The 288,358-nt window shown below is 44.0% G+C and overlaps 3 protein-coding genes across 7 annotated transcripts in view; 1 reads left to right on the top strand and 2 right to left on the bottom strand.

Moving 5' to 3' along the window:
- Positions 1 to 10,914: 10,914 nt before the first annotated feature.
- On the bottom strand, positions 10,915 to 14,688 carry FZD10 (frizzled class receptor 10). The gene has a single exon (XM_039357354.1). It carries the CDS (start codon positions 14,138 to 14,140, stop codon positions 12,386 to 12,388), a length of 1,755 nt encoding a protein of 584 aa, XP_039213288.1. The 5' UTR covers positions 14,141 to 14,688; the 3' UTR covers positions 10,915 to 12,385.
- A 36,324-nt stretch (positions 14,689 to 51,012) lies between these two features.
- On the top strand, positions 51,013 to 269,744 carry LOC120314346 (transmembrane protein 132D-like). 3 transcript variants are annotated; one of them, XM_039357357.1, is made up of 12 exons: positions 51,013 to 51,087; positions 52,393 to 52,503; positions 65,159 to 65,366; positions 70,248 to 70,513; positions 109,722 to 110,607; positions 142,130 to 142,270; positions 193,014 to 193,197; positions 235,672 to 235,815; positions 258,576 to 258,781; positions 260,727 to 261,000; positions 263,295 to 263,486; positions 267,600 to 269,744. In XM_039357357.1, exons 4-12 carry the CDS (start codon positions 70,435 to 70,437, stop codon positions 268,785 to 268,787), a joined length of 3,294 nt encoding a protein of 1,097 aa, XP_039213291.1. In that variant the 5' UTR covers positions 51,013 to 51,087; positions 52,393 to 52,503; positions 65,159 to 65,366; positions 70,248 to 70,434; the 3' UTR covers positions 268,788 to 269,744. The 3 variants fall into 3 exon arrangements, with proteins under 3 accessions (XP_039213291.1, XP_039213293.1, XP_039213292.1); XM_039357359.1 differs by lacking the exon at positions 70,248 to 70,513; XM_039357358.1 differs by lacking the exon at positions 52,393 to 52,503 and having other exon boundaries at positions 51,025 to 51,087.
- Positions 269,745 to 281,383: 11,639 nt separating this feature from the next.
- The window catches only part of GLT1D1 (glycosyltransferase 1 domain containing 1), a 35,143-nt gene continuing 28,168 nt past the window's right edge, over positions 281,384 to 288,358 (bottom strand). For 2 of the 3 annotated variants that reach the window (XM_039357309.1, XM_039357308.1), the window contains 2 exons: positions 283,947 to 284,045; positions 281,384 to 281,632 (listed from right to left, as the gene is read on the bottom strand). In XM_039357309.1, the coding sequence (XP_039213243.1) occupies positions 281,462 to 281,632; positions 283,947 to 284,045 (270 nt within the window). In that variant the 3' untranslated portion in view covers positions 281,384 to 281,461. Of the gene's footprint in view, positions 281,633 to 283,946; positions 284,046 to 287,791 lie in introns of those variants that run through there. The other variant, XM_039357310.1, reaches the window with a different exon arrangement.

Raw genomic sequence — 288,358 nt, 5'->3', positions numbered from 1 at the left:
AGAGAGAGAGAGAGAGAGAGAGACAGAGAGACAGAGAGACAGAGAGAGAGGGAAAGAGAGAGAGAGAGAGAGAGAGAGGGAAAGAGAGAGGGAGGGAGGGAGGGACAGAGAGAGGCAGAGAGAGAGACACAGACAAAGAGAGAAAAAGAGAGGGAAAGGGAAAGATAGAGAGGGAAAGAGAGAGGGGGGGAAAGAGAGGGAGAGAGGGAGGGAGGGGAGAGAGAGAGAGAGAGAGAGAGGAGATATACCATATAGGAGGCAATGAATCCTAACATCTGGGAGTGGATTTTTCAAACAATACACACAGAGAAAAAGGTGTCCCTGCTGTTCTGCTTCCCTTTAAGTTATAAAAGTTCTGTTTTCACTTTGAAAATAGCTTTTTTTTTCAAACAACACAATCAAAGCAGCAGCGACTTTAAAAAGCGTGCTGAAACACCTTGCACGCTTTCTCGAAAAAAGACGCTGTACGTTGCCCGCAGGAACTGAGTGATGTGTATGCCACAGCCTCCCGGGACATGAAGGCTACAGCAGATACCAAAACAGGACAGGTGAGTTTTTGTGCACAGATCGACAAAAAAAGAAGAAGGACGGTCTCTTTGATATTGGGAAAGGAAGCGATTGAAGACCTAGCTGTCCCCCCCGGGGAGAACCTTCATGCTCTCATTGGCTTTGATTCAAAAGCGGCACATTTTTAGACCTGATGGAGGCTGAGGATCAACTTGGGAACATCTAACCAGCACTCGAACGGATGAAGAATTGGGGGTTAAAGGCCGTTGCCTCTGCATCGGGGCTGTCTCGACTATATATCACGGGGTCACCCCATTTTGAACACATCCCCTAACGTCTTTAGATTTTAGACACTTTGTGGCATCTACCTGGGCTTCGTAGACCATGAAAAAGCCCAGAAAAGGAAAAGCAAATCCTGTGTCCAAGATAACTTGCAGATACAGCTGTGGAGGTCACCGGGAGATGGGTTCAACTTGAGGACATTTTTATTGGTTTGATGGGAGCAGCTAAGCAGCAGAGGAAGACCATATAGTAGCAACTGTGAGAGGGACCTCGGAGTCCTAGTGGAGAATCCCTTAAATATGAGCCAACCATGTGCTGCAGCTGCCAAAAAAGCCAACACAGTGCTGGGCTGCATTAACAGAGGGATAGAATCAAGATCATGTGAAGTATTAATACCACTTTACAAGGCCTTGGTAAGGCCACACTTGGAATACTGCATCCAGTTTTGGTCACCACGATATAAAAAAGATGTTGAGAATCTAAAAAGAGTGCAGAGAAGAGCAACAAAGATGATCCGTGGAGTGGAGGCTAAAACATATAAAGAACGGTTACTGGAATTGGGTATGTCTAGTTCAGGGATAGGCAACCTTTGCTCTTTTATGACTCGTGGACTTCAACTCCCAGAATTCCTGAGCCAGCCATGCTGAGGGGACAGGGAGAGGTTTCCAAGCTGAGCCATGGTGGCTCAGGAATTCTGGGAGTTGAAGTCCACGAGTCATAAAAGAGCCAAGGTGGCCTACCCCTGGTCTAGTTTGATGAAGAGAAGGACGAGGGGGGAACATGATAGCAGTCTTCCAATATCTCAGGGGCTGCCCCAAAGAAGAGGAAGTCAAGCTATTCTCCAAAGTGCCTAAAGGCAGGACAAGAAGCAACGGATGGAAACTAACCAAAGAGTGAAGCAACCTAGAACTAAGGAGAAACAGGAAGTTAGAACAATTAACCTGTGGAACAACCTGCCTCCAGAAGCGGTGAATGCTCCAACACTGGAAGTTTTTAAGGAGAGACTGGACAGCCATTTGTCTGAAATGGTATAGGGATTGGACTAGATGACCTCCAGAGTCCCCTCCAACTTTATTATGGATCATCGCACAGTCAGCCAGATGTTCAGACTGGATTTGGCATTTTGTCTACCTATCGAGTCATTATTACTATTATTATTATTATTATTATTATTATTATTATTATTATTATTATTATTATTACTTTATAGGACATTTGGGACCCCAAGCTAGATCAGGAAGTTGAAGAAACATCCGAGAAGAAGGCTGATCCCAACCTTTCCCTAACACTCCCCCCAAAACCAAGGAAGTGATGGGTCCATGCGTTCCTAAGAAGCTGAACAGGGCTAAATGCCCCCCTTATTTTACTGTGCAACGTGAGTTCAGTCCCAAAGGTGCTTTTTTCAAAAGGCAACTGGACTTTCTTTTTCCTTGAAGACATTTCACTTCTCCTCCAAGAAGATTCTTCAGTTCTGGCTTTGTTCAAGGGAAAAAAATCCCAGGGGCCACTTGCAAAAGCACCTTTGGGACAACCACAACCTGGATGACTGAGAAACAACAGGGATTCACAAGCCAGGATTGAAAGACTAATTATCCATCCATGGTTGGCGTCTGCCCTGAGCCGTGACTGGCAAACCATAGCGGTTTAAGTGTTGTGTTAGCCAGTCCTTATTGTACACAAAGAGATGTTTCTTCAACTTCCGAATCTAGCTTGACATGTTCCCACGCTGCAGTTATCTTTATTGTACATCTGCAATAATTTTACTACTTCCGCATCCCATCTTCTGCTTCTTGCCCCCCAGTAACTATCATTATGTGAAGCCAACTTGAACAGGTGGAGTTCTTTCTCTCTTATTTTAAGCATCCCTGGAAAGGTGACACAATTGCCCTTCTTCCATTCACTCACCTGTTTCATTCGAGAGCTTTTTTTTTTTTTTTTTTTTACCAAAAGCAAACCAGTTTGGTGAGAGACTTCCTATCAGTTTGGATGGGGGGGGGGGAGAGAGAAACATGGCTTAAACAAATGCAAAAATCTCTTTTTTTCTCACCACCAGCCCCACTCCCTCCCTTTCCAGTTCTCCCACTGATCTGTGAGACAATAGCCCGAAACTATTGTATGGGGTTACTCTCTGTTGCCTGAGAAAGGAAGAAAGGGAAATTTCTCTTTGTAGTTAAGAAGGAAGTAACAATGCAACAGCTGGACCGCTGGTCTCTTGGGATGTGAGTTCCCCCCCCCCTGTAAGGAATGAACATCCCTCTTGATGGATTAGGATGGCTTTGTAGATGTTATAGAAACTTTCCTTGGTGCTCAATTGGTCCTGATCAGCTGGAGACCTCCTGGATTTCAGAATTAGGGGTGACATGATAGCAGTGTTCCAATATCTCAGGGGCTGCCACAGAGAAGATGGGGTCAACCTAACTTCCAAGTCACCTGAGGGCAGGACAAGAAGCAACGGATGGACACTGATCAAGGAGAGAAGCAACCTAGAATTAAGGAGAAACTTCCTAACAGTGAGGACAATTAACCAGTGGAATAACTTTGCCTTCAGAAGCAGTGAATGCTCCAACACTAACCAAAGAGAGAAGCAACCTAGAACTAAGGAGAAACAGGAAGTTAGAACAATGAACCTGTGGAACAACCTGTCTTCAGAAGCGGTGAATGCTCCAACACTGGAAGTTTTTAAGGAGAGACTGGACTGCCATTTGTCTGAAATGGGATAGGGCTTCCTGCCCGAGCAGGGGGTTAGTCTAGAAGACCTCCAAAGCCCCTCCCAACTCTGTTGTTCTGCTCTACGTAGCATTCTCTTGGTTATCAGTGTCTCAGATTTCATCCTTAATTTCCAAGCTCCACGTGACCATGGGGATGCTGCAGCAGTCATAAGTACGAGGACTGGCCACAAGGCACCCTTCAGCGTTGCTATCACTTTGAACCGTTGTACGTGTGAGGACCTGTTATAAGCCACTTTTTTCCCAGTGCCGCTCTAACTTCGAATGTCACAAATGCGAGGACTGAGTTGTTTGTAAGTCTAGGACAGGGGTTCCCAACCGGGGGTGCAAGGCGATATTCCAGGGGGTGCGAAAACTCAGGTTTTCAAAACTATAATTATAATGTATCATTCGTCGCCGTTATTTTGAACTTGTGTAAGGGGTGCGAGAAGATATCAGAAGCGTTCTAGGGGCGCAGGGTATAGAAAAGGTTGGAAACCGCTGGTCTAGGAAATCTGTAGGCTAAGGCATGATTTGCGCCCTACGTCCTTCAGTGATTGTGTTTGCACACCATGCTAAACCAGAACGTTAAACCAAGAGCTGTGCGGATTACAGAATGCTAAACTCTGTTCCCCAAGGAAAGAGATTTGGCTTTCCAAAACTATTGCACCCATGCATGCATTTTTTTGGGGGGGGGGATGAAAGGGATGTGGGACCCCCTCCCCAGCCAAACATCACTACCTCCAGTGTGCTTTCAGTTCACTTTGGTGCCATCTCTGTTTCTCCCTTGCAGTATTGTTCCTACTTACTCACTGTAGCCCAGAGACAATGGACTAGCGACTTGTTCATAGCTAGCGGAGCCTGGCTGATTTAATTCTCTCTCCCCCCCCCAATCCAGTTGCAGGATTAGGATGGAGGGGGGCTGGGGGGCTTGAGAAGAGAGCCCCTAGCAAAGGGTGGTTGGAGAAGGAAGCTTAGCTGGTAGACACACACTCTCCCACCCCTTGCAAAGCGGGGGCTATTTCCCTTTTCGGCTTTCAGATGCCTCTTCAAAGGATGGGGATGGGGAACCACTTGGAGATCTCCAAGCTGCAGGCTGGATCAGCGAGTAGAAAAAGAAAGACGAAAAGAGAAGAAAACTAGGCCGGCGTGTCAGTTTCTGGGAGGCTCCTCCAAAGCTTTCCCCAGCCTTGCCGAGTCACTTGGGCGGTGCGCTTCTGTTTAAGCCAGCCAAGAAGCCATCCGGAACTTCATGAGGTCATGCACCTTGCGGCGCCGCCTGGAAGATGGGCCGGGAGCCAGAGAGTCTCTGCGGGGTCTCTGCAGCATCACCAATGATCCCTAGCTTGTCTTGAACTATCTCCAGCCCAAAATATCTGATGCTGTCGGTTTCAGAGCAGGTACAACGAGGAGGTTTTGAAGGGTGTATTTAGGCATAAAAAGGAGATAATTGGAAGTGGAGGCAGATAATTGTGGTGTGAATTAACCTGTCTCCTCCTCTCCTCTCTCTTGTAGCTTCCCCTGTGCTAGTGGGCAAAAAGAACCAGCATTCCTTCATCTTCATCTAACAGAACAGAACAACAGAGTTGGAAGGGACCTTGGAAGTCATCTAGTCCAACCCCCCTGCTCAGGCAGGAAACCCTATACCATTTCACACAAATAGCTGTCCAATCTCGTCTTAAAAACTTCCAGTGTTGGAGCATTCAGCGCTTCTGGAGACAGGTTGTTCCACTGGCTAATTGTTCTGTCAGGAAGTTTCTCCTTAGTTCTAGGTTGCTTCTCTCCTTGATGAGTTTCCATCCCTTTCTTCTTGTCCTGCCTTTAGGAGCTTTGGAGAATAGCTTGACTCCCTCTTCTTTGGGGCAGCCCCTGAGATATTGGAAGACTGCTATCCTATCCCCCCACGTCCTTCTCTTCATTAAACTAGACATGCCCAATTCCTGCAGCCGTTCATCTGGGATAGCCTCCAGCCCCCTAATCATCTTTGTTGCTCTTCTCTGCACTCTTTCCAGAGCCTCAACAACTTTTTTTTAATATATTGTGGCAATTTTGTTGGTCCGCTGTTTCTTTGGTGAGCCCTGAAAAATGCAGGGGTTCCCCAGCACCGTCGAACTATTGCCCAACTATTTTTTCAGGCACCATCTGATTCTAGGCAAGCACTTTCTCCAATGAGGGAGACTGGGCCCTTGATGCATCTTCCTTATTCAGCTTCTGCTCCAGCTTGCTCCGAGTGAGTTACGCCACCGGACTTTCCTATGGTGTGAAGCAATCATGATTTTATTAGTTTTATATGCAGCCATCTTCAGAGGCAGGGACATAGTGAGGAGGTTGTTAGAGTGTGCCTCTGGATGAGTTCCAGCCTTTTCCATCATGGCTACCTCTGCAATATTCTTAAATATGGAAGGAGGGAGGCATATCCATCCCTCCCTCCATCCATTCATCCACCCATTGTATCTATCTTTCTGTCTTTCATATCTAGAAATGTATCTACCTGCCTCTCTTTCATTTCTACTATCATATTTATGTATAATATCTATTGTATCTAGCTATCTTCTATATCTATAATATCTTTTTATCACTGTCATTCATATCTATGTCTGTCTCTCTATCTACATCAATCTATGCATTCATCCGTTATCTGTCTGTCATCTATCTATCTATCTATCTATCTATCTATCTATCTATCTATCTATCTATCTGTTTGTAGAATTTTCCTATTCATATCTATCTATCTATCCATCTTTCTATCCATCTATCATTCTATCATCTATCTATCTATCTATCTATATTATTCTATCATCTATCCATCATCTATCCATCCATCCTTATCTATATCTATCCATCCATCCATTTTCTTTCTTTCTTTCTTTCTTTCTTTCTTTCTTTCTTTCTTTCTTTCTTTCTTTCTTTCTTTCTTTCTTCTTTCTTATCTATATTATCATTCTATCTACCCATCATCTGTCTATCCATCATCTATCCATCCATATCATCTCTATATCTATCTATCCATCCATCCATTATCTTCCTGCCTGCCTGCCTGCCTGCCTGCCTGCCTGCCTGCCTGCCTGCCTATCTATCTATCTATCTATCTATCTATCTATCTATCTATCTATCTATCTATCTATCTATCTATCTATCTATCTATCTATCTATCTATCTATCTATCTATCTATCTATCTATCTGCCTATCTATCTATCTATCTATCTATCTATCTATCTATCTATCTATCTATCTATCTGCCTATCTATCTATCTATCTGCCTATCTATCTATCTGCCTATCTATCTATCTGCCTATCTATCTATCTATCTATCTATCTATCTATCTATCTATCTATCTGCCTATCTATCTATCTATCTATCTATCTATCTATCTATCTGCCTATCTATCTATCTGCCTATCTATCTATCTATCTTTGTCTCTCTATCTAGCTTTCTCTGTCGTTCATATCTAATTATTTATCATATCTCATTTCTATCTTTCTGTCGCTCTGTCTTTAATATCTAGCTATCATATCCAGCTATATTTTCTATCTATCGTGTCTATCATGTCTACAGGTAAATCCTCAACTTAGAACAGTATGTTTGGTGATCGTTCAAAGTTACAGCGGCAGTGAAAGAAATGACTGTTTTTCACACTTACAACCGTCGCAGCCTCCCCCGTGGTCACGTGATCAAAATTCAGAGGCTTAGCAGCTGACTCGTATTTATGACAGTTTGCAGTGTCCCAGGGTGTGTGTTTGTGTGTGTGTGTGTGTGTCACATGATCCCCTTTTGCGACCTTCTGACAAGCAAAAATCAATGGGGAAGCTGGATTCATTTAACAACCAGGTTACCGATTTAAATGCAATGATTCATTTAGCAACTGTGGGGGGCAAGGTCATAAAATGGGTCAAAATTCACTTAACAGGTGTCTCACTTAGCAACAGAAATTTTGGGCTCAGTTGTGCTAAGTTGAGGACTACCCAGTATTTTTCTATCTTTCCATCTTTCATATCCAGCTATATCTATCATATCTAGCTATCAAGCATCTCTCTCTCTCTCTCCCCCCCCCATCCCTCCCGCCCTCCCTCTTTTTTTCTCTCTCTCTATCTTCTTCCCTTCCTCTAGTTTAAAAATATCTTGTGGTTGCTATGATTTGATCAGGGAAAAAGAAGCTGGCATCAGATGTCCAAAGTTTTAAAAGTTCTAAGGTAGACTCTGAACACACGCTGAGAGCCATTATTGTCCCCAGCTTCCCCCATTCTGTGTGTGTGTTGTGTGTGTTTGTGTGTGTGTTCCCTGCTCTCAATTCCTCTCCCATTGACAACAGAGAGGATTGTGCAGTTTCTAAAGCTCTGGCCTTGTTCTGGGAACTAAGGACCTTTTTGTGATGCAAATGAAATTAACTCAGTCCTTGTTAGATTCTTTCTTTCTTTCTTTCTTTCTTTCTTTCTTTCTTTCTTTCTTTCTTTCTTTCTTTCTTTCTTTCTTTCTTTCTTTCTTTCTTTCTTTCTTTCTTTCTTTCTTTCTTTCTTTGCACCCTAATCCACTTTGGGGTGCAAGAGGGAGGGAATTGCAAACACGAACTACATAGAGGGGGATTTTGTTCCAGAAGAGGAAATGAGATTCTCTTCTTTTTAAGGACCTTTTTTATCCCCGACAAAAAAGAAACGATGAGAAATTGTCCAAGTGGGGTGACCTCTCTCATCGTCCACACACCAAAAATAGTGATTTTTATTATTTAAAAAGCTCCCAAACATATTCAAGGAAACAGTCAAGAATCAGGAAAAGTACTTTCCCTAAATGCAGTATATTATTTCATACGATTTGATATGATGTATATCATCTACTTCATTCACACACACACACACACACACACACACACTCGTATTGTATTGTATTGTATTATTATTTATCAAACTTGCATGCTGCTCATCTCACCAGAGATGATTCTAGACAGCTTGCAGATATTATAAATTGACAATTACCTGTTCTGCTGAAGTGGTGTGAGCCGGCTGAATCCCACACTGTACACACACACACACACACACACACACACACGCTACATCAATATACAACATAGCTTGGCAACTTTTTAGTATAAGTATATTTTTAGTAAAGTATTCTTATTTTAACCCTCCCGGTGATCGTATTTTATTCTTTTATTCATAATATATTGTATGCGTCTATCCATGGTATACATGAAATACACACACACACACACACACACACACACATTCATATACATCAATATACAATATATTGTATGTGTCTATGGTATACATGAAAAATACACACACAGAAACATATATATTGATATACATCAATATACAATATATTGTATGTGTCTATGGTCTACATGAAATACACACACACACGCACGCACGCATGCACACACACTTAGATAGATAGATAGATATACATCAATATATAATATATTGTATGTGTCTATGGTATACATGAAAAATACACACACACAAACATATATATATTGATATACATCAATATACAATATATTGTATGTGTCTGTCTATCTATGGTATACATGAAATATACACACACACACACACACACACACACAGAGAGAGAGAGAGAGAGTGAGTGAGTCCTGGACTTACGGACCACAACTGAGCACAAAATTTCTGTTGCTGAATTTTGCCCCATTTTATGACCTGGCTTGCCATGGTGGTTAACTGAATTCCTGCAGCTGTTCAGTTAGTCACACGGTTCTTAAGTGAATCCGGATTCCCCATTGATTGTGCTTGTCAGGAGGTCGCAAAAGCGGGTCACACGACCCCGGGACATGGCGACCGTCGTAAATATGAGCCAGCGGTCAATCGTCTTAATTTTTGCCATGTGACCCCGGGAGGGCTGCAACGGTCCTAAGTGTGAAAAACGGTCATGGGTCACGTTTTCCAAGGCTGTTGTAACTCTGAATGGTCACTAAACGAATTACTTAGTTATAAGTCGAGGACTACCTGTGTATCAAATTTAGAGACCGCCCATGTCACCCCCAGAGTGATTCTTGATGGCATAGGCAATTTAAAAAGTTTCTTCCTGAGAATTTCCAATGACAGGGACAGAATTACTTTCACTTTGAAATTCCTGCCTAGTTGGAACTTTCTGGTCAACTCCAGAACAGAAAAGTCCTGCTTTAACCACTACACCAGACTGTTTGACTGCTAAGAGTTGCCAGACGTAGTGTTTATTTAGATGTGCATTAGCTGTGTCTGGCTCTGTCCTACCAGCTCTTTCTCTCCCTTGCACTCAGAGCTGTTCTCTGTGCTTACGTGAATGCAGCTGTTCTAGTACCGCTTTGGTAAGACCATCCTTAGAATATTGCATCCAGTTTTGGACACCACGGTATCAAAAAGTTGTTGAGGCTCTGGAAAGAGTGCAGAGAAGAGCAACAAAGATGATTAGGAGGCTGGAGGCTAAAGCATATAAGGAACGGTTGCAAGGAATTGGGTATGTCTAGTTTAACGAAGAGAAGGACGAGGGGGACAGGATAGCAGCCTTCCAATATCTCAAGGGTTGCCCCAAAGAAGAGGGAGTCAAGCTATTCTCCAAAGCGCCTGAAGGCAGCAAGAAGCAACAGGTGGAAACTAACCAAGGAGAGAAGCAATCTGAAATTCCTAAGAGTGAGGACAATTAATAATGGAACAGCTTTGCCTCCAGATGTTTCTGGTGCTTCATCAGTGGAGGCTTTTAAGAAAAGACTACACAACCACATTGAAATGGCATAGGGTCTCCGGCTTGAGTGGGGGGGCTGGCCTAGAAGACCGCCAAAGTCCCTTCCAGCTCTTTTCTGTTTGACAACAATTAACCAGTGGAAGGACTTGCCTCCAGAAGTTGTGTGTGCTCTAACACCGGAACTCTTTAAGAAGAGAAGCAACCGATGGAAACTAATCAAGGAGAGAAGCAATGTAGAACTAAGGAGAAATTTCCTGACAGTGAAAACAATTAATCAGTGGAACAACCTGCCTCCAGAAGTGGTGAATGCGCCAATACTGGAGGTTTTTTTTAAAAAAGAGATTGGATGTCCATTTGTCTGGAATGGTATAGGGTCTCCTGCCTGAGCAGGAGGTTGGACTAGATGACCTCCAGGGTCCCTTCTAATTCTGTTCTTCTGTTCTCCAAAGCACCGGAAGGCAGGAGAAGAAGCAACGGATGGAAACTAATGAAGGAGAGAAGCGACCTAGAAGGAAGGAGAAACTTCCTAAAGGTAAGAACAATTAACCAATGGAACAACTTGCCTCCAGAAGTTGTGGGCGCGCCAGACATTTTCTTTCTTCCTTTAAAAGAGCTGTGCAGCAGTCCAGCCCCTTCACCACCCTGGCGTGTCCTGTGTGCCAGCAAATTGGTGCCAACCTGCTTTGGCATTCACCTGGTCACCAACCCACCCGGCCTCCCCCAAATGATAGAATGCTTTATCAAACTAAAAGCCATGTTGTTTTATTTCTCTCTCTTGACATGTTTTAATAAAACAGGGCATGAAAAATAGCTATATATTACAAATAGAGAAAGCTAGATATACACACAGCAGGCACACACCCCTGTGCCCTGGCTTCCCTTTGGGGATGGAGCGGGTGGAGGACAACGGGGAGTGTTTCCTTGATCTATTCATGGACAGAATCTATTTAACAATGGGAAAGAGTCAATAAGCTCCTTTAGATTCCTTTCAGTGGCTGGCCCTCCCTCCCTCCTTCTCCAAACGTGTCCGATTTCCATTAAAAAGCCACAAAGTGTAACTCTGAAGGGTTCCTAGGGACTAGAACCCCTCTGTTCTTTTGTTAAAAGATTCCCTTCTGTTGCTTTTATGTCTGGAAACTTGTTTCGTATTTCAAGGCATAGGCCTGGGTTGTGGGAGCAAAGGGAGGAAAAGCAGGAAAAACTGTATTGCACATTATTTTTTGTGGAAGAGACCATTTTAAGAAACCATCTTGCATGTAAAAGGCTTTTTTTAAAAATAATAATAATAATGAGGATCTGCTTTGGAAAGATTTCAGGGTGAATGCAGACTTCTGTTTCTCTCTGATCCGGTTGCTTCCCTAACGTTCTTTTTCAAGTTTTCTCTTTTCTTAAAAAAAAATAGTTCTACAAATACAGTACTTATATCTAAAGGGTTAGAAATCTAAAGCAAACCATATTCCAATATTTACAAGTCAGAACACCAAGTTTTTCAACCACAGAAGGCTGGCCAAACAATCAACAGAGGAAGGAAGGAAGGAAGGAAGGAAGGAAGGAAGGAAGGAAGGAAGGAAGGAAGGAAGGAAGGAAGGAGGAAGTTTTTTTATTAAAAGTTTTTCAAAGCATGTAAAAACTTGGAAGCTAAGAGAGGGGAGAGGGAGAGAAGGAAGGAGGAGGTTTTTTTAATAAAGTTTTTCAAAGCATGTAAGAACGTGAAAGCTAAAGAGAGAGGAGAGGGAGGGAAGAAGGAAGGAGAGGAAGGAAGGAAGATTTTTTTATTAAAGTTTTTCAAAGCATGTAAAAACGTGAAAGCTAAGAGAGAGGAGAGGGAGGGAAGAAGGAAGGAGAGGAAGGAAGGAAGGTTTTTTTAATAAAGTTTTTCAAAGCATGTAAAACTAGCAAAGAGAGGAGAGAGAAAAGAAAGAAAAAGAAAAAAGATAGATAGATAATAGATAATAGATAGATAGATAGATAGATGTGCTTATGTTTGTTTAACATTCGAGGCACTAATTTTTTCCCCCATCTCCTGATCTTGAATTTTAAGATTTCAACTCTCTTATTGCTGTTTGCTAAGACAACAGAGGTTCTAAAAAAGCATATTTCAAAAAAAAAAAAAAAGAAAGAAATAGTAGTCCTGAATGCTATGGTGATTGGGAATCTCTTTCTGTTGCTTTCCAAATATTCTGAGTCATATTATTAAGATCTTGTAGTCCACTCTGGTCACACACAGGTTGCAGGTTGCTCATACTTTGCATGATGAACTTTGGGCAAAGGCTGGGACTTTTTGTAAAGACCCCCACTTGCCCCCATGCCGGCGGATTTCCTCCCAGTCCTGTTCTTGATCCTCCGGCTACAAACCCCTTGCCAGGATTGCAGAGTTTTGGATGTCCAAATCCAGACCCCGCTGGTGATGCCCACCACCAGCAACATAAAGATTTTAACCATAAAGATCTCCACGGCTGGAACAGAGTCGCTCATGGTGCAGTCCAGATGCTTGGTGTGACTGTTGACCTTGCATTTTTGCCGGGTGGCCAAAATCTTCCAGTACTCCATGTTCAACCTTTCGTAAAAGTAGCAAGCGATGACACAAGTGGCCGGCACAGTATACAAGACGGAGAAGACACCGATTCTCACCATGAGCTTCTCCAGCTTGTCAGTGTTTTCCCCGCCCGTTTTCATCACCCTCCTGATGTGGAAGAGGGCCACAAAGCCCAGAAGGATGAAGGAGGTCCCCAGAACAAGATAGCAAGCCAAAGGGACCAGCACAAAGCCGGTCAGCGCATTGACGTCCATGCTGCCCACATAGCACAAGCCCGTCAACTCATCGCCTGCAACCCGGCGCATGACTAGGATCATAATAGTCTTAACCGCAGGGATGGCCCACGCCACCAAGTGGAAGTAGCTGCTGTTGGCTTCAATGGCCTCGTGGCCCCATTTCTTCCCCGCGGCCAGGAACCAGGTCAAAGTCAGGATCACCCACCACAAGGAGCTGGCCATGCCGAAGTAGTAGAGGATCAGGAAGACCAAGGTACACCCCGTGCTCTCCAGACCTTCTTGAATGACGTAGAGTTGGCCACTGTCTCGGTTGCAGGCGATGTTTTCCGCCCCGGAAAAGAGGCGGACGATGTAGCCCACGGAGTAGACGCAGTAGCACATGGACAAGAAGATGATGGGCCTCTCGGGGTACTTGAAGCGCTGGGGGTCGATCAGGAAGGTCAGGACGGTGAAGGCGCTGGAGAAGAAGCAGAGGATGGACCAGACGGCCATCCAGATGACCGCAAACTGCTTGTCCTCCCAGCTCCAGTAGACGTCCACCCCGGAGGTGCAGAGAGGAGCGCAGAAACCGCTCTTCTCCACGTGGTGGAACTTCCCGGGATTCTCGCAGGAGAGCCGGCCCTGTCCGTCCTTCTGCTGGGTCAGGTCGTGACCCGCACTGTGGGGCCTCTGGGGCCAGAGCATGGGAGGGAGCATGCTGGATCCCCGGGGCGGTTCCTCGGAGCCGTTGCTGGGGGCTTCCATGCACAGATAGTTGGGGTCGTTTTTGTTGGGCAACTTGCTGCAATCCAGGGAGTCGGGCCACCTGAAGTTGAACTGCTCCATAATCGGGGAGCACTTGAGCCGGGCCTGCTCGCACATCACCCGGCAGGCCGGGATGGGCGTGGACACCTGCTCGGTGCACATGGGGGCGTAGAGGGAGCAGAGGAAGAATTTGAGGTGGCCGTGGCAGCCGTACTCCACCAGCGGGGCGAACTCGTGCAGTTGGATGGCCGCGTCCTGCTGGTCCTCGTGGCCCATTAAGTTGGGCATCCGGGTCATGTTGTACCCAATGTCTTTGCACATGGGGATCTCGATGGCTTGGCACCGGCCGTCCCCGGGACGGTCGCTATCGATGGAGCTGATGCCGAAACAGGAGCACACCAGATGCAGCACCACCCCCAGAGTCGGTCGGGAGCTTCGCCGCCGCCTGGAGCTCATGTTGGCCAACTCGGAAGCTGTCCCGGCGCTCCGCGGAACCCCCCTCCCCAAGCTCTGCTGGGGGCGACGGCGGAGGGGAGGACGCAGGAGGGGGTCAGATCACGGGCACCCCGGGCCTCCAGCTCCCCCCCGAAGCCCCCTTCAGAAAGGGCTCGATCCGCATCCGATCTGGCTCCATGGCAATCGTGGCGCCTTCGAATCCTACCTCAGAACAAAGTTTTCGAAAAGTCCAATCGCTTCCACCAAAAGCGCGGCGTTCCCACGCTCGTCCGGCTCCGCCGCCCGGGTTGGGGGTCTCAAGCTCCGTCGGGCCGGGGGAGAGGAAGCAGTCCGCTCCATGCACGGGGTGACTTACAGCCTTTAGCTCGGCATGCCGGGGGACCGTTTCCAAAACCTTCCACGCCGCCCTCGCTCGCCGGCAGCCGGGGAAGCTGGGTGCGAATTTTCCTAGTTCCTCTTCTCTGCAGATCCCGGGGGGGGGAGGGTGGTCGCTAGAGGGGATCCGCTGCCCTCGTGCTGGCCAGCTCCTTTGCTTTCCCGGACCGGCTGCGGGCAGGACCTCTCCAGCTGCTTCTGCTGAGCTTCTGCTCTGAGAAGTCGGGCACGCTCCGCTGACTTTGCGTCTCCGCCCCGCTCGGTTGGAGAAGGAGGGCTCGGCCAGGCTGGGTGGGTGGGGAAAGAGAGAGGGGAGGTCAGAGAGAAAGTGGCCAGCCGGAGGGAAGGGAGAGAGCCAGGGCCGCCTTTTGCGGCCGGGTCGCGGCGGAGCGCTGGGTGGCCAAGGCGCGCGTAAAAGCGCAGCGCCGTCTCCAAAAGCACTTGCTTTCTCCAGGGCGCGCGCTCGCCAAAAAGTAAGTCCAGGGCTTTGCAGCTGCTGAAGTCAGGAGAGAAGGGGAGGGGAGGGGAGGGGAGGGAGGGTTAGGAGGCGGCAGCAGCAGCAACAGATCGTGATGCGGAACCGCGCACGCGCACAGGTCCGGCCATATTCTCCCCCCCCCCCTCTTATTTCCCTCCCACCTTCCCCTGGGCTCCCGTCCGCCTCCTTTGCGCGCCTCTCTCGTTTTGCATGAGAAAAGAGGCGAAGCGGCTGTCCCTTTTGCGCCGGCACCTACGGGGCGCCTTGGAGCTGAAGAAAAGAAGCCGGGGTGGGGGTGAGGGAGGGGTGGGGGTAGAAGAGAAAGAAAACAAAAAAAGGGAGAAGCCCTTGATCGGCGCGCGTTCCCAAAGCTTCCCTCGTTTTCTCCTCCCCTTCTTCTGCCCTCTTTAAGGCTTTCTTAACTTTCTCCCTTGATCCTTTTCCCCCCCAGAATGTGTCCTGGGGTTATCCCTAAAGTGACTCGGTGGGCTGAGAATCTGGTCCCCATCACTCAGCGAGCCTCCATCTGGAACCCCCTGATCTGATCTGCCACATTTAGCCACCATCATCATCCCACCTTTGTTTCCAAGAAGCAGAAGTTCCTCCATGCCCCTTTTTGACTCATCCTCATGTCACTGTTAGAGGTTGCCAACCACGCAGATGAGAAATGATGGATTTTGCAACAGGGATTCTGGAACACAACGGTTTGAATCTCCTTGGTCAGCCTTGCCAGCTTTTAAGATGTGTGGAGTTCAACTCCCAGAGTTTCCCAGACAGCCTTGAAGGCAAATTTTGTGAATTCCCCATGGCTGGCTAGGGAATTCTGGGCGTTGAGGTCTGCCCTCTTGATGCACTCAATAATTCCTAGGGGTTTTTTTTCCCCCACATTTGATTTTGAAATGGTTTACCAGTAGAAGCTTGCTCTCCAATCCCCAAATCTCCTTTTAATTACATTTAATTAGGATTAAAATGACAGGACAATGACTCAACATCTGATAACCTCCAGCAAATGACACCCAATTTATTCCAGATCCTTTCCAAATGACAAGTTGGTGTCAACTTCTGGAGGCTAGAAATTGCAGCAACCTCTGGAGAATCAAACCTAAGGTATTTTAAGGCGGGTTGGGTTCATACTATATAGGCCTCTCCAGCTTCATCCCAGCTAACCCAACATCTCTTGTCGTTGCCTCTAACACCACAAAAACAGGATTGTAAAACCTCTTCACGATTCAACCTGGCCAGCCATTATTTCTGCACCGTGTAAAAAGGAAGCTTCTCTTGGAAATGTCTTGATTTCCAGAGCAAGAAAGAAAGAGGGACTTTTCAAAAGCGATTGTGTGTTTTGAATGCCTTTTATTGCCTGGGTAATAAAGGCCTGGCTCAAAAGCTCGTAAAAATTGAGTTTGCCTCTTGAGGTTTTGGGGGTCCATCTGGTTGTGAAGGGAAGCTTTGATGGCTTGCTGGAGAAGGGTTCATCCCAAACTTGATCCCCAAAAACGCTTTTTCACGAGGCAACTGGACTTTTTGTTTTCTTTGAAGACGTTTCGCTTCTCCTCCAAGAAGCTTCTTCAGCTCTGACTGGATGGTGGGGAAGGGAAACCTTCTAAGAAAAACAAGAACGTCCAGTGGCCTGGTGAAAAAGCGTCTTTGGGATAACTATGACCAGGATGACTGAGACTCTCCATTAAAATCCCAAACTTGGGCAATTAAACGTTAGAAGTCTAGGCCTTTTTGGGGAGAGCTAAAGAACTTAACAATAGGGAGAGAAAGTGAAAATTCCCTGAAAAGAGAGAGACAGAGAAATAGTGCATTTCTTCACCTGGGGCAGAGGGTCCCCAACCCCTGGACCGTGGGCCATTCATAACCGGGCCACGGAAATGGCAGGCGAGCACACGTGGGCGCATCCCCACTTGTGCGGGCAGTGGGCGATTGTGTGTGCATATGTGTGTGAAACTCCATTTACGTGTGTGGCGGGCTCGCACGCCTACCACTTGTGTAAATGGAGCTGCATGCATGTGTGCTTGCCTACCCCCTACACAGACTCATTCCTTCTGCCCCCCCCCCGTTGCCAAATCTTCAAAGCAAGAAAGCTTGGGGACTTAGGGGGAATGAGGAAATATAAACTGCATTTGGAAGGGAAAAAAAATCATGGAGGAAACGAATCATCGCAATTCATAAATAAGTCACACGGTTATTAAATAAATCTGGCTTCTCCATAGATTTACTTGTCGGAAGGTCGCGAAAGGGATCACGTGACCCCCGGGGCACGGCGACCGTGATAAATACGAGGCAGTTTGCCAAGCATCCGAATTTTGATCACGTGATCACGGGGAGGCTGCAATGGTCGTAAGGGTAAAAACTGATCACTTTTTGATCTGATCTGATCACTGTTGTAATCTCTCCTTTGTTGTATATATTTTATTAATTTCTGTAGGTTTAGGGTAAGGGTTGGTTTTTTGTTTTTTTTTTTAAAAAAATAACATTCTTAATCTTTAGCAAACACCATATTGTCTGGGTTCATGTATTTAAAAAACAAGAAGCCAGAGTGAATTTCTATATTATCTTAATACGTTAGTTAATCGCTCAATAGTTTTCTTCTTACTAATATATATTCAGTGTTACATAGTACATATCATGTTCCTTTCTCCCTAACTTCTGCCGTTGTAACTTTGAACGGTCCCTAAACAAACGGTTATTAAATCAAGGACTGCCTGTATTAAAAATGCAGCTAAACAGATCGTAGTTTTGCAGAATGTACGATTCTGGATTCTGAATCCCTGTGTACACGCAGTGGCTGTGTATATGTATGTGTGATTTCTATCTTTATTTTTGAATGGAGCTGGTTACATTCCTGGGCCATTGGTAGAGGTCTTAGCTACACACAGACACACCAATCTCTTTACGCGCTCCAAAGAGTTCAGACCTCTTTCTCTGATTCAGCATAAAGCTGCCCTGTCTGAAAGTGGATTAATAAAGAATTTCTATTCTCTCTGAAAGCAAGCTTGTTTTTCTTAGCATTTGTATGCACTGTAGCTCTTTCTATGCGCCACTCGGCTGGGGGGTTGTGGAAGACAAGAAAAAAAGAAGATTCATACAGAGGGAAATTGGGGTTCAAGTGACCTTTGGCTAAAAATGTCCTGGGCACTCCATTTTGCTTCTCTCACCATCAGAAATAAAGTTTTTAAAGAAACTCTAAAAGTTGGTGTGAAACTCCAGGATTTCCCTTCTTTTCCAAAATACGGCGGGTCCCTCGGTCCCGTTTGTCTTCACCTTGGCTGGGAGGGATGGGGTGGGTGAAGTGAAATATAAAACAGTCACAGGTAAACCTCAGAAACATCCTGGCTGATCTACCAAAGAGAAAATGGCACCCCCAACAATGACAGAGCAAATTACTGTCCATAAACAAAGATCAAACCCTACTTCCTTTCAGCACTGTAGAAGTTATCTCGATGGGTAGTGAGATGTCTGCACAAAAACAGCCAACCTTGAGCTGCAGACACTCTCTTCTATTCAAAAAATATTTTCTGATTAATATTATTTTTAAAACCTAAATGTCTCATGTTTATATGTATAAACTAACTGTCCTTTTAATGGATGAATGAGTAAATTAAATGGATTTGTTATAAAAAAAAAAAAAGAAACATCCTACCTGTTAATGGACCTGACCTCTCATGTGGAAGTGAAGGGTTTTCATCCACTTTGGATAATTTGCTAATCCCTGTTTTACTTACTTTGTTTTTCTTTCTTTTTTTTTTTTTTAAAAAAAAAGGTGGTGATGGGAATTAAAACAGCTGCTTTCTTGACTTAGCTTTCATTGTAGCATGGATGCTTTCAAGTAGAGGGTTGGAGGGAAAAGACGGAAGGAAGGAAGGAAGGAAGGAAGGAAGGAAGGAAGGAAGGAAGGAGATAAAGCAAGAAAGAGCAAGAAGGAAGCAAAGGAAGGGAGGGAGGGAGAAGAGAAGGAAGGAAAGAAAGCATAAAGAAAGCAAGGAAGAGGGAAGGAAGGACAGAAAGAAGAAAAGGAAAGGGGAAAAAAGAAGAAAGAAGAAAAAGAAAGACAGACAGAAAAAGAAAAGAAATAAAAAGGAAGCAAGAAAGAGAAAGAAAAAGAAAGGAAGGAGGCAAGGAAGGAAGGATAGATACAGAAAGCAAGAAAGAGAAGCAAAGGAAGAAGGACAGAAAGAAGGGAAGGAAGGAAGGAAAAAAAGCACAAAGCAAGAAAGACAAGGAAGGAAGGACAGACAGAAGGAAAGGAAAGGAAAAAAGGAGAAACAAGAAAAAGAAAAGAAAGAGAAAGAGAGAAAAAGAGGAAGGAGGCGAGGAAGGAAGGATAGATAAAGAAAGCAAGAAAGAGAAGCAAAGGAAGAAGGACAGAAAGAAAGAAGGAAGGAAGCAAGGAAAGGAAGGGAAGCAGATCTAAAAGAAAAGGAAGATCATCCACTGGAAAAGCAGCAACAAATAAAAAGGCCCTTGTAATGGCTGCTGCCGAAGAAAATATATTTTATATATGTTATTTCTTTAAAAAGATCTTTCACACTCCCGGCCAATGAGTATCATGTGGCACAGTGGGCACCCCCGCTGGGAGGCTTTTTCTGGCCTTGGCCTCCCCCCCCCAAGACCCCCCCTCCCCTCCGGCCAAATGTTATATAGAGAACCGAGAGAGAGAGAGAGAGAGAGAGAGAGAGAGAGAGAGAGAGAGAGAGAGAGAGAGAGAGAGAGAGAGAGAGAGAGAGAGAGAGAGAGAGAGAGAGAGAATTTTCTGCTTGTCTTTACCCTCCTGCCTTGTTTTCTTCCCCTTTTGTCTTCTTTGAAGAATGACTTTAGACATTTTATTTACATATTTAACCATGGATGAAAGCCGAGGTTGGGGGGCCCGGGGGCGGGGGAAGGGGGGAGCCAAAAGCATGTACATCCCTGGTGGAAATGGCAAGATCTTAAAATGGATGGGAATCTGGGGGTGGGGTGGGGGGAGACATTGGAAGCCAAGGTTGTTGTTTTTTTGTGTGTGTGTTTTTTTTTTAACTGAAGCTTTGTAACTAAACATGATTTCAAATAAGGGGGCAATTTCAGCCTTGGAGATATATATTTTAGCCCATCGGCCTAACTCTGCCCTCTTATACGCTCTCCCCAATTTCCCTTCCAAACGGCACATCGAATCATAGAATCCCTCCTAGCGTTGATGATGTTACCTCGTTGGGTAATGAAAGGTCTGCAAGAAAAAAAAAACAGGCTCGGAGACCCACAGTCGTCGTCGTCGTCCTCCTCCTCTCTGCAAACCCCACTCTGTTAGCACTGATGATGTTACCTAATTGGGTGATGAAACATCTGCAAGAAAAGAAGCTCGGGGAGCACCAAGGAGCACCCAATCCTTTTTCTCCATGCTGCAAACCTCACTCCATTCTAGCACTGAGGATGTTTCCTGGATAGGTCATGAAATGTCTGCAAGAAAACAGTCAGGCTCAGATACCACCAATGACCCCACAGTTCTTCTTCTCCTTCTCGTCCTCCTCCTCCTCCTTCTCCTTCTCGTAAACCCACTCCCTTCTAGCACTGATGATGTTACCTAGTTGGGTAATGAAATGTCTGCAAGAAAACCAGCAAGCTCAGAGAGCACCAAGGACCCCATAGTCCGTCCTTCCTTCCTTCCTTCCTTCCTTCCTTCCTTCCTTCCTTCCTTCCTTCCTTCCTTCCTTCCTTCCTTCCTTCCTTCCTTCCTTCCTCCTTTCCTCTCTCCCTTTCTCCCTCCCTAAATTCAATCCCTTCTAGCACTGATGATGTTACCTAGTTAGGATGATGAAACATCTGCAAGAAAACCACCAAGCTCAGAGAGCACCAAGGACCTCACATTCTCCTCCTCCTCCTCCTCCTCCTCCTCCTCCTCCTCCTCTCCACACAGTTCTTTTTCTCCTCCTCCTCCTCTTCCTCCTCTTCCTCGCAAACCCACTCCCTTCAAGCACTGGTGATGTCACCTAGTTGGGTAATGAAATGTCTGCAGGAAAACAATCAAGCTTAGAGAGCACCAAGGACCTCACATTCTCCTTCTCCTTTTCCTCTTCCTCCTCCTCTCCACACAGTTCTCCTCCTCTTTCTCCTCTTCTTCCTCTCCACACAGGTCTCCTCCTCCTTCTCCTTCTCCTCCTCCTCCTCCTCACAAACCCACTCCCTTAAGCACTGGTGATGTCACCTAGTTGGGTAATGAAACATCTGCAAGAAAACAACCAAGCTCAGAGAGCACCAAGGACATCACAGTCTTCCTCCTCCTCCTCCTCCTCCTCCTCCTCGCAAACCCACTCCTTTGCACCACTGATGATGTTACCTAGTTGGGTAATGAAACGTCTGCAAGAAAAAAACCCAGCTCAGAGAGCACCAAGGACATCACAGTCTTCTCCTCCTCCTCCTCCTCCTCCTCCTCCTCCTCCTCCTCCTCCTCCTCCTCCTCCTCCTCCTCGCAAACCCACTCCTTTGCACCACTGATGATGTTACCTAGTTGGGTAATGAAACGTCTGCAAGAAAACAACCCAGCTCAGAGAGCATCAAGGTCCCCTCATTTCAACCCCGAGTGAGAACTATTCTCCTCTAACAGAATCATAGAATCCTAGGGCTGGAAGGGACCTTGGAGGACATCTAGTCTGGCCCGCTGCTCAAGGCAGGAGACCGGACACACCTTAAAAGTCCCCTTCCTCACGCAGAGGCATCTTGCAACTCGGAGAGCAATTCAAACTTTTTTCTGCAACCGGGCATGCGGGCTGGGGTGTGTACCACTCAGCCCTGGAAGGATCATAACAGATTTGGTTGTGTTTAAGGCAAAAGCGGACCTGACTCTTTGATCCCCGCGATACTCCACACAGAGGCAGGAGGAAAGGAAGGCTTTGAAAATCCTTTGTGGTTAATTGGGAGGCCAGAAACCTTCCCTCTGCGTCTTCAGATGTGAGCAGGAAAAACAAGATAGGGGTAAGCCCAGAAAATCATCTCCAAAAATCTAGATAACCCTGCCGCAAGACCTTGAACGGCCTTCCTTCAACTTCCCACGCAGCAACAGGGACACTCTGTACCTTCCAAGCCACTAAATCGTGTCCCTCCCCCCCTAAAGCCAAACCAATCGTCGCTTTTGCGCCCCACATTTTTTTGTCGCTAAGAGAGACCTTTGTGAACTGAGTTTTGCCCCTGTAGCCTTTCTCGCTACAGTTTTTAAGTTGCCAAGTGAGTAACACAGTTGTCAGATGAATCGCGTTTCCCCCATGGTCTTTGCTTGTCGGAAGGTCACAAAAAGGGATCCCGGGGACCCCGTCATAAATACGAGTCGGTTGCCAAGCGTCTGCATTTTTGGTCACGTGACTCTGGGGAGGCTGCAGCGTTGTAAGTCTGAAAAACGATCCTAGGTATTTTTTTTCCCCTTTTCAGTGCCGTTCTAACGGAAACCGTCGCTAAATGAACTGTTGTAAGTTGAGGACTCGCTGCATTACGGCTTTATTTCCTTCCCCCAGTCCCCAAAATTTGCAAAATATCTAGGCCAGTGGTTCTCAACCTTTTTAATGCCGCGACCCCCAACCGGTCGTAAGTCGAGGACTACTCAACTGGTGCAGCACCGTTTGCAGAATGGGACTTTTGGTGGGCTCAGCAGGGCAGAGACCGCCTGGACAATTCCTATTGGCTTTTGAAAGCCAATAGAATTAGACTCTATTCCAAAAACAGCTAAGGAAAAGGGGGGAAAAAATGGCGGACTGCATTGTTTGGCGACCCCCGTGAAATGGTCGTTCGACCCCAAATGGGGTCCCGACCCACAGGTTGAGAACCACTGGTCTAGGCAGAATTGTCTTAACTCCATTGAAGCTTCCTTCATCCTCTTCCTCCCAATTAAGGATCAGAAAGAAACGGTGGAGGTCAGGAGGCACCTGGCTTTATATCTGTCCTTCCCCACTTCTGGGGGGGGGTGTCTTAATATTATCTCCCCCACAGAACCCCCTTTTCAAGGCAACCTTGTTCCAAAAGATGAGCGCAGAGTGAGGTCACCATCGTCAAAAACTCTGAGCTTGCCGGTCGCGCTTGGAAGCTGAATTGCAAAGCTTCAGTCTGACATGATTCACCAAGAAAGTTGGTTTGGCTGAAAGAAACCCCAAAGGAATCCATCAGAATAGAGCCGGAAGGAACCTTGGAGGTCATCTAGTCCAGCCCCCTGCTCAAGCAGGAGTCCCCATACCATTGGCTAAGTGGCAGTCCAATCTCTTCTTAAAAACCTCCAGTGATGGAGCTCTCCCAACTTATGGAGGCAGTGGTTAATTGTCCTCGCTGTTGGGAAGTTTCTCCTTCATTCCAGGTTGCTTCTCTCCTTGATTAGAAACTTGCCAGGATAACAGAGCTGGAAGAGACCTTGGAGGTCATCTAGTCCAACCCCCCCCCCCGCTCAAGCAGGAAACCTTATACCGTTTCAGACAGGTGGCTGTCCAGTCTTTTCTTAACAAACCTCTAGTGATGGAGCACCCACAACCTCTGGAGGCAAAGTGGTTAATTGTCCTCCGTTAGGAAATTTCTCCTTAGTTCTAAGTTGGTTCTCTCCTTGATTAGTTTCCATCCATTGCCCTTCTTTCTTTCTTTCTTTCCTTCCTTCCTTCCTTCTTTCCTTCCTTCCTTCCTCCCTCCCTCCCTCCTTAGTTCCAGGTTGCTTCTCTCCTTGATATTTTTCCATCCGTTGCTTCTTGTCCTGCCTTCTGGTGCTTTGGAGAACAGCTTGATTCCCTCTTCTTTGGGGCAGCCTCTCAAAATACTGGAATATTGCTATCATGTCCCCCCCCCCAGTCTTTCTTTTCTCTAGACTAGCCAAACTCAAATCCTGCAACTGTTCTTCGTATGTTTTAGTCTCCAGGCCTTGAATCATCTTAGTTGCTCTTCTCTGCACTTTTCCCAAAGTCTCCACATCTTTTTTGTAACGTGGGGACCAAAACTGGATGCAGGTATTCCAGGTGTGGCCTTTCTAAGGCTTTTTTAAAAAGGTTACTAATATAAGCGATACGATAATAATAAGAATGAGGCCCCCCCCATCTCTTTTCTTTTTATTTTTTTTTTCCCACCAACTTGGGGCCTTTGAGCAGAAGAACCTCTGCAGCCTTAAAAGATTCCCCCCTCCCACATTGTGGGACTTCAGAAGCAGATCCCAAAATGGCTCATGCGTTCTTTTTTTTTTTCAAATCCACCCCCCAGCAAACAAAGTGACCCCCCCTTCTCTCCCCCCTCCCATCCCACATACAAACCCACTCCTGTCTTTTGGCCTTATTTTGTATTGTTTTGGGGTTTGGGGTTTTTTGTTGTTGTTTTTTTTAGTTTTTTTTCTAAAAAGCGGGTCTTTCTCCTTCCCTGGGACAAAGTTTGAAATATGACTGTCTTTCCCCAGGGTGCCAGTGTATGAAATGCACATCTGAGCGTCCTTTTTAATCCTTTTCTTAGCCTCCCTTTGGACCAGGGACGGCGGAGGGACGCCCCCCGCTGTTTCTGGCTGCAGAGAGAGAATTTGCTCTTCCTGATCTTTCCATTCCCACAGTCTCGAAAACAACACCGGGGCGGACCCCCTCCAACCAAATTAGATTAAGCTCCATCTCTTTCCCAGCCTGATTGCCTTTTCACTGTCCAAATTTCTGTGACTCGGCTTCCTGCTCATTTAAAGACGCAGGCTGCTTCTCTCCTCTCCGCTGGTCCAGGATGGGATGCACTGCGAGGGGAGGGGAGGGGGGGGGGAAATAAGAAAATATTTCTGCCATTCTTTTAAAAAAAAATGATAATAAAAAGGATGGGTTGCTAATTTTGCAGCTTCCAACACCTTCCTGTTGTCCCGCAAGGAGAGGACCGCTCAATTTTGGCTAGGAAGGAGAGACGGGTAGGCGTAACGGAACAGCAGAGCTGGAAGGGACCTTGGAGGTCATCTAGTCCAACCCCCTGTCCAGGCAGGGAGCCCTCTACCATTTCAGACAAATAGTTGTCTGATCTCTTTTTTTTTTTTTTAAAAAAAAAACCTCCAGTGTGGGAGCACCCACAGCTTTTGGAGGCAAGCCGTTCTACTGAATAAAGGAGCTGGAAGGGACTTTGGAGGGCATCTAGTCCAACCCCCTGCTCAAGCAGGAAACGCTATGCCATTTCAAGGAAACGGTTGTCCAATTTTCTTAAAAAAAAAAAAAACAACCCTCCAGTGTCGGGACACCCACAACGTCTGGAGGCAACTTCTGTTCCACTGGTTATTTGTTCTAACTGTCAGGAAGTTTCTCCTTAGTTCCAGGTTGTTTCTCTCCTTGATTCATTTCCATCCGTTGCTTCTTTTCCTGCCTTCAGGCGCTTTGGAGAATAGGTTGACCCCCCCCCCACTCTTCTTTCTGGCAGCTCTCAAGTATGGAAAGGCTATTATGTCACCCCTAGTCCTTCTCTTCTGAACTTTTCCAGAATGGCAGAGTCGGAAGGGACCTTGGAGGTCTTCTAGTCTGACCCCCTGCACAGGCAGGAAACCCCCTACCCTTCCAGACAAAGGGTTGTCCCCAAAATGTCCCGCGTTGGAGCATCGTGGGTTCAAAAGACCTTTTCTTTTCCTTTTTTTTTAAATTTCACGGCACGTTTTCCAAATCCAGTGAGAAAAAAGAAAGAGGTAGGAACTCAAGGCTGCATATTTTCCTGTTGAAGAAACAGGGAGATGTACGCATTGCCCTCCCCCACCAAAAAAAAAAAAAAACCCCAGAAAAGAAAAACAGAAAGACTTGGATTGTCCCAAATGAAAAAGACAAAAGTGGAAACAGGTTTTCAACAAACATGCATGTCTCACAGGGATGCAAATGAGACCAAAATAATCTGTGTAATTCATCTAGAGATAAAAGCCATGTCATCAGAGGCAGAAGCTTGGCGGTGACTTGTGAGTCTACTGTAAATTGTCTTGTTTTACCTGTTGATGGTTAAAGATTTCTGCTGTTCTCTGACTGAATCTTGGGCTGGGCTGTTTTCAAACGGAGAATTATCTCCAGTGCTTGCTAAACAACCACCGACTTTCAACTTATAATAATAATAATAATAAAGTTGGAAGGGACCTTGGAGGTCATCGAGTCCAACCCCCTGCTCAGGCAGGAAACCCTATACCATTTCGGACAAATGGCTGTCCAGTCTCTTCTTAAAAACTTCCAGTGTTGGAGCATTTACAGCTTCTAGAGGCAGGCTGTTCCACTGGTTAATTGTTCTCATGGTCAGGAAGTTTCTCCTTAGTTCTAGGTTGCTTCTCTCCTTGGTTAGTTTCCATCCGTTGCTTCTTGTCCTGCCTTCTGATGCTTTGGAGAATAGCTTGACTCCCTCTTCTTTGTGGCAGCCCCTGAGATATTGGAACACTGCTATCATGTCCCCCCTCGTCCTTCTCTTCGTTAAACTAGACATACCCAATTCAGCACCGTTCCTTATATGTTTTAGCCTCCAGTCCCCTAATCATCTTTGTTGCTCTTCTCTGTACTCTTTCTAGAGTCTCAGCATCTTTTTTATATCATGGTGACTATTTAATTTATTTATTTAGCATATGGCACAGAGTGCCTGGATAATAGTGCTCAAAACATATAGAAGGAGCACATCATGTTATGGCACACCCATGGGGGAGAATATATATTCTCTGGGTTACATAATATACGTAGGCATGTGCATAATTCTGTATTTATTTTTGTCCTATTTATGTAGTGTCTGTCGGAGGTGGTGACCCTTTGTAGGCTGCGGGCAATGAAATTTCATTTTAACGCACGCCGATTAGTGTAACTTCAAAGTGACAATAAAGTTTTCTATTCTGTAGTTAATTTTGGAAGGTATAAGGAAGCCAAGAAGTTCAAAGTTCTCGATTTACGAGCACAACGGCGCCCAAAATTTCTGCTGTTAAGCGAGATATTTGTTAAGCGAGTTTTGTCCTGTTTCACAATCTTTCTTGGCCCAGTTTTTCAGTGAACTCCCTACAGTTGTTAAGTTAGCAATGTGGTTGTTAAGTAAATCTGGTTTCACATGACCCCGGGACACTGCAACCATCATAAATACGAACTAGTTGCCAAGCGTCCAAATTCTGAGATGCTACAACGGTCACAAGTGTGAAAAACGGTCCTAAGTCCCTTTTATTCATTTGTAACAGTAACAGTTACGACCGTTTTTCACACTTACGACCGTTGCAGCATCCCCGTGATCAAAATTCAGACGCTTGGTAATTGACTCGTACTTATGACGGTTGCAGCGTCCCCGGGGTCAGGTGATCCCCTTTTGCGACCGAAGCCAGATTCACTTAAACAGGCGCGTCACTAACTTAACAACTGCAGTGATACACTTAAACGACGGTGGCCAAAAAGCGTCGTAAAATGGGGCAAAAATCACTTGTGGCTCAAGTGCGGTCGTACATGTGAGGACTGCCTGTACTGAGTTCGGATCTTGAGGCTCCTGTTTCTCAAGGCGGCGCCTCTTCACAATATAAGGGTGGTCCTGTTTGATGGGCACAAACTCCAGAAACCAGTTGTTAACTTTCCTCTGGATCTGATCCAGCACGGAGCTTTAGAAAGAAGCACCTGGACAGGTGCAGGTATGACTCACCTGTCTAACACACCTATCCCTCTCTTTCTTCTTAGGCAACCCGTTTCCCCCCTCAGGGCTCTGGCAGGGCCTGGCTTGGGCTTCAGCTTCCCTGGATGCACCCAAATGGTTGTGGTGTTGTTGTTATTTTGCAATTTTTCAGAATAGGAGTGTGTGTGGGGGGGCTTGAAAGTTTCTGTTGAGGCAATGCAGGCTGGGCTTGCAGAAATCAATGTTCACAAGTGCAAGTATTGACTTTCCTGTGCACTGTGGCTAGTGTTGCTTTTTCCCCAAGGGAGCAGCATGATGGATCAATTTGTACCCTGAATATATTCCTCCAGAATCTTTCTGGTGTAACCAAAGACTATTTTTGATGTACTCTGGAATGATAGGTTTAATTTGGCTGGGAAACTTGATTTGATTGTGTGGTAAGTAGCTGTCATGAATCATCTTGGCTTCTTCTCCTTCTTGTTCTGTTTCTCCTGTCTTCTTTCCAACTTTCTCCACATCCTTTTTTTCATCATTCCTTCTCCTTCTTTCATTCTTTCCCTTCTCCTTCTTCTCTTCACTTCCCTTCTTCTTCTCTTCTTCCATCTAATCTTCTTTTCCTTTCATCTTTCCTCCTCCTCTCTTCCTTCCAACATTCTCCACATCCTCTTTCTTTCATCATTCCTTTTTCTTCTTTCATTCTTTCCCTTCTCCGTCTTCTCTTCCCTTCCCTTCTTCTTCTCTTCTTCCATCTAATCTTCTTTCCCTTTCATCTTTCCTCCTCCTCCTCCTCTCTTCCTTCCAACATTCTCCACATCCTCTTTCTCTCATCATTCCTTCTCCTTTCATTCTTTCCCTTCTCTTTCCCTTCTCCCATCCATCCTTCTGCTCTGCCATTCACCCTTCCTTCCTCCTTCCCATTTCCTCCTTCTCCTTCCCCTTCCTTCTCTTGCTCTGCTTCCTCTTCCTCCCTCTTCCCCTTTGCTATCCTCTCTATTCCTGACCGCCATCAGGCTGTCTGGAGCGATGGTCTTTCAACCTTCGAGAAGGCACCAACTGGACCCCTTATCCCTTCATCTCCAACCCCAGCCTGCCCATTTGTTGGGCCCAACAAACAGGGCATCATCTCCAGCACCTCAGAAATTCACAGCCGGGCATCTGTTGGCCTTTGACGAGGTGTCCACTTAAAAGAGGTTTCTCCAGGATTCATGGTGGCAACTACCTCACTTCTTGAAAGGAGGACACTTCAAATTGTCTCATTTCAACCTTCCCCATCTGTCGGGCGGGCAGGCGAGAAGCTGAAGCCCCTCGGTGGCCAGCATTAATAAGGAGGCAGGAGACAGCAGCTCATCTTGCTTCCACTTGAGTTAGGCCAGGCCTTTGATCTCAGCAGGGGGCCCTGGTGGTTAAGCACATACCAAAGTCTTCCATTCTTTTGGGAGGAAAAAAAAAGGGAAAAAAAAAAGATCCGTAGAGGTATTTAGTACACCCGAGAGCGCGGATCATTCATAAATTAGGAGCGATGCTAATTCCGCAGCTATAAACGTTCAGCTCTATAAACCAACTGAATACACAAACCAACTGAAGAATAGAATGGAGCTGGAAGGGGCCTTGGAGGTCTTCTAGTCCAGCCCTTTGCTCAAGCAGGAGAACCTATACCATTTCACGACGCCTTCAAGTCAGGGTTGGCTCCTGGCAACTGGCTGGCCGAGTCCCTGCAGCTACTTTGAAAGGGCTTTGGCCTTACCTCCTTCTTAGGGCTTAGAGAGGAGGACTGGCACAAGGTCACCCACGGACATCTGGGCTAGCATAGCATCTACGGCAGCCAATTCTCAACTTTTTTAATGCTGCGACCCCCAACTGGTCGTAAGTCGAGGACTACTCAACCGGTTGTAAGTCGAGGACTACTCAACTGGTGCAGCACTGTTTGCAGAAGGGGACTTTTGGCGGGCTCAGCAGGACAGAGACAGCCTGGACAATTCCTATTGGCTTTGGAAAGCCAATAGAATTAGACTCTATTCAAGAGAGTCTATTCTATTGGCTTTCAAAAGCCAATAGAATAAAAGGGAGTAGCACAGCTAAGGAAAAGGGGGGAAAAAATGGCGGACTGCGTTGTTTGGCAACCCCCGTGAAATGGTCGTTCGACCCCAAATGGGGTCCCGACCCACAGATTGAGAACCACTGCTCTACGGTGTCCCAGTTTCTAGACTGGTGCGTCTATATAGGGCAGGGGTAGGCAACCCTGGCTCTTTTATGACTCGTGGACTTCAACTCCCAGAATTCCTGAACCAGCCATGCTGAAAGGAAAGGGAGAAGTTTCCGTGCTGAGCCAGGCTGGCTCGGGAATTCTGGGAGTTGAAGTCCACCAGTCATAAAAGAGCCAAGGTTGCCTACCCCTGATATAGGGAGTTGTCGACTTACAACAGTTCATTTAGCTCTCATTTAGAAGAGAATAACAAGTTGGAAGGGACCAGGCTGGAGACCCTACAGACAGAGGGCTATCCAGTCTATTCTTGAAAGCCTCCAGTGATGAAGCTCCCACAACATCTGGAGGCAATCTGTTCCGTTGGCTGATTGTTCTCACTGTCAGGAAATTTTCTCCTTATTTCCAGGTTGAATCTCTCCTTGATCAGTTTCCATCCATTATTCCTTGTCTGGCCTTCAGGGGCTTTGGAGAATAGGTTGAATTCCCCCCCCCTCCTCTCTGTGACAGCCCCTCAAATATTGGAGCACTGCTATCCTGTCTCCCCTGGTCCTTCTCTCCACTAGACTAGCCATGCCCAGTAACCGTTCTTCGTATGTTTGCACGAATGTTCCTGGACACAATACCGGCTACTTGATTGTGCCACTGAGTGCACGCCTGCGTCTTCTACCTGCGGCTATGTGTTTGTTTATTTATTTGCATCTTGTCTATATTGTTTTTATAAATGTAGTGAACACACCTTCTTCCTCCCTTTTGCTCCAGAATAAGATGGGTTGGGGCTGATTGGGTGGACTGGCCCAAAGTCACCCTTAGCTTTCATGGCTAAGGCGGGACTAGAACTCACAGTCTCCTGATGATTGGCCCAAAGTCACTCAGCCAGCTTTCCTGCATAAGGCAGGACTAGAATTCACCATTCCCTGATGATTGGCCCAAAGTCACCCAGCTAACTTTTATGCCTAAAGCGGGACTAGAACTCACCATCTCCTGGTGATTGGTCCAAAGTCACCCATCTGGCTTTCATGGCTAAGGTGGGGCTAGAACTCCCAGACTCCTGGTGACTGGCCCAAAGTCACCCAGCCAGCTTTCCTGCATAAGGCGGGACTAGAATTCACCATTCCCTGATTATTGGCCCAAAGTCACCCATCTGGCTTTCATGCCTATGGCAGGACTAGAACTCACCATCTCCTGGTTTCTAAGCCAGCACGTTAACCACTACATCAGTGATGGCGAACCTTTTACAGACCGAGTGCCCAAACCGCAACCCCAAACCCACTTATTTATCACAAAGTGCCAGGGCCGCCTCAGCATTGTGGTGCCCTCGAGGGGGGGCACGCAAAAACCGGGGGCGCAAAAATGGGCCACCGTGCTGCAAGGTGCAAAAATGGCTACCACCGTGCCGCGGAGTGCAGATACAAGGCGCTGCACCACGCAAGAACGGGGCATGGCTAGTAAGTATCACGCAGGCCCTAGCCCTGCCCCATTTGCAGCGTGTGCGTGCTTGCAGTGCCCTGCGCACATGCACGCATGTAAAATGCTTCCCCCTCCCTTTTCTTCCAGTTCACCGATCGACAATGGTTGGTGATGTCTGCTCTACCACCTCTATTCAAACTTGCTAGTCGGCCGCTTTGTGCTGGGTGGGGCTCCTGCTCTGGGCGGCGGTAACGGCCTATTGGACTTGGTGCTGGTGGCGGTGGCACGCGTGCCAACAGAGAGGGCTCTGAGTGCCGCCTCTGGCACGCGTGCCATAGGTTCGCCGCCACTGCACTACATCAAACTGGCGCTTTGCTGGACAGTCTCTGAGATTATATCTATCAGTTAATCTCTCCTTTTTGCCTGGTTCTCTCTCCTTCCTCCCCAGCTATCTAAAATTTGGGGTTTCTGTTCCCCACTCGGTTGGGATGGGGGGGGTTATCCCAACTCCCCTCCCCAATATCCCCTCCCCCCCAAACTCTCAGGTGTCTACCTTCTTGCAAGATGTCTCCACAAAGGAGCTTTTGAGCACTTGGAAGCCGGCAATATTTTTTTAGGGCCTTTGACAGGAAGAGAAAAGTAGGAAAGAAGCCAGGATGCCACCCACCAGGGGAATCCCGGTTTCAAAGCCCCGGGAAGATCTCATTTGCATGACAGAAACCTTCTCTCTCTTTTTTTTTTCCCCTCCTCCTCTCCAGATGAATTTATCACTTTTTCAGAACGCCAACTATCAGTGACAGAAGAAATTATGTTCCCTTTCATAGCCCGATTCTTTGGGTAATTGCTCTTTTTAACTGCCTCTTGATTACAGATGTTCTCCTGTTCTCCCGCACAACTGGCTAGCTAGCATCTCCTCTCTGGCCGAGAGGAGAGTCATCGCTTGGCTTCCTTGCAAAGGAGGAGACAATGCTTTGGCCTCCTGGCAGAGATACCCCCCCCCAACAGCCTTGAAAACACACACACACACACACACACACACACACACACACACACACACAGAGGCTTCAAACACGGAAATAGGAAAGATTAAACCCTGGGAGAGAGGAAAGGAAAGGAGCAGGTTTTTGTGCCAGGCTGAGTGTCCCCCCAAATTTTTCCATGCAGTTGCACGGGCAGGTTGACTTGTTTCTTGCAGGAAATACCATTCCTAGCTGGTTCTCTTTCCCAGGACAATCACACCACATCCCTGTAAGGTTGGCCAGAGAAAGGAGGTCAGGGCTTGTCCCAGAATCTATCTAGCCATGAGGTCCTGGCTTCAGGGAGGGAGGGAGGGATTTGGCATTTCTCCCACCCTAATTTGAATGTTTAGCACAGTGGTATTTTGAAGGTTGTGGCTTTAGTATTATATCTGAATATTGTAAATCTGTCTTTAGAGAGGGCAAACAGACTGGGAAGTTTATCAAATGCAGTCCTTGTTGCTGCAGTTTTCTCCAGGCTGCCTCTTCTCTTCTCTTCTCTTCTCTTCTCTTCTCTTCTCTTCTCTTCTCTTCTCTTCTCTTCTCTTCTCTTCTCTTCTCTTCTCTTCTCTCCCATCCCTTCCCTTCCCTTCCCTTCCCTTCTCTTCTCTTCTCTTCTCTTCTCTTCTCTTCTCTTCTCTTCTCTTCTCTTCTCTTCTCTCCTCCTCCTCCTCCTCCTCCTCCTCCTCCTCCTCCTCCTTTTATTCTTGTTTCTCTGTTCATTCTTCTTCTATTCTTACTTCTATCTTCCTCCTCCTCCTCTCCCATCAATTTATTCCCCTTCCTTTCTCCTTCTCTTTTCTTGCTTCTGAGTCCTAAGATAATTGGCAATGGGGCAGTGGGAGGGGGGGGGGGAAAAGACCCAGGACGTGTGAAAAACAAGCTCCGCACGTTGCTATCTAAACTGCTCCAGCCCGGGAATCTGTTATCGAAGTTCAGTTCAAGCTGGTGGCCACAGATGTCAGAAAGTTTGTGGCGGCAACGGATGTGAGCAAATCTCCGGATCCAAGTGCCTTTGATCTCTCCCCGTTGGAGAATAATGTCATTTTCCCTCCCCTCCTCCTGCCTGGAAATCTCTTTGCATTTCAAAACTTTGAGGATTAGGGGGTGGGGGGGGGAAAGAGAGGGAAATTAAAAAGAAGGGAAAAAGTGAAAAGCTGGGGAGGGGTGGGAACAATAGACTTTAGAAGGAAAGGAAATTCTTGGTTAAGTGCCAGCGGGATCCACTGGAAAGGTCTCCGTCCAGGGCCACACTCTTGGAAAAAGGCCCTTTTTAAAAACAAAAAACAACGTTGGTAGAGAAAGGAATCCAGGTAGTCCTCAACATACGACGGCAACGGAGCCCTCTTTGCTAAGTGAGACCTTTGTTAAGTGAGGTTTACCCCAGTTTATGACTTTCCTTGCCACTGCTGTTGGCTGAATCCATGTAGTTGTTGCCTGGCTGTTAAATGAATCTGACTTCCCGATTGATTTTGCTCATCAGAAAGTCACAAAAAGAGGATCACATGACCTTGGGACACGGCAGCGGTCATAAGTATGAAGCAGTCGCCAAGCGGGCAAAGTTTGATCACGTGAGCATGGGGACGGTGCAACGGTCGTAAGCATGAGAAACGGACATAAGTCCCTTTTTTCAGTGTCATGTAATTTCGAACGGTCACTAAATGAACTTGTTGTAAGTTGAGGCCTGCCATTAAGCATGGTAATTAAGTATGGCAATCTGTTTCATTAATTAAGTACATTCAATCTATCAAAATGGAGCTGGAAGGGACCTTGGAGATCTTCTAATCCAGCCCCTTGCTCAAGCAAGAGATCCTATACCATTTCAGACAAGTTGACTGTCCAATCTCATCTTGAGAACCTCCAGTGATGGAGCGCCCACAACTTCTGGTGGCAAGCTGTTCCACTGGTTAATTGTCCTCACTGTTAGGAAGTTTCTCCTTAATTCCAGGTTGCTTCTCTCCTTGAGCAGTTTCCAACCATTGTTTCTTGTCCTTCCCTCTGGTGCTTTGGAGAATAATTTGACCCCCTCTTCTTTGTGGCAGCCCCTCAAATATTGGAACACTGCTATCATATCTCCCCTATTTCTTCTTTTCTTTAGACTTTAATGTACTTACTAAGGATTAAGAGTTGTGGAAAGCAAAACCTGGATTGTATTTGTGGCTTGTTCAAGGGGAGAAGCAGGGAGGGACACAACTCAAACATCCCTCTCCGGGCAAACGTCTCTTTCACTTCTTTCCCATAGCTCTGGGCTGCCTTCTTTAGAACAAGAAAATGAATTGGTTGACATGTGCCGTCATGAACGGCCTTCAGTTAATTCGAGGGAAGCTCTGCCCTTCCAAGTTACAGGTTAGGAAGAGGCCTCCAAGGCTGGTTTTTGCACCTGGTGGAATCTCATTTTTTATGTTTGGCCAGTGGTCTGCTGCCATTCTGCTCCTTCTTCCTAAAAATAGCTTTATCTGCTTAACTGGCTTAAGAGGTTCACCCACCCTGGGCCTGCCTGCCTGCCTCCTTCTCTCTCTCTCTCTCTCCCTCTCCCTCTCTCTTTCTCTCTCAATCTCTCAATCTCTCAACTTCTTTCTCTCTCTCTCTCTCTCTCCCTCTCTCTTTCTCTCTCAATCTCTCAATCTCTCAACTTCTTTCTCTCTCTCTCTCTCTCTCTCTCTCTCTCGGTCTGTCTCTCAATCTCTCTCTCAGTCACTCGTTCTCTCAACCTCCCCCCCCCCCTCTCTCTCTCTCTCTCTCTCAATCTCTCAACTTCTTTCTCTCTCCCTCTCTCTCTCTCCCTCTCTCTCTTTCTCTCTCGGTCTGTCTCTCAATCTCTCTCTCAGTCACTCTTTCTCTCAACCTCTCTCTCTCTCTCTCTCTCTCTCTCTCTCTCTCAACTTCTCTCTCTCTCTCTTTCTCTCTCTCTCTCCCTCTCTCTCTTTCTCTCTCGGTCTGTCTCTCAATCTCTCTCTCAGTCACTCTTTCTCTCAACCTCCCTCTCTCTCTATCTCTCAACTTCTCTCTCTCTCTCTCTCTCTCTCTCTCTCTCTCTCTCTCTCTCTCTCTCTCTCTCTCTCTTTTAAATGTGAGGATGATCAATTTCTCCAAGGCTGACACAAACATCTTGCCCCGGGGTCACACAGGACTGGGGGAATCTGAGGTCTGCCTGGGAGAGAAACAGTTGCTCCATCGGCGTTCATCCCGGCTGACGATGCTAACAGCATAACAGCGTTGGAAGGGACCTTGGAGGTCTTCTAGTCTAACCCCCTACTCAAGCAGGAGAGTCTCTACCCGTCTGGACAAATGGCTGTCTGGTCTCTTCTCAAAAGCCTCCAGGGATGGAGCACCCACAATCTATCATACTTTATGTTGATTTATCCAGCTAATTATAGGATATAGAATAACAGTTGGAAGGGACCTTGGAGGTTTTCTAGTCCAGCCCTTACTCAAGCATTCTGGGGAAATGGCTGTCCAGTCTCTTCTTAAAAGCCTCCAGGGATGGAGCGCCCACAATCTATCATACTTTATGTGGATTTATCCAGCTAATTATAGGACGTAGAATAACACAGTTGGAAGGGACCTTGGAGGTCTTCTAGTCCAGCCCCTACTCAAGCAGGAGACCCTATATCATTCCAGACAAGTGGCTGTCCAATCATGGGAGGCTTTTAAGAAGAGCCACTTGTCTGGAATGGCATAGGATCTCCTGCTTGAGCAGGGGGTTGGAGTAGATGACCTCCAAGGTCCCTTCCAATCCTCCTATTCTGTGTTCTAAATGCCAAGTCTGCTTTCTTTCTCATCACCACAAACACACCACAAGCACACCCAGAGTCTTCTCCAGGAGTCTCAGGAAAGACCTGTGAATGTTTGTTAAGCCTATTAGAATGGGCATAGGGCAGGGGTAGTCAACCTTGGCTCTTTTATGACTCATGGAAATGAGAATCCCAGAATTCCTGAGCCAGCATGAGGGAACTATGGCCCCCTCATGACTCGTGGACTTCCAACTCCCAGAATTCCTGAGCCAGCATGAGGGAAACTTTGGCCCCCTCATGACTTGTGGACTTCCAACTACCAGAATTCCTGAGCCAGTATGGGGGAACTATGGCTGCCTCATGACTCGTGGACTTCCAACTCCCAGAATTCCTGAGCCACCTGGGCCAGCATGGCTCAGCTTGGAAACCTCTCCCTTTCCCCTCAGCATGGCTGGCTTAGGAATTCTAGGAGTTGAAGTCCACAAGTCATAAAAGAACCAAGGTTGCCTACCCCTGGTATAGGGTCTCCTGCTTGAGCCAGCAGGCTGGACTAGAAGACCTTCAAGGTCCCTTCCAACTCGGCTCATTCTGTCAAGAACCTTTGTGCAATTCCCAAAAATTCAGAATAAGGTCTCCTTGGATAGTCCCTCTGAGCGAAACGTTAGTTCCAAAGGACGCTGTTTTCTCCAAATTAACTTCGCTATCCAGGCGTGCTGAGAACAGCTCTTTTCATCTGGCATCGCTCAGGCATCAAATGCCACTTAACAACTCCCTGGGTGAAGCCGATGAGTTTCACTATTCGGACGAGGGAAAAGCCTCCACGCTGCGTTGAGGACAAGTATCTTGGCCCAGGTAGCTGAAACTCGATCAGGCTGGAAGTGCTCAAAGGTCAAGTGTGAACTCAACAGGCCAATTCAAAGGACTGAAGTTGTTGAGGGGTCCTGGCCTGCAGCCCAGTTTTATTTTTCTCCTCCTTTTTCAATATTACGTGTCCTGCCTTGAGGATTTTATGTCCTGTCTTACTGGGAAAATATCTTTTTCTCCCCAGATTTTTCAGTCTTAGAGCTTTCTTTAGAGAACTGGGTTTTCCTATTAGGTGGACAAATACATGGACCTGGCCTAAAGTGACAGCTTCTCTTCCCGTGGAAGGCAATTCTTGAGGTCCTGGCGGTGATTTGCTTAAGAACTGTGGCAAAAAAGTAAAAAAAAAAAAAAAAAAAAGGGAAAGGGGCAAAATTCATCTAACAACTGTCTTAGTTACAAAGTAGAGCTGGAAGGGACCTTGGAGGTCTTCTAGTCCAACCCTCTGCTCAAGCAGGAAACCCTATACCATTTCGGACAAATGGCTGTCCAGTCTCTTCTTAAAAACCTCCGGTGATGGAGCATCCACAACATCTGAAACACCTTGACAACCTCCAGTGATGAAGCACCCAGAACTTCTGGTGGCAAGCGGTTCCACCGGTTAATTGTCCTCCCTGTTAGGAAGTTTCTCCTTAATTCTAGGTTGCTTCTCTCTCTTGATTCGTTTCCATCCATTGTTTCTTGTCCTGCCTTCAGGCGCTTTGGAGAATAGGTTCATCAAAATAGAGTTGGAAGGGACCTTGGAGGTCTTCTAGTCCAGCCCCCTGCTCAGGCAGGAAACCCTATTCCATTCCAGACAGAAGGCTGTCCAGTCTCTTCTTAAAAACCTCCGGTGATGGAGCATCCACAACATCTGAAAGCAAAGCTGTTCCACCGGCTAATTGTCCTCACTGTTAGGAAGTTTCTCTTTAATTCCAGGTTGCTTCTCTCCATCTTGCCTTCTGGTGCTTTGGAAAATAGATTGACCCCCCTCTTCTTTGTGGCAGCCCTTCAAACAACCTAGAACTAAAGAGAAACTTCCTGACCATTCGAACAATTAACCAGTGGAACAACCTGCCTCCAGAAGCGGTGAGTGCTCCAACACTGGAAGTCTTTAAGAAGAGACTGGACAGCCAGGGTTTCCTGCCTGAGCAGGAGGTTGGACTAGATGACCTCCAAGGTCCCTTCCATCATCATCATCATCATCATCATCATCATCATTATTATGGACCATCGCACAGTAAGCCAGATGTTCAGACTGGATTTGGCATTTTGTCTACCTATCGAGTCCTTCTCAAGGACCTGGGATAGGCAGATGGGGATGTTTGATGGTGTTACAGATCTCGTCGCAGGATGGAAGCAGTTCCTAATAAGGCCGCCTTTTGCAATTGACTAATAGCGAATTTGTCAATACCAATGGTGTTCAAGTGGTGCTCCAGTTGTTTTGGGATTGCGCCCAAGGAGCCTATGACTATTGGTACTACTACCCTTGCTTGCTTTTGCCACAGTCGTTCTATTTCTATTTGTAGGTCTTTGTATTTTGTTATCTTCTCCAGTTCTTTCTCGTCTATTCTGCTGTCTCCAGGCACTGCCACATCCACTATCTAATAATAATAATAATAATAATAATAATAATAATAATAATAATAATAATAATAATATACCGGAAAATTGATGTCCCCACTAGTCCTTCTTTTCTCTAGACTGGCCAAACCCAAATCCTGGAGCCGTTCTTCCTATGTTTTTGTTTCCAGGCCCTTAAAAGAGACCAAAGTCTTGCTTAGGAACGGAACTGTTTGGGCTTGATTGCAGTTGAGAACTACTTGTATAGTCCAGTTCTGGTTCTTGTAAGACCGCCTCCCCGGGTGCAGGGGAAGGTTTTGTTCTAAGCTATCAAATGAACATTTGTTGCTTCCCTGCCAAATGAACATTTGTTGCTTCCTCGTGGGCTGCACCAACCCAAGGAAGCAGATCAAAGAGAAGGCGACAGGAAGCGAAACGAAGGAGGTGACAAAATGAACAAACTCTTTCTGTGTAAACAACAAGGGGGTGAAGTGCAGAGTTTGGGCTGATGGTGTGTGTGGGGGGGAAACAGCTGTCCAAACCAATGGGGGGGGGGCTATAGAGGGAATCTGGAGTGAAGTCAATAAGGGCATCTCAAGGACGGGATTTGTCTGAGAAACAAGAGTCCAAATTGATCTCCTAGTGCGATCTCCAAACTCCTTTGAACTTTGTCTGGTATCTCGTCGTTTTTCTGCTTCGGGAGAAATCCAGCCTAGAATGAAGGAGAAACTTCCTGACAGTGAGGACAATTAACCCAGTGGAAGAGCTGGCCTCCCATGATGGACTGTGTACTGGCCGTCGTCCTTGACTTAGGACCAAAATTTCTGTTGCTAAGCGAGGCAGTTGTTCAGAGAGGTGTTCACTTAGCGGGTTGAACATATTGCCAGCCTTTCATCACCTTCCCAGACCCAGCCTGAACAGAGAATCCAATTAATTATTATTATTTTTTTAATTCGATTTTTTATTTTATTTTTAACCAACAAAACAAAACAAAGCAAAACATAACACACACATACACACGCACAATATATCCCCCCCTTTTTAACAGCTATTACGTAACCGTAATCTATTATTTACATTTCCCCCCTTATTCTTCTTTAGAATATTTGTCCTTATTGCCCCGTTGTTTCTTATTTACCTTTTTCTTCCTTCCTATTCTACTTCTTACTAAGAATAATTCATATTATTATTATTATAGCTTATTATACACATATTTTCACTTCTGACCTTTCCATATTTATTCTCCTCTATTATTTCTAGTCTCCAGCCAGTCATACCACTTGTTCTACGTTATGTAATACTTCTTTTTCTTTTATCTCTTTTGTTAATTTGTCCATCTCAACACACTCCAGGATTTTTCTTATCACTTCCTCCTCTGATGGTACATTCTCATTTTTCCAGCACTGTGCATATGCTATTCTTGCCGCCGTTATTATAAGTAAAATTAAGTACCATATTTCTTTACTATATGTTCTGTTTAAAATACCCAACAAAAAGATCCTCTGGTTTCCGGTCTACGGGTTGGTCTATTATTTCTTCGATCCATTTTCTTATTGTAGTCCAGTATTTTTTCGCACGGACAGAGAATCTAAACCGGGGTCAAACTGGTTAGTTAGGAAAGCTGGAAATGGGAACGAATGGGTTGCTTCTGTCAAGCCTTGGCCAACGAGGGGGAGAGAAAGAGCGGCAGGCCGTCCAATAATAAACTGACATTCACCAGGATCTTCGGAAAGGTCAGGCTTATCAGAGGCATTTTAACAACGCCATAAAAATAGCCACATCCGAAATCTTAAGAAGCCATCTTTGGGGGCCTTTCAAGAGATTAAATTCAGCTCCTGTGATCTCTCCAAAGGGTGAGTTGTCTCTCCTGGGGTTGGCAAGAAGACCCCTCTCTGCAAACAGGGATGGGACAAGACCCCCCCCCCCAAAAAAAAGGCCTTTTGCACACAGGGCAGCTGGTCTGGAAGGGATTATCCTGGCTTATTCACACCAACACTTCTGCACAAAAATAGTTGCCTTCACCAAATGTGCTACTCGCTTTATTTGGGGGAAGGAATTCACCCATTTGCCCAGCAGAGTAAAGCGGAAACTAACCAGATGGGTTAGTTTCTTGACTTGACAAGGAAGGAAGATTAAAAGGAACCATTTGCCTTGAACTGACCTGGTGTAAAGGTAGCCAGCCAAGAGCGAGCAAAGGCCAGATTTGCACTTGCAAATGAGCTTTGGAGTAGCGTTGCAAAGGGGGGGGGGGAGGATGAAGTGGGAGGAGGCCAGAAGAGAAAAGAGGTTTTAATTGACTTTAGGGGCCTTCAAATTAAATGACACTTTACCATTTTTCTTGCTGTAATCAATCATCTCCCCTTCCATTTTTGCCTGGTGCATACCTTTAACCATTCAGTAGCAAATCCTGAGTGGGAACAGCACCCCTCCTCCTCCTCCTCCTCCTCCTCCTCCTCCTCCTCCTCCTCCCCTCTTCCTCCTCCTCCCTCCTTCCCTCCCTCTCCTTCTTTTTCTCCTCACTTTGTTCCTTCATTCCTCCTTCCTTCCTTGTCCCTCCCTCTCTCCTCCCTCCCTCCCTCCCTCTTCCATCTCCTCCCTCCCTCCCTCCCTCCCTCCCTCCCTCCCTCCCTCCCCCTTCCTTCCTTCATTTCTTCCTTTCTTCCTTCTTTTCCCAGCCTACCTACCTACCTTCCTACCCTTCCTTCCTCTCCCCCTCTTTCCATCTATCCACCTTTTACTCCTCCCTCCCTCCCTCCCTCCCTCCCTCCTCCCTCCCTCCCTCCCCCTCCCTCCCTCCCTCCTCCCTCCCCCTCCCTCTCTTTCTTTCTTTCTTTCTTTCTTTCTTTCTTTCTTTCTTTCTTTCTTTCTTTCTTTCTTTCTTTCTCTTTCCACATATTTTAACCTCAGATGCCATCTGATCAGCCTCCTGCCTCTTCCTTTACTTTTACACCCAATCTCTCCCCCACCCAATTGGTTAATTTTTTTCCCGCACTTCAGATGTCATTCAAACTATTCTTCAGGGCAAGGGACAAAAAAAGAAAGAAGGGAGACCCAAATAGGGGGGGGTGGGTGGATGGGGAGAGGAAGAAAATGCTCATTGCATACCCTCCCTCTCTCCCTCTTTCCCATCTCTGTTTCCTTCCTTCCTTCCTTCCTTCCCTCCCTCCCTCCCTCCCTCCCTCCCTCTTTCCCATCTCTCTTCCTTCCTTCCTTTCTCTCCCTCCTTCCCTTCCTTCCTTCCTTCCTTCCTTCCTTCCTTCCTTCCTTCCTTCTTTCTTTCTTTTCCCTCCCTCCCTCCCAGCCAGGTTCAAACTTCAGGTGGCTGGGGCACCTCTCCTCCCTAAAAAAGAGTTTTTGTGTCAACTGGGCTGTGTCATTTTTTTAAAAAAAGGTGTGATGCAAAGTGGGCAGGAGGATGGCAGCTGGGAACTCGTCAGGCCAGGCCTCCCGACAAGTGGAGGCTTGCATGAGCAGCCCTAAATAACACCTGGAACTCCCAGCTTCTCATCTCTGGTTTCACCACCCCCTCCCAGCGCAAGGAAAGCCAGATAAAAGCGAGGGAGCAAATTGTGTCATCCTGGAGGGGGGGGGCGTCTCTGAATGGCCGAGGTCAGGCAGGTGCATGGGGGGGGGGATGAAAGGCAGCACCTGGGTGCTCAGCCCCTTTTCCCAACCCGGGCAGCCCCCCCCCACCCCACCCAGAGTAGGGATGTTCTGACACAAGGCTGAAGAGATCTGGTTTCCATTGCCTGGAGATTGAACCTTGCTGGCTGCAGATCAGATCTAATAGAAAGGGGGAGGCTGTGAGTTCAAGTTCTGCCTTAGACATGAAAGCCGCCTGGGTGACTTTGGGCCAATCCCCAGGAGACTGGGCGTTCCAGTCCTGCCTGAGGCGTGAAAGATAGCTGGGTGACTTTGGGCCAATCACTAGGAGACGGTGAGTTCTAGTCCCACTTAAGGTATGAAAGCTGGCTGGCTGACTTTGGGCCAATCACTAGGGGACGGTGAGTTCTAGTCCCGCCTTAGGAATGAAAACAGGCTGGGTGGCTTTGGGCCAATCACCAGGAGACTGGGAGTTCTAGTCCTGTCTCAGACATGAAAGCCAACTGGGTGACTTTGGGCCAATCACCAGGAGACTGGGAGTTCTAGTCCCGCCTTAGGAATGAAAGCCCATTGGGTGACTTTGGGCCAATCACCAGGAGACTGGGAGTTCTAGTCCCACTTTAGCCAGGAAAGCCAGCTGGGTGACTTTGGGCGAGTCACCAGGTGACGCTGAATTCTAGTCCTTGCTTAGATATGAAAATCAGCTAGATGACTTTGGGTCAGTCGTTCTCCCTCAGCCCAGCTCACCTCGCAGGATTGCTGTGATGGGGAAAATAGAAGGAGGAAGTTGTGTGGGATACGTTCGCTCCTTGAGTTATTTGTAAAAAGAATAATAGCGAGATACAAAGAAAGTAAACTAATAAAATCTTGGAAGGCTGTTCTTAAGTTTTAGGGGGTGTTTTTGGTGTTTTTTTTTTTTTTTTACCATTTTAGCATTTTGAAAAATGATGACCTCCCAAGTAAGAAGCAGGAATCCAAAGTGAATTTACGTTGCTAAGTGAAAAAAAATGTGTTTGGCGAGTTGGGCCCCGTTTTACGACTTTTCCTGCCACTGTCGTTAAGTGAATCACTGCGGTTTGTTCAATCAATCACCCAGTTGTTGAGTGAATCCGGCTTCCCCATTGATTTTGCTTCTCAGAAGGTCATAAAAGGAGATCGCGTGACCCTGGGGACGCAACAAGCGTCGTAAGTACGAGTCAGTTGCTAGGCGTGAATTTTGATCACGTGAACCACGGGGAGGCTGCAACGGTCACAAGTGTGAAAAATGGTCATGTCCCTTTCCCCCCCAGTGATGTTGTAACTTGGAATGGTCACTAACTGTACAAGGTAGCTACTATACAAGGCCGGATGGGAATCCTGATGTTGTTGTTGTTGTTAGTTGCAAAGTCATGTCCGACCCATCGTGACTCCATGGACAATGTTCCTCCAGGCCTTCCTGTCCTCTGCCATCTTCTGGAGTCCATTTAAGCTCATGCCTACTGCTTCAGTGACTCCATCCAGCCACCTCTTTCTCTGTCGTCCCCTTCTTCTCTTGCCCTCCATCTTTCCCAGCATCAGGCCCTTCTCCAGTGATTCCTTCCTTCTCATTAGGTGGCCAAAGTACTTGAGTTTCGACTTCAGGATCTGGCCTTCTAAAGAGCAGTTGGGGTTGATCTCCTCTAGGACTGACCGGTTGGATCGCCTTGCATCCAAGGGACTCGCAGGAGTCTTCTCCAGCACCAGAGCTCAAAGGCCTCCATTCTTTGGTGCTCGGCCTTTCTTACGGTCCAACTTTCACAGCCATACATTGCAACTGGGAAAACATGGCCTGGACTATACACACTTTTGTTGGCAGAGTGATGTCTCTGCTTTTTAGTATTCTGTCTAGATTTGCCATAGCTTTCCTCCCCAGGAGCAAGCGTCTTTTAATTTCTTGGCTGCAGTCCCCATCTGCGGTGATCTTGGAGCCCAGGAAGATAAAATCTGTCACTGCCTCCATTTCTTCCCCATCTATTTGCTAGGAATTGACAGGGCCGGATGCCATGATCTTGGTTTTCTTAATGTTGAGTTTCAAGCCAACTTTTGCACTCTCCTCTTTCACTCGCATCAAGAGGTTCTTTAGGTCCTCTATCCTGATTTTAATGTCTTCAAATTAATTGAACACCCTGCTTGCACTGCCCTCTGGTGACCGAATGAAAGAAAACTTTTCTTGAACAGCTGGGGGGGGGGGGGAAGAGAGAGCTCAAATCCCATTCAGGCAATCCTCGACTTACCAGCCCAAAATTTCCCTTGCTAAACAAGGCTGGTTGTTAAGTGAGTTTTGCCTCATTTTTTAAAACTTTTTTTTAAAACCACTGTTGCAAAGCGAATCATGCGGTGGTTACGCGAATAATGGCGCTGTTAAGCGAGTCCAGCTTCCCACATTGACTTGGCTGGTCGGATGTCGGCTGAGAAAGTCACTAATGGCGATCACAACTACAGGGCAGTGCGATACATGTCATAAAGACCATGTAGGTTGCGAAACGGTCCGAATTTGGATCTCGTGACCCTGTAGGGATGCTGCAACAATTGCATGCAAAATGGCCACGTCGCTTTTTTCCAGTACCGTTGTAACTTGGGTCATTAAATGGATGGTGGTTAAGTCGAGAACTGCCTGTGGTTTGCAATGCTGGCTCAGCAAACCATGGCTTGGCACAATGCCTGAACTTTGTAGTACGTTTGCAGATTGGAAGGCAGGAAGAGAAGAAATGAGAAAGACTGGCCACTAGGTGGCAGCAAAGGACTGTGTCTTTGCACAGTAAGGCGTGCGTTGCAAAGCAGAAGCACTTTTTCTGCTAATCAGCCAGCGGTGTAGTTTCCACAGACCTTGTACACTAGCTTTACTCATGAATTAACTGAAGGAGGGAATTCTGCCTTTGGGAAAAAGAGATGGGAGGGCAGCTTGCAGTTGAAATTCCGACAACAACTTGCAGGCTTTATCAGGAAGCAGCCAAAAAAGCGAATACAATCCTTGGTTGTATAAACAGAGGCATAGAATCAAAATCACGTGAAGTATTAGTGCCGCTTTACAAAGCCTTAGTAAGGCCACACTTGGAATACTACTTCCAGTTTTGGTCACCACATTACAAAAAAGATGTTGAGGCTTTGGAAAAAGCGCACAGAAGAGCAACTAAGAGGATTAAAAGCCTGGAGACTAAAACATACGAAGAACGGTTGCAGGAACTGGATATTGCCAGTCTGGAGAAAATAAGAACTAGGGAGGGCATGATAGCAGTGTTCCACTACTTAAGGGACTGCCACAAAGAAGAGGGGGTCAATTTATTTTCCAAAACACCAGAAGGCAAGACAAGAAACAGTGGATGGAAACTAATCAAGGAGAGAAGCAACCTGGAATTAAGGAGAAACTTCCTAACACTGAGGACAATAAACCAGTAGAATAGCTTGCCTTCCATCACTGGAGGTTTTCAAGAAGAGACTGGACAGCCACTTGTCTGAAATGGTATAGGGTCTCCTGCTTGAGCTGGGGGCTGGACTAGAAGACTTCAGTGGTCTGTTCCAGCTCCTGTCCTGTCCTGTCCTGTCCTGTCCTGTCCTATCATTCTATTCTATTCTATTCTATTCTATTCTATTCTATTCTATTCTATTCTATTCTATTCTATATCCTATTCCATTCCATATTCTATTCTATTCTATTCTACTCTACTCTACGCTACGCTACGCTACGCTACGCTACGCTATTCTATTCCTTATTCTGTCCTGTTCTGTTCTGTTCTTTCTATTCTAATCAAAGAGAGAAGCAGCCTAGAACTAAGGAGAAATTTCTGAACTGTGAGAGCAATCAACCAATGGAATTGCAGAAGTTGTGGGAGCTCCATCACTGGAGGCTTTTAAGAAGAGATTGGACAGCCTCTTGTCTGAAATAGTATGGGGTCTCTTGCTTGAGCAGGGGGTTGGACTAGAAGACCTCCAAGTTCCCCTCCAACTGTGTTATTCTATCTTTTACTATTTTAACAACTGCAGTGATTCATTTAACAACTGTGGCAAGGAAGATTGCAAAGTGGGGCAAATCTCACTTAACAAATGTCTCGCTCAGCAATGGAAATTTTGAGCTGTGGTAAATGATTGGGGGGGTCAATAAATGGGGAGGGGTCAATAGATGGTCCCTATATGATGGAAGCCAATTGTGGTCCATTCATAGACTCAACCCCATTACTTAGGACAGACTCACATCCATCCACAAGGTTTAGAATGTTGATGATTGACATCGTATCAAACTAATTCATACTTCCTTACTGATCCTATTTCCTATTTCCCTTCCTGTTTGGGGTCATTCCAGTTCAAAAGACCTCATTTCCCCCCCCCCACCTTTACCGCGTTCAGATGGCTGTTTGCAATGTGGTCCATGCAATTCTTTCCTTTCCAAAAAGTTGTTTTAAACAGCTGATGGCTTGGTTTAAGAAGCAAAAATCAAGAAATTGGCACAAGCCAAAGGGAGCTGATGGAGTGGAGCTGCGCGCCACAATTATTCAACCCACACTCCCTTGTCGGAATATTATTATTATTATTATTTTGATGATGAAGTGGCAAGATGAGATAAGCCTGACAAAGAGAAGGGAAATGATGTATTCTTTGTGCGTGAAAAGGCATTTGATTTGGGTGCTTTTTTTTTCAAGCCAAGAGCTGAAAAAAACCAAAATACGATGCAACGCAGGCCGACCAGCTGCGGGAGAGAATTAGGGTAGAGGCAGAAATGATGGATGTGACATGACTTTCAAAAGAGCAGCATTGAAAGGGATGCTAGAGGCTGTCAAGTCCAGCCCTCTGCCTAGTGCAAGGATCCAAGTTACTCCTTTGATGAAGGATTATGTATGATGCACGTTTGAGGGAACCAGCTATATCCAGCCTAATGAAGAGAAGGGCTAGGACAGGGCTCTTCAAACTTGGCCCTTTTATGACTTGTGGACTTTAACTCCCAGAATTCCTCAGCCAGGCACGCTAGCTGAGGAATTCTGGGAGTTGAAGTCCACAAGTCATAAAAGGGCCAAGTTTGAAGACCTCTGGCCTAGGGGTTACAAGATAGCACTCTTCCAAAACTTGACAGCATGTCACAAAGAAGAGTGGGTCAAGCTATTCTCCAAAGCACCTGAAGGCAGGACAAGAAGCAACGGATGGAAACCAATCAAAGAGAGAAGCAACCTAGAACTAAGGAGAATTTTCCTGACAATTAGAACAATTAATCGGTGAAACAACTTGCCTCCAGAAGCTGTGAATGCTCCAACACTGGAAGTTTTTAAGAAGAGACTAGGCAACCATTTGTCTGGAATGGTGTAGGGTTTCCTGCCTGAGCAGGGGGTTGGACTAGAAGATTTTCAGAAGTTTTGGGTGCTCCAACACTGGAGGTTTTTAAGAAGAGACTGGACAGTCATTTGCCTGGAATGGTATAGGGCCTAACAGTCTTTAGGACGTCCATTACCCCTGAATTGTATCTGAAGAGGGATGAGAGGGAAGAAAGGAGAGGAGAGAGAAAAGAGTGAAGGAGGGGAGAAGGAAGTAGGAAGGTTGGAGGAGAAGAGGAGAAGTGGGGAGAAAGAGGAGGAGAGTGGTGAAGGAAAGAGAAGAGGGGAGGAAGAAGAGGGAAGTAGGGAAGAGAAGAAAGGGAGAAAGAAGGTAGAGAAGAAGGAGTGTGGATACAGTGAAAGGGGAAACGGGCGAGCAACACCAAAAGTGTATGTATTTCTTTCATTTTATTAAAAGTATCTTATATATGAATGTTAAAAGAATGTATGTTAACATCTGATAAATATCACGGTATATGTATGGGGGAGAGTTTGGAAAAATAAAAAATTATTAAAAAATAACTGAAGGGTTACCAAAATGGGCTTCTGAAGTTTTTGCTTACCAGCATTCCAATAACGTATTTTTCCTTTTAAAAAAAATAATAACCTCATCATGTCTTAGAAAGAACTATTGGGTTAGGGACAGCAAATGTACAATCTTAACCTTTGTCATCCCTGATTCTCTAAATATAAAATATGGTGCCCGCTGAGCAAAATTTGACCCCCCCCAGGCTGATGAGGAGTGACAGGAATCCATAAGATTTTGATAGTTTGATCTCAAGCAGGTCTACTTAATAGGTGCCAATTGTCCTTTTCACCTTCTAAACACTTTCTAGTAACCTTCCATTAAATCAAAACCTCCTTTCCCCTCTTCCTATGGCCCCCCTTTTTTAACAGAAAGAAATCTCTGAATTCAGCACAGCTTCTCTGATCCCTTTTTTCTTTTTTAATCACTGTTGTTTATCAAATGAAGTGCGGTTTTATGAGGCCGGCTACAATGGAAAAGTACCTGATGCATTTTTATTGGCTGTGGAGATATTGACATTCCAATATATTAGAACAGGCAAGAGAGGAATGCATATTGATGGTGGCTGAACTGGCCTGGAAAAAAAGAAGGAGGAGGAAGAAGAGGAAGAAGAAGAAGAAGAAGAAGAAGAAGAAGAAGAAGAAGAAGAAGAAGAAGAAGAGGAGGAGGAGGAGGAGGAGGAGGAGGAGGAGGAGGAGGAGGAGGAGGAGGAGGAGGAGGAGGAGGAGGAGAAAAAGAAAAAAAGAAAAGGAGGAAGAGAGGAAGAGAAGAAGAAGAAGAAAAGGAAGGAGGAGAAGAAGAAGAAGAAGAAAAGAAGAAGAAGAAGAAGAAGAAGAGGAGGAAGAAGGAGGAGGAGGAGAAGAAAAAGAAAAAGAAGAAAAGGAGGAAGAGAAGAAGAAGAAGAAAAGGAAGGAGGAGGAGGAGAAGAAGAAGAAGAAGAAGAAGAAGAAGAAGAAGAAGAAGAAGAAGAAGAGGAAGAAGAGCAGGAGGAGGAGAAATTAAAATAGAATAAAAATCTCCCAGGTTTTTGTAAATGTCACTATTGTGGCTTTTGATATAGTAACGGCTGAACGCTAAATATCTACATTCATCAAGAAACAATCTGGTTTTGTGATTTGTCCTGCTTAGTGTTGCTCTTTGTTGTCTTTGAAAAAGATTGCAAAATACTAAGGATGCACAACGCATCTCCTGACCTTATTGCTGGCAGGGTCCTTGGTTAAAGAAAATGGTCATTTAGGAAGGAAAGAAAGGAAGGAAGGAAGGAAGGAAGGAAGGAAGGGAAAAGAAAGGAAGGAGGAAGGAAAAAGAGACAGGCAGAAGGGAGGGAGGAAAGGAATAACAAAGATGGATGGGAGAATGGGTGGAAAGTAGGAGAGGAAAGAAAAGAAGGGAAGGAGGAACAAAGAAAGAAAAGGAGGAAGGAAGGGGAGGGGAGGAGGAGAGGAATAACAAAGAAAAGGAGGATGGATGGATGGATGAAAAGGAGGAAGGAAGGAAAGAAAGGAGGAACAAAAAGAAAAGGTTGAACGGATGGATGGGAGGAAGGAAGGAAAAGAAAGAAGAAGGGAAGGAAGAACAAAGAAAGAAAAGGAGGAAGGCAGCAGGGAGGGAGGGAAGAAAGGAGGAAGGAAAGGAATAATGATGAAAGAAAAGGAGGGAGGGAAGAAGGAAGGAAAACAAAGAAATAAGGGCAAAAAGGAATGAAAAAGAGAGGAGTGAGAAACAGAGAAATCATATTTTAACCTGCCAATTATCCATTCTACCCTTGATCTACTAAAATTCCTTCCTTCCTCCCTCCCTTCTTTCCTTCTTTCTCCAACCTATCTACCTTCCTTCCTTCCTGCTTTCTTTCCTCCCTCCCTCCCTCCCTTCTTTCTTTCCTTCTTTCCCCAACCTATCTTCCTTCCTTCCTTCCTTTCTTCCTTCCTTCCTTCCTTCCTTCCTTCCTTCCTTCCTTCCTTCCTTCCTTCCTTTCTTTCTCTTTCCACATATTTTAACCTCAGATGCCATCTGATCAGCCTCCTGCCTCTTCCTTTACTTTTACACCCAATTCCCTGCCCCATCGCCTGTTGGTTAATTTTTTTCCACACTTCAGATGTCATTCAAACTATTCTTCAGGGCAAGGGACAGAAAAAGAGAGGAGAGAGACCCAAATAGGGGGGTGGGTGGGAAGATGAGGAGAGGAAGAAAATACTTTTTGCATATCATCCTTTTCTTTCTTTCTTTAATTCATTCGCTCATTAGCAGGGCTGTGATGAGCAGGTATCAATATTTTAATCAATTCACGGCTGGGCTCTTAACGCTTCCATCTGTAACCGATTGCAACAAATGTTCTCAAATCCTAAAGGATTGGCACCTTTCTGATCTATAATGCACAGCCATTGTGTTGGCTTGTCAGGTGGAAATTAGACAGCTACAAGAAACAAGCCTTTCTTTCTTTCTTTCTTTCTTTCTTTCTTTCTTTCTTTCTTTCTTTCTTTCTTTCCTTCTTTCTTTCCTCCTTCCTTCTTTCCTTCCTTTCTTTTCCTTCCTTCCTTTGTTTTCTTTCTTTCTTTCTTTCTTTCCTCCTTCCTTCTTTCCTTCCTTCCTTTCTTTTCCTTCCTTCCTTCCTTCCTTACTTTGTTTTCTTTCTTTCTTTCTTTCTTTCTTTCTTTCTTTCTTTCTTTCTTTCTTTCTTTCTTTCTTTCTTTCTTTCTTTCCTAGAAAAGAGCAAAATGTGGGTCTCTGTTGGCACAGAGGAGTTGATGTTCAAAGAAAGACCTGATTGTTTGATCCGTCAGTTCAGACAACAGATAGAAATCAGCCTGGTCTGGTCTGGTGATGGGATTCTTTGTCCTTACAAATGAAAATGGACATTTCGAAGATTAAGGTCAGGCCCTTAACAGCCACTCAGCAGAACAAAGGCAGATTGTCACAAAATTCAGAGTTGGCAGCTCTACCGCAATGTTAGATTACAGAATCGTGGAAAGGAGATGGATGTATTTTGGTCCTCGTTTTATCAGGGAAGGCGTTAAGGTGGGGATTCTCGATTGCTTTTGATCTTCTTTCTAACTCTTTGTGGTATAATGGGGAGGATGCAAATTGGCCATCGTGGAGATGTTTGTCTGCTCTCGCTCTGTGATATTTTGGACATGTCCATTTTCATTCCCAGGGTGAGAGAATCCCATCACATGTCTGCAGCAAAGAATGTAGCTCTCGGCATACTGTACAATTGAGTTGTGGGACCCAGGTGTATGTGAATAGAAAACAAGTTTGAAAGTAGTTTATTTGTTTTCAGATCAAACTGACATCGATGAGTGTTACTCAAGGAAAAACTGCAATGAAGGCAATTTCTCCCAAGAGATCTTGAGGTAGGCGGTCAAATCCAAGTAAAACTGCAGGTATCAGTTAAGATTTTCTTGCTAGTAAAATATCTTCTGCCCATTATCTACCCTTGATCTGCTAAAATGCCTTCCTTCCTTCCTTCCTTCCTTCCTTCCTTCCTTCCTTCCTTCCTTCCTTCCTTCCTTCCTTCCTTCCTTCCATTTTACCAATGCATCTAGAGATTGTTGTGCAATTGTGCAAACCATAACCTACATGAAACGAGATTGCTCTAGATTTATTTGCAGTGACAGTTAATACAATCCTTCCTTCCTTCCTTCCTTCCTTCCTCCTTCCTTCCTTCCTTTCTCCCTCCCTCCTTTCCTTCCTCTTCCTTCCTTCCTTCCTTCCTTCCTTCCTTCCCTTCCTTCCTTCCTTCCTTTCTTTCTTTCTTTCTTTCTTTCTTTCTTTCTTTCTTTCTTTCTTTCTTTCTTTCTTTCTTTCTTTCCATAATACAACTTAATAATAGCAATTTCCAGGGCCATTTTACCAATGCATCTAGAGATTGTTGTGTAATTGTGCAAACCATACCCTACATGAAACGAGATTGCTCTAGATTTATTTGAAGTGACAGTTAATACAATCTGTCTGCATTATTAAAAAAAAGAAGAAGAAGAAATAGCTCCAGGGAGATCCTGAATGCTAATAAAGTTGAGAGACTGGTCCCAGCTGAGAGGAACCAGATTTATTCCATTTCCTGTTCAGCGTTATATTCTAGACTTGTCATTCCACTCAAAAACACCACTTCTAAACAACGGCCATCCCAGGCACAATAGTTCCTAGGTTTGTATGCAATTATTTTGTCTCACCAGGAGCATTTTTTCCCCCCTTGATTTCAGTTCTCTTTGTTCTTTGAAAAGAGCTCCTTTCTTAAAATATTGACTTACGCCGAGCTTCATTATGGTGGCCGGCATAATATTCCCTTCTCTGCAGAGACATAATTAAAGGTAATCGCCTCAAATCCTCCGATACTCCTTAAAATGTTCACAACCCACTTGCGGTTATTCATAATTGAGTATGCCGTTAAATCTTTTAGTCAATTTGTCTGACGGGCCCGCAGTTCATTGATTTTTATGAAGTCTCCAGCTTTGACCATTAAATCACATCGGCTGGGTGTGCTATTTTTTCACGCTTTGGTCTTGTAACGGTTACACTCCAATGGTCTGATTTGGGCGGAGGGCTTTCTCTTTGTGGCTTATTTATTTGCAAGGCTGCTTTACGGTCTGCAGCTGCGACGCTTTCTTTCCTACTGGACTGCTTTCTCCTAAAATGTGGGCAATTTGGTTCTGAAATAGAAAGAATGGCGTTATTGACGGCACTGAACTGGGGAAGGCTGGAAACACAAGGCAGGATGAAAGGAGCTGTCCGTGGTGCTGCAACTGCTGGTGAAGGAGCCTTAAATGCAGGTAGCCCTTTGCTTATAACCATGAGTGACCCTTTGACGTTAAAACAGCACTGACTTTGGCCAGCCCTTACACTTTGCAGCATCTCTGTGGTCACAGGAATGAAATTTGGATGTTTGGCAATCCTGGCTGCCACAGGGATAAAGGGGGTCAAGCTATTCTCCAAAGCAAGGCAAGACAAGAAGCAATGAATGGAAACTAATCAAGGAGAGAAGCAACCTTCAATTGTGGAGAAACTTCCTGACAGGGAGGACAATTAACCAGTGGAACAACCTGCCTCCAGAAGTTGTGGGTGCTCCATCACCGAAGACTTTAAGGAGAGACTGGACAGCCATTTGTCCAAAATGGAATAGTGTCTTCTGCTTGAGCAGGGGTTTGAGCTAGAAGACCTCCAAGGTCCCTTCCAACTCTATTATTCTATGTCTCTATGTGTTTATTCCATGTCCTGCATTTAGGATGGTTGCAGTATCCCTGAGTCATGTCACCACCCTTTTTGACCTCTCCAGGTGGCTTATGACAATAGAGAGGTCAGATTCACTTAACAAGCTCAAAATTCATTTAATAACCCTGGCCAAAAGGTTGTAAAATTGATCCACGATTGACTCAACAACCGCCTTGCTCAGCAACAAAAATTATGGTCTTGATTGTGGTTGCAAATTGAGGATTAAGGCCGGACAAAGATTGGATTCAGACATTTGATCTAAAGCCCATTCGGTCAACTCTCTGAACCTAAATTGTGATTCAACGTATTGGACTGAGCAGAGGATTTGAATAAATGTATGGGTGATTTGCACATCCTGACAAACTATTCCTCGTGGACATTTGTCGATCAGACCAAAGGTCTATCTAAACCATCCTTGGCACGTATCTTGGTTACTGAGTTAGCTTGTTTTCAGAATGTACAAGATGGACTAGGGCAGGGGTAGGCAACCTTGGCTCTTTTATGACTCGTGGACTTCAACTCTCAGAATTCCTGAGCCAGCATGCGGGAACTATGGCTCCCTTCATGACTTCTGGACTTCAACTCCCAGAATTCCTGAGCAAGCCAAGCTGAGGGGAAAGGGAGAGGTTTCCAAGCTGAGCCATGCTGGCTCAGAAATTCTGGGAGTTGAAGTCCACGAGTCATAAAAGAGCCAAGGTTGCCTACCCCTGGCCTAGGGCATAAATTAACCAAACAGGCTGGGCTGGCATCACATTACATTTGCAAATCTCAAACAATGTTTTGTTTTGTAATGTGATTACACTTGCTGGTTATTAACCAACCACCTTCAGTGTGTTGTGTGGTGGTAACCAGATGGAAGGATCAGATGTCTGGATAGAAGTTTAGAAAGGCCTCGGAGGACTTTTTACTACATTTCCCAGGATGCTTTGCAGAAAAAACCTTGATGGAAGAGTAACAGGTTCGCCATACCGATGTGCCTTAAACAAAATCTCTTTTGCGCTAGGATAGGGGACACCCATGACCACACAGCTTCAGTATCGTTCCTCTAGCCTGGGGTAGGGTGGCCCAAAAAACATCCTTCAGAGAAGCAATTTTATTTGGGAAAACCATCCTACCAAAAATAATTTTGGTGGGAGAACTTTCCCGGTCTTGGCTAGGGCATCCTTGCTGCAGATCCATAGGCCTATTAGGTTGGAGATGAAACTGAAAAACAAACAAACAGAGGCAGTGGGGGGGGGGGAGAAGCCAAAAGAAAGAATGCAACACAAATTTAAACCCAGAATTGCAAAAGAGTTACGCTCCGGAGCGTGATGTTAGCAAGCATAACGTCTCATTCTTTTTCGTTATCTACCTGAATGGAGTATGTCAAAGATGGCTGCTCAACATGGCGGCCCCTTTTCTTCCTCCACAAACACGCCTGGTTTGCCCACCCCCCCTCCTCTGCCAGTTAGCGTGCCTCTGGTTTTATATTTTGACGTTTTCATGCTTTTGAAATGCACGACTTTATATTATTCCCTTCTCTCTCTCTCTCTCTCTCTCTCTCTCTCTCTCTCTCTCCTTTCTTTTCTTTCTTTCTCTCTCTCTCTCTCTCTGTGTCTCTCTCTCTCTCTCTCTCTCTCTCTCTCTGTCTCTGTCTCTCAGTCTCTCTCTCAGTCACTCTTTCTCTCAACCTCTCTCTCAACTTCTTTCTTTCTTTCTTTCTTTCTTTCTTTCTTTCTTTCTTTCTTTCTTTCTTTCTTTCTTTCTTTCTGTCTCAACTTCTTTCTTTCTTTCTTTCTTTCTTTCTTTCTTTCTTTCTCTCTCTCTCTCTCTCTCTCTCTCTCTCTCTCTCTCTCTCTCGCAATCTCTCTCAGTCACTTTCTCTCAACCTCCCTCTCTCTCTCTCCCCCTCTCTCTCAATCTCTCAACTTCTTTCTTTCTTTTTTTTCTCTCTCTCTGTCTGTCTTTCTCTCAATCTCTCTCTCTCAGTCACTCTCTCTCTCTCCCTCTCTTTCTCTTCCCTCCACCTTCCTCCTTATCATTTAATTTACTCAAACAGCCAAGCCAAAGGGGAACTTTGTAATTCTGGCAACCGAGAACTGCTTTACATTACAAAAGGGAAGTAATTCAATTGTGTGTAAGTAAGCCAAAGAGGGATACGGAGTACATTAATATCCTTTCCTCAACCCCCCCCCCCCTCAAATGCTCCTGTGGTTTTCTGGTAGGAGATGGCCTCCTTTTGCTGGTGGAAGGGGGGGCTGGAAACAGCCTGACGTGGAGGACAGCTGTTTTGGAACCTCTTTAAAACCCATAATGTTCATATTCCTGCTATTGGAAAACAGTTGCTTAATTGCATGGTGTCCCCAACTGGCCTCAATTTTCGAGTTACCAAAGCAGATAAACTCATTAAGAACCCATTGTGGTGGGCTATCTATTCCTCCTCTCTTTGTTTATTTTTTCCCCCCCTGTTTTGGCGGATGGATGCCTGGAGTAAGAAGAGGGTGATCAACAGGTTAGAGCAAAGAGCAAATGGTCTAGAATAGAAAACAGATGTTAATTGGAGATCTATGCCTTGAGTTTTAATGGGAGGATGTTGCAGTCAAGCAGAAGTTGATCAAGCGTTATCCTACCCAAGTGAAGAAGACCATAGAATCTCCAGGGAAGATGACACTTGAAGGATAGACAGATGCTGCAGTCAAGCAGAGGTTGATCAAGTGTTACCCTACTAGGTTAAGGAGAAGACCATAGAATCTCCAGGGAAGATGTCACATGAAGGATAGGCAGATGATACAATCAAGCAGATGTTGAACAAATGTTATCCTACTAGGTTAAGGAGAAGACCATAGAATCTCCAGGAAAGATGTCACTTGATGGATGGACAGATGCTGCAGTCGAGCAGATGTTGATCAAGTGTTATCTTACTAAGTTAAGGAGAAGACGGTATAATCTGCAGGGAAGATGTCACTTGAAGGATAGGCAGATGCTGCAGTCAAGCAGAGGTTGACCAAGTGTTATCCCACCATGCTAGGGAGAAGACAGTAGTATCTCCAGGGAAGCAGTTATTTGAAGGATGGGGAGATGTTGCACTCAAAAAGATGTTGATCAAGTATTATCCAACCAAGCCAAGGAGAAGACCATGCTATCTCCAAAGGAGATGACATTTGAAGGATAGGGAGGATCCTTCAATCTTTGAAGGATTGATGTGGCAATCGAGCAGACGTCGATGGTGAGAGAAGAGACAACTAACGTTCCTCGGCCAAGTTAAAGAGCAGACCATGGTCATCTGCAGAGGAGGTGGTGAAGGGAGGCAGTGACCCCCATGGGGGGTCCTGACATCATCGTACAACAAATGACCCAAAGGACATCATTCGTGGCAATTTGTACTAGACTTCAGCATGCTGGCTTTGAAATTCTGGGAGTTGAAGTCCACCCTTCTTAAATTTGTTGAGATGGAGGACCACTGGTCTATTTCATTGAACGTTTCAGATTTGTAATCCAGGAATTTGTTTCCTGCTGTCCTCCTAGCTTTGTTTCCAGAGATAACCAGCACACAGCCCACTCATTGGAACAGCCAAGAGGTGACTCACTGGCCATTCCATAAATTACCTTGCAATTCTCCCTTTTCTCTCTCTGTTTTGAGACACAAACTGGCACACAGTGCAGCAAAAGCAATTAAACTCGTTGCACAAATCCAGGTCATCTAATGAACATTGATAAGGTCCATTTAGAATATCCAATCACCACTGATTGGTTTGTTTTCTCCAATATTGACTTTCTCTTCTTGTATGTTGGAATTCTTATGAAGCAGGTCAGACTACTTGGCTCCTGATAAATTAATCAACTAGAAATGAACAGTGAATAATGATGATGTGTGCAGACCCCTTTGGCAAAGGGGTTAGCCGTGCACTGATTTTAGGTATGCCACCGCGTTAGAGGGCAGAGTGGCATCCAGGTTTGACCATGTGCAAATGCTGATTTTCAGAACTATGTGATAATCTGCTTTTCCACCATTGTTATTTGTCAGCCAGAATTCCTGAAACAAAAAAAAAAGAAAAGCTATTTTTCATTCTAATTACATTCTAATTTTTAAATTCTAATTAGCCACTACCTCCAAAGCTTTCTATTCTCTTCACTTCCTTTTCCTTCCTTCCTTCACCTCATCTCCCTTTTCTTCTTTCCTCCCTCCCTCCCTTCCTTCACCTCATCCCCTTTTTCTTTCCTTCCTTCTTTCTTTCCTCTCCCTTCTCTCCCTTTCTCTCGCTCCTCCTCTTTCTCCTCCATTAAAAAATTCTCCTCCTTCCTTCTCCCCTCCCTCCCTTCCTTCCTTCCTTCCTTCCTTCCTTCCTTCCTTCCTTCCTTCCTTCCTTCCTTCCTTCCTTCCTTCCTTCCTTCCTTCCTCCCTCCCTCCCTCCCTCCCTCCCTTCCCATTTCCTTTCCTTTTCCCTCCCTTCCCAACCTGTTCTTTATTCCTCCCTCCCTCCCTCCCTTCCTCTCTTCTTCTCTCCCTTTCTCCTGCTCCCCCTCTTCCTCCTCCAGATTTTACGACTCCAGCATGGTTGCTATGCAAATTACTGATCTTGTTCTGTGACTCCAACCATCCTTAAACAAATCCAGCTTCTCCATTGATGTCACTCCTTGGGGGCGAGCGGGAAAGGTCATCAATGGTGACCAGGTGACCCTGGGAGGCTGCAACCGTCATAAATACACACCAGTTGTCAAGTTCCTGGAATTGGATCATGCGGCTGGGATGGTCTTAAGCGCAAAGGACCGGTCGTAAAGTCACTTTTTTGTTTTCAGCGCTGTTGTAACTTCAGAGGGTCCCTAACCAAACAGCTGTAAATTGAGGGCAACCTGTAAGAAATTAAGATTTAGGAAAATGCTGGGGTTTAAGCACCAGGGGGACCTGGTGCACTGTCAGCCGAGAGAAAAAAACTAGCATCTCGAAGCATTAAGGAGCAACAGAATCACGGAAGAGAAGCGTTTCTAAATGCGATTTAACTGAAATCAGCTCCGCAGCTGTTCCTTTCAGGAAAAAAAGAAAGAAAGATAGATATTAATATATTATGTGCAACAGAGTCAAGAGACATTGAATCCCGGGTGCAACAGGACTTCGAACCATCAATCCGTCTTCCTGTTAAAGGGGCCTTCTCAGAGCCCACCCACCTACATTTCCCCCCCCCCCCACCAAGGAAAACCAACAAGCCCAGAGGGAAAACCCCAAACTCTGGGGGACGGGGAGGGGGCTAACCTTTCACCCCAGTCCTGCGTCCTCCAACACTCTCTCCATGGGAAAACAGGGGATGCGCCCTCTCTTCGCAGCTCTTTTAAGCCACCGGGTGCATCATCCAGCAAGTAAATACATGTTTTATTCATTGGGATTAGGAGCGAAGAGCTGGATGAAAAAGAAAGAAGCCTCGGCTGTGGCTCGTTTCTCTCCCCCCCCCCATGCCCCCATTCCACTTCTCCACTGGCCTGTTTCCTGACAGTGAGGACAATAAACCAGTGGAAGGGCTTGCCTCCAGAAGTTGTGGATGCTCCATCACTGGACGTTTTTAATGAAAGACGGTCTGGAATGGTATAGGTTCTCCTGCTTGAGCAGGGGGCTAGACTAGAAGACCTCCAAGGTCCCTTCCAGCTCTATTCTGCTCTGCTCTGCTCTGCTCTGCTCTGCTCTACTCTACTCTACTCTACTCTACTCTACTCTACCTACCCTACCCTACCCTACCCTACCCTACCCTACCCTACCCTACCCTACCCTACCCTACTCTACTCTACTCTACTCTACTCTACTCTATTCTATTCTATTCTATTCTATTCTATTCTATTCTATTCTATTCTATTCTATTCTATTGACAACTGGATTGGAGCCCATCATTCATTGTTTCATTTATCAGGAGTCACTCTGCCCTAAAAGTGCATCTCTCTCTTTCTCTCTCTCTTTTCTCTTTCTCTCTCTCTCTCTTTTCTCTCTCTCTCTCTCTCCTCTCTTTTTTCTGTTTCTTTTTCTCATTCTCTCCCTTTCTCTTCTCTTTCTCTCTTTTCTCTTTCTCCTTTTCTCTCTTCCTCTCTCTCTCTCTTCCTCTTTTTCTCCCTATCAGCCTTTCTTTTTCTCTTTCTTTCTTTCTTTCTTTCTTTCCCTTTCTCTTTTTCTTTTTTCTCTATCACTTTCTCTCTCTTTGATTCTTTTTTCTTCTCCTTCTCTTTTTCTCTTTCTTCCTCTCTCCTTCTCTTTTTCTCTCATCTCTTTCTCTTTCTTTCTTTAGCGCTTCCTTTCTCTCTCCCTCTTCTCCCTTTCTCTTCTCCCACTCATCTCTATTACCAAGCATATCTTTCCACTGAGCAGCAATGAGCACAAATGTTTTGACATGCGTCATTGGGAGGGATGGTCAGACTCAACCAAGCCAACACTGGCCAGATTCGCACAAGGAAAACTTCTCACGCTGGCAAAATGGCATGGGAGATGGGTGGATGATGGGACCCTTCCCCTGCAGGTTTTGGTCACTTCACATGACCCTTGGACACTGTGACCGTCATAAATATGAATCAGTTGCCAAGCATCTGAATGTAAATCACAAGACCCTGGAGAGGCTGCAACATTCCAGCTGATCGGTGCTTCTTCTGGGCTCAGCAGAAGAACCAGGATCAGCACCGAGCTCCAGATGGAGCCTGTCGCTGATTCTGATGCTTCCGCTGAGCCCTGACAGCCCCGAAGAAGCGCCGATCAGCTGGAAAGCGGCACTGATCCTGGTGCTTCCGCTGAGCCCTGACAGCCCTGCAGCTCCAGCCGTCTCTCGCTCAGGCTTGTGCGGTGCTGCCACCAATTCAGCTCATTCCCCTTTTCTCGGATGGTCATGTACCACCTGCCAGGTGCCAATGTACCACAGGTGGTACCCGTACCACTGGTTGAAAAGCCCTGGACTAGAAGACTTCCATGGTTCTTTTCTACCCTATGACTCTCGGATTCTAGGATTCTATGATCCCGGATGTTGGTATCCTCAGAAGCAATGCATTTTCTTCTCCTCCTCAGTTAATTTTCTAGATGTTTCCGAGGTGTGAAGTGCAGAGACAACCGGAATGAAAACGTATTTAATTTAAAACCCATTGTTTCTTAATATGCCGGTAATAGACTTGGCAGACGTTTAACTGAAATGAAAAGTCAGTGTCAGGAGAAAGCAGAACGAGACAGACAGAGAGAGAGAGAGAGAGAGAGAGAGAGAGAGAGAGAGAGAGAGAGAGAGAGAGAGAAAAGGAAGGCAACATGGCCTAATATCAATATAATTCTGCACGGAACGACTATATATCTCTTCCCCCCCAAATGGCGCTTGGGCTCAGGAAAGTTTAAACTGCTTCCTTAAGCAAGATTTTCTTCCCTGGCCAAGAGGATGACCGATTGAATTCCTGAGATTGGACTTTTGTTTAGCAGGGCCATAAATTATTCTTTGAAATAGAGCTTGTGCCAATAATGGGCTGCCTGGCCTTAATTGGAATGGAAGCATCTTCAGGCTACAGTTTCAAATATTTCTTGAAAAGCAAAGAACAAAACAAAAGAGAGAGAAGAGAGAAAGTCATAATTTCTGAGACCCGTTTAGTTCCCCGTTGTCCGCACGTCTCTGTGTAAAAGAAGGTGTAGGATTGTGTTTTTGCCGTGTTTGTTCGATGCAAAAGACACTGGTGTGCACACCCAAACGCACACGCTGTGTGCGGGATAGCATCGGACACCCTCCGTCTGGACCTTGTCGTTCAGTTGCCACTAAGCCAGGGGTCTTCAAACTTGGCCCTTTTAGGACTTGTGGACTTCAACTCCCAGAATTCCTCAGCCAGGCACATGTGCCTGGCTGAGGAATTCTGGGAGTTGAAGTCCACAAGTCCTAAAAGGGCCAAGTTTGAAGACCCCTGTCTTAAATCTAACAAACAAAATGGAGGCTGGCTGAGGAATTCTGGGATTTGAAGTCCACAAGTCGTAAAAGGGCCACGTTTGAAGACCCCCACGCTAAGCCTTGAAACGACTCGAGTGCCTTTGGGCGCCACAAAAACACGGGATGCTACCTGGCACAATTGCTTCGCCCGATCTTTGCAGTCAGAGATGTATCGTGCACGATAGCTGCAGGTTTAGCCTCTGAACATTGGTACGGGTGGTCCTTGGCTTGCCACCACAAGAGGGGACGTTGTTTCCTGGGTGGTTGTTAAGTGAGTGGTGCCTGATTTTATATTGGCCAAGAGGCCAATAAATGAAGAATTTCTTTCAACTTGCTATAGTTTAGTTCTTCCTCCTCTTCCTCCTCCTCCCCTCCCCCTCCTTTTCTTCCCTCTTCCTCCTCTCCCCCTCCTCTCCTCACCTTCCTCCTAACCTTCCTCTTCCTCCCCCCTCCTCCCCCTCCTCCTCCTCCTCTTCTTCTTCTTCTTCTCCTCCTCCTTCTTCTCCTTCTCTTCCTCTTCCTCCTCCTTCTTCTCCTCCTCCTCCCCCTCCCCTCCTCCTCCTCCTCCTCTTCTTCTTCTTCTTCTTCTTCTTCTTCTTCTTCTTCTTCTTCTTCTTCTTCTTCTTCTTCTTCCTTCTTTTTCTTCTTCTTCTTCTTCTTCTTCTTCTTCTTCTTCTTCTCCTTCTTCTTCTTCTCCTCCTCCTCCTCCTCCACCTCCTCCTCCTCTCCTCCTCCTACTTCTCCTTCTCCTCCTCTTCTTCTTCTCCTCCTCCTCCTCCCCTTCCTCCTCCTCCTCCTCCCTCCTTCTTTCTTCCTTGTCCCTTCTTCCCCTCAGTAATGCGATACGTTTCATTCTGCGTTTTTACTAGCCACTCGTTCAACTGATATCAACTCCTAATAATAGTAACATAAGCTCACATCCCTACCGTAACGGAGACTTGCAAATCCTTCTTTTCTCCCCTGGGCTAACTCTTTGTTGAAGCCAAGGTCAGACCGATCTAGGCGAAGGCGCGCAGAGGACCTGTAGGAAAGAAACCGCTTGGTGGGCGTGTTGATGCAACGGGTGATAAAAGAAAGCTTGGTGTTGCTGTAAGAAAGAAGCTGCTGTTAAAATTCATGCAGACCCAAAGAGGAAACTCAGGAACTGAGTGATGAGGACACTGCTACTTTGTCTCTTTGCTCTTTGTGCAAAGTTGGAAGTGTAGTTTGCAACCACTGCTCAATCTAAGGAATTTATCAATTTCTAATCCGCGATCAACTCCCCTCCAGCTGAAATTGATTCACTGCAAGGCAGTTTCACACACAGTCAGTCCTCGACTTACAGCCCTTTAGTGTTTAGTGACTGCTTGAAGTTCCAGCGGCGCTGAAAAAGGTGCTCAGGACCGTTTTTCACACTCACACGACTGTGGCAGCGTCCCTGTGGTCACGCGATCCAAATTGAGAGACTTGGCAACTGGCATGTACTTACGACGGTTTGCCGTGTCCTACATGATCCCCTGCTGTGACCTGACAAGCAAAGTCAATGGGAGAAGCCAGATTCACTTTACAACCGTTTAACAACTGCAGGGATTCACTTACACGACTGCGGCAAGGAAAGTCGTAACCTGGGGCAAAACTCATTGAATAAATGTTTCACTTGGCGACAGAAATTTTGGGCTCCATTGTGTCAGAGGATTACCCATGTGAGAAAAATACAAGTAGGAACCGTTCGGGCCAAAGAAGGCAAAAGTATTAAATCGGACTGTCTTCCCCGCATAACGTCCCTTGCAAATATGGACACTCTTAGGAAGATATTCTTGGAATATTCTTTCTGCCATAGGCTTATCCAGATCAAATAGGAAATAAAAACGGGATCATGATGTGTGTGTGTGTGTGTGGGGTGGGAAACAGGCACTTGGTATTCAGATTTTGCTTAGAAAAACGGCTGTGTAAAATTTGGGAGATGTTCAGCTCTTCTGTTCTGTCAGGCAGAGTGGATTTAGTATTCCGATGATATTAAAATGTAAAATAAACAAACGTCTGTCTCCCGTTTCCTGCAGAGAAGAGGAATTAAGAGGCATTTGGCTGGCTGCGTCTCTATCCACATAGCCTAGATCTGTCTACCTACTGTTGACAGAGAACGAACACGGAGGAGAGGAGCCATAATCTTGGCTCAAGGAGCGAACAATTAAATTTTTTTTTTCAATAGCAGAGATCACATTAGAAGACGCCTAGCGGAAAGGGTCATAGCTCATGAAGTTGGCTCATTCCAAGAGGTTTTGGACCACAATTTCCATAAGCCCCTGGCCGTTCTTTCAGCCTGCAGAAGAGAAATGTGTATGGAGTTGGAGGGAGGGAGGGAGGGAGGGAGGGAGGGAAGGAATGAAAGAATAGAGCAGTGGTCCTCAACCTTGGGTCGGGACCTCATTTGGGGTCGAACGACCATTTCACGGGGGTCGCCAAACAACGCAGTCCGCCATTTTTTCCCCCTGTTCCTTAGCTGTGCTCCTCCCTTTTATTCTATTGGCTTTCGAAAGCCAATAGAATAGACTCTCTTGAATAGAGTCTAATTCTGTTGGCTTTCAAAAGCCAATAGGAATTGTCCAGGCTGTCTCTGCCCTGCTGAGCCCGCCCCATTCTGCAAACGGTGCTGCACCCGTTGAGTAGTCCTCGACTTACGACCGGTTGAGTAGTCCTTGACTTACGACTGGTTGGGGGTCGCGGCATTAAAAAGGTTGAGAACCACTGGAATAGAGGGAGAGAAGGAAGGAAGGAATAGAGGGAGGGAGAGGATAGAAGAAATAGACAGAGGGAGAGGGGAAGGAAGGGAGGGAGGGAGGGGAAAGGAAAGAAGAAATAGAAGGGACAGAGGACGGAAGGAATAGAGGGAGGGAGGGAAGGAAAGAAGAAATAGACAGGGAGAGAGGAGAAGGAAGGAATAGAGGGAGGGAGGAAAGAAGAAATAGAAGGAGGGACAGAGGACGGAAGGAATAGAGGGAACGAGGGAAGGAAAGAAATAGACAGGGAGAGAGGAGAAGGAAGGAAGGAATAGAGGGATGGAAGGAAGGAAGGAAGGAATAGAGGGATGGATGGAAGGAAGGAATAGAGGGAGGGAGGGAGGGAGGGAGGGAGAGGAAAGAAGAAATAGACAGAGGAAAAGAGGGGAAGGAAGGAATAGAGGGAGGGAAGAAAGAAGAAATAGAAGGAAGGAAGGAAGGAAGGAAGGAAGGAAGGAAGGAAGGAAGGAAGGAAGGAAGGAAGGAAGGAAGGAAGGCCAAGATCCCACATTATTCTAAGCCATTATTCTGCAGTTCTCCACATTGATTGTGAAAAATTGGCGAGTGGACAACCTTTTTCCCCCCGCATGCAAAAAACAATTCCCGCGGATCATTTTGAAAGTCCCAGTGGATTGTTTTGCAAGCCCAAATTGATTCAAGAATCCAGATCTATCCCGTCGATTTTCCGACTGAATCTAAAGTTTGAATTAACTTGTTAGCTCAATCTAGATGCCCTGTGGAGGAAAAGGAAGGGGGGGAAAACGCCACGCTAGAGGGAGCTAAAACTCTACCATCCATCGGGAAGACTGTGGACTTTGGATATTGTGAGTTTTTTTGCCCTGCCGTTTAACAATGTCGGCAATATGCATGACTACGCCAAGCCGTGTTTTTAGGCCTTGGGAAATCTACCAAGATCGCAATTACGCGAGCAGGGGTAAAGTGAAAACTGGATTTCGAAGAAGCAAGGATAAGAAGAAGGCTGACACCGTTGAACTTTGGTGTTGAAGATTCATAAGGCGGCCTTGGACAATTCAACAAAACAAACGGTTGGAACTCATCAGCCAGAGTTCGCACCTGAGACACAAATGAAAAGCTCAAATTATCCTACCTTGGACATAGTATATGAAGACCCAGCTCTGTAGAGAAGGCTCAGATGCTGAGAACGAATTAGAATTAGAATTAGAGAGTTGGAAGGGATCTTGTAGATCATCTAGTCCAACCCACTGCCCAACCTGCACCATTGGATGGACTCAGTTATAGTGGTGATGGATGCCCCGTTGGAAGATCTAAAGCAGACGTCTTCAAACGTGGCCCTTTTATGACTTGTGGACTTCAACTCCCATAATTCCTCAGCCAGGCATGAGGAATTCTGGGAGTTGAAGTCCACAAGTCATAAAAGGGCCACGTTTGAAGACCCCTGATCTGAAAGGTCATGTTAGGAACAGGTTTCTCACCATGGAGAAAATCCATCTATATAGTTGCTAAGAATTGACAATGATGACACACAATCAAGACAGTGACTTCTCAAGTTGGGCACAGTCATGTGATTTTTTTTTCCTTTTTAGTGACCAATTTGCTGGCCCCCATTGTCACGAAGCAAGGACGGCCCGTGTTGATGAGAATTTTGGATCCTTCTTTGAAAGAAAGCCCACTAAAGTTTCTTCTCGCCAAAGCAGCGGCGGTACCGAGTGGGCAAAGGCTGCGCCAGCTATTTTTCAATTCAACTTCCCGGCTGAAATCCAACAGAGGTGTGATTCGCACACTTCTGAAAAGGTAACTTTTCAATGGGTTCTGCCTTTTTGGAAAGTAAGCCTGATCGGATTGTGTTAATTCCCCTCTACCTGTAGGAATGCAATCACATTTCAGAAAGGATTTATGTTCTCATTCTCTCTCTCTCTTTCTCTCTCTCTCTCTCTTTCTTTCTCTCTCTCTCTCTCTGTCTCTTTCTCTGTATGTCTATCTATTTCTCTGATTCTCTTTCTGTGTCTCTCTTCTCTCTGTCTCTGTGTCTCTCTCTCTCTCTCTCTCTCTCTCTCTGTATCTCTCTGTTTCTCTAACTCTCTGTCTCCTCTCTCTCTGTCTCTTTAACTCTCTGTGTGTCTCTTCTCTCTCTCTCTGTCTCTTTCTCTGTATGTCTGTCTATTTCTCTCTCTCTCTGACTCTTTCTGTGTCTCTCTTCTCTCTGTCTCTCTAACTCTCTGTGTGTCTTCTCTCTCTCTCTCTCTCTCTCTCTCTCTAATTCTCTCTCTCTCTGTGTGTCTCTGTCTCTCTCTCTCTCTCTTTTCTCTCATGATTCAGAATCAGCTCTTCAGGCTGTGTCAAAGGCTGATTGCAAATATCTGCTTGTTAAAGCTAACACTTGCTGCCAAGGGATTCTCTTAGCAAGCACATACTGGTGACCTCTTTAATCCTGTGGAGTTTTTTTCTCTCTCTTTTTTTTTTGCTTTCTCTAGCTCATAAACTCCCTGTGAATGCAAAAGAGAGAGAGAGAGAAAAAAAATATATGCTGATATTGGAGCCCTACCATAGTCTTGGGGATTTTAAGAGGTGGCATGACAAATCTCTTCAGTTCAGTGGAAGAGCACAGAAGGGGTCCTGTCTGCCCAAGGTTAGGCTTTGTGGACCTCAGGAAACACCCAGCTTCGTGGTATGTGAGAAAGACCTTGGAAGACAGGAGGGAGGGAGGGAGAGTTACACTGGACAGCCGGCCTTTAATAAATGTCTCAGCGCACAGAAAGAGCGGAGGCATGGGAAATCTCTCAGAAGGGACCCTCCCTAGTTTGCAAGACTGAGGTCAGCTTTACCAGGTAGACAGTTAGGAAGCATGGCCAAATAAACCAATTCTACTTGATTGTGAGGGTGCATTAATAGAGTCTTGCAGGTCTGAAAGTACAAATCTCCCTCTGTCCCCTTTACAGTCTGAGAAACTAGGGAGGGTCCCTCCTTTATGCAGCTGTGGGCTACGTGGTCTCTTCTCTGAAAAATCCCTAGGCAGCATCTTTTCTCCCTGTCTCCCAAGGTCTTTCTCACATACCATTACACATGCGGTTGATGTGGGGAAGAATGGAACTCCGCCTCCTCTTCCTCCTCCTCCTCCATTTCTTCTTCTTCTTCTTCTTCTTCTTTTTCTTCTTCTTCTTCTTCTTCCTTCTTCTTCTTCTTCTTCTTCTTCTTCTTCTTATTCTTCTTCTTCTCTTCTTCTTCTTCTTTCTTCTTCTCCTCCTCCTCTTCTTCTTCTTCTTCTTCTCCTCCTCCTCTCTTCTTCTCCTCCTCCTCCTCCTCCTCTTCCTTCTTCTTCTTCTTCTTCTTCTTCTTCTTCTTCTTCTTCTTCTTCTTCTTCTTCTTCTTCTTCTTCTTCTGCTTCTTCTGCTTCTTCTGCTTCTTCTGCTTCTGGTCCTCCTCCTCCTCCTCCACCTTCTTCTGCTTCTGCTTCTTCTCCTTCCCCCTTCTTCTTCTTCTTCTTCTTCTTCTTCTTCTTCTTCTTCTTCTTCTTCTTCTTCTTCTTCTTCTTCTTCTTCTTCTTTTCCTCTTCTCCTCCTCCTCCTCCTCCTCCTCCTCTTCTCCTCCTCCTCCTCCTCTTTCTCCTCCTCCTCCTCCTCCTCCTCTTCTTCTTCTTCTTCTTCTTCTTCTCCTCCTCCTCCTCCTCTTTTTCCTCCCCCTCCTCTCCCCCTCTTCTTCCTCTTCCTCTTCTTCCTTCTCCTCTTCTCTCGTCTCTCCTCTTCCTCCCTTCTCTTCCTCCTCCTCTTCCTGTATCAAAGGAAATTTGACTACTGGGGAAAACAGTTGGTTCAAGAAAAGTTAAATCCAGCCAAGGTAGCCCGCTTTGTTAACTTAAACAAAAGACCTCGCTGAGTATCCAAGCATTTGTAGTAAAACGGGGTGAACTCTCAGGGCACAGACAATTTCTTCTTATTTAATCCTATACCAGCCAAACAAAGGGATAGTAGAAAACTTCTTGGAAATCCCCCTATGCTTGGTTTAGTGCTATCCACCCACTCTAATTGTTTTTATCTTGGCATTGACATTTTCCTTCCCAGCTGGTTAATGACTTAAATGAGTTTCTGCAGCCTTTGGATCTGTGCTTGATTCTGCTTGGAAAATGGGGACAAGCTTCTTAATTGCTTCTGGACTAGTGTGTAATAGGGAAGGAGTGAAGGTTTGAGGAACAGAAGTGAACCTTCCTGATTTGCAAGAAGAAAGTCAACCTTACCAGGCAGACCAGTTGGGAAACAGGACCAGATAACCCAATTCTACCTTCTCATAGAACAGAATAACAATGTTGGAAGGGACCTTGGAGGTCTTCTAGTCCAACCCCCTGCTCAAGCAGGAGACGCCCTAGACCATTTCAAGCAAAGGGCTGACCAATCTCTTCTTAAAAACCTCCAGTGTTGGAACACCCACACCTTCTGGTGGCAGGCCGTTCCACTGGTTAACTGTTCTCATGGTCAGGAAATTCCTCCTTAGTTCTAGTAACTTTAAACTTAGTTCTATTGATGTCAAATCTGAGCGTGGTTTGCCGGAGAAGATGCATTCTGGTCTCTCCGGTTCCCTCTTAGCTTTTTATTGTCTCTTTCAAATGGTGTAGAAACGTGGTTTACCTCTACGGGTCTGTTGATGGTCAGTTGGTCTGAATGCCAGGCTTCCAGCAATTCCCGAATGGGTTTTTTTTTTTTTTTTTTAATTTGGCTTGGGACAGGATGGTCCCCGTTTCCCTGTTGTTTAATCTTTTTGCACGTGGTGAGATTAAAGAGTTATCCTGGCTTTCTGATTGCTCCTGTTTTTGCTGTACAAAAGACTCCCCCCCCCCCAGCAATCAAGTAGGTTTGAGTAGGAAAAAAAAAAAAAACCAAGTCTGCCAATTCCAGGCATAGATCAGCTGCTTAATCCTTAAACCCTCCAGCAATTTTGGCCTCCTCCCCTCCTCCGTGGAGCTCTCTCTCGCGATCCGCTCGGAGGCTTCGGCTCGACCCGTCGGATTGCGGGCTGCAGTTCCCCCCCACCCACCTCCCAACGCCCAGGTTGCAGGTTGTTGGCAAACCCGCTTTTCTTCCGGCTACTAAAAGCGTAAAAACCGGGAGTCCCTTGAAAAATGTGCTTTTTCTTCTTCTTTCTCTTACGCGTCCAAGCTGGAGCATCCCTTTTGCAACCGCGGGAGGAGGGGGGGGGGTTAGTAGCAGGCCGGGGTGCAAGGCGCAGCCCCGCCCCTCCTCTTCCCCCTAGCCCCCCCTGCAGTTTTCCCAGGAGTCGGGGCAAGAGGGGGCTCAGCCCGCTCCAAGCTCCGATTCTCCCCGCCTTGCGGGAGCTGCCGGAGCCTCCCCCTGCCGCCCCCCCCCCACCCTCCTCTTTACCTACCCCACCTCCGGGGGAATCCCTCGGAGGCGGAGCCTGGGGTGGGGGAGGGGAGAGAGAGAGAGAAGAGGGCGGAGCTCTACTGGGAACCCCACCCCTCCCCTCCCCGTCGGCCTTCTTTTGAAGTCTGGGCGAGGCGGGACCCACGCGCGGCGCTTTCCTTTGCCCACCGCCTCGCCACCCCTCTCTTGCTCACACCCGCAGCCGGACTGGGTCGGGAGGTTAACTGTCCGCGAAGGAGGGGTCGGAAAGCAGGTGGGGGTGGGGAGACAGGAAAGGGACCCCTCGACCCCCTTTGGGGATGGGTGACTTCGGTTCCCCCTCTTCCAGCTGGTTCCTAACTTGCTCTCCATCAGTTAACCTGCGCTGGGGGTCCAGCTTTGTCCACTCCTCTTCCCCCCCCAATATATATATATATATATTCCAGGTTCAAACGAGAACTTGAGTTTCTTGCCCTGCAAAGGGGGCGTCGCGCCACGGAGGAGGCGGCGATTCGCAGCCAGCCCAGCCTCTGCCAGGCGCGTTCCGCCTTTGCCAGCGAGGCGGGCGGCGGCGGCGACGGCGCCGAAAAGCGGGACGTTTCCATTTCGGGGACCCTCCCGCCTCCCCTCTTCTTCTGCACCCCCCCTTCCTCCCCTCCGTCTGGGCGCTGGAGGAGCAGGAACCGCGATTCCTTCGAGCTGGCTGGCTTTTTTTTTTTTTCCCTCTCCATCCCTCTCTCCAAAAAGGAATTCTAGTCCGTGGCGCGCCAGACTCCATCTCTCTTTGCGCATCGTTTCCCGTGGCTCCTGCTTTTCCTCGGGTGGGCAAACTTCAGCGCTTCTCACCTTCCTTTCCCCCCCCCTCTCCCTCAAAAGGAGACTTGGTTGCCCCCCCCGTTCCCCCCAGCTTCCCAGCCAACCCCTCCGGGGGGGGGGTGGTGAGGAGAGAAAAAAAAAGAAGGCACAAATTTGGAAAGTCGTCAAAGGTCTGTTTTTGGGTTGGTTTAATTTTTTTTTTGGGGGGGGCGAGAGGATCGCTTCCTATCTTGGCCTCTGAAAGTGACCGTTGTTTGCGCCCCATCCTGGCTTTGCGGGCATGGCTGGCGCTCTGCCGGGCCCCCTTCTGCCTGCCTCCTCTCCCCTTCCCTGGCTCCCAGCTCCGTCCCTTGCAAGCTTCGGGCTGCTTCTTCCCGACTTCGCTTCGGATCGACTCTACCTTGGAAACCTTGGCTGATGTTCCCCGAATAATATATAAGCCGGACGTAGATAGCGGAGAAGCTCCTGTATTTTGAATTTTTTTTTTCTTTTTCTTTTTCTTGGAAAGCGCCCCAGGAGAGAGCCCTGAAATCCAACGTGGAGCAAGAAATACATGTTTGTTTTTGGTAGACCAGCAGATGACATCGCTCTCTCCTTTCCCCCCCCTGGGATGAAGGGGAAAAAAGGCCCGGACAGGTGGCTAGTCCTCATTGTAAAGTTCTCAGGGCAAAGCCTTAACTTCTCTGCAACCCGCTATGGGGATCCTTTGGCTGAGTCAGATCATCCGGTTTCTTTGGCTTCTGCTCTTCAGCCTGGCTGTGGTGCTCTCCAAAGGTAAGGCAAAAATAAATAGAGATAGATAGATAGATAGATAGATAGATAGATAGATAGATAGATAGATAGATAGATAGATAGATAGATAGATAGATGGATGGATGGATGGATGGATGGACGGACGGACAGATGATAGATGGATAGATAGATAGATAGATGGATAGATGGATGGACGGATAGACGGATGGACAGATGGATAGATGGATAGATAGACAGATGATAGATAGACAAACAGATGATAGATAGATAGATAGATAGATAGATAGATAGATAGATAGATAGATAGATAGATAGATAGATTTCACTGCTGTTTAGGTTTTGGCCTCTTTTACAGAGAGATTTATCTGGAGCAAAGCAGAGTGGATTTACAGGTAGTCCTCAACTTACAGCCACAGTTGAGTCCAACACATTTCTGTGCTTAAGTGAAACATTTATTAAGTGAGTTTTGCCCCGTTTTTTATGACTTTCCTTGCCACAGTTGTCAAAATAATTATTCCAGTTGTTAAGCTAGCAAGACGGTTGTTAAACGAACCCGGGTCCCCCGTTGATGTTGCTTGTCATCAGGTTGCAAAAAGGGATCACGTGACTTTGGGACACACCAACGGTTATAAGTATGAGTCAGTTCCCGAGCCTCTGAATTTTGACCGTGGGGACGCGTCAACAGTCGCCAGTGTGAAAAACGGTCATAAGGCGCTTTTATCAAGCCTGTTGTAACTCTGAACGGTCACTAAATGAACGTAAACCAAGGATTTTACCTGTGCTTTCTAAATTACTGCTTCAGGGGTCAAGAGCCCTCCCCGTTTATTTTATTTTGCTTTTTTCTCACTGTTGAGATTTGAATATTAAGTCTCGCCTCCTGCTGAAAAATTCGGGCTTGGCAAGAAAAAAGTATTAAAAAAGTATTTGGGGCCGAAAGCTTGGATGGAGAGAAACATTAAATGATAGATAGATAGATAGATAGATAGATAGATAGATAGATAGATAATGATATGGATGGAGAGAGACGTTAAATGATAGATAGATAGATAGATAGATAGATAGATAGATGATAGATAGATAGATAGATAGATAGATAGATAGATAGATAGATAGATAGGAATCAGTAGATTTGAGACTTCGGAAAGAGTTCAGAGAAGACCAGTAAAAATGATTAGGTGCCTAGAAGCTAAAACATAGGAAGAATGATTGCAGGAATTGGGTATGTCTAGTTTAACAAAGAGAAGGACGAGGGGGGGACAGGATAGCAGTCTTCCAATATCTCAGGGGCTGCCCCAAAGAAGAGGGAGTCAAGCTATTCTCCAAAGCACCAGAAGGCAGGACAAGAAGCAATGGATGGAAACTCATCAAGGAGAGAAGCAACCTGGAACTAAGGAGGGAGGGAGGGAGGGAGGGAGGGAGGGAGGGAGGAAGGAAGGAAGGAAGGAAGGAAGGAAGGAAGGAAGGAAGGAAGGAAGGAAGGAAGGAAGGAAGGGCAATGGATGGAAACTAACCAAGGAGAGAAGCAACCTAGAACTAAGGTGAAATTTCCTGACATGAGAACAATTAACCGGTGGAACTGCTTGCCTCCAGAAGTTGTGGGTGCTCCATCACTGGAGGCTTTTAAGAAGAAGAGACTGGATAGCCATTTATCAGAAATAGTATAGGCCTCCTGCAAGAGCCTAGATGACCTCCAAGGTCCCTTCCAACTCTCTTACTGGTGACTTTGCTGTAGGCGTTTCCGTACATTATTTGGATGAGAAAAACCACATTTTCTGAAATGTTCTGGATGGTTCTTGGTGTAACCAAGAAGGTGCCAAGTTTAGTCCTGGCCTTCCATGGAGTCCAGTGCCCCTCTGAATGTGGGGGCTGACCAGATGACCTTGGCTAGTCTCTATCGGTTAACCTACCTCACAGGCTTGTTGTGATAAAAGGAGATGTTAGAAGGAATGGAACTATATATAAGAATGGAACTGTATATATATATATTTGCTGGAGGGGGCACCTGGGTGGAGAGAGACAATGCTGTGGAATGAATAATGGGTGGGGAAAAGATAGCTTTTCCCTGCTTCTCCTGTGCATGCTACTAGTCCTCAGTGAAGGATAAAGCTTTTCCTTGCTGCCAGGGGCTGTTGGGCTTTTGGTTTCTATAAGGGCTGTCAAACCCATTTTCAAATGAGTGTCAACATTTTCTTAGCTAGCTGACAGGCTATCGTAATGCCAGTTTGAGGTATTTAATGTATCTGGATTAAGAAACAATGTTTTTCTTTCTCCAAGTGGGGTGAAAGGACTTCTTTAACAAATGTGTATTCACAGGTCTTCTCTAGTGTTTCCCTGCTGGGTGTTAAGCAAATAAAAAAATAATCACTGAGTCTCTTTGAACTGAAGAAATATTCGCCTTTTGTGTAGGCGTGCTTGTGTATACACTGGCATCAGCTTTCCAGCTTTGCAAAGTTAGAAACTGTTTGGTGTGGTGGTTAAGGTGCTGGCCTAGAAACTAGGAGACGGTGAGTTCTAGTCCCACCTTAGTCATGAAAGCCGGCTGGGTGATTTTGGGCCAATCACCAGGCGACTGAGTTCTAGTCCTGCCTTAGTCATGAAAGCAAGCTGAATGACTTTGGGCCAATCACCAGGCGACTGTGAGTTCTAGTCCTGCCTTAGTCATGAAAGCCACAGTTGGGTGACTTTGGGCCAATCACCAGGCAACTGTGAGTTCTAGTCCTGCCTTAGTCATGAAAGCCACAGTTGGTGACTTTGGGCCAATCACCAGGAGATGGTGAGTTCTAGTCCCGTCTTAGTCATGAAAGCCACAGCTGGGTGACTTTGGGCCAATCACTAGGAGACCATGAATTCTAGTTCCACCTTAAGCATGAAAGCTGGCTGGGTGACCAGGTATCACCTGGAAGCTCTGAGTTCAAATCAGGATTCTATCTCCGTTTTGAAACATCGGCTTTAAACTGCCAAGGGGCGCTTCTATATGGATTGATTTGAAAGCAACTTGGTCGGAGTGCTGTGGAATTGAATTTGCAAACTGAATCTTTCGCTCAGCCCAGCTTGATAGACAACCCATATTCTAACTAACAACACTGGGGACAAGGCGATTCTTGCCATCTTCTAAACTTGACATTCTACCCAATTTCCCCATGACCAAAGGAGAACTTCTCAAGATCAACTTCTGGTTTTTTTTTTGCTTGAGTTTTGGAAATTTAGCAGTTGGACATCTAGATTGCCCTGCACGATTGATGTTTCTCGGCAACTTTAGAAGGTGTGGCCTTCAGCTGGATGGACAAATGGACGAAGGGGTGGGTGGAAAGGTAGATGGATGGACGAGCAAATGGACAGACAGGTGGGCAAGCTGATGGGCGGACAGATTGACCACTGATGGTCAGATAGAAGATGGACAAATGGATGGGTGACTGGTGGACAGACTGATAGATGAACAAGCAGTTGGACAGATGGGTGGACCGTCTTTCCCCTTTCTTTTTTGGAGATGTGTTTATGGCGTTGGCTTCATTTGGGCAGGAAGGAGGATCTGGAAGAACATCCCAACTTCATTTCCTAGGAACAGCTTATGGGAATTACGGAGTTACGTTATAAAGCTAGTGGGATTATTTGTACTCCTGATTAGACCCCCCATCTGAAATTGGATGTAATTAGAGTTCCTTGAAAATATCTCTGAAAACCATTGAGGTAAACCATAGAGATAATATTTGTAGCTCCAGCTATTAAAGAATCCCTGCTGGATTTTAATGCCTCCGTATTAATAATGCAGCCAACCTTCCTTTGGCTCAAGGCAATTTGAGTTTTTGGCTGGCTGCCATGGTCTACCAGCCCTTCAGGCTTTCTGTTGAACACACATATTTCTGAAACTTTCATGAACCGAGGATGGACAAGCTTGGATTATGCCAGTTTCACCGGAGGTAGCTAGCGAGGAAAGGGATGGCAATGTAAGGACCCACCCCACTTTGCATCTTAAGAAGACAGAACCCTTGGAATAATTCTTCCAACAGGCGTCCTTTATTAAGAGAAAATGGTCGCAGGCGTTCTAGACAGGACTTGGGGTCCAAGCTCTCCCATTCAAGGTTTTAAGGGGTTCCCCAGTAGCCCCACCCAATCACCCCCCCCTCTTCCAGCGACAGTCTCAGGCATTACACTCCCACCCCCTTTTCCTTACTGCCGGCTGGAGGGAGACTTCAGAGAGAACTACATGAAAGGTAATAGCCCCATTGTTATGGTTAGTCCTTTTGGCGATATTCACATTCACATTATATTTCATCTCTAGTTATCAACTATAGAAAACCCCATTTCTGCCTTCTCTGGATTCTGCCATACGATGAAGGGAAGGGGGGTGAACAAAGGGGCTTTATTCCCTTTGTTCACCCCCTTCCCTTCATCGTATAGCAGAATCCAGGGAAGGCAGAAATGGGGTTTTCTATAGCTGATAACTAGAGATGAAATATAATTGGATTCTGACAGGCACCTTGTTAATTCTCATCTAAACCTAGGGGAGATTGATGCCACATTGAAAAAAAAATCTTGCCGAAGCACAGGAGAGGTAGGGCCTTTACTTTTGGGATGAGGTCGGCAAGGTGTTGTGTGTCTCAAGGGTTTGTCTATCACCCCGATTCAGCAGTTTCCCATCTCCTTGAGTGAAATTCTAAAGGAAGATCTCAGGTGAGAATCTTTCCTTCCAAATTTCCACGCTGGAAGCATTTTTGTTTAGCTTTTTCACCCCTGCTAAAAGAGGCTTCTGGTTTTCTTCTCCGTTCCCTAACCTGCTTGGGGATTTCTTTCCAATTTCTTTTGGTGGTATTTCGATCAAACCAGGCAGGAGGCAGCAATGGTGGTGTACTTCTTGGTTATGCAAACTTTTTGTCGCTCTGAAGCTTCTTGGCTGTCCAAACTGGAAAGGCAGAGGGGTTTCTCTCTCTCTCTCTCTCTCTCTCTCTCTCTCTCTCTCTCTCTCTCTCTCTCTCTGCCTTTCTTGAGATCTTCAAAGAAAAAAAATCAGGAAGACGTGCTGACAACAGAATACAAGATTGTACAATGGAAGATGGGACACTCACAAATGCACCTTGGCCAACTCATTAAATAAATGCAAGCAGTACTTTCCCATTGGTTATGAGCGCGCTCTCTCTCTCTCCTTCTCTCTCTCTTTCTCCTCCTCCTTCTTTGGAAGGCATTGCACAAGTAAATTATCTTTCACTTGAGCATGGCCACGAGAAAATAGAGGCGCAATTTTCAGCAGGACCATGTAATAAGACGATGGATTTTTTAAAAAAAGAATAAAATGGAAGCAGGCCCAAGAATGCAGATTGATTCAGCTAGAGAGGGAAAAGATCTGCATTGGATGTTGGGATGTGGTTCAAGAAGAGGGCCTTTTAGCCTTGTGGACAGGCCCAGCTCAAGAACAACACCGAACAATCCAGCCAAAGTTCAGGTCTTGCTCACACCCTGTAGACAGAATCTTGCCAGACTAAACTTTCACTCATCAACACATGACGGACGTATTGAATGATAAAACAATAAGGTTAATGTATAATTAGATAGAAATAAATAATATTATTGACATTATTTATTTGAATAAAGGTAGATTGTTGTACCTGAAAAAATAATAATAAACGTTGTTGTTGTTGTTAGTTGCGAAGTCGTGTCCGACCCATCGCGACCCCATGGACAACGTTCCTCCAGGTCTTCCTGTCCTCTACCATCTTCTGGAGTCCCTTTAAGTTCACGCTTACTGCTTCAGTGACTCCATCCGGCCACCTCATTCTCTGTCGTCCCCTTCTTCTCTTGCCCTCAATCTTTCCTAGCATTAGGCTCTTCTCCAGTGAGGCTTATAAATAAATAAGTTCTAATGTGTCCTTTGGAGCAAAAATTAATATAAGAGCCGGTCTTAGTTTTCGAGAAGATATGGTAGCAATAAATCAGTTGAATTGGACCTTCATGTCTTTCATGTTTGGTCTCCAAGCCATACCTGTTCAATCCAAAGGCTGCCCTTTGTTGGTATTTGTTATTCAAGTTCGGCTCAGCTTCACGTATCTATGGAGTGTTCTTGGCAACAACACACAAAGAAGTTGTGTGTTCACCTTCTGAAGGATTAGCCCCATCTCCCCGACTTTCGAGTCTAGCTTACAAATCAACTTTTCAACATTACTAATCACCATTCAAGTTGAGGCACTTGTCATACACTTATCTTACACACTTTGTAATTCTTTAGTAGTTGTTGCTCGGCGCCAAATGTGGGCTATAGGGAGGGTGAGCAAAAGCATCCCAATGGAACTCTTCCAACGTTCTTGGGTGCGTCTAGCAGTGTGCGGGCGAGCATTATCGTGAACCAGCACACAACAACACAAAGAATTTGCCCTGTTCGTCTTCTGAAGGATTCCTTCCCCGACTTTCTAGTCTAGCGTACAACTCGGCGATTCTGTCTCCTAAGCGGGCCTGGTGGCTGCGTAGTTTGACTTGTGAGCTCTGGCGAAAACCAACTGACGCTCGGAAGGCAAAAATCTAACCCGAAGTGCTCAAAGTAACTTCAGCTAAAAACCAGAGCAAGGGGATCAGGCTGCCTAACGAAGGGCCCACGATGTTGTATTTATTTTACATCGTTTCCTATCATCCAATTAGTCATGCCTTCTGGCTGTCGTTAAAGAATATCAATAATAATAATAATAGTAAAGTTGGAAGGGACCTTGGAGGTCATCTAGTCCAACCCCCTGCTCGGGCAGGAAACCCTACACCATTTCGGACAAATGGCTGTCCAGTCTCTTCTTAAAAACTTCCAGTGTTGGAGCATTTACTGCTTCTGGAGGCAAGCTGTTCCACTGATTAATTGTTCTCACTGTCAGGAAGTTTCTCCTTAGTTCTAGGTTGCTTCTCTCTTTCAACGCCAGATAAAACCGCCCGGGGTGGAAACTAATCACCTCATCGGAAGGAGAGAGAGTAGCATTTTGGTACCCAGAGGTTGTGTGTGTCAATGGGGCTGGTTCTCCACATGGGACAATGTGGGTTGTCTCTCTACACCCTGGAAGGTTGAATGAAGTGCTTTCTCTTTTGCGCACCTCAATGAGATCTATCGAGGGCAGGTAGACTCGACTTACAACTAGAGTTTCCACTGCTAAGCAAGGCGGATGTTACATGAGTCTCCCCTGATTCTATGACTCTTTTTTTTTTGCTACAGCTGTTAAGTGAATGACTGCAGCTATTAAGTGAATCACATGGTCTCTAAGCAAATCCAGCTTAATGGGCTTATTGGAAGCCTCCTGGGAAGGTCACAAGTGGCAATTGGAAGTCCCTGGGACACTGTAGCCTTCGTAAACACGTGCCGGTTGCCAGGTGTCCCAAGTTTTGATCATGTGGCTGTTGCAGTGATTGGTAGTGGAAGGACTGGTTCTAAGTCAGTTTTTCAGTACTGTTGTAGAATAGAATAGAATAGAATAGAATAGAATAGAATAGAATAGAATAGAATAGAATAGAATAGAATAGAATATAGCTGGAAGGGACCTTGGAACAGAACAGAACAGAACAGAAAAGAATATTGGATGGACTAGAGTAGAGTAGAGTAGAGTAGAGTAGAGTAGAGTAGAGTAGAGTAGAGTCGAATAGAATAGAATAGAATAGAATAGAATAGAATAGAAAGATTGTAGAATAGAATAGAATAGAATAGAATAGAATAGAATAGAATAGAATAGAATAGAATAGAATAGAATATAGCTGGAAGGGACCTTGGAACAGAACAGAACAGAACAGAAAAGAATATTGGATGGAATAGAGTAGAGTAGAGTAGAGTAGAGTAGAGTAGAGTAGAGTAGAATAGAATAGAATAGAATAGAATAGAATAGAATAGAATAGAATAGAATAGAGCAAAATAGAATAGAATATAGCTGGAAGGGACCTTGGAACAGAACAGAACAGAAAAGAATATAAGATGGAATATAGTAGAGTAGAGTAGAGTCGAGTCGAATGGAATGGAATGAAATAGAACAACAGGATAGGATAGGATAGGATAGGATAGGATAGGATAGGATAGGATGAGAGGAGAAGAGAAGAGAAGAGACAGAAACTCTGTACTGTTCAACTGTGTTGAAGATTGGTTGCCCAATCTCTTCTTGAAAACTTCCAGTGTTGGAGCACCCACAACTTCTAGAGGCAAGTTGTTCCCCTGATTAATTGTTCTCACTGTCAGGAAGTTTCTCCTTAGCTCCAGGTTGCTTCTCTCCTTGATTCATTTCCATCTGTTGCTTCTTGTCCTGCCTTCAGGAGCTTTGGAGAACAGCTTGACTCCCCCCCACTTCTTTGTGGCAGCACCTTAAATACTTTGAACGGTCACTAAATGATTGGTTATAAGTCGAGGGCGACCTGTACTCTTTCATTGGTCAAAACTTTGATACCTCTACAAATTCCATCTTGGACACGAAGGCCTGGACTTGGCCTTCAGCGATGAATATCACCCGAGGAATGAGTTGGTGTCCCTCACGCCTCCCTCAAGTGTGCTTTGCTGAGTCTGAGCATGCTTCAAATCTCCAGCCAGCTTTTTGATCTTCCTTTATTTCCTGACCATTTTGCCGCCTCTCCAAACGTCACCCTTTGACTCCGGCTGGTTCAATTGACGAGAGGCTTCGTCTCCCTCCATTATTACAGAATTCCGGGTCCCCGGCACCCTCTTGCCAGCTCTGATTCGAGAGGGTAGTTTTTGATTAGACTTGTAAGCTGGCACCTTTGAGTAAACGGAGATAAATAAATCACTGAGGCTAGAACAGCCAGGATCAGATTTGTTTTGGAATTCATTCAGGCTTCAACGTACGGCCCCGATGACATGAGAGTCAGCCGAGGCCGGCCCGGTGCTCTGCCTGCTCTGAATTAGGCTGAACCTGTTGGAAATCAAAAGTTCAGGGAGCAAAGATGAAATAAATTGAAAGAGTAGCTCGAAACAAATGAGAATGGAAGGTGTACTACTTGAGCATGATCTGCGATAGGGAAGGGAAGACACGGAATGCATTAAGCATTATCAGCTGCCAGGATGTCCCTGTTTTCTCCATTTTTTCTACCAGATCCTCCTCCTCCTCCTCCTTCTCCTCCTCCTCCTCCTCCTCCTCCTCCTCCTCCTCCTCCTCCTCCTCCTCCTCCTCCTCCTCCTCCTCCTCTCCTTTCTTGATCTGAAGTTGATCTAAAACAATCCTTGGCACAGAATCCAAATCATATGAAGTATTAGTACTGCTTTATAAAGCCTTAGTAAAGCCACACCTGGAATAGTGCATCCAGTTTTGGTCACCACATTACAAAAAAGATGTTGAGGCTTCTGCAGAGAAGAGTAACCAAGATGATTAAAGGCCTGGAGATTAAAACATATGAAGAACGGCTGCAGGACTTGGGTCTGGCTACTAGTCTAAAGAAAAGAAGGACTAGGGGGGGACATGATAGCAGTGTTCCAATATCTCAGGGGCTGCCACAAAGAAGAGGGAGTCAAGCTATTCTCCAAAGCGCCTGACAGCAGGACAAGAAGCCAAGGAAGAGCCGAGGTGGCACAGCAGTTAGAGTGCAGTACTGCAGGCCACTTTAGCTGATTGTGTTCAGCAGGTCAGCGGTTCAAATCTCACCGGCTCAAGGTTGATTCAGCCTTCCATCCTTCCGGGGTAGGTAAAATGAGGACCCAGATTGTTGGGGGCAATGTAAATATATATATACATTGCTTACTGGAGAGTGCTTGCACTTATATACATTACTTACTAGAGAGTGCTTGCACTTAAAGCGGTATGTAAGTCTAATAAATAAATAAATAAATAAATAAATAAATAAATAAAGCGACAGAGGGAAACCAATCAAGGAGACGAGCAACCTCGAACTAAGGAGAAATTTCCTGACCCCGAGAACAATTAACCCGAAGTCGTGGGCACTCCATCCTTGGAGGTTTTCAAGAAGAGACTGGGGCAGCCATTTGTCCAAAATGGTATAGGGTTTCCTGCTTGAGCAGGGGGTTGGACTAGATGACCTCCCAGGTCCCTTCCAACTCTTGTTATTCTGTACTCTTGAATCCAACCCTTCCACACCTCCTGCAGCTTCTTTGGAAGGCCAGTTTTGCATCCGTGGCTGGATTGATCCGATGACCTCGATGCTAGAAGCGAGACTCTGAGACCGTTTCGCCAGAGTCTAAAGGAGAACCCACCCAAGTCTGACTCTTAGTCCTCGGTTTGAACTCCAGCTTTCCCCAAATTTGCTTTCACCCCCCCCCCTCCTCTGCTTTGAGGCACAAGTCAGCTTCCTAAGTGAATTCTCGGTGAAATAGAATAAGAGGAAGCAGGAGAAGCCGAGGCTGAAAAGTTGGGGGGGGGGCCTGCAGCCGTCTAATCCCATCCTTCAGCGCCCCTGTTTATTTATTTATTCTTAATTATCCTGTCCTTGCTGGGGTGGATGGATGGATGGGTGGGAGAAGCAGGTGAGAGGAATGGGAGCCATTTCTGGAGAGGTGAGCTGCTGGGTGGTGGTGGGGAGAGACTTAAAAAGAAAATGGCAATCCTTCCCTCATTATTTCCCCAGGGAGTTTTTCTCTCTCAGAATTACCTTCATGCCATCCTGAGCCGAGAAGGGCTCCACTCCAGATCTCTGCCCCCAGAGACCCCTTGTCTAACGGGCCTCGTAATTAGCATCACTAAGCACTGGGTTGTTATTTTTTCCCCTTTCTTTCCATGGGTTGGGAAGAATGGGGAAGGACAGCAAAGGAGAGGAGAATCTGGTTGTTGTTTTTTCCCCCCCCTTTCTTCTAAGCAATCAGTTTTTTTGGAGGGGGGACATAGCACTGCTAGTTGTTAGTCCTGTGTACAGATACCCTTTCTGTTTATTTACACGCACGTGTGCATACACACGGACGCACGCATGCATGCACACGCACAAACAGAGAGGCTAGATCTTGTGAGAAATGCAGGCAGGCCAATATGCTGTGACCAGATGATTCAACCAGTTTCTTGCAATGAATTTGAGAATTAATTCCTTCCTTCCTTCCTTCCTTCCTTCCTTCCTTCCTTCCTTCCTTCCTTCCTTCCTTCCTTCCTTCCTTCCTTCCTTCCTTCCCTCCCTCCCTCTTTCCTTTCCTTTCCCTTCCCTTCCCTTTTGTTCCCTTCCCTTCTCTTTTCTTTCCTATCGTCCCTTCCTTCACTTCCCCTCTCCTCTCCTCCCCTCCCTCCTTCCTTTCCCCTCTCCCCTCTTCCTCCTTTCCTGTCCTGTCCTTCCTTTCCTTTCCTCCCTCCCCTTCCTCCTTTCCTTTCCTTTCCTTTCCTTTCCCTTCTTGTCCCCTTCCTTTCCTCCCCTCCCCTTCCTCCTTTCCTTTCCTTCCCTTCCCTTTCCTTTCCCTCTCCTCCCCTCCCCTTCCTCCTTCCTTTCCCCTCTTCTCTCTTCCTCCTTTCCTCTTGGCAACCTTCATTTGATGGGATAAAAAGCACATCCACCCTGCTGCACCATCCTAGATGGGCAGAGAGAAATGGAGGCGGCGGGGGGGGGGGTTCCTTCAGAATGTGACCCTGATAATTTCCTGAAATGAGTAAAAAAAAAAAAGGTACTGGAGAGTTTGAAACTGATCAAATGATCCACTTTTTACTGATTCATTAAAGAAAGTGTAGAGTTTAATATCCTTGGGAGCAGATTAATTTCATAGTTAAGTAATCTCTCTCTCCCCCTCCCATCCTCTTTAGCGTTCAGGAGGTGTGTGTGTGTGGGGGGGGGGAGTTCACGGTTGGAACTACATTTTACTAAGTAATTGTATGTGGCACTTGCATTAAATTAGCCTCCTCCACAAACCGAACGGAGGTCGCTCTCCCCGTGAACCGTAGTTTCCGGTGTGGCTCTCTCGTTTCCAGGTGTCAAAAGAGCATTTTTAAAAAAAACATTTTATTTTCCTTTCCACCAATGGAAGAAAGTGAAGCAAGGGGTAAAAAACGATGTTATAGGTAATTGAGCAAAAGACAGATGGACGAAAGGAAAACAGTGGGCTACAAAATAAAAAATAATCGCTGTGCTGTTTTATGTTTCCGATGATTTCTGATTCCGCTGATTCGGCTCTGCTGAACTGATCTGACTCAGGGAATTCATAACTTGCAGCTTTGCTCCTAGGAAAGGAGAGAATAGTTGGTTTGTCTGGCTATCTATTGAAATATTGATGATGATGATGATGATGATGATGATGATGATGATAGAGTTGGAAGGGACCTTGGAGGTCTTCTAGTCCATCCCCTGCACAGGCAGGAAACCCTATACCATTTCAAAGAAATGGTTGTCCAATCTCTTCTTAAACACCTCCAGGGTTGGAGCACCCACAATTGCTGGAGGCAATTAATTGTTCTCACTGATGGGAAATTTCTCCTTAGTTCTAGTTGGGATTTCTTTTTAATGAGAATAGAGTAGAGTAGAGTAGAGTAGAGTAGAGTAGAGTAGAGTAGAGTAGAGTAGAGTAGAGTAGAGTAGAGTAGAATAATAGAATATATGGAATGGAATGGAATGGAATGGAATAGAATAGAATAATTAGAATAGAGTAGAGTAGAGTGGAGTGGAGTGGAGTGGAATGGAATGGAATGGAATGGAATAGAATAGAATAGAATAGAATAGAATAGAATAGAATAGAATAGAATAGAATAGAATAGAATAGAATAGAATAGAATAGAAAACCTGGAAGGGACTTTGGAGGTCTTCTAGTCCAACCTCTGATCAATTGTTCTCACTGTCAGGAAATACTTCCTTAATTCTAGGTTGCTTCTCTCCTTGATTCATTTCCATCTGTTGCTTCTTGTCCTGCCTTCAGGTGCTTTGGACAATAGCTTGGCTCCCTCTAATTTGTTTCAGCCTCTGAGATATTGGAACAGAGTCTCAACATCTTTTTTGTATCATGGTGACCAAAACTGGGTGCAGTATTCCAAGTGCGGTCTTACTAAGGCTTTTCCATGTGCCAAGACGTCTCAGTGCCCCATCCTTGCTCTCTCTCTCTCTCAACTTGACCTGGGTATAATTCAGTGGATAGCCAGACAAGCCAACTTATTCCCCACCTTCACCAGTTGTCTTGTTCATATCCCACTTCATCACCACGATAGCGCAACATTTGGGGATGGGGAGAAAGTGGAAATGCTTAGAACTTGTTGTGTGTTACATTTCCCAAGCTGGCTAGTTTTTCTGAAGTTGTAGAAGAGGGTCGTCTTGCTTGCAATGAAGGTTGCGTTGGCTTCTCCAAAATGAAGTCCATATTTGCTTGTCCATTTCCTCAATCAACTGGATGTTTTAAACCAACCTGAGCATGTCTATGGAGATTCTCAACCATCCAGATTCTCCCAAAGGTCCTTTTTTCCAAAAGGCAACTGGACTTTCTTACTTTTTTTCTTTGAAAACATTCACTGCTCATCCAAGAAGCTTCTTCAGTTCTAACCGAATGGTGGGGGATTCAGGATTTTTCAGTTAGGAGGTTGTATAAATATTTATAGAAGTATATACCGAGAAGGTTAGATAAATAGAAGTATTAATGTAAGAGAAAATTAATCTTATTTAGGAGAAGTGGGGAGAAAGGGGAGGAGAGTGGTGAAGGAAAGAGAAGAGGAGAGGAAGAAGAGGGAAGTAGGGAAGAGAAGAAAGGGAGAAAGAAGGGAGAGAAGAAGGAGTGTGGATACAGTGAAAGGGGAAACGGGTGAGCAACACCAAAAGTCCCGTGTATGTATTTATTTCATTTTATTAAAAGTATCTGATATATGAATGTAAAAAGAATGTATGTTAACATCTGATAAATATCATGGTATGTGTATGGGGGAAAGTTTGGAAAAATAAAAAAAATATTATTATAAAAAAGGAGGGGAATTAGAACTAAAGAAGCTTCTTGGTTGAGAAGCAAAACATTTTCCCAGAAAAAAAAAAAAACCCAAAGAAGTCAAGTTGCCTTTGGGACAATCCTCATCATGCTTTCCGAACTTCTCGTGTGTTTTTACTTTTCCAACTTCTAGCTTCAGATCCTGATCTTGCAACATCAACATTTACTGCTGGCTTAAAAAGAAAAAGAGAGGAAAAAAAAAAGTCTTGATGTTTGCCTTAAATTCATCCAGGGAACCTTTTCATCAACTAGGCACTAAAATGTTGCTAATTGCAGTTGGAGAAAATATATGTAGCTGAATCAGGTTGAAGGGATGGGCATCCATTTCACTGCCCACTTAGGGAACATCTTCAGTTTTGTGATCTGAGCGAAGATACTTCCCTTCTCCAAATCATAGCAAGGAAGATGTTACCTAGGTGAGCAATGAAAGGTCTGTGAGTGAAAAACTCAGCTCTGAGAATTTACAACTCAATTGCTTAATTGTCACTTGGCTCCGGAGAAGAGAGTTTTCCGTTGATTGGAAAGAACTCCCAATCTTCCATTAACAGTCCTCCTTGCAGTTTAATGAGAGTTCAGCTTAACTATAGTCCTAGTTTAATCTTGGCAAGCTGCCCAGAATCATTTTTGGAGTGGGGTGGCCTAGAAATTCAGCAAGTAAATAACCCAATCACAAATCCCAATTTGAAATCAAGAGTCCGCCACATCATCTGGAATGGCTTTAAGGAGGATTTAGGAAACCAGCTTGACGGATTAATAACCGTCTAGATTATTTGTGACTTCGCCGTCATTGGCTCACCGTCTGGGTGAAGCAACCCTTGTATGCAATGCTTACAAATGTCTCATTCAGAAACCGCGCGGTCGATTCTCCAAATTGGATCATCAAATCCAATCAGCAATCTGATTTGCATCACAATTTATGGATTGGAGACATCTGAATGGGGGGGGGGTGAAGGTTTGTTCTCTGGGCTTGTGGGTTGGTTTCCAAACATTTCGTTCCGAGCCTCAATTGGTTTGATTATCAAAGCCTTTTCTGGAAGGCGCCAAGAATTGACTCAATCGGGATCAAACAAGTTTTATCTATCCAGGGTGGTGGGGAGACCCATGAAAAAGTGATAGGTGCCCCATTGCTGGAGGCTTTTAAGAAGAGACTGGACAGCCAATTGTCTGAAATAGTATAGAGTTTTCTGTCCATGCAGGGGGTTGGTCTAGAAGATCTCCAAGATCCCTTCCAGCTCTGCTATTCCAAGATGCCACCTCTGTCTTTTCCTGACACATCCATGCTGCCATGTTCTCTCACAAGGTTCTATCTGCATAATGTGCCTGCATAATGCCTTCGATAAAACCAAAGAAACATTTGGGAACCAAGGAGATCGGGAATATATGAGTCTATACCTATGTTGTATATAGTATGTTTTAGGTGTGTGTCATGTATGTGTTTCACTTTGAGAGCGGGCAACTAAATTTCATTTTTCATGTGTAAGAAAAAATGACAATAAAGGTTATTTTATCTCTAATAGGAAAGATTGAGGGCAATAGAAGAAGGGGGCGACAGAGAATGAGATGGCTGGATGGAGTCACTGAAGCAGTAGGTGTGAACTTAAATGGACTCCAGAAAATGGTACTGAATTTTGGAACCTTGACTTCTTCCGGGGTCGAATCGGGGACCTGAGATGAGTTGGTGTCATTGCAAAACTACGTGGTAGGAGCCTCGGTGTGTACTTGTGTATCTGTGTAGTAGCTCAGATATCAGGACGGTGCCCGTTTTGCTCTCATTTCTTGCCTTACTTGGCCTTGCCAGCTCATTGGCATGCTGGTGACTTCGCGGAGGTATCGGAATAAGCAACCAGAGTGATGTTTATTAGTGCATGCTCTCCAAACCTGGATGAGTTGAAGTCTTCAGTTAAAGAGCTTGTCTTCGAAGCATGCTTCATTTCCCCTTCGCATAAATTAACATGCATTTATCTTGCCTTAGCAAGCTATTAGCATTAATGTAAACAAATACGGTCTAGATTCCTTCAAGACTGCCACTTTAATCACCAAGTAGATGCTAGTGAACAGATTTGAGATTGGGATGTGGTATCTTTTGTTCTTTTTTTTTAAATGTTCTAATGGGTGAGTTTCTTTGATCCGGCATTTTGCTTCCTCTTCCGCACCTAACCACTCGTAAGTGGTGCAGCTGTCGGTTTTGAATCTCAACTAATTGAAATTAGGTAGATAAAAGCCGAGATTCTTTCACTCAACGGGGAGTGAAAGCTTCTTCAAACAAGAGTTGAGAGGTGTTAATTTTAGGGTTCCTTATTTTTTTTTCCTTTCCCATCTCAATTCACTCTGGAAGTGCCCGCTGCTTAAACCTCAAAGAGGGATATGAGGAATGTTGGTGGTGTAGGAAAAAACGGGTGGTTTCTTTGCTCCTGGAGATGGATTGTGGTGGGCAACCAAGTGAAGTATGGATTTGGTTGACCGTGGTTAAAAAAATAGAGGAAGGGTTAATCAACTGGGTGGTTTTTTCCAGGTCCTTCTGCAAATGGATCAATTACGGTACCATCAAGTTGGTGCCAACTCTTGGTGACCACATAAATACAGTTTTCTCCATGGTGGATCATTCACTGCTTCTGGAGGCAGGTTGTTCCACTGGTTAATTGTTCTAACTGTCAGGAAGTTTCTCCTTAATTCTAGGTTGCTTCTCGCCTTGGTTAGTCTCCATCCATTGCTTCTTGACCTGCCTTCTGATGCTTTGTAGAATAGCTTGACTCCCTCTTCTTTGGGGCAGCCCCTGAGATACTGGAAGACTGCTATCCTGTCCCTCTCATTCTTCTCTTAATTAAACTAGACATACCCAATTCCAGCAGCTGTTCCTTATAAGTTTTAGCCTCCAGTCCCCTAATCATCTTTGTTGCTCTTCTCTGTACTCTTTCTAAAGTCTCAACCTCTTTTTTACACTGTGGTGACCAAAACCGCATGCAGTATTCCAAGTGTGGCCTTACCAAGGCCTTGTAAAGTGGTATTAATACTTCACGTGATCTTGATTCTATCCCTCTGTTAATGCAGCTCAGCACTGTGTTGGCCTTTCTGGCAGCTGCAGCACACGGCTGGCTCATATTTAAGGGATTGTCCACTCAGACTCCAAGATCCCTCTCGCAGTTACTACTATAGAGCAAGGTACCCCCTATACTATACCTGTCCATTTGGTTTTTCTTGCCTAAATGTAGAACCTTAGTTTGGAATCACTACACCCTCATAAGAGGCCTTGCATTCTGTTGACTCTGGTGCCAATTCATCTTGTCCGTTACTAGATCAGATTCTTATGAACAGGTACCGTAGCATGAAATAAACCCATAGTGGTTTTTGAACCCCATCCCAGTTCCCAATTTCTTGCGCCTAACACCTATCTTTCCTGCATGTTGGGAAATGTAGCTTTCCCATGTCACTTTAAAAGCACTGGTGGAATCGAGAGTGGGCTGATTGCAATCTCTGAAAGTACAGCACAGTCCAAGAAGGTCTGACAGGCTGAGCTAATTCTCCATCCCGTTTTTGCCGGATTTTTATAGGAATCAAAAAAAAAAAAAAAAAAAAAAACCCTGATAGGCGCCGTGTTATTTTATTTTGGCTGTGGTGCCACTCTTCAAATCTTAGATTCCTCCGCAAGATGAGCAGTTACATTTTAAAGGCACTTTAAAATGAAATAACGCTCCATCTTTCAACGAAAGGCGACGGGAGCAGCTCCCTTTGATTTTACAAATGGATTGGCAGAAAAAGGCCATTCTCAATCCTTAGATTGATCTGTGGAGGCATCTGGTTTGATTTGCTAATCTAACTCAAATGGTCTCTCTTTTTTTTTCCCGGAGACTTGAAGGAAGATTTCATTTGGAGGTGTAAACAGATTGCTTTCTGGATCAATTTTCTCAACCGAATCCTTTGCGCAGTCAGTCTTCTGCTCGCTGAGTAGCAATTCCTGCTTATTTAGGTCATGCGTGATCTGCTGAATGTACACCAACCTACCGTAATGTGTTTTCTGACTATTTTCTGGATTTCAACAAGCTTGAGAAAGTTCTACGGATGGCAGGTTTTCTCTCTGCCCCATAAACCTCACCTTCGGTATGTTGTTAAATTTCAGCTTCTCGCCCTTTTTTTGTTTAATCTCCATAACGTTAACTTGTTTTATAACTTTAATTTTTTTTTATTGCTGGATCAATGCATCTGTCAACATGGATTTTTGCTGGAATTCAACTTTTTTTTTTTTTTTTTTTTTTTTGCCGGAACACAAAGGACGTAGGAAGAATTTTTATTTTTACAATCATAATGAAGTGATCCCCGCTGATTGTGCTTGCTGTGACAGATAGATGTACCCAATTTGGCAGAGCCTTGCTGTGCCATTCTTAACAAGGTATTTGGATTAAACGGCACCTCCATGAGAGAGACATTAACCCCATTGCAATCTTAGTGGCCAAAGAAATAACCAACAGAGCACGGTAGATAGAATAGAATAGAATAGAATAGAATAGAATAGAATAGAGTAGAGTAGAGTAGAGTAGAGTAGAGTAGAGTAGAGTAGAGTAGAGTAGAGCAGAACAACAGAATAAGGAATATAGAATAGAATAGAATAGAATAGAATAGAATTAGGCATGAATAGAATATTACACAATGTTACACAATGACAATAAAGATATTCTATTCTATTCTATTCTATTCTGTTCTGTTCTGTTCTGTTCTGTTCCGTTCCATTCCATTCCATTCCAGTACAGTACAGTACAGTACAGTACAGTACAATACAATACAATACAATACAATACCATACAATTTACTCGAATTCACGTCTTCCCCTCTTTACTCCTTATTTAAAATCTCCCAGTTTGCTTCTCTCATGCTTTCTCCCTCTCTCCTTTCCCTCCCCTAATCCCTTCCTCCCCAGTTATTTATCCATGATTTCTATAGACTGCTTTTAAATTATTGCAATTTTTCATCTTGATCGAAAAGGATGGTCTTTTTTGAGGGGGGGGAGAGGGCAGGAGGGAGGGGTTCATAATGCCTCTGTTTTTTTTATCATTACAACTAAAATGAATCGAGGGAGCAAGGCTCATTTTTTAAAGAAAATGACTGCCCGTGGTTTCTCGGAGTAGCCAGAAAATTACAAATATGTGTGTAAAGAAATCTATCTCTCTGTCTTTCTGCCTGTCTCTCTGTCTGTCATTCCTTTCTGTGTTGGTATGTGCGTGTAGAGTCCTTGACTTACAGCCACAATGGAGCCCAAAAATTCTGTGGCTAAGCGAGGCAGTTGTTAAATACTACTACTATTACTACTACTACTAATCATCATCATAATAATAATCATAATAATAAAAGTTGGAAGGGATCTTGGAGGTCATCTAGTCCAACCCCCTGCTCAGGCAGGAAACCCTATACCAGTTCAGATAAATGGCTGTCCAGTTTCTTCTTAAAAACGTCCAGTGTTGGAGCACCCACCGCTTCTGAACGCAAGCCATTCCACTAAATAACAGAATTGGAAGGGACCTTAGAGATCATCTAGTCCAACCCCCTGCTCAGGCAGGAGACCCTATACTATTTCAGACAAATGGCTGTCCAAGTCTCTTGTTAAAAACCTCCAGTGTTGGAGCACCCACACTTTCTGGAGGCAGGTGGTTCCACTGGTTCTTTGTGAGTTTTGCCCAATTCTACGACCTTTCCTTGCCACAGTTGTTAATTGAATCACTGCAGTTGTTAAGTTAGTAACACTGTTGTAAAGTGAATCTGGCTTCGCCCCTTGACTTTGCTTGTTCAGAAAGTCGCAAAAGGTGATCTCGTGACCCCGGGGATACCACGACCGTTATAAATATGAGTCAGTGTCTAAATTTTGATCACGTGAACACGGGGATGCTGCAACGGTCATAAGTGTGAAAAACAGCTATAAGTCCCTTTTTTCATGCTGTTGTAACTGCGCTCACTAAGTCGAGGACTGTATCTGTATAAGATTTGGGCCAGGAATCTTATCGGGGACCCAGATGACCGATATTAGCAGATAGTGGATGGTTTAAAAATCTGGAGGCGACTTTTTCTGTGTGCAAAAATGTACAGGTTTTTAAGCATCAGAATTACTGTGCATGTCAGTTGTGGGCAAATTGTTGCCAGGTTGTTCATTTTTTTCTTCTCCATCCCAGCCCTCTGTTTGGCCGTATGCATTTTGCAAGCTGCAGCTGGTGCAGCTGGACACCATGATTTTGCGATGCTGAAACTCGCGGGCCTTGTAAAGTGTGGAATAGTCGCACTTGCGTGTCTTTGCCCAGATTTCGGAGGAGAGGAAAAAATATATAATAAGTGAGCTGCCAGCTGCAAAATACTGAGTTGGCTTAGCAGCGGTCCCATGGAGTTTGAAGGAAAATGGGAGTAGGTGTCTGTTGTTGGGGGGAAAGGGATCACATCTTGATGCTTTCTCGATTTGAAATATGAGGAGGTCTCTGATCTTGGGTGGGGGTTTCTTGCAGACGTTTCATTACCCAACTAGGGAATATCATCAGTGCTGCTGCAGCTGGTGTTACCTAGTGGTGTAATGAAACATCTGCAAGGAAATCTCAAAGCTCAGAAATCACCAAGAATCCCACAGTTCTCCTCCTCCTCCTCCTCCTCTCTTCAAACCTCACTCCCTGGTAGCATTGATGATGTTACTTAGTTTGGGTAATGAAACATCTGCAAGAAAAACACCAAGCTCAGAGAGCACCAAGGACCCTACAGTCGTCCCATTGTGCTCCTCCTCCTCCCCCTCCTCCTCCTCCTCCTCCTCCTCCTCCTCCTCCTCCTCTCTGCATACCTCACTCCCTGCTGGCACTGATGATGTTACCTAGTTTGGGACATGCAACATCTGCAAGAAAACAAACAAGCTCAGAGAGCACCAAGGACCCCTCAACACTGTTTGTAAAAAAACAAGTCTCCTGAATTTTAGAAACACAGCTTCTCGCAATGTATCGCTGGCTTTGGACAGGACCTTGCCAATATTGGTCCCCTCAAAATGGGGAGTGTCTCCCCAATAATATAAAGCAAAGGGTTTATCAAAGATGATTCCATCTAGGAGATGCTAGCAGGTGAACTGCTCCCCTTCTCCCCGTTCGCTTGTTCTGCTGGCTGCAGTGTCCTGTCTCTTTTTTTTTTCCCCTCCCAGCCCTTCTGATATAGTGTTGGGATTAATTTACAATTCCCAACACTGCAAATGGGTCTGTTAATTTATAGAGCATTTATAGGTTGAACTATTAATGCTCAGTATTTATGTAGCACTTAGACTGGTGCAGAATGCATTTACAAGTCTTATTTCCTTAATCTTTCCAACGGCTCTTTGCTTCAGCAAACCCGGGGTAAAAAAAATTATGGCTTGCTCGGTCTTGCAGGCTGACTTGTTGGGAGGAGACGCGTGAACGCTCTCTCTTCATGGATTTTGGTTCTTAGCATTAGCTAGCAGGGCCCCTTGTCATTTGGGAATTGTATCCAGGCCATTACAACGGGGAATTTTATGCTGGGTAGGTCTTCTCTGGATATCACAACCTGTTTTCCTTGTTCCCTTCTGGGTGGAGGAGGGCTCCGTGGTATCCGAAGCAGAACATCCAGATTCAGTCACAGTTTTGGTCCATACAGCATCAATTTTGTGAATTCTCAAGCTTCCTCTTTCCGCTACGTTTTCAAGATGGACAGTGATTAATATTTATATGTATTTATATGTAAAGGTGTAGATATATACATATGCTGTGTATAGCATATTTATAGATGTGTTGGGTATGTGTACACTTTTGAGAGCAAGCAACAGAATTTCATTTTTAACGTGTGCCGCTGTGCTCACAGTAAAAATATGACAGTAAAGGTTAGCTTAAATCTCAACCAGTTGCCAAACATCTGACTTTTGATCACATGACCATGGGGATGCTGTAACCTTCATAAGTCTGAAAAGCGGTCACAAGTGACTTTTTTTCAGTGCCATTGTAACTTTGGATTATCACTAAATGAACTGTTGTTACTTACCGGCTACGTGTAGTCTTAAACTACGAGTCGAAGGTTAGAGTTCTTTGTATCTTCCAAAGGATGCAAATCTTATCTCATCTTATCCCATCCCATCCCATTCTTCCGTTCCATCCCATCCCATCCCATCCCATCCCATCCCATCCCATCCCATCCCATTTTCTATTCTATTCTATTCTATTCTATTCTATTCTATTCTATTCTATTCTATTCTAGTCCAGTCCAGTCCAGTCCATTCCATCTCTATTCTATTCTATTCTATTCTATTCTATTCTATTCTATTCTATTCTATTCTATTCTATTCCATTCCATTCCATTCCATTCCATTCCATTCCATTCCATTTCCTATTCTATTCTATTCTATTCTATTCTATTCTATTCTATTCTATTCTATTCTATTCTATTCTGTTCTGTTCTGTTCTGTTCTGTTCTGTTCTGTTCTGTTCCGTTCCGTTCTGTTCCGTTCCGTTCCATTCCATTCCATTCCATTCCATTCCATTTCCTATTCTATTCTATTCTATTCTATTCTATTCTATTCTATTCTATTCTATTCTATTCTATTCTATTCTATTCTATTCTATTCTATTCTATTCCATTCCATTCCATTCTATATTCTATTCTATATTCTAGTCCAATCTTAAGGGTGAAATTTTGTCTGGAAAATATCCCCTTGGAATCCACGCAAAGCCTTTGTAATGCGAGGCCAATATAGGTAGTCCTTGACTTATGATTGCAATTGAGTCCAGAATTTATGTCACTAAGCGAGACAGTTATTAAGTGAGTTTTGCCCCATTTCCTGACCTTTATTGCCACAGTTGTTACAGTTGTTGCAGTTGTTAAGTGAGTAACCTAGTTGTTAAGAAGTGAATCTGGCTTCCTCATTGACTTTGCTTGTCAGAAGGACACAAACGAGGAATCACGTAACCCCGGGACACGGCAACCGTCATAAATACGAGTCGGTGGCCAAGCCTCCAAATTTTGATCACGTGACCCTGGGGAGGCTGCAACGGACGTAAGTGCGAAAAACAACCATATATCACCGTTTTCAGTGCCGTTGCTCTGAAATTTGCACAACAGCCTACATCTCTCGGGCGAACCAAAGGACGCTCAGCCTGAAAAGCTTCTACAAAGTTCTGGAGAACGTTTTAGCTTCGGTATGGATGGAGATGAAAGAAGCACAGGTTGACCTTGATGTACCACAGTTCGTTTAAGCCAGTGGTTCTCAACCTTTCTAATGCCGCGACCCCATAATACAGTTCCCCATGTTGTGGTGACCCCCAACCACTTATACATCACCGGGTGCCAGGGGCGTGGCCAAAGAAAAGGGGGAAAAAATGGCAGACAGCCTTGTTTGGCGACCCCCGTGAAATGGTCGTTCGACCCCAAATGGGGTCCCAACCCACAGGTTGAGAACCACTGGTTTAAGCGAATGTTTGAAGTTGCAACAGCACTGAAAACAAATTGTGGTGTGTCAAGGTCAACCTGTGCTTCTTTCATCTCCATCCTTACTGAAGCTAAAACGTTCTCCAGATCTTTGTAGAAGCTTTTCAGGCTGAGCCTCCCTCGGTTCGCCCGAGAGACATGTAGGCTGTTGTGCAAATTTCAGAGCCATCCTTGCTCCCCAATATCACTTCACCGCAACAAATCCTTCTTCAAAGCCATCCTGAACGCAGCTTTACTCTGCCCAGAGGTGGCAAGGATGTGATCCTGCCTGCGTCTTTCCGTGCCAACGACGACAACAACGACGACGAGTCCTTGGAGGAATCGTAAACAGTTTCGAATAACAACGAGCCAAACTCTCCAGGTACTTTTTAGCTACGTGCCAGCAATGGAGGAGAGACCCTAGATCAAACGCTGAGTTTTCAGATGTTTATACGACGCTCTTGAACGGAAAAAAAAAAAATAAGAGAAGAGAAAAACTGCCATTTCCCAGAAGGATTTGCTTTGTGCAAAGTGGAAGAGCTGAGCAATGCCAGGAAAGGGGAAAAAAAAAAGTCTTCTTGGTGATGAAGTGCAATGTATGTACCCTACAGAAGTCTTTTTTTAAAAATGGCATTTATTTATTTATTTTGCACACTCTTCCTGACTCAAGTCCTCTTGCAGTGAGGAGGCATTGCTTCCCGTGATCTTCCGTCGTGTTGGAAGTTATGGGTGATGGGAACAGAAGAGTCCATTGTCCGCAAAGTGGTGCTAACAATGTTTAAGAGGTGTGGACTTCAGCTCCCAGAATTCTCCAGCCAGGCCTTGCATTCTGGGAGTTGGTCCTCACCTCTCAAAGTCGAGAAACATTGCTGTACACACAATAGGCTTCTGTTCCCGTCACTTTTACAACGGGAGAAACCCTGCTCTAAAAGATACAGTGAAGGGCGAGTGCTGAAATATTGAAACCAGATCTGGCTTGAAGGCCAGGAGAAGACTCTTGCTGTGGTCCAGCATCTAGTTTCCATGGAGATCCAGTAGACTAAGCAGGTGGCAATTGTAAGAATACCTGCTTAGTCATGTTTTCCATGATTCAGTGGCTTGATTCTAGAGGCGAGGCCTTCTCTCAGGCAAAATGAGAAGGTGGTCCTGGTTGTTATTTCTTTGCCTTGCTCTCCAAAGGCCCTGAAGGCAGAACAAGGAGCCATGGATGGGAACTAATCCAGGAGAGAAGGCACCTAGAACTAAGGAGAAATTTCTTGACAGTGAGGACAATTAACCGGTGGAACGACTTGCCACAAGAAATTGTGGGAGCTCCAACACTTTAAGTTTTTAAGAAGAGACTGGACAGCCATTTGTCTGAAATGGTATAGGGTCTCCTGCTTGAGCAGGAGGCTGGACTAGAAGACCTCCAAGGTCCCTTCCAACTCTGCTATATTCTATTCTATTCTATTCTATTCTATTCTATTCTATTCTATTCTATTCTATTCTATTCTATTCTCCATTCCATTCCATTCCATTCTTTGTTATTCTACTCTACTCTACTCTACTCTACTCTACTCTACTCTACTCTACTCTACTCTACTCTACTCTACTCCTATCCTATCCTATCCTATCCTATCCTATCCTATCCTATCCTATCCTATCCTATCCTATCCTATTCCATTCCATCATTCCATCCCATTCGGGACTGGACGACCACGTCTAAAATGGTATAGGGTCTCCTGCTTGACCAGGAGGTTGGACTAGCAGACCTCCAAGGTCCCTTCCAACTCTTGTCATTCTGTTATTCTTCTAAGCTTCCTCAGTTAAGCCAAGATGCTTCCTTCCTTCATTGTATCAGCTCCAGGAGACCTGGAAAAAGGGGTTGTTAGGAACGGGTGGCTACTATCCAGCGTCCAACTCGGAGCAAGCTCAGAATTTGGCAGTTGAGCAGGGTCCCATCTTTGCTCCCCTAAAACGACGTGTAATCCATGCAACCCAAGAGTAATTGTCAAGGCTGCTATTGGAGGCAGTCTACCCCTGCTGGAATTAGCTTCTTTGGAAGGTAATTTAAATCTCAGATGGGTTGTGGTGTGGCTGAGTGGAAGTAACCCTCTTCCTCACCCTCTGGGGTCAACACCACAAAGATTGCAGAGCAGGACAAGTCTGCTTGAATGGGTTTTTTTCCCTTCCCTTCCCTGCCCCATGCAACTAAGAAAGCCAGTTCTGGAGTCGTAAGAATCTGGTGCTTTTTCCTTTCAGAAGAAAAGCCACCAAAGCTGATTAATTGAGGTTGCTAATTGAGAAGGGGGGAGAGAACTCTCTCCCTCCCCCCACTAACTCCCTACCCCCCCCTTGCAAGTTGTTAAGCAGAGCCCCAGCTGGGAGATCCAGAGGCTGGAAAAGTTTTCTCTCTCTCTTTTTTTAGCATCCCCATTGCTAACCATGCAGGTTCCTGCTGCTATATAAATTTTTAGCTGCTTCTTCTCAGAGACACTATCTGTATTTGTAATTCATATCAGGACTCGGGCTTGCTGCAAAGCCGATTGGTCTGATGAACTATGATTGTTCAGTTTTGGGATAGCAGGCAGGAAAAAAAAAAGTCTGCCTTCTTTTGAGAGAGAAAAATGGCGGATGGTTCTTCCAGGGCCCACCAATGTCTCCCCCCCCCACTTTATAAAGGAAGGGAGATGACAAACTGGGCTTCGAATTAAATTTGTAATTATTGTGGATTCCAACCACCGTAACCGTAAGAGAGTTGGAAGGGACCATGGAGGTCATCCAGTCCAACCCCCGGGATCTTTTGTTTTGTTTTTGTTTTCCTTCAGCCCGGATCGAAGTTAGGGACATACACCCGTATTCAAACTTCAGAGTCGGTGGAGAGGGGAGGGTGGGGCCACAGACCAAAGTGGGAAGGGCCAAGGCAAACCCCCCCCTCCCATGTGCTTTCTTTTCTGTGGGGTGCTGGGTGCTGTCTGAGCGGTGTTGAATTTTCTGGAATAATAACAATAACAAGAAGAAGAAGAAGAAGAAGAAGAAGAAGAAGAAGAAGAAGAAGAAGAAGAAGAAGAAGAAGAAGAAGAAGAAGAAGAAGAATAAGAAGAAGAAGAAGAATAATAAGAAGAAGAAGAAGAAGAAGAAGAAGAAGAAGAAGAAGAAGAAGAAGAAGAAGAAGAAGAAGAAGAAGAAGAGGAAGAGGAAGAAGAAGAAGAAGTTGGAAGGGACCTTGGAGGTCATCCAGTCCAACCTCCTGCTCAGGCAGGAAACCCTACACCATTTTGGACAAATGGCTGTCCAGTCTCTTCTTAAAAACTTCCAGTGTTGGAGCATTCACCCCTTCTGGAGGCAAGCTGTTCCACTGATTAATTGTTCTCACTGTCAGGAAGTTTCTCCTTAGTTCTAGGTTGCTTCTCTCCTTGATGAGTTTCCATCCGTTGTTTCTTGTCCTGCCTTCAGGCGCTTTGGAGAATAGCTTGACTCCCTCTTCTTTGGGGCAGCCCCTGAGATATTGGAAGACTTGCTATCATCTCCTCCCTCGTCCTTCTCTTCATTAAACTAGACATCCCCAATTCCAGCAATCTTTCTTCATATGTTTTAGCCTCCAGTCCCCTGATCATCTTTGTTGCTCTTCTCTGTACTCTTTCTAGAGTCTCAACATTTTTTTTTACATCATGGTGACCAAAACTGCATGCAGTATTCCAAGTGTGGCCTTACCAAGGCCTTGTAAAGTGGTATTAACCCTTCACGTGATCTTGATTCTCTCCCTCTGTTAATGCAGCCTAGCACTGTGTTGGCTTTTTTGGCAGATGCAGCACATGGCTGGCTCCTGTTTAAGGGATTGTCCACTTGGACTTATTCCCTTTTGTGACCTTCTGACCCGCAAAGTCAATGGTGTGTGTGTGTGGGAAGCCAAACCCGTGTTACCAAGTGAACAAGTGCAGTGATTCATTTTAACAACGATGGCAAAGAAAGGTTGTAAAACGGGGTGGAGGGTGCAAAACTCATTTTCCAACTGTCTCGCATAGCGACAGAAATTTGGGGTCCCGTTGCAGTCATCCCTGCATTCGAACGTCACAGCAAGCTGGAGAGTTGCTCAAACAGATGCGAGGTCACGGGCCTGTAACGAAACGACAAAGCCGCACAAAAAACAAGGTTCAGACTGTCTTTTTCACGTCAAAGGCGTCTTCCTCAGTCTCCCGGTGAGCTGTGTGTTATCGGCGTCTCAAAGACTTGTAAGGTCTTATCACTCGGAGTTGAAAGAGAGAATAGGAGATGGAATGGAATGGAATGGAGTGGAGTGGAGTGGAGTGGAGTAGAGTAGAATAGAACAGAACAGAAATAGAGTAGAGTAGAGTAGAGTAGAGTAGAGTAGAGAAGAGAAGAGAAGAGAAGAGAATAGAATAGAATAGAATAGAATAGAATAGAATAGAATAGAATAGAATAGAATAGAATAGAATAGAGAGCAGTTCAGTCTGGCACTGAGAGATTTAAAACACACACACACACACACACACACACACACACATCTAGATCTGGAGAAAGACCCCCCTCTAAACACAAGTGTTTAAAATGTTGGTGGGGTGAGAGAGAGAGAAGAAAAAATTATTTTTCCACTTTGATCTATAATGGCTCAGTTGTTGCAACAGATATTTTAATGATCCTGCAGGGGAGCTGTAAGGGGTTTTCTCGCCGGGCTGTCTAGTTGGAGCATGCTAATGTGGGAGGTTAGTGCAGGCTGACTTGTCAGAAAAGGATTTTGAGTTGCTGTTGAAAGAAAGGGACCAGAAGGAGCCCAAAGCTCCATCAGAGGAAGCTTGTTCCAGGAAACATTTTTTTTCCCCCAAAACCAGTTTAAGTGAAAACCTTCATCGGTGTTGCTGTTTCGCAGGTGTTTAATGCTCTGTTGATGCTCCGTTCGCAGTGTGTGTGTGTGTGTGTGTGGGGGGGCATTGCTGAACCTGGAGGAACCCCTACAAAGTCCCCAGGGATCTTTCTCTGGGCTACTGTGGGAAGAGACCTCAGGTCTTCTAGCCCAAGCCCCTGCTCTAAGCAGGAGACCGTCTACTATTTCAACCAAATGGTTGTCCCATCTCTTCTTAAAGACCTCCAGTTTTGGACAGGGCAAAAGTAACACATGCCTTTCCCAGATCCTTTTCATAAAAATCCGAGGGCCGGAAGGAACCTTTGAGGTCTTCTAGCGCAACCAGAGGCAGGAGTCCTTATACCAACCGCAAACAAATGGCTGTCCAACCTTTTGCTGAACAGTGTTGGAGTATGCACAACGTCTGAAGGCAAAGCTGTTCCATTGATCAATTGTTCTCGCTGGCAGGAGATTCCTCCTTAGTTTCAGGTTGCTTCTCTCCTTGATTAGTTTCCATCTCTTGCTTCTTCTCCTACTCTCAGGTTCTTTGGAATAAGTCAATCCTTTCTTCTTTCTGGCCGTCCTTCAAGTGTTGGAAGATGCTAGTGGGTCTTCCCTAAGCCTTCTCTCCGTTGGGCTAAACGTGTCTAATCCCTTTAGCCCTTCGTCATATGGCTTAGCCTCCAGAGCCCCAGTCATCTTTGTTGATCTTCTCTGCATTCTTTTTAGGGTCTCAGCATGTTACTTGTATTGTGATGTCCAGAACTGGACACAATAGTCCAGGTGTAGCTGGGAAAGATTGAGGGCAAGAGAAGAATGGGACGACAGAGAATGAGATGGCTGGATGGAGTCCCTGAAGCAGTAGGTATGAACTTAAATGGACTCCAGAAGATGGTAGAGGACAGGAAGACCTGGAGGAACATTGTCCATGGGATTGCAATGGGTCGGACACGACTTCACAATTAACAACAACAACAAAGCTTTACTAGTGCAATTTAGAGTGGTCCTATCACTTCCAGTGACTATGATGCTATCCTTCTGTTGATGTAGCCTATGACTGTGTTGGCTTTTTTGGCAGTGCCAGCACCCTGCTGGCTCATGCTTAAGCGGTGGTCAATCAGGACACCCGGATCCCTCTCACAGATACTTTTCCAGAGGAGTGAATCCAAGCCAGATGTTTGTATAGTACCCAGAACTTGTTTGGAGCTGTTCTACAACCCATGGATCCCATGCTTGCTTGAACTAAATACAGGTGACATTAGATTGGACAACCATTTGTCTGAAATGGTATAGGGTTTCCTGCCTGAGCAGGAGATTGGACTAGAAGACCTCCAAGGTCCCTTCCAGTTCTATTCTATTCTATTCTATTCTGTTCTGTCCTATCCTATCCTATCCTATCCTATCCTATCCTATCCTATCCTATCCTATCCTATCCTATCCTATCCTATATTTTCTTTATTCTACTCTACTCTACTCTACTCTACTCTACTCTACTCTGCTCTGCTCTGCTCTATTCTATATTTTCTTCATTCCATTCCATTCCAGTCCAATCCAGTCCAATCCAGTCCAGTCCAGTCCAGTCTAGTCTAGTCTAGTCTATATTTTCTTCATTCCATTCCATTCCATTGCATTCCACTCCACTCCATTCCATTCCATTCCATTTTCTATTCTATTCTATTCTATTCTATTCTATTCTATTCTATTCTATTCTATTCTATTCTATTCTATTCCTATGTACAGCGTGCAAGCACCCTCTCTCTTGTGTTCTTGTTAGATCAGTGGTCTCTCTGCCAAAACGAAGGGCCAGCTTCTGCTCAACCCACCTCATTTGCAGTATTTTCTTCGGTGCAATGGATTCGTACTAACATTGCAATAAAATAAGGAAAGTTGACGTTAGGAAGACAGCTCTTTGTCTCTTTCATGTCTTGCCCTTTTTTAAAAAAATATAATCTCATGATTTCTAATGTTCAGGGTGCAGAAGGTTCATACCTGCCGTTATGCAACAGCTGCTCTCTTCCGAGGAGACAAATGGCCCAGCCTTCAGAGTGGCTGTTGGCCAATTTAAAACGATCTATATTTTGAAAAACCACTTTACTTGTCAGTGGTTTGGGAAGAAAACTAGTCTTCTAAAAAAAGGCTCTGTAGATCAATCGCTGATGCTGTGACACTGATTTAGGAGGTTCAGCCTGCTTCCCTTTTGCTACAGAAGAGGTAAGGTGCCAACACGGAGGAGAAGAAAGCAGTTGATTGAAAATAGGATTGGTGACTTGAGAGACAGAGGGCCAAATTGCAACCCCCAAACATTTAACAATTCCCCCCCCCATCCTTCAAACCTCTGACAGGTCCTTCAGACTTCTATCAATTGTCTCCTGGTCCTTCAGACTTCCATCAGTTGTTCCCTGGTTCTTTAGACTTCCATCAGTTGTCTCCTGGTCCTTCAGACTTCCATCAGTTGTCCCCCGGTCCTTCAGACTTCCATCAGTTGTCTCCTCGTCCTTCAGACTTCCATCAGTTGTTCCCTGGTTCTTTAGACTTCCATCAGTTGTCTCCTGGTCCTTCAGACTTCCATCAGTTGTCCCCTGGTCCTTCAGACTTCCATCAGTTGTCTCCTCGTCCTTCAGACTTCCATCAGTTGTTCCCTGGTTCTTTAGACTTCCATCAGTTGTCTTCTGGTCCTTCAGACTTCCATCAGTTTTCCCCTGGTCCTTCAGACTTCCATCAGTTGTTCCCTGGTCCTTCAGACTTCCATCAGTTGTCCCCTGGTCCTTCACACTTCCATCAGTTGTTCCCTAGTTCTTCAGACTTCTATCAGTTGTCTCCTGGTCCTTCAGACTTCCATCAGTTGTTCCCTGGTTCTTTAGACTTCCATCAGTTGTCTCCTGGTCCTTCAGACTTCCATCAGTTGTCCCCTGGTCCTTCAGACTTCCATCAGTTGTTCCCTGGTTCTTTAGACTTCCATCAGTTGTTCCCTGGTTCTTTAGACTTCCATCAGTTGTCTCCTGGTCCTTCAGACTTCCCTCAATTGTCCCCTGGTCCTTCAGACTTCCCTCAATTGTCCCCTGGTCCTTCAGACTTCCATCAGTTGTTCCCTAGTTCTTCAGACTTCTGTCAGTTGTCTCCTAGTTATTACCATATTTGTAGTCCTATTTGTCAAGTTTCATCCATGTTGGTTCCTTGTACAATTTTTTTGAGGTGCTTTTTTCCATCTTTTATTTTGTTTATTTAAAACCAGGGTATATTTTTGGAAAAGATAACATCAATATGTAGACAGAGACTTGCTGAAGTTACACCATTAATGCTCAGTATAGCATTAATAAAAGATAGAGCTTGCCAAGGCAAGTGCATCAAGTTCTTCTTAGGATATAAAAACAGACATATAAATGTTTCAGCTTTGTGCCAAAATCTCCACTTTATCATTATTTATAAATATTAAAGAAAAAAAAGAAAGGCACTTCTAAAAATAGCGCAGAAGGGTATTCAGTTTCTGACTTCCTTCTTTGCACGTCAGCCGATTTACAGCATTTGTTGACATAAACGTTAAAAACTTCAAATAATATGTGAAGTTGGAAGGAAAAATGCCTAATTAAAGGCAATTTTGCTGTTCCTACTTTAAGCTTCAAAAGGGTTGCATGACTCTTTATAAGCCAGATAGCTTTGGCTACTCTTTTCTGTCACCAGCTTTGGAGGTGGGTCTACTGTTCCTGATAAAATACATGCTTCGTAGACACAAAGAATCGAATGAATAGAATAGAATAGAATAGAATAGAATAGAATAGAATAGAATAGAATAGAATAGAATAGAATAGAATAATAGAATGGAATAGAACAGAACAGAAAATAACAGAACAGAACAGAATAGAATAGAATAGAGTAGAACAGAGGATGAAATGAAATGAAATAAAATGAATGGAAGAGAAGAGAAGAGAATATAGGATGGAATGAATAGAATAGAATAGAATAGAATAGAATAGAATAGAATAGAATAGAATAGAATAGAATAGAATAGAATAGAATAGAGGGTGAAATGAAATAAATGAATGGAAGAGAAGAGAGAAGAGAATCTAGGATGGAATGAATAGAATAGAATAGAATAGAATAGAATAGAATAGAATAGAATAGAATAGAATAGAATAGAATAGAATAGAATAGAATAGTTGGAAGGAACCTTGGAGGTCTTCTAGTCCAACCTCCTACTTAAGCAGGAGACCTCCAGTGATGGAGCATTCACAATTTCTGGAGGCGGGTTGTTCCACTGTTTAATTGTTCTAACCACCAGGAAATATCTCCTTAGTTCTAGGTTGCTTCTCTCCTTTGTGAGTTTCCATCCGTTGCTTCTTGTCCTGCCTTCAGGCGTTTTGGAGAATAGGTTGACCCCCTCTTCTTTGTAGGAGCCCTTCAAATATTCGAACACTGCTATCATATCATCCTTAGTCCTTCTTTTCATTTAGACTAGACATTCTCAGTTGCTGCAATTCTTCTTCAATAAGAACATTTTTAACAAGGAGTTAGAGACACTCCTTTAATAAAAAGAATAAAATTAGGGTTTGATGCAGTGGTGGGATTCAGTCAGTTTGCACCACTTCGGCAGAACCAGTAGCTATTTTTTTTTTTTGTTGTTGTTGTTGCCCAGGCCCAGAAGCGGCATCCACACAGAGAACCAGTTGTTCACATATTTGAATCCAACCACTGGTTTGATGTCTACTGGACAAGATGATGCCAGACACAGTCTGGAGAATTTTACAAGCATAAAATAATTTCCAGGATTTCTGCAAAAAAAAAAGGCTAGGTTGCAGCATCTGCTTTAATCTGCTTTTGGCTTTTTTATTTTCCCAAATGGAGAATGTCTTCTCTTCCTATAGTCTGTGCAGATAAGATACAATATCTGCGTCTAGCTCACTCCAATTAAAAAGACAGATGGTCAACACAACCCTAACACATTGTTTCCTCACTGTTTTTTTTTTTCTCTCTCTGGTTCCCTGTGGTTGTTCTGTTGACCGCTGTCACCTCAGAAAACACGTACCGTTTTTCAAAGATTTTGATAAAATCTTCAGATTTCCTTCTCCCAGCTCACCACTTAATGGATCATCCAGTCCTTGTTGCACATGCTTTTCTTCCCTCTTAAAAAAGAGAACAGAGTTAATTTAAATCAATCAATCAATCAATCAATCAGAATACAGCTGGAAGGGACTTTGGAGGTCTTCTAGTCCAACCCCTGCTCAAGCAGGAGACCTCATACCATTTTGGACAAATAGTTGTCCAATCTCTTCTTTAAAACCTTCAGTGATGAAGCACCGACAACATCTGAAAGCAAGCTGTCCTCGCTGTTAGGAAGTTCCTCCTTAATTTTAGGTTGCTTCTCTCCTTGATTAGTTTCCATCCGTTGCTTCTTGTCCTGCTTTCAGGCACTTTGGAGAATAAGCTGGTCCCCCTTTTTTTTGTGGCAGTTCCTCAAATACTGGAATACTTCTATCATGTCCCCCCTAGTCCTTCTTTTCTCAAGACTGGCCATACCCAATTCCTGCAACCGTTCTTCGTATATTTTTGTCTCCAGGCCTTTGATCATCTTAGTGGCTCTTTGCACTTTTTCCAAAGTTCCAACATCTTTTTTGCCCTGTCGTGATCAAACATGGATGCGGTATTCCAGGTGTGATCTTACTAAGGCTTTTGATTCTATCCCTCTGTTTATACAACCCAGGATCGTATACGCTTTTGGGGCTGCTGCCACACACTGTTGGCTCATGTTTAAGTGATCGTCCACTAGGACTCCAAGGTCCCTCTCACAATGGCTGTTTCTTCTCCTTACGGCTTGGTTAGTTGCACTTTGTTGAAGCTTCTCCAGATGTTTCAGCTTCGTGGAAGAGACAGCACTTCCAAAGTGTGTTTATGACATTTTCCTTCTTCTGAACCCTGTCCGGCTCTGAAAACTTATAATCACAACCCGATTTCCACACCACAAAACCACAGTCACTAATATGGCATAATGGGGACCTTTGAGTGTCCATCTTTCTCAGACTTCACTCTTATAAATCCACTACCGCGTGGACACTTTTGCTGGGCTACCTCAAACCAAACCATGCTTTCCAAATCTGGAATTATGCCTTAGCGTGTAGCATGTAGGGCGAACCCAGCCAGCTGTGATACAGAATAACACCGTTGGACCTTGGAGATCTTCTAGTCCAACCCCCTGCTCAAGCAGGAGACCCTATATCATTCCAGACAAATGGCTGTCCAGTCTCTTCTTGAAGACCTCCAGTGATGGAGCACCCATAACTTCTGGAAGGAAACCATCCTACTGATTCATTGTCCTGTCTTGTAAGGAAATTTCTCCTTAATTCTAGGTTGGGTCTCTCCTTGATTAGTTTCCATCCCTTGCTTCTTGTCCTGCCTTCAGGTGCTTTGGAGAATAGCTTGACTCCCTCTTCTTTGGGGCAGCCCCTGAGATATTGGAAGACTGCTATCACGTCACCCCTAGACCCTTATCTTCATCAGACTAGTCCATGGGTCTTCCAACTTGGCCCTTTGATGACTTGTGGACTTCAGCTCCCAGAATTCCTCAGCCAGGCGTGCTGAGGAATTCTGGGAGTTGAAGTCCACAAGTCATCAAAGGGCCACGTTTGAAGACCCCTGGACTAGGAATACAGATAGGCATTTTTCCAAAAAAACCATATAATGCTTGTTGCAACACAAACTCTCCGTCAGACCCAGCAGCACCAACGACATGCCATCAGCTTTTCTGGGGGGAATAAATTTCTAAGATCTACCAACCCCAATCCAGACAGAACTCTAAATTGAAGGAATGTTGCCGTTAAATAAGTTTTTGTGTCTGGAACGCCCGTCTTTTCTAGCTCAAGTGCAAAACAACTCTTTGAAAATGCTGACTTTTTGGCTGTTTGGATAAGCAGCTGTCAGCTCCCGACCGCTTAAAATTCAGCACACAGCGTTTCCTCCTCTCCGTTCGCAGAAGAAACCCAAGCTGTTCTACCCAATCGCCTTTGCGCTGCCTCTGTGTGTTTGGAGACACACACACATACACACATACACACAGATACACCCAGCACTGTTCCTCCTATATATCTGTTGCTAAGTTAACTAAAGCCTACTTTTACATTTACAAGCTGGCTGAAAGAGCGGTGGCATTCTGAATAAAGGAATGGAATGAATTTTTGCACACAATCCCCAGGAAGAATCTGACTAAATGTTCAATTCAAGTGATTCAAAAGTGGGAAAATATGACCTCTCTCTCTCTCTCTCTCTCTCTTTCTTTCGCTCTCTCTTTCTTTCTCTTTCTTTCTTTTTCTCTTTCTCTCTTTCTTTCTCTCTTTTTCTCTTTTTCTTTCTCTTGATCTCTCTCTTTCTCTTTCTCTTTCTCTCTCTCTTTTTCTTTCTTTTGCTCTCTCTTTCTCTTTCTTTCTCTTTCTCTTTCTCTCTTTCTTTCTCTCTCTTTCTCTCTTTCTTTCTCGTTCTCTCTTTCTCTCTCTCTCTCTCTCTCTCTCTCTCTCTCTCTCTTTTTCCATCTTCTTCATTCCCCCCTCTTATTAGTGTTATTATGATAATTTATCACTATTCTGTTGCTTTGCATCACCGAGAGCTTCGGCTCTGGAGACAACTTCCTTGTGTGTCTAATCACACTTGGCCAATTAAAGTATTCGGTTTGATTCCATTCATCCCATCTCTTTTGAAATCTGAACAGAGAAACCGAGGGATTCCAAGCAGCAGCTAGGGATTGATAAAGATGGTGCCCTGATTAATAAATCAAGCCAGCCGAATGGTTAAATGTTTGGGATTATTCCCTCTTTTCCCTATTCCTTACCTTCAGAGCCCTGGGTCTGCTGAACCGTGGTGTTTTTGACAAAGAGAAGGGAGAAAAACTGGGCATTAAGTGAAGGACACAATCTGAACTGTAGAATTCACATCACAAACGCACGCACGCACATTGGAAGTCTTGTCCTGGCATTCCACAAATTTGGATGCCGGTGTTTTGATTTTGCTGGTCCGCCCCTGGTTCAGGATTTCCTGGCTAGTTCCCCCTTATTACAAGTAGGCCATCACTGAGCCTGGTATTACATCTGTGAGTCAAGACAAACAGGTGACCAGCATTTTGTGTCATTTTTCGTATGGGTTCGATGATTGTTAATCAGAATCCAATTATATTTCATCTCTAGTGATTGACTATGGAAAACCCCATTTCAGCCCTCTCTGGATTCTGTCATATGATGAAGGAAAAGGGGGGTGAACAAAGGGGTTTTATGGCCCTCACGTCCTTTGGTACATCTTCAAAGGGACTGGATGTGGATACCACCAAAAGGACTAACCATAACAAAGGGGCCATCAGCTTTCATCTACTCCTCTCTGAAGTCTCCCTCCAGCCAGCAGTGAGGAAAAAGGGGGTGGAAATGTAATGCCTGGGATTGTCGCTGGAAAGATGGTGGGGTGGGGCTGCTGGGGATCCCTTAAAACCTTGAACCGTAGGGCTTGGGCCCCAGGTCCTGTCTAAAACACCTGCAACCATTTTCTCTTAAAGAAAGGATGCCTGTTGGAAGAAATATTCCAAGAGTTCTGTCTTCTTAAGATGCAAAGTGGGGTCACTCTGCATGGTGAGATGGGCGGCGTATAAACTTAACACTAATTAATAAATTTGAATGGGTGTTCCCCCCCCCCAGAAAACAGGAAAAATGGCTGAAAACCAGCAAACATTCCTTGAAGTCCTTGAAGGAGAGATTGGACAGCCATTTGTCTGGAATGGCATGGGGTTTCCTGCGTGATCAGGGGGTTGGACTAGATGACCTCCAAGGTCCCTTCCAATTCCGTTATTCTGTTATTTTAAGTAGAAATATCCTAATTGATAAGATGGTTTGGAGCATCTCAGGGGGTTGGACTAGAAGACCTCAAGGTCCCTTCCATCCCAATTAGTCTATGTTCTAAATGCAAACTCTGCTTGTTTTTCTCATCGCCACAAACACACCACAAAGCACACCCATGGAGTCTCGGGAAAGATCTGTGAATTTCTACAAAACTTACTGAAATGGTTCTGGCTCTCCTGCGTGAGCAGGGGGTTGGACTAGAAGACCTCCAAGGTCCCTTCCAACTCTCTGTGGTATGGATACTATTACTGTCTGTAGAAGCAGGCATGGCCACGCAGCTTCTTTGAGTCATGACCCTTGACGTAAGTCAACATTCTGAGCCCCAAGTTATGCCCTTCACTTTCTTCCCTCCCCCACCCACCCCCCCAATTTACTTTTCTTGCCTGTGGCCAAAAACCTGTTCTCTTCTTTGCCCCCTCCTGGCTGAAGCTGAGCTGCAGTTTTCTGCAGACAAGGGTTGGTATGTACGTGTGGCGTGCCAAGAATCCATCAGCTGGTCTTTCTGCAGTTGTGTTGGCCTTTAATTATGCATGCCTTTAAAACACAGTCGTAAAGGCACCACAAAGGGATGCCATAAACGCAACTGGCGGCACAGAGAAGCGACATAAAAAAACGGGGAAGGCATGCTTTTGAAATGGCTGGGCTTGTTTCCCCCCCCCCCAAACCCCTGTGTCTTTTTTGAAATGCAGATTTTTTTTTCCTTCTCCCCTGCCCCCTCCCTGGATTGTATAACTGGAGTCCTGCTTTATTTCTGGAATGCATCTACATTCTCTCCTTCCCTTCCCAAATGTCTCGAGGACTGCAAAGCATCCATTGCTCTTTGCCGAATTTCTAGATACCACCAGATGTAACAGAATAACAGAGTTAGAAGGGACCTTGGGGGGGGGGTCTTCTACTCCAGGGGTCCCCAAATCCCTGGTTGTCACCCAGTACCGGGCTGTGACCTATTCAACATCGGGCCAGCGCATTCGTGCATGTGCGCGCAACTCGATTTGCGTGAGCGGCAGGCTGGCGGGCACTTGCACGCGTGCACGCTGGCCCACCGCTTGTGCAAACTGAGCTGCGCACGTGCACATCGGCCCACCACTCACGTGGCCCAGTTCCCTTCTCTCCTTCCCCTCCACCAGTCAGGTCACCAAGCCACAAATACTGGAGACTGCTGTTCTAGTCTACGGCTATGGGACTTGGGGTTGGCTAGTCTAAAGAAAAGAAGAAATAGGGGTGACATGATAGCAGTGTTCCAGTATTTGAGGGGTTGCCACAAAGAAGAGGGGAGTCAAACTATTCTCCAAAGCACCAGAGGGCAGGACAAGAAACAATGGTTGGAAACTGATCAAAGAGAGAAGCAACCTGGAATTAAGGAGAAACTTCCCAACAGTGAGGACAATTAACCAGTGGAACAGCTTGCCTCCAGAAATCATGGGTGCTCCATCACTGGAGATTTTTAAGAAGAGACTGGACATTCACCTGTCTGAGATGATATAGGTTCTCCTGCTTGAGCGGGGGGCTGGACTAGAAGACCTCCAAGGTCCCAGCTCTATTCTAGTCCAGCCAGACCCTATACCATTTTAAACAAATCCAATATCTTCTTAAGGTTATATGTTGTGGACCATCTGTATGTGATGTTTTAGGAGCATGGAGTTAGTAGACCCGGTACTAAGTGGTGGTATGGAGGTGGTAAAATGGGGCAAAGCTCACTTAAGAAGTGTCTCAATTGGCAACATAAATTGTGGTCATAAGTTGAGGACTGCCTGTATTAGTAAGGGGGAATGGTAGGAGGGTTTTAGCTCTTGGTCTGTGATTCCCATCATCCTCTACCCTTGTTGGCTGGGGCTTAGGGAAATTGGCACTCCAAGCATAAACATCTACCACGCACTGAGTCTGGGAATCAATCTAATTAGCTCTGCAGTAATTGGAAACGATTTCAGAGGCCGATCTTTGACTAGTCTAATGAGGTAGAGATATGAATCTGTTACACCCTGGCTGGGCTTAACTGGGTTATGGAATTATTCTGTGTTTTTAGAATCCACTGAGCCGTGAATTAAACCTAACATGTTGCGTCGCTGCAAGATGCTAAGCCGCAACAAACTCATCCAGCTTAGCACGTCTCAACACTGCAATTCCTTCCCCTACTTTGGCTAATCCTGCTTTGTGAACCCAGCAAAAAGAAGGCACAGGCCGAAGGAGCTGGGATAGACCTTTTCTAGAGGGTGGCCAGCGGGCTTCTCTTGACCTTTTGAGCTTCTGAAGCCTACAGTCTAATCTCTCTCTCTTTCCTTTTTGTAGTCTCCGAAAGCCGAGGGGTTCTGGAAAGCGTTCAAAAATTCTCCTTGCTGCCAACGTATCTTCCGGTGAGTTACCATCTTCGCAACGCGGACATCTCGTTCTTCCTCAAAGAAGCCAACCAAGACATCATGAGGAACTCTAGCCTTCAGTCCCGGGTGGAATCGTTCCTCATCTATAAAGCCAAGAGGCCGCCCACCTTAAATGCAACCTACGGACCTTTTTCAATCGAGCAAGCGGTACCCCAGGACCTGCTGTCTTCTTCGAACCCGTTCAGATCCTCCGTCCCCAGGATGTCGTTCAACTGGAAGTTGAAGGCCTACATCTTGAACCACAAGGTTTATCCAAGCAGACCCAAAGTCCAGATCCTCTTCTACATCGTTGGGAGAGATTGGGATGAGTACAGCCGCTCGGAGCGGTTGCCTTGTTTGAGAGTCTTTGCTTTTTGGGAGACGAGAGAAGTCCGGGCCACCTGCAGGCTGGCAGACAGTCTGGGGTTTTGCATGGCTGAGCTAGACCTACTTCCCAGCTGGTTTAACCCTCCCACCATGCTGGCTGGCCGGAAGAAGTTTTTCAACCAGTCAGAAGGGAGTCAAGTGGAATTATACTACGCCATTCAAGACGAGAACGGGGATTGTACCAAGGAGGACTCTAGAAAGAACAACGGAATCAGACCTGCACGCAACGACATTGATGAATCGGGGCCACCCCTGCAAAGGATTGGAAGTGTTTTTCTCTACCAGGCGCAGGGTAGCCCTCCCTTAAGTGAACTGTGGCTGGACGGTAACGTTGTCCTTCAGTACATACCAAAGACGCTGAAGCAAGGAGAAGTATTGACTTTCATGGTGTCCACGGCTAAAAACTCAACCGAGGACCAATTCACATTGAGGTAAAGCAACGTCATCTTTCAGATAATAGAGTAGAGTAGACTGATAGAGTAGATAATAAAGTAGATTTGTCCAGAATTGTATAAGGCAGTGGTTCTCAACCTGTGGGTCGGGACCCCATTTGGGGTCGAACGACCATTTCACAGGGGTCGCCAAACAACGCAGTCCGCCATTTTTTCCCCCTTTTCCTTAGCTGTGCTACTCCCTTTTATTCTATTGGCTTTTGAAAGCCAATAGAATAGACTCTCTTGAATAGAGTCTAATTCTATTGGCTTTCCAAAGCCAATAGGAATTGTCCAGGCTGTCTCTGCCCTGCTGAGCCCGCCAAAAGTCCCATTCTGCAAATGGTGCTGCACCAGTTGAGTAGTTCTCAACTTACGACCGGTTGAGTAGTCCTCGACCTACGACCGGTTGGGGGTCGCGGCATTAAAAAGGTTGAGAACCACTGGTATAAGGTCTCCTGCCTTGAGCTAGGGTAGGATAGCTCTAAGGTCCCTACCTGCCCTATGGTTCTATGATTCTGTGATTGAATCTATGATTCTGTGATGGAGTCTATAATTCTATGACTGATTCCATGATCATTCTCCAAGATGGTATAAAGTTTCCTGCCTTGAGTGCAGAGGGTTAGACTAGAAGACCTCAAAGGTCCCTTCCAACCCTATGGTATTATGATTCTACAATTCTACGGTTGATGCTATGATAATTACTTCTCATTCCCACACTTTTTTTTTTTTTGCAGATCTCCTCTGCAAATGTTAAAATTATTTTATGTTTCTGGTTTTGGTTCGATGTGTTTTGCAAAATGTCTGTTTGACCAAGGGGATAGCACGGTGGCATCTCTTTGGTGTGTAACACAACATTGTACATAATGGCCACCATGCCTTTGGGTCTAGATTTGGATTGGACTGGATCATCAATTTGCAATATTTAGCTACTGGCAGGAGGAACATTCTAATCTCTTGGTATTTGAGCTGGTATATATTTAGGATGAATAGGATAGAATAGAGCTGAAAGGGACCTTGGAGGTCTTCTAGTCCAGCCCCTTACTCAAGCAGGAGAACCTATACCATGAAGTCCATAACTTGGTGTTAGGGTCTGTGTTTCATAGACAGGCAATTTCAAATTTCGGTTCAAGGGACTAATTTAAGTTCCTGTTGTCAACTCCCCAAACCAAGAATGATACATGGTGATTCTTCTAAGCAGAAGAATTATTCTACATATAGACAGAATCTTGCCAAATTAAAGCAGATTACTATCCACATGACGTCTGGGAACTATTAGGCTGTCTTCACCCTCTTCCTCTCACAAAATCTCTCTAAATGGAGTTGTCTCTTGTTCCTATACATGCTCACCTATGATACAACATGTTCACTCCTGTTGTCTGGCTGTAGTAATATTATTATCCTTCTCATCTTTTCTACTACACCTTCTTATAGGTATCATTATTATGATTATTAGTACTCTGTTGCTTTGAATGTACACTGAGAGCTTCTGCACCAAAGACAAATTCTTTGTGTATCTAATCACACTTGGCCAAATAAAGCTCTCTTCTCTTCTCTTCTCTTCTCTTCTCTTCTCTTCTCTTCTCTTCTCTTCTCTTCTCTTCTCTTCTCTTCTCTTCTCTTCTCTCCTCTCCTCTCCTCTCCTCTCCTCTCCTCTCCTCTCCTCCCCTCCCCTCCCCTCCCCTCCCCCTCCCATCCCATCCCATCCCATCCCATTCTATTTATCCCATCTTTCCTGGGAATCCAGATTATTACATTCCATTATATTTGTCATGCCAGGTGATGCTGTGGCCGGGGTTGCTACTAGAAGTATGCAGAACTTGGGCTTCAGAGGGAAAATGAGCCTTGAAGCAATGCCCCCATGCTCCTTTTCAGAGCAGAGCGGGATTGCCACTCCTCTTCACCAAGAGTAGTTTGTGTGTAGTAAATAGGCAAGGCTACCCTTAGCAAAGGGAGCGACACATTAAACTGGACTGGCTATAGAGCATCTCGGCTCTGTGCTTTGCTATGTCAGCCTGGAGCAAGGCATCTCCATGGAGTGAAATTTCTCAGTCAGTTGGCCCATCTATAATTTCCAGGCCTCTAATTCTTACAGAGTTCCACAGGTTTCCAATTTTCCTTCCACGATCTCTGTGTTTAAGTGCAGAAGGGGTAGCCTTCTTTCATTCAAAGCACACGCGCAGGCAGGCCTCTTTATATAGCTGCAATAGTGGTTAATTTTTACTGTCGGGTGTACAGATGGTGCAGTGTTAGAGACACCTTTGGAAAGCACGTTGTGCTTGGCCCCTTGGGATCTAGTCAGAGTGCAGCATCGTTATTTTGAGAAATGAGAAGGACGTGAGATAAAACCAACTCGATGCTGTTTGCCTAGGATGAGTAGATGCCAAATGTTGGACTTTTTATAGTTGATTCTGGTTCTATGAGCACAGCTAATTACGGGAAAGACATGAAAGATAAAACTTTTGGGTTTGGCTGGCAAGCAGAAAAGTTTCAGGACCTTGGATAGCTCCATGGAGGATAGTTGTTGCCTTAGGACAAGTAAAGATAATGTCAGCTTTTCAAAAGAGTCCAATGGGTGAACTTTTCTTTTTTTTTCAAATAACTTTATTGCATTTTACGAAGCATTACACACACAAAAAACAACATAAACTAACAATCAAGAGAAAGAATAAAGAGTAAAAAGAAACGATGGAAGCGTAAAAAGGTATAAAGAAAAAGAAAGGAAAACACAAATCTATACCAAGAATGACTTCTGACTACTCCTTTGGAGGATGCAAAGAACACTAACCTTTGAGTCGTAGTTTGAGACTACATGTAGTCGTCAACTAACAACAGTTCATTTAGTGATTGTCCAAAGTTACAACAGCACTGAAAAAACTGACTTATGGCTGTTTTTCAGACTTATGAAGGTTGCAGCATCCCCATGGTCATGTGATCAAAAGTCAGACTCTTGGCAACCGGTTGAGATTTAAGATAAGATAACCTTTATTGTCATGTTTTTATTGTGAGCACACTGGCCCACATTAAAAATGAAATTCTGTTGCTTGCTCTCAAAGGAAAGTATATATCTTACCTATACACATACATCACACACACACACACACACACACACACAAATATTAATTACTGTCCATCTTGAATACATAGCGGAAAGAGGAAATTTGAGAGTTTACAAGGTTGATGCTATATGGAACAAAAGTGTGGCTGAATCTGGATGTTCTACTTCGGATACCACAAAGCCCCCTCCCCAAAAGTAACAAATCAGGTCGTGAAGAGGATGTGTAGCGTCCCAGACAATCTTGCAGACCCTGCTCAAGCAACACTTATATGCCACATCCTGGATAGGAGGGAGAGAATTGTCTATAATTTTTTCTGCTGTCCTCACCACTCTCTGCACCGCCTCCCTGTCCAAAACAGGGATGCTTCTAAACCAGACTGTGATGCTGTATATCAGGATGCTCTCAGTCGTCCCTCTGTAGAAAGTGGTTAGGACAGGAGAAGGAAGATGTGCTTTTCTCATGCGATGCAGAAAATGCAGGTGCTGCTGTGCCCGCTTCACCAGGATCTGGCTGTTGAGTGACCAAGCCAGCCTACTCGTTAGCTGCACACCCAGAAACCTGATGCTGCTAACCACTAAATCTATAATGGTTGCGGTGTCACGGGGTCATCCCCCCCACTCCAGCTGCCAAAAATGGAGGAACATAATTTTTTAATTTTTTTTAACCGTCATCAAATCTACAAGCCAAAATTTTGATTTTTCTCCATCTCCTGCAAACAGTCCACAAAGGGCTTGCAATTATAGGTGAACATTATGGTTGAACTTTTATGCTGTTACCCCACCCCCACCCCCAGGAAATTGGTGGTGTTTTTCTATTCATATTTCTAAAATGAAATTTTTTTGTCCTTTAAAAAAAAAACACCCGTATTTAAAAACAGATTGGACAACCATTTGTCTGAAATGGTATAGGGCAGGGGTAGGCAACCTTGGCTCTTTTATGACTCGTGGACTTCAACCCCCAGAATTCCTCAGCCAGCCATGCTGAGGGAAAAGGGAGAGGTTTCCAAGCTGAGCCATACTGGCTCAGGAATTCTGGGAGTTGAAGTCTATGAGTCATGAGGGGGCCAAGGTTGCCTACCCCTGGTATAGGGTCTCCTGCTTGAGCAGGGGGTTGGACTGGAAGATCTCTAAGGTCCCTTCCAACTGTGTTATTCTGTATCCAGAGGTAAATAGGAAAGACAAATGGAGGTTCCCACTGTTTCTTCTCTCCAAGGTTGATTCTGGAGAAGAAAAACCTAAGATCTCCATTCCTGACCCAAAAACGTCGGGATGACTTTTTAAATATTCCAGGCTCTGGTGTTTTGTGCAGCAGAAGCCATCCGAGTGCTTTAGCGCGGAAAGTCAGGGTGTACATATTCCGAAAGATATAATTGAATAATACTGAAACACAAAGCTGGGCACGGAACCAACCGCACTCGTGAAAATAAAAAAATTGCTATTAGGGAACCAAATCCAACAATATCCAAACAAACAGCCCCGTTCCTTCTGATTTATTAACAATAAACTATGAAAATCACTCTGAATGAGATCAGAAAACAGCAATGAAAAGAGAGCATCGACAAACGCCAAAAACTAAAAAAAAAATAATAAGTTAAGTGTGACGAGAATACAAAAAGGTTTGTTATGCCTCAGCTCTTGGTGGTATATAGATTCCGTGTAAAACAAAATAAAGAATTAAAAATAAAAAAACCTTAATGCCCAAAGCAGCAAAATTAAAAGCTGCAACATATTCTGAGCCTTGCCTTGTGTGAGATATTTATTGAACAGTCTCAAATCTCCAATGGTGGTGAGGTCTCAACTTTGGAACGGTTTTATTTTATAAATAAAGCCACCCAGAGGCGTTAGGAGTCAGGCAGCGTATCAATTTAATAGTATTAATTATTATAAATATTTTTTCTCGGTGCTCTCTGAGATTGTCTGTTTTGTTGCAGACTTTCATTACCCAAGTAGGTAACATCTTCAGTGCTGGAAAGGAATGGGGTTTGTTTGTGGAGAGGAGGAGGAGGAGGAGGAGGAGGAGGAGGAGGAGGAGGAGGAGGAGGAGGAGAGGGAGGGAGGGAGGGAGGGAGGATGGGGGAGGACCATGCAGTCCTTGGCATTCTCTGAGCCTGGTTGTTTTCCTGCAGATGTCTCATTACCCAACGAGGTAACATTGTCAGTGCATATACCCTCACTGGCAGTTAAAAGGAAGAAACAGCTAAAACCACACATTGCTGCTCAAAGCAAGAAGCTAAAAACACCAGCCTGAAGATGACGAATGTGACTTCGTCGAAACGTTGCCAAGACACTTCCAATTTTACGCGGGAGAAAACCCGAACAACCAAAGACCTATATACAAATACCCGCGAAAACCTCAGAAAACAAATATATATATATATATATATATATATATATATATATATATATAATATATATATATATATATATATATATATATATATATATTTGCTTTCTGAGGTTTTTGCGGGTGTTTGTATGTAGGTCTTTGGTTATTCGGGTTTTCTCCCGCGTAAAATTGGAAGTGTCTTGGCAAAGTTTCGACGAAGTCCCATTCGTCATCTTCAGGCTGGTGTCTTCGGCTTCGTGCTTCTAGGAGCAATGTGTGATTGTAGCTGTTTCTTCCTTTTAACTGCCAGCGGGGGTATGAACTGATTGGGTAGGAGCTTGGCTGTGTTCTTCTTTTTTTATTTATTTAAAAGTTTTATAAATTTATTACAATATAACCCCCCCACCCCTTCCCCCCTCCCTCACTTCCCAGAGCTGATTACAGGATAAAAAATAAAATAAACAAGTGTAATCTAACTAACATAAACCAACTATACTATCAATCAAAACCATAGCACACTTTAACTCCTTCTCGAAACAAATATTAACAAATTAAGTCAAAAATAATAAGATAATTAAAACTAATAATAATTATCTAAAATCTACTCAAAAGCAAGATAATACTTTTCAATCTCATACTTCTTCTGAATGTAATCAATCCATCTTCTCCAAACCATAATATATTTTTCTTGTGAATGATCCCTCAAATAGGCGGAGATTTTCGCCATTTCTGCTAAATTAGACACTTTAAGTATCCATTCTTCCAGAGTAGGCAATAAGTTTTTCTTCCAATATTGCCCCACCAATAATCTTGAAGCTGTTATAAGGTTCAACATCAAACTAGTTTCTTTAACATCAAAATCTACAATAATACCCAACAAAAATAATTGCGGAGTAAACTTTATCTTTCTCTTAAAAATCTTTTGAATAGTCCACCAAATATTAATGGAGCTTGGCTGTGTTCTGATTGGGTGGAGGTGTGTTCTGATTGGTTAGGGGCTTGGCTGTGCTTTGATTGGATGTGGGGGTCATATATATAATTCACATTTTGGGAAAAAACAGTATGATGGGTTGTCATAGTTTTATGTACAATTTATTTGAAGGCTCGCTTTTGCCCCAAGCTCTGGCCAAAGCAGTTGCTTGAAGGCTACTTTCATAAAAACTTTGAAAAAGGGTGGAAAGAGTCTAGCTTTTCCGGTCTCAGCAAAATCCGCACGGAGATCTGTACCCCACCCCAAACCCCTCAGTTCATCTCCCAGACATACCGATACCTTCCTGCTGTTGTTTACTTCCAATCACTCTTCCAAGTCCCGGGTTCCCACAAGTCCTATCAAAGAGTGTCATACAATGAAATAATTGCCAAGCCCGAGAACTTGGCAGGTGATCAGTAGAGACATTAGAGAAGAATCTGGAAAGGGTGGGCAAGATGCCAGGGCGTTTTTGACACATCGCTCTTTCACCCGGTATTTAATTGCTATCCCTGTTTAACTTAATAAAAATAAGAGGGTTACCTTGCTTTCTGAGATAATGAGAAAGAAGCACTGTCTGGCCCTGTGGTGCATTGGAAATGTGGGTTGGAGAAGAGAGAAGAGAAGAGAAGAGAAGAGAAGAGAAGAGAAGAGAAGAGAAGAGAAGAGAAGAGAAGAGAAGAGACAGATTGTAGAATAGAATAGAATAGAATAGAATAGAATAAGAACAGAATAGGAACAGAATAGAATAACAGCAGAATAGAATAAGAGCAGAACAGAACAGAACAGAACAGAATAGAATAGAATAGAATAGAGAAAATATGGAATAGAATAGAATAGGAATAGGAATGAATAGAATAGAATGATTAACAGAGTTGGAAGGGACCTTGGAGGTCTTCTAGACCAACCCCCTGCTCAGGCAGGAAACCCTACACCATTTCAGCCAAATGATTGTCCAATCTCTTCTTTAAAACGTCTAGTGTTGGAGCATCCACAACTTCTGGAGACAAGGAATTTAAGGAAAAGAAAAGAAGAAGAGCTGAATTTTTTCCAATAAAACTCCCATTAAGGGAGAAGAAAGGAAGAAAGAAAACAAACAAACAAACAAAAAAAATCAGATTTAGAAAGCTGGTTTTTTTGAGGCGTCTTTGCGCATTGTGGACCCAGGAAAGTCATTTTTGAAAGGCAATTTTTTTTAGGTGTGTGTGTGTGTGTTACTTCTCTGTCCCCCCCCCCCCCGCCCCAATCTCATCCAGTCTGGCGTTCAGATCCTTTTGGGGCTGTCCGTAGAGAAACCATTGAGGGGGCCGCCGGGATAAGAAAACGAAGCAATATGAGAGAAGGCTGTCAGGCCTGTGGTTGGGATAAAGAGAAGACAGATGGCCAGTGTGATTGCCGGTGACAAGTTGCAAGGAGCCCCGTTTGCAGGTGCTGTTTCAGTCATCCATCACACTTTCACCTAATAGAGGGAGATGTCATTCTGATGCACTTAAATCCCTCACTGGCTGCTTTTAAAAAAAACAAAAAGGAACATCTGGGGTACAAACACAGAGAGAAAACACAGGTTGAGTTGGCGAGCTGCCAACAAGAAAACCAAGATGGAATGGAATGGAAGCCCAAATAAACAAATTGGGTGGCTCCTTCCCCGCCCCCCCCCCAGCTCATTTTCGAAGTGAGACTCTTTTCTCCTCCAGCTGGAGAGTTTATTAAGCTGGTTTTAAGGAGAGGCCGGAAAGAGTGGCTTAATATTTACAAATGGATCCCCCCACGCTTTGATTAACCTCTCCCATCTGCCTCCGCCTTGGTAATCGCAGTTAAACGAGAGCAATTTGGTTGCCGGAATGGAATTTAAGTGAGAGGTGAAGAGGGGGGCGGGTGGGTGGGAAGGAGATTTCCCCCACCATAAATCCAGGACCCTGAATTAAAAGAGCTCTTCCGTTTATGCTAACGAGTTCCTCACTTCTGCCATGAGCTCCAGATAGCTTGGAGGAAGAGAAGCCACGTGAAGAAGCTAGGAATGGTTCAAAACTGCTTAGTTTGGGATTAAATTTGGGGGGGGGGCAAATTTGAAAATCTATTCATCCATCTGTCCATCCACCACCCACCCATCTAGCCAGCCAGCCAACCATATCTATCTATCTATCTGTCTGTCTGTCTGTCTGTCTGTCTATCTGTCTATGTCTATCTGTCTATCCATATCTTTCTTTATTCATCCTTTAATCTCAATCTCTCTCCCTCATCCCCCTCTCTCTATCCATCCATCTCCCTCCATCTATTGATCTATCCATCATCTCCATCCATCTCTCTCTCTTTATCCATTATCTTTTCCTCTCTTTATTCATCCTCCAATCTCAGCTCCTTCTCTCTCTCTCTCTCTCTCTCTCCATCTCCCTCCCCCTCTCCCTCCCTCCCTCTCTCTCATCTCTATAATCTCTCTCTGTATCATTTCTGTTATCTCTATCATCTCTATCTCTCCATCTCCCTCCCTCCCTCTCTCTCATCTCTCTCTCTCTTTCATCTCTATAATCTCTCTCATTTCTGTCATCTCTATCATCTCTCTCTTTAACTATCTCTATCTCTATCATTTCTGTCATCTCTATCATCTCTCTATCTATCTCTATCATCTATCTCTATCCTTTCTCTCTCTCTCCCTCAATCTCTCTCTCTCTCATCTCTATAATCTCTCATTTCTGTCATCTCTATCATCTCTCTCTCTCTCTCTCTCTCTCTCTCTCTGTGTGTGTGTGTGTGTGTCTGTAATTTAATTTTAGGCAAAGTTCTGTAATTGCAAAAGTTCCACTGCAACTCATCAATTGGTGGGAGGTGAACCATTAATCCAAGGTTGTGAATTGCAGCTGTGGTTGTGCGATCAGCAGCTCTGAAGTCAGTCAAGTGAGGATTGAGTTTGGCCAGAGACCTAAACATGTTTCAACTGGATTTATTATTCATCCACGTTTGGCTTTTAGGCAGGTTTTTTCCCCCCCATTTCTGAACTAGAGGGTTCCAGCTGCATTGCCTGGCTTAACTTTGCTGGAAGCCCATCTGGGGGGGGGGGGGGAAGCATAATTCAGTTTATTTGATCTCTAACTTCCTTATATCTTTGAAGTCAGCAAGATTGCAGCTTTTCTGGCCTGATGGTTTTATTTGTATTTTTTTAAATTTGTAATTACCAGCCTATTTACCTAATGAGGTAACCACTTTTTAAGCTAGGGCATCTTCAAACTTGGCCCTTTGATGACTTGTGGACTTCAACTCCCGGAATTCCTCAGCCAGGCACGCTGGCCGAGGAATTCTGGGAGTGGAACTCCACAACACTGCATCCAGTTTTGATTACCACGATGTAAAAAAGATGCTGAGACTCTAGAAAAAGTACAGAGAAGAGCAACAAAGATGATTAGGGGACTCGAGGCTAAAACATATAAGGAAAGGCTGCTGGAATTGGGTATGTCTAGTTTACTGAAGAGAAGGACGAGGGGGGACATGATAGCAGTGTTCCAATATCTCAGGGGCTGCCCCAAAGAAGAGGGAGTCAAGCTATTCTAGAAAGCGCCTGAAGGCAGGACAAGAAGCAACAGATGGAAACTAATCAAGGAGAGAAGCAACTTAGAACTAAGGAGAAACTTCCTGACAGTTAGAACAACTAACCAATGGAACAACCTGCCTCCAGAAGTGGTGAATGATCCAACACTGGAAGTTTTTAAGAAGAGACTGGACAGCCATTTGTCTGAAATGATGTAGGGTTCCAGCCTGAGCAGGGGGTTGGACTAGATGACCTCCAAGGTCCCTTCCAACTTTATGATTATTATTATTATGGATCATCGCACAGTCAGCCAGATGTTCAGACTGGATTTGGCATATTATTATTATTATTATTATTATTATTATTATTATTATTATTATTATTATTATTATTATCATCATCATCATCATCATCATCATTATTATCATTATTATCATTATTATTATTACTGCCCCACAGATAATCCTCTGGAAGAGAAAATATCTTTTAAAAAGCCATTGTTGAACTCTGAGATTCAGGATCGAAGTTGGTTAAGGCTTTAAAGCTTAAAACCAATCCTTGCATTTGTGCTTGGGAAACGGTGAGGGCAAACAATGATTGTATTCGCAAGACTCCCCTCAAGGCTAGCCCCACATAGAACAAATTGCAGTAGCCTATTTTTTATTTAACCACCAAGTACAATTAGAGGTTGATGCCTCCAGTTCGGTGACCTCAGACATGCTCAGTTAGGCATTTTTGGGTGTCACTTGGTGCGACTGTGCCTGCATTGAGGAAATTTGTGCAGCAGAGTGGATCCGGGAAGTTTGCGGGCCCTTGTAATGCAACATCAAATGTACCTAGCTCAGAGGTAGGCAACCTTGGCTCTTTTATGACTCGTGGACTTCCACTCCCAGAATTCCTCAGCCAGCCACACTGAGGGGAAAGGGAGAGGTTTCCAAGCTGAGCCATGCTGGCTCAGGAATTCTGGGAATTGAAGTCCATGAGTCATGAGGGGGCCGTAGTTCCCTCATGCTGGCTCAGGAATTCTGGGAATTGAAGTTCCCCAAGTCATAAAAGAGCCAAGGTGGCCTACCCCTGGCCTAGCTGGTCATATTTTTCGCTTGCCAAAATATAAACACCCGAAAAACGCTATATGATGGGAGTCACCCAAGGAAAAAAGGGGTGCAGTAAATCATGCAAAAGGCGAGCCCAGACATTAAAAGATGACTTATGAACAGTGGAATATCAAATGAGAAGATCCACAGAACTTAGAAGAATAGAGTTGGGAGGGATCTCTTAGGTCTTCTGGTCCAACTGCTTGAGCAGAAGACCCCCTACCATTTCATGCACTCTCTTCTTGAAAGCCTTTAGTGATGGAGCACCCACAACCTCTGAAGGCAAGCCAGTGCCACAGGTTGATTGCTCTCGCCGTTCAGAAATTCCTTCTTAGTTCTAGGGTGCTTCTCTCCTTGATTAATTTCCACCGATTGCTTCTTGTCTTGCCTTTTGTTGCTCTGGAAAATAGTTTGATCCCCTTGATGCCAAAGATGCCATGGCAGATCAGGTTCATTGGAAGAAGCTTGCTGCCCTGTGCACTCGCGCAAAAGGAACCGCTGAGGATAATGACGAACATACTAAGTGCAGAAACTACTTAGAGATCTGGAGAAGGGGAAACCGGTCTCCAGCTCAGGAGAATAATGTTTCCTCCAGCCAGGGAAGATGAGGAGAGAGAGAGAGAGAGAAAAAAACATGCTTTCTTCTGCAAGTAGGGTGGCTCTTCAGAAAATGTACTTTTCTCCACTCTTCTGACTTCCCCAAAACCTTATAAATCCACAGCCGATGAATGAATGAATGAATGTCTCACAGACGGGCACAAATAAATACAACATCAGGAACAACATCAGAATAAAAGACTAACAGAGTTGAAAGGAACCTTGAAGGTCTCCTAGTCCAACCCCCTGCGCAAGCAGGAAACCCTATCCCATTTCAGACTTGTTGTTGTTAGTTGCAAAGCCATGTCCAACCCATCGCAACCCCCTGGACAATGCTCCTCCAGGCCTTCCTGTCCACCACCATCTTCTGGAGTCCATTTAAGTTCACGCCTATTGCTTCATTGAGTCCATCCAGCCCCCTCATTCTCTGTCGTCCCCTTCTTCTCTTGCCCTCCATCTTTCCCAGCATGAGGCTCTTCTCCAGGGAGTCCTTCCTGCTCCTTAAGTAGCCAAAGTACTTGAGTTTCAATTTCAGTTCTTCTAAAGAGCAGTCGGGGGTTAATCTCCTCTAAGACTGGCCTTCTAAAGAGCAATCGGGGTTGATCTCCTCTAGGACTGACCGGTTTGATCGCCTTGCAGTCCAGGGGACTGCAACATTTCAGACTAGTGGTTGTCCAATCTCTTCCTAAAAACTCCAGTGTTGGAGCACCCATAACTTCTGGAGGCAAGTTGCTAAACTGATCAATTGTTCTCACTGTCAGGAAATTTCTCCTTAATTCTAGGTTGCTTCTCTCCTTGATGAGTTTCCACCTGTTGCTTCTTGTCCTGCCCTCAGGTACTTTGGAGAATAGCTTGACCCCCTTTTCTCTGTGGCAACCCCTCAAATATTGAAACCCTGCTATCATGTCACCCCTAGTCCTTCTTTCCATTAAACTAGACAATTTCTGCAACTGTTCTTCTCATAGTTTAGCCTCCAGTCCCTTAATCGTCTTTGTTGCTCTTCTCTGCATTCATTCTAGAGTCTCAACATCTTTTTTTACCTCGTGGCAAGCAAAACTGGGTGCAATATTCCAAGTGTGGCTTAACCAAGGCATTATAAACTGGTAGTAACACTTGATGTGAATGTGTTGTTTCCTCCCCCAAAGCAGAAAAGAAACAACACGATTTTTGCCGTGCGATTGGCATGTTTTAGTTGAAGCAACATAAATCTGTGGGATTTTCATGCCAGTATTGATAGTTAATGTTTTGAAAGCATTCCAAAATGAAGCTTCTATCCAGAGAGTGGAATCAATCAATTCTTTATAGCTTTCCTATTACCCTTGCCCCAAATATTTGTCCAGACTGTGTTGCTTGCCAGTGAGACTTTCTTGAACACATTATTCTTCCCAACCAAAGGAGCCCTTTGTAATACTTAAATCTAATTATAATAGGGGTTCTCATAAGCATCTCATCTTCATACTCTGGCAGATGTTCCTAGCAGGGTCTGCCTCAAATTTCTCAGTGTGATGATGGCCGTCTCTGTAATCAGCAATTATGTTAATTGCAAGGCAGGAACCATACATTACAAGGGGTTTTGTTTTCTCAGCTTTATTGTTACAGAAAAGCGCTTGTGTGTGCTGTGTCATTGTGCAATAGCTTGCAAAGGGTGAGGAAGCGACACTAAAATATCACTGTGGCCTAGAGCGCAAGACTATAAAACCCTAGTGAGATCACACCTGGAATACTGCAACCAGTTTTGGTCACCGTACTACAAAAAAAGATACCGAGATCTTGGAAAAAGTTCAGAGAAGAGCAACTAAGATGATCCACGGCCTTGGAGACTAAAACATACAAAGAATGGCTGCAGGACTTGAGTTTGGCCAGTCTAAAGAAAAGAAGAAATAGGGGAGACATGATAGTAGTGTTCCAGTATCTGAGGGGCTTCTGCCAAGAAGAGGGGGTCAAATTATTCTCCAAAGCACCAGAGGGCAGGACAAGAAACAATGGTTGGAAACTGATAAAAGAGAGAAGGACTCAGGTAACCCAGTGCCAGATAGACCCAAACTGTCAAGGTTCCAACTGACGAACCCAATCAAGCAAACATTTTTGAGACATTCTGATCTCTTCATATAAAACTTTATTGAGTACATCACTTTGGCATGAATGAAAGCAAAAACAGCTCTGGCATGGCCCACCCAATCCCATATAATAAAAGCCTAGAATTCTCCCTTCTCCCTCTTGGTCAGGTCTACGTTGCCCAATTAAGTGGAAAAATATTGTTATGGGAAAGTGTCTTTGGGTCTGACCTGACACCTGGTGCTGTGTCCTTGAGTCTCACGGTCTGGCTTCTTGATCTTTGAAGTCTGCATTCCATTCCTTTTCCCTCCCTCCCCCAAGTTCGTTGGCAAGCTGAGAAGCAATAATTGCCGCCCCAGCAAAACCGTGCTTGGAAACTTGACACACTCTATTTTCAGGACCTTGGATAGCTCCAACGAGTTACTGTAGTTGCTTGATTGTTAGTTACCCTTGTGGACCCAGCTACTCATAATCTCCACCCTCTTCCTAAAGGGTGTTTTTGACAGAGATGGTCCTCCAGCAAGATATGTAGGAGATGACCAGGCTGAGCCCGAGGGAGGGGTCAAACACGTCATCAGTCACGAGTCCCTTCGCCCCTACAAGAGATCTAGGAACAGCCCAACTTGAATTCCGTTGACTCTTATCTACTGCCAATTTGCTTTGACCATTGCTACTTCAGATTCTTGTAGAGCGTGTTAGCATGCAATAAACCTGTATTCCTTTGAACTAACTTGATTCCTGATTTCCGGGGCTTGACAAGATGTATGTCAAAAGTGCTAGACTTCAGGTTAGAACGCAGTTCTTTTAGGACTCTGCGCTCCATCAAGGAAGCAGTGGAACTAAGGAAGGACAGTCAGCTTCACTTTGGTGTTTGATGGATCAAATTGCTCCTTGAGTGCTCTCCATGGTTTTCTTGTGAAGGTGAAGACAGAATACAATCACAGTTTATGCTTCAGGCTGTAAATTCAGGTGGTTCTAAATAAACCTCCTGCAAGCACAGGCTTGGCTCAGCTAAATACCAGCTTTCCGGAGAAGGCAAAATAAGCTGGATTCATTAACATTTGGCACCAGATTATGGTTTTCATCTTGGCTGCTCAATGGAGAGCAGGCCTATCTGGGTAAAGAAGCCTCTTGCTTCTGATTGGGGGAGAAAATTATGGAGTTGATTAGATGCTCTCCTCAAAACTCCTCTTTCTACAGTTGAAGATGTTTGAAAGCAAGGGCTAGAGATCATAACTTGTGAGGCATTGTTCTACAAAGATCAATAAGAGTTTTTTAGGCATTCACAACAAAGCTGTTTGCAGCACCATTAGTAGGACAGAATTCTCTGCTGAGAGAGAAGACTATAACTTCCATCATCTAAAGGCTGCATTAAACACACATGCTTTGATCCATGTAATTACAGCTTTAAAGATGCGGGTTAGATAGCAACACCGGAGTACAAATGTATTTTTTGCTTGCTCGCTTGCTCACCCAAGCTACAAACCAGGATTGCCAATAACAGTGGCTGGATGTACACATTACTCTTAGCTGAAAACAAGCCAACTATTATATGCGCCAACATAGCTCGGTGCATGGAGAGAATAACAGAATAACAGAGTCAGAGGGGACCTTGAGATCTTCTAGTCCAACCCCCTGCTCAGGCAGAAGACCCTAAACCATTCCAGACAAATGGCTGTCCATTTCTTCTTGAAAACGCCAGTGAAGGAGCACCCAGAACTTCTGAAGGCAAGTTCTTCTCCTGGTTAATTGTTCTCACTGTCAGGAAATTTCTCCTTAGTTCTAGGTTGCTTCTCTCCTTGATTAGTTTCCATCTGTTACTTCTTGTCCTGCTTTCAGCTGCTTTGGAGAAAAGGTTGACCCCCCTCTTCTTTGTGGCAGCCCCCTCAAACTGGAGTCCTAGTGGACGATCACTTGACTTTGAGCTAGCAGTGTGCAGCAGCAACCAAAAAAAACTAATACAATCCTGGGTTGTATAAACAAGCATAGAATCAAGATCACGCAAAGTATTAGTACCACTTTATAAAACCCTAGTAAGACCACACCTGAATACTGCAACCAATTTTGGTCACCATACTACAAAAAAGAGGGTGATATCTTGGAAAAAGTTCAGAGAAGAGCAACTAAGATGATCAAAGGCCTGGAGGCTAAAACATATGAAGAATAGCTGGAGGACTTGGGTTTGGCTAGTCTAAAGCAGAGGTCCACAACCTTTGGGGCACCAGGAACCGGTTCCGTGAAGAAAGATTTTTCCATGGACCAGAGAGTGCGTGGTTTTGTGTGCTGCCTGCATTCCACAGATGTGGCTTTGCTTGTTTGTGTGGACCTGTTGCTGGCATGCCACGGACCGGTACCGGTCCACAGACTGGGGGTTGGGGACCCCTGGTTTAAAGAAAAGAAGAAATAGGGGAGACATGATAGCAGTATTTCAGTATTTCAGGAGCTGCCACAAGAAGAGGGGGTCATGTTATTCATCAAAGCACCAGAGGGCAGGACAAGAAACAATGGTTGGAAATTGATCAAAGAGAAGAAGAAAGAATTAAGGAGAAAGTTCCTGACAGGGAGAATAATTAACCAGTGGAACAGCTTTGCCACCAGAAATCGTGGGCGCTCCATCACTGGAGGTTTTTAAGAAGAGGCTGGACAGTCACATGTCTGAGATAGTATAGGTTCTCCTGCTTGAGCGGGGACCTCAAATATTAGAACACGGTTCAAATACTAGAACACAGCTATCATGACATCCCTAGTCCTTCTTTTCATCAATCAGAAAAAAAGTTGTAAAATCAGACGCAACTGCCTTCACAATCGCCCTGCGTAGCAATGGCCTCAACTGTAGTTGAGGATAATCTGTATGGCCCCTTCTAGCTCATCACCCACTGCATTCTGACCTGGGCAGACAGTGTTAGTCTCGTAGGGTTGATTCACTCCTTCGGATGTGTCTGGCTTGGCTTATAGTAAAGGTTAAGCTTTACAGAAATAGCAGCGGTAAAGATCACCCTTTATCTGCTTTATTGTTCAAACTGAAATTTCCCAAAGTGGCATTAAGTCTCTTCCAGAGCTGTTCTGTAACCGAGCAGTTAACGAAATGAAATTTTCCCTTAGAAGGTGGTTTTACATACACACACACAGAGAGAGAGGCAAACACGCCCACCCAAGAGCTGTATATTTTGTATAAGACAGGTATCGCCAATTAGCTTTTCCTAAAGCCTTGCGAGAGGAGGCGATCAATAACCAGTTCAATTTTCCATCATGACTCTCTCTTATTTATTAGCGACCCACGCCCATCATTCTTTCTTTGATGCAGCCTATTAGTGAATGTATATCAAAGCCCCAATTAGTTTCTCTGACAGTTCTAATGGGCACCTTCTCTATTGTTTGCTCCTTCCCTTATAGACCAGCCAGAGGTCTGATTTTTCTCTGAACCTGGAGATGTGTGGAGTAACTCTCAGAAGTTGCTGAGGTTGAGAAACACCTAGGTAGACTCTAGGAGAGCTTGTCAGTATTTAAATCCATCTGTGTTTCCTTAAAGTCCTTTTGCTCATCTCCATGTACCTAGAAGAGGGGTAGGCAACCTTGACTCTTTTATGACTCGTGGACTTCAACTCCCAGAATTCCTGAGCCAGCCACGCTGAGGGGAAAGGGAGAGGTTTCCAAGCTGAGCCATGCTGGTTCAGGAATTCTGGGAGTTGAAGTCCACGAGTCATAAAGCAGCCTAGCCCTAGGCCTAGGCCAGAGGTAGGCCACCTTGGCTCTTTTATGACTGGTGGACTTCAACTCCCAGAATTCCTGAGGCAGCCACGCTGAGGGGAAAGGGAGAGGTTTCCAAGCTGAGCCAGGCTGGCTCAGGAATTCTGGGAGTTGAAGTCCACGAGTCATAAGAGAGCCTGGGTTGCCTACTTCTGCCCTATATCAGGGGTCCTCAACCTTGGCAACTTTAAGACTTGTGGATTTCAACTCCCAGAATTTCTCAACAGCCTGGCTCAGCTTGGAAACCTCTCCCTTTCCCCTCAGCATGGCTGGCTCAGGAATTCTGGGAGTTGAAGTCCACGAGTCATAAAAGAGCCAAGGTTGCCTACCCCTGGCCTAGAGGTTACATTTAGTCTTTCCTGACTTTAATAACTCACCAGTTGAAATTCACCAGTTGATGAAAGTTACGGTCGACAGGGAGAACAATAAACCAGTGGAACGGCTTCCCTCCAGAAGTTGTGGGTGCTCCATCACTGGAGACTTTCAAAAAGAGACCGGACAACCATTTGTCGGAAATGGTGTAGGGTCTTCTGCTCGAGCAGGGAGTTGGACTGGAAGACCACTAAGGTCCCTCCCAACTCTGCGATTCTGTTATTTTATATCCTCTTTGATAGGATGGTTTGGAACATCTCAGTCGGTGTACAGTCCTACAGAACCAATAACTGGACTCGTTGGAGAACATTCAAGATATCTCTGCTAGGAGAAGACAAAGCTTCAGTTTGTCCTGTTCCTCTCAGTTTAACACTGTTCGTCTGTGCACTGACAATACAGTCTCTCGCCAACAAATCAATAATTTACTAGCAGCAACAAGCTATTAAGCTTTCTTCGCTAGACCACCTGGTATCTCCACAGGAGGCTGGGTCAGCAGGACCACATGTGAAGCTTGCAAGAGACACAGTGATTCCACTTTTGGAGGGCTTGTTCTCCCTTTGATTGGTGGAAGTTAAAATCTGGCCAGTGGCCATAGTCAGAAGCAGGCAAGAAGCCACCAGATCTCCTTAGTTCTTTAAGAAGGAGGCTGGTGGACCTTTTTTTTTATTATTATTTATTTTTATTCATTATACAATTAAAACAACAATGAACAAACATGACATTCCAGAATGAATTTTCCTATCAGTTCCTATCATGGTACAAAAGCTTAACACATCGTTCTTAACCTCTATATAAGCCTTATCTTTTATACAATACAATTATATATACAATTATATGTACAGTTATATATATATATCTTTTAATTCTACCATTAACTTGAAGTCCGAGCAGTTCTCCTTAATTCATTCCAACGGTAAAATTTGCCCCAGATTTCGAAGTATTCGTGTTCTGTCTTGTCTTTCATAATCATTGTAAGCCTGTCCATCTCAGCACATGATAAAATTTTATACAGGATCTCTTCTTCCGTTGGGGTTCCCTTATTCCTCCAGTTTTGAGCAAAAACCAGTCTGGAAGCCGTTAAAATGTCTAGCATTAAATAAAGTACGCCTTTGTCATGCTTTTGTGTAGTTAAACCTAATAGAAAGAGTTCTGGTTTTGGTTCTACCACTTGCTCTAATATTTCTTCCAACCATACTTTAATCTTATTCCAAAAATCACGAGCTCGCGTGCATTCCCACCACATATGATAGTAAGTTCCACTTGTCAAATTACATTTCCAACATTTAAGGGAGACATTGGTGCACATTTTAGCCAATCTTGTGGGTGGGAGATGCCATCTATAAAACATTTTGTAAAGGTTCTCTTTGTAAGAGGTGGCCAAAGTAAGCTTCTTGTTTCTTGCTCATAGTTCTTGCCAGATGTGCAGATCAAAATTAAGACCAAAGTCCTTACTCCAGGCTGGTGGACCTTCTTCTTGGGACAGTCCGAAAAGGAAGAACTGAGAAGAAGCATCCATCAGCATATCCCCCCCCCTGTCTCTCTTGTGTGGCCTTCATTTTTTCTGCTCTCCCCCAGTTTCATGCCTTCCCTGCTCTTCCTCAAAGACTTAAATTCCATCTCAAGGCTTTTTCTGTTGTGTGTTTGTTTTATTCTCCAGCTCTTCATTTTTTTTCTCTTGGTGTGAAAGACGATGCCAAGCAAAGACAGACGATGTCTCACTGCATCTAGTCTGTTACCTCTCCCTCTCTCTCTCTCTCTCTCTCTCTCTCTCTCTCTCCCTCCTTTTTTTCAATCATTATTATTGTATCTTTTCGAACCGGTGGTGCGAAAACAGGTTGCTGACTGCAACTTTCCAAGGCTGACAGCTTGGCAGTAGAAAAAGTACCATTTGGCAGGGAACACTGGAAAGAAAGATCAAGAATGTCTAAAAGCCCTGTCAAAATATATTCAAAGTCTCTTTCCTTCAATGTGGCCTAGCACTGGAGGAACCACTGGAAGTCAGGCTGAATTCAGATAGACCTTGACTTATGTCCATGGAGATTCTCAGTCATCCAGGTCATAGTTGTCCCAAAGATGCTTTTTCACGAGGCAACTGGACTTCCTTGTTTTCCTTAGAAGATGTTTCACTTCTCATCCCAGAAGCTTCTTCAGCTCTGACTGGATGGTGGGGAATGGAAGGATTTATAATCCTTGCAGACTGCTGGTCATTTGCATTTTTAGAGTAAACCTCCAAATGGCTCCAACTAGTCTCTAAAAGGATGCAAAAGACCAGCTGTCTGCAAGGAGTATAAATCCTTCCATTCCCCACCATTCCCCACTCCCTGCTCAGGCAGGAAACCCTATACCATTTCAGACAAATGGCTGTCCAGTCTCTTCTTAAAAATTCCAGTGTTGGAGCATTCACCGCTTTTGGAGGCAGGTTGTTCCGCTGGTTAATTGTTCTCACTGTCAGGAAGTTTGTTTGTTTATTTATTTTTTAAAGAAACCCTAAAAATTCTGATTACATTTGTGACATGTACAAAGGGCTATCCTGACCTTACCAGAAATGGTCTGATTTAGAAACGGGTGCAGCTGACTTGGAAACATCCCTTTGCGGCCACCATGTTGGTTATCCTCTCTCTAGTGATTTTTGCCATGAAGACGTTCTTCAAAACAACAACAACGGAGAATGTGGCCAAAGACAAAGCCCTGAGCTCCGCTGATTTGTTTGGTTCACGCCGGTTTGGTGGCTCCCAATTTGGCCTGGAGAGAACCGAAATTTCACGGATTAGCCATCCATTTTTTTCGCAGGGAAAGTTCTGCTTTGAGTTCCTCGTTGAATATGGCGTTGACTGTTCTGAGCTTCAGGAAGGGTGTGGCTACGAAGCCATTTCCTACATGCTGGACTGCAGTGTTTGCATTATTAAGCTAGACATCAGACTCCCCCCCCCCCAAACTGGGTGTCCTTGATTCAATCTATGAATGTAAGATGGTGAATACAAAGGGTGAAAAGGAATGTGTGTGTGTGTGTGTGTGTGTGTGTATGTATGTATGTATGTATGTATGTATGTTTGTATGTAGGTCTCTAGTTATTCGGGTTTTCTCCCGCGTAAAATTGGAAGTGTCTTGGCGACGTTTCGACGAAGTCCCATTCGTCATCTTCAGGCTGGTGTTTTCAGCTTCGTGCTTCGTGCTTCGAGGAGCACGAAGCTGAAAACACCAGCCTAAAGATGACGAATGGGACTTTGTCGAAACGTCGCCAAGACACTTCCAATTTTATGCGGGAGAAAACCCGAATAACCAAAGACCTACATACAAACACCTGCGAAAACCTCAGAAAACAAATATATATGCATATATGTATGTATGTATGTATTAGAAGTAGCATGAATAGAGGCTCCAATTTACATTTTTTTAAAAAAATCCACACTTGTCCAGAGGTTCCCTGTGTTTGAAAACACCGTTCAGAAAGCCATTTTTCTTCTGTGCCTCCCTGAATGTATTCACAGGGTGAGCTAAAATAAAATGCCGGGGTCATAGGCTTATTCTTTTCCTTTGCAAGCTTTCAAGCTAATAATAATGTAATAACGATCTTGCCCAGCCTTTTGTGAACTGGATCTGAAGGAGGGGGAGGTCTGTTTGATGGCTGTCATTAAAAGCATTGTCCTCTTCCGATAAGCTTCAGTGCTTTGCTGAACTCGGCTCCATTGTGCTCTCCGAGAAAGCATTTATACTCTGCCGAATGGGTGCTAAATTCTTGTACCATAGCCAGGAGTCCATGACAGGCAAGGGGGGGGGGTGTTAGTGAGCACTGTAGTGGCCCTGCCATGTTGCTAAATTACTATTTGTGTGCCCAGATGTTGGTGGTGCACCCAGGAGAAATTGCCTTGCGATCAGAGGAGAAGACGGCCCAATCTCTTTGAAGTGTTCAGAAAAGATGGAGACCTTGCAGTTCCTTTCCTTTCCTTTTTTTTTTTTTTAAACCAGACACATTGATTGTCTTGAAGCACTTTCCACACATTGGAGAGTTAGGCAAGCTATTTGGAGCTCAACGAGATAATGCATCCAAAGTGCACTTAAAAGAAAAGCGGGCAAGTTCCAAGAGACACTTATTTGTTACTTTGTGGTTTGCAGTGCGGGGGGGGGGGGGGAAGGAAACTGGTCTGGAAGGAGGAGCAGTGGAAGCCGTGTAGGAAATTTCAGAGTTAGCCCAGCCGGTGATAAGACCTGGATGATGTTCTCTAGGCTCTGAAGCTAAGCAGAGTCAGAGCTGGTTCATCCTTGGATGGGGGACTTCAGAAGATGAGACGAGACGAGACTGAGAAGCCGAGTAAAGATCATGCAGCACATCTCAGAATTAGACCTGATGGGGCCCACATGTTGGAAACAGTCTATCGGGTGACCGTGTTAGCAAGAGAAAAACATTTTTCATTGCCCTTCCAACTTGGCCGGGCTGATGGGATATCCCTCTTTCTTAGTTTCCCCTGTGTATTTCAATTCTATTACTGATCTCTGATTCTCATCAGGGTTCAGTGGGCTCCCTAGCTGTCAGGGTGAGGCTCTGGTGTGGAAAATACAAGAAGGGCTTGTCGGAGGCTAAGACAACCCCAGAGAATTCTTGCTAGCAGCGAGAAGCAGAATGTGTAAATGGAACATCTCTCTATTTGCATCCGTGGGTGAACAAGTCAATTGATGCATGTGTTCAGGTCTTTAAAATATTGATAGTTAATACTGCTGAAACAGCCAGCTCTTGAGAGTCACAGCACTCTGAAATCTGATAAATGTGCTTCCATCCTACAACGGTCCAGTTATTATATTCCCATACCCAGCGCAGCCTGCCCTGACTTAAACTTTCTCGAGAGGCGTGGACATCAACATCTAGAATGGGTGATGCTGGTTGGGGTCGTTTGGGTGTTGTACAACTATCTGGGAGGTTATCCAAGTTGGGAAAATCTGCCTTGCCATATCTTTGAAAGATCTTTTAGATTTGGGGAGAGAAATTAGGATAGGATAGGATAGGATAGGATAGGATAGGATAGGATAGGATAGGATAGGATAGGAGCTGGAAGGGACCTTGGAGTTTTCTAATCCAGCCCCCTGCTCAAGCAGGAGAACCTGTACCATGTCAGACAGGTGACTGTCCAGTCTTTTCTTGAAAATCTCCAGTGATGGAGCGCTCACGATTCCTGTTCCACTGATTAATTGTCCTCACTGTCAGGAAGTTTCTCCTTAATTCCAGGTTGCTTCTCTCTTTGGTCAGTTTCCAATCATTGTTTCTTATCCTGCCCTCTGGTGTTTTGGATAATAATGTGACCCCCCTCTGCCTTGTGGCAGCCCCTCAAATACTGGAACACTGTTATCATGTCTCCCCTATTTCTTCTTTTTTTTAGACTAGCCAAACCCAAATCCCGCAGCCGTTCTTCGTATGTTTTAGCCTCCAGCCTTTGATCATCTTACTTGCTCTTCTCTGAATTTTTTCCAAACTCTCAAGATCTTTGTTGTGACATGGTCACCAATCTTTGTCTTTAATGCATGAAATGCTCTCCAACTATGCTTAGAAGAACACAAGGAGAATGTTCTTAATTAACACACTAGTAAAATAGCTGCAGATTCCTGGATCTCAGCCCCAAATGAAATAAAGTTTTGGGTTATGCTCTCCAGCTGTCTGGCTCTGCTGGTGTTTGTTTTGCTTTGTTTCATTTTTTATAACCTGCTGGGATGAGAGCAGATTTGGGACCAAGCAGTTTCTTTTACATTGACTGAATATACACGCTGATCAAAGTGTCTTTCCTGGAATGTGGAGGAGACACGAGAAAGAGCTGATTGCTATTCATAATTTTTTTTTTCTCTGGGAATTTCTGTTGGGAGCAAGTAATTTACTAATCTGCCTCCATAGCTGTCAGATGCTTCTCACTTGGGAAAGCATAACTTGCAGAAATTTCCAGTAATTCCAAAAGTCCTGGCTCTCCTTATCTGTGTGAGCCAGCTTCCCTGGTGGTTACATCCATTTCTCTTGTATTAAAGAAGAGCACTTTTTGAAGAGCTTTCTCTATTTTCCCCCATGTGTTCTTCTGAATGTTTTATGCCCTTGATTAACATCCAGAATTCTTCCAAGTTTTTCTGGATGTTTAATGTCCTTGATCAACATCCAGAACTCTTCCAAGTTTTTCTGGATGTTTAATGTCCTTGATCAACATCCAGAACTCTTCCAAGGTTTTCTGGAGGTTTGATGGTCCATGATCAACTTCCAGAACTCTTCCAAGGTTTTCTGGAGGTTTGATGTCCATGATCAACTTCCAGAACTCTTCCAAGGTTTTCTGGAGGTTTAATGTCCTTGATCAACATCCAGAATTCTTCCAAGGTTTTCTGGAGGTTTGATGGTCCATGATCAACTTCCAGAACTCTTCCAAGGTTTTCTGGAGGTTTGATGTCCATGGTTAACACCCAGAATTCTTCCAAGGTTTTCTGGAGGTTTAATGTCCATGATCAACATCCAGAATTCTTCCAAAATTTTCTAGAGGTTTAATGTCCTTGATCAACATCCAGAACTCTTCCAAGGTTTTCTGGAGGTTTGATGGTCCATGATCAACTTCCAGAACTCTTCCAAGGTTTTCTGGAGGTTTGATGTCCATGGTTAACATCCAGAATTCTTCCAAAGTTTTCTGGATGTCTAACGTCCTTGATCAACATCCAGAATTCTTCCAAGGTTTTCTGGAGGTTTGATGTCCTACTCAACATCCAGAATTCTTCCAAGGTCTTCTGGATGCTTAATGTCCTTGCTGAACATCCAGAATTCTTCCAAGGTTTTCTGGAGGTTTGATGTCCATGATCAACTTCCAGAATTCTTCCAAGGTTTTCTGGAGGTTTAATGTCCTTGCTCGACATCCAGAATTCTTCCAAAATTTTCTAGAGGTTTAATGTTCTTGACTGACATCCAGAATTCTTCCACATTTAGAGCTGTGTACAGAAGCAGAGTTAATATTGAAGCATCAGGCTGCTGAAATGCAGCTGGGAGGTTTGGCGGTCTTAGATGGACGATTTCAATCAAGCAGGTGTTCAACTTTCAAATCAAAAGTAGGGAGGAAATTTAAGCAGCCCATGTGCATTTATGATAGATGTCTTATCGTCTTTCCCCCTACTTTTCAAAAAGATGACATTTATTTTTTCTCTTAGGTGAATTCTACCTCCATCCCACATCCAGGGAAATCTCCTTTTGTCAGAATGAAAAAAATAGCGAAACCAGAGATCAGGAGAAAGGAGAGGGGGAAAAAAACCAGACCCATAATTTCTTCAATTACATTCCTCCAATCCCAACGAATACTGTGGTATTGGCTGTCCAGAATGATGCATTCTGGTAGAAAGTATATTAGAATTTATTCCTGCAAAAGGAGAGTGAATCTATCTCTCCTAGGTTTTAGATGGCTGGCTAGCTGGCTGACTGACTCTCTGTTTATAGCACACCTGTCTTCCTCCCTTTGATCCAACGCTAGCAAACCACCTCCTAGAACGATTTATCTCCTGTTTATCTCCCGCTCTAAATGCCTCCATGTGTGGCTTGTTGCAGTCTGCTTCTCATCTGTGTTGCATCTCAGCAAATAAACGCAGACACACAAACCCTACTCACAGTAGGAATCTTTTCTCTGCTGGAGATCTCCGATTGTTCTGTCTAGTCACTGAGAGGTAGGAGCTCAATTAATAATAAGCCGGGCTAAAATTGCAAGCAGCCAACACCTGGCTCTAAAGCTGGGCTGGAGGCAGGGAAATACAGTAGAAGCATGCTTTAGCTCCAGAATGCTATTCCAGATCAGTGACTGTCCAGTCTCTTCTTAAAAGCCTGCAAGGTTGGAGCACCCACAACTTCTGGAGGGAAGCCATTCCACTGGTTAATTGTCCTCACTGTTAGGAAATTTCTCCTTAATTCCAGGTTGCTTCTCTCCTTGATTAGTTTCCATCCGTTGCTTCTTGTCCTGCCTTCAGGCGCTTTGGAAAATAGCTTGACTCCCTCTTCTTTGTGGCAGCCCCTGAGATACTGGAACACTGCTACTATGTTTTCCCAAATATAGGACCAGGGTTTTGCTCCCAAAGACCCATTAGGGCAGACATGTTAAACACAAGGCCCGGGGGCCGGATGCGGCCTGCGAAGTGGTTTCATGTAGCCCATGAAGCCATCCTGGAAACAATGAGGGAACGGCCCCCTCTGTCTTGGCCCTGGCCCAGGCCAGCCGGGAGCCCATGTACAATTTTGTGGTGGCCATCTATGCTGAAACACATTCAGTCTTAGCTCCACAAGGCTGTCTGGAAACAGCGAGGAACCAGCCCCTGCCACGTCGGCCCTGCCCCCTGGGTGCATGCTGGGGAGGTGTCACCCTTTGTGAGGAATGAAGAAATGCAACATCGCCTGGAAGTGGCCAGCAAATGGCCCTTGCCTACTTCACGTATCCAGCTTGATGGGCTCTGCCTTGGTCCCACCCCCTTCTGCCAGAGACCCTCAGATCGGTCCCACTCCTGCCCAGGCCCCCACAGGTGCCCTTGATGTGAATGATGTAGAGCTGGCCATGCCCACCCAGTAGGCCACACTCACCCCATCCACGCCCACCCAGTAGGCCGCACCCACCCAGCCCCCCGAGGGCAACCGCAATGCTGATGCGGCCCTCAGTGAAATTGAATTTGACACCCCTGCATTAGGGCTTATTTTCTGGTTAGGGCTTATATTCGGGGAAATATGATACAGAATGCGTCCGTCTGGCTGACAATCTTAACTGGGGCTTATTTTGGGGGTGGGGCTTATATTATGAGCATCCTGAAAAATCATGCTAGGGCTTAATTCTCCAGTTGGGTCTTATTTCCGGGGAAACACGGTATCATGTCACTCCTAGTCCTTCTTTTCACTAGACTAGCCCTATCCAATTACTGCAACTGTTCTTCAGGTGTTTTAGTCTCCAGGCCCTTATTTTATATACATGCCAAACAAGACTTGACTTGTTTGGATTCTCACCTGTCCTCTTTTGTTAGAGGATCTCCACCTCCCAGCTCGGCCCACTCTTTCTCCATTCAATGGCAATTCCATTAAATTTCCAGACTCGTGGAATATCAAAAGTCCATTGACTCAGTGGTTCCAATCAAACACTGCTTCTCCAGTAATCCTTTCGGGATATGTGGGTGCCCACGTCCCACTCTATAATCCCCAGTGAGATCATTTTTTGCTTGACTTCCTAGAACAGTGTTTCTCAACCTTGACCATTTTAAGGCATGTGGACTTCAACTCCCAGAATTCCACAGCTAGCATTGCTGGCTGTGGAATTCTGGGAGTTGAAGTCCACATGCCTTAAAATGGTCAAGGTTGAGAAACACTGTCTTAGAAAGATATTGCTGAGATCTCTGCTTTGTTCAACACCAGCGTGCAAAGTTCATCTCTGTAAGTTTGCAGTGGGCTGGTGGCCTTTCGCTAATTAAATTTAATTAGAAAGCCTCCTGGGTTTTTTTTTTTTTTTTAATATCCCTCACTGAGTGAAGATAACATGAGCACACTGCAATTCCTCCCCTCTTCCCTCTCCTGCTGAAATGTTAATTAGATGAAGGACATGTTGGGTTTGGAGGGAGAGAGAACTGTCTTGCAAACCTATAAAATAAACAGATTGATTTAATTTTAATCTGCTTTCATGGTGATGCATATTGATAACAGGTTTCTGTCTCCCAGGACTGGAGAAACCATAGACTGTAATATGAATCGGAGGGTACATTATGCAGTTTTAAATAGCTTATATTTTGCTAGGCCACTCTCCTGCAAAATAAGATGGAATCCACTAGGAGAATGAGGGACTCTGGGTTGTTTTCCATTTTGATTTGCAATGAATAAAGCCGATAAGACTGTCTAAAGAAGAGTTTGGGAGTCAAAATCAAGATATAATCCATCCCAGAGCTGTTCATTTCTACCCCCTATTCTGTGATAAACATCCTTTTGTCGTAGAAAGCCATAGGTGTCATGGTTCCGACTGATGAAACAATTCAAAGAACTTGGAGGCATTGTTTACCTCAAAGAATCTTTGTTGGAGTGGCATAGCCAAAATCTGGATTCCCCTCCCCTTAGCACACAGTATCAAACCCAATTCCCTCCTCTAATTAACAGTCATAAATCATATTCTCCAATTAGTTTGAAATGCAGGCTTTCCCTCCTGTTGTCCAGTCCTCCATTCCTTATCATCTCTTATTTCAAAAGCTCTGAATTCACACCCTATTACCATATTGTTATGTCTAACTAACTCCCATCACCTTCCTCCTCCTCCCCCAGCATCATCTAATTCTAAGAGTAAAGCATAAGGACGAAAAAGGCTGCATCTCCAGATGTTGTCAAAGCAAGAGCATCCAATGTTAGCAGTGTTGACATCAGGTTTTGAACACACCCAGAGTGGAATTTTGTCCTTCAAAGCTTATGTTACCTTCTTTAGTTGGATCCTAAAAGCTTGACCCTTGAGCCCAGCCCTACTTAACCTATCTTCCTCCTTGGTCTCTAACTACAGCTAGTCCTCTACTTAGCGGCAACAATTTGAGCCCAAAATTTCTCTTGCTAAGCGGAACATTTGTTAAGTGAACGTTGTCTCATTTTACGACTTTCCTTGTCGGGGTTGTTAAGCGAATCACTGCAGTTGTTAAGTTGGTGACAGGGTTGTTAAGTGGATCTGGCTTCCTCCATTGCCTTGGCTTGTCGAGAGATTGCAAAAGGGGGTCGCGCCACCCCAGGACACGGCCACTGTCATAAATACGAGTCAGTTGCCAAGCATTTGATCACGTGACCATGGGGATGTTGCAATGTCAGGAAATTTCTCTTTAGTTCCAGGTTGCTTCTCTCCTTGATTAGTTTCCATCCGTTGCTTCTTGTCCTGCCCTCAGGTGCTTTGGAGAATAGCTTGACTCCCTCTTCTTTGGGGCAGCCCCTGAGATATTGGAATGCTGCTATCATGTCCCCCCTCGTCCTTCTCTTCATTAAACTAGACATACCCAATTCCAGCAACTGTTCCTCATATATTTTAGCCTCCAGTCCCCTGATCATCTTTGTTGCTCTTCTCTGCACTCTTTCTAGGCCCTCTGCATCTTTTTTTTATACTGTGGTGTATACAAAAGGTTAGTAAGCCTTCTCCAAGGCTGGCTTTTGCAGACAAGGAACAAGCAACGAGCCCTGGTGACATTGATGCTCCAAATTCATTTAGATTCACCAGGCTCATCTGGAATGTCAAACTGATTTGGCCAAAACGAATTGATGGATTGATATGGTTCATTAAACTGGTCTGAATCTGTCTGGCCGGTTTCCTTCTTTTGCTTGATGGGCTTTCCCCCAAATTTGGTTTCCACATTCAAATAATCGGATCAAATTCAGTTGACTTTCTGAATCTGTTCGAACGGTAGAATCAGAGGCCTTTGGCAAGATTTGGGTGGAAATGGAAGTGGACAAAACTTCAGTGCGTTCTTCAACCTATTTCTCCGTCTCCTCCAACTGCTTTGATCTTCTCGCCTGCTCCCCCGCCGAAATAATTTTCAAAAGAAAGTCAGGTCAAATCGTTCTTTTAAAAAAAAACCAAAAAAAAAAACCCACAGAGTCTCTGATGGTTAGAAAAGCAGACAGGTGAATTCAGCTGAGAACACAACTGGCCCTGAGTGATGTTTCTGCACTGTTTTGTCTTTTGCCACCCAGCTGTTCCACTTTTCACAACACTTAAGTGACAATTTCGCAGCCATTACCAGCCTGCAGTAATGATGGGCCGGGAGCTTGCGTGTAAACTGGTTGTAAACTACAAAATCCTGGGTCAAAGCCAGGGGCAGCTCTTAAAGCAGGCATTGGGAATAAACAGATTAATAAAAACTTGCATTTTTTTAACGGCACCATCTGAAACCTTCTTAGCGCCCCAGTAAACATGGCATTTGGTGGAACGGGCATGGTTAGTACAAAACCACGATTCTTGGCGGTTCAACTTCAATTTTCCTAGCAGTCGTAGATGTAGGTTTTAGGATGAGTCTCAGTCCTGGAGATACATTTTGCCTATGAGTTTGCTTTTGGGGACAATTCAACTGTTTTCCAGAGTGTTTACTTCAAAAAACGATACTTGTACAGGTTAGTCCTTGCCTTATAACCATGCGTTTAGCGACCGTTTGAAATTGCACTGAAAAAAGGGCCGACTGGCTAGCCATGTTGATTTGAACATGTGGGGTCCTTTGGTGCTCTCTAAGCCTAATCAAGGAATCCCACCGACACTGAAAGGCCAAGCCACTTGTCTATAAGCAAAGAGCAAAACCCACTCCCTCCGAGCATTGATGATGTTACCTAGTTGGGTAGTGAAATGTCAGCAAGGAAACAACTAAGCTTGGAGAAAGAGAGAGGAAGGAAGGAAGGAAAATAGATGGGGAGGAAGGAAGGAAGGAAGGAAGGAAGGAAGGAAGGAAGGAAGGAAGGAAGGAAAATGGATGGGAAGGAAGGAAGGAAGGAAGGAAGGAAGGAAGGAAGGAAGGAAGGAAGGAAAATGGATGGGGATGAAGGAAGGAAGGAAATTAAATGGATGGGTGGGGAAGGAGGGAAGGAGGAAGGAAAGGACAAAGGGAGGGAAGAGAGGGAGGGAGGGAGGAAGGAAAGAAGGAAGGAAGGAAGGGAAGGAAGGAAGGAAAAGGGGGGAAGGAAGGAAGGAGGAAGGAAGGAAAGGACAAAGGGAGGGAGGAAGGAAGAAAGGAAGATAAATGGATGGGTGGGAAGGAAGATAAATGGATGGGTGGGAAGGAGGGAAGGAGGAAGGAAAGCACAAAGGGAGGGAAGAGAGGGAGGGAGGGAGGAAGGAAAGAAGGAAGGAAGGAAGGGAAGGAAGGAAAAAGGGGGAAGGAAGGAAGGAGGAAGGAAGGAAAGGACAAAGGGAGGGAGGGAGGAAGGAAGAAAGGAAGATAAATGGATGGGTGGGAAGGAAGGGAGGGAGGAAGGGAGGAAGGAAGGAAGGAAGATAAATGGATGGGTGGGAAGGGAGGAAGAAAAGGAAGGAAGGAGGGAAAGGACAAAGGGAGGGAGGGAGGAAGGAAGAAAGGAAGATAAAGGGATGGGTGGGAAGGGAGGGAGGGAGAAAAGGAAGGAAGGAAGGAAGGAAGGAAAGGACAAAGGGAGGGAGGGAGGGAGGGAGGAAGAAAGGAAGATAAATGGATGGGTGGGAAGGAAGGGAAGGAGGGAGGGAGAGAAGGAAGGAAGGAAGGAAGGAAGGAAGGAAAGGACAAAGGGAGGGAGGAAGGAAGGAAGGAAGGAAGGAAGGAAGGAAGGAAGGAAGGAAGGAAGGAAGGAAGGAAGGAAGGAAGATAAATGGATGGGTGGGAAGGAAGGAAGGGAGGGAGGGAGAAAAGGAAGGAAGGAAGGAAAGGACAAAGGGAAGGAGGGAGGGAGGGAGAAAAGAAGGAAATGGTCATGAAATGCTCAGGAATTACATTAAAACAAGCTTGGAGAACAAACCACAGCTAAAAATCTAAAACCCAAGCTTCAGAAAAGTATCTCCCAGAGCCTCTTTGTTGTATCTCCTACCTTCTGTCTTTTCTGCGCCAGGCAGAGAAATAAATTGTTCATTCAAGGGAACGATGGCTAAGACCCTGCACAGGTAAGCTGGTTTTTATTACATTCTCCTTTTTTCCCCCTCATATCGCAGAGTGTCTGCCTTGAGAGACCCCGCGCTTTTGAAGAGCCACTAATGAGGAACACAGTGAAAGACGGATGGAGCAATTGAAAGGGGAAAAAAAAGAAAAAAGAAAAGGCATTTCCTGTCGCGTTGTTAATATAGTCTCTTCGTTCTCCCAGGGTGAAGGTGAAGAGAGGGGTGAAAGTGATCAGCATCCGAGCCAGCAACCCGTACACCTGGGAAGTCCAAAAGAGCGTGGATGCTATGGGGAAAAATTCCCCAGCGGTGATTTTTTGCCAGAGAAAAACAGCTGGAAGAAGGTAGGCCTTGATTTTTGATCTCAGCGGCGTCTTTCCGAACCATTTTCAGATCGTATCCCAAAGATGCTTTTTCACGAAGCAACTGGACTTTCTTGTTTTTCCTTGGAAGACGTTTCACTTCTCCTTCAAAAAGCTTTCTTAACATCGGACTGAAGGGTGGGGAATGGAAGGATTGATACTCCTTGCAGACCGTTGGTCATTGGCATGCTTTTAGAGCAGGGCTTTTCAACCAGTGGTACAGGTACCACTTGTGGTACATTGGCACTTGGCAGGTGGTACACGACCGTCCTAGAAAAGTGGTAGTAGGGGAGGGGAATGAGCTGAACTGGTGTTAGCACCGCACAAACCTGAGCGAGAAACGGTTGGAGCTGCAGGGCTGTCAGGGCTCAGCGGAAGCGCCAGGATCAGCGCCAGGCTCCAGCTGGAGCTCGGTGCTGATCCTGGCTCTTTTGCTGAGCCCAGACGAAGTGCCGATCAGCTGAAAAGCAGCACTGATCCTGGCGCTTCTGCTGAGCCCAGAAGAAGCGCCAATCAGCTGGAATGTTGCAGCATCTCCAGGGTCTTGTGATTTACATTCAGATGCTTGGCAACTGATTCATATTTATGATGGTCACAGTGTCCCAGGGTCATGTGGAGTGACCAAAACCTGCTGCAACCACCTAGCAGATGGGAGGAGGGAATAAAAACCAAACACCCCCCCCACCCCACCCCCGCAGCCAATCCTCAACAGAAATGCTCACAACAATGAAAACCTCGGACAGGAGGAAGAGCGCAGCCGGGCGCTGTCTTGCTCGGCTGTGGCTTGGGGGGCACTTTTTTCAGTGCCATTTTAACTTCGAACAGTCACTAAGTGAACTGTTGTAAGTCGAGGACTACCTGTACTTTATCACTTTTTTCCTTTTTTTTTTTTTTTTTGGTCATCAAGTTTTTGACACCTTGCTAGGCGACTGGTGGTCCTCGGATGTTGCCATATCCTAAAAGTGGTACCATGGGTGAAAAAGTGGAAAAGCCCTGTTTTAGAGAGTCGTTGAGGCCACCTGGAGGTCTATCTATGTCCTCAGAGTCACCTGAGTGGTGCAAATGGTTCCAAAAAGGCTCCACACCCATTTGCACTCCTCAGGTGACCCTGACGACACAGGTAATCCTCCAAGTAGCCTCCACGACTCTCCAAAAGAAGGCAAATGACCAGCGGTCTGCAAGGAGTATAAATCCTTCCATTCCCCACCATCCAGTTAGATGCTGAAGAAGCTTCTGGGATGAGAAGCGAAACGTCTTCAAAGAAAAAAAAAACTAAGTTCAGTTGCCTCCTGAAAAAAACACCTTTGGGACAGCCATGACTTGCATTGACTGAGAACTTTCCTAGATTTTCAGAACTTTAAGATGCACGGACTCCATCTCCCAGAATTCCCCTGCCAGCAACTAATACGTTACGTGGACTTCAACTCCCAGAGTTCTCCAGCCAGCATGCTACCTGGGGAACTCCACACATCTTAAAATTGCTGAGCTTGAGCAACGGTCAGCTAAAGGAAACAGGGAGGGGGGAAGGAAGCAGCGTGTGCGTTTGTGTCTGTGTGTGTACGTGCACACACTCGTAAGAGGGGGAAGGAAAGGGAAGATGGTTTGAATGTTGTCCAATTCCCTTGTACCGTTTCTTCAAATTAAGAGCTTTTAAAGAGGAATGCCTGGCTAATTGCAATCCTTGGTTTGTGCCTTGAATTCTCCAGGAGGAGTTAAAAATGCTTCCTCGTCAATCTTGTTAGTGAATTTTCAAGCCACCTTTCAAGATGTGGATTTATAGCTCCTCCGTTTTTTCTTCCTCCCGCCCGGATGACGTGAAACTTACCTCTTGAGCAGTCAGCATTTCGGAAGCTGGCTATTCCGCTAGGACACCGTGGTGGTGGTGAGCCCTCTCCGATCTTCTCCTGTTCTGGAACGAAAGACCCAAAGCTTTGGAGGACCCTACGTTCCCAAGGACACGATGGGATCGGATGAACCACAAAACGGAACAAATCTGAATTGTGTTGGCTTTCGTTTACAATCCACTGGATCGGAGAGGATTCATCAGGATCCCTCCCTTGGGTCAGGTTGTAGAGAACAATTGGATGAGGAAGCTTGGGTTGGTGACGGGATCAATACCCACGTTCCTTCTGAACTTGGAGCTTTCACTGGTCCACCCATCCGTGTTCATTCATGATGTCTTTGGATGAGCTGCCTTGAAGAAAGGGTACAGGGGAGTCCTCATTATTTCATGACTCCTGCCTTGAAGAAAGGCTACAGGGAGTCCTTGTTTAATGACCGGTCACTGTTTGAAGTTATGACAGATCCCTTCTTCCACAAAAGCCACTTACAATCTGGTTCTGGCAGCACACAGATGTGCACGGGCACACAAACACACACACAGGGAGCGAAGGTTACATGACTCCATTTACAGCCAGTTGCAGCCTTGCACGATCTCGTGACCCCAATTTATGATGTTGGTTTTTTTTTTTTTGCCGGTTTCCACCCTTTCCGTCCAGTTTCTTGCAAATAAGCAGATTTGCTTCAACAACCCCGCAACGGTCTCTTAAGGACGCCTGTGTTTGCATCACAAGCACCACAAGCGAAGTTGTAAAATTGGGTCGCTCTCCACTTTACAACTTACACTGGAAATTCCGGGCGCCCCTAACGTCATAACTGGAGGACCGCCTGTTTACATTTCAAAATCTTTTCACCCACTTCAGTTTTGGGAGCCTGTGAGAGAAAGAGAAAAGAATGGCTTTCCTTGGAAGAAAACCTGTATTTTTATGGTTTCGACGTCAATAAATCAGTATTGGGAGTGAATTGGCTTTTATCATTTCAGCCTTGACATCCTTCTAATTCTGCCTACCTCGATCTTCTATCTGCTAAGAAATCAGAGCTATAAAAAGGGCAACACTAATTAACTAGAGGCTGTTCCGTGCTTTTGTGTCATCGCTGGGCTTTCAGTGGATTGGGGGAAGCAGCAATAATAAAGCTGCTTGGCTACCACAGGTGAAATTTCCCAGATTAAAGAGACGCTCACACAAGTGACAAAACAGCCAGGCAGCGCAAACGTCATTCTTATCGCTATTTTCAAATATATCACTCTTTCTGTTTGCAAAGGCTCCGAGTGCAAAAGACCCTTATTGTAATAAGATTAACATACCAATATTATCAGAAGCAGCAGGGTGTTATGGAATGAATATTAACGGCGAATATTATGGTTTGGCATTGGAATTGCTAATTAAGCCCATCTGTCAAATAGCATTTGAATTTACCCCCCACCCTAAAAAAAACCCCAACTTGTTATCAGCTTGGGATAACGTTTTGAAGCCACATTTTATTTTCCCAAATATTCTCTAGTGGAGTTCAAAGGTACAGGTGTTGGTTAAAAAATAGCCTGGCATGTAAAAAGGAAAGAGTACAGAGAAGAGCAACAAAGATGATCAGGGGACTGGAGGCTAAAACATACAAGGAACGGTTGCTGGAATTGGGTATGTCTAGTTTAACGAAGAGAAGGACGAGGGGGGACATAATAGCAGCCTTCCAATATCTCAGGGGCTGTCCCAAAGAAGAGGGAGTCAAGCTATTCTCCAAAGCATCAGAAGGAGACTGATTGAACTTTTTAGTCCCACCCAGTCTGCCGTTACCACCACAACCACGTCCACCCAGTGTGCCATGCCCAGCCAATGGGCCACACCCACCCAATGGGCCACACCCACCCGGCACTCGACGATGCATAAGAGGGTTTTGGGTTGCAGTTTGAGCACTCGGTCTCTAAAACGTTCGCCATCACTGATCTAGGTGTACGCAATCATCTCATCTTGTACCACACAACTATGGGTGCACCCTCTTTAACTGATTAGGACCTTGTCCTATCCTGCAATAGTAAAGCAAGCCATTTGGGGGCAGCCCCCCCCCCGAGAACGACCCATTACTTCTGCCCTGCCTTCTGGTGCCAAAGAGAATGATAATAAAGGTTATCTTATCTTCTTTTCATTTTCCTTTACCCCTGGTATCGGGTCCTTTTATGCTTGGTGACTAATTCTCATTTTGGCAGCCTAACATTAAATTATTTACCATCCAGTCTTTTGAATGAGTCAGAGTCCCATTCTTGTAACATGTTGCAGCTGCAGACATGTTCTTCTGGGACTCTCTGGAACATTGTAATTCCCAAAATGACACACACACACACACACACACACACACACACACACACACACCACTTCCTAGCTTTGGCAACTCACCCTGCATCAATATTCCAGACAAGGAGTAACGGATGGAAACTGATCAAGGAGAAATTCAACCTAGAAATAAGGAGAATTTTTCTGACGGTGAGAACAATCAACCAATGGAACAGAAGTTACCTCCAGAAGTCGTGGGAGCTTCATCCCTGGAGACTTCCAAGAAAAGACTGGATGGCCATCTTGTCAGAAATGGTGTAGGGTCTCCTACTTGGATGGGGGTTGGACTAGATGACCCACAAGGTCCCTTCCAACTCTGTTATTCTATTCTATTCTATTCTATTCTATTCTATTCTATTCTATTCTATTCTATTCTAAATTAAACTATAATGGCTCCAATAACTATTGTATGGCTTCCTGATGTTCATTAAAATGTTTCATAAACCCAATATTGTATTGTAGATCACCGATAATGTAGTATATGTGTGTTTTAACGAGTTGGGGGGCCTCGGATCATTTTCGCTGCAATGCTTCACTCTCCCCCCCGCCCCCCGAGGCATTTTATGGGAAGAGGACAAGGAAAATTGCCGATGGCTGCAAAAATAACATTTTGTAAAAGGTGTTCCATCCTGTTGGGAGAAATAGATTTCAATTTACAATGTTGTAGGAGAGTGGAATTGCAAGACTACAGAGAGACACTTACACCGTGCTTGATGGCTTGGGGCAGGAGATGTTTTTTTTTTTTTTTTTGCTGTGGTCTGTAATTATAATTAACTACATTGAGAGTGCATTGTGGGAAACTGTGCTTTTTACCAGTGGAAAAACTCTTCTTTTTGCGCTATAGAGGCACAATAATGGACAGCCTCTCTCAGCAGGACTTCCCATTTGGTCCACAGTGCAGACTAGATAGTAGCAGAGACCCAAAATAACTTTAGAACATCAGAAGATGGAGGATTGAGCTTGTCCCAGTCAACAAGAAACTGTTTATGCGTCCCGTGTGAGGGCAAAGAATCTTTTAAGTGAAAACTCAAAGACAAAAGGAGACCTAATTGAACAACAACAACAACAAAACCATATTTGAGGATCTATTCTTTGTGTTTACCCAAGGACATTGTTTCAAGAGAGCACGGAGAAGAGCAACAAAGATGATTGGAGGCTAAAACATACAAAGAACGCTTGCGGAAATTGGGTTAGTTTAATCCAGTGGTTCTCAACCTGTGGGTCGGGACCCCATTTGGGGTCGAACGACCATTTCACGGGGGTCGCCAAACAACGCAGTCCGCCATTTTTTCCCCCTTTTCCTTAGCTGTGCTACTCCCTTTTATTCTATTGGCTTTTGAAAGCCAATAGAATAGACTCTCTTGAATAGAGTCTAATTCTATTGGCTTTCAAAAGCCAATAGGAATTGTCCAGGCTGTCTCTGCCCTGCTGAGCCCGCCAAAAGTCCCATTCTGCAAACGGTGCTGCACCAGTTGAGAAGTCCTCAACTTACGACCTGTTGAGTAGTCCTCGACTTACGACCGGTTGGGGGTCACGGCATTAAAAAGTTTGAGAACCACTGGTTTAATGAGAAGAAGGACGAGGGGAGATGGGAGAGCAGTGTTCCAATATTTGAGTGGCTGCCACCGAGAAGAGGGAGTCAAGATGTTCTCCAAAGCACCTGAAGGCAGGACAAGAAGCAACAGATGGGAACTAATCAAGGAGAGAAGCAACCTGGAATCAAGGAGAAATTTCCTAAGAGTGAGAACAGTTAACCAGTGGAACGACTTGCTTCCAGAGGTTGTGGGTGCTCCATCACTGGAGGTTTTTAAAGAAGAAATTGGACAACCGTTTGTCTGAAATGGGATAGGGTCTCCTGCTTGAACAGGGGGTTGGATTAGATGACCTCCAAGGTCCTTTCCAACTTTATTATTCTATTATCTCCCACACAATAATAGTGTTCCAATATTTGAGGGGCTGCCCCAAAGAAGAGGGAGTCAAGCTATTCTCCAAGGTGCCTGAAGGCAGGACAAGAAGCAACGGATGGAAACTCATCAAGGAGAGAAGCAACCTAGAACTAAGGAGAAATGTCTGAAGCCTGGGCAGGACATGTTGCAAAGTTTAAACCCATGTTGTGATGGAATCCGTCGGCTCATCCTTGAAAATGGGGCCTTGCAAAGACTATGGCAAAGGTGTCACTGTGACAGACCTTGTCACAAGAAATGAGCACGGATAAGCGACTTGTGGAAGAGGAGTAAAGGGAAACAAAAACATTTCATTTTTTTTTCTCAACTCGGTCTGATGAAGCCATGAATATTTTGTTTGACAGGTTATAGTTCGCCAGTTCCCTACTGTATCACCTTAAATGCTGGGAAATCAGCATCCGTGGTCACCTCTGTCAGCTTTGTTGTTTGTTCAATGCTATGGAAAATGACAAGTGGGCTGAATGAAATGTCAGGGTTAAAAAAAAAAAAAGACTTCAGGCCATCTTTGGGGGCAACGTTAAGTCAGGGTTTTTCCCAGCTAGCTGCTCCTCATATTACAAACAGAAATGAGAGAATCACTGGGGGGGGGGAGTTCAGAAATAAGGGAGTGCTAAATGGGGAGCTCACCAAGTGGACAATGAAATTGTTTTGTTGTTGTTAGTTGCGAAGTCGTGTCCGACCCATCGTGACCCCATGGACAACGTTCCTCCAGGCCTTCCTGTCCTCTACCATCTTCTGGAGTCCATTGAAGCTCACGCCTCCTGCTTCAGTGACTCCATCCAGCCACTTCATTCTCCGTTGTCCCATTCTTCTCTTGCCCTCCATCTTTCCCAGCATCAGGCTCTTCTCCAGTGAGTCCTTCCTTCTCATTAGGTGACCAAAGTACTTGAGTTTCAACTTCAGGATCTGGCCTTCTAAAGAGCAGTCAGGATTAAATCCAGCATGAGGTGGTAGCCTTCACCAGAACGTTCATTCTTCTAATGCAGGGGGGTCAAACTTGCAACATCATGTGACGTGTCGTGACGTCTCGTGACTTTTTTTCCCTTGCCGGCAATGGGGTAGGGGAGGTTTCGTTATGATGCATCGGGTCCGCCAGCTGGCAGTTTGACACCCCTGTTCTAACGGCTTACCTCCTCAGCTAGTTGTGACTAGCAGAATAAATTTCTGTAGCACGTTGAAACTGGTTAATTAAACTGATAATGTATGGACCTAAGATGGGTGGAGGGTTTAATGGCGGCTTGTAGTTATTACTCAGTTGAATGTCAATGGAGATTTTTGGTCATCCAGGTCATGGCCGTCCCAAAGATGCTTTTTTGTGAGGCAATTGGACTTTCTTGTTTTTCTTTGAAGACGTTTCGCTTCTCATCCCAGAAGCTTCTTCAGCTTTGACTGGGGGAAATGGAAGGATTTATACTCCTTGCAGACAGCTGGACAGCTCCGGAGGATCTTCAGCCAACACAACATAGGTGCACATTTCAAACCCACACTAAGGCAGAAGCTTGTCCACCCGAAGGATAAAACACGCAGACACAAACTGTGCAATGTGGTATATGCAGTACAATGCAGTGAGCCATGTGCAGATCTGTACATTGGGGAAATAAAAGAACCACTTCATAAACACATGGCACAACATGGGAGAACAAACCCATCAGGACAAGAGTCAGCACTCCATCTGCATTTAAAAGACACAGGCCATTCTTTTGAAGATAGCAAAGTCCATATTTTGGACAGAGAGGACCACTGGTTTGAAAGAAGGGTCAAAGAGGCCACCTATGTCAAAACTGAACAGTCCTCCCTCAACAGAGAGAGAAGGATACGGCATCATCTATCTCCAGTCCACAACACAGTCCTTTCCGCAGTTCCAAGAAGGCCTCACACCCATTTGCACCACTCAGATGACCCTGAGGACACAGATAAACCTCTAGGTGGCCTCAACGACTCTCTAAAAGAAGGCAAATGACCAGCTGTCTGCAAGGAGTATAAATCCTTCCATTCTCCACCATCCAGTCGGAGCTGAAAAAGCTTCTAGGAATAGAAGGCAAACGTCTCCAAAGAAAAGTGCACATCTCCTGAAAAAAGCACCTTTGGAATTACTTGGTTGAATTGCTTGATTCATGTATCAATAGAAAAGATTATTTGTAGCTCAAGACTGAACCTTGAGTGGGCCATTATTAGTAGTATTCTACTATTAATGCTAGGTGGCGCTTCTCAAAAGACCCCCAAGAATGGTTTCTGCCCAGTTTTCGAGGTACACTAGATCAGGAAGCAGATACTAGACTCATGTTCTACTAAAAGATTTCCCAACAAGGTTTTCCAAAAACCCAAAATAACAAACTGTTATACTTGTGGGCTCCTTGGTGCTCTCTGAGCTTGCTAGTTTTCTTGCAGACATTTCATGACCCAACTAGGTAACATCATCAATGCTAGAAGGGAGTGGGCTTTGTGGAGGAGGGAGGAGGAGGAGGAAAGAAGGAAGGAAGGAAGGAAGGAAGGAAGGAAGGAAGGAAGGAAGGAAGGAAGGAAGGAAGGAAGGAAGGAAGGAAAGACTGTCCTTGGTGCTCTCTGAGCTTGCTGGTTTTCTTGCAGACATTTCATGACCCAACTAGGTAACATCATCAATGCTAGAAGGGAGTTGGCTTTGTGGAGGAGGGAGGAGGAGGAAGGAAGGAAGGAAGGAAGGAAGGAAGGAAGGAAGGAAGGAAGGAAGGAAGGAAGGAAGGAAAGACTGTCCTTGGTGCTCACTGAGCTTGCTGGTTTTCTTGCAGACATTTCATGACCCAACTAGGTAACATCATCAATGCTAGAAGGGAGTGGGCTTTGTGGAGGAGGGAGGAGGAGGAGAAGGAAGGAAGGAAGGAAGGAAGGAAGGAAGGAAGGAAGGAAGGAAGGAAGGAAGGAAGGAAGGAAGGAAGGAAGGAAAGACTGTCCTTGGTGCTCTCTGAACTTGCTGGTTTTCTTGCAGACATTTCATGACCCAACTAGGTAACATCATCAATGCTAGAAGGGAGAGTGGGGTTTGTTTTCTGTTTATATACTAGTGGTTTGCCCTGTCTAGGTTAGTGAGAGTGTTCTTGGTGATTTATTATTTAACTGTTTGTTTGAGTAGGCATTTCCTTGGTTGAGATATTGATTACAAGCTTGATTGTTAGTTTATTGTTAATCCTGGCATTAATTTATATTGATCTGGGTGTTATTTCCTGGGTGTTATTTGCTGGTTTATTGGCATTAATCTCTGTTTATCTGGGTGATATTTGCTGGATGTTTTGCTTCCTTTGTATCTTTACGATGGCCTCTTTTGAATGGTATGCAGATGTTGTTTATCTCTATGTGCCAATTGATGGCTGTTTTGCCTGAGCTTCTGAGAATTCTCTAGCCTGGATTTAGCTTGATCTAGGACGCTCACACTTAGCCAGGTACAATTTGGTGAAGTCTGTCCATGCGTTGTGCAGTTAAGGTGATATATGTATCTCTCTGTGTGGTGTGTAGGGTTGATTATTGTGAAAAGCTTTTGTAAGCCTTACACGTTTGCTTGATACAGAAGCTCACCAAATTGGCTATAGATCTTCGGCTTGGGCAACGTTGATTGATTAGGGCCATCAATGTAGTGTCAACTTTCAATGACCGCCTAGATGGACCTTCTCTGTGCTGGTTTTTAATGCATTCATTACTGCTGTAATTGTGTCCATCCACCTCTCTCTTTTTTCCCCCTCTTTTCCCAGCCTTCTGGATTTCTCAAGGGAGATTGAGTTTTGCATCAGGTATCCAAAATACAATATCTTGAGTCTGGTCTTTTGTGTTTCAAATGAGAACGCTGGATCAATTTGTTCCAGGATCCATTGATCTGTTCTCCTGGCTATCACCACCAATATTGAAAGGCATCAATGTCCTTTCTATCCATTTTCAAGGCCCAACTTTCACATCCATAAACCGCCACGTTGAAATAATTGCCCACAGAGTTCTAATTTTGACTGATGTAGGCGCATCACAGTACCACATTGTTTTTCTTTTGCAAAGCCTTCATTGCTATCCTATCAGATATTAATCCGGGGTAGAAATAGAATAGAATAGAATAGAATAGAATAGAATAGAATAGAATAGAATAGATGAAAAATAGAGTAGAGTAGAGTAGAGTAGAGTAGAGTAGAGTAGAGTAGAGTAGAGTAGAGTAGAGTAGAGTAGAATAACATAGTTGGAAGGACACTGGAGGTCTTCTAGTCCAACCTCCTGCTCAGGCAGGAAACCCTACACCATTCCAGAAAAATGGCTGTCCAGTCTCTTCTTAAAAACTTCCAGTGTTGGAGCATTCACCGCTTCTGGAGGCAGGTTGTTCCACTGGTTAATTGTTCTAACTGCCAGGAAGTTTCTCCTTAGTTCCAGGTTGCTTCTCTCCTTGATGATTTTCCATCCATTGTTTCTTGTCCTGCCTTCAGGCACTTTGGAAAATAGCTTGACTCCATCTTCTTTGGGGCAGCCCCTGAGATATTGGAAGACTGCTATCATGTCCCCCCTTGTCCTTCTCTTCTTTAAACTAGACATTCTCAATTCCAGCAGCCTTTCCTTATATGCTTTAGCCTCCAGTCTATAATCATCTTTGTTACTCTTTTAATGTCTTCTTTCTCATTTCAAAGCTGGTTGCTGAGCCAGTTGTCCTTAGTCTGGTCTAATGTCATTAAACATAATTAGTCTAATTTTTGTTCACTGTGCTCCTTAATTTTCATTACCAGGCCTAGCAGATCATTTGCATTCTCGGCTGTCACAGTCATGTCATCAACATAACATGGGTTATTGATGTTTCTTCCTCCAATTTTAAAACCATAATCATCTTTCAGTTCCGCTTCCCTCAATACATATTCAAGATGTTGGTTTGATTCACTTCAGCCTCAATGAGTTGTCCTCTTATAGCTGAAGACATACGAATCTAGTCTCAGGGGGTTAGTATATAATTCCTTATACGGTAGGAAGCGGGTTAAATCACTATTTAGATCAGAATAACAGAATTGGAAGGGACCTTGGAGGTCATCTAGTCCACCCCCCCACCCAAGCAGGAGACCCTATACCATTTCTGACAGATGGCATAGTGCTATATATTATTGCAAGCCCAGTTTTATAGTTTCCTGCAAACACATTCATTTGTGTTTCATTTGACAAGTCATGGTTAAACCAGCCTGGGGGGCCTTATCTATCATCTCAGCCTTGTAGTTTATACAACGTGGGAACTAAATTTATGGTTCTGCTCGGAAATTCTTTTTTTTTTATTTAAAAAGTTTTATTGGTTCTGCTCGGAAATTCTAATGTAGATGGCTCAGATTAAAATCCGAGTAGTTTGTTTCCTTTGTTTCGACCTCAAGGAGATCTGGAGATTTTGACTTTTCTGGACACCCTCAACAGGGTCCTTACCCCCAAAACAAAGGTACAGCTGAAATTCCCAGGATCCTACAATCTAGTTAGGTAGACTTATACATTCTATTTTTTCTTACCTTCTCTCTTTTTTTCCCCCTCCCCTGTCCTAGATTTATCAAGTTTCACTTCTATGCCAGCTGCTGTGTCCCCCCCCCTTCCTTCTACACTAAAATATGCAGGTGTATTCTTTCCAATGTTTTCATTTTGGCTGCTTGCATTTCCATAATACACTTGGCGAGCAGGTTCTGATACCATCATGTTTTATTTTATACGTGATCTTCATCAACAGATGCATTCTGAAGCACACAGTTCCCTAAGAAAGCTGCTTTTTTTAGCCCCCTCTCCTGACTTTCAATGTTTGGTGTCATAACATTTGGAGAGGTGCAAATTTTGAAGAGCCACTCCTGGTTTCCTCACATGTCTGGCAAGGTTTTATCCCCAGCGTGAGCTGAATGCAGTTATTTCACTGCCCTAACTTAGGTCAATACTTAGCGGTTCTCTCCTCTCTTGAAAGGTTTCCTTAAGGTTGAACCCAGGGCTAAGGTTTATCTCCAATTTGCACCTCCTTGAAATTCAATATATCTCTAACCGCCAGGGTGGGGTGGATTAAAAAAAGAATGAGACCACGAATGAGAATTTGTCAAAGCAAATTCAAGGTAAACCAGCAATTCCATTCAGTTATTCTGTTTATTTATTTTTCTCTCTCTCTATCTGTCTCTCTTTCACCCGTACACCCCAACGCAAACATGGCTAACAAATATTATGTGAAATCTTGGCAATGAATCTCTGTCTTTAAAGTATAATTTCAGACAGGGAATATACTAGTACCCAATCGAGCTTTTTTCTTCCATTTTCACCTTTCTCGCCCTCCTTCCTTTTAAAGGGCTGAGATTCTACTTTATTTGAATCCCATCTATTCTGTGCGGGTTTTTTTTTTAAAGGTATTCTTTACAATTCATTGTATGCCTGCACGGGGGAAAAAAAAATCAGTAAGAATGTCAGGGCTACATAAAAATAGGCAGGTATAAAAAGTATTGCCTGTTCTTTCTTTCTTTTTTGCAAAAATGTCCGTTTGTGTGTGTGTTTCCTTTTGCTGCTGTGGAAAAAAAAATAACTGGAAACCAAGGAGATGTAGAGGCCACTGAATTCTATGGGCTGAGGCAGCTGAGAGATAGTTAATATTTTTCTATATGCCCTATGAATACGATATCATTTTATTCCCACTCAATCTAGACACCAGATTCAATTTCCATGGGCTGATCCTAACTTCTCAGGGACCATGGGCAAATATCCGAGGGGATCAAAGGATTGGGAGAATCTCCAATCTGCAACAAGTCCCCCCCTTCCCCCCCCCAAATAAGACATATAACTGAAGGGAAATATCTGTATCCCTAGAAGATAATTCAGTGAAAGTAGATTATGCTGGCTGCAGTAGGAGCAAGAGACCCCAAACAGAAGGACTCTGAGCTTGGTTGTTTTCTTGCAGATGTTTCAGTACCCAATTAGGTAACATCATCAGTTTCTCCTCCTCCTCCTCCTCCTCCTCCTCCTCCTCCTCCTCCTCCTCCTCCTCCTCCTCCTCCTCCTCCTCCTTCTCCCCCTAGCACTGATGATGTTCCCTAGTTGGGTCATGAAATGTCTGTGAGAAAACCACCAAGCTCAGAGAACACCAAGGACCCCATAGTCGTTGTTGTCGTTGTCTTCCTCCTCCTCCTCTTCCTCCTCCTCCTCCTCCTCGTACTGATGATGTGATCTAGTTGAGTGATGAAACGTCTGCAAGAAAACAACCAAGTTCGGAGAGCACCAAAACTTCCCATTTCAACCCTGAGCTACAAATAGTCTCTTCTGTTGAAACTCTTTGTTTTATATCGAATTCAGCCCCAGAACTCTCATCAGCAGCGCAGGAAGATCATCCTTTATTGTCTATAGAACAATTCCTTGACCCCCCCCCCACCACCACCTCACCCCAAATCGGAATCTGTCTCCGTGTCAAACTTAAAAATGTCATAATTTCTTAAACGATGAAAGACAGCCTTTTCTTTGCTGAAGCTTCTTCTTGTCTGTTTATTCATGCTCAAACTTAAGGAAACAAAACAGAGGAGGGCAAAAAAAATTTCTTTGTTTGTAATTTTTATTCCAATTAGGTCTAGTTGAGGCAGCAAATATTGTACCTGGAAACGGGATAATTGCAGAATGTGTCCTCGGAGACTAACATTTTGTTAATTGCTGGAGGCAATTAGTTTTTGTCTGAACAAAATTCATAGTGACTGTTGCATTTGTCTGGGAAGCAAAGAATTCGAGAAGCGGTTGAGGCTAAAAGATGAAGAATTTTTTTTAAAAAAGGCATTTAAAATACAAGCGGTCCTTGATTTAGGACCGTAATTGAGCCTGGCAATGCTGGTTTGCAAGTCACGACAGTTGTAAAATGTGTGATCTTGTGACCAAACCTGTTTTTAAGGACCTTGTTTGTGGTGATCGTTAAGCCAACACCACAGTCGTAAAATAAATCCATTGCTGGCTCTGAGCCAGTTGTGGACAGAAAGTGGAAGTAAAAGTATCATAAATCATGGTGTCATGGTTGTCTGAAATGATGCAAGGTTTTCTTCTCAGAGCAATAATCTCAACTCCCTTCATTTTTTTTTTGAAGTTGCTGTAACACCCTTTGGTTACAATTGGTTTTTAGAATTAAAAATAGCTCCTGTACTAAATGTTCTAAAGAATTAACTTCCTTTATGTATTTAAAAAAAAAAGAGAGAAGAGACTTCTTTCCCTCCATTCCTAACTTTATTTCATATTGACTTAATATCCTGACTCAGCAGCTCTGAGTGAATCGAGAGATGAGTTAGGAGAGGATTTAATGAGCATCTTGCTTTGGGTTATAAGCTGAGAAACTGAAATGTAGGCTCAGTGTAGAGCAGTGGTTCTCAACTTTTTTAATGCCACGACCCCCAACCGGTCATAAGTAGAGGACTACTCAATCAGTCGTAAGTCGAGGACTATTCAACTGGTGCAGCGCCGTTTGCAGAATGGGACTTTTGGCGGGCTCAGCAGGGCAGAGACAGCCTGGACAATTCCTATTGGCTTTTGAAAACCAATAGAATTAGACTCTATTCAAGAGAGTCTCTTCTATTGGCTTTCAAAAGTCAATAGAATAAAAGGGAGTAGCACAGCTAAGGAAAAGGGGGAAAAAATGGCGGACTGCATTGTTTGGCGACCCCCGTGAAATAGTCGTTCGACCCCAAATGGGGTCCCGACCCACAGGTTGAGAACCACTGGTGTAGAGGGAACTTAGAGACTATCCGATCGAGCCCTCTAATTTTATCAGTGGATTGATTGCCTTAAATGATACACCATCTCCTCGGAGACTTAGGCGGCTTATAATAAAATCCACCCCAAAAGGCTGCAACTCCTTCTAAATATATGTAGACTAGAATTCTCCAAATTCCCAGGCGCCATGAGGCTCTCCAAACACACCCACAAGTTACTAGATTGGGAGAAGGATGATATCAGTCCCCTAATCTTATGATGAAAACAGTAAGTTGTCCACTCCTTTGAAGACCACACCAAGTTTGTAAGGTTCCTATGGAAACCTGAAATTCTTCACAGCTGGAAATGAAGATGTTGTCATGGTTCCGACAGATGTTCTTCTGCTAACATTGGATATTCTTGCTTTGACAGATGTTCAGTAAAGGTTCACCATGCCATGAAGAACTAAATTCCTCCCCTCCTGCCCCCAGGAATATACATATATTTGTTAGGCACAAAGAATGGGGATCACATGATAAATGTCAAGCTTGAAGTTCGCTTTGCTGGTGCAACAATTACTGCTTCTTAGCTTGCCCATGAATTTTGAGGGAGGGTGGGGAAATGGAATGCAGGCAACAAAGATAAAGAAGGCAGACTGTGAGATTCAAGGACGAGGCACTAGTTGTCTGGCCGAGGCAAAGACATTTTCTCATAACAATATATTTTCTCCTAATTGGGCAATGTGACCTGTTCAGAGATGGGAGGGGGAATTCTATTATGAAGAGGTTTTCCAGAGCTGGTTTTGCTTTCATATGTGCCAAAATGGTGTACTCAACAAAGTTTTACATTAATGTCTTGAAGATGTTTGCTTGGTTGGGTTTGTCAGTCGGAACCATGACATTAAGTTCTAATTAAGCTGATTTATTGCTAATGCCTATACACAAGAATCTAGCCAACTAAGGCTCAGCACTAAACTGGGACTAGATAAGAGTCAGCCAAACTCAAGAAGGGTAGGAGTTGGACTGTTTGTGGGAACGTATCAATTCTAAGATGATGACTCTCTTGACTCCACCACCCAGGCTCTGTCTGTTCTTTTCCTACAACATTCTCCTTATTTAAATTCTCATCCGTTCCATTTTCAAATCTACCGCAGGGTAAAGGAGTTCTTTTTTAATAAGGCTTCTTTTGTTTCCCCCCAACTTGGAGAGGGTCGTTGAAGGTGGGAGTCCTAAGAGGCAGAGAGAAAAGAGAGGAGGTAACAGAATTTGAAAACAAGAGAAAGAAGCACATGTGTATCTGTGTGTGTGTGTGAGTGAGAGAGAGAGAGAGAGAGAGAAAGAGAGTGTGTAAGCGGGTGCATAAATCCCTTCTAAAATTAGAAAGCCAATTTGTCTCTGAAGCCTGGGGAATGAGACGTACATATCCTTGGAAAATTAAGAGCAAAACAAGGTCTGTTGGACTCACCTGCTATTCTATGCCTTGGAGGCAGGAGAAAGAGAGAGAGAGAGAAAAAAAAACCAAGAACAATTTTTCGGCTCTTTCCCAGAGAGGGGAAGAAAAGCACCACTAGTGTTTGGTGGCTTGGAGCAATTTATCAATTCCTAAATAGATAGATGAAATGAAAGAGGAATTTCAAGCAGTTTTCAGAGAGGCCTGAAAGAGAAGCTCATCTAGTCGCCAAAAAGTTTCCACTTATAAACAGGAATAGGTTTGTTGACCTAAACACGTCCCAAAACAGCCACCGTAAGGGTTTCAGGACTGCTACTTTTTGGGACGTAGGATATGACTAAGCTGTACAAAGACTGGAGGCTGAAACATACGAAGAACACCAGCAGGAACTGGGTATGTCTAGTGATGAGAAGGACTAGGGGTGACATAATAGCAGTCTCCCCATATTTGAGGGGAGGGAGAGGGAGTCAAGATGTTCTCCAAAGCACCAGAAGGCAGGACAAGAAGAATGGATGGAGACTAATCAAGGAGAGAAGCAACCTGGAACTGTGGAGGAATTTCCTGAAAGTCAGAACAATTAAACAGTGGAACAACTTGTTCCAGAAATTGTGGATGCTCCAACACTGGAGATTTTCCAGAAAAGATTGGACAGTCGTTTGTCTGGAATGGTATAGGGTCTCCAGCCAGAGCAGGGGATTGGACTAAATGACCTCCAAGCTACCTTCCAGCTCTGTTAGGTCTGTCTAATCTCATGCTACCCTCTTTATGAATTCAATAAGGTCCAGTCAGGCTGTCCTGAATTACCGTCTCATGCTTTTTCCTTTCACAGAACCGAAGAACAGTTTTAACTCTCCCATCTCCTTCTTAAGGTAGAGTCCCTCTACAAAACCTTTTTCTCCACCCATTATGCAGCTCTGGGCTATGTAGTCTCTTATCTGACCATTCTCTAGGTAGCATCTCTCTACCCCATTTCTCAAGGTCATTCTCCTACACCATCGCACCTTTGAGGCAATTATTGATTAGGGATATGCCAATATTGGATTGGGCCATGTGATAGAGGATCAGTTTCCTGGTTTGACTTTCCAAGATGGATCACCCAATTGATCTGGTGCCTTGAATCGGATGCGTGCCATTCAATTGCAGGAGCTGTTGCATGCATATAACCTCCTTGCGGAATCACGCACAGAATCTAATATCGGTTTGATTCAGCCCAGTGCCTCAGCTCCTGTGGATTTGTTTTTTCCAAATGAACTCTTTGAAGTGCATCAAACCGAACTTGCTGTGGCCTAATATGTAGTACTGATTGTATTTCTTTACCCCTTTTGCTTTTGCTTGGGCCAAGTAAAGGAGGATAAGTACCGAAAGGAGAATAAGGCGATGGGCAATTAAAAAAACAACAACACATTGGTAAAACCATTAGCACTAAAGAAGGGCCATATAAATAGGTGCAACAATTAAAACTAAATCGATTCCGAAAAAGCAATCTGGCCCTAAAGGAATTGTTATTGCATATGGTGCATACCTATGGTATGCAACCAGGCCTCCAGTTTCTGATTTAAGAAAGATTGTACGGAGATCAGTCTTCCTCTGGAGAAGAAAATGTCATATTATTGAAGATAGATAACAGGAATTTCTGATCAGGGGGCAGGGAGATTTCTGGATGCCCAAAACTGCTGGTCTTGCTCCAAATCCTTCAGAAGGACATAATTTCAACCCGGAAGGAGGAGGAAGGGATGTCACGAAATGCCACGTTCACATTTCAGACTTTGATTTATTAACTATCCTTCCTAATTTCAGAAGCGCTCTGCTAATGGGAGAAAGGAAGGTGTGAAAACCTGCCCTCTCCTTTGCACCTGTTATAATGGCTAGGGGGCACAGGGAAGCGAGTCTGCTAGCTCTATATTTCCTTTTACAGAGACAGGGCTGGGATTTGTGATGGACTCGAGAAGAGAATAACCATCTCCAGCAGTTTTAATTGAAGATATTTGGGGGTGGGGTGGGAGGGAGGGAGAGCAAAAGAAAAATATCGATGGAGGCTGTAAAAATAAGGCCCAATTTGGTGGGATGACCTGGAGAGACATGGGAAGAGTCACAGGCAGGAGAATAGTCAGATAACAGATAGCCCAGCCCTCAGCAGTATGAGGGATGTGGCCAAGATCTCAAAAAGACCCTCCCTGGTTTCCATAAAGGTGGGGAGAGAGAGATGGACTTTCAGTCATGATAGATCCTGTCAATGTAAGTAAGCAAAAATAGAAGTAGTTCATCTAGGTCAGGGGTCTTCAAACGTTGAACTCCACAAGTCATAAAAGGGCCACGTTTGAAGACCCCCGATCTAGGTGTTCTTTCTTGGAATTAATAGAAAATCGTTGTACCTCACGGTTTCAGAGTTTGGGTGTGGTTTATTCTCCATGCTTGTTTCAATATAATTCCTGAACATTTCATCACCAAAATGGGTGACATTATCGGCAGGATTTAATTGTCCTATTCTCCTTAGCTCGTAAGCGTCTTTTGTGCCCGTGTTTGTGGTCAGTTGTTTGGAAGGCTTTAAAAAGTGGGAATTTTTTTCCCCTTCTCTCCATTGTAGATCAGGTTAGCTCTTGATTTTTTAAAAAAAGAAATGCAATAAACCTGCTAAAGCAAGCATCCAAAAGCATAAATGAGCCAGATCTCCCCATTTTTCAACCTTTTCATCCTAACCCTTGCCTGTCTCAGGGTTCCAAATCATGTTTGTTTGCTATTCCTGCTATTTCTTAAGCCACCTTAGAAATGGAATGCCTTAGCCACAACTCAGCCAAAAATTTTAAGCGAGGGAAGCAAAATGGAACAAACAGAAATTAACAACAACAAAAAAACCCACCAAAAAATAGAAACAAGCTGAACGAAAATAGGAGCCATCTTCCTGTAAGAAATCTGTCTCTTGTGTGTCTCTTTTGAGAAGCAAAAGCCACCAAATTCTCTGCAACCGACCTGGAATGAAACAGGTTGAGCAGAAGCCAATTTTGACAGTGGAAATAATGTGAATTGAAGGAAGGACTTCTCAGCTGAGTTTAGACCAGGTGTAAGTCCATATGGGAGCAAAACACACTGCATGTCTGTTTTTCTATTAACAGCATTTATCTGGCATCTTAATCAAAGGGTTTTTTTTAGGCAATGACCTGAAGAACATCAACAGCAATTTTTTCAGCATCCCGATGAATAACAATAAACCCCATTGAAGGCCAGATGTCTCAATTCTACCCTTGTTAGGGATCAAAAACGTTGAAAGCTCACATGAAAAGCAACATCTGCACCAGCCTCCTGAAGACTCAGCAAATCGCAGATGATGAAAAACGAGAAAACATCACTGATAGAGTGAAGGCAAGGTCGGGATGACACTAAATTGCAAAGAAAAGGTCATTGCAGTTGACGAATGCAAATCAATTTCTCAACCCTAAGTTTACAGAAGTCTTGAAGCCATGAGTAGAAACTGCACTTATCTCTTTAATGCCCATTAAACAAACCAACAATTTCTGAGAAACTCTCTTTTTGCTTGAGAAGCAAGGACATTAAACTGTAGCCGGTTGGCGGGTTTCATGCCTAATTGGACAATCGTGAAAAGAATGGCTTGAAATTCGGGGGGGGGGGAGCCAGACTTTCATCTTTCCTTTTTCATGACTTCTGAGCATAATTTGTTTTCCAGCTTAGTCACCCCATCACCTAAGTCTTCTTCCGCTCTTCTCCGCTGATAGTAAATGGCTTTTCTTTTAAGCCCGACCAATTTGGGTTTTGTAATCATTATTTCCATCTCCACCAAACATCTGAAAGCGATGAGAAGCAGGAATTTTGCTTTTGATGGTCCAAGAAGATGCATTGATCCAGGCCTCCAGTTTCTTTGTTAGAGATTTAACACCAAGCTTGTTGGTCTCTTGTCCTTTTTTCCAAATTGAATCATCAATCCCAGTTCCCACCCCGTTCCAGTTCAGCGTTTCAGCTCCCCCCCCCCCCGCCAGCAATACAAACCAATTAATCTGTTAAAAAGGTGCAAGCATGGAGGATAGGATATTTCTTTGAAGTCTTCCTGCCATCAGCCACAGGTGTGAAATCACAATTATTACACTTCAGCCCTGTCTCCCACGCACACTCCATCTTGTTTTGAATAGACTAGGCAGAGAATGGCGGGACATATATATTTCCAGCGGGCGATTCCTCAACCATGCCAGATCCATTTTGAAATGTTCAGACAGTTAGTAGTAGCTGGAGGGATCATAAAGGAAGAACCAAATATTTTGTATATAGGTGGGAATTACACATATGTCTATCTATAACAGCCATTTCCCTTTTTCTCTCGGAGAAAACTCAAGCAAGTTTTCCTCCATTTAAATTTGGCGCAGGACTGTGATGTAAATTAAAAATGTTGTAGAGAAGGAACAACCCTTTAAATTCTAGGGAGACCCAAAAATATTTCAGGGTGTGGTATGTTGTAGAAAGCTATGGAGATGACCTTGGAGAAAATATCCAGCAGCTATTAAGGCAGTAATAAATATTACATAAATAAATAAATAAATTACATAAATAAATTACATAAATAAATAAACATGTACTATATTGAGCCCAGGGGAGGTAGGAATAGAATAGAATAGAGCTGGAAGGGACCTTGGAGATCTTCTAGTCCAGCTCCCCGCTCAAGCAGGAGAACCTATTCCATCTCAGACAAGTGGTTGTCCAATTTTTTCTTAAAATCACTCTCTGGTGATGGAGCGCCCACGATTTCTGGAGGTAAGCTGTTCCACTGGTTAATTGTCCTCACTGTCAGGAAGTTTCTCCTTAATTCCAGGTTGTTTCTCTCCTTGATCAGTTTCCAACCATTGTTTCTCATCCTTCTCTCTAGTGCTCTGGTGAACAACTTGACCCCCTCTTCTTTGTGGCAGCCCCTCAGATACTGGAATACTGCTATCATGTCTCCCCTATTTCTTCTTTTCTTCAGACTAGCCAAGTCCTGCAGCCATTCTTCATATGTTTTGGTCTCCAGGCCTTGGATTGTCTTAGTTGCTCTTCTCTGAGCTTTTTCCAAAGTCTCAATATCTTTTTTGTAGTATGGTGACCAAAATTGGTTGCAGCCTTCCAGGTGTGGTCTCACTAGGGTATAGATTAGAATAGATTAGAAAGGGACTTAAACTAGTTTTGCTGAAACCCCCTCAATAACTCTTGAGGTATAAGGTGGGGAAGACATAGGCATGCTGGCAAATGAGGTTACTAATAATCTCTCAGTATGTTTTTGCTCTTCCTGTGGATCCAGTTGCCTGATCTGGTCCACCTTCATAGTTGACACGTGATCCCGGTTTCTACCTCCCTTGCTTCTTAATCCCATTGAAGGTTGGATGAAGGACTTCTCCTTCCTCTGAAGAACATCGTTATTTTTCATTTGCAAAATTGGTGCGTCTCCGAAAGTTATTGGTGTGCCCTTGTAGCTTGGAAGAGAGATCCAAATGATTGGAATTGGCCAATTGTCTGTCTCTTGAAATTCTGCAGAGAGGTCCATCAAAATAACCAAACCCAGCTCTTGAAATCTTTCCGTCTCCCCAAACAGATGGCTGGGACATCCATAAGAGTCCCTGCCACCTGCTGAGCAAAATACCAGCCATTGAAACCCTGGATTGCTCTGAATTCTTTAGCTAGGCTCTCTTTCTCCCCAAAATATCCTCCTAAAATTCACAACCGGCGTCTCAGCCAAACGGCTGGTGGCAATTATAAACGAGGGCTATTTCCTTCCCATCGTTTCAAAAATCAATGTTCTGCATTCAGCAGCGCTGACATGGAAACCAGCATCTGTGTCTTCCTTCCTTCCTTTTCTTTTTTATAATCCTGGCTGTGTAAACAAGATAAATAAAACAACCTTCTTTCCCCCCCCTACATGGCTAAGAGGAAACCTAACGTACAAGGGACACATTCTAAATAAACCACGATGCCTCTTGGCTACATTTTCAGCAAGCAATGGAGGAAAGAACTGAGTTTACCCAACAATTGGCTCAGGTTAAATTAAGTTTCTCTGGCATTGTTAGAACAGACTGCTGAGCTGTAAGGAAGATCAAAGATTGAAGTTAAAAGTGGAAAAAGAAGGAGCAGCGTCAGAAAATAAATTGTAAGTAAACAATGGCCTGGAAGTCAGAAAAAAAGCTAGAGGCAAAACGACAAATAGTCCTCCGATTTATGACCTCAAGTGAGCCCAGAATTTCTGCTGTTAAGTGAGACATTTGTCAAGTGAGTTTTGCCCCAGAAGGTCGCAAAAGGGGATCGCTTGGGACACAGCCACGGTCATAAGTAGGAACCAGTTGGCAAGCATCTGAATTTTGATCACGTGGCCGTGGGGATGCTACAAAGGTCCTAAGTCACCTTTTTTTCAGTCTTGTTGTAACTTTGAACGGTCCCTAAGTGAACTGTTGTAAGGGAAGCTCAGAAAAGTTGCTATTCAGGAGTAGCTGGAGCAGGAACCAATGTGCTTTTTGTCACAGTGTCACAGAGAGGAGGGGGTCAACCTATTTTCCAAAGCACCTGAAGGCCAGACAAGGAATGATGGGTGGAAACTGATCAAGGAGAGATTCAACCTGGGCAAGGAAAACAGAAGGAAACCCTCGTAACAGACAGGATTCCAGTGAGAACGACCTAAATTAAATAAACACCAAGCACTCAGTGCTAGAAAGGGTCAAGAAGCGGGGGAGAAAATAGAATAATTAATTTTAGAAGAGAATACAGCTATAAACAGCAGCAAGGATCAGCAAGGATCCCTCGACAAATCTGTTTTCTCTTTGAGAAGCAGAGAGAGGGGAGAAGAGGACATTTGTTCATGGTGAGCCACCTGAGAAGTCAGCCAGTGTTGGACACACAACCATCCCAGTTGGGAAGAGGGATTGAGCAAGAAATCAGCCTGGACTCACTATCCAAGGCTAGCTGGGGAATTCTGGGAGTTGAAGTCCACAAGTCTTCAAGTTATGTTGGACACCCTTCCTTACCTAGTCATTCTCCGCTGAAAGCTGCCAGTCTGGGGAGATTCCTGTATTACAGGCAGAAAACAATAAAGTAGTCAGCTTGAATGCTACACCGCTGGGTCTGCTTGTTCGTGCCCGACAGCCCAGCCTTCTCAGCTGGAAGAAGGACCTGGAGAACTCTTCCAAATTCAAGTTGGAGAGCCAGATCTTTCAGTAGCTAATAACTCTCCGTGTCGGGAAGAATTGAGTCTCCAAAGAACCAGGGTTGGCAAAAAGAGACAGTTGCCAAGCAATTCGAGACGAGCTTTCTTGGAGGGTCAAAAAAAACTGGAGGTATATCAAGCATTCCTGCACGTCTCAGGCATTTTACCCTCCCATCCATTCCCTCCCATCCTTCCCAGTCTGAAGGATTGGCCCCTTTCTGCCAAGTTAACAGGGAGCTGTTTGATTTATCCTTTCCAGGCACAAGTTATTAAAGGCTGTCTCTTTTTTTTCCCCCACCACACTCTAATACGTTTTCTCGGCAACGAATATAGAAATGGGGTAGGCGGCAATGGCCCCTTTTATTATATATTTTGGCTTTCTGTCTCAGAGGAAATGAGAAAGCCAGAAAAGAGAAGCGTGGTTAGAATTAGGAGGGAAGCGAGCACATCCTTCTATTTTCTCTAAAGTGACTTCACCAATCTAGGTTAGGATGATCTTTTCTGGGATGTTGAGGATTGCTGTTTTGCAAAGGTTTAGACCAGCGGTAGGCGACCTTGGCTCTTTTATGACGTGTGGAGATTTCAACTCCCAGAATTCCTGGCTCAGCCATGCTGAGGAGGAGGACTGTAAGATCCTCAGTGCTCTCTGAGCTTGCTGGTTTTCTTGCAGACGTTTCATGACCCAACTAGGTAACATCATCAGTGCTAGAATGGAGTGGGGTTGGAGGAGGAGGAGGAGGACGATGACGACTGTAAGGTCCTTAGTGCTCTCTGAGCTTGGTTGTTTTCTTGCAGATGTTTCATTACCCAATTAGGTAACATCATCAGTTCTGGAGGAGGAGGAGGAGGAGGAGGAGGAGGAGGAGGAGGAGGAGGAGGAGGAGGAGGAGGAGGAGGAGGAGGAGGAAAAGGACTGTGCGGTCCTTGGTGCTCTCTGAGCTTAGTTGTTTTCTTGCAGATGTTTCATTACCCAATTAGGTAACATCATCAGTTCTAGATGAGGAGGAGGAGGAGGAGGAGGGGAAGCTTTGATAAAAACCTTTACCCAGCTGCATTTCTTTTGCATATTCAACACCATCATACACCAGTGTGTGTGCATTTGGGATTGTGGTCTTCCCCAGACACATTAGCATCTTTTTGGAATATTCCCAGTGGAAGCATCCCTGGGCTTGCCAAGTTCTGAAATTTGCAGAGAGCACGGAAGCGTCCTCCTGCAACTAATTCTCATTTTGTACACAGCGGACGCACACCCGGCCAGGATGGGAATGGGGGGGGGGGAGAGAGAGAGAGCCATGTTCCTCCTGGCAGACTCAGAAAGTGCAAACCTGACACACCCAGGGAGAGCTGGCATTATCGCATGAGTAATTGTTTTCCCCTTTCCAAGGATAGCAACGGAAGACGAAACGGCACGCAGGTGAATTGGGAAATGGCTTTGTGCTTGAATTAAGCTCCCGTGGTTCCTCTGATGGACTTGGAGAATGGTTGGCCTTTTAAAAAAAGGGGGTTGACCGACTGGTTTAGTGCTGTCATCAGTCATGCCCCCCATTTCCCCAGGAAAAATAGCTTTTTTATTTTCCTTTTTTTAACTTTTTGTCTTGCTCTCTGAGCTTGATTGTTTTCTTGTGGATGTTTCATGACCCAACTAGGTAAGAGCATCAGTGCTAGAAGGGAGTGGAGTTTGCAGAGAGGAGGAGGAGGAGGAGGAGGAGGAGGTGTAGAGGAGGAGGAGGAGGACGACGACTGTACGGTCCTTAGTGCTCTCTGAGTTTGGTTGTTTTCTTGCAGACGTTTCATGACCCAACTAGGTAACAGCATCAGTGCTAGAATGGAGTGGGGTTGGAGGAGGAGGAGGAAGATGAGGAGGGAGAGGTGGTAGAGGAGGGGGAGGGGGAAGGAGGAGGACTATAAGGTCCTTAGTGCTCTCTGAGTTTGGTTGCTTTTTTGCAGACGTTTCATGACCCAACTAAGTAACAGCATCAGTGCTGGAAGGGAGGAGGAGGAAGAAGACTGTGGGGTCCTTGGTGCTCTCTGAGCTTGGTGGTTTTCTAGCAGATGTTTCATGACCCAACTAGGTAACATCATCAGTGCTAGAAGGGAGTGGTGTTTGTGGAGGAGGAGGAGGAGAAAGAAGAGGAGGAGGACTGTAAGGTCCTTAGGGCTTTATGAGTTTGGTTGCTTTTTGGGAGATGTTTCATGACCCAACTAAGTAACAACATCAGTGGGAATTTGCTCTCATTTTATGTACGAGTGGCTTGCCCTACATAAGGGCTCTACAGGGCAAGCCAGTAGAACAGGGGTAGGTGACCTTGGCTCTTTTATGACTCATGGACTTCAACTCCCAGAATTCCTGAGCCAGCAGGGCTCAGCTTGGAAACCTCTCCCTGTCCCCTCAGCATGGCTGGCTCAGGAATTCTGGGAGTTGAAGTCCACCAGTCATAAAAGAGCCACGGTTGCCTACCCCTGCCCTAGAATGTAAAATGAGAGCAAACCCCACTCCCTTCTAGCACTGATGTTAGAGACCCACCATCTTAAAAGGTGGCATTTTGCAACTGGAGAATGGGTTATTGTAGAACTCCAAAGGTTCTGGTGAGGGTTGTCACACATCTAGTCTACTGAAGTCCATGATTGCGGTACACTGTTCAGGAAGCTGCAGTGGATGCAAACTGGGCCGGACCAATTTTTAGGAGGCAAAATCTGCTGTAGGCATGCAACTGTTGTGCAGCAGGCCTTGCATTAATTTCCAATATATTTACTGTTATGATTCCAAAACCCTCTAGTTCTGGGTTCCTGGATGCCTTGAAGATTACCATTGACCTATCTGAGGTGTCCAAGGATTGGCTGTTCCTCACTTTCGGGAAGAATAAGACCAGAGATGGTGTTTTTGGGCAACAACTTCATCTCTTGGAATCTCTTCTGCCAACTTGGGATTCTGACATTATTCTCAAGTGTGGTGACATCAGGAGGCTTTTGGAGAGCTTTCTGAAGCACGTTCTGGAGGGTTGGGACCAGGGGTGGGATTCAAATAGGTGAACAACCGGTTCTCTATGTGGATGCTGCTTCCGTAAGTCCATCCTGTGCTTGGGCAACAAACGATTAGCTACCAGTTCTGCTGAAGTGGTGTGAACTGGCTGAATCCCACCACTGGTTAGGACATTATTTGATCAGTCTGAGGCTGAGGGAGGAGTCAAATATGTAATAAGTTTGTAATCCAGGGGTGTCAAACTGCTGGCCCACGGGCCGGACACATCATGGGCGAAACCACGCCCCCACCCCATTGCCGGCAATGGAAAAAAAAGTCACGATACGTTGCGACACGTCACGTGACATTGCGAGTTTGACATCCCTGTTGTAGTCCCTTCACACCCACGAGAGATCGTAAGTCAACTCTCCTTGAATTCCATTGTGCCAAAGCAAGAACATCCAATGTTAGTTTCATATGTCAGAACCATAACACATTGGCTCTTATCTACCACCGTCGACTGCCACTTGACCGTTAGTAGTTCAGATTCTTGTCGAGAGCTAGCATGGATTAAACTTGGGCACATTTGAACAACCTTGGTTCTCGATTTCTTCTGCTTGACATTATTGTTATTTATGAGTTGGTATGTTTAATGCTAATAGCTGGGGTTTAATGTTCTGTGATTGAGCACCGGGAGTCTATTACGAGATTACTACAGTCTACATTAAGGAGAAATGTACGACTGTCGTGGGGCAAATTATCCCTTCCAATCAATCAACTCTTCCACTCAATCTCACTACGTAAGCTGGCGGAAGAGGGGGGGGCATTGCTTTGTAGGAGGGGGTGTTAGCTTATCATCCTAGCCCTCTGGACTTGTCTATGAAAAGCCAGATCTTCAAGACATTGTTTTCCCCCATGGAGACACAGCATCAGCCTACTCACCTTTATGAATGTCATCAACACAAGTCTGCAGTTTCTGACAGCTCTGGATTTCCACCGGAATGGATTAGCATATTTTAGATCCAGACGGATAGCTGAACCACGCTTGCGTTCAGCAGGTTAGAAAGGACAGTATCTTTCTTTTGAGTTTCTTTTCTTTTCTTTAAGCGCTAGGGACAATAATTCCAGCGTTCATCTCCTAATGCAAGTTGATGTCAGTTTGGCCTTCTCAACCCAGGCAAGTGGATTAAACTTGGCCGGATTCGGTGGACACTGATGCTTCTAATAAAGAAATGACAACCACAGCACTTTTCTTTTTATCTTTTTTTTCCCCTTCACCTTCTGTTTTAGCAACAGGCTGAAAAGAATCTCCAAGAATTGAGGAAGGGAAGAAGGGAGAATTGTAAATTGTACAAGAAGCAACGGATGGAAACTCACCAAGGAGAGAAGCAACCTGGAACTAAGGAAGAATTTCCTGACCGTGAGAACAATTAACCAGGGGAACGACTTGCCTCCAGAATTTGTGAATGCTCCAACATTGGAAGTTTTTAAGAAGAGATTGGACAACTATTTGCCTGGAATGGTGTAAGGACTCCTGCCTGAGCAGGAATAGAAGAACTTGGACTAGTAAAAAGAATGAAGAATGAAGGATTGCCATCAGAAGAAGCAATAATCCAAAAAATATTGGAATGCGCAGAGATGGACAGATTAACTATGAGATTGAAAGATAAAGAAGACACAGATTACTACCAAACCTGGGACTTATTTTATTGTTGGTTAGTGGAAAGAATGGAGGATTAGGAATCGAATATGTAGCTAACTCCAGGCAGCTCATTGATTGGAAAATTAACATATGTATGCAAAAGAAAATTAATAAAATTTCTATAAAAAAAAGACCTTGGACTAAAAGACCTCCAAAGTCCCTTCCAACTCTATTATTCTATTCTACTCTACTCTACTCTACTTTACTCTACTCTACTCTACTCTACTCTACTCTACTCTACTCTACTCTACTCTATTCTTTCATTCCATATTCTGTTCTGTTCTTTTCTATTCTTTCATTCCACATTCTGTTCTATTCTGTTCTATTCTTTCATTCCATATTCTTCTCTTCTCTTCTCTTCTCTTCTCTTCTCTTCTCTTCTCTTCTCTTCTCTTCTCTTCTCATCATTAAAAAGAAATCCAGCCTAGAACTAAGGAGAAATTTCCCATCAGTGAGAACAATTAATTACCTCCAGGAGTTGTGGGTGCTCCATCGTTGGAGGTTTTCAAGAAGAGATTGAACAACCACTTGTGAAATGGTATAGGGTCTCCTGCTTGAGTAAGGTGTTGGACTAGAACACCTCCAAGGTATCGTCCAACACTATTATTCTGTTATAGTGTAGATCTGGTGAGTCTTGAGTAGATTGGAACCCTCACCCCACTGGAACAAGTTGCAACAATCCCTCTAGGAACGTCTGATGTCTTATACTCATTTATTGCCCAGAATAAGAATATGGTCATCTGAAAAATGTTATTGAGATAGGGAAAGATAAATGTCCCCTGGGAAACACGAACAGGACATGGCATTTGACATAAAGTTTCACACACATAGGCCTGGATGGTGGGTCTGTCTGTCTGTGGTCATCCACAGAACCAGGAAAAGCCTGGTTCTCTCTAGTGGTGAAGACACTTGCCTCCCACTTGGAAGGTTGACAGTTCAATCCTGGCTAGCGGCAGATGTTTATCTCTCCTAGGGCGCAAAGAAAAAAAAATCTGCTGTGAACTCTGTGTAGATGTCAGGAAGGGCATCCAGTCAGCGAACACTCAGCTTCATACAGGCTCCCTGACTATACCCCCTAATTAAGGGCAGTCATAAAAAGGGAGTTATCTTAAGAAGGAAGGAGTCACCGTCTGCGGTTTGGTTGTAGACCAAATGAGTTACTTGAATCGATGATGGCCATGGTTTTATATAATCAGCATATGCCAAGTTGGCTTGTAGAGCCCTCTCAAAAGAATGCTGCTGAGATACTATTTTATCCCACCCTACTTCTGGTGGGTAATTTAATGTGATGGTCAGAACAGGTTATTTTTCTGCTTCCATAAAAGCTTCTTATTGTTCTTGCAGTCCTGAGTGGATAGAAGGCTCCACAACAACTTGGTGTGTTCACATATATGGTGGCAATGTACAAAACACTCTCAAACCAAGATCCACATCTTCTAGTACTCGAAGGATAAAGAAAAAAAAACTGACACACACGTCTGACACTGCTACTTTTGCACCAAGGATGCCTTGTCAGGCCTCCAACTATTATAGCTATTCTCCATCTGTTGGATATTCATTTGCTTCCCAGTCATCTGTCGTTGCTTGATTCAGAAGACGAGAAGGTGGTTGTTCTTTTGATTAACATATATATTAACGGAATAGCACTGACCTGCAGTATATTATCGTGATGTCTAATGGTAGATCATCAGGCCAACACATAAAAATGTTCTTCTGCATTTAAAAGAAGACACACCCTACCTCAGCTTAACTCCTTGCATCAAGACCTGGACAATCCCATGACCTCTAAGCTAATCTTTAGAAGATTCACCAACATTAGACATTCTGTGCTACCAAAGACTTTTAAAATTACTATTCACCCATCTGAGGTGTTCAAGGATTGGCTGTTCCTCATTTTTAGGAAGGATCGGGGTAGGGGCCTTGAGGTGGTATTTTGGGGCAATGATCTCTTCTTTTGGAGTGTCTCCTCCCAACTTGGGGTTCTCAGATTATTCTGGTGACATCCGAAGTATTTTGGAGAGCGTTTTGAAGCATGTTCTGGAAGGTTAGGACCTTATTTGTAGGAGATGACCAGTCTGAGCCTGAGGGAGGGGTCAAAAATGTCATTAGTTTGGAGTGCCTTCATATCCATGAGATATTGTAAATCCAGCCTTCCTTGAATTCCATTAACGTTTTGCCTGTTTCAAGTGCAGATGTTCATCCAAACCTCTTTCTCCTTTCCTTTACAATTACTACCTTGGTCCAGGTTCAGTTCTGCATATTTATGTCCCAGTCTACTTTAGTAATTTCTAGATAACTTTATGATCAGAGTTGAACTATTTTAATGCTTTAGCCAAATGGTATTGGGAGATTTATATAGCTAGAAAGAACGGCAGGGCAGGCAGAGTTGAGAAACAACCTTGTAAGCTATGCCATTAAAATAAATATATGTTGGCCAACCTCAGCATTTGATAAAGGTTAAGGAATTGGCTAGTTTTCAATTTTTATTTTTATTTTATTTTTTTTTAAAAGCAACTTAGATTTATTTGATACAGATTGATGTTTCGGTAGAGTACAGGCTGACAATTTGAAGGTAAATGGGTGGTTATAGAGAAACAGACAGTTCAAGAACATCTAAACTAACATGCCAGAAACGAGGCAGACTGGAAATAAGGGAATGAATTCCGTAGAATGTGATTCTCGCCAAATAATTAGAACTTAATTGTCCCCAACAATTTGGTTTAGTTCATTAATCTACTGATGAGACTGATTAAAGCTCACAGGCATCGTGATTGATGAGAGAATTGTAATATTAGAGCCTGTAGAGTAATCACGGGGTAAGGATAACAACAGAGGATTCCTTTCTGATCTGTCTCATGTCTAGATTGGGTGAGCAATTTGTGGAGGCTTGATATGGCCCCCTCATGGTACAGTCACAATCGCATCAAATCACAACAATGGGCCCAGGTTGAAAACAAGAAAAGCACAAAAGAAAAACTCGTTCGTGCCAGATCTTGAATCGAGAACCCGACCTCAAATTTTTGCACAAGCATGAAGTCTTGGGATTGACCCTGAGTAGCAAGAGGGTGTGGGGTCATGATGGCTCAGTGGTTAAAGATGCTGAGATTGACAGCCCGGGTTCGAAACCGAAGTGCTGTGTGACGGGGTGAGATCCCATTACTTACCCATAACAGTATTCCGTGCGCCTCGGAGTATAGTTATGCTGGCCATATGACCACAGAAATTGTCTTTGGACAACGCTGGCTCCATTGGTGAAGAAACGGAAATGAACACTGCCCCCTAGAGGTGGATAGGGAAACTGCACAGGGAAACCTTTACCTTTATTAAGAAGTTTAAAAACAATAACAATTCGTTTCTATAGTTCTATCGTCCACATAATAGCTTTGCTTGATTTTTCTCTTCTTCCAATAATACTCTCTTTTGCCAACCTTAAATTAATACCGTTCTTATTATTTGAATAAGTGATAATTAAATATAGACATTTTCCTCCTGTTTCTGCAAATAGTAACCTCATCAATATAAAGCTTCTTTTCATTGATTGTCTCGATTGCCTCATCATGGATCCTGTTTACAAAATTCTTATTTAAATTTGTTTTCCCCACAATGTTCAAAGCATTTTTACTCGTTATGGTTTTCTCAAAATTAGTTACACTTAAGCATTTTAAGTCTTTTTTTTCCCCATACAAGCCGTCACATTTTTACATTTCTCATATCTTAAAGAAAAAGAAGAGAAAAAAAAAACCAGAGAAAACATTTCTTTTATATAAACCATCCCAACATTTTTATATTTCTCATGTCAAAAAACCAAACTCAAAGGAAAAAAGAAAGCAAACATACTATGTTACAGACAACAGGTTGTTTACCTATGTTGTTTACCTACATTGTTTACCATCCTAGTGGACAATCATTTAAATATGAGCCAGCAGTGTGCTGCAGCTGCCAAAAAGGCCAACACAGTGCTAGGCTGCATTAACAGAGGGATAGAATCAAGATCACGTGAAGTATTAATACTGCTTTATAAGGCCTTGGTAAGGCCACACTTGGAATACAGTATCCAGTTTTGGTCACCACGATGTAAAAAAGATGTTGAGACTCTAGAAAGAGTACAGAGAAAAGCAACAAAGATGATCAGGGGACTGGAGGCTAAAACATACAAGGAACGGTTGCTGGAATTGGGTATGATAGCAGTGTTCCAGTATCTCAGGGGCTGCCACAAAGAAGGGGGGGGGTCGACCTATTCTCCAAAGCGCCTGAAGGCAGGACAAGAAGCAACAGATGGAAACTGATCAAGGAGAGAAGCAACCTGGAACTAAGGAGAAACTTCCTGACAGTGAGAACAATTAACCAGTGGAACAACCTGCCTCCAGAAGTGGTGAATGCTCCAACACTGAAAGTTTTTAAGAAGAGACTGAACAGCCATTTGTCCGAAATGGTATAGGGTTACCTATCTGAGCAGGGGGTTTGATTGATGACCTCTAAGGTCCCTTCCAACTTTATTATTATTATGGATCATCACACAGTCAGCCAGATGTTCAGATTATTATTATTATTATTAAATATTAAGGTGATTATGTTAAAATCAATAAAACTTTTTTTTAAAAAAAAGAAGATGCTTAGCAGAAAGATGGTGTAGGACATGAAGTCTACATATTTAGAAGACATTAAGGTTGAGAGAAGTTGCTCCTTCCGAAGACAGCAACCAAAGAGAGATCTCAGAACCATGGACAGCTCAAGTGAAATTGCTGAAGGTTCAAGCAGGGCCTGATGACCATACAAGGAGAAAGACATTGTGTCCATGAAGATTTGACACCAAACCTTTGGAGATGCTCAAAAGCCTTAAATAGGGCTGTGGTTAGTACTGTGGTAAAAGACACGAGGGCACCTAGGGGTCAAAAACCTACCCTGGAAATTGGGGGAGAAAATTAAAAAAATCAAAGTCAAGCCACTACTCCACTACGTGTGCATGACGTCTCCAAGAATCAAGCTTGAATTAAGAGAATGTAATGGTTTTAATTTCTACAGAGCATTGGGTTTTATTGTCTTAACGCTAGCTTGTTTTATAACATGTGTTTTAGCAAATCTGCATATCACCTAGGGAACTGGCTTCGGGGTTGTTTATTTTATTATTATTTTTTTTTTACCAAACAAGAAAATAATTAAATACAAATTCTTCATATCATGCCTTTCTCCCTGAATGATAACAGGATTTTTAAAGGATCATCTTGCCTCTTATATTTAACCGCTGCTTCTTCAGACAAAGAAAGCTTTTCCACCGTATTGTTTGAAATCCGCATTTTCTTTTAATTGTATTGTTTGGGTTTTTATTTCACTACCTTATCTTCTGGAGGATTGGTGAAAGGAGAAGTGGGTTAAATGGATGTTAAACAACCCAAGAACGCAATCACTCTGGGTTGGAACGGCTCCAGGCAGACACTGAATCCATTTCGTTTTGGAACAGGGCTGTGAAGAAAAGGACAACAATGGTCACAAAAATCTGTAGCTTTTGGAATGCTGCAAAGGGCTGTCACAGTTCCCTGGTTTCTCTATGCTCCAGGCCACGAGGGTCAAAGAAAGCAAAACACAGCTCATGTAGAAGGATCTTGGGATCGTGATGGAGCCATGGATTTATTCAAGAAGATCTCCGGAAGACTAATCTAAACAGAATGTTTGCAGGAATTGGATATGTCTAGGACTGGCAGCAGTCTTCCAATATTTGAGGGGCTGACCCAAAGAAGATGGGGTCTACTGGTTCCCCAAAGCACTTGAAGGCAGGACAAGAAGCAACGGATGGAAACTAATCAAGGATAGAAGCAACCTAGAACTAAGGAGAAATTTCCTGACAGTGAGAACTATTAACCAGTGGGATTGCTTGCCTCTGGAAGTGGTGGGTGCTCCATCACTGAAGGCTTTTAAGTAGAGATTGGACATAACATTTCAGATAAATGGTTGTTCAGTCTCTTCTTCAAAACCTCCAGCATTGGAACAACCACAATTTCAATAGGCAACCAGTTCCACTGATTTATTGTTCTCACTGTCAGGAAATTGCTCCTTAGTTCTAGGTTGTTTCTCTCCTTGATGAATTTCCGTCCGTTGCATCTTGTCCTGCCTTCAGGGGCTTTGGAGAATAGCTTGACCCACTCTTCTTTGTGGCAGCTTTTAAAAACACAGGTTAAAAAAAATAGAACACAATTATGAAGTGGGATATAATGAGGGGGCCTTTGCTGGTCCACAGTGAATAAGTAAAACCATGCAATTAATATGTCTCATCGTCTCTTGAGGACTTTAAGATTGTTTACTTGCTACTTTTGAGGTCTTCATATGCCTCTTTTGCTTCCAAGTTAACTGTTGGCTAAGCATGATTAAAACTCGGTATTTGTAACTCCGCAGCTTTGCATCAACCATTTTGGCTGCGTATTAAAATATTAGGGGATGTCCACTTCCGTTCCTTGCCCTGCTTTGTTGAAATCACTTTACGATAGCGCTCCTGCTGTTCTCCTGCTAATTTGTTGCCCTCACAGTGTCAGGCTTATAAAACTCTTATAAAAGATGAAAAGCCAAGGGTATATTGTGGTTATATTTCAAAAAAGATAGAAACCAGGCATTGTGTTTAAGGTCCAAGGAGCAGAAAGACGTTTCCAGGAATTGCTAGGAGAGATCTCGGAACAAAACAGGCACAAGAGAACGGTAATAACTGCATGGACCTGCTTGCAATTGACCTGGGGACTCTCGTGAAACTGAGGAACTTCTGAAGTTGATTAGCTTGTTCGTCCCCAATTATTTATTCCCCCCCCTGAAAGTGATCTTGTGATCGTCCCCCACACTTTCCAGATTTTAAACAAGGTTGTAAATCAGGGCTTTCCAACCTTTTCACCCATTGTACCATTTTTAGGATATGGCAATATCCGAGTACCACCAGTCGCCTAGCAAGGGGTCAAAAACTTGATGACCAAAAAAAAGAAAAGGGAAAAAGTGATAAACTACAGGTAGTCCTCGACTTACAACAGTTCGCTTAGTGACTGTTCGAAGTTACAATGGCACTGAAAAAAGGCCCCCCCCAAGCCACAGCCGAGCAAGACACCTGCCTGCCCGCCCGGTGGCGCTCTTCCTCCTGTCTGAGGTTTTCATTGTTGTGAGCATTTCTGTTGAGGATTGGTAGCAGGGGTGGGGTGGGGGGTGTTTGGTTTTTATCCCCCCCCGTCTGCTGGGTGGTTGCAGCAGGTTTTGGTCACTTCACATGACCCTGGGACACTGTGACCGTCATAAATATGAATCAGTTGCCAAGCATCTGAATGTAAATCACAAGACCCTGGAGAGGCTGCAACATTCCAGCTGATCGGTGCTTCTTCAGGGCTCAGCAGAAGCACCAGGATCAGCGTCGAGCTCCAGCTGGAGCCTGGTGCTGATCCTGGTGCTTCCACTGAGCCCTGACAGCCCTGAAGAAGCGCCGATCAGCTGGAAAGCGGCACTGATCCTGGCGCTTCCGCTGAGCCTTGACAGCCCTGCAGCTCCAGCCATCTCTCGCTCAGGCTTGTGCAATGCTGCCACCGGTTCAGCTCATTCCCCTCCCCAACTATCATTTTTCTAGGATGGTCGCGTACCACCTGCCAGGTGCCAATGTACCACAGGTGCTATCCGTACCATTGGTTGAAAAGCCCTGTTCGTAAATGGCTCCTTGTCAGGTGCAAAGGATCGGGACCAAGTTGCAATTCAGAACATCCCAAAGATGCTTTTTCAAGAGGCAACTGGACTTTCTTTGTTTTTCCTTGAAGACGTTTCGCTTCCCATTCGAGAAGCTTTTTCAGCTCTGACTGAACTGAGGAAGAATTATAAACAAGAATCTAATCAACTAAAGTTGGCACCAGATAAGGGTCAATGGAATTCAAGAGGGGTTGGACTTGTGCTTGTGGAAACATAACAATTCCAGGCTGATGACTTACTTAACTCCGCCCTCCCCACCCTGCTTGCTCTTCTCCTACCCCCCTAGAAGCATGAGTTGAGTTGGCTTTGCTTCTAGCCTGGAGAAGAGAGAAAAGAAGGCAGGACATGCTAGAGAGCCAGTTTTGCTTTTTTCTCTCTCTCCAATTCAACTTTTGGATCCCTTGAATCTGGTCCCTTCCAATTTAGAAAGACAGAAAACTGGCTGAAAAGTGGTGTGCCAGTGCAATTTATAAAAGACCCCATTAGAAGTCCCTCTGCTCAACTCTAACTCTCTCTCTCTCTCTCTCTCTCTCTCTCTCTCTCTCCCCTCTCCCCTCTCCCCTCTCCCCCATCCCCATGTGTTTGGGGGTGCAAGAGCTTGACAAGTCTATTTCTCACTCCAGCAATTACTTAATACATCCCCTTAGAAATGTGATAATTGGATCCTGTGGCAAATTTGCACACAGTTTGGGGGTGACCTTGACTCCTTAATTATTCTTTGCTTTGGGTAACCAGCTTTCTACTTCCATGCCAGTCACATCTGGTTTAATTCTCATAGAAAAGAAGAAGTAGAAGAAAAAACCAACCACAAATCCTTGTCCTGGAATTGAAACATCAGTCTTGAGAAAGGAATCCCTTCCCAATCTCTCTCAAGAGGCAATGTGTTTGAAGAGTTATAGGTTTTTACAACGGGGGTGTGGTTTTCTTCCAAGCTACCCATGCATCTATCCTTCTCAGGGAGAACGTAACACGAGACAGTGCTTCAAGTGACCAGAAAGGGTTTTCTGTCCATGTCGTCTCCATGTGTGTTTAATATTTTGCCTTGTGACTTGAGGTGAGTCGAGAACACCATGCTCTCCAAAGCTTAAGCAAGAGCGAAGGTTGACCTCTTTGAGTGCTTGTCCCATATCTGCCACACACAAAAAAAGGTCTATTATCTTCCTTGGAAATAGAAATGTAGTTTACTAAATAAGAGAGTATAATTGGTTGGCTGGCTACATGCCATCAGGTTTTGTCAACTCTTAGCAACCACATCGATAGATTTTTCTCCAGAACAATCTGTGAAGTATCCTTAGCAATACCCTTTTCATCTCACCAGGATGCAGACAAGAAGCATTCCAGAGGACCAAAAAGACTGGAGTTTAGATGTTTGGTTGGAAGGAAGAGAATGAAGAGTTTAGCAATTCTCCGAGTAGATATACAGTGATGTAATTAGTTGCTTTTGTTCGGCAAGATTCTGTCTGTAGGTGAGGGATAATAAAGGAAACCATCCAGGAGTAACTCCACATGCATTTTTTTTTGGGTTATCCGGACTTGACATCAACCAATGCAAGACACTTTGCCCTTCACAAAGGGCATCCTGGCTGGAAATCTCATCTGAAATGAATTTTGGAAGGAAATTCTCGTTCATTGCCAAGTGACAACTCGGCAGGGGAAAAAAAAAGCAGACATATGTTCATATGTCTGTGCAATGCATCTCAGCCCCTTCAGATATTTTCTCAGCTGCATTCCAGAGACAGTAATTTCCAGTAATTTAGAGAACGGTCTTCACTAACAGTGGCTCCCCAGCCCATCTTGAAATCTTGAAGCACCAGTATTGTGGGTTGTTTTTTTTTAAAATAGAAACCAATCCCCACTGGAGAAGGAAGTAGGAAGGTTGGAGGAGAAGAGGAGAAAGGGGAGGAGAGTGGTGAAGGAAAGAGAAGAGGAGAGGAAGAAGAGGGAAGTAGGGAAGAGAAGAAAGGGAGAAAGAAGGTAGAGAAGAAGGAGTGTGGATACAGTGAAAGGGGAAACGGGCGAGCAACACCAAAAGTCATGTGTGTGTATTTATTTGATTTTATTAAAAGTATCTTATATATGAATGTAAAAAGAATGTATGTTAACATCTGATAAATATCACGGCATATGCATGGGGGAGAGTTTGGAAAAATAAAAAAAATATTAAAAAAGAAAAAAGAAACCACTCCCCACCTTAAATCTTTGCCATCGACAAAGTAAAGCTGAATATAAGACCAATTTCCTTCAAAGGAGCCATTGATCCAGCGTGAAGTGAAAGAAAAGATGGCTAAAAGGGGGAACAGCAACCCTTTAATTATGATCACCAAGGAAGGTTGTAATGACAACCCACAAAAAATCGTTAGCAATTTTCCGTGGATTCGTACATTATTCCTTTCAAGTGGCGATCAATTTCCAGTCAACGTAATTTCTTTTTTGTCCCTCGTCAGCACCAAGGTGCATTGAAATGCCGTATCCGTGGATTACGAACCTTAAAAAGGAATTGATATCGAGAAGCGAGGAAGACGTTCTTCAAAGCCAGATCAAGGATGGCCACGACAGCGTTTGAAAAGCCAGACTTCCTTTGTGAAAAAAGGCCATTCCTGACAACATGGTTGTGCCCTGAAACAACAACCGCCCAAAAGTCCAATTTTGTGATGGTCAAATTAAGGGAAAGAGAATGAACTCACCAGCAATAAATATAGAGCATTATCTTTATCTGCAGAGCTATTGAAACTCTCCAGACTTTGAACGGGAGGGACTTGTGTTGCCAAAGCTTTCATAGCTGCATAGTCAAATGTCAGGATCAGGAAAATGTAAACTCCGAAGATAAAATTTGGGGGTGACCTTTCACTGTGAAAGCCAGACGCATTCAGAAATGGTATTGATTTCTTCTAGGCAGAAACTGAGAATAGTAATTGGATATAATGAATGTTCAAGTTAACTTATTAGTAGAGGGCAAAATGATCGCAACCTGCTCTCATAAAGTTATGACAGTGGGCCGTGGAACGCTTTGCTGGAGAGGACATTTCAGAGTTTGGGCCACCACTAAGAGGGTGGTAGCCACTTGGCTGAGGAGCACTTGGATCAACGTCTTCAGGAATAATCTAATCAAGGAGAGAAGCAATCTAGAACTAAGGAGAAATTTCCTAACAGTGAGAATAATTAATCAGCGGAGTTGGGCTTGGGCCCCAGGTCCTGTCTAGAACGCCTGCAACCATTTTCTCTTAATAAAGGATGCCTGTTGGAAGAAATATTCCAAGAGTTCTGTCTTCTTAAGATGCAGAGTGGGGTGAGTCCTTACAGAAAATCTACAAAGGAGTAACTTGCAATCTTCCTTAGGGCAGTTATAAGTGCAATAATCCATTTATCTCTTTCTCGGTAGTTACAACATCCATCTCCTTTTTATAATCTATCCTGTCTGATCATCCCAGCCGTACATCATGAGTTTATTCTTTTCTGTTTCGCAGCAAAAAGTCTACCAGGGATTTCAGTCAGCAATAAACATAGACATTGTCTTTGTCTCTGATTAAAGAAGTCAACTTAAACCATCTCAGCAAGTTCTGTCCTCTTGAAGCTTGTTGTTCCTTTGGTGTGTGGAGTCCATCCAGATGTGACTTTTGCCTGTCTGGTGGTTTTGGGGAGATGGATTTGAATAGTGCTGGGGGGGAAGGGGAGGTGGGAGGCAGGGGGAAAGATGGATAGAGCAAAATCAAGGAGAGAAGCAACCTAGAACTAAGGAGAAACTTCCTAAGACTGAGAACAATTAACCAGTGGAACAACCTACCTCCAGAAGTTGTGGATACTCCATCACTGGACAGCCACTTGTCTGAAATGATATAGGGTCTCCTGCTTGAGAAGCGGGTTGGGCTAGATGACCTCTAAGGTCCCTTCCAACATTATTATTATTATTATTATTATTATTATTATTATTATTATTATTATTAGTCTATCACATTCCTCCAAATTTCATGATGATAGTCTTAGTCCAAGGCGCCCTTGATAGAGAGATAACATTTTTCGTTTTCTTCTGCTTGGCTTGTATTTTGAGATCCTGTCGCTGCCCACTGTTAGAAAGCAGCTATTAATCTTAGATTCTAGCTTGACTTTGGTACAGTTTTAGAAAATTGGATGCTATCCTCAGTGGCGCCTTCGTGTGATTGAAATCCCGCATGATACACCCTGATGGAAATACAGCAAGGTCTAGTTGAGACATTCAGTCCAAATTAGACTGTACTAAAAACAAAAAAGGCATAAATCAATAAATTGGGGAGACATGATTTGTTTATAGTATATAACACGGGGAACAATTGGTGGGGAAAATCCAACACAGCTTATTCCTTGGCGTCAGCAAAGCCATTGGACTTTGAAAATTGCCTCCACCTTTGTCTGCCTGTCTTTTTAACAATTTAAAGGTTTTTAATTTCTATCCGCTCCGGGGAACAGTATTGGCTTCTGGAGGAAGGCCATCAACAATGCAAAGCGGCTTTCTTTCTGAGCGACGATAGAGCAGGGCTTTTCAACCAGTGGTACGGGTACCACTGGTGGTACATTGGCACCTGGTATGCGACCATCCTAGAAAAGTGGTAGCAGGGGAGGGGAAGGAGCTGAACTGGTGGCAGCACTGCACCAGCCTGAGCAAGAGACGGCTGGAGCTGCAGGGCTGTCAGGGCTCAGTGGAAGCGCCAGGATCAGTGCCGCTTTCCAGCTGATTGGCGCTTCTTTGGGGCTGTCAGGGTTCAGGGGAAGCGCCAGGATCAGCGCCAGGCTCCAGTTGGAGCTCGGCGCTGATCCTGGTGCTTCTGCTGAGCCCTGAAGAAGCACCAATCAGCTGGAAAAGAGCACTGATCCTGACGCTTCTGCTGAGCCCAGAAGAAGCGCTGATCAGCTGGAATGTTGCAGCATCTCCAGGGTCTTATGATTTACATTCAGATGCTTGGCAACTGATTCATATTTATGACGGTCACAGTGTCCCAGGGTCATGTGAAGTGACCAAAACCTGCTGCAACCACCCAGCAGACGGGGGGAATAAAAACCAAACACCACTCCATCCCACCCCCACTGCCAATCCTCAACAGAAATGCTCACAACAATGAAAACCTCCGACAGGAGGAAGAGCGCCGCCAAGCAGGCAGGTGTCTTGCTCGGCTGTGGCTTGGGGGGCACTTTTTTCAGTGCCATTGTAACTTCGAACATCACTAAGCAAACTGTTGTAAGTTAAAGACTACCTGTACTTTATTACTTTTTTCCTTTTTTTTTTTTTTGGGTCATCAAGTTTTTGACGCCTTGCTAGGTGACTGGTAGTACTCGGATGTTGCCATATCCTAAAAGTGGTACCATGGGTGAAAAGGTTGAAAAGCCCTGCGATCGATCTCTGATGGGGAGTGCAGTTTATGTATCTATTTAGTTTTAGCCTGTCTTTATTATTTTTTATAAAATAACAACAACCCTGTAAGGGTTGACAGAGGGTTAGGCTACAAGACCTCCAAGGTCCCTTCCAGCCCTATGCGTCTAAGTCCTCTCTCTGTTCTATGTGACAACCCTCCAGATGGTTGGAGACTGCTATCGTATTTCTCCCTCACAAATCTCGTCTGTTAGGATAAACATATCCAGATTGTTTAACCATCCCTCATGGGGTTTCATTCTTCCTCGTTTGCCACTTTCCCTTTTTCAACTGCGATATCCAGAATTGCACCCAACTCGGTTTTGATCTGGGAATCTGATCAACGTCAACTCAATCGAAACTTCCACTTTTGGAGTGTGTTGTTAAATTGGGTGCCTTCAAATTAATCTGGTGATTTGGAAATACATAATCGCCCTGCCAACAAAAGTGCGTATAGTCAAGGCCATGGTTTTCCCAGCTGCAATGTATGGCTGTGAAAGTTGGACCCTAAGAAAGGCTGAGCGCCAAAGAATGGAGGCCTTTGGACTATGGTGCTGGAGAAGACTCCTGCGAGTCCCCTGGACTGCAAGGCGATCCAACCAGTCAGTCCTGGAGGAGATCAACCTTGACTGCTCTTTAGAAGGCCAGATCCTGAAGTTGAAACTCAAGGACTTTGCCCATCTAATGAGAAGGAAGGACTCACCAGAGAAGAGCCTGATGCTGGGAAAGATGGAGGGCAAGAGAAGAAGGGGATGGCAGAGAAGGAGGTGGCTGGATGGAGTCACTGAAGCAGTAGGCGTGAGCTTAAAGGGACTCCAGAAGATGGTAGAGGACAGGAAGACCTGGAGGAACGTTGTCCATGGGGTCGCGATGGGTCGGACACGACTTCGCAACTAACAACAACAACAATATGGGAGTTGGGAGATTGCTTCTTTTAATACAGAGGGGAAATTAAATCAAACTGAGTCAGAGTCATCCATAGATACTTACCCTTGAATTATTATTATAATTTGTCTCCCACAAAGAGTGATATTTATTGCCAATACTATTTATAATCTACCCAATAACCAAAGTTCTCTGGGCAGATTACTGCATTACTAAAAGCACTTTAAAAATGCAATGAATATAGATATTTATATCCTGTCTTTCCAGTCCCAAAAAGCACTCTGTACAGCTAATGTACACACACACACACACACAAACACACACACACACACACAGAGAGACGATGTACTAAAAGAAATTAATAGCCTTATCTATGATTAAAGATATTGTTAAACCAGGCTATAAAATAATAATTTCAAGAATAAAGCCATGTTATCGTTCACCGCAGAGCTTCATGATGAGGTGAGCTATGTGTCCCATTAAATTATTGAATTTATCTAGCGTTCTTTATTTATTTGCTTGGAGGTTTTTTTTGTTGCTTGTTTATTTGTCTATTTATTATTTATACCACCGTCTGCTTACTAAATTTGGGTGGAACAGCAAGTAGTTGCGATGTGGTGACTTGGCACATTGTGGAAATATAAATAATTCCACATAGATTGGCGTCGTTGACCTGCTTTTTAACATCAGCCCTGCGAGGGGGAGGGGCAGCCAAAGAAAACATAAGTTTTCTTAAGTTTCTGGTCCTTATGACCGCAAAAAAAAGGCTGAGCTCTCCTTTAAGTGAGGGTTTGATCCCAGTCAGTCACAGACCTAGTTGCCTTCTAAATTAGCTTTACAGTATCAATAATTAACAACAATAACAACATGATTCCGCAATTCATTCTAAACTTGACAGGAACACCAATTTGTCCTGCTTCGTGACGGGAGTTGTTTTCAAAGCACCGACTTGATGTTTACTGACTCCTGCTTGAATAATTTATTGGATTATTATTAGATTGTGTGTAATAAATTCAGTGCTGATTTATCGCTTCCTTCTTATAGTATGGCAAATTATGGTTGTTGGGGTTTTTTGGGATCGGGAGAAGATATCCGGGACAATAGCAGAGAATTTTATCTAATTAGGCCTGTATCTGAAAGAATGTCTGGATTTGAAGACGTGTTTGATTCTAAATGCTAGAACCGTGGTGGCGAACCTATGGCACGGGTGCCAGAGGCGGCACTCAGAGCCCTCTCTGTGGGCACGCGCGCCGTCGCCCCAGTCCTAGGCCTTCAGCTGGGTTTTATAAAACCTTTTCGCTTTAGGCCTCCGCTGCTGTGTGCAAAAAAAAAAAAAAAAAAAAGTTCAATCAGTCAATTTCAACTTCTCGCAGGGAAAAAAAAAGATCTTGCAAAGTTGGACTTGATTAACTTTTTAGTCCCACCCAGTCTGCTGATACCACCGCAGCCACACCCACCCAATGGGCCACACCCACCCGGCACTTGATGATGCATAAGTGTGTTTTGGGTTGCAGTCGGTCTCTAAAAGGTTCGCCATCACTGGTATAGGTTCTCCTGCTTGAGCAGGGGGCTGGACTAGAAGATCTCCAAGATCCCTTCCAGCTCTATTCTATTCTATTCTATTCTATTCATGGAGCTCCCATAACATCTGGAGGCAACTTCTGTTCCATTGGTTGATTGTTCTCACTGTCAGAAAATTTCTCCTTATTTCTAGGATGAATCTCTCCTTGATCCGTTTCCATCTGTTATTTCTTGTCTGGCCTTCAGGGGCTTTGGAAAATAGGTTGACTCCCTCCCCCTCAAATATTGCAAGACTGCTATCATGTCCCCCCCTGGTCCTTTTCTTCTCATGCCCAATTCCAGCAACCATTCTTCATATGTTTCAGCCTCCAGTCCCCTAATCATCTTTGTTGCTCTTCTCTGCACTCTTTCTAGAGTCTCAACAACTTTTTTATAGGGTGGTGACCAAAACTGGTTGCAATATATGATTGCAAGTGAAAGACCACTTGTATCTTGAACATAAAAGACTTCCTAAATTCTCCTTAGCAAGGTCTCACCAATAAGAAATCCAAATTCACCACTGTTGCATCTTTGGATGTACAGAACTTCCAGGTCTGTCTCTGAGTTTCAACACTGTGTAACGTGTGCACTGTTGTTGATGATATCTGTTGGAGATGTTGATTATATTTGTTGAAGTGCTAAGCACATTAAAGCTTTGCAAATCTCAACAGTCATATTTTTCAATCCCACTCACTCAGGTGGGGGGAAAGTTGCATGTTTAATAGAGAAATTGCCTTTATAAATTGGTGCTTTTAGTTAGTGGGAAAAAAATAAAAAATGCACTTCCTAATATGTGGTCTGATCCTTTTGGGCAGGTTTAAGAAATTGCAAAGTAGACAAAGCAACCACCTATAATAATAATAATAATAATAATAATAATAATAATAATAATAATAATAATAATGAAGTTGGAAGGGACCTTGGAGGTCATCTGGTTCAACCCCCTGCTCAGGCAGGAAACCCTATACCATTTCAGACAAATGGCCGTCAAGTCTCTTCTTAAAAACTTCCAGTATTGGAGCATTCACCGCCTCTGGATGAAAAAAAGCCCTTTCATTCATTGCTAGTTTTGGTTTTAATTTCTGGAATAAACAAGCCAGCACAAACCCAGAAAAATCTCACATTCTGGAAGAGTGCAGAGAAGAGCAACACAACGATTAGGCGAAAACATAGGAAGAACGGTTGCAGGAATTGGGTATGTCTAGTTTAATGAAGAGAAGGACAAGGGGTGACATGATAGCAGTCTTCCAATATCTCAGGGGCTGCCCCAAAGAAGAGGGAGTCAAGCTATTCTGCAAAGCACCTGAAGGCAGGACAAGAAGCAGCGGATGGAAACTAATCAAGGAGAGAAGCAACCTAGAACTAAGGAGAAACTTCCGGACAGTTAGAACAATTAACCAGTGGAACAACCTGCCTCCAGAGGTGGTGAATGCTCCAACACTGGAAGTTTTTAAGAAGAGACTGGACAGCCATTTGTCTGAAATGGTATAGAGTTTCCTGCCTGAGCAGGGGGTTGGACCAGATGACCTCCAAGGTCCCTTCCAACTCTATTATTCTGTTATACATCTCAGACATTTGGGTCTAGTCCAGAGCGTCCTTCTCTTTGAATTCCGAAAGCTGATTAGGTTTCATCCTGCAACTTCCCCCAAGTCCAGCTTTCCACTCCTTTTCAGGTCACAGATAACGTGGCACTGATTGTAGTTTGCAAATTGCCCGTTTGTCGGCTTTGACATCAAGAGGCAAAAAATTAATACGATGTTAAAAGGAAAGGAAAGGAATACATTCTGTGTCATTAATTCAACAGGGGAGCCGATGACAAGATTTCCTTTAAAAAAGAAAAAAATAATAATGATGGTAACGGCGAATATTTGCTTTCCTTTCATCCGCTGAAAATCCAGAGGCAGCACTCGGAATGCCAAATAGCAACTTGGAGATGAAAGCAGAAATGACAAAGTCAGCCGGCTTATGTGGTGCTGCATGATCCAGGATCTGGACCCAAGGGATGGATGCATGGATGGATGGATGGACAGATGGACAGACAGGCAGACAGATAGACAGAAGATACATATGGCTGGAGATATGGGTGAAGACTGATGGAGATAGATAGACAGACAGACAGACAGACAGACAGACAGACAGACAGACAGATAGATAGATAGATAGATAGATAGATAGATAGATAGATAGATAGATAGATTTTTATCCTGCCTTTATTACTTTATAAGTAACTCTATCTGGTGAAGTTATCTAATACCCCTTCCATCTCCTATTTTCCCCACAACAACAGTCCTGTGTAGTGCGTTGGGTTGAGAGAGACCCAAGGGATGGATGGACGGACGGACGGATGGACAGACGGACAGACAGACAGATAGACAGAAGATACATATGGCTGGAGATAGATAGATAGATAGATAGATAGATAGATAGATAGATAGATAGATAGATAGATAGATATGGGTGAAGACTGATGGAGATAGATAGATCTGGACCCTAGAGATGGATGGATGGATGGATGGATGGATGGATGGATGGATGGATGGATGGATGGATAGATAAATAGATGAGAAAGAGTGAGAGAGATACAGACATAGAGACACAGATAGATAGAGACATAGACAGACAGTGTAAATGAGTGGATGGATGGGCAGATGGGTAGAGAGACAAAGAGAAAGAGAGACAGACAGACAGACAGAAGCTACATATGGCTGGGGATAGATAGATAAGGGTGAAGACTGATGGAGATCGATAGACATCTGGAAATTACCAGAAAATAAGATTACGTTGTATTGTATTACCAATTAGTTGATGTAAGATGGTGAGAACTCAAATAGATAAGACGTGTATTTTGAACATTAAGTCTTGTGGTGAATTGTGATAAAGGGAATTGGGGCTATTTAAAATTTGGAAATTATAAATACCAAACGCGGAATATAAATATTAGTGGGAAACCAAAAATTGGGGAAAATTAACCAGGACATTAACTGTCTAAAAAGATGGAATGTTAAGACAACTAGGATATGTATAAACTAAAAATTATTGATAAATGCAGGAAAGTTATTTTTTATTTAATTGATATAATAAGAATTGTACTAATTTGAAGATGAGACAGTAAATACTAAAGGGAAAAGAGGAGAAACACTTTATGTAATAGTTTGAGATGGGTACTAAAGATATTTGTATGTTATTGAATTATTGACCAACTCAGCCGCCATGTTGCTTTTCCAACACTTAAATGTAAAACTAGAAAAGCAATAACATTTTCTAAAAAAAAAAAAAAAAAGAGTTGAATGCCACGTCCTCTATATAGAATTTTTTTCCCCTTTTAATCATTATCCGTGAATTTCTCTTTGTATAGTTAATGCAGTTAATCTGAATTAAGGCCTTTGCTATCCTTCGCTTTCTTGACGCTTTTCCTTGGCCCATTTATTAAATTTATATGCCACTCAGAGTGACTCTCCAGAACTTTAATAGCTCGGTAAGACGAGGGAAAAAAAAAAAAAAAACCTCTTTCTTTAAGAGTCGCAAGCAAGGCAGAGTCACTTCAAGAAGGAGGCACCATTTAACTTTAATGGCTTCTGCTTTTATTGGAAGGTTTACAAGAACGGGGTCTTTCAGCCAAGCATCATTTCCTTTTCTTTAAATTTCCTCTTAAATTCTCCCGTGGTCGTGAATCTTTTTGGAACTATCAGAGATGTTGTAATATCACGCCTGGGAAGGATACGGTATAAAAATGAGTGATATTCTTGTAAGGCTGGCTGGTAATTCTTGGGACTGCCACAAAGATGGTGACAGAAACATGGAAAGAAATTGGCAGAAGGCTGTGTGCAGTTTCAACGTTGTAATGAACGCTTTCTAACTGGCTTTTTTTTTTTTTACAAATTTTATTTATAATACAGTTAAAAACAAACAAACAATGGATTTAACGTGACATTCCAGTATATACATTCTTGTCAGATTATTCCACTTTTTACAATCAATTCTTCATCTCTACATATACATCTAAGTTTTATATACAATACTTGTTCTAAAACAGTGGTTCTCAACCTTTCTAATGCCGTGACCCCATAATACAGTTCCCCATGTTGTGGTGACCCCCAAGTGGGTGTGGCCACCAATAAGAGGGAGTAGGACAGCTAGGGAAAAGGGAACAAAATGGTGGACAGCGTGGTTTGGTGACCCCCGTGAAATGGTCATTTGACCCCAAATGGGGTCCCGACCCACAGGTTGAGAACCACTGGTCTAAAATAACATATATTTCTATCTTAACATTCATCTTTAATCCCGACCGTCCTCTTCAAATTCCTCCAGCGGTAGAATTTATCCCAGGTTTCATAATAAATTGATCCACATTTGTCTTTTAATATCCTTGTGAGCCTGTCCATTTCCGCACATGCTAATATTTATGTATTAACTCTTCCTCTGTGGGAATTCCCTTGCTCTTCCATTTTTGCACAAAGGCAAGCCTAGCTGCCGTCAGGACGTGTAGCAGCAGGTAGATTGTTCCCTTGTCATATTTTTCTGTCGTTATTCCCAACGAAGAGAGTTCAGGTTTTAACTCTAAGTCCAGTGTTAATATATCCCTCAACCAGTTTCGTGTCCTGTTCCAATACTCACGGATCTTTGGGCATTCCCACCACATCTGGTAGTATGAACCTATTGCTGTTTTATATTTCCAGCACAGGGGTGAGATGTTTGAACCCATGTTGGCTAGCCTTACGGGTGGGAAATGCCATCTATAAAACATCTTGTACAGATTTTCCTTATATGAGGTAGCTAAGGTGAGTTTCCTATTCCTTTCCCACAGTTCTTGCCAAATATGCAGGTCGATATTGAAACCAAAATCCCTACTCTTAACTTGCTTTTGTTTTTAGGCTACTAATTTTACAGACGTAGAGGTTACTTTGTAGGTTTACAGAAGCTTAACTTTCAAGTCCCAAGGGTGCTTTTTTTTTTTTAAGGCAAATTGGACTTTCTCTGATTTCCTTGAAGACATTTCTCATCCAAGAAGCTTTTTCAGTTGTGTTCCCCAGTTCTCTAGTTCTCCAGAACTGAAGAAGCTTCTTGGATGAGAAGAGAAATGTCTTCAAGGAACTGGACTTTGAGACCATCAGGACCTGGGTGACTGAGAACTCCATAGACTCCAAAGACCAGGGGTCTTCAAACTTGGCCTTTTTGTTACTTGTGGACTTCACCTCCCAGAATTCCTCAGCCAGCGTGCCTTTTATGACTTGTGGACTTCAACTCCTAGAATTCCTCAGCCAGCGTGCCTGGCTGAAGAATTCTGGGAGTTGAAGTCCACAAGTCATCAAAGGGCCAAGTTTGAAGACCCCTGCCATAGACCTTTGAAGGTTGTCACAGGGATTGTAATCTGCATAAAGTGGAGCAGCAACACTCGTTTTATCATAATAAATCTTTGATTCTGCAGATCTAGGCTCGGTGGGTTTCAAGCAGACCAGAGGAAAATCTGAATCTCGGTTAAAGATAGACTTCAGCCAAGCAATAGACAAGGTCTGTTGTTTGCCAAACCAATTTGGGCAATGTTTGAATTCATTTGCACATTAAGAACGCTTGACCTACATTCCATAGATTTTTACATGCAGGTGTAAAAAAATCCCATTCACATTAGCAGATGGGCTCAGAGGAAGCAGCACCTCTTCCCATGCACAAATGGGTTAAGTCAGTGATGGCGAACCTTTTAGAGACCGAGTGCCCAAACTGCAACCCAAAACCCACTTATTTATCGCCGGGTGCCAGGTGGGCGTGGCTGTGGTGGGCATGGCAGATTAGATGGGTGTGGCCAAGGTGGGCATGATCACCTCAATGTTGCTTGTGGGGAGGGACGCTTATGGGGGCCGGGCAGGGTTGGGGGAGATCCAAGGGGTCTCTGGGAGGTGGGGCAGTGGGCAGGAGGCTCATCCTGCGGGGTGAGGCGAGGCAAGGTGAGGCAGGGCGGAGGTGCGATTGTCACAGGGCAAGGTGAGGCAGGGGCCAGGGCGGCCGCTGCCTGACACCATCGGCCCCTGCACACAGAGGCCAGCGAGCGCATGGGTGCTGGGATACATCCAGCCATGTGGGACCTCGGTGAGTTAGCGGGTGGCTGGTTGAAGAGGAACGGTTGCCATCTCCGGGGCATGGCGCGCATGCCCACAGAGAGGGCTCTGAGTGCCGACTCTGGCACGCGTGCCATAGGTTCGCCACCACTGGGTTAAGTCAAGAGCAGTGGTTCTCAACCTTTTTAATGCCGCAACCCCCAACCGGTCGTAAGTCGAGGACTACTCAACCAGTCGTAAGTCGAGGACTACTCAACCAGTCGTAAGTCGAGGACTACTCAACTGGTGCAGCACTGTTTGCAGACTGGGGCTTTTGGCGGGCTCAGCAGGGCAGAGACAGCCTGGACAATTCCTATTGGCTTTTGAAAGCCAATAGAATTAGAATCTATTCAAGAGAGTCTATTCTATTGGCTTTCAAAAGCCAATAGAATAAAAGGGAGTAGCACAGCTAAAGAAAAGGGGGGAAAAATGGTGGACTGCGTTGTTTGGCGACCCCCGTGAAATGGTTGTTCGACCCCAAATGGGGTCCCGACCCACAGGTTGAGAACACTGATCAAGAGTGTATTGTTGAGTACTGGATGGTCCTGTCTGATTAAATGTCAGTGGAGATTCTCAGTCACCCAGGTCTTGGTTGTCCCAAAGGTCTTTTTTTTTTTTCAGGAGGCAACTCAACTTCACAACTCAACTTCCTTGTGTTTCTTTTGAAGACGTTTCGCTTCTCATCCAAGAAGCTTCTTCAGCTCTGGCTCCCCCCACGCACAGCTTCCACAACACCGTCCTTTCAGCAGTTCCCAAAAAGGCTCCATGCCCATTTGCACCACTCCGGTGACCCTGAGGACACAGGCAAACCTCCAGGAGGCCTCAACAACCAAGAATGCAAATAACCAGCTGTCTGCAAGGAGTATAAATCCTTCCACTCCCCCACTCCTGTCAGAGCTGAAGAAGCTTCTGGGCTGAGAAGCGAAACGTCTTCAAAAGAAACACAAGAAATTCCAATAGCCTTCTGAAAAAAAAAAAAAAGGATCTTTGGGTCCTGTCTGATTAATGACTAATAATGTTTGCTGACTCCATGCATTTTTCTCTCCTTCTTTTTTTCCCCCTCTCCAGCACGGCTCCTTTTCCCCCGCAGATCTTGCAGGTGGATTTTGAGATGGAAGCACTCACCGAATTGCCAGGGATGCAGTTTATTACGTGGCAGGTTGAATATCCTGGAGGAAGGACGTCTGACCTCAGCATCTCCAAGATTTATGTCAGCCAGAAGGATCTCGTTGGCATTCTTCCCTTAGCTATGGTATGATAAATTATTTCTGCTCTTGGTTTGGGGATCACAACCATGTTAGCTCATCCACGATGTGGATAGACCAGAGTTGAATATAACAAAAATGTTCTTGCTTTCCAGTCTCTGGACTGAAGGTGAAGGTTGAAATTTGGGTGTGCTCTAGATTATTTCTCTTACCTTACGATGCTTTGGGCGGTTAAGGAAGAGCAAATGAATTCAGAAGAATAGTAGATAAAACAAGGTGGAAACCTAGTTGAACTGGAGGAGGGTTCTCTTCTTGGTTTCAGGATATTGGACATTATTTTTGACTTTCCCTGTTTACGCTAATGTTCTGCAGAATTGTAGATCTTCTCCTACTGTCTGTCAGAGACCTAGATGTCCTGCAGTTCAATTTCTCCCATGTTCTGTCCATCATTCCTGCAATGATCGCTCCATCGCTAACATTGAACGCTTCTCTGTTCTGTTAGGAGATCTTTCTAGTGATATATCTTGGCATTGTCGGTTATAGATGTTCTCTAAGCTTGGTTTTTCATTTGTCCAGTTGTTTGGTTGCTTCTTGGAGAATCGAGACTTGTTTGTTGGTTGTGGAATATATCATGGCTGGAATATGTCAGGCATGAAAGACCAAGTTCACACATGAAGATTCAATCAAACTGATTTATTGCTAAAAGTCCATGCATGGGAATCTTCTCAACTAACCATCTGCACCTGCTAAGAGTGTTATAAAGGCCAACAGCACTCAAGGGGGGTTGGACTTAGTTCCCTTGTGACTATGTAGGGATTCTGAGCTTATTCCTCTTTTCACTCCACCTCCAAGTTCTGCCATCTCTTCTACAGTACGTAATTAAGTGGACTATGCTGCTTGGTGTTGTTGTTATCTAAGCGAGTGACCATGTCACGATCTGCTTCTTGTTGAGCTGATTCAGTGCCAACTTCATTTCTTCTGGGTGGTGATTACTAGTCCTGTGGTAAAGGGAGATGTTGTAATCTGAAGATGTCCGCACTTCTGGTGGTGAATGGAATGATCCATAGATGTCATCCAAGTCTAAATGATCCCTGATCCACCAGAGTAACAAGCTTCTAATTCATTCTTTGACTGTCCCTGGCTTAGAAGTACAACTTAGACATTGGATCAACCAATTGGAAAGATTTCAGGCAATAGGAGTTAATCGACAAAAAAGGAAGGTGGCTAAACAACAAATGGCTTTGTCTTACCCTTACCTTTCCTTTTTGATATATTTTGTTAGGACATCACCTCGACTCTCCTTGAATTTATTAGGCCTAGGAGATAAACAACTAACAATATTCCCTTAGAGTTCTTTCTAGGAATGTTTAGAGGTTGAGCCAGCTGGATTTTTGCATTTATCTAGTATTTGGAAGGATTGACTGTCCCAATTTAGGTACGAGGGAGACAGAGCTCTTTGATCTTCTGACTGGTAGCAGGTGAACACTTTAGATATCTGTGTATTATCCTTCTGAAAATGGAAAATAGAATGGAATAGAGCTGGAAGGGACCTTGGAGGTCTTCTAGTCCAGCTCCCTGCTCGAGCAGGAGAACCTATACTGTCACAGACAGGCGAATGTCTAGTCTCTTCTTAAAAACCTCCAGTGATGGAGCGCCCACTATTTCTGGAGGCAAGCTGGTTGACTGTCCTCACCGCCAAGAAGTTTCTCCTTAATTCCAGGTTGCTTCTCTCTTTGATCAGTTTCCAACCATAGTTTCTCATCCTTCCCTCTGGTGCTTTGGTGAACAACCTGACCCCCTCTTCTTTGTGGCAGCTCCTCAAATATTGCTATACCCCTATTTCTTCTTTTCTTTAGACTAGCCCAGTGGTTCTCAACCTGTGGGTCGGGACCCCAGTTGGGGTCGAATGACCATTTCACGGGGGTCACCAAACAATGCAGTCCGCCATTTTTCCCCCCTTTTCCTTAGCTGTGCTACTCCCTTTTATTCTATTGGCTTTTGAAAGCCAATAGAATAGACTCTCTTGAATAAAGTCTAATTCCACTGGCTTTCAAAAGCCAATAGGAATTGTCCAGGCTGTCTCTGCCCTGCTGAGCCTGCCAAAAGTCCCATTCTGACCGGTTGGGTAGTCCTCGGCTTACGACCGGTTGGGGGTCGCGGCATTAAAAAGATTGAGAACCACTGGACTAGCCAAACCCAAGTCCCACAGCCGTTCTTGGTATGTTTTGGTCTCCAGGCCTTTGATCATCTGAGTTGCTCTTCTCTGATTTTTTTTTTCAAAACTCTCAACATGGCCCAAGCTAGGGCCTCTGATTTTTCCCAAAGGCCTGGTGACACACGCCTTAGTACAGTAAATCCAAAGAAACAGTAGAAAGCTTTGTTTAATGATCACCACACTCCTTTAGCAACCGTGCTATTCTCTTAATGACCACCACAAAGGAGGTTGTAAAATCAGGCACAGCCACGTGGTATTTGCTTAACGACCTGTCCGCCTTACCATCGTAATTCCAGCCTTGTATGTCAGGAATACCTGTACTGGGAAATTCATTGCTTCAACAAACACTAATATCTGAGAGAAGGAAAGTAAGGAACAGGTGACTTCCAATTCTTAGCTTCCATATCACCCAGATGTAAATATAACTTGGTAATAATGAAGGACTCCAATGATAATTTTCCAACCATTGAGCTTGGATTATTTGGATAAACAGCTGGATGGGTCTCCTTTCCCATGAAATTCTGAAGAAGCCAGATTTTTCAATGCCCGTAGCATGCGCTTAAGAGGTGAACATCTATTAGGTATGTATGTATATGAGTTTTGGGGGAGATTATAATAGGAACTGGGTGGTTGCCTAGTAACAGGCTGTTAATTATTATGCTTCGAGTCAAGGTGGGGGAGATGTTTATGCTTTTCTTGGAGACCACCAATGAAATTTGCCAACTTTAAAAGTCGCCTTTGGGCTTTAATGACCGAGCCAATTATTGCAAGGGTTGATTATTCTCTTATTTAAAAACTAAACCAAACAAAAACATTTATCATGCTGGGTTGGTTGAATTATTCTAACCCAAGCAAGGGATTTGGCAATTGGGATGTTCAATACTGTAAGGCATAGAATGTAGAATAATAGTATTGGAAGGAACCTTGGAGGTCTTCTAGACCAACCCCCTGCTCAACCAGGAGACTCTAGAACAGGGCTTTTCAACCTTTTCATCCATTGTACTACTTTTAGGATATGGCAACATCCGAGTATCACCAGTCGCCTAGCAAGGCGTCAAAAACTTGATGACCAAAAAAAAAAAAAAAAAAGGAAAAAAGTGATAAAGTGCAGGTAGTTCTCAACTTACAACAGTTCGCTTAGTGACTGTTCAAAGTTACAATGGCACTGAAAAAAGTGCCCCCCAAGCCACAGCCGAGCAAGACACCTGCCTGCCCACCCGGTGGCGCTCTTCCTCCTGTCTGAAATTTTCATTGTTGTGAGCATTTCTGTTGAGGATTGGCAGCGGGGATGGAGTGGGGGGTGTTTGGTTTTTATTCCCCCCTCCCGTTTGCTGGGTGGTTGCAGCAGGTTTTGGTCACTTCACATGACCCTGGGAGACTGTGACCGTCATAAATATGAATCAGTTGCCAAGCATCTGAATGTAAATCACAAGACCCTGGAGATGCTGCAACATTCCAGCTGATCGGCGCTTCTTCTGAGCTCAGCAGAAGTGCCAGGATCAGTGCTGCTTTCCAGCTGATTGGTGCTTCTTCAGGGCTCAGAAGAAGGGCCAGGATCAGCGCCAAGCTCCATCTGGAACCTGGCGCTGATCCTGGCGCTTCCGCTGAGCCCTGACAGCCCTGCTGCTCCAGCCATCTCTTGCTCAGGCTTGTGCAGTGCTGCCACCAGTTCAGCTCATTCCCCTCCCCCGCTACCACTTTTCTAGGATGGTCGCGTACCACCTGCCAGGTGCCAATGTACCACCTGTACCACTGGTTGAAAAGCCGTGCCCTAGACCATTCCCAATAAGTTTTACAGGCATTCACAGATCTTTTCTGAGACTCGTGGACACGGCTCTGGTGTGCTTGTGGTGTGCTTGTGCTGATGAGAAAGCAAGCAGAGTTTGCATTTAGAACATAGAATGTAGAATAATAGGGTTGGAAGGAACCTTGGAGATCTTCTAGTCCACTCCCTGCTCAAGTAGCAGAACTTATACAATCCCGGTCATATGGTTGTCCAGTCCAGTCTGAAAATTCTAATGATGGAGACTGAGATATGTATGAAAGTGGCTGTCCTTGTTGGGAGCTATTCCAGAAGAAGTCCTTCCATTAAAACAGCCTGCTCGAACACTCTGAGTCAAGCTAAGAATCTTCCAGAATCATCATCGTTGTATGGTCTGGGCCAGGAACTGTAGACATGAATGAGTTTTTCACACATTGTGTCAACCTCCAGCTTGAATATCCAAATCAAAGTCCAGGATTACTTTCATTTCTGAAAAGCTTACTGGTTTATTGAATACATGGCATGGTACAGGGAAAGGAAAACTAACTCTAAAATCCCAAGGCATCAAACCATAGCATAGAACATTGACATTCCCAGCCAAACCCCCAAGTGTCCACGTAGCTCTTGTAAATAAAGTCTCTTTGTTATGGGAACCATCTGCTATCTTCTTCACACCTGTTAGAATGTCCTTGAAAGGTTTCCAGACAGTCATCTCTGCACAAATTCCCGAAGAACTGGAGAGGTTTCATTTCTCTAACTAACCCAGTCCAAACCATCATCTCTCCCCTCACTTTACTCTAATAGCAAGATAAAAACAAAGAGGCATGTAGCTGCCACATTTTCACTCTTGACGCATTGGCTAAGATAATTTTTATGTATTCCATTCCTGTAGTTGCCCTCTCACGCAAGTGACTGTGATGTGTCTGGTTAGCTTTAGTTTAAGTGTGGGATGCCGATCCAGCCAGTGTGAAATTTAATCCATATTTATCATGTAGCTGTCATGGTTCCGATAGACGAAGCCAATTAAAAGAACTTTGAGGCAAAGATTTCTTCCTGGAAGAACATTTTATTCAGGAAACAAAGTATCGGCACTTACATCGTTGAACCCAAGACTAAAGTTCCCTCCCCCCTGATACAATGTAACAAGTTGCAATTCCCACCCAAGAAAGGCTGTCATGAATCACATTCAGCAATTAATCCAAAACATGGGCTCTCCTCTCTACTTTTCAGCCGGGCCAAAACTTTATTTAGAATTGACCTTGAAGCTCACCCAGCTGCAATTGTTTAGGCTGACTGAAAATGCTCAAGTATTCTCCCCTTCCCTATCCTTCTACATCTGAGAATCCCACACAACAGAAAAAGCACAAGGAAAGCAAAAGGTAAAATGGCTGCAATTTCTTAATTGTCACAGCGTTGACAGTAGCAAAAAAAAAAAAAACCCCAAATGGTTCAGTAACATCTTGGCTTCATGAGAAACTCAGTCACTGTGAAGTGACCTATGAGAATTTTAGTTCTAACCTCTTCTGAGGCTATGTCAAGTTCCAGGGAAATCGGGAGAGTCAGGCTGTTCAAATGAATCTAAAGATTTTGTTGGGAGTCCGTGCCAGCCAGTGGACCCGGCAGCTGAGTCCGGGGAATCAGAGGAGGAGGAGGAGGGGCCTGGAGAGCCATCAGAGTCGGAGGAAGGCTCTGATGAGCTCCAGGACTTACAATCTGATGAAGAGCCTGGCCCCTCCACTCGTGCTCAGGCTGAGACTCAGCTGTGCGGGGAAGCTGAGTCAGACTCTGAGGACTCACAGCTGGAAGACATCATAGACGCTTGCAAACGCAGACAGGCAACAAGAGCAGGACAGAGGGAGGCAATGGGGTGACTCCAAGGGAGGAGGAGAAGGCATTGAGAAGCCATGCCTTGGGGCTGCATAATAAAAAAGGAAGGTGTGGGCGGTGCTGATTACTGAAGGCAACTGTTTGCGAAGGACTCAAGTTTCATGGAATCATGTCTGTTTTACTTGCCTGTGAACAATTCTCTGTTGGAATCGTGTTCTGTTTGCTTTGGGACAATTCTTCATTTGAATCGTGTTCTGTTGCCTTTGAACACTTCTCCATGTTTTGTTTGCCTTTGCTTTTGGGACATTTTGCAGATCTGTACCTAACTAAAAAAGGGGGTTTGTTTTTCCTGCATTTCCAGCCTACTTGTTAAAAGAGGGGTTTGTCCTTGTGAATTAACAAGGACTCAGTGGACTGGGACAGAACAGATTTATTGCAAGCTCTCTACAAAAATCTGACCAACTAATGGCCAAGGGAAATGAGCGGGAGATAAGACAGGCATTCAAGGTGGGCTGGACTTAAATCTCTTGCGGGCACACAGGGACTTGTGCTTAACCCTTCCCTCGGGCTCAGCCTGGCCATCTCCTACAGATTGAGCACTTGGTGTACTGAGCAGTTGTCTTAAACAAAAGTAGGTGTTCCTCAACACTGACTTTCAACTTCTGCTTCCTCGTTGCTGGTTTGCTTCTGATATCTACCTACGGTTCAGAACCGATTCCACATTTGCTTCACATTTGCTGAGGTGTAGGGACTCTTTTTCCATTATGTCATTTCATTCCGAGCGACAAATTAGTCACGACCGTTTCTCAAAACCTGTAGCCCTTCTTTCCAGAGTTTGCATTCTTTTTTTTTTTTTAATCCTGCACTTAGAAGTTATTGATGTGCAAAAGCTGGAATCAAGTGTCAGCTGTTCTTAATTTTCCAAAGCTTAGGTGCTCTCTGCCAAGATTACTGGGCTGGATTTTTTAATTTTTATTTAGAAAGTGCATGGTTTTGCAAGCTCTACAAAATTAAAAAGCTGATAAACTCACCAAGGTAGACATCCTGCTGAGAATTCCTGTCGTCAAATTAGGCTCTGCTCAGATAAATTATTGTCAACATCTGGAGATATTCTTGAATTAAGAATAGCTACGAAGTGTCATTCTAAGCGGAAGACACCTTGACACGAAAATTGGGATATCTGTAGTGTTTGTGCAATAACTTTTACAATTTTGCTAACAGTGTCACTCGCCTGTTTATTAACTGGATGGTCCTCTCTCCTTTTTTTTAATTTTAAAAAAAGTCCCATTTATCCTACAATCCTATTCATTCATGTCTAAGAAGAAACCCCATTGAGTTTTATGGGCTTATTTCACAGCTGCAATGCAGAGGATCAGACTCTAAAAAAAAACATGGAACAATATCAATTCTTTACCCACAATGTTTTAATGTCCAATTTTATGTACATGAAAAAAAAAAGAAAGAAATTACAAGTCTGGCTGAAGAACATTTCACTTTGAAGCTTATATTATCAATTCAATACTTCATTTACAGTTTTCTTTGATCATTCTGATACTCTGATTAATTGGTGTCTCTTCATATGGGCAATCAACACTTGTTCGAGTTAAAACCTGTTCAACATTTGGAATTAATATGTGCAGGGTTCCAGTCCTAACCGTCATTTCTACCTAGAATGGAGAAAGCTGCTGACATGAAGCATTAAAAAAAAAGCAGGTTTTAACAATGCACATTTAGTTAATATTCATGTATTTACGCGGAGTGGGGAGTTATCACCCCTCTTTTGAGATCGCCCCAGGCTGCTTCCTATGAAAATAAGCATCAAAATGCTCTTTGGCACACATGCTGACAATATTAATAGATATGTATATCTGCATGTAGGTAAATAACAAGCGATCGTGACTAGCAATGGTTCAGGAGCTCATAAAATATTTAAATACCTCCCTGTCTGTTTTGTGACTGAGATGCCCAACACGTAGCTAGGAACAAAGCTGAAAATGACATAAAACAAAATAAAAAAAATTTAAGGGGGGGAAATGAAGGCATCGCTAATTCGCCCTCTCGTCCTCCTTGTGAGTCAAACCCATACTCTGTCCAAGGTCCTGAACAGTTCCAACCTTGCCACACAAATTCCTTGTGTGTCCAATCACATTTGGCCAATAAAGAATTCTATTCTATTCTATTCTATTCTATTCTATTCTATTCTATTCTATTCTATTCTATTCTATTCTATTCCATTCCATTCCATTTCATTCCATTCCATTCTATATTTCTATTCTATTCTATTCTATTCTATTCTATTCTATTCTATTCTATTCCATTCCATATTCTATTCTATTCTATTCTATTCTATTCTATTCTATTCTATTCCATTCCATTCCATTTCATTCCATTCCATTTCCATATTTTCTATTCTATTCTATTCTATTCTATTCTATTCTATTCTATTCCATTCCATTCCATTCCATTCCATATTTTCTATTCTATTCTATTCTATTCTATTCTATTCTATTCTATTCTATTCTATTCTATTCTATTCTATTCTATTCTATTCTATTCTATTCGCTTGTTATCCCTTTGATACAAGTCTTACTTCAATGAAATTCTGGCTCTCCAAGGAACACAGGACATAAGAGTTCCCTACAATCTTAGATCAGGGGTGTCAAACTCAATTTCACTGAGGGCCGCATCAGTATTGCGGTTGCCCTTGGGGGGCCGGGTGGGTGCGGCCTACTGGGTGGGCATGGCTAGCTCTACATTGTTCGTGTCAAGGGTGCCTGTGGGGGCTCAGCCTCTTGGTGCTGTGAGGAGAGCACCCCACTTCCTGCCGAAACCCCTCCGCCGGAGCCCATCAAGCCGAATATTTGAAGTAGGCGAGGGCCATTTGCTGGCCACTTCCAGGCGATGGTGCATTTCTTCACTCCTCACAAAGGGTGACACCTCCCCAGCATGTACCCAGGGGGCAGGGCCGACGTGGCAGGGGCTGGTTCCTTGCTGTTTCCAGACGGCCTTGTGGAGCTAAGATTGAATGCATTTCATCATAGATGGCCACCACAAAATTGTATATTGGCTCCCGGCCGGCCTGAGCCAGGGCCAAGGCAGCGGGGGCCGTTCCCTCACTGTTTCCAGGGTGGCTTCACCGGCCACATGAAACCACTTTGTGGGCCGCATCCGGCCCATGGGTCTTGTGTTTGGCATGTCTGTCTTAGATAGTCTTAGAACATCCATGTGAGGTTGAACAATCAGACTGAAGAGGGAAGAGAGACTGGTCTATAACCCAACAATAATTTGAATTGAGGATCCAATATTGTAAACTATACATAGTGACCTGCATTTGTGCAGCACTTAGAGAGAGATTTTCAGCCGTGCCGCCTTCCAGTCCATGTTGGAAATAGGACATTTATTATCCCTTGGATGTGCTTCTCTTTCCAGTTCCCTGGCAAGGGCTGTGTAATTCACCATTCAAACTCAATAAGCCAGCTTTGTATTTCCAGGGTAATTAGGATTACTGGCAAACAAGGCTGAGCTAGCTGGTCGCTCAACAGAATTAAGATGTCTCTCTCTCTCTGTGTGTTTGTGTGCCTGTCTTTTCTTTTCTTATGAGCAAGCAGAACTGTGTTCTTTAGTATTTATCAGCATTGTTTTCTGGGTGGGTTCCCCCCTCCCCAGTTATATTGTCTTCTCTCTCTCTCTCTTTCTCTCTCTCCCTATTGATTTGCTCCTTTCTTGTCCACCCTTTCCTTTCTGCTGAATGCACCAGGGAGGTCTGCTTACACTGCAATCAAACCAGATGGAAAATTAACGACTAATGAATTAAAGCTCAGCTGGGGCAAAGATTTCCGGTCTGACCAAGATGTGCAGAGTCATCCCTGGCTCTCCTTGCCTCTGGACAAGAGGCAAAGCCTGTAATTTTGGGGTTTCTGGGGAAATTTACTCTTCTCTTTTGCCTTTTTTTGGCGTCGCCAGAAGGAAGACTTGTTTGGATCCAGCCTGTCAGCCTTACCAGGTTGACCAGAAAGCAAACCCCACAGATGAGCTAATTCTGCTTTATTGCAAGGCTATATTAGCAGAATCTGAAAAGTATGAATCTCCTGCTGTCTCTTTTTACAGCTTGATAAGTTAGGGAAGTGTCAAGGTTCCGATAGATGAGACTGAATAAATCAGAACTGCGAGGCTAGAGGCTTCCTCAAAGAACAGGTTTATTGGTGACAGTGTATCAGCATGATCAAAAGTGAAACCAAGTCTGAAATGCCCTCCAAAGAGTTACTTTATTACAAAGTTAAACTTCCCACCCCGATACTATGCAAATAGCTCCATTTCCCAATAGAATAGTTTCCCAACTCCCCAATCTGACCATTTACAGTGACCTTGGTTCCCACGGGACAGAGAATTGTTTACCAGAAAACCTTCACTTCCGCCCTCCCATACTTGGGGCAACCTAGAACGAGAGTTGTAACATTGACAGGAAGATCCTTTCTAAGTTTCTTTCCCTTCCCAATATCAGCTGAAGTTCCTTCTCCTATTATCTGATGGTTCCCTAGTTAGAACAAAAAATCAGTAGAATGGCTTGCCTCCAGAAGTTGTGGGCGCTCCATCACGGGAGGTTCTCAAGAAGAGACTGGATGGCCATTTGTCCAGAATAGGGTCTCCTGCTTGAGCAAGAGGGTTGAAATAGAGCAGGGTCAGTGGTAGGGGTACCACCTGTAGTACATTGGCACTTGGCAGGTGTACACAACCATCCTAGAAAAGTGGTAGTAGGGGAGGGGAAGGAGCTGAACCGGTGGCAACACCGCACCAGCCTGAGTGAGAGATGGCTGGAGTTGCAGGGCTGTCAGGGCTCAGTGGAAGCGCCAGGATCAGTGCCGCTTTCCAGCTGATCGGTGCTTCTTCGGGGCTGTCAGGGCTCAGTGGAAGTGCCAGGATCAGCGCCAGGCTCCAGCTGGAGCTCGGCACTGATCCTGGTGCTTCTGCTGAGCCTTGAAGAAGCACCAATCAGCTGGAAAGCAGCACTGATCCTGGTGCTTCTGCTGAGCCCAGAAGAAGCGCCAATCAGCTGGAATGTTGCAGCCTCTCCAGGCTCTTGTGACTTACATTCAGATGCTTGGCAACTGACTCATATTTATGGCAGTCACAGTGTCCCAGGGTCATGTGAAGTGACCAAAACCTGCTGCAACCACCTAGCAGATGGGGGGAATAAAAACCAAACACACCTCCAGGGTCCTTTCCATCTCTATGGTTCTATGATTTGAAAAAACACAGATGAAGATACGAAGCTTTGTGCTATACCCTCCAAGGGCCCTTCCAACTTTATTATTATTATTATTATGGATCATCGCACAGTCAGCCAGATGTTCAGACTGGATTTGGCATTTTGTCTACCTATCGAGTCCTTACCCAGGATCTGGGATAGGCAGTTGTTGTTGTTGTTGTTGTTGTTGTTGTTGTTGTTATTATTATTATTATTAATTAAATAAGTTATTATACCCACCTCCATTAATAGGAAAACTGAGAGTTGATATGCAAATGGTTCTAGGTTTTTCAAGGGTAGATTGCCTTCATTTTTCACTTCAAACTACAGACGTGTTTTTCCTTAGATGCTCCAAGGGCCTGTCTTACTATCCGAATGAAGGCTCCGTTGGAACTGTCTCATTTGCCTCTCATCCTATTTGATAAAGTACCTCCTTTCCACACACAACGGGAGCAATTCAAGTGTCTTCTTCTTGGAGATATGTTATCTCGAGGGGGGTTGAGTTTCTGGAAGGATTAGAATCTCTTTGAAATTATCGATTTACAATCCATGACCATCTCCCCCCAGATGGATCTGAACCAGTCTCTAATTGGATAATTTGGCAACATGTAAAGCCAGGCTCCAGAGGACTGAAAATTACACTTGGTTGAAAGAAGGTCTGTCCTTCATGTAGAATTAATTTGATTTCCTCTCCATTACAAGGGGCAACCGGAGTAGACTAGAGAGTGGATTATTGTTTTAACTCGGAACATCCTTTTTTTCTCCCTTCTAATTGCTGAGGGGGGGAGAAGGAGAGGGAGGGGAAGACTCCGTTGCTTGTATTTATGCATTTAGTTGCTTTCCAGCGTCTACACCGCCTTTTGCTGGTGGTTTGCAAATGTGATGTGGAAACGACCGTGTAAAAAAAGCAAATGCCTGTAAACATTAGGGGTGAAAAACCATCTTTTAATTGCTGGGCAAAAAGAACAGTAAAAGGCTTAAAAAAAAATCCATTCTTCAACCTACAAAGTTGTGTGAAATAACTAAAACAATTAAATTGGTTGCCCCAAAGAACTGGACCCAGGAGTCCTCGGTGCTCTCTGAGTTTGGCTGTTTCCTTGCGGATGTTTCATTACCCAGCTAGGTAGTATCATCAATGCTAGAAGGGATGGGGTTTGTAAGGAGGAGGAGGAGGAAGAGGAGGAGGAGGAGGAGGAGGAAAGGACTGTGGGGTCCTTGGTGCTCTCTGAGCTTGGTGGCTTTCTTGCAGACATTTCATGACTCTAACTAGGGAACATCATCAGTGCTAGGAGGGAGGGGGGTTGCAGAGAGGAGGAAGAGGAGGAGAAGGAGAAGGAGAAGGAGAAGACGACTGTGGGGGGGGGAAATCCTTGGTGCTCTCTGAGCTTGGTTACTTTCTTCCAGACGTTTTATTACCCAACCAGGCAACACCATCAGTTTGTGGGGTACAATACCTCAATGAAGGAACTATCAACTTAGTAGACAGCTTAATCATGGAACCAACAAATACTCCCACCAAAACTGGCAGGTCAAGCCACTAGTATATAAATAGAGAACAAACCCCATTCCTTTCTAGCACTGATGATGTGACCTAGTTGGGTCATGAAATGTCTGCAAGGAAACATCCAAGCTCAGATAGCACCAAGGACCCTAATTCTCCTCCTCCTCCTCCTCCTCCTCCTCCTCCTCCTCCTCCTCCTCCTCCTCCTCCTCCTTCTAGCACTGATAATGTTAACTAGTTGGGTAATGAAAGATCTGCAAAAAAACCCCACAACCAAGCTCAGAGAATACCAGTACCAGCACCTTCTGGGTCCAAGTGCATCTTCAAACTATATAAAAAAAACACCATAATCTTCTATGATCAGGGAAGAAGAATTTGGGTCAACCAACTCTCTGGTCCCTGTCTTTGTTCTTTTATCCATTTTTTTTTTGTCAGTCCTCCACTTCCTGCCTCTTTCTTCCTCCTCTTTTATGTACCGCCTTACACCTCCTCTTCCAGCTGGGCTGGCTGCTGAATATTCAGCCAGAGCCTTTTGCAAGGAGTCAGGTGAGGTGAGGAGCGGGGACGGCGAAGTCAAAATCCAGCACCCAGCAACGGTGAACACTGGATTTAAAGCGCTGACATTTCACGAGAGAAAATGGTAGGCGCCCGATAAAAATGTAAATTGGAAGAGAATGGAAGGGGAAAAAAAATATACTACTTTCCCTTAGCACTTTCCCCCCCCCCCAGTAGCTGTATTGAAATAGTAGAGCATCCCCAGTGCGCAGTCAAATTCCACAAAACTTACTACCCTGAGATGCAGCTACTTTTTTTAACCCCTGCTATGCAAAGCATCTAAATCTGCCAGCTCCAGACTCCGTTAAGCATGCCGTGCTTTGCATGTAAAACTGAGGGTTTATGGAAAGGAGATGGTTATATCTGGAAAAAAAAATAGTTAGAAGTTATAGAAACGCACCTGAAGGCAGGAGAAGAAGCAAGGGATGGAACCTCACCAAGGAGAGAAGCAACCTAGAACGAAGGAGGAATTTGCTGGCAGTGAGAACGATTAATCAGTGGAAGAGAAATTGCCTTCAGATGTTGTGGGAGCTTCATCACTAGAAGCTTTGAAGAAGAGCTTGGACAGCCATATAGCGTTGGACTAGAACAGAGGTCCTCAACCTTTTGGGCACCAGGGACCGCTTCTGTGGACAGAGGTTTTTCCACGGACCGGAGGGTGTGTGAGTTTGTGTGCTACCTGCATCCCACGGGTGGAGCTTTGCTTGTTTGTGTGGACCGGTTGCTGGCATGTCGCGGCCCAGTACTGGTCCACGTACCAGGGGTTGGGGATCCCTGGACTAGAAGATCTCCAAGGTCCCTTCCAATTCTGTTATTCTATTCTGTTCTAAAAAACTTTAACAAAGCAGCTATGTTCTTAATGACTGGGCATTATCCTTCAGCCTGTCTAATTTTCCCCCTCAATCATTCCTGAAAACAACAGATTGAGCTATGTCTGTCTGTCTGTCCATATGTAGAGCTGGTATATTGTATTGCAATGTTGAAGATACTGCACTAAGAGATGAGTGAGCCAAGATCTAATTTCTCCTCAATCATGGAAGCTTTTTAGCAGACTTTGATCCAGACACACACACACATACCCTCCTCTGCTCGGTCTACCTCTAAGCCAGTGGTTCTCAACCTGTGGGTCGGGACCCCATCTGGGGTCAAACGACCATTTCATGGGGGTCGCCAAACAACGCAGTCCGCCATTTTTTCCCCCTTTTCCTTACCTGTGCTACTCCCTTTTATTCTATTGGCTTTGGAAAGCCAATAGAATAGACTCTCTTGAATAGAGTCTAATTCTATTGGCTTTCAAAAGCCAATAGGAATTGTCCAGGCTGTCTCTGCCCTGCTGAGCCCGCCAAAAGTCCCATTCTGCAAACGGTGCTGCACCAGTTGAGTAGTCCTCGACTTACGACTGATTGGGGGTCGCAGCATTAAAAAGGTTGAGAACCACTGCTCTAAGCGTTGTCGCCGGATGGGCCTGGGGACACCCAAGTTGAAGTCTGTTCTCATGTACAGAAGTTCCCTAAAGGACTTTGGGCCAGTCCTTCCCCTACAGAAGTCCGAAAGTATCTACCTTCCAACGTGTATCATTGAAAGTGTGACCCACAGCCTTCAAGAACCTTCATCCAACAGTGGAGGGATTGGAGTGAATGCATGTACATAGATGTGAATGATATATTTCACATTGCATTATAGACTTAAACCTTACATTTCAATGTGAGAGTAGGTTATTTTTTTTTAAAAAAAATTGCAGAGTACTGGAGAGATGGGACTCAGAGAAGGCATGAATGCACGCAAGAACATTTGCGTGATTCAGATCAAGCTTCTTGGGCTGTCAGTGGCCGGACTATCCATTCTTATTCGTCTTGTGTTCAATCCCAGGCATTTATAGCCAAGTAGGGTGGTTGCAATGTATGGCTGTGAAAGTTGGACCATAAGAAAGGCTGAGCGCCAAAGAATTGAGGCCTTTGAATTATGGTGCTGGAGAAGACTCCTGTGAGTCCCCTGGACTGCAAGGCAATCCAACCGGTCAGTCCTGGAGGAGATCAACCCTGACTGCTCTTTAGAAGGCCAGATCCTGAAGTTGAAACTCAAGTACTTGGGCCACTTAATGAGAAGGAAGGACTCACTGGAGAAGAGCTTAATGCTGGGAAAGATTGAGGGCAATAGAAGAAGGGGACGACAGAGAATGAGATGGCTGGATGGAGTCACTGAAGCAGGAGGCGTGAACTTCAATGGACTCCAGAAGATGGTAGAGGACAGGAAGACCTGGAGGAACATTGTCCATGGGGTCGCGATGGGTCGGACACGACTTCACAATTAACAACAACAAAGGGTGGTCAATCCTGGATTTAATCTGTAAAGCAGGGGTGTCAAATTCAATTTCATTGAGGGCCGCATCAGCATTGCAGTTGCCCTTGGGGGGACAGGTGGGTGTGGCCAGGGTGGGTGTGGCCTACTGGGCAGGCGTGGATAGAGTGGGTGTGGCCTACTGGGTAGGCATGGCCAGCTCTACATCGTTCACGTCAACGGTGCCTATGGGGGCCTGGGCAGGAGTGGGACCGATCTGAGGGTCTCTGGCAGAAAGTGGTGGGACCAAGGCAGAGCCCATCATGCCAGATATGTGAAGTAGGCGAGGGCCATTTGCTGGCCACTTCCAGGCGATGGTGCATTTCTTCATTCCTCACAAAGGGGGACACCTCCCCAGCATGCACCCGGGGGGTGGGGCCGACGCGGCAGGGGCTGGTTCCTCGCTGTTTCCAGACGGCCTTGTGGAGCTAAGACTGAATGCGTTTCAGGATAGTTGGCCACCACAAAATTGTACATTGGCTCCCGGCCAGCCTGGGCCAGGGCCAAGGCAGCGGGGGGCCGTTCCCTCACTGTTTCCAGGATGGCTTCGCGGGCCACATGAAACCACTTTCCGGGCCGCATCCAGCCCCCGGGCCTTGTGTTTGACATGTCTGCTGTAAAGTCACTTTTCAGGTGCCTTTTGAAGTGGGGGAAGCAGGCTGTTTTCCATGCATGTGCTTGTCTCCATCTGAGCTTTGCACAAGAGCAATGCGAGAAGATCTGATTTTCATTATTTGGGGTTGGGTTTTTTCTCTCCCTCCCCCCAACGGAAACGTTCTGTCAAGGAAATAATTAAACACAGATATATAAGCGTTTGGGGAGGTAAATTAATGTTTTCTTTCCCTGCGCCAAAGACAAAGGACTAGATATTTCCAAGAGGAAATACTTCCATGCCATTCTTATAAATCAACCCTTGTAGCACACCTGGGAGGTGTTGTGTTATGCAGCCATCATTTTCCAACCAGCAAGTTTGCCTCTGTTGCTCCTGAAGCTGGACAGGTAAAGATGCGAGTAAGATATGCAATTTTGCTATGTCCCAAATTGGGGGGCAAATTATTCTCCCTCCAACTATCATCTGGGAATCGAGGGTTCTGGAATACACAGCCTTGGAAGGGAGTTATTAATGATTAAAAATCCATCTTTCCTGGGTTCCCACCTGAAACCTGGCTGGAGGGTAATTTATCATCTTCCGTCTCTCCAGACACGCCTTCGCAAATTAATGCACACCACAAGCACGTCGCTAATATGTAGACACACTTTTGGCGAATGATGTATCCAGTGGCCCGTCGCATTTATCACACCGTTGTATCAAGAAACGGACTGAGATCCAGAAAGTGCACCAAAAAGAAAAAAAAAGAAAGAAAAGAAATTGGATTACTTCACATAATTCTTTCTTGTGGGTTTGTGGAAAGTATTTTTTATCATTGGCTGCAGCCAGTTGGGCTCCCAGTGGTTTACATTAGCACAGTGATATCATTCATGTATAACCAAAACAGTATAATTAAATGTAAAAAATGGTTTTCTGGGGTTTTTTTTGTTGTTGTTGTTGTCGTCTTGAGTTCAGGGCAGTCGTTTGTCATGGCTCTTTAAAAAAAAAAAGTGGCAGGCCTAGGTCTCCTATTTAAGAAGGAAAGGAGCCAGGATGGAGAACAGGAGAACCACTTTGCACAAAGCATGCCACATATGTCTGTGTTTATGGGTATATAGTGCACACACTCACGTTCACACATGCAAGCATACCCATGCGTACATACGGATGTCAGGAGTCTCTCAAAATCTGGTTGGGTGAACAGGCCTATGGGATCTAGAGAGAATGATGGTCTGATGAGGTGGCTCCATGGTTCATAATGTTTGATGCTCTGTCCTGGCCTTTAAATAGCAATATTGATTCTGTTGAATGTTTTAAGATTTGTTTCAGTGGTTTTATTGTACATCGCCCAGAGTCAGGTTTTGTAAAATGGGTGGCCATATTAATAGGTAGGTAGGTAGGTAAATAGATAGATAGATAGATAGATAGATAGATAGATAGATAGATAGATAGATAGATAGATAGATAGATAGATGTGGGATAGGAATAGAATAGAATAGAGTAGAGTAGAATAGAGTAGAGTAGAATAAGGAATATGAAATAGAATAGAATAGAATAGAATAGAATAGAATAGAATAGAATAGAATAGAATAGAATAGAATAGAATAGAATAGAATTGAATTCTTTATTGGCCAAATGTGATTGGACACACAAGGAATTTGTCTCCGGTGCATAAACTCTCAGTGTACATACAAGCAACAAGTGATAAGTCATGATCCTAATCATCAAAAGATACATTCATCAGAAATCATAACACACAACACTTAGTGATAGTCATAGGATGCTAAATAAGCAATCAACATAAATCATACCAGGATACTACATAAAACAATTAATATAAATCGTAAGATACAAGCAACAAAGTTACAGTCATACGAGGATAAGGAAATAGGTAATAGAAAAGATGAGAAGAAGAATAGTAATACAGCCCGACTAGGTAGTTTGACACTGTTGTGAGAGTTGTTTAGCAGAATGATGGTATGGGGGAAAAAGTGTCCATGGATGGATGGATGGATGGATGGATGGATGGATGGATGGATTGCCAGAAACAGTACTTTCTCTCTGATGGAATTGTACTCTTCTTATCTTCAAGCTTAAGCAATAGAAACCATAATCCACCAAGGTTTGTGGAAGACCTGAAAGATCTTTTAAAGCCATATCGTTTCATGGATTGATTAATTAACTGATAGGTTGATTGTATATCATCACGTTGGTTTTGACTTCCAGTGACCAGATAGGTAGATGTTCTCCCTGACGATCTATTCCTAATTTGGTCCTTCCAAATAATAATGATGACGATGATGATGATAATAATAATAATAATAATAATAATAATAATAATAATAATAATAATAATAATAATAATAATAATAATAAAAAGTTGGAAGGGACCCTGGAGATCATCGAGTCCAACCCCCTGCTCAGGCAGGAAACCCTACACCATTTCGGACAAATGGCTGTCCAGTCTCTTCTTAAAAACTTCCAGTGTTGGAGCATTTACTGCTTCTGGAGTCAGGTGGTTCCATTGGTTAATTGTTTTCCAATGGTTCATCCATTGCCATTGTAACTGAATCCATCCACCATTGCTGGTCATCCTCTTCTTACAGTCTATCACATCAGAAGCTTTATCAGCCTAAAACAGTGTTCGCTCAACATAACATCAACATAATGGTTTCTCTGGGGCTTTTCACGTTATACGAACCCAACCCTGTTTACTTTATAAGCCATAGTTCAGAACCCAATGTGTTGTCTGAAGCCTGTCACTTGTTTATTTATTGCCATAACTCAGCTACATGTGCTGTGAAGATATAGCCTTGTGTGATTTTATGGGTCACAGATCTCTACTAAAACAACGTAATATGTTTAGTTTGCAGTAGGGTGTGTGGAGTTGTCCATCTCTTGGGTGCTGATTTAGGAAACGTGAATTATCTAAAAGAGACTGGTTGATTCTGTTTGCTTTCCTAAGAGAGTTGCCCTCGTTTTATTCCTGATTAAGATTTTTTTCCCCTGCCACTTTAATAGGAGAAAGGTAAAAAAGGAAAAAAAAATCAAGTTTTTGTAGCAGGATTCCCCAAATTGGCCCAAAAACCGATTCATATTTGTAGAGAATTTTTGCGCGTTTCCTGAGAATTAACTCGAAATGAGTCCAATGAATTAATTTGACGATCCTAAACAACTCACTGATTGGATTGGATGAATTAATCCAATTGAGCAATTCAATTAAATCTACACATGGCCTTTTGGGAGGAAGAGAGAAGGATTACGCATGGCTGGGCGGGAGGCTAGTAGAACAGCAGCCCAGAATGCCGAATTTTATTCCGGGCAACTCCGAGCAGAACCAGGAAATTTCACATCCTAAATTTCACATCTAGCTTAACGAAGAGAAGGACAAGGGGGGACATGATAGCAGCCTTCCAATATCTCAGGGGCTGCCATAAAGAAGAGGGAATCAAGCTATTTTCCAAAGCACCTGAAGGCAGGACAAGAAGCAATGGGTGGAAACTAACCAAGGAGAGAAGCAACCTAGAACTATGGAGAAACTTCCTGACAGTGAGAACAATTAATCAGTGGAACAGCCTGCCTCCAGAAGCAGTAAATGCTCCAACACTGGAAGTTTTTTAAGAAGAGACTGGACAGCCATTTGTCCGAAATGGTGTAGGGTTTCCTGCCTGAGCAGGGGGTTGGACTAGATGACCTCCAAGCTCCCTTCCAACTTTTCTTCTCTTCTTCTTCTTCTTCTTCTTCTTCTTCTTCTTCTTCTTTCTTCTTCTTCTTCTTCTTCTTCTTCTTCTTCTTCTTCTTCTTCTTCTTCTTCTTCTTCTTTATTCTTATTTATTATTATTATTATTATATTATTATTATTATTATTATTATCGATCATCGCACAGTCAGCCAGATGTTCAGACTGGATTTGGCATTTTGTCTACCTATCGAGTCCTTACCCAGGACCTGGGATAGGCAGATGTGGATGTTTGATGGTATTACAGATATCGTCGCAGGATGGAAGCAGTTCCTAATAAGGCCGCCTTTTGCAATTGACTAATAGCGAATTTGTCAATGCCAATTGTGTTCAAGTGGTGCTCCAGTTGTTGCAGGTGCTTGTCTTATTATTATTATTATTATTATTATTATTATTATTATTATTATTATTATTAAAATACGTGGAGAGGTTCAGGTGGTTGAGAATGCCGAGTTGGATAAAACAATCTGTTTTATGTTCTTCTAATTAAACTGGAGCTGAAGAGCATCAAACAGAGGACAAACACAGGACAGGGCGAAAGAGAAGCTTTGAGTGACTTACTTCTTCTCCACGTGATACAGTCTATTCTGGTCTGTTTTTTATCAGGCTAATGAGAGGGGACACCCTTAACTCCCCTTCTATCCATAGCAGAAGAAAAGAGAAGCTGTCTCTTCTGGAATAGCCACCAGCCAAGCTTCTGATTATAATTTAAAATAATCTTGATAACATTAAAAAAAAAACCATCTTCCTTCCCCCTTGATATTTCTTAGTGGCTTGGAAATAATTGCCTTCTGCAAAATGCTGGATAATTAGTGGAGGAGGGGAAAAAAATCTCTGCCTAGACCAGTGGTGGGATCCAAATAGGCGAACAATCGGTTCTCTGTGTGGATGCCGCTTCCGGAAGTCTGTTCTGTACCTGGGCAACAAAAAAATTAGCTACTGGTTCTGCCGAACTGGTGCAAACTGGCTGTATCCCCCCCTGGCCTAGACCATATATCTCTAGGAGTTCTGACTCCAATCAAATGCATTTTTGATTGAGTTGGTCAACAGTGTGTCTCTCGCCTCCGGATGGTAAAGCTGAGTGCCATCTGCTGGCTTACTGTATAAGCGACGGCCTCGTTTTAACCCTCTGGATATTTGCAGACAAATTCAGATGGAATATGCTTAATGCATGAGAGTTTGTTCAATCGTTATAGCCACGGTTAGCAAAACAGACAGAAGAGTGTGTGTTTAATTTTGTATGCTCTTGAGGGGCTTAATTGCCAGGATGCATTGGGAGCTGTCTAATTTTAACAGGGAGATGATAGATAGATAGATAGATAGATAGATAGATAGATAGATAGATAGATAGATAGATAGATAGGTAGGTAGGTAGGTAGGTAGGTAGGTAGGTAGGTAGGTAGGCAGGTAGGCAGGCAGGCAGGCAGAGATAGGTAGGTAGGTAGATAGGTAGGTAGGCAGGCAGGCAGACAGACAGAGATAGGTAGGTAAACAGACAGACAGAGGTAGGTAGGTAGACAGAGATAGATAGACAGACAGACAGACAGGGAGGTAAGTAGATAGGTAAACAGACAGACAGAGATAGATATATAGATAGATAGACAGACAGATAGAGATAGATAGATTGAGATAGATAGATGATAGATAGATAGATAGGTAGGTAGGTAGGTAGGTAGGTAGGTAGGTAGGTAGGTAGGTAGGTAGATAGGTAGGCAGACAGACAGACAGAGATAAGTAGACAGACAGACAGACAGACAGGTAGATAGACAGACATAGATAGATAGATAGATAGATAGATAGATAGATAGATAGATAGATAGATAGGCAGGCAGGCAGGCAGGCAGGCAGGCAGGCAGGCAGGCAGGCAGGCAGGCAGAGAGGCAGAGATATATAGATAGATAGACAGACAGACAGATAGAGATAGGTAGGTAGGTAGGTAGGTAGGTAGGTAGGTAGGTAGGTAGGCAGGCAGGCAGGCAGGCAGGCAGGCAGGCAGAGATAGGTAGATAGGTAGGTAGACAGACAGACAGATAGATATATAGATAGATAGGTAGACAGACAGAGAGAGATAGATAGATAGATAGATAGATAGATAGATAGATAGATAGATTTTTATCCTGCCTTTATTACTTTATAAGTAACTCTATGCGGTGAAGATATCTAATACTCCTTCCATCTCCTATTTTCCCCACAACAGTCCTGTGTGGTGCGTTGGGCTGAGAGAGAGCTGCTTTTTCATGCCTAAGGCAGGACTAGAACTCACCGTCTCCTGGTGATTGGCCCAAAGTCACCCAGCTGACTCATTCCTAAGGAGGGACTAAAATTTGCCGTCTCCTGATGATTGGCCCAAAGTCCCCCAGCCAGCTTTCATTCCTAAGGTGGTACTACAACTCACCAACTCTTGGTGATTGGCCCAAAGTCACCCAACCGGCTTTCATTCCTAAGGCAGGACTAGAACTCACCGTCTCCTGGTTTCTAGGCCACCACCTTAACCACTAGGCCAACCTCCTCTCTGTAGATAGACAGATAAACAGGAGAACAAGTACTTGGTCCGTGCTATTTTTTTATGCTCAAAGGCGAATGAAAGATAACCGTAGGAATAAGAAAGTTGGAAATGGCTTTCCTAAATGTTCAGATTTTGGAATTCCTTTGCCTCAAGAGCCCGTATAACAGGGAAAAGACAAACTGGGAACAGAATAAAGAGAAATAAATCTCCATTTGGTTTTCACTCCAACCATTAATCCTTTAGATCAGCGGTTCTCCACCTGTGGGTTGGGACCCCATTTGGGGTCGAACGACCATTTCAAGGGGGTCGCCAAACAACACAGTCCGCCATTTCCCCCCCCCCCCCTTTTCCTTAGCTGTGCTACTCCCTTTTCTTCTATTGGCTTTTGAAAGCCAATAGAATAGACTCTCTTGAATAGAGTCTAATTCGATTGGCTTTCCAAAGCCAATAGGAATTGTCCAGGCTGTCTCTGCCCTGCTGAGTCCACCAAAAGTCCCATTCCGCAAACGGTGCTGCACCAGTTGAGTAGTCCTCGACTTACGACCGGTTGGGGGTCGCGGCATTAAAAAGGTTGAGAACCACTGCTTTAGAGGCTGAGCCAAAAAGTGGAAAAATGAACAAATACGCTCTCTTGACTTTGATGTTGATGTTTATTTAGTAAGACAGCTGAAAGATCTCATCCAATGTACTTATTTGTGTTTTTTCTCCTCACTTGATGGCTGTTTTTTTTTTTTTAAAGGGAAACATGCTTTAAACTTTATTTAAAACCCTTTTTTGGCGTGCGGGGTCCTGGGTGCTCTCTGAGCTCGCTTGTTTTCTTGCAAATGTTTCATTACTCAAACTAGATAACATCATCAGGGCTGTTTTCAGTGTATTTCCCTTTTCTTGTGGCAAATGGTGGCCTTGTCATCCTTGTGTCTTCCATCCAATATTTCCGCATCGTTCTGCACCCTAACCCTTCCAAATCTTTGACAGTCTAAATCAATGTGGTGAGATTCAGGCTAATTTGGAGCACCCAACTGATTCAATACCTTGAAGTGAGCACATCGATCTGGCACTCACTCAGACCCTTTTGTTACACAAGAACATTTTTCAATAGTTCCAATCAATCTGAGCATCCATATTATCTCCAATCCACTTTCCCAATCAATTAAAAAAGGGGGTCATTTTCGCCCCCTTCCTTTCTCCTCTGAGACTGTAAGCTCGGATAGGATAGGATAGGATGGGATAGGATAGGGAATAGAATAGAATAGAATAGAATAGAATAGAATAGAATAGAATAGAATAGAATAGAATAGAATCTTTATATGGAATAGACTAGACTAGACTAGACTAGACTAGACTAGACTAGACTAGACTAGACTAGAATAGAATAGAATAGAATAGAATAGAATAGAATCTTTATATGGAATGGAATGGAATAGAATAGAATAGAATAGAATAGAATAGAATAGAATAGAATAGAATAGAATAGAATAGAATAGAATAGAATAGAATGTGGAGTGGAGTGGAGTGGAGTGGAGTAGAGTAGAGTAGAGTAGAGTAGAGTAGAGCAGAATAGAACAGAGTAGAACAGAACAGAGTAGAATAGAGTAGAATATAGAATAGAATAGAATAGAATAGAATAGAATAGAATAGAATAGAATAGAATAATGGAAGGGACCTCAGAGGTCTTCTAGTCCAACCCCCTGCTTGAACAAAAGACCTATATCATTTCAGACAAATGATTGTCCAGTCTTTTTTTGAAAGCCTTCAGGGATGGAGCACCCACAACTTCTGAAGACAAGTTATTCCATTGGTCAATTGCTCTCACCATTAGAAAATTTCTCCTTTGTTCTAGGTTGCTTCTCTCCTTGATTAGTTTCCATCCGTTATTCCTTGTCTGGCCTTCAGGTGCCTCCTCTCTATGACAGCCCCTCAAATATTGGAACGCTGCTATCATGTCCCCCCTCGTCCTTCTCTTCATTAAACTAGACATCCCCAATTCCAGCAACCGTTCTTCAAATGTTTTAGCCTCCAGTCCCCCTAATCCTTTCTGAGGCTCTTCTCTGCACTCTTTCCAGAATCTCAACATCTTTTTTGCATTGGGGTAAAAATTGTGGGATTCATCAAATGAGACGCCTGCCATAAAAATTGGGGCAGAATAATAAAAAAAAACACAACGATTTCAAATCATTCTGAACAGTGGAGAATCTAGGAACTTGATTCTGGGGATGAGTATTTTTCAGCCATTGACCGAAAATGGATGGCTTTATAGAAACTGCTAGGGGGATCCAAATTTTTATTAAGGGAAAGTAGCAGCCCATAATGAAATTTTGTTCATGCGGTTCGCAGGTAAGACGGGGGATACATTTTTAGAATCTTCATCTACTGTTTGATGTCAATTTAAATGCAAATAGAAATTTTGCCCACAGTGAAATAACTAAGGATTTCCCCCCCCCACACACACCATCATCTCCCGAAGGAATCAACAGCGAGAATCTATTTGGTTCATATTACTTTTTCATATACCAAGAAGCTTTCTTTTATGATTTTTGGCGGAATGTCGGTTAATATTATTATAGCTGTTGATCTGATATTTTGATTTGGGAAAGAGAGGGAGGGCGAGGCTCTTTCAGGGTGGAATCAATAGCAGATTATTATTTTTTTCCTTTGCGGCAAATGCTTCTTCGGGGTTGGATTTTGACCACTGGAACGCTTTCTAGAAGTTCCCAAAGGTGCTTTTTCAAAGGTAATAATTATAATAATAATAATGCTGCTGCTGCTGCTGCTGATGATGATGATGATAATGATAAAGTTGGAAGGGACCTTGGAGGTAATCTAGTCCAACCCCCTGCTCAGGCAGGAAACCCTACACCATTTTGGACAAATAGCTGTCCAGTCTCTTCTTAAAAACTTCCAGTGTTGGAGCATTCACCGCTTCTGGAGGCAGGTAGTTCCACTGGTTAATTGTTCTGACTGTCAGGAAGTTTCTCCTTAGTTCTAGGTTGCTTCTCTCCTTGATGAGTTTCCATCCGTTGCTTCTTGTCCTGCCTTCAGGGGCTTTGGAGAATAGCTTGGCTCCCTCTTCTTTGGGGCAGCCCCTCAGATATTGGAACACTGCTATCATGTGGGAGATAACAGAAGAACAGAGTTGGAAGGGACCTTGGAGGTCATCTAGTCCAACTCCCTGCTTAGGCAGGAAACCCTATACCATTTCAGAGAAACACTTCTCCAATCTCTTCTTAAAAACTTCCAGTGTTGGAGCATTCACCGCTTCTGGAGGCAAGTTGTTCCACTGGTTAATTGTTCTAACTGTCAGGAAGATTCTCCTTAGTTCTAGGTTGCTTCTCTCCTTGATTAGTTTCCATCCATTGCTTCTTGTTCTGCCTTCAGGTGCTTTTTTTTGTTTTTCCTAGATGACGTTTCGCTTCTCATTCAAGAAGCTTCTTAAGTTCTGGAGAACTGGAGAACAGAACTGAAGAAGCTACTTTGATGAGAAGCGAAACATCTTCAAGGCAAACAAAGAAAGTCCAGTTGCCTTTTGGAAAAAAGCACCTTGACCTGGATGATTGAGAATCTCCAAAGACAGAGGCTTTGATTGGTCTCGTAAATGCTGTTAGCCTAGCAGGTAAATAGAGCATCCATCTCTAAATCCAAGATGTTAAGGACAACCTGGTAGAAGAGATGGCTTTGCTGACTTTCCCCAATGTTCTTGGACAATCACTCTCAAAAACAGGATGTTTATTTAGTAGGTTTAGAAGCCACTTAAATCCAAAATGGCTCTGGGCAGTTTCTAAACAGTTTTGTTAGGCGTTTTGTTGCGTAAGTTCTATTTGAAGGAATCCTTCAAGACTTCGGCATCACGGCAGTCATTTTGTGAAACAGCTCCATAATGACCAGGTACATCCTATCTCACAAAGAGTGTTGCAATGCTTGACTTTAATTAGCACATTAAATGCCACTGTTTCCCTTTACGAGAACTGAGGCGGGGTGGTGGTGTTTCCTTTTGCTGCGGAAAAAAACCGAGCGGTTCAATTACCCTCCCGTTAATGGATAAAGCATAATTAACATTGTCTTGTGGCTAATTTTCATTTACGCTGCCATTGCTCATCAGCCCGACATCATTCTCCCTGAAAAAGTCAACTTGTCATTTTTATGAGTCCAGCTTGTACTTTAACAGCATGGAAATTAATTCAAGATACATTAACATACTTAAAGTTAAAAGACAGGGGAATTAGCTGAGGACGGGAGATCCATCTTCCCGTGTCCTTTAAGGGATCATTCAGGTGAGTGGGATAGGGTTCACAGGTTAAAGCAAATTGCGAGAGGGGAGGAACGCATCAGACCCCCATTTTAAGTGGTGAAGTTCTCTCTGGTCATCTGAAATAACTATGTCTTCAAAGCTGTGCTTCCCAACTTTGACCATTAGAAGAGATGGAATAAGAGATTATTTGTCTGAAGAGAAAGCGACAAGTTGTTCCTACTTGCAATCAAGGTGGGAAAATGCTTCTTCATATACAGGTATTCTATTCTGTTCAAGATAATGACTTTTATTGTCATTTTTTTACTGTGGGCACAATGGCACACATCAAAAATGAAATTTAGTTGCCCATTCTCAAAGTGAAACACATACATGACGCACATCTATTCTATTCTATTCTATTCTATTCTATTCTATTCTATTCTATTCTATTCTATTCTATTCCATTCCATTCCATTCCATTCCACTCCACTCCACTCCACTCCATATTCTATTCTATTCTATTCTATTCTATTCTATTCTATTCTATTCTATTCTATTCTGTTCAAGATAATGACTTTTATTGTCATTTTTTTACTGTGGGCACAATGGCACACATCAAAAATGAAATTTAGTTGCCCGCTCTCAAAGTGAAACACATACATGACGCACATCTATTCTATTCTATTCTATTCTATTCTATTCTATTCTATTCTATTCTATTCTATTCTATTCTATTCTATTCTATTCTATTCCATTCCATTCCATTCCATTCCACTCCATATTCTATTCTATTCTATTCTATTCTATTCTATTCTATTCTATTCTATTCTATTCTATTCTATTCTATTCTATTCTATTCTATTCTATTCTATTCTATTCTATATTAAAGCTGTATTGCATCTGTCTTACATCTTCGAGTGTCCTCTGCTCATGTGAGTGGAGCTTCACACACAAGCACAAGCGCCTCCCCCGCTTCGCTCACAAGTGCAAGCACCCTTCCGCTCATGCATAAAGCTCCATTTGTGTGAGTGGAGGCCACGCACGTATGCCACTTGCACAAATGGAGCTCTGCGTGCGTACACCTGTCATGCACCTGCAGCCACTGGGCCAGGCCACCAAGTTGGAAAGATTGAGGACTGCTGATTTGGTCAATTAAAGATCAAATCTGAATTAACGCTGGATAAGGATCAATGGAATTCAAGAGGAGTTGGACAAACCGTTTGTGGGAACATAACCATTCTAGGCTGATGACTCACTTAATTCCGCGCCCAGCTGTGTCTGCTCTTCTTCTACGTTTTATTCAGCAACAAGGTGGACACATGTTGGCTTTGTCAAGTCTCTGCAGCGGGGGGGGGGGACAAGGTCAGTGGTTTCCCTACCATGAGCTTTTGTGACCATCAACATTTCCCTCTCTCTCCTCTCCATCAGATGCTTCTCCAGCCATCCCAGGAGGAATGGATTATGTGTGATATAATAAGGCCTGATTTACCCAGGGTATTTAGCCAAATGAAAGAACAATGCTTTGCTTTGGGAACCTGTCAGGATGTTCGTTTTGTGTGCACCACACTAGGCATAAAAACAATGTCTCATTACTTCCTGAATGGTGTGTGGGGGGGGGGAGTAAGAGAAGTCAGCTGCCAGTTCAAGAAACTAAATCACAGAGACAACTATTGTTTCAGTGCACTGCTCAGACAATAAGCGGCTGATAATTATTTTAAGCCATTGGTGTCGATAGGTGGGTGATTCATTGCTATCTCTCCAGCTTTCCTGATCTGGTGTTGAAAGATCCTTGAAGAATAGCTGGCGCTCCTGAGCGACACTGTTTGCCCTGATAAATGTATCAAACTCCAGCAGTCTTTATCTCGGGAGCCAATTTGGGTAGCTGGAGAGGATTTAGAGCAGTGAGTAAGTTCTCACAGACTGCAAATCTCCACGAAACACAGCACAAATCACCAGCCTGTTTTGGAAAAGCTGGAAGGCACTTGTGCTTGCGTGTGGAGCTCCACTCACATGAGCAAAGGACATTCACAGATGCAAGACAGCTTTAATCTAGAATAGAATAGTATATAATTAGAATGGAATGGAATGGAATGGAATAGAATAGAATTCTTTATTGGACAAAGAATTTGTCTCTGGTGCATCAGTTCTCAGTGCACATATAAACAACAAAGTGATAATTCATAGATCATCAATCATAAGATACAATCATAATCCTACTGAAATTAGAATTGTAGACAATATGGTTCTTAACTTTTGTCTATTGCAATGCAATGGGGCTGACCTTAAATATATCTGGAATATATAGAATAGAATAGAATAGAATAGAATAGAATAGAATAGAATAGAATAGAATAGAATAGAATAGATAGAATAGAATAGAATAGAATAGAATAGAATAGAATAGAATAGAATAGAATAGAGAAAGGAATAGAATAGAATAGAATAGAATAGAATAGAATAGAATAGAATAGAATAGAATAGAATAGAATAGAGAAAGGAATAGAATAGAATAGAATAGAATAGAATAGAATAGAATAGAATAGAATAGAATAGGAATATAGAATAGAATAGAATAGAATAGAATAGAATAGAATAGAATAGAATAGAATAGAATAGAATAGAATAGAATAGAATCTTTCCTGATATTCCTTCCTAAATAGAGCAGACAGGAAATACGACTGGATGAACTAATTTTGCTTTATTGTAAGACTGCATGAACAGAATCTTGCAACTCTGAAAGCACAAATCTCTTTTTATAGCCGAATAGGTTATGGAGAATCCTTTCTGATTTTCTTTCTCTAACCATTATGCAGCTGTGGGCTACGTCCTCTCTTTCCGTGTTGCTGGGGTTGTGGTTTTCTCCTTGGTCATTCATTTTCCCTCTGCTTGTTTGTCTGGTATTAATCCTTGCTTATCTGGGTATAGGCTGCTGGTTCTATTCTTTCCTTCTCCTTATCTTTTTTGCTTTGAATGCTGGGTAAATGTGGTTATCCCAAGCAACTATTGATGGCCGAATTTCACACACACACAGCCCACCAACAGTAGCAGGACAAGCTTCTGTTTATATATAAACATGGAATAGTGCCTCACATTTAGTTTGGTTGAGAGAAAGAGCATCCTTAGCAACTCTCAAATTGCACTGATATGTTATCTAGTTGGGTAATGAAGTATCTGCAAGCAAACAGCCAAGCTCGGAGAACACCAAGGACCCCACAGCCGTTGTCTTCTTCTTCTTCTTCTTCTTCTTCTTCTTCTTCTTCTTCTTCTTCTTCTTCTTCTTCTTCTTCTTCTTCTTCTTCTTCTTCTTCTTCTTCCTCCTCCTCCTCCTCCTCCTCCTCCTCCCTGCAAATTCCACTCCTTCTAGCACTGACGATGTTACCTAGTTGGGTCATGAAACATCTGCAAAGAAACCACCAAGGTCAGGGAGAACCAAGGACCCCACGGTTTAATCCGGAACTACAAATATTCTCTTTTGTTGAAGAGTTCCATGTGGCACAAAACATTATCAATATGCAACGGTTTCTTGACTGACGGCTCACCAGCTAAGCTGGCACTGGTTCAGTGGCACACTAATTATTCATCCACGGATTGTCTAATCCTTGTAGTGTGCATGTGACTCCAGTGAGTCCTCAATCAGAGTAAAAACGCCCCCATTATCTGAACACCGGCCTTGCCATCTGCCAGCCCCTTGGCCTTATATAGGAATTCTATCGGCCTTTCTGCTTCGCAATGCACCGCAACCGATGAAGCGATTTGTTTAAATATTTGCAGGCTGGTACCTGTTGATTGTAATTTCTGATGTCCTTGATGAAGTGTTCTGTTTGTTTTGCTTTCCTCCCCCCCCTCCCCCCCACTTTGGGTTTTTTTAAGTTGATAGAAAATTGCTTGGCTATTCAAGGCTAAGAGAGAAAAATAGCTCTTTTAGAAAAATAACATTTTTTTAAAGAGAGAGAGAGAGAGAGAGAGTCAGGGGGAAAAACAAGCAAACAGCTCTCGTTTAGGGAAAGCGTGCCTCTGTATAATGCTTAAACCTCAGTAGCATAGTGCTTCTTTCCTACTCTGAGTTCCTCAGAGCTGCAAACATAGACTAGATCACTCAATTTTGCTGGATTCATGGTTTGCCCTGTGATTTTAAAGGAGGAGTTTAAAAAAAACATAAAAGGGACTTCAGAGGTCTTCTAGTCAAACTCCCAGCTCCCTTTACCAATATATCATTCCTGATATGTGGCTGTCCAGTCTCTTCTTAAAAGCCTCCAGTCATGGAGCGCCCACAACCTCTGAAGGCAAGCTCTTCCGTTGGTTGATTGCTCTCACTATTAAGAAATTTCTGTTAATTCTCTCCTTGGTTAGCTTCTATCCATGGTTTCTCTGAATTGGATGTGCAGAAGAGCTACTACATCAGTGGTTCTCAACCTGTGGGTCGGGACCCCATTTGGGGTCGAACGACCATTTCACGGGGGTCGCCAAACAACGCAGTCCGCCATTTTTTCCCCCCTTTTCCTTAGCTGTGCTACTCCCTTTTATTCTATTGGCTTTTGAAAGCCAATAGAATAGACTCTCTTGAATAGAGTCTAATTCTATTGGCTTTCAAAGCCAATAGGAATTGTCCAGGCTGTCTCTGCCCTGCTGAGCCCGCCAAAAGTCCCATTCTGCAAATGGTGCTGCACCAGTTGAGTAGTCCTCGACTTACGACCGGTTGAGTAGTCCTCGACTTATGACCGGTTGGGGTTCGCGGCATTAAAAAGGTTGAGAACCACTGTACTAGATCCATGTGTCTCAACCTCAGCCACTTGAAGATGGGTGGACCCCCTCTTCCTTGTGGCAGCTCCTCAGATACTGGAACAGTGCCATCATGTCACCCCTAGTCCTTCTTTTCAATAGACTAGACCAGTGGTGGCAAACCTATGGCACGGGTGCCAGAGGCGGCACTTGGAGCCCTCTCTATGAGCACATGTGCCATTGCCCCAGCCTTGCTTCTTTTTCTCCAGCAGCCCCCCTGAAGGAGACTCGCCTTCAAGGGTGGCCCACGTGGAGCAGTGCAGCCAAGGATATGGCAGCCAGGCAGCGTAGACAAGACTCTGCCCTCACACCCCATCATGCAGTTGATGGTGCAGGATGCGGGCAGAGGGTGTGGCCGCCATAGCGCTGTTGGGCTGCCTGGGCAATCTGCGGCGGGTCCTGGAGGCAGTGAGTGGTCCTGTGGGCAAGTGGGGCAGGGGATGGAGGGCCAGAGCAGGGGCAGGGCAGGGGTGTGGAACGGGCCCGGGGCTGGTTTTTAGGCACTCGGTCTCTAAAAGGTTCGCCATCACTGGACTAGACATACCCAATTCCTACAATCGTTCTTTGTATGTTTCAGCTTCCAGGCCCTTAATCATCTTTGTTGCTCTTCTCTGCACTCTTTCCAGAGTCTCAACATCGTTTTTTATATTGTGGTGACCAGAACTGGGTGCAGTATTCCAAGCGTGCTCTTACTAAGTCCTCCTAAAGCGATACTAGAGCTTCGTGTGATCTTGATTCTATCCCTCTATTAATGCAGCTTGTGCATTAATAGATTAGATGAATAGATTTATAAATGATTAGCGGCAATGTTGAAAATGAATGAATGGCCCATCTTAAAGCTTTGTGGTGGGGTTCCATGGTGGATGGATGTCTGAGAGAATGTTTATGGAATGGTACATCACTTATGGCTTCAGTATTTCAAAAAGGCATCTATCATGGGTTGGAAGGGACAAGCCCATTTATTTAAACCTAGACGACGAATTGATTAAAATGCAGAGAATTAATCAGGCCAAACATCTTTAATCCATTAATAACATTCACCAACAATCTGAGTTCACTAAAACTGGTTTGGGCAGCCATTATCCATTGTAACTAGTCTGGGCATCGGGTAATGTGTGAAAGGAGATGTGGAATAGAATAGAATAGAGTAGAATAGAATAGAATAGAATAGAATAGAATAGAATATAGAATGGAATGGAATGGAATAGAATAAAGAATAGAATAGAATAAAGAATAGAATAGAATAGAATAGAATAGAATAGAATAGAATAGAATAGAATAGAATAGAATAGAATAGAATAGAATAGAATAGAATATAGAATGGAATGGAATGGAATAGAATAAAGAATAGAATAGAATAAAGAATAGAATAGAATAAAGAATAGAATAGAACAGAATATAGAATGGAATGGAATGGAATAGAATAAAGAATAGAATAGAATAAAGAATAGAATAGAATAGAATAGAATAGAATAGAATAGAATAGAATAGAATAGAATAGAATAGAATAGAATGGAATGGAATAGAATAAAGAATAGAATAGAATAGAATAGAATAGAATAGAATAGAATAGAATAGAATAGAATAGAATAGAATAGAAGCTGGAAGGGATCTTGGAGGTCTTCTAGTCCAGCCCAGTTGTCTTCTTCTTCTTCTTCTTCTTCTTCTTCTTCTTCTTCTTCTTCTTCTTCTTCTTCTTCTTCTTCTTCTTCTTCTTCTTCTTCTTCTTCTTCTTTTCTTCTTCTTCTTCTTCTTCTTCTTCTTCTTCTTCTTCTTCTTCTTCTTCTTCTTCTTCTTCTTCTTCTTCTTCTTCTTCTTCTTCTTCCTCCTTCCTCCTCCTCCAAACCCCACCCCCTTCTCACAAGGATCATATTACCTAGTTTGGTAATGAAATGTCTGCAAGAAAACTACCAAGCTCAAAGACCGCCAAGGACCCCCCCACACGCACACTGCACAATATTAGCACAGATGTCCATCTCCTCCTTCATTTCAGGCAGCCCAATTTATCAGCAGCCATTCCTGTCTTGCTGATGGACCCACCATTCCTTTATGTCTCGAACAGCGAAGCAGTTTTTAGAGAAGTTGGGATTAAAAGCCCTTCACTGTCGCGGACTCAGCAAGAGCCCCTTAGAGCAATCCATCAGCACGAACAAGATAACAGCCTAACCAGTTCTGGGGGGCGGGGTTGGGTTTTTTTTTTTTTTTAGGGGGACATAAATGGGATCAAAGTTCCACTTCTTAGGCAAAGTTGCAAACAGTGACTAAGGAAAAGCAGAGCAAGGCTAAAAATGATGGAACTCCTTCTCTGAGAAATCACATTCTGTGCTATTGGCTCATTAAGGAAATGGCTTTCTAGAAGGAGCAAAGGTTGAGTTTATCTAATGTGGAGCACTTTTGAGCAATTAAGAAAAGTCCAGTGCAAGATTGACCTAATGGCTCGTTGGCCGTGGACATATATCTAAAGAAGTTTCCATCAGCATAAATCTCGCATCTTTCCACCTCCCCGTGAGCAGTTCCCCCTTATGGACAATAAACCGAGCATTTGGAAATAACGTTCTTTGAGCTGGGTCAAACAGAAGCTGAGTAGTGCTGCTTTGTCTGTATCTATGAGGTTGTAAATCTGATTCAGATGTATCTCATGTTCATGCTGCGTTTTATTGGAAATGCAGAGCGATTATCGCTGAAGTCTTTTTTTGGGAAACACTTCTTTTGACTTGGAGCATCAGGATCCAAACCCTTCAAGGCTGAAAATGAGAAGAACCCAAGAAGGTTTGGAGTAGGTGTATTTAGGAAAGAGAAATTTAGTCAGGACTATGAAGATGTTCATTTGACTCCTGCTGTAGAAGGCCAGCTCTTGTGGCCTACAAGAACATTTTGAGTCCTTTAACCAGATTCATATCCTCCTCCTTATTAAAACTGTCAAGGATGACAGTCTAATTTGATCTTCGGCTGATCCAAGAATTCTTAGGCTCTCACCAAATTTGTTCCGTTATCTTTGAACTCCTGGTTTTTTTAAAAAAACTGTTAAATAATCTTGTCTTAGCTTCTCAAACCTGGAGCCCCCAGTGCTCATTTATCAGCCCGATGGCTACACAAGGAAATGTCTAAAAGTAATCAATATACCTGATGGATGCAAGTCCAGGATTTAATATCCCAGCCTGTCACAAAACACTGTTTATTGTAGAGGTGTAAGAAAAACTCTTTTGGCAAGAAAAAAAAAAAAGGATCTCTCTTACCAACCTGGCCCATTGTATATTCAGTCAATCCTGTCTTTGCATCTTCCAAAATATGAAAATGGAAACCAACTGTATGGAAATTCCAGGACAATATATCAAGCCTACAGTAGATATTAATGAGAGTTTTTCCAAACGGCATCTAAATTTAGGTGTATGAACTCGAGAGCAGAGGAGCATGTTTAGTGTATAAAGAAGGTATTCACTGGAGAAAGCAATTGTGTTTGGAAGAGTTAGCACTAAAAGGAAACCAGACCATCAAAAACATGGAGGGTGGACACCATGTTTCATGACACCAGCCAGAGCATAGAAAAACTCAAAGAGGTAGCACCAGATCAGAAGATGTGGAGAGACCTGGTCCATAGTATCGCCAAGATTTGGACCCAATTGGATGGATAACATCATCATCATCAAAGATGATGAGCAAGGGGTTGGAGTAGAAGACCTCCAAGATCCCTTCAAACTCTATTCTATTCTATTCTATTCTATTCTATTCTATTCTATTCTATTGATTCCACATTCTATTCTATTCTATTCTATTCTATTCTATTGATTCCACATTCTATTCTATTCTATTCTATTCTATTCTATTCTATTCTATTCTATTCTATTCTATTCTATTCTATTCTATTCTATTCTATTCTATTCTATTCTATTGATTCCACATTCTATTCTATTCTATTCTATTCTATATATTCTATTCTATTCTATTCTATTCTATATTCCAATATTTATTCTATTCTATTCTATATTCCAATATTTATTCTATTCTATTCTATTCTATTGATTCCACATTCTATTCTATTCTATTCTATTCTATTCTATTCTATTCTATTCTATTCTATTCTATTCTATTCTATTCCATTCTATTCTACTCCATTCTATTCTACTCTATTCCCGTCTCATCCCATCCCATCCCACTCCACTCCACTCCACTCTACTCTATTGTATCCTTACCTCCAATTCTATTATCTTCTATTTTCCATCTCTTCTAGATTAAAAGCAGATGTTCCTGGAAACCCAAAAATACTTTTTTTTGCATGAAACAGGAAAAAAAATGAATCTCTGATTTTGATGACGAGGAAGAATAGATTATAGAAAGAAGAGAATTATACTGTAACCATAAAGAGGTAAATTTGTATTATAACTGCTGTAAAAAAAAGATTGGAAGCTACTTATATCTTTCCCCCTATTTGTGGGGTCCTTTATGCTCTCTGAGCTTGGTGGTTTTCTTGCAGACATTTCATTATCAAACTAGGTAACGTCATCAGTGCTAGCTTTTTCTTTTATCTCCTTTCTTGCCTTTTTAACTTTCTCTCCATTCCTTTCTTCTTTTCTTTTTCTCACTTTACGTCGGTTTGCATCCACGATTTAATCTCATTTTATTTTTTTATTTTATTTTTTAAAAAATCTTTCGTCAATTTACAGAAAACAATAGATCGGAAACAGACATTTTTTTGAGCGAATCACCCTATCGATGCTTCGGAAGGGTTAAAAACGCGAACGATCCTCTGTGCTGACGATTATTTTCCTCGTGGTTGTTCTTGTCTTCCTCTTGGAAAAAAAAAACACGCCTCCTTCCGAGAAGCTGTTGTGCAGATGAAATAAACACAGGGCAGGCGAACGCATCTTCTTTTCTTAAAAAAAAATTCTGCTCGCATCCCAATTGATTAAAGAAATTGCAAACTGTACATCGGTGTGTGAGAATTGAGTTTGTTTTTATCTGCACCGCCTAACTGGACTGCAGCGGTGACACATTGGTGAAATCCTGCTGAACATCGCTAAGACCAATACTAATGACTCTAATAAATGAATCCGCCGTTTTTCTATTTTTATCACGTTCCTGGCTGGGCCCTGCCTCAATAACTGCCAGTAATAATAAAAAATGACAGCCTAACATGGTCATCAGGTTAAAAAAAAAAAACAACCTTGTGTGTAATTCCTTCCGTTCATCAGATTATGGAAATCACGTTGCATGTCCCAAAGACATAACCTGATATTGAGATGAGATTTATTTTCCGACTGCACCGGGCTGACATTAACATAAGTTCTGGGGGCAAATCGTTCCAGCGGGATTAGACATTAAGCAATTGTTGCTGACTGCCACACTGTACTTGGCAAGGCTCTGCTGCTGCTGTTTGCAAGTTTCCAGGGATCTTGTTAGAAAAGTGGACAGGTTGTTTTTTTTTCTTTCCTTCTTTAATAGAATAGAATAGAGCTGGAAGGGACCTTGGAGGTCTTCTAGTCCAGCCCCCTGCTAGGGCTGATCAGAAGGGGCTGACCACTGCTCCCCTTTGGAAATGTCCAATCGTTTGTCCCATTCTCCATCCTTTTATGCTCTTCAGCATAAAACTACAGGGAGTAGCTGCAACAGTTCATTTAGTGATGGTTCGAAGTTATAATAGCACTGAAAAAAGTGTGTCAGCCTACACTTTGACGACGTTAGCAGTTGCTAAACGAAAGCTTAGTATTTTTTGTCCCGGAGATCAGTGTTTTAGTATACCTTTTTAATAAATGAATATACCTGGGACTCAAATTTTTAGAATAATTGCATATATATGCTTCTTCTCTCCGCCGTTCTTCATTGCTGCGAAAGATTTCGCTTTTATTTTTCCACGTGTGGCTCGTTAGCTAAATTCAAATGGTGCTGAGTTGAATCGATCGGTTCTTATCAATATTGGGGTGAGTCATTCATCAGATAGTTGACTATTGAAATCGGGTCAGCCAGTCAATAGGGTGGTGTGGTGGAATGGGGTCTGGATTCCCAAGAGGGAGGGAGGGAGGGAGGGAGCGGCTGCATTCCAGAGGACCCAGAGACAGCGAAGTTTAGATAGTTCGATTGGAAGGAAGAGAGTTAAAACTAGCAATTCTCAGACTGCACTGATGATATTACCTGGTTGGATGATGAAACGTCTGGAAGAAAACCACCCAGCTCAGAAAGCACCAAGGACCCCACAGTCCTTCTCCTCTTTCCCCTCCTCCTCCTCCTCCTCTCCCCCCCCCTGCAAACCCCACTCCCTTCTAGCAATGATGAGGTTACCTAGTTGGGTCATGAAACGTCTGGAAGATAACCACAAAGTTCAGAGAGCACCAAGGAGTCACAGTCTTCCTCCTCCTCCTCCTCTTTCTCCTTCTCCCCCCCAAACCCCCTCCCTTTTAGCACTGATTACATTACCTAGTAGGATAATGAACGTCTACAAGAAAACAACCAAGCTACAAATTGTCTCTCGTGTTGGAAGCATTATTTGACATAAAATCTTGCCTGACTGCTGGATGCCAGCTTCCCGTTGCATTTCCATCCATTCAGGGACTCTAAAACCAGGTTCAAAGAGAGAGGGCTGGTAGGTGTTTCCAAACCACAGCAGCCCCATTCTTACGAAGATTGGTAGAAACGCCAAACGCCGGTTGCAAGATTTTAATTAAAGTAGCCAGCACATCCATCGTTCAATTACATCACCTCCCTTTGAAGTCCAGCGTTAAACATTCACTTTGATTAGGGCAGAAAATCTTTTATTTTGTCTGAACGAGTTCTCTCTGATCCTGCTCCATCGTGACTGTCTGTGCCTTGAGGGCAGGAAGCTTTCGTGGATGGTCACCTTAACGTGGGCTTCAGTGAAACCATGGGCTTGGTAAGCCATCATGTTTGGAAAACTGAGTTATTGGTTGGGTGTGGCTAGGACATTCTCTAAGAATGCTTCCGACTTTTCTTCCAAGGTACTCAGCAATACTGTGATTGTTAGATCCAGCTATAGATCTCTCCTTCTCCCACTCAATCAATCAGAAGTCAATCAGAATAGAGCTGGAAGGGACCTTGGAGGTCTTCTAGTCCAGCCCCTTGCTCAAGCAGGAGACCCTATACCATTTCAGAGAAGTGGTAGTCCAGTCTCTTCTTAAAAACCTCCAGTGGAGGCAAGTCATTCCACTAGTTGATTGTTCTCACTGTCAGGAAGATTCTTCTTAATTCTAGGTTGCTTCTCTCCTTGATTAGTTTCCATCCATTGTTTCTTGTCTTGCCTTTTGGTCCTTTGAAAAATAAGCTGACCCTCTCTTCTTTGTGGCGACCCCTCAAATAGTGGAATACTGCTATCATGTCCCCCCTAGTCCTTCTTTTCTCTAGATTGGCCAAATCTAAATCCGCTCTTCATATATTTTTATCTTCAAGCCTTTAATCATCTTAGTTGCTCTTCTTTCCACTTTTTCCGAAGTCTCAACGTCTTTTTTTTTTGGTGACCAACACTGGATGCAGTATTCCAGGTGTGGTCTTACTAAAGTTTTATAAAGTAATACTAATACTTCACATGATTTTGATTCTATGCCTCTGTTCATATAATCACTGCTCGCTCATGTTTAAGTGATCATCCACCTCTCTCCTCTCTCCTCTCCCCTCCCCTCTCCCCTCCTCCCCTCCCCTCCCCCCTCTCCTCTTCCCTCCCCTCCCCTCTCCTCCCCTCTCCTCTCCTCTCCTCTCCTCTCCCCTCCCCTCTCCTCTCTTCTCCTCTCCTCTCCCCTCCCCTCCCCTCTCCTCCTCCTCTCCCCTCCCCTCTCCTCTCCTCCCCTCTCCCCTCTCCCTTCTCCTCTCCTCTCCCCTCTCCTCCCTCTCCTCTCCTCTCCTCTCCCCTCTCCTCTCCCTCCCCTCCCCTCTCCTCTTCCCCTCCCTTCCCTCCTCCTCTCTCCCTCCCTCCTCTCTCCTCTCCTCTCCTCTCCCCTCTCCCCTCCCCTCTCCTCTCCTCTCCTCTCCTCTCCCCTCTCCTCTCCTCTCCTCTCCTCTCCTCTTCTCTCCTCTCCTCTCCTCTCAGAGCTGGAAATATGTGCTTCCTTTAATAAGTTAGGCATTTGTTTTTCCTATACCTTGTATGAATAGAGGGAAGACCTGTTGGTTTGCTGAAGGAGGGAGCCAGAATAGAAGGTCATCCATTCTCAAAAGTATCGGCTTCTTTGATTATCATCTAAAGAACTTTGTTGAAAACATGTAACTATTCATGCAGAGTTTCATGGAAGCATGGGTTCAGAACCTGGAAATTAATGACTGGTTTCTGTCGGTACCTTTTAACTTCAAAAGCTTGACAAGCTCTGTGATTTGGACAAGCAAGCGACAGGTATGGCTGATGGCCATTGATGTTGACATGTTGCCTTGCAGCCGATAAAGCATAAGATGAAGTCCTGCTCAACTGAAGACGCAAATCAACCTAGGTTCCAGATAGGTAGAGTCGGAGCTGGAAGGCCAGTTCAAATTCCTAGAACAAGTCATAACGTGATAGGCAACTTGCAAGGCCATTGGGACAGCTTTTGGGAGGGACGGAATGGGTAATTCTCCTCCTCCTCCTCCTCCTCCTCCTCCTCCTCCTCCTCCTCCTCCTCCTCCTCCTCCTCCTTCTTCTTCTTCTTCTTCTTCTTCTTCTTCTTCTTCTCTTTCTCCTTCTCCTTCTTCTTTTTCTCCTCCTCCTCCTTTCCCTCCTCCTTCTTCTCCTCCTCCTCCTCCTCCTCCTCTTCCTCCTTCTCCTTCTCCTTTTCCTCCTCCTCCCTCCATCTTCTTTCTTCCTTTTCCCCTCCTCCTCCTCCTCCTCCTCTCCTCCTCCTCCCCTTCTTGTTGATCTTGAGAAGGAGTTGGTTTTTCTTCTTCTTCTTCTTCTTCTTCTTCTTCTTCTTCTTCTTCTTCTTCTTCTTCTTCTTCTTCTTCTTCTTCTTCTTCTTCTTCTTCTTCTTCTCCTCCTCCTCCTCCTCCTCCTCCTCCTCCTCCTTCTTCTCCTCCTTCTCCTTCCCCCTTCTCCTTCTCTTTCTCCTTCCCCCTCCTCCTCCTTCTTCTCCTCCTCCTCCTCCTTTTCCTCCTTCTCCTCTTCCTCCTCCTCCTCCCTCCATCTTCTTTCTTCCTTTTCCTCCTCTCCTCCTCCTCCTCCTCTCCCTTCCCTTTTCAGTTCCTCTCTCCCTTCTCTTCTCTTGCTTGTTCCTGATCCCTAATACCCCCAATTAACATCTATAGCAATTCCAGGCCTTGGTTCATTAGGAGCAGGCTGCCAGAGTTCTGCATCTGGAGGACCAGAAAGGGACATGGGAATTGTGAAGCTAGCCCCCTCCTTGAGGATGTCAAACGTTTTAGAGCACATTGGTGTAGAAGCTTACTAAATTTAAACAGAAGCATTAACATAGCCTTAGGCTCTCTTGACAGATATAAACTCTTCCTTGGGGGATTGCGGTAATGCTGTCTAATCAGCTTAAGGAGTTAATTAAACAGCTGTCACTTAGTTTCTTAATTCGGGGACTTGATGCTAAATAAGATTTGAAATTAGTTTTGCACGGCTGAGGCGTGCTCTTTGAGGCACCGGATGATAGATGCCAGCTGAAGAGGAAAGGGGCAAGATGGGAGAGGTGTGAACGGAATCAAGAGATTCCACCGCAATGTTTCTCAAGCTTGGAAACTTTTAGGACTCGTGGACTTCAACTCCCAGAATTCCTCCTCCTCCTCCTTTTCTTTGTGAGCCCCACTCCCTTCCAGTGCTGATGAGGTTGCCTAGTTGGGTCACGAAATGTCTGGAAGTTTTAAAGAAGAGACTGGACAAACATTTGTCTGAAACAGTATAGTGTTTCCTGCCTGAGCAGGGGGTTGGACTAGATGACCTCCAAGGTCCCTTCCCACTTTATTATGATGGTTATTAACTAGCTTCGCAGGCTTGTAAGTCTTCTAGGGTGAAAATAACCCTTGCTTGACCAATTTCATATGAGACAGTATCTCCTATCTTTATTCAGGTCTTGCCTGGCTGTTAAGTAAAACGAAGCGGTTGTCTTGGGTAGCAGTTGCTTAACATTATTTACTATGTCGTGGTTGCATTCCTCTTGCTAACGAAGGAATGTTTCATAGAAGCCTCAACACATCCCATCTTTGGTTACAGCCTGCATAAACGAAATTAAATCATGTTGACTTCTTCGGTCTTCTCCATAGGCCTTAACATCTTTTTTTCCCATCTCCTTCTCCCAAGAACCTTTGCATTTTCGCACGCCATCAGCAGCAGAATATCAGAGCAACATAGTTGGAAGGGACCTTGGAGGTCTTCTAGACCAACCCCCTGCTGAAGCGGAAAACCATACCATTTCAGTCAGCCCTTTATCTGAAATGGTATAGAGGGTTGGACTAGATGACCTCCAAGGTCCCTTCCAACTTTTTTATTATTATTATTATTATTATTATTATTATTATTATTATTATTATTATTATTACTACTATTGTTGTTGTTGTTATTACTACTACTATTGTTGTTGTTGTTAGTATTATTATTATTATTATTATCATTATTATAGTGTTGTCCAATCTCTTCTGAAAAACTTTCAGGTTGGAGCCTCCAACTTTATCATAATTTATCTTGATGTACCCAAATAATTATAGAACGTAGAATAATAGGGTTGGAAGGGACCTTGGAGGTCATCTAGTCCAACCCCTGCTCAGGCAGAAAACCTTATACCATTTCAAACAAATGGCTGTCCAGTCTCTTCTTAAAAACCTCTAGCGTTGGAGCATTCACTGCTTCTGGAGATAAATTGTTCCATGGTTAGTTGTTCACACTGTCAGGAAATTTCTCCTTAGTTCCAGGTTGCGTTCCTCTTTGGTTAGTTTCCATCCATTGCTTCTTGTCCTGCCTTCAGGCGCTTTGGAGAATAGCTTGACTCCCTCTTCTTTGGGGCAGCCCCTGAGATACTGGAAGACTGCTATCATGTCCCCCCTCGTCTTTCTCTTCATTAAATAGACATACCTGATTCCTGCAGTGGTTCTTCATATGTTTTAGTCTCCAGGCTTTTAATCATCTTAGTTGTTCTTCTCTGCACTTTGTAAACAGATGTAAGCTCGCCTGACCAATAACCAGCCAAGATACAGTGAAGGCCTTTTGTTTATTGCAACAAACAGGGAGAGAACCAAGCTTTGATAAGCTTGATTCCAGGGGGGTTGGACTACATGACCTCCAAGGTCCCTTCCAACTTGATGATGATGATGATGATGATGATGATACATTTTGTCTTTCAGGAAGCAGAGATCTTAAACACCGCCATCCTCACTGGGAAGACGGTGGCTGTCCCTGTTAAGGTGGTCTCGGTGGAAGAAGATGGAACAGTGACTGATCTTGTGGAGTCCGTGGAGTGCAGATCCTCAGATGAAGATGTGATCAAGGTAGGTGTTTGCACAAATGAGTTTTCAAAATCAATCCCTATAAACTCCTGGCCCTCTTATCAATGCAGGGGTACTTAAGCCTAGCCCTTGCTATCTCATTATAGTTTGCGGGGAAGGCAAATCCAGATGGAAATGTTAATAATGTTGACCTCTCTCTTAAAAGTCATACTTGGTGGATTTTAGTTTCTCAGTGGCCAGAAAATAGGAAAGTGTCCTTATCTTTTCTTGGTATTGACTTATTTGAGTGTTATCTTTTGGTGACTCCTTGATCTTCTTCACCAAGGTGCCTCATTCCTTCTTGTCATCCTATTTGTGTCCAATGGCACCCTGGTAAGGGTTCAAGGAACACATCGGTGTAAACAGGAAGGCATTTCGCTTGATAATCCCAAGGGGATGGAGAACTGAAGGTCCATCTCAAAATTGGATCTTGTGTTCCTCCTTCCTTGGGAGCGTGAAGGGAGATGGCTCCCTTGCGAGGCTTCGCCTATGCCATGACTTCATGAAGAAGATCTCCTAAGTCTCAGGTGTTCTTTGAGTATCCATCTCTTCACGGAAATGCAAACGTCGAGCCTCAAGTGGCTGAAGGACCCCATTAAATGTCTCTTATTGCTATTTACTCTGGGCTGAAGTGCCTGCTCCCCACTTTGCTATTTGTCTCTGGAGCTTTCAACCGCATTGACTGAAGAACATCTTGAGAGCTTCTTATCCTTTCTGCTGGGTTGATTGATAAATAGTAAGAGAGCCTGTTCACTCCTATCCAGAGAGGCTTGCTCTTCCTTCTTCCATGTGCTCCCAGAAGCCTCTTCTTTGTGACTTGCCCGGGGCAATTATTGTACTTTTTCTCTAGTTTGAGAAGAAGCACCCAACTCCAAGTCTGTCAAGGGCCAAGAGCCTGGTGGCTTGGTTCTCTTCTGGAGACACAGTCTGTGCCTGCCAAGCCAGTGTCATCTCGGTATTGTGTGGAGAAAAGCTTAGGAGCGTCACAAGCAAGCAGAGATGGAAGAAATGCCAATTCTCATTTTCATTAGAGGAATATTTCCAGCTTGGACCATTCAGGGAACCGAGAGGTGGAGCACCTCTCTAATGGTCTTTTTGGCGGTATTGTCAGTTGGCCATCGTCTCTTGACATCTCACCTACTTGGAGGTTTCTGAAGCTGGTAGCTGCTGGAATTGTTTAGAGGTTTTGATGGAGCCAGGCTTGCCAGCGACAGCCAATTCGTGATCCTGAGAACGGAGGATCAGCTTAGATCTCAGGAGCCAGTAAGGAAAGAGAGGTGGTCGGTTTCCTCACGAGAAAAGGATCACGCAGTACCCCTTCTGGGAAATGGATAACTTCAGGACTTTTCTAGCCTCTGGGAAGCATGAATGAAGAGTTGGCTTTGGGGAATGAACAAGAGAAGATCAGTTGAGTTGTTTTCTCAAAAGATGTCTCCATTCCCCTGAAGGTACCATCGGCCTCATCTGTATACGTTCACAGATAGTCCTTGGCTTACGGCCACAATGGGGACCAGCATTCACAAGGCTAATCAAGGCGGTCATTAAGTGGATCTCATCTGCAAAGGAAGGAAGGAACCAGGAAGTACTGTAAGAGGACAGCATATTTCAAAGTAGGGAAGATCTGGTTCTCCAACCCCTCTGATTTCAGAACAGTTAGGACAGGGGTCTTCAAACGTGGCCCTTTTGTGACTTGTGGACTTCAACTCCCAGAATTCCTCAGTCAGCATGCCTGGCTGAGGAATTCTGGGAGTTGAAGTCCACAAGTCACAAAAGGGCCAAGTTTGAAGGCCCCTCCCAGAATTCCTCAGTCAGGCACGCTGGCTGAGGAATTCTGGGAGTTGAAGTCCACAAGTCACAAAAGGGCCAAGTTTGAAGAACCCTGAGTTATGACCTTAAGCTGAGCCAGATTGGACAGAAAAAAACTGGGGCAAGGAAGAGATAAGCCTAGAAGTGACCCTTCTGACCAGCATGAGGACATCCTTGAAGAGCGATATTTGCTGAAAAGTGAACAGAGTGAGACCCGGTCCTAACGTCTGCTTCCTGATTTGGAATTGACCCTTGCAATTCTATTTCGGTGGAGCTTCTGAACATTTTATTTACACTCTTTCCATCCAACTCTATTTTCTGAACGTCCTCACAGTCTCCGTTCTTGACTGTGACTGTCAAAGGACTGTCTACCACCTGCTCTACCAAGGCGACATTATTTATAGAGCTCGGTACTGTCAACTCTAAGCTGTCTTGTGGAGGCTGCTATATTTGGGTTGCCATTGTCCTGATCACCATCAGAGGCCAGCAAAGAGTTAAAGAAAGATCTGAATCTTTCCTCCCCTGTAGCATTCATCTTCTTTCCCCTCCCCCCAGCTGTCTCACTGATAAATTCATAAGATTCGCATATCTCTTTTATTAATGTGCAGCAACACTCCATAATACACCAGGAAAACAGCAGCCACCTTTGTAATAATAACAACAATAACAACAATAACAACAACAACAACAAAACAAGAAGAAGAAGAAGAAGAAGAAGAAGAAGAAGAAGAAGAAGAAGAAGAAGAAGAAGAAGAAGAAGAAGAAGAAGAAGAAGAAGAAGAAGAAGAAGAAGAAGAAGAAGAAGAAGTGGTTGGAAAGGACCTTGGAGGTCATCTACTCCAACACCCTGCTCAGGCAGGGGGGTGGACTAGAAGACCTCCAAGGTCCCTTCCAGCTCTATGATTGATTGATTGATTGATTGATTGATTGAAATGGTACAAGATCTCCTGCTTGAGCAGGGGCCTGGACTAGAAGACCTCCAAGGTCCCTTCCAGCCCCATTCTGATTCTGAATGCAGCCAGGGAGTCTTGCTTTCTTCTCTGTTTTCCAACCGTAGGGCTGTCTTTAAGGATGTCTTTTGTTGTTGTTTGGAAACCAAAGATTCCCTGGAGTAAAGGGTTTTCTCTGCCTTGTTGCTCCCAGCCCTGATTCGTCTCCAGGTCTACTAGCGCTCTCTAGCTGAGTTGACTATTCGAAGAAACCACAATGCGCGAAGGAGCATCAACCCTCTCTACTTCTCCCCTGTTGCATGATTGTTCGTGGGCTTCCATAAACATCCAGTAATAAGGACTTGGTGTGTTTCAGTTCATAAATATGAAGTGGCAGTCCCTGCCTCATCTACCTAGATGTTATTACTGGATAAAATATGAATAATAGAGGAAATTGAAGAGAGGAGAGAACGTTGTAATGGAAGGCAGCGTTGACATCAAGATATATCATGGAAGAGAGATGGGATTTAATACCAGATATGAAATTCAGAAGCCGAAGGTGTTAGACGGAGAAGGAGGGGAGGGTAAAGAGGAGCAGAAGATAATATCTGTTGAAGAATCCCTTGGGCCGAGCAACGCACAGACAGAGCTACTCAGACTCGATAAAGCCTGTTTAAAATTGTATGAAAACTAAACTCCCCTTTGGGGGGGGGCAGGCTTCGTTATTTTGTGTACAATCAAGAGAGGAAGTGGGGGAAAAAGAAGTATAGGAAACAGTCCCCCAGTTTATTCTGGGCCAGTTGCAAGTTGTCCCATGGATATGTAAACTTGGGGGTCAGAGGAGAAGGTCTTGACGAGGGGACCCCATAACCAAATGCTGTTTTTGAAGAGGGGGAAGTAATGCTTTTAAGAAAGAATTTCTTTTCAAGACTTTGGAGAAGTGATCTAATGACCTCGCACAGGCGTAGGCAACCTTGGCTCTTTGATGACTCGTGGACTTCAACTCCCAGAATTCCTGAGCCAGCATGGGGGAACTATGGTCCCCTCATGACTCGTGGACTTCAACTCCCAGAATTCCTGAGCCAGCATGAGGGAACTATGCCCCCCTCATAACTCGTGGACTTCAACTCCCAGAATTCCTGAGCCAGCATGAGGGAACTATAGCCCCCTCATGACTCATGGACTTCAACTCCTAGAATTCCTGACCCAGCATGGGGGAACTATGGCCCCCTCATGACTTGTGGACGTCAACTCCCAGAATTCCTGAGCCAGCATGGCTCAGCTTGGAAACCTCTCCCTTTCCCCTCAGCGTGGCTGGCTCAGGAATTCTGGGAGTTGAAGTCCACGAGTCATCAAAGAGCCGAGGTTGCCTATCCCTGACCTAGCAGAAGAGGCAGAGCTGATGTCGTGGGTAAGACTGAGGTTCTTTGGGTCTTGTTTGACGGGTAGGGATTGGCTGCTAGTATTCATACTGCTCCCTTCCTTGATCTTACAGGATAATTATGGGTCAGTATGGAAGGAAGGTGCGGACTGAGACCTAAGCTTTGGGATCCTACCTGCTTAACCTTTGACTTCGTTCATCCTTGCTGGAGTTGAAGCATGGATCTTCGATCCTGAAATCCAGAGGGATTTGTACTCAAGTCCTTCGTTGGATGGGGTGGATTTGATTGGGAGACGGTTCTCCCATTGCTAATGATTTGGCTGATTGACTATGTGCCATCCAGTCAGTTGACCACGTCAGTAGGTGTTCTTCAGGTGTTCCTAACTTGGTTCTTCAAGTCTTCCAATGGTTCATCCCTCATCACTGTAACTAGGTCCAGCAACCTTCTCTGCTGCTGGTCATCCTCTTTTTTCCTTTCCTTACATCTTGCAAAACCTTTGAGACTTTCCAAGACAACTAGGTCTTCGCATAATCTAGTTACGGTTGTCCCAAAGGTGCTTTTTCAGGAGACAATTGGACTTCCTTGTTTTTCTTTGAAGATGTTTTGCTTCTCATCCAAGAAGCTTCTTCAGCTCAGACTGGATGGTGGGGACTGGAAGGACTGATAATCCTTACAGACAGTTGGTCATTTGCCTTCTTTTAGAGAGTCTTCGGGGCCATTTGGAGGACACAGATAAACCTCCAAATGGCCTCAATGACTTTCTTAAAAATGCAAATGACCAGCTTTCTACAAGGAGTATAAATCCTTCCATTTCCCACAGTCCACTCAGAGCTGAAGAAGCTTCTTGGATGAGAAGTGAAACATCTTCAAAGAAAAACAAGAAAGTCCAGTTCTTTAAAAAAAAAAGCATCTTTGGGATAACCAGGACCTGGATGGCTGTAAATCTCCATAGACAACTAGTTACTTGTTGTTCAGTCACTGTGTCCAACTCTTTATGAACCCCTAGTCCACACCAGCCCCCCCCCCCAGTTCTCCACTGTCTCCCAGACTTTGCCCAGATCCATGTAACCATCTCCTCCTCTGCCATCCCCTTCTCCCTTTTCCTTCCATCTTTCCCAACATCACACCTGGAATACTGCAGCCAATTTTGGTCACCATCTCACAAAAAAGAGAGTGTGGAAAAAAATTCAGAGAAGAGCAACTAAGATGATCAGAGGCCTGGAGATCAAAACATATGAAGAACGGCTGCGGGACTTGGGTTTGGCTAGTCTAAGGAAAAGAAGAAATAGGGGAGACACAATAGCAGTATTCCAGTATCTGAGGGGCTGCCACAAGGCAGAGGGGGTCACGTTATTCACCAAAGCACCAGAGGGAAGGACGAGAAACAATGGTTGGAAACTGATCAAAGAGAGAAGCAACCTGGAATTAAGGAGAAACTTCCTAACAGTGAGGACAATTAATCAGTGGAACAGCTGGCCTCCAGAAATTGTGGGCACTCCCTGGAGATTTTTAAGAAGACAGTAGACATTCACCTATCTGAGATGATATAGGTTCTCCTGCTTGAGTAGGGGGCTGGACTAGAAGACCTCCAAGGTCCCTTCCAGCTCTATTCTATTCTAGACTTCAGGGTCTTTTCCCCAAGGAATCCTCTCTTCTCGTCTGGAGGCCAGCTGTTCCACTGGTTAATTGTCCTCACTGTTAGGAAGTTTCTCCTTAATTCCAGGTTGCTTCTCTCTTTGATCAGTTTCCAGCCATTGTTTCTCCTGGCCAAAATATTTGAGCTCCAGCTTCAGGATCTGTCCTTCCAAAGAACATTCAGGATTGTGTTCCTGTAGGATCGACCAATCTGCTCTCCCAGGGATGCTCAAGAGACTTTTCCAACACCGCAATTCGAAAGCATCGATTTTTTTGGCGCGGAGTCTTCCTTCTGGTCCAACTCTCACAGCCACAATCTAGTTACTTAGCCAACATTTTATGTCTAAGGAGAGCGTTCACACTTCCCACTCAAAGCCCTGTCCTTCTCCTTTACAGAAAGCAAATATAGCAACATTCCCGTGCCAGGATATTTTTGCCCTCTGAAAAAAATAGAGCCCACTTCTGCCTTGTTCCTGAACTGCCTTTTTTAGGCAGTTTGATGAGCAGATCTAATATCGCTCTTTCTAATCAATAGCCACAATAGTCCAGAATATTTATCTCTTTTTAGATCTTCTCTAACCTCCTGAACAGTAGCCAAAGTTTGTTCTAACGCTACAGTTCTTTGGCATTTAATACGGGCAGCTACCTTCAGGATGTCCTACTTAGATGTGTATCTTGCTGTATTTAGATCTTACTTCTATTTTTAACATGCACATTGAAGTATCAGTCAATCAGAAAAGAGCTGGAAGGGACCTTGGAGGTCATCTAGTCCAATCCCCTGCTCAAGCAGGAGACCCTATATCATTTCAGACAAGTGGGTCTCCAGTCTGTTCTGAAGGCAAAGCTGTTCCACTGGTTAATTGTCCTCACTGTTAGGAAGTTTCTCCTTAATTTCAGGTTGCTTCTCTCCTTGATTAATTTTCATCCGTTGCTTCTGGTTGTCCAGTCTCTTCTTAAAAACTTCCAGTGTTGGAACATGCACAACTTCTGGAGGCAGATTATAATAACAATAATAAAGTTGGAAGGGACATTGGAGGTCATCTAGTCCAACCACCTGCTCAGGGAGGAAACCCTATACCATTTTGGACAAATGGCTGTCCAGTTTCTTCTTAAAAACTTCCAGTGTTGGCGCATTCATCGCTTCTGGAGGCAGGTTGTTCCACTGGTTAATTGTTCTCACTGTCGGGAAGTTTCTCCTTAGTTCTAGGTTGCTTCTCTCCTTGGTTAGTTCCCATCCGTTGCTTCTTGTCCTGCCTTCAGGTGCTTTGGAGAATAAGTTGACCCCCTCTTCTCTGTGGCAGCCCCTCAAATACTAGAATACTGCTATCATGTCCCCCCTCGTCCTTCTTTTCTCTAGACTAGCCAAACTCAAATTCTGCAACCGTTCTTCAAATGTTTTCGTCTCCAGGCCTTTAATCATCTTAATTGCTTTTCTCTGCACTTTTTCCAAACTCTCAACTTCTTTTTTGTGATCTGGTGACCAAAATTGGCTGCAGGATTCCAGGTGTGGTCTTACGAGGGGTTTCATAAAGCGGTACTAATACTTTGCATGATCTCAATTCTATGCCTCTGTTTATACAACCCAGGATTGTATTAGCTTTTTTGGCCATCGCTGCTGCACAACTGCTGGCTCATAGTCAAGTGATCCTCCACTAGGACTCCAAGGTCCCTTGCTGCTGCACAACTGCTGGCTCATAGTCAAGTGATCCTCCACTAGGACTCCAAGGTCCCTGAGCCAGGTTTTGCCTAATTTGTGCTTGTACCTTTGGTTTTTCCTGCCCAGGTGTAAAACCTTGCTTTTCTCCACATTCAATTTCATGTTGTTGGATAGGGCCCATTGTTCGAGTCTGTTAAGATCTTTTTGGATCCTGAACTTATCTTCTGGGATGTCGGCTATTCCTGCCAGCTTAGTCTCATCTGCAAATAGGATGAGTTCACTGGTCTACTAATTTAGTCACTCTGTCAAAGAATGAAGTAAGATTGGTTTGGCATGATCTGTTTTTAACAAACACCAGTGCTGGCTGCTAGTAACTTTATTTCTTTCTAGATGTTTGCAGATCTTTTATTATCTTTTCCAGTATCTTCCCAGGTATTGATGTTAGGCTGTTTCCTGCTTCACCACTTAGAAAAGCAAGTTTGCAGAGGCTATTTACAAATCACTTTTTCTGTTTTTTACACCCCACCAAAGAGTTTTTTTTTTTTAAAATCTTTTCAGCAAAACGTCACCCCTTGATGATGTAAGGCTTTGTCTGGCACATCATCCCAAGACTGTAGGGGGAAAAAAAATATTGCCACCTTGACTTGTTTGTGAAATGTGCCTCATGCTCTACCCACGCATCTGTCAAAGAAAAAGAAAACAAGACGAGGCACAAAATTACACTGGCTTTGTTCTTTGTTCTTCTAATTAGACTTTTTGGGGGGGGGGCAGGACAGTGAGTGATTGGCTGTGGAGTTGGGGTTCATCCCAGGTCTCTTCAGAAAGACAACAATTGCCGTGTCTGCTTTAGTTACTTGGTCCCAATGGAAGATTGAAAGAAGTTTTCTCTTGGTCTGGAATACCAACCCAATGAAATTAGGTTGGACCCTGCTGGCCTTATGCGAGATCCTAAAAACTTCGGTTTTAGCAATAGCAGTAGTACTTAGGCTTATATCCTGCTTCACAGTGCTTTCCAGTTCTCTCTAGGCGTTTTAGAGAGTCAGCATGTGGCCTCCAACAATTTGAGTCAACAGGATTGAACTGCTGGCAGTTGGCAGAATTTGCCTGCAATACTGCATTCTAACCACTGGGGAAGGAAGGAAGGAAGGAAGGAAGGAAGGAAGGAAGGAAGGAAGATAGCAATAGCAATAGCCTTTAGACTTATATACCGCTTCACAGTGCTTTACAGCCCTCTCTAAGCAGTTTACAGAGTCACCATCTTGCCCCCAACAATCTGAGCCCTCATTTTACTGATCTCAGAAGGATGGGAGCCTGAGTCAGCCTTGAGCTGGTGAGGATCTCACTCCTGGCAGTCAACACAATTAGCCTGCAATGCTGCAGTCTAATCACTGCACCACCACGGTTTTCTGATAGATCCTATCTACCAGTTTTGTTGGATGGTTATTTTGTGATGCTCAGCTGCTACGTGTTTTATTTTGTAGGATGCATTGCATTTAATCTTTTTTAAAAAATCTATTCTATTGCAAGCCACCCAGAATCATGTACGCTTTAAATCTGGACGAGCAGGGGGAGACATGACAGCAGTGTTCCAATATTTGAGGGGCTGTCACAGAGAGGAGGGGGGGTCAACCTATTTTCCAAAGCACCTGAAAGCCAGACAAGGAATAACGGATGGAAGCTGATCAAGGAGAGATTCAACCTAGGAATAAGGAGAAATTTTCTGACAGTGAGATCAATCAACTAGTGGAACAGAAGTTGCCTTCAGAAATTGTGGGAGCTTTATCACTGGAAGAGACTGGACGGCCATCTGTCAGAAATGGTGTAGGGTCTCCTGTTTGGGCAGGGGGTTGGACTAGATGACCTACAAAGTCCTCTTCAACTCCGTTATTCTATTCCCGTGGTGGCGAACCTATGGCACGGGTGGCGAACCTATGGCACGGGTGCCAGAGGCGGCACGCAGAGCTCTTTCTGTTGGCACGCGCGCCGTCGCCCTAGTCCTAGGCCTTCAGCTGGGTTTTATAAAACCTTTTCACTTTAGGCCTCCGCTGCCGTGTGCAAAAAAAAAAAAAAAGGTTCAATCAATCAGTCAATTTCAACTTCTCACAGGAAAAAAAAAGATCTTGCAAAGTTGGAATTGATTGATTAACTTTTTAGTCCCACCCAGCCTGCCGTTACCACCGCAGCCACGCCCACCCAATGGGCCACGCCCACCCAATGGGCCACACCCACCCAATGGGCCACACCCACCCAGAACTCGATGATGCATAAGTGGGTTTTGGGTTGCAGTTTGGGCACTCGGTCTCTAAAAGGTTTGCCATCACTGTTCTATTCTATCCCACCCGCCATTTTCCACCTAATTTGACTGATGGATCCCTGCAGAGGGATCCTTTTGAATTGGTTGCCACCTTTTGGGGAAGATCCGTACGAGCAGAAGTGCAGAATGTATGATCCTAACGCCAGGGCTGTACTGCAATTCACAGCGCCCCCAAACCTTGATTCTACTAGAAAGGGTGGTTTATTTAGGTATTAAATTTGTATGCTGCCCATCTTGCTAAAGGTGACTCTAGGTGACTTACATCGATTAAGATACACTATAAAACATTAAAAACAGTAAATAAAGATCTTAAAATTAAAATGCAGTTAAAATAAAATTAATTAAGGATGGAGAGGGAGGGAGACAAGTACACAGGGAGAAGGTGGGATGTTACCTCCGACAACAGCTAAAGAGATTCACCTTTTGCAGGCTTGCTATATAACGGGTGTAGAGACGCTGTGAACCAAGCATTGCATATGTTGCCACAAAGCTTCCAGTTCCTTTGTAGGGTTGGTGGAACCAACATTGTGAGTCCTTTGCACTTTTAAGGAAGGAACCAAGGAGGAGAAACTATGGTTGGAAACTAACTAAAGAGAGAAGCAACCTGGAATTAAGGAGAAACTTCCTGACAGTGAGGACAATTAACCAGTGGAACAGCTTGCCTCCAGAAATCGTGGGCGCTCCATCACTGGAGGGTTTTAAGAAGAGACTGGACAATCACTTGTCTGAGCCGGTATAGGTTCTCCTGTTTGACTAGAAGGGCTGGACTAGAAGACCTCCAAGGCCCCTTCCAGCTCTATTCAATTCTATGCCTTAAAATTCCTAAACACCCTCCCAACATGGGTACTTGTGACTCACCTTTGGGACCACAAGGCTCATGCATCTATGAAGCCAAACAGCTGTTTTGTGTCTCTCTCTCTGTGTGTGTTCTCCTGGAATCTAAGTCTAATTATCATAACCGGCAACATTGAGAAGAAGAAAAAACTATTTTTGACGCGTTGGCCTCTTTTGTAGAACTAGTTGAAGGCTTTAGCTGAGATCAGAACATTGGTAACCGAAGGTGGCTTTGATCATCTGCTTCCGATGGTTCAGAGATGTGTTTTGCTCACCCTGAGGGTCATTATCTGGAATCTGCCGACTGCTTTTCCCTGTCACTCAAAAGGCCCCTTTCTCCTCATCAACCACATTGGCTGATTTTGCAACAGCCTGTCTCCCACCTGCTTCAAAAGCCACGAAAGTCCCCCCTGTTCCTTAGGCTGAAAATAGACTCAATCAACGTAATTGCCCATAATAAGTTAGCAACCCTCAAACTGGAGCTGTATGGATGGGAGGCGGCCTTGATATTCCCGCAAACTGCCAGGGAAGCCCTATCTCTCTCTCCCCTCAAATGTCTGCCTTCCAGACATGTTGGCCATCAACCCTAGAAAAACATCCCGTTCATAAAAATGCAAGCCAAACTAGAACTATTTCTAGTGGAAGTGTTTCTGGGATCTATCCCCAGGAAGCAAGAGATAGAGAACGAGAGTCGATTCTCCGAAAAGGAATGAAAACCTAATGGTCACTCATTAAGTCCCATCTTCACTTGGAGATAATAGCACAGTCCTTGACCAGGAGCATCCATTCCAGACGTATTTGAGGATTAACGGCTCGGACTGAATGCTCGGCCAGAATTTTGTCCATTTACATCTGCTGCTTCGTATATCATTCGGGGGGGGGGACCATCAGGCGGGGTGGATGGAAACTACAATGCTGAAAAAGGAAAAAGATTTTAAAACGAAGCATACTGACATTAGCCTCCACTTGGAGGCTGAAACATATAAAGAACGGCTTCAGGAACTGGGCATGGCTGGTCTAGTGAAGAGAAGGACCAGGGGAGACAGGATAGCAGTCTTCCAATATTTGAGGGGCTGTCACAGAGAGGAGGGGGCGGATCAACCTATTTTCCAAAGCACCTAAAGGCCAGACAAGGAATAACGGATGGAAGATGACCAAAGAGAGATTCAACCTAGAAATAAGGAGAAATTTCCTGACAGAGAGAACAAATCAACCAGTGGAACAGCTGGCCTCCAGATGTTGTGGAAGCTTCATCACTGGAGGTTTTTAAGAAGAGACTGGACTGCCATCTGTCAGAAATGGTGTAGGGTCTCCTGATTGGGTCGGGGGTGGGGGGGTCAGACTAGATGACCTACCAGGTCCCTTCCAACTTTGTTATTTTAATTCTGATGTTCACCAACATGTCTGTCCGTAGCGGTGAATCTCTGGGCTGGCTTGTTCCGCCGCCTCAGTCACCACAGCAAATTTATGAATTTGCGCTTTCTTTTGGAACGGGTGTGTGTGTGTGTGGGGGGAATTCAGGATCAACGAAAGGAAATCTTGTTCACCTAGTCCAGGGGTAGGCAACCTTGGCTCTTTTATGACTCGTGGACTTCAACACCCAGAATTCCTGGGCCAGCTGAGCTATGCTGGCTCAGGAATTCTGGGAGTTGAAGTCCACGAGTCATAAAGAGCCAAGGTTGCCTACCCTTGGTCTGGAGGCTCACCGCTTAGAACAGGAGGACTTAGGACAGGGGTAGGCAACCTTGGCTCTTTTATGACTCGTGAACTTCAACTCCCAGAATTCCTGAGCCAGCCCCGCTGAGGGGAAAGGGAGAGGTTTCCAAGCTGAGCCATGCCGGCTCAGGGATTCTGGGAGTTGAAGTCCACGAGTCATAAAAGAGCCAAGGTTGCCTACCCCGGACCTAGTTAGTATGAAGTTGAAGGTATGGAATTCCCTCCCATTGGCTGGGACGATGGCCATGGATTTATTCACTTTGAAGAGCAGATGGGCAGAGCCACAGAAAACTGGCTGTGGGTGGTTGGGCGCTCCTATGGCTATGTTTTCTCAACCTTCTCCAAATCACAAAAAAAGGAGCACCAGCTGCCAGCTGCTGAAAAGCACCAGTAGAACAACATCCTGCTGTCAAATCAAATCCGGTAACTTTATTACAGCCATAAGGTCAGAAAATACCATAATAAAATCTTTTTAAAAAAATGAAAATATTTGGAGGAACAGCTTGCCCTCCAGAAGTTGTGGGTGTGCCAACACTGGAGGTTTTTAAAAGAAAAGATCGGACAACCACTTGTCTGAAATGGCATAGGGTCTCCTGCTTGAGCAGAGGGTTGGACTAGATGACCTCCAAGGTCCCTTCCAGCCCTATTGTTCTGCGTTCTAGAATTATCTGGGGGGCCATAACATAAATTATGATATTTGGGTGCTCCATCGCTTTTAACAAGAGATTGGGCAACCATTTGTCTGAAGTGGTATAAGTCTTCCTGCCTGAGAAGGGGGCTGGTCTAGAAGACCTCCAAGGTCCCTTCCAGCTCTGTTATTTTGTTATTCTGCTAAAATATAGAGGTAGAGAGATATAAATGATATAGATATAATAATAGCAGCAGCAAATGGAGAGGGCATTTTGCCATCTCAGAGACTTCCCAGAAGGAGGCTTGGATTAAGAGATTAAAGCCAGGTCCCAAGAATCAAGATAGAGACGTGGAATTATTATAAATGAGTGAAGACCAAGTTAGAATATTGAGGCTATGGAATGGGATGAAGTTCTGGAGAAGGAATAGAATAGAATAGAATAGAATAGAATAGAATAGAATAGAATAGAATAGAATAGAATAGAATAGAATAGAATAGAATAGAATGGGGAATGGAATGGAATGGAATGGAACGGAACGGAATACAATAGAATGGAGTGGAGTGGAGTGGAGTAGAGTAGAGTAGAGTAGAGTAGAGTAGAATAGAATAGAATACAATGGGACCTTGGAGGTCTTCTAGTCCAGCTCCCTGCTCAAGGAGGAGGACCTATACCATCTCAGACAAGTGACTGTCTAGTCTCTTTTTAAAAACCTCCAGTGATGGAGCGCCCATGATTTCTGAAGGCAAAGCTGTTCCGCTGGTTGATTTTCTTCATTGTCAGGAACTTTCTCCTTAATTCCATGTTGCTTCCCTCCTTGATTAGTTTCCATCCGTTGCTTCTTCTTCTACCTTCAGGTGCTTTGGAAAATAAATTGACCCCCTCCTCCTTGTGGCAGCCCCTCAGATACTGGAACTCTGCTATCATGTCTCCCCTATTTCTTCTTTTCTTCAGACTAGCCAAACCCAAGTCCCGCAGCCGTTCTTCGTATGTTTTGGTCTCCGGGCCTTGGATCATCTTAGTTGCTCTTCTCTGAGCTTTTCCCAAGGTCTCAACATCTTTTTGTGATATGGTGGCCCGACTGATAACTGGAACAATCGGCTATATTTGGTGGCAGTTCATACTTTTGACCTTTTAATGATGCCCCCGTTTTTGGATCTTCAGAAAGGTGGGGATGGAGCTTCAAGAGTGTTGGCCTTTGGGCCAAAACCTGAAGAAGATTGAATCAATCAGACTCCCTCCTTTCTCTCTCTAAGGTCCAGTCCAGCCAGAATCAAAGCTTTACTAGTCTACCTGAGCAGAGATATGGCCTCAGAGGACATAATTGCCAAGTGCCCCATTAAATCAGCCTCTCTCTCTCTCTCTCTCTCTCTCTCTCTCTCACTCACTCACTCTTTCTCTCCACCTCCCTCCCTCTCTCTCTCAATCTCTCAACTTCTTTCTCTCTCTCTCTCTCTCTCTCTCACACACACACACACACACACACAATCTCTCTCAGTCACTCTTTCTCTCAATCTCCCTCCCTCTCTCTCTCTATCTCTCAACTTCTCTCTCTATCTCTCTTTCAATCTCTCTCAGTCACTCTTTCTCTCAACCTCCCTTCCTCTTTCTCTCTATCTCTCAACTTCTCTCTCTCTCTCTCTTTCAATCTCTCTCAGTCACTCTTTCTCTCAGCCTCCCTCCCTCTCTCTCTCTATCTCTCAACTTCTTTCTCTCTCTCTCTCTCTCTCACACACACACACACACAATCTCTCTCAGTCACTCTTTCTCTCAATCTCCCTCCCTCTCTCTCTCTATCTCTCAACTTCTCTCTCTCTCTCTCTTTCAATCTCTCTCAGTCACTCTTTCTCTCAACCTCCCTCCCTCTCTCTCTCTATCTCTCAACTTCTTCCTCTCTCTCTCTCTCTTTCAATCTCTCTCAGTCACTCTTTCTCTCAACCTCCCTCCCTCTCTCTCTCTATCTCTCAACTTCTTCCTCTCTCTCTCTGTCTTTCAATCTCTCTCAGTCACTCTTTCTCTCAACCTCCCTCCCTCTTTCTCTCTATCTCTCAACTTCTCTCTCTCTCTCTCTTTCAATCTCTCTCAGTCACTCTTTCTCTCAACCTCCCTCCCTCTCTCTCTCTATCTCTCAACTTCTTCCTCTCTCTCTCTCTCTTTCAATCTCTCTCATTCACTCTTTCTCTCAACCTCCCTCCCTCTTTCTCTCTATCTCTCAACTTCTCTCTCTCTGTGTCTCTCAATTTCTCTCAGTCCTCTTTCTCTCAACCTCCCTCCCTCTCTCTCTCAACTTCTCTCTCTCTCTCTCTCTCTCTCTCTCTCTCTCTCTCTCTCTCTCTCTCTCTCTCTCTCTCTCTCTCACTCACTCACTCTTTCTCTCCACCTCCCTCCCTCTCTCTCTCAATCTCTCAACTTCTTTCTCTCTCTCTCTCTCTCTCTCTCACACACACACACACACACACACAATCTCTCTCAGTCACTCTTTCTCTCAATCTCCCTCCCTCTCTCTCTCTATCTCTCAACTTCTCTCTCTATCTCTCTTTCAATCTCTCTCAGTCACTCTTTCTCTCAACCTCCCTTCCTCTTTCTCTCTATCTCTCAACTTCTCTCTCTCTCTCTCTTTCAATCTCTCTCAGTCACTCTTTCTCTCAGCCTCCCTCCCTCTCTCTCTCTATCTCTCAACTTCTTTCTCTCTCTCTCTCTCTCTCACACACACACACACACAATCTCTCTCAGTCACTCTTTCTCTCAATCTCCCTCCCTCTCTCTCTCTATCTCTCAACTTCTCTCTCTCTCTCTCTTTCAATCTCTCTCAGTCACTCTTTCTCTCAACCTCCCTCCCTCTCTCTCTCTATCTCTCAACTTCTTCCTCTCTCTCTCTCTCTTTCAATCTCTCTCAGTCACTCTTTCTCTCAACCTCCCTCCCTCTCTCTCTCTATCTCTCAACTTCTTCTCTCTCTCTCTCTGTCTTTCAATCTCTCTCAGTCACTCTTTCTCTCAACCTCCCTCCCTCTTTCTCTCTATCTCTCAACTTCTCTCTCTCTCTCTCTTTCAATCTCTCTCAGTCACTCTTTCTCTCAACCTCCCTCCCTCTCTCTCTCTATCTCTCAACTTCTTCCTCTCTCTCTCTCTCTTTCAATCTCTCTCAGTCACTCTTTCTCTCAACCTCCCTCCCTCTTTCTCTCTATCTCTCAACTTCTCTCTCTCTGTGTCTCTCAATTTCTCTCAGTCACTCTTTCTCTCAACCTCCCTCCCTCTCTCTCTCAACTTCTCTCTCTCTCTCTCTCTCTCTCTCTCTCTCTCTCTCTCTCTCTCTCTCTCTCTCTCTCTCTCTCTCAAGCCTGCCAAAGAGAGAGACAGAAAGAATTGCTGTCGGAGTCTACATTATGGATGCAGAAAGAGTTGGTTCCGGGAAAGGATGACCTCAAGAGCCAAGCAGGGTGATTAAAGTCCCGGCACACTAAAACCTTTCTGAAATCCAGGGTTATCTGATGGAAACAGCATCTTTGTCCTCAGCAGTTTTCTCTCAGGAGATTTGGAATCAAGAGCTTCCCCCAAACTAATCTCTGTGCATGACGGTTTTCTGAATGCGTCGAGTCTTTTAGGCATGCAACGGCGTCTCTCCCTATGGGCTGCTATCTGATGCATGGCAGACCTGGCTTTGTCCCAAAAATGATGCTGATACCTATGTCGGAACCCGGCAAGCAATCCACGGACCAACGGTGATGGATGAAGAAGAATCTGCAAGGGTGGCGGCAACGTATCGTCCTGACATACAGCCCCTTGGTCTCAGTTGGAAGCTAAAATATATGAAGAACGGCTACAGGAACTGGGCATGGCTAGTCTAGTGAAGAGAAGGACCAGGGGAGACATGATAGCAGTCTTCCAATGATAAGGAATGGCGGATTGGAGAACAGGAGGGAAAGCCTGCATTTCAAACTAATTGGAGAAGGTGATTTATGACTGTTAACTAGAGGAGGGAATTGTGTTTGATACTATGTACTAAGGGGAGGGGAATCCAGATTTTGGCTTCGCTTGTGTATGTGCTGATGCTATGCTGCTTGAACAATGGATGGAAACTGATCAAGGAGAGATTCAGCCTAGAAATAAAGGAGAAACTTCCTGACAGTGAGGACAATCAACCAGTGGAACAGAAGTTGCCTTCAGATGTTGTGGGAGCTTCACCTCTGGAGGCTTTCAAGAAGAGACTGGACTGCCATCTGTGAGAAATGATGTAGGGTCTCCTGCTTGGGCAGGTGGTTGGACTAGATGACCCAGGAGGTCCCTTCCATCTCTTTTATTCTAATTCTAATTCAGTTCTTCCAGGGGATTAACATCTCCACCATCTAAAGAGAGAGAGCAAGCTATGTAGAAGGCACAAAGCAAGTTTTGGGGCTCGCCACACTTCCAGCCGCCATGTCCCAAAGCTGCTTTTTTGAGAGGCAACTGGATTTTTCAAGAAAGTTCTCTTGAAAAAGCACTTTGGGGACAACCACGAACGGGATGACCAAGAAGGCTTTCAAACAGCATCTTGACACTTGCCACTGGCCACTGTCCAAGGTCCAGCACAGGACCAGTTTAGGCAAGGCTAGACAAGTCTCTCACCTGTCTCAGTAGGGGACAATTTTCAAAGAGGAGAACAAGGTCTCTAAGCAGATGTTGTGGGCTGCTGGGATGTCTCACCCAACATATTTTCTCTCATGTTCGCCTACCTTCTGTCTAGACAATGACAGATGCTTCTCTGCAGCATTTTCCCAAACTCTCTGCTCTTCCCTGCCTACAATGCTGCATCCTTCTCCTTTATCCACATCTGCCCTGCCATCCATAATTCATAGTGATGCTTTGTCGTGCTGATTTTTACAGACTGGGTGAGTGGCAGTTTCTCACCTCTTCTGCCCTGAAGCTTCCCAATTAAATTGACTTCTACGGGCCAACGTGAGTGCGCAGGCATGCAAGAAGGTGGCAGACATGGGGAGAGGTTTTTTTTTTCCCCCTCCCCCTGATGCTCTGGACCTGAATTTTTATGGAGCGTGTCGGTGCAAAGTGGAGCATTTTCAGAAATGAGATTTAGCTAATGGACTTGTGCTGACCGGGACTAAACAAGATGTTCAGGATTTGGAGGTAAAAATTTATGGAAGGATTTCTGGACCCCATTTGCATTTTGCTAGCTGTCTTGTGACTGGATGGGAAGAGAAAGAATCCCCTTTCAAGGAGCTGATGATCACCTGTCTCCCTGGCTTGGTCTGCCATTATCTTGGAAAACTTTAGTGCAGTGTTTCTCAACCTTGACAATTTTAAGGCATGTGGACCTCAACTCCCAGAATTCCTGGGAGGCTGTGCTGTGGAATTCTGGGAGTTGCTGGCTGTGGAATTCTGGGAGTTGATGTCCACATGCCTTAAAATTGTCAAGGTTGAGAAACACTGCTCTAGTGCAATCTGTCTTTCTGATGGAAGAAGAATAGACACTTTGCAAGTCTTTAATTGAACGTTCTCAACCTTAAGATGGGTGGGCTTCAACTCCCAGAATCCCCCAGGTCGCACAGCTGCCTGGAAAATTCTGAGAGTCAAAGTCCACCCATCTTAAAAGTTGTCATGGTTGAAGAACACGGCGATAAGTATTAGGGGGCTGGTTGAGTTCTGTTGAGTTTTTTTTTCTCCTGATAATTGAAAGATGGCTAGGGCATCCTGTTTTTAAAGATATTTGTTTTCATGCGTTGATTAGGATCAGAATTGTATTCGGTTGTTGTTGATCACAATGATGACCATCCCCATCACAATGCATGCTTTTACCATGCTGTGATGCAGTGTTGATTAAAGACGTTGTTTTAATGTATTGATTTGGATCAGAATTGTATTCCATTGCCACTGATCGTCATCACCGTCATCGTTAACTCCTGTATTGACCAAGGTGTGACGCTGTTCAGAAGCAGCCAGGAGGTAAGTACAAAATCAGTTGAGCAAAGTCCGTTCTCAACCGAACCGCCAACACGGTAAGCAAATGTTGACCCTGGATTAAACCGCACCCAACGGTCGCGCCTACTAAAAACAACATCCAAGCCTGTGCAGATCCCTAATTAAAATAAACCAAGTATTAAGTTGAGAACTCTCATGATCTGTGAAAGAGGTAGCCAAAGCTTATGCTAAGCCATTTGTATTACTGCATTACTTGTGTTAAGCCAACGAAAGCCATACAATTAAGCCTCGGTAATAAATTAAAAATAGCTTTTGCGTTTTGCCCTCCAAAAAGGAGGCGGGCGTGGGGGGGAACCTGTTCTTGCAAATTCCCCAGGGTGGTTGGTTACATTTATGGGAATTAATGAGCTGGCTTAGTGGTTCCAGTCAGTGCGCGATTCGTCGTTAGCTGTACGATGATCTTTGGAGACTTGTCCACCGTTTTAAGAAAAACGTAGGGCAGAATTTTTTCTCCAAAATGAGAAGTAAGCAACCGTGTGTACCAAGGGTAGAGAGAATCCTCTGGAATGTATAAAAGCTAATATTGCACCACACATTAAAAAAAAAAAAAAAAGTCTGGGGATTTTATTGAACCAGACCTCTGCAGTTAATAACAAACCAAGGATCTATGCATAAATTTCCTTTTTCAGCCTACTAGACTGGAAGGAAGCCCCTCCCATAAATTATGCTGCTGCAGATTGTGATGTTTCAATAAGATTTAGATCTGATATGCATTTAAATAGGAAAAGTTAAAAAAGGGAGGGGCTTTAAATTCATGTATGGGCAAAATCATGCATATTCCAAAGTCAGAAATATTAACTGTACTGAGCATAATGGAACACACACACAAAATCGAATTGGTAATGGATGACGATTTTAAAAAAAGAAAGAATGAAGCAGCTGAGAGCTTTAATAGATCATTCCTTCAAATCATTGCCACTGCAAAATGGGAGTTAATAAATTATTGGACATGCATATGTGCTCCTGGGTTTAAAGAAAGGGTGTGTCATCTTTGCTGGCAGATGGACAAAAAAGCCTTGGGAAATGATAGATATGGAATATCTGATTGTTATTTTGTAGGTTTTGTTAACTTTTAAAAATTACAATCTTTAGAGCTTCGTAAACAACATGTCTGAGTTCACATCGTTAACATTAAGTTCTTCAATATAAATCTATTCAGTACTGCACAATTCAGTGTTTTTTCCTTGATCTTCCTTTCTTCCTCATATTTTTTTCCTTTTCTCCTCATTAAACAATTACAATTCTTAGTACTATTGATGTGTACAAAATCAGATATAAGCATCTTCACCATATTTTACTAGTATTACAGAAGTAGCAATAATATCCATTCATAAGTCAATATCCTGTTTTTGGGCTCTTATTAAAGTTTGATTTCCCATCAATATTTGAAGCATCTTTGTCAGTTGTGAGTTTCTCAACATGAATTACATTTATATAGCTGAAACATGTTATTCGTACCAATTCTCTGATTTTTCAAATTTCCCATATCAAAAAAAGGGAAAAAATGCTATTTTAATTCTAAATCATATCTTTCATTATAAAAAATCTAGTTATAGCTAAGGGTCATCCGTTCTTTTAATCATATTCAAACAAGTATATTAAAGAGATAGTGCTCCCTCTGATAGATCAAATCCTCTGTTTTTTTTAAGTCTAACTCTCATTTTCTTTCTTGGCCAAGCAGCTTTCCAGGCCAGGGCAATTAAATCATCCAGGAATTTTCTTTCTATTTTTGTGAAAGCTGTTTGGCATGAGAAAGACAATTTAAGTAGAGTATTTTTTGGGGGGGAGGGAACTCTGCTCATCCACATTCCCTAAACATTTCCCCTGCCTGCTCTGTGTTCCATTTTCTAGACTCTTCTTCCTTGTCATCCGGTGTATTTTGGAGAAAGAGTAAAGGGTCTTTTGTATTTTTATTGTATAGGTAGGTCTCGCGGTATTTTATTTATGTATGGCAGTCTGTATTTCCCTTCTCCTATCTAGTAGCACCAGTCTCAGTAAAAGTGGAACAAAATTTCCTCTAGTTTTCTGGGTATCTATCTATCTATCTATCTATCTATCTATCTATCTATCTATCTATCTATCTATCTATCTCCTTTATTATTAATTTCGTTAAAAATAGGAATCCTGGGTATAATCATATTATAAGAGCAAACAAACACGAACACCAGGAAAAATATAAAACTAGAAATATTTATTCTAATGCCAAGCTTTCGTTGGCCAACATCATCAGGGCTTAAAACCAGCCAATGGGAGTCTCCTTTATAGTGCTAGTCAATTTGTGCACACGGCTCCTGGACCTCGTCATCGGTCCAACCTGATTGGGCTGCGTGTGGATTATGTTCTTGATGTTAATTGATGTTAACGCTCCGCTATTTGTTCTGCTTCCTCCACTCTCCTTGTTTCTGCGTATGTATATAGCCTTTATAATCCAGTCCTAATAGCAATATTTTATAGTAATCCTTTGTCTGAAATATCCTGAAAATTATCAGCCAGCCAAGGTTGTAATCCACACGGTTCCAAGTGCTCAAAAGGAACATCTGAACTTATTAATAGCCAAGGGACCAAGTCATAATTGAACTGACATTGGGAAGAAGTTCAAAGATGGAAAGAACTTGACAGGGTGTCAACGCTGCTAACATGGGATGTTCTTGCTTTGACAACATCTGGAGATGCAGCCTTTTTCTTTCTTATGCTTTACTCTTAGAATTAGATGATACTGGGGGAGGAGGAGGAAGGTGATGGGAGGTAGTTAGACATAACAATATTGTAATAGTGTATGAATTCAAGGCTTTTGAAATAAGAGATGATAAGGAATGGCGGGTTGGAGAACAGGAGGGAAAGACTGCATTTCAAACTAATTGGAGAAGGTGATTTATGACTGTTAATTAGAGGAGGGAATTGTGTTTGATACTATGTACTAAGGGGAGGGAAATCCAGATTTTGGCTTCGCTTGTGTATGTGCCGATGCTATGCTGCTCGAATAAAGATTCTTTAAGGTAAACAATGCCTCAAAGTTCTTGAAGAGTTTCATCTGTCGGAACCATGACACAGGGGATGCCCCAAAGAAGAGGGAGTCAACCTCTTCTCTAAAGCACCTGAAGGCAGGACAAGAAGCAACAAATGGAAACTAATCAAGGAGAGAAGCAACCTAGGGGAAATTTCCTGATATAGATAGGTTGATTTTGAGGAACATAGAGTTGCTAGAACTTGTGGACCAAGGACAGTGAGTTTGTATTGACCGGAAACCTTGAGATAATTGTTTTCTAGACATTTTAGAACCTAGAATGAGGGAGAAATTTCCTGACAGTGAGAACAATTAATCAGTAGAACAGCTTGTCTTCAGAATATTTAGGGGCTCCACAAAGAAGAGGGAGTCAAGCTATTCTTCAAAGCACCTGAGGGCAGGACAAGAAGCAACGGATGGAAACTCATCAAGGAGAGAAGCAACTTGGAACTAAGGAGAAATTTCCTGACAGTCAGAACAATTAATCACTGGAACAATTTGCCTCCAGAAGTTGTGAATGCTCCAACACTGGAGGTTTTTAAAAAGAGATTGGATGTCCATTTGTCTGAAATGGTATAGGGTTTCCTGCTTGAGCAGGGAGCTGGACTAGAAGACCTCCAAGGCCCCTTCCAGCTCTATGATTGATTGATTGATTGATTGATTGATTGATTGATTCAAATGGTATAGGGTCTCCTGCTTGAGCAGGGGGCTGGACTAGAAGGCCCCTTCCAGCTCTATGATTGATTGATTGAAATGGGATAGGGTCTCCTGCTTGAGCAGGGGGTTGGACTAGAAGACCTCCAAAGCCCCTTCCAGCTCTGTTATCCTGTTGTCCAGTTATCCTCTTCTTTAAAATTGTTCTCTCTTTTATCTCCTTCTTGTTTCAGGTGTCCGAAAGGTGTGACTACGTATTTGTCAATGGGAAGGAAATGAAAGGCAAAGTGAATGCGGTGGTCCATTTCACATACCAACATCTGAACAGCCCCCTGGAGTTGACTGTGTGGGTTCCCCGCCTCCCACTGCAGATTGAAGTCTCTGACCCAGAGTTAAATCAGATCAAGGGCTGGAGGATCCCCATTGTTTCCAACAAGAGGTAAGATCCCTTGGGATCTTCCTAGCCTCGCCCTCAATTTCTCTCCCATAATTTCCTGAAAGCATACAATTGGCTTCATTCACACAACACCGTGTTCCTCAAACTAGCCAATCATCTTTCCTACACGGTCTTTCTATGTTGTGTGAAATCAGCCTCTGTCTACCCTTGTTGCTACTATGTCTGAACAGCTGGCAATACCTTCCATTCTAATGGAGAGCTAACATTGTGAATAGATATATTGTACATTTATTAGTGATCAGCAGCAATACATAAATTGGGTTCACATGGAATACTCCATCTGGTTAACCTGGGTTCACACTGTAGTTTAATTTCTTTGTGTTTGTGGTCTGTGTTCCTCTGAGTGTCTCTCTCTGGCCTTCAACCAGTCTTGGCTCCTAGTGACTACATGGACAAGTCTTAGCAACATTTTGGAAGATGATTTGCTTCTGAGCAACAGTAATTGGCCCCAAAGTCACCCAGTTGAAATCCATGCCCAAGTCAAGACTAGAACTCAGCTCCCCTTACACCTAGTCCAACACCTTCACTGCTAGATCCAACTGGTCTTCCTGTTGAATTCATTGAAATGGCTGAGTTCCCACCAGCATGTTTTAGGTCAGTGGTTCTCAACCTGTGGGTCGGGACCCCATTTGGGGTCGAATGACCATTTCACGGGGGTCGCCAAACAACGCAGTCCGCCATTTTTTTCCCCTTTTCCTTATCTGTGCTACTCCCTTTTATTCTATTGGCTTTTGAAAGCCAATAGAATAGACTCTCTTGAATAGAGTCTAATTCTATTGGCTTTCAAAAGCCAATAGGAATTGTCCAGGCTGTCTCTGCCCTGCTGAGGCCACCAAAAGTCCCATTCTGCCAACGGTGCTGCACCAGTTGAGTAGTCCTCGACTTAGGACCGGTTGGGGGGTCGCGGCATTAAAAAGGTTGAGAACCACTGTTTGGGGTGGAAGGTGAAAATGACCTCAAGTTGGAATTTGGGACAAGAGGTTGTTTCATGAAGGGGAAGGAACAGCAGAGCCCCCCCACTCTAAAGTAAGACTCACAGAGTGACCAGGATGGTCCAGACATAACTGCTTCATAGCTTGCCAACAGACTTGGGGGAGGGAGGAGTTTGGTATGTGAGCTGTTAACATCAGCTGGCTACTTTGTGAGAACCAAGGACACAAGGAGAGATGTTTATGAAAGAGTGTGGATTCTCTCATAACAATTGTCTAACTTACAATTGGGCGATGTGACCTGCACGAAGAGGGGAGGGAGGTTTCTATTCTTTTAATACAGGTCGTCCTCGACTTAACACAAGTTCATTTAGTGAACATTCAAAAGTTACAACGGCACTGGAAAAAAGTGACTGAGGAACATTGTTCACAGTTACAATCCTTGCAGCATCCCACGATCACGTGATCCAGATTCAGATGCTCGGCAACCGGTTCATATTTAGGACTGTTGCTGTGTCCCAAGGTCACGTGATGGTCTTTTGTGACTTTCTGACAAGCAAAATAAATGGGGAAGCCAAATTCACTTAACAACCAAGTTGCCAACTTATCAACTGCAGTTCTTCACTTCACGACTGAAGCAAGAAAAGTCGTAAAATGGGGCAAAATTCACTTAACACATGTCTCACTTAACAACAGAAATGTGGGGGCTCAGTTGTGTTCGTAAGTCGAGGACTACCTGTAGAGCAATTTAGGCACGAAAACCCCAGAGCTGGTTTTCCTTTCATCAGTGCTGAAATAGTGCACTCAATAAAGTTTTGCATTAGGGATTTAATTGTCTCAGCTGTATTTACTTTGTTGGGTTCATCAGTAGGGCTGATGGATTGTCATAAGATCGTGCATGGACCCCATAAGAGCAAGTCTTTAAGGCCATAACATCAACAGTGCCACACGGTCAACTTTTAGAATTGCTTGACCATCTGGCTTGAATCTCTTCACAGATTAGTTAGAGACAGCGATGATGAAGAGGAGGATGAGAGGAAGGGAAGAGGTTGTACTCTCCAGTACCAGCATGCAACAGTGCGGGTCCTTACCCAGTTCGTAGCTGAGCCCTTGGACCCTGGTGGCCAAACTACTTACCTGTTGGGCTCCGACTGGCAAGTGGACATCAGTGACCTGGTGAAGAATTTCATGCAAGTGGAAGAGCCGAGGATTGCCAAGCTGCAAGATGGACAGGTGCTAATGGGACAGGAGTTGGGAATGACTACCTTACAGGTGAGCACAATGAAGGGCTGGGTAAAAACACAGGTTCTTTTCTAGAGCAGACCAAAAGATTCATCATATCCTTTATCTAACTGGAGACACTACAGATGTTCACAACTAAGACACAACTAAGACACGAAGGCAGCATCCTGTTTAGGGCTACAGGGCATGTGAATATGGAAGTTTCATTAAGTTCAGAATCCATCCAACTGAATAACAGAATGACACAATTGGAAGGGACCTTGGAGGTCTTCCAGTCCAGCCCCCTTCTGAAGCAGGAAACCTTAGACCTTTCTAACAGGTTTTCCAGACATTCACAGATCTTTCCTGAGACTCATGGAGAAGACTCTCGGTGTACTTCATGGTGTATTTGTGGTGATCAGAAAGCAATTTAGAACATACAATGACAGAGTTGGAAGGGACCTTGGAGGTCCTCTAGTCCAACTCCCTGCTCAGGCAGGAAACCCTATACCATTTCAGACAAATGGCTATCCAGTCTCTTCTTAAAAACTTCCAGTGTTGGAGCATTCACCGCTTTTGGAGGCAGGTGGTTCCACTGGTTAATTGTTCTCACTGTCAGGAAATTTCTCCTTAGTTCTCGGTTGCTTCTCTCCTTGGTTAGTTTCCATCCGTTGCTTCTTGTCCTGCCTTCAGGTGCTTTGGAGAATAGCTTGACTCCCTCTTCTTTGGGGCAGCCCCTGAAATATTGGAGCACTGCTATCATGTCACCCCTAGCCCTTCTTTTCATTAAACTAGACATACCCAATTCCAGCAACCGTTATTGCACCGATCAGTGCATGAGGGAAGCAGAAAGGAAAACAGAGGTACATTTCAGAGCTGGAAGAGCTTATCAAAATAGTAAAAAACCTGAATACAAAGCCGCAGTCCTTGAAAAGTCCACCTCTGTTCTTGATTTACCTGGAAAAGCAGGACAAATAGGAAGGAACAGACTTCCACCCTAGAAAGAAACCAACGTGATAGCACAAAGCAGGAGGAAGTGTTTTTATGTTTCAAGAACGCCCCGAAAGGGACTTAAAAGTTCATTTTATACTGTTGGATTAGCTACAGATAAGGTGAGTTTTGTTTTTGGGGTGGGGTTTGTTTTTTGTTTTTTCATTGCATTGCAAAAAGTTTTTATGTCAATTGGCAATCCACGCCTTGCCTTGAGTAAATTTATCAGTCTTTCCCCTACCCTCAAAAAAGGGGGGGTCCTTTGTTAGAGTAGCATCACTCTGCAACTCTTTCTAAAGACATTTTATCAGCCGCAGAAATGCTTGGCTCTGCCTTGTGTCCAAAAAGACAAAGACTATATTTGGCAGGGAAATTCAGCAAGGAAGTGAGTGACAAATGGAGAGTCAGCCCCTTCACTTGCGAGAACACCTGTCACCTGTCTCCCCAGAATTCATCCACTTATATGACATGGTATCATCCCCTGGATTGCTCCATCTGGTCTCTTTCTCTCCCTCCCTCTCTCCTTTTCTCTCTCCCTCTCTCGTTTTTTCTCTCTCTCTCTCTTTTCCTCCCAATCCATCTATCTATCTATCTATCTATCTATCTATCTATCTATCTATCTATCTATCTATCTATCTATCATCTGTCTGTCTGTCTATCATCTGTCTGTCTGTCTATCTATCTATCTATCTATCTATCTATCTATCATGTCTATCTATCTGTCTATCTATCCATCTATCTATCTACCTATCTATCATTTAATGTCTCTCTCCATCCATATCATTATCTATCTATCTATCTATCTATCTATCTATCTATCTATCTATCTATCTATCTATCTATCTATCTATCTATCTCTATCATTTAACATCTCTCTCCATCCATATCATTATCTATCTATCTATCTATCTATCTATCTATCTATCTATCTATCTATCTATCTATCTATCATCTCGCTCTAAAGGAGAGAGAGATAGAAATATAGAGATAAAAATGTTAGAGAGAGAGAGAGAGAGAGAGAGAGATGATAGACATATCTCTATCATCTCTCTCCCTCTCCCTCTCTCTCTCTCTCTTCCTTAATTTTTTTCAGCAGAAGGAAATTTTAAAAAAAGGTATGAAAAGAAAATCGATCTATGCAAAACACTGGCCCCATGAGCATAGGACATGAATAACAGAGGAAAATTCCTGGGATGAGGTGGGAAGACAGAAGGACGAAGAGTCGAAGAAGGGATCATGTTCTTTGAAGGGGAAATAGAGGCTCTACCTAGTTAAAAGTGAGACGTGGCATGTTTGGAAAAAAGTGGTTTCCTTGGAATGTAGCGATGCACTGTCACTTTGCTTGTCTCCTGCAGATCCTGTCCCCACTTTCCGATGCCATCCTGGCAGAGAAGACGGTGACCGTCCTTGATGAGAAGGTGACCCTCACTGACCTGGGGGTCCAACTGGTGTCCGGTCTTTCGCTCTCCTTACAGCTGAGCACCGGAAGCAACAAAGCCATCTTCGCTACGGCCATCGCTCAAGAATTGCTTCAAGCAGAAAAGCAGGTGAGCAGCCTCACCCCTGAAGTTCCTCTTTCCCTGGTTGGGTCTCCGAGCGTCCTGTCTGAGTACAGGTGGCCCATATTTCTTCCTAAAGCATAAGCGGTCACTTCTCAATTGATCCTTTGATAAGCCCTAGGTGAATAGGGGATCTGTTTTATTAGCAACGTGTTAAATGGCCTTATGAATCTACGGGTAGCCAAATGGAGAACCAGGCAGTGTTCATAATGTTTGTTTCTTTGCTTTCCTCTTCCACTGCATTTCCTTTTCCTTCCTCCTTCCCTTCTTTCTTTTCTTCCCTCCTTCTTTCCTTCCTTTGTCCCTCTCTCCCTCCATTGCCCTTCCTTCCTTCCTCCCTTCCCCATTCATCCTTCCCTTTCCCATTCATCCCTTCCCTTCCCCATTCATCCTTTCTCTTCCCCATTCATCCCTTCCTTTCCCATTCATCCTTTCTCTTCCCCATTCATCCCTTCCCTTTCCCATTCATCCCTTCCCTTCCTCATTCATCCCTTTTCTTCCCCATTCATCCCTTCCTTTTCCATTCATCCCTTCTCTTCCCCATTCATCCCTTTCGTTCCCATTCATCCTTCTCTTCCCCATTCATCCCTTCCCTTTCCCATTCATCCCCTTCCCTTCCTCATTCATCCCTTTCGTTCCCATTCATCCTTCTCTTCCCCTTTCATCCCTTCCCTTTCCCATTCATCCCTTCCCTTCCTCATTCATCCCTTCTCTTCCCCATTCATCCCTTCCTTTTCCATTCATCCCTTCTCTTCCCCATTCATCCCTTTCATTCCCATTCATCCTTCTCTTCCCCATTCATCCCTTCCCTTTCCCATTCATCCCTTCTCTTCCCCATTCATCCCTTCCTTTTCCATTCATCCCTTCTCTTCCCCATTCATCCCTTCCTTTTCCATTCATCCCTTCCTTTTCCATTCATCCCTTCTCTTCCCCATTCATCCCTCCCCTTCCCCTGTTTTTCTCCTCTTTTCCTCCCCAATAATATTATTCTTCTACTTCAACTCTCCTTCTTCACTCCTATTAGCTTCCCCCCTTTCCTCCTCTTCATCAACCTCTCCCATACTCCAACAATACACTCCCAGCATAGAGACTTGTGCCCACCAAGACCCCTCCTCCCCAGATCTGCTTTTCCTGCTAAGCAGGTGAACTGGCGCTGGTGTCCTTGTATGATTGTTAATATTATTCTAAAAGGACATTTTAGATTTATAGGTGCTCATCCCCCAAGGCCACCCAACACCTAAATAGAGAAGCATTGTAGCCAGTAAATAGGGCAGCAAAACTAGAACAAGCCCTGGGTGAAAAAAAATATATGAATTCTTTTCTTCTTCTTCTGTTAACCTTTCATAAATAATACAACATTGTACTGCTCACCTGCCAAAAATGCATGTTTTGGGGAAGAAGATTCTATACATTCTAGTTGAATGGCAAATCTAGCCGTCCCTTCACCTTGGTGGTCCTTCATTTGTTATGTATATAATTTTGATGAAAAATATTTTTGTTGTTGTTGAAAAGAAGATAAAAACCCATATAAATTAATACAGACCCAGAAAAACGAAAGATAAAAAAAGGAGGGGGGGGAAGAAAAGGAAAAAAGAGAGAGAAAATGTCAGAATCCAATTATATTTCATCTCTAGTTATCGACTATGGAAAACCCCATTTCTGCCCTCTCTGCCCTAACCACCAAAAGGACTAAACATAACAAAGGGGCCATCAGCTTCCATCTACTCCCCTCTGAAGTCTCCCTTACACCGGCAGTGAGGAAAAAGGGGTGGAAATGTAACGCCTGGGATTGTCGCTGGAAAGCTGGTGGGGTGGGGCTGCTGGGGACCCCTTAAAACCTTGAACCGTAGGGCTTGGGCCCCAGGTCCTGTCTAGAACGCCTGCAACCATTTTCTCTTAAGAAAGGATGCCTGTTGGAAGAAATATTCCAAGAGTTCTGTCTTCTTAAGATGCAGAGTCGGGTGGGTCCTTACAGAAAATCTACAAAGGAGTAACTTGCAATCTTCTTTAGGGCAGTTATAAGTGCAATAATCCATTTATCTCTTTCTCGGTAGTTACAACATCCATCTCCTTTTTATAAATCTATCCTGTCTGATCATCCCAACCGTACATCATAAGTTCATTCTTTTCTGTTTCGTAGCAAAAAGTCCGCAAGGGATTTCAGTCAGCAATAAATGTAGATATTGTCTTTGTCTCTGATTAAAGAAGTCAACTTAAACCATCTCAGCAAGTTCCGTCATCGGGAACCTTGTTGGTCCTTTGGTGTGTGGAATCCATCCAGATGTGATTTTTGCCTGCCTGGTGGTTTTGGGGAGATGGATTTGAATAGTGCTGGAGGGGAAGGGGAGGTGGGAGGCAGTGGGAAAGATGGATAGAGCAAAATCAAGGAGAGAAGCAACCTAGAACTAAGGAGAAACTTCCTAAGACTGAGAACAATTAACCAGTGGAACAACCTGCCTCCAGAAGCGGTGAATGCTCCAACACTGGAGGTTTTTAAGAAGAGACAGGACAGCCATCTGTCCGAAATGGTATAGGGTATCCTGCCTGAGCAGGGGGTGGACTAGAAGGCCTCCAAGGTCCCTTCCAACTATTATTATTATTATTATGGATCATTGCACAGTCAGCCAGATGTTCAGACTGGATTTGGCATTTGTCTACCTATCGAGTCCTTACCCAGGACCTGGGATAGGCAGATGTGGCTGTTTGATGGTATTACAGATATCGTCGCAGGATGGAAGCAGTTCCTAGTAAGGCCGCCTTTTGCAATTGACTAATAGCGAATTTGTCAATGCCAATGGTGGTGGTGTTGTTGTGATGATGATGATGATGATGATTATTATTATTATTATTATTATTATTATTATGTGGTTGTTGATCTTGAGGTCATCTGCTAAACATCAGCATCTGGAGATCCAGCAGCTGTACCCATAGCTACATGGCTCAAGCTGCTATTGGTAGAGTTGATCATGCCCATCAGTTTAGAGCAGGGGTCTTCAAACTTGACCCTTCTATGACTTGTGGACTTCAACTCCCAGAATTCCTCAGCCAGGCACACTGGCTGAGGAATTCTGGGAGTTGAAGCCCACAAGTCATAAAAGGGCCAGGTTGGAAGACCCCTGATTTAGAGGATTTCAAGGGAGACTTTGAGCTTGTGGGGGAATAGATGATCAAAATACAAGTTTACGTGCCTTAGCCCCAACAGTTGGTGCCATATTTGGAACGGGACCAGCTATTGCGTTTTGAGCGATGCTTTGCTTCTAAACATCCCAAATGTACTGGATTGTCCACTGTAAGTATGGAGTGGAAGTGTCTTTGGCTTTAGGATCCTTCTCCATTTCTTTTCTCATTTTTCCAGCATTAGGTTTATTTTGCTCCATGTCTGCATTAGGGGTCTTGGTTCTCTCTGAGTTTGGTTGTTTTCTTGCAGACATTTTGTGATCCAAACTAGGTAACATCGTCATGTTTGGGTCATGAAACACTACAAGGAGACAACCAAGCTCAGGGACCACCAAGGACCTCACAATCCTCTTGCTCCTGCTCTTCCTCCTCCTCCTCCTCCTCCTCCTCCTCCTCCTCCTCCTCCTCCTCAATTCTGCAAATCCCACTCCCTTCTACCACTGATGATATTCCCAAGTTGGGTAATGAAATGTCTGGAAGAAAACCACTAGGTTCAGACATACCACCCCAATGGAGCCCAAAATTTATCTGGCTAAGTCAGACATTTGTCAAGTGAGTTTTGCCCCGTTTTATGACCTTTCTCGCCCCCGTCGTTAAGTGAATCGTTGCAGTTGTGAAGTGAGGCACACGGTTGTTCAAGTGAACCCGGCTTCCCCATTGACTTTGCTTGTCAGACGATCGCAAAAGGGGATCACGGGACCCCCGTCATAAATAGGAACCAGTTGCCAAGCGTCTGAATTTCGATCACGTGACTACAGGGCTGCTGCAAGGGTTGTAAGTGTGAAAAACGGTCGTAAGTCCGTTTGTAACTTTTGAATGGTCACTAAGCCAACTGTTGTAAGTCGAGGACTCACCTGTCTAAAAAAACGGATTGTGCTGGATTTGTCCCGGTGTCATTCTGTCTCATTTTTCCCCCCAAAACAGGAAGCTGTGATCAGTTGCTGGATCCAGTTCAGCGATGGAGCAGTTGTGCCCTTAGATATTTACGACGCCAAGGATTTCTCTTTGGTGGCCACGTCTCTGGATGAGAAGGTCGTCTCTGTCCACCAGAGTCCCAAGTTTAAGTGGCCGTTCGTCGTGGCCGAGTCAGAAGGCCAGGGTCTTTTGGTAAAAGTGGAGCTGGTGATCAGCGAATCCTGTCAGAAATCCAAGAGGAAGAGTGTCCTTGCCGTGGGTACTGGAAGTATCAAGGTCAAGTTTGGTCAGAATGACACCGTCCCAAACCCAAGTGACAGTAAGCCTGGCGGAGATGGTGTCCATCTGGAGACCCGGACCAGCGATCGGCGTCAGAAGACAAGCCTGCAGGAGAGATCTCGACCACAGGGACCTTACTACAGCTCCTCCATGGGACATGAAGAAACCAGAGCTACTAGCACTACTCAGAAGTCCATTCTAAGTAAGAAAGAAGACCGGGAGAGTCTCCTAGATGACGACGGTCACATGCAAAGTCTCCCGATAGACTTCACCAGTTTTCCAGCTCAGGTAGACCTGCCCAAGAGCAATGGAGATTTGGAAGAGGACGATCCTGATGAGACACCCAGGGGCTTAAGTGACTTGGAAATTGGGATGTATGCTTTGCTCGGTGTCTTCTGCTTGGCCATTTTGGTGTTCCTCATTAACTGTGTCACCTTTGCCTTGAAATACAGGCACAAGCAGGCTGCATTTGAAGAACAAGAAGGCCTCAGACACTCTCACGACTGGGTGGGACTGAGTCATAGAACTGAACTGCTGGAGAACCACCTCAATTTCTCCACCCAACCGGAGGAATGCATTACAGCCATTGACCGGAGCGTGGATTTAGAAGAAAGCAAATATCTCCTTAGTGCCAACTCTCAGAAGAACCTCAACGGCCAACTCTTCCTATCCACAGACTCTGCCCCCTCCCCAGAAGGGAAGGAGCAGAGGAACGAACCCGCCACCTCTCCCACCTCCAAACGGAAACGTGTCCAATTTACCACCTTCACCACCATCTCTTCCGATGGTGGGTACCCAACAGTCAACTCCATTTTGACCAGCAACGAGGACGATATCAAGTGGGTTTGTCAAGACATGGACTTGGGAGAATGTAAAGAACTAAGGAACTACATGGAACAGCTACATGAAAAAGTGTAACAATACATCTGAAAAAGATTTCTGTTTTCTTTCTTATCTCTTTTTTTTCCCACTCACCTTTCTGCCTTTACGTTAAGGTACTAGTCAAAAACAAGGAGCATAGAAAGAAAGAGAGAAAAAAAAAATAATAGAACTTGGTGAACAACCCAAATGTGGCTCCTTGGGTTATCGTGGAAAACATCCAGGGTGTGGTCAAAATCCCAAATAACAAATATATATTGAACGGGTCTTGTAGAGAGGTGTTTGAAGCCAACCCACAAGGGAAAATAAAAAATTTAATAAGGAGAAGTCAAATAAGACCTTATTCTTTGAGCTGATCCTCCCAAATTAAGGCCAGAAAGTAAATCCTGATGCATGGTTTAGATGCTTTCAAGCTGGTTAATTCTCAGTATTTCAGATTTGTCATCTGGATCTTACGTTTCGGGGAGGGATGGGGGGAGGGAAAAATGGAAAAGTTGAAGGCCACATCTCAATCCACATGAGCTGGAGGAGAACATCTGAGCAACAAGGACCAGCAGATTAGTTTGTAATTTGGACTTAATTTGGTACCTCTAATTTCTCTAATTTTCTCCAGAAATAGTGCCAAAGAATGTGGAATGTATTTATCTATTTTCTTTCATTCTTCTTTTCTTCTTCTTCTTCTTTTTTTTGCAAGGAGGATTTACTAACTGATCTATGATTTAGTAGGAAAGATTGCAACGCGAGCCTTCACCAAGGGCAACCGGAAAGCTCCCCCTTTTTTAATCAAATAAAATTCTGTGGCCATTTGTCACATTCGGACTCCTTTTTTATTTTTTCCCCCCTAGAATTGCAGCAGCTTTGGCGACGCAGAATGTTTAGGGGCCCCCAAAATTGGAGAGCTCAGAAATTGTGGGGGGGAGGGGGGAGTTTTGATAGGTGGATTAGTTAGAAGACGTAGCCTCCATATCTCATGGATGTGAGCAGGTCTGACTCAAAGCAACCTAGAACTAAGAAGAAATTTCCTGACAGAACAATTAACCAGTGGAACAACCTGCCTCCAGAAGTTGTGAATGCTCCAACACTGGAAATTTTTAAGAAGAGACTGGACAGCCATTTGTCCGAAATGGTATAGGGTTTCCTGCTGGAGCAGGGGGTTGGACTAGAAGACCTCCAAGGTCCCTTCCAACTATTCTATTCTATTCTATTCTATTCTATTCCATTCCATTCCGTTCTGTTCTATGTTCTGTTCCATATTCTATTCTATTCTATTCTATTCTATTCTATTCTATTCTATTCTATTCTATATTCTGTTCCATATTCTATTCCATTCCATTCCATTCCATTCCATTCCATTCTATTCTATTCTATTCTATTCTATTCTATTCTATTCTATTCTATTCTATTCTATTCTATTCTATTCTATTCTATATTCTGTTCCATATTCTATTCCATTCCATTCCATTCCATTCCATTCCATTCCATTCCATTCCATTCCATTCTATTCTATTCTATTCTATTCTATTCTATTCTATTCTATTCTATTCTATTCTATTCTATTCTATTCTATTCTATATTCTGTTCCATATTCTATTCTATTCTATTCCATTCCATTCCATTCCATTCCATTCCATTCCATTCCATTCCATTCTATTCTATTCTATTCTATTCTATTCTATTCTATTCTATTCTATAATCTTTCTGTTCTGTTCTGTTCTATTCCTAGGGATGTATGGACTTCTGTGTAATTAGTTTTTATTTGGAACCAGAGATGTTAACTTTGGAGTTGGATAGATCCTTGTATTCAAAGTAGAAATGATCAGGATTAGCTTCCAGCAATGTGGACCTTCCATAATGGGAAAAGGCTGATGCTTCTCCGTTGCTTTATAAAAATGCTGACTTCCCAGATATAGTAGGTGACTGGTTTCATATCTCGCACATGCCTAGTGGCTTTTCATCACCAATGAAAGATTTCCGCGTGTGAACGGAATCTAAAGCAGGATGTAGACCAAAGCAAATGTTTCAGAAGTTCTAGGAAATTTCAAAGGTGCTTTTTCAAAAGGCAACTGGACTGTTTCTTTTTTTCTTGAGGAGGAAGATGAAAAACCTCATTAGTTCTGATGGGAGGGGGGAATGGAAGGATATGTTCTGATAGGATGGTGGGGGATGGAAGGATTGTATTTCATTGTAGTCATCTGGTTATTAGCATTCTCTCTGGGAGCACTTGAGGCCACTTGGGGGTTTATTGGTGTCTTCAGGGTCACCAAATCAGGGTGCAATTGGTTGTGGAATCTTCTCAACTGTTGCAAACTGGAGATAGGTAGTGTCTTATTACAATCCCCCCACCTTCTGTTGAGGGAAGGGCATTCAAGTCTAACATAAATGGGTTCTTTTACCCCTCTTTCAATCCAGCGGTCCTCTCTATCCAAAATGTGGACTTTGGCATCTTCAAAAGAGTGATCTTTGTCTTCCAAATGGAGATGGACCATAGGATCTTGTCCGGATGGGGCAGGATGAACTGACGAGCTTTATTGGATGAGAAGCGAAGTGTCCACGGAGATTCTCCATCATCCAGGTCATAGTTGCCCCAAAGGTGCTTTTGCACAAGGCAACTGGACTCCCTTGTTTTTCTTTGGAGACATTTCGCTTCTCATCCCAGAAGCTTCTTCAGCTCTGACTGGATGGTGGGGAATGGCAAGATTTATACTCCTTGCAGACAGCTGGTCGTTTTCATCCTCTTAGCGAGTCGTTAAAGCTACCCGGAGGCTTATCTGTGTCTTCAGGGTCACCTGAGTGGTGCAAAAGGGTGTGGAGCCTTCTTGGAACTGCGGAAAGGACTGTGTTGTGGACAGGAGATAGATGATGTCATATCCCCCCCCCCCTGCTCTGTTGAGAGAGGGCTGTTCAGTTTTGACCTAGACGGCCTCTTTGACTCCTCTTTCAAACCAGTGGTCCTCTCTGTCCAGAATGTGGACTTTGCTGTCTTTGAAAGAGTGGACTTTGTCTTTTAAATGCAGATGGACTGCTGAATCTTGTCCTAATGAGAAGCAAAACTCCTCCTCCTCCTCCTCCTTCTTCTTTTCTTCTTCTGCTTCTTCTGCTTCTGCTGCTTCTTCTTCTTCTTCTTCTTCATCATCTTCTTCTTCTTCTTCTTCTTCTTCTTCTTCTTCTTCTTCTTCTTCTTCTTCTTCTTCTTCTTCTTCTTCCTTCTTCTCCTCCTCCTCCTCCTCCTCCTCCTCCTCCTCCTCCTTCTTCTTTTGGTCTTCCTCCTCCTCCTCCTCCTCCTCCTCCTCCTCCTCCTCCTCCTCCTCCTCCTCGAAACAACAGTTGAGATAACTTTGAGACAACCAGGATCTGGGAATCTCCACGGACACTCCTAGGGAAGTTTCCGATGCTTTCAGAAAGGATCGCCAATCTGATCGGCAGTCTTTTCTTTTGGAGATTAGTCACCCAAAGGGAGGGGGGAAAACCGCTACTTAATAATCATCTACATTGATCTGGAAAAAGAACTCGAGGCAAGCAACAGATTCATTTGAGGAGCAGAATAATTCTTTTTTTTTTTTTTCCCTCTCTCCAGCTAGTTAATGATAAAGACGAATGGACTTCACACACTCCGCGGTAAGTCAGCGCAGGAAGTGCCTTCACGCTTCGTTCAGATAATGGATGAAACAGAAACGAAGCGATGCCGAGAAAAGAGACACGCACCCCAGTAGTGTTTTGCAGCTCTTGATTTCTGTTATTGCGTGTCTTGGTGTGTGTGTTGAAAGGGACAGAACAAGCTTCAAATGACACCCTATGACGGATGCTTCCAGCTAGGCTGGAGATTCAGTCCAAGTTCCCTGAAATTCAGGACCCCCCAAAAAAAGATCTAAATTGGGGGAAGGCAGACTGTAGCTTGGGGAAACACGTCAATCGTGACTAGAGTAGGGCAACTTTTGTGTAATTAGGCACTGACTTCCTAATTGTTTGCTTATTTATTGGAACGTACATGGTCTCCAATTCAGTAGCGACGTAGGACGGGATCATGAAAAGTGATAGTAAAAAACAGGAGCATGGCAAGCAATCGTAAAAAGGCTAAAAAAGCCACTGAAGACCTCAGCCAAACACTCTTGTTCTCCTAACACCACAAACAGGCATTATTTGCATCTTGTCATAAGTGAATGCATGGCTTGAAAGACAGATGATGGACCTGGTCCATAGTGAAAGTACTTTTTTTCCCCCTCATCCAAGCAACAGTCCGAGTGGACAATCCCTTAGATAGGAGCCAGCCGTGTGCTGCAGCTGCCAAAAAGTCCAACACAGTACTGGGTTGCATGAACAGAGGGATAGAATCAAGATCACCTGAAGCATTAATACCACTTTACAAGGCCTTGGTAAGGCCACACTTGGAATGCTGCATGCAGTTTTGGTCACCACAGTGTAAAAAAGATGTTGAAATTCCAGAAAGAGTACAGAGAAGAGCAACAAAGATGATCAGGGAACTGGAGGATAAAACATATAAGGAACAGTTGCTGGAACTGGGTATGGCTAGTTTAATGAAGAGAAGGACGAGGGGGGGGGCATGATAGCAGGGTTCTAATATCTCAGGGGCTGCCCCAAAGAAGAGGGAGTCAAGCTATTCTCCAAAGCCCCTGAAGGCAGTACAAGAAGCAACGGATGGAAATTAATCAAGGAGAGAAGCAACCTAGAACTAAGGAGAAACTTCCTGACAGTGAGAACAATTAATCAGTGGAACAACCTGCCTCCAGAAGCAGTGAATGCTCCAACACTGGAAGTTTTTAAGAAGAGACTGGACAGCCATTTGTCCGAAATGGTATAGAGTTTCCTGCCTGAGCAGGGGGTTGGACTAGATGACCTCCAAGGTCCCTTCCAACTTTATCATTATCATCATCATCATCATCATCATCATTATTATTAATCAAGGAATTAAGGAGAAACTTCCTGACAGTGAAAACTATTAACCAGTGGAACAACCTGCCTCCATAAGCGGTGGATGCTCCAACACTGGAAGTTTTTAAGAACAAACTGGGCAGCCATTTGTCCGAAATGGTAATAGGGTTTCCTGCCTGAGCAGACTAGATGACCTCCAAGGTCCCTTCCAACTTTTTTTATTACTATTATTATTATTATTATTATTATTATTATTATTATTATCCCACTAACTTAATGTGATATTTTCCTTCCTGGTGTTTTTCTTGCCCAATAGAAGGGTTTTTGGCAGCTCTTGTTGTTGGCAGCTCTCGTAGCCCAAAATGTGATTTGATGGGACTCTGGAGATGGTTCAACAGGCAAAAGGAGGTGGTGACCTGGCTCAAAAGTTCTCCTGGAACCATGGTTTATCCCAATATTGCAAAAATAGGCGAGATAAAAGCTAGCTTGGGGAGGAGGAGAAGATGGAGATGGAGACATAGTGCTCTCTGAGTTTGGTTGTTTTATCACAGACCCAACATCATTGCTAGAAAGAAGGAGAGTTTGGGGGAAGGAGGAGGGGGAGGAGGAGGAGGAGGAAGATACATACGCTGGGCTTCCCAAAGCTTTGAGCTTGGGCTTCCCAGAGCTTTGAGCTTGGTTGTATTTTGCAGACATTTTGTGACCCAACTAGGTTACATCATCAGTGCTAGCTGGCCTCATGAGTGCCAGTTACCTTCTTTCCATCCATCCATTCATCCATCCATCCATGGTGCACAGTGGTTAGAATGCAGTATTGTACGCTAACTCTGCCCACTGCTAGCAGTTTGATTCTGACCAGCTCAAGTTTGACTCAGCCTTCCATCCTTCCGAGGTCAGTAAAATGAGGACCCAGATTGTTGGGGGCAACAGGCTGATTCTGTAAACTGCTTAGAGAGGGCTGTAAAGCACTGTGAAGCTGTATATGTCTAAGTGCTATTGCTATTGCAATTCCCAGGTTTGGTATCCACTAGACTCCAAATTGTTGTCTTGCCAGACTTAACAAAAACCCACCAATAATGCTTGGCTTAGGCCAGGTTTCTCCCAGTAAGTGAAAACCAGATTGCCCATCATGAAGGATCAAAGCAGTCGTATTCCACTTTCTTCCCTTCCTAGACTTGAAGAGCAACCGAATTAAAATAATATCTCCATTTACCACTGCCAAAATTTATTCCTGGTCTTGCAATATGCCAGAATGGCTCTTGTTGTCAATCCATCTTTCCAGCTTCCAGGAGGCCTCCTTATAGTTATTGTCAGAGGACCCCGGAAAATGTGCACTTCCATTATTCAGTCCCTCTATTAATATTTGGAACCACTTCATTAAATTTTGGAGTATCCTGACACTTGGCTCGCTCCCTTCGTTGTCTCTGCCTGGCTGCCACAGATAATGTAATAAGGGTAATAAACAACCGAGCTAGTTTTTTCCTCTCTCTCTCTCTCTCTCTCTCTCTCTCTCTCTCTTTATCAAAGGGGAGGCAAGAGAGAGCCTTTCTTTAATTTATTGATCATGACCAGCTTCTCACCTTCTCGAGGGAGGAGAAAGAACGTAACCACCATGAAGCTGGTAATTTGCAAAGCCTTCAATTGACAAGGTTTTAAATATCTCCCACGATTAAATGTTAGATTGTAGATTGAGTGTTGTAATTTATAGGGACTGTACGCTGAGATAAATGCAGGGAAAAAGACAGCCCTGAAAGCTTTGTATTGAAAGAGCACTTCTTTGTTGTGTTAGTTTTTTTAAAAAAAACATCTCGAGGTTGTGTTACGGAACTGTAAGGAGCGTCAGGCAAAGCCTGAGAATGACGTAGAACAATTCAAGTGTCCAGATCTTTGTTCTCTCACACCCAATAAACAGAATCTTGCCAGGATAAATCCTTAAAACTCTCAGCTTAATGGCTCTCCTCCCCTGCAGCATTATAAATCCAAACACCCTCTCAAAAAAGCAGGTTGCTGAACAAAAATGCAACCTTGCCTGTTATTTCAGGTCAGTTGTTCTACGGAGAGATCTCGCCTTCTTTTGCAAAAAAGATAAGATGGAGAAAAGGGGTGGTGGTGGTGTGGGGGGAAAGAATGAAAAAAAATATCACCATTTCATAAATGTCAGTGATTATTCATCTATTTGGCTGACGGTTCACCTCTCCAGAGTTTAAAGCGCAGCTCGCTCCTGTATTTTCAACCACCAAGTTCAAAGAATTCCAAAAGGCTGCTGGGGTTACGCGACTTCAAAATAATCGTAATCGGAGCGTTACTTAATTTGGACAGCAGCCATTGACTAACCACCTGGTTGAAGCTTCCCCATCCGTGCTTTGTAGTACGTTGGCTTCTGTAGTTTCCCAAAATAGTACCAATCAAAGGATACACGCTCTCTCGTCAACCGAGGGAAGAGAGATCAAAAATGCTTGCAAGCAATAACACCGCTGCGCAATTTGCCCAGCTGAACGGCATTTGTTTGAATGTCCTACAATGCTAAATTATGAATTGAGAATGAGCGTCTCCTAGCTTCGTTTTGGATGCAGCTGAAGGAGGAACATATGGTCTACAATGAGGGTCCCTGGGGAGGGGAAAAATGTCCTTTCTACAAAACCCGACCTACAAGCTACATTTCTCGGTGTTTTTGCTACTCACAGTTTCTATGGTTGCGGCCAAAGGGTGCCTCGGAGACGCTGAAAATTCGCTGGTTTTAAAATTCATTTCTGCAGGCAAGGAGTGGCCTTCAGAAGGACTGGATGAAAAACTTGGGCCAGGATGTTAAGAGAGCTGGCTTTGGTTTGGTTTCGGATTGCCTTGCTGGACGCCAACTCTCCTGGGCTGGTCACTTGAAGGCTGGGGTTGACAAGTTCCAGTCTGCACCCAGTTAGGGACTGAATGCTAATCCTGGTATGAAAACAGGGCAGGTGCCTTTGGGCCAGTCACCTAGAGATTATGCATTCTAGTCCTGCTTTGGGCATGAAAGCTGTCTGGGTGGGCCAATCACCAGGAGACTGTAAGTTTTAGTTCTGCCTTAGGCATGAAACTTGTCTGAGTGATTTTGGGCCAATCACCAAAAGTCTGGGAGTTCTAGTTCTGCCTTAGGCATGAAAGCCAGCTGGGTGACTTTGGGCTAGTTACCAGGAGACGGTGACTTGTAGTCCTGTCTTAATCATGAAAGCCACTTGGGTAACTTTGGGCCAATCACCTGGGGGCTGTGAGTTCTAGTCCCACCTTAGACATGAAAGCCAGCTGGGTGACTTTGGGCCAATCACCAGGAGATGGTGAGTTCTAGTAATACCTTAGGAATAAAAGCCAGCTGGCTGACTTTGGGCCAATCACCAGGAGGCAGTGAGTTCCAGTCCCACCTTAGGCATGAAAGCCAGCTGGGTGACTTTGGCCAATCACCAGGAGACTGGAAGTTTTAGTCCCGCCTTAGGCACGAAACTTGTCTGGGTGATTTTGGGCCAATCACCAGAAATCTGGGAGTTCTAGTCCCGTCTTAATCATGAAAGCCAGCTGGGTGACTTTGGACCAATCACCTGGAGACTGTGAGTTCTAGTCCCACCTTAGGCATGAAAGCCAACTGGGTGACTTTGGGCCAATCACCTGGAGACTGTGAGTTCTAGTCCCGCCTTAGGCATGAAAGCCAGCTGGGTGACTTTGGGCCAATCACCTGGAGACAGTGAGTTATAGTCCCACCTTAGGCATGAAACTTGTCTGGGTGATTTTGAGCCAATCACCAGAAGTCTGGGAGTTCTAGTCCCGTCTTAATCATGAAAGCCAGCTGGGTGACTTTGGGCCCATCCCCAGGAGAGAGTGAGTTCTAGCTACCCTTAGGCTTGAAAGCTGTCTGGGTGACTTTGATCCCGTCCCACTCTCATAGCCCAATATTTTTGAAAATTTATGGAGATACATCAAATTCCCCAGAAACGATGCCCAATCCTCTTTCTCCCACTTCTGGCAAAAACTGCAAATTACCGACCAAAGCATTTGGGAATGTCTTTTCTCCCGTCACGTCCACCTGGATCTGATTTGCAGAAAGGCAATGGAGCGGGATTTCTTTTCCCCAGCTTGATGCATTTGATTGGGATAATTATAACACCAGGAGAGTTTTTGGCCTTGCTAAAAATAGGAGGAGCAAAGAGGGATGCGGTGGACTGACAAGCAACCTGGAATGATAATTTTTGCAGCCGACAAAACAAGCTTTAAAAATGTACACGTGTGTCGGGGGGGGGGCAGCTCTAACTTCAATTCTGTCTCTGAATCGAAAGCTCAAGGTCGCTCTTTGGGGCGAGATGGAATTTAAATACCTAATTTTATTCTATATATATATAAAAATACACGATCACCGGGATAATTCTAAGTAAAAATACTTTACTAAAGTCATTCCTTCGGGTTCCCTTATCTATCCTTCTGTTGTTGATTTTTGGGTTCATTAGTAATCAACAACAGAAGGATAGATAAGGAACCCGAAGGAATGACGAGAAAGAACATAACGTCAGAGATGCATTCTGAATACTGGCTGATCAGCTGGGGTCTAAGAGCTGTGTGCAAACATCAACCAAACCCATTTAAACCATCTTTGTTACAACGGCCTTTTAGCCTTGATGATGTTGGGAGTTCCCCAATGAAAGCTTGGCAACCTTTTTAGTAAAGTATTTTTAGTAAAGTATTTTTATTTAGAATTCTCCCTGTGATCGTGTATTATTTATTTTATTTATAACTATGCCCGGGAGTCGCATTTTTACTAACATTATTGCTCAAAAAAATAAAGGAACACAAACATATAGGATCCTATATGTTTGTGTTCCCTTTATTTTTTTGAGCAGTATATATATCGATCACCAAGAGAAATAATAAAAGAGTTTTTAATAACAGAGCTTTCATTGGGATTCATCCAACATCATCAGGGTTCTAAAAGGCAGGCACTGGGGGATGTGTTTTTATAAGATGTTAATAGCCTGCATCCAGCTTCTAGAACGTGTTAACAGGCCCAGCTGGTTGTGCATATATGTAGGGTATGTCTGGTTGACGAGAACTAAAAAGTTAGAAATAGCGATTCCATTCTCCCTTAATTCTCTGTTAGCAATCCAAATTTTATAATATAAATGATGTCGCAGTTGCGACTGCTGCCTGTGGATGGCTCTAGTTTGAGCTGATACAAGGCAAAAGATTTCTCTCTCCCATATTTGGGTCGACAGGGTGCATCAAAAAGCACTCAAGGTAATTCCTATTTTGGAACTTTGAACGGTCACTAAATGAACTATTGTAAATCGAGGACTACCTGTAATAGAGCTGGAAGGAACCTTGGAGGTCTTCTAGTCCCACCCTCCTCCCCCCGCTCAAGTAGGAAACCTTACCATCTCAGACAAGTGATTGTCCAGTCTGTTCTTAACAACCTCCAGTGATGGAGCTCCCACAACTTCCTGTGGCAAGCTGTTCCACTGGTTTATTGTCCTCCGTGTTAGGAAGTTTCTCCTTAATTCCAGGTTGCTTCTCTCCTTGATGAGTTTCCATGTGTTCTTTTTTGTCTTGCCTTCTGGTGCTTTGGAGAATAAGTTGACTCCTTCATCTTTGGAGCAACTTCTCAAATACTGGAAGACTGCTATCATGTCCCCCCCTAGTCCTTCTTTTATCTGGACTGGCCATACCCAAATCCTGCAACCTTTCTTCGTATGTTTTAATCTCCAGGCCTTTGATCATCTGAGTTGCTCTTCTTTGCACTTTTTTTTTCCCCCAAAAAAGTCTCAACATCTCTCGTTGTTTAGTTTGATGAGTTTCCATCCATTGCTTCTTGTGCTTTGGAGAACAGCTTGATCCCCTCTTCTTTGGGGCAGCCCCTCAATTATTTGAAGACCGCTATCCCGTCACCCCTAATCCTTTTTTTCATTAGCATATTCCAACGAACATTTGAACACACAAGGCCAAGATCGGTGGGGTTTATCGAAGCAACAGAAAAACAACAGAAAGGTTTTGTTTGCAAGTGTAAAAAAAAACAAAAAAAAACGCCCCCCCAGCATGATGAATAACGCTTCTGCTAAGATTTATGGGCCAAAAGGTCTTTCTTTAATTGCTTTTTTTGGAAGGGGGGGTGAGAGACAAATCATAGGAACGAGTGTCGAACAACGGTCATGATTAAAGGGTTTTAAAATTCGAGAATAATACACCAAAGAAATTGCTCTACCTAACCAATACAAATGAATTTCCAGAAAGCAAGCATTGCTCAGAAAACACAGCTAAAAGCCGGCTGCATTTGGAGGTATCTACTGTTCCCCAGGAATGTATAAATGAACAAAATCAGTCGGGCTAACAATGATCTTTGCTCAACAGATGTGTTGAGTTGTCTTCGGCTCTCCTGCCCCCTCCTTGGCTTGTGTTCTCACTGTGTTACCAGCAGGAGATCATCAAAAGACCGTCTGTGATACGTAGCATTTATCTAGTTTTGCTTTCAAGACGGAAGCGTCTTCTTTATTGGCTATTTTGGACCAATAGAGCCCAGTTCATTTATTACCCACTGCAGGGAATGGAGAGAGAGAGCGCGAGCGAGAGAGAGTGTGTGTGTGTGTGTGTGTGTGTGTGTGCACACACACGTGTGTAAAACTACCGCTGCAACTCCAGCTGACAAGAAGAGGAAATTAAATTTTTTTTTCATCTCCCTTCTTTGTACTGAGACAAGCAACTCCTTAAAAAAAAAAAAAAAAAAACCCTTTAAAGTTGTAATTTTTCTTTCGTTCTTTCCGCCTGGAAACAGCTGCAAATTTAAAACTGGCTGACTAGGTTTAAATTTGAGTTCTGCTCTTCTGTGAAATTAACGAGCTGTAAATCCATCGCAGCAAAGAGTCGAATAATTTGGTTGGGGGTTGATGGTTAATTCGCTTTTTCTAGAATGCTCTAGATTTCCATAATTGAGTATCTGGGTATCTATGTATAGATGCAGGTGAAATCACCCCAAATAATGAAGATATTCACTATTTGTTACTATAACCTCAACCATCCACCATCGTTCAGACAGATTGTTTTGTTTAATGCACTATATGCATACGGTTTTGATGTATACAATTTTATTAAGAATTTTTAGATTAAGAGAAAGAAAGAAAGAAAGAAAGAAAGAAAGAAAGAAAGAAAGAAAGAAAGAAGGAAAGAAAAGTAGTGAAGAGTGAGAAAGAGAGAAGGAAGGAATGGAAGAGGAAGGGAAGAAAGGGAAGGGAGGAAAAGAAGGGAGAGAGGAAGGAAGGAAGGAAGGAAGGAAGGAAGGAAGGAAGGAAGGAAGGAAGGAAGGAAGGAAGGAAAAGAAATATCAAAGAACTAAAAAGCAAAGAGTGAAAGAAAATATATAGAACTAACTTCCAATTTTCTTTACTACATCATTTATAAGAAAAATTACAAATTCACCCCTTGCTCTGCAGGCTACACCATAACTATTTTTTCCTATAATCTATTCTTTCTAATCATCCCAACCATACATCATAAGTTCAATTTCTTATGCTTCATGTAAAAAATCTATAAAGTGTTTCCACTCAACAATAAACGTTGGATTGATTGTATCTTTAGGATTTTTTTTTCCAACTTGGAGTTCTATAATGTGTTTGAGGCCAGTTCCCGTAGTCCTTTGGTAATGACTGGTAGGGGATTATGGGAACAGAAGTCCCATGTTTCTGGAGGCTGTCAGGCTGTAAAAGTCTACTATATGCCTTTCGACTCTCAACAAAATCTACAAAATCACAACAGTAATCACTTTAATGAAGACGAATCAGAGGATTAAGATGACGAAAACCTGGTTGACCACGGTGGTTGGTAACTCATGGTTGTTTGAGACAAGAACCTTCATGAAGCCTCAAAACAAGATTCTGATAGACCTTCCGTTCTTTCTCCCATGAATGATGCTTCAGGACATATTCACGTGCCTTTCTTATAATCTCTCTGTGCAAAAGGGGGTCCTTAATCAAAGTTCTGGCCAGCTGGATAAATTCCTGAAAAGGAAGAGTATGGAGTGGGCCATTATTAGTAGTGTTCTGTGGTGGTGCTTCTCAAAAGGTCTTACGAAAGCTTTCTGCCTTGCTTTTAAGGTACACCAGGTTAGGAAGCAGATGGCAGACTCACTTCTACCAGAAGATTTCCCGACAAAAGTTTTTCAAAACCCAAAATAACAGGCAAACGTGTAGGATCCTTGGTGTTCTCTGAGCTTAGTGCTTTTCTTGATGACCCAACTAGGTAACGTCACCAGGTAACATCACGGGTAATGTTCCCTAGTTGGGGAATGAAATGTTGACAAGGAAACAACCAAGATCAGAAAGCACCAAGGACTTCACAGTCCTCCTCCTCTTCCTCCCCTTGTCCTCCGCCTCCTCTAATCCGTAAACCCCACTCCCTTCTAGATTCATGATGTAACCAAGTTGGTTACATTGGTCTTATTGCTGGAGTTATTGCTTCCATTTCTTCTGAGTGATGAAAGAATGGAGGAAAAGCAAAGAGACCAAAGTCTCTCTCTCTCTCTCTCTCTCTCTCTCTCTCTCTCTCTCTCTCTGTGTGTGTGTGTGTGTGTGTGTGTGTGTGTGTGTGAAAAGAGAATACACAGCTGTTAATAGTGGATCTTGGCAGGAGGGGACATTGATCATACTTGCCCTGCCTAACATCCTCAGAGGTTCTTGAACCTCACCACCTTACCCAACACCAACTGAGATCATAAAACAGATCAAGTAGAACACAACTCCCAGGACAATTTGCAACCCCCCCCCCCCCAAAAAAAAACACCTTCAAAATCTGAAGTAAGATATTGTTTTCTCTCTGGTCTTCACCCACGGGACTCACGGACACATTAAAAACATCATAATAATAATGTTCTGGTTCAAGAAAAACCTGCTGTAACTTATAACAAAAAGGTTCATTCCTGAACACTGCGGGAGACAACTGACTCTGGGGAGGAACGTGTTAAGCCCCATATATATTTTGAGAAGGGGTTAGTTACACCAAAGACTAATGAAAATGGAACATCTAACTTCCTGACTATACTTAAACAGCATTCGTCACGCTTTAAAAAAAAATAGGCTGAAGGAGAAAATGCATTTTCCACTTTGTGGTTTTATTTAATCTGGGTCTGCAGTTTTATTCTTTAAAAGCATAGCCTTATTGCACGTACCTGATTATTGATGGGGAACAGAAATCTAATTTATGGGATCAACAGGATTAATTCCCCCGTAATTTTTCCCTTTTGCCCGACCCTCCTTTCTGAGTTTAATAACATACTCTGGTTAATTAGGAGATGGGGTACATACAGAGGACTTAAAATCTCAGTGCTTAGGCACTTTCGAAGCTGTGACCCGGGTGCCACAAATGGTTCAAAAGCTTAACACAAATAAGATCAAGGTTTTCATTACGGTAGTGGAGCTATAAATTAACTGGGAGGTGACACATCCTGCAGGCTATCCAGGGGGGAGGAGAGGCAGAATTCGGTCTCGATTGAAAGCTTAACCCCCAAGTTGGCTTCAGCACTATAAGTCATGGACAGCTCCCAATATGAAATTATTTAATTCTCCTATCCAGCATCATTCAGGAGATAGATAGATAGATAGATAGATAGATAGATAGATAGATAGATAGATAGATAGATAGACGAACTAGCTAGCTACAGATAGATAGATGATAGATAGATAGAAAGATGAGATAGCTAACTAGCAATAGATACATAGATAGATGAGCTATAGATAGCTATAGATAGATAGCTATAGATAGGTAGATGGATAGATGAGCTAGCTAGCTATAGATAGATGAGATAGATAGATAGATGAGCTACCAAGCTATAGATGAGCTAGCTAGCTAGCTATAGATAGAAAGATGAGATAGCTAACTAGCAATATAGATAGATGAGCTATAGATAGATAGATAGATAGATAGAAGAGCTAGTGATAGATAAACTAGCTAGCTATAGATAGATGAGCTAGCTAGCTATAGATAGATAGATAGATAGATAGATAGATAGAGATAGATAGATAGATAGATAGATAGATAGATAGATAGATGAGCTAGCTAGCTATAGATAGATAGATGATAGATAGATAGATAGATAGATAGATAGATAGATGAGCTAGCTAGCTATAGATAGATACATGATAGATAGATAGATAGATAGATAGATAGATAGATAGATAGATAGATCTAACTAGCAATAGATAGATGAGCTAGCTAACTAGCGATAGATAGATAGATAGGGAGAGAGAGAGAGAGAGAGACAGACAGACAGAAAGACAGGTCTACATAGCATGCAACATATTTCAACTTAATTATTACCTGAGGGGTCGAGTATAATAATCCAGTTGTTTGGTGCACAATTATGGCAGCATTTCCTGGAATATTCCTTGCCAGCACGGGAACATTTAAGTCCATTGCCTGTTACACGGAAAAGAAAGGGCTCACATTTGCTGCAATTGAGACCTTGCAGAGAACTCTGATGTGAGTTAAATTAGCGACACGATTGTTAAGTGAATCTGGCTTTCCCACTGACTTTGCATGTCAGAAGCTCACAAAAAGCGTGATCCCATGACCCCGGAAGACTGCCAATGTCAGAAATATGAGCCAGGGGCCAAGCGTGTGAATTTTGACCGCTTGTGGAGGCTGTAGGTCGTAAGTGTGAAAAACGGTCGTACGCCAGCGCTTCGTTCCATCACTAAATGAATTGTGGTAAGTCAAGGACTAATACAAGAGGGCGGAGCTGAAATGAGCAGCTCTTTTGGGGAGAGAGATCCCTTTTTTGTGGAAAAGAGGGACCTTAATAAAAAAAAAAAAGATTAAGATTAACTCAATCTGTGGGACTTTAGTTTTATACATGCACACCCACACCCTGCTATTACATCAACAGAAACTCTGGTAGGCAGATGGTGAAGGCAGTTGGCAAACGTTTGGCTTTGTACCAGCCAGGCCTACCTGAATGGATTATGCAGCACGCAATTACTGCCCTAAATATCTGGGCCTTTTAAGGCAGTTATCCTTTCCTTGAGCAAAGTGACTGTGTGATTAAAATTACCTGCAATTTGGATGCACTAGAACAGTGATGGTGAACCTTTTAGAGACCGAGTGCCCAAACTGCAACCCAAAACCCACTTATTTATCGCAAAGTGCCAGGGCTGCATCAGCGTTGTGGTGCTCTCAGGGAGAGCGGTGTGTGTGTGTGTGGCCCACTGGGTGGGCATGGCCGCTGGGTGGGCATAGCTGCGGTGTGTAAGGTTTTCCACTTAACCTCACAGGTGGTCATGGCAGACTGGATGGGCATGGGTGGGGTTGGCAGGCCGGGACCAGAGCGATGGGGACCAGTCCCTCACCATCTCCGGGGCATCCCCAGGGGCCAACACCTCTTGCTCGCTCACTTCCTGCCCCGTCACTTCCAAACGCCACGTGCTCACTACTCTGGCGAACTCTGCTGGGGCAACAGCGTCCGTGTCCACAGAGAGGGCTCTGAGTGCCGCCTCTGGCACACGTGCCATAGGTTTGCCACCACTAGAATGTGACAGCTGACAGAAGCAAACTACAAGAGGAAGCCAGTTGATTTTATTTATTTATTTTTCTCCCCCTTGTTCCTTCACTTCTTGACCCAATATTAAACCCCAGGGCCAAATTATAAGGACCGAACTTTCTATCTGTAAAATTATCTAATGTGGTGGAATGAAGTCTGGATTCCCAGGAGGGAGGGGCTGCCTCATAGACGACCCAGAGAAGTTCTCAGAGAATATCTTTAGTGATGGAAATAGTTGCTTTAGACTGGCAAGATTCTGTCTGAAGGTGAGGAACACAAAAGAAACTTGCTCAGAAGTAACTCTATGTGTTTCTTGGTTCTTGGGTCCTGACATCGATTCGCCACCGTGCAAAGTCACCACTGCCAGTTCTTTAGCTGGTGTTGGCTTTCACACACCCCAAGAATCTAAGGCGCCCTTATTATTATTATCAGAATTACTTTCTTCTCGGCTCATGTTCAAACTTTCTGTCCAACTGGCTTTAGATACCTTCGTTCTCTAGAAGCTGGACAAATACAAACATTCTATATTCTTTCTTCCCTCTTCTCCTTCTTGATCAAAAGGGTTCAAAGCAGCACTTATTTATTTTTCCTCATCCAGACCCCCTCGGGCTACTTCCAGGCCAAACTGCAGTCTTGGTTAATGAAATAGGCATTGGACAGATGGCATTTCTGCCTGTTGGCCATTTTAGATAGGAGAACCAGGTCCAATTAAAACAGCCCCTGCCTTCACAGTTGCTTTCTTTGGCCTTTCTAAGGAGATGGGGCTGCTTTATTGTCCAAGTCAGCCAGATTGTCTAAAGAGAAACTTGGCAAAAATTAAATGTAAAAACGAAGGCAGACCTATTTAAAAATATATATATATCCGGCAACTCTTGTTTGATAAACTTCAGAAGAAGAGAAATCCCTCCCTCCCTCCCTGCTAACGATTTGGGCAATTGACATTACAGATGTTCTATGAGCTGTGATGCTAATTCACTTCTCCAATGGCTGGACAGGATTTAAAAGGGCAGGATCTTTTCATAAATCGTGGAAGCTTAAGAGTTGGTCCTTTCCGAATTTTGCAGTCTGCAGCCCCAGAGGAGCAGGCCTTTTCATCTTCACATCACCCCTTAATCTCACCATATTACAAAAAAGATGTAGAGACTTGTTAAAGAGATTATTTTAATGTTGAATTTAATTACAGCAGCAAGGTTGCTGATTGGGCAATACTGGAAGAAGGATTTTTTGCCTACTTTAGAAGAATGGTTTCTGAAAGTTTCTCATTTATCTGAAATGGCAAAAATTTTGGCTTATCTGAAAGATCAGTCGCAAGAGAGAGATATTTTGGTGTGGAAAAGATGGGTGAATTTTATACAGAATAAATATGATATTAGAAAGTACTATTTAGCTTTTGAATAATGTATATTTAAGGGTAAGCTTTTGAATAACTTATGTTGAAGGATGGTAATTTTTGTTTTTATGTACTGGAGTTAAAGTGTTTTTTTTATTGAAAATTTTTTAAAAGTTTTACAAATAAACAACCAAAAACAAATCAACCCTCACCCAATCCCTCCCAAACCCACCCCTCCCTCCCCCCTCCCCGAACTTCCCAGAACTGAATATAGGCTTATTTAAAATTTTAAAATACCTAAACAAATTTTTACAACTTATAAAATAATTAATAATAAAATATATGTAAGCATTAAAAAAAATACTTAAAAAAGAAAGAAAAAAAGAAAGGAAAGAGAGAGAGAAAGAAAAAGAAAAAGAAAAAAAAGATAAAAGAAAGAAAACAAAAGACGGGAAAAGAAAAGAAAAAACAATCTATACAAGTTATGAAAAAGCTAAATAATATTTTTCCATATCCAAATTATATTGTATAAAATTTATCCATTTTTCCCATACAACAAAAAATTTCTCTTGAGATTGCTCCTTTAAGAAAGCCGAAATCTTTGCCATTTCCGCCAAATAAGAAACTTTATAAAACTACTCTTGTAAAGTAGGCAAAGATTCCTTCTTCCAATATTGTCCTACTAACAGCCTTGCGGCTGTAATCAAATTTAACATCAATATAACTTCCTTAGCATCACAATCAATAACAATACCTAATAAAAATAATTGCGGGGTACTGGAGTTAAAGTGTTTAAAATTTTGTTTTTGGGATGTATGTATAATTGTTTGATGTTCATTTAAGTTCTATGTTTTTTGTTGGTTTTAACCCTGTATTCAGCTCTGGGAAGTAGGGGGGAGGGGGGTGGGGGGTTGGGAGGGGGGGAGTATTTTATTGTAAAATTTTATAAACTTTCAATTAAAAAAAAAAGATGTAGAGACTCTGGAAAGAGTGCAGAGAAGAGCACCAAAGACAATTAGGGGACTAAAACATATGAAGAACAGTTGCAGGAACTGGACATGGCTAATCTAGTGAAGAGAAGGACCAGGGAGAGACATGATAGCAGTCTTCCAATATTGCCCCAAAGAAGAGGGAGTCAAGCTCTTCTCCAAAGCGCCTGAAGGCAGGACAAGAAGCAATGGATGGAAACTAATCAAGGAGAGAAGCAACCTAGAACTAAGGAGAAAGTTCCTGAGAGTGGGAACAATTAACCAGTGGAACTGCTAAGTTTTCGAGAAGAGACTGGACAGCCATTTGTCCAAAATGGTGTAGGGTTTCCTGCCTGAGCAGGGGGTTGGACTTGATGACCTCCAAGGTCCCTTTCAAGTCTTGTTATTCTGTCGTTTTGTTGTTCTTCTTTCGGGAGAACCGTGCCTGGATCTCCCAAGAAAGGAAACATAAACCAGAAAAGTGGAAGTAGCTCAAATCCGTCTTGGCTGCTACAACATCCAGAATACAAACTTTACAACTTCAGGCCAGACCATCCAGCAACGAATGGGCTAAATTTAAAGGCTTTGGAGCGTCAACAGAAAGGGGGTGGGGTGGGGGGGAAGGAATTGCATTTCAAAGCCGACTTCCATCAATTTTTTTTTTTTTTTCCAGCTGCAATTTTGCACAGGAGAATCTTGAGGCTGCCGATGTGGTCTCCATTATTGCTTTTTTCCAAACTGCACCTTCGCTCCTCGGGGTCTTGTTTAAAGAGGAGAGCCGAGCCCAAAGGGGTTTTAACCTTGTCCGAACCTTCCAAAGCTTCTCTGGTAGGAAGTCCAAAGAGATTTTTTCTGACCTTTTTGAAGATCATGAAAAGGAAGTGGGAACCTCTGC

This window comes from Crotalus tigris, unplaced genomic scaffold, assembly GCF_016545835.1.
Source record: "Crotalus tigris isolate CLP2741 ecotype Arizona unplaced genomic scaffold, ASM1654583v1 scf7180000018891.247784533:1973344, whole genome shotgun sequence".
NCBI classification, from domain to species: Eukaryota; Metazoa; Chordata; class Lepidosauria; order Squamata; family Viperidae; genus Crotalus; species Crotalus tigris.
Note: the sequence above shows the minus strand (reverse complement) of the source record. Positions and strands in the feature narration are given on the sequence as shown.

Bases quoted from the DNA above. Each gene is read 5' to 3' on its own strand.
- FZD10 (XM_039357354.1), bottom strand. From the start codon at position 14,140: ATGAGCTCCAGGCGGCGGCGAAGCTCCCGACCGACTCTGGGGGTGGTG.
- LOC120314346 (XM_039357357.1), top strand. From the start codon at position 70,435: ATGGGGATCCTTTGGCTGAGTCAGATCATCCGGTTTCTTTGGCTTCTG. The intron at 142,271-193,013 runs GTAGGCCTTGAT...CCCCCTCTCCAG, and splicing joins AGAAAAACAGCTGGAAGAAG to CACGGCTCCTTTTCCCCCGC. The intron at 235,816-258,575 runs GTAGGTGTTTGC...TTCTTGTTTCAG, and splicing joins CAGATGAAGATGTGATCAAG to GTGTCCGAAAGGTGTGACTA.